Below are 288,358 nucleotides of genomic sequence, written 5' to 3'. Positions count from 1 at the left end.
AAAAGAATACAAGTTGTTGGATATTTTTAAAGAATATGTTTTACTAATAGTCTTCAAACTATTTATCATTTCTGAAATTCCTATCTTGTATAAGGACATATTTATAACCATTGCTTCATTTCATCCACATAACATATCCATGAGAGATTGTTAGTTTCATCTTCCAGATAACGAATCTGCAGCTCAGGGTTAAGTGCCAACGTCACAGAATTTTTTAGTTGCAGAACTTGGACAGAGACCAAGTCTATCCTGCTTTTCTAAAGCCCATGTTTTTTTCCATTGCCTCCTTTAATTAGGGGAAAATTTTAGAATGTTTCCCTTTTTTAAAAGATCAGTTACAGCAATTACAAGTTAACCATCAACTATCAGGAAAACAGCCACCCATGAGGATCCAGGATCACTCACTGCTTGAGGGTGCCAAAGCCCATGCTTTAGTGCACATATTTTAACTGATGAACCTATACTGAACTGCTGAAAAGTTACAAAGTCTAAATGATTGTCATGTTTTTCTTCCTCCCTCTGTGTCACCTGGTTTAAACTTCAAGGTGTGTTCTTTGAAAACCGCTGTTTCCAGTGACTCATTTTGAAATCACTGATTTCATCTTCCTGGTTCTCTGCAAAGCCAGGAAGGGAGATCAACACCACATTGTTTTCACCTTCAAACACATTTACCCTGTAACCGGAAGAATCCAGAACTGTTATTGTTAATTCGTTGAATAATATGTTCTTGTTTCATCTTTCACAAGAGCAGAAATCCATTCTGAAAACAGGGTGCCCTGCTTGCCATCTGTTTAATCCACCAGCATTTTCAAAGGATTTTTGTAAAGGAGTGCAAAGCATTCACCTATTCAGTCAACACACATTTATTGAACACTTACTTTGTACCAGACATTGTTCTACATTCTGGGAAGGTAGTGGTCAGACAGACTAGATCTTCTCTCCTTGGTGGTTGGTTGTATGCTCATGATAAGCTTATAGACAAAAATGATCTTTCCAGATACAGAAAATATCTATGAAGAGGGTGGTGTGCCACAGAGTGACTGAGTGAAAGGTTTATGTAGATTTAGATAGACTTTCTAAGGAGGCAACATTTGAGCTGAGAGCAGAATACCCATAAGGAGACAGTGATGACATGATTTGGAGGAAGAGTGTTTCCAGGTGGAAAGAAGAGCCTTCAGAGGAGAACAAAACTTGAGAGCTTGAGGAATAGAAAGGAGGCAGAAGCAGGGGCAGAATGGTTAGAAAAGAGAAAATAGTAGATGAGATCAGCATGTTAACAGGCTCCAGGGTCCATGATAGAAACCTTAGATTTCACTCCAAATGCAGTGAAAAGACACTGAGAGATTTTGAGGCTGCTGTCTGGAGAATTGATTTAAGACTGGCAGAAATGGGGCAGAAAGACCTGTTAGGTCAACTGCAATAGATCTAATAGGTCTTTCAGTATAGATGAGAAGTACTGATGTTTGAACTGGATGATTCGGGGAAGATGGGAAGAAGTAAAAGTTTCTTAGAATAGAACTGCCAGAATTTGCTGATAGACTGCATGAAGAAAATGGGAAAAACCTCCAGAATTTTGCCTAAACAAATGGATTGATACTGAAGACATTTTCTGAACTGGGAGAAAGTAGGAGAGGCATAGAATTGGGAGAGAAATGGGAAATCCAGGGTACAGTGTTGGACATGTTAACTTTGAGATTCCTTTTAGTCATCTAAGGGCTTCCCAGGTGATGCTAGTGGTAAAGAATCTTCCTGCCAATTCAGGAGACACCAGAGATGCAGGTTTGATCCCTCGGCTAGGAAGATCCCCTGGAGTAGGAAATGGCAAACTGTTCCAGTATTCTTGCATGGAAAATTCCATTGAAGGAGGAATCTGGCAGGCTCCAGTCCATTTGTCAAGTAGCAGCTGGGTATACAAGAGGTCAGAGGAGGGGGCCATAGCTGGAGATATAAAGTGTCTCATAAGGCCTCTGAGAGCTGAACCCTTTGCAATATAGTCATTCCCAAGTCTCCATGTACAATTGATTTGCTCTGAAAAAATGATTCTCCATGGAAATATCTAGTTTAGTCTGATTTCCCAATCACTGAGGCCTTCCTGGTCTCTGTTCTTTTGTCAACAATGTCTTCTTGAATTATAAGCAAGAATAACACTCACCTAAGCCAAACTAAATTAAATTGCAAATCTTCAGTAAGACACTTCTTTCCATTCCAAGACAATCTAGAAGACTTTTGTAGGATTCTTAGGAAGGATGACTTCTGACCACCAATCTGATCCTTGGACACTGTCTTCTCATTTCTTGTAGTTTCTAGATTTCAACCAATTGCCAACTAATCAATTATTGACTATCTAATGGCTTTCTCATCTCCAGATATATTTGCTTTTTACCCGTGAGGTTGAAAGATCTTGAAGAACAAACAAAAATTCTCAGGTGGTAAGAATTCAAGCAAGATTTCTCCAATCTTAAAACATGAGTTGTTTCCTTTCCTAAGGCCTGTTCCATCAATTTATTTTCTCATATTTTCCACCTTAAATGTTTCTTTCTCCATGAAATTCTGACACACGTTATGACGTGGATGAACTTTGGGACTATTATGCTAAGCAAAGTAAGCCAGTCACAAAGACACAAATATTGTACAGTTCTACTTACATGAAATATCTAGAATAGCCAAATTCATAGAAACAGAAAGTAGAATGGTGGTTTCCAGGGGCTGAGAAGAGGGGGAAATGAGTTTCTGTTTAATTGGTACAGTTTCAGTTTCACAAGATGAAAAAGTTCTGGAGATTAGTTGCACCCTGTGAATATACTCAACATTACTGAATTGTACACTTAAAAATGTTTACAATGGTAAATTTTATATTGTGTGTATTTTACAATTAAGAATTTTAAGAAATTTAAGTTAGTGGTCAGAAAATAAAAAGATATATAAAGCATAAAAATGATTCGATTTGCTGTCACTTTGAAGCTGGAGGAGACCACCTAATGAGGAATTTAGGTAGTCTCTACTGGAAGGACTCAGCCAGAAAATAGAAACCTAAGTCCTATAACCATAAGGAACTGAATTCTGCCAACAACTTGAAAGAACTTGAGAGTGGATTCTTCCCCAAATCCTCTTTATAAGAGCCAGCCTCATTGACACTTTGATTGCATTTTTTGGAGATCCCAAACAGAGGACCCATTGAGTCATGCCAGACTTCTCATATACAAATCTGGGAGAAAGTGAACGACTGGTTTAAGTGCCAAAACAAATTACCTTTTTAACCTCAAGCTCCCATTTCCATAAGATCCCACTCTGTCTTCTTTCCTTTAGAGCCATACAACTAGACATTCAATATCTACTTGACTTTTCCACTGACTCTACTTTCCCACAAAATGCCAGTGACTTCCCTTAGTTCCAAGTTTCAGTGGACATTCCAAAAGTTTTCTCTCTTGACTTTTGTGGGTTTTGATGCTCCTACTTTCTCTTTTAAGAAACCATTCCCTCCTGTGGATTCTAAATCCCTGTCCTTGCCTGGTTTCCCTGTTATTGTTTCTTTCCAATCTCCCTTGTAGAATCTACTGTCTCTAATCAAATCTTAAATTTATTGCCTCCTGGGGTTTTTACCCTAGTTTCTCTACTCTATGTACTCTCCTTGAGAATATTACCTCTTTCTTATGCATGTATCATTGACTCCAAACATATTTCTCCGGCCTGTGCATGTATGCTAAGTCATTTGAGTCATGTCAGATTTTTTGAGGCCCTGTGGACTATAGCCTGCCAGGCTCCTCCGTCCAAGGGATTCTCCAGGCAAGAATACTGGAGTAGGTTTTCAGGCCCCCATGCAGGGAATCTTCCCAACCTGGGGGTCAAACCCACTTCTCTCAGGCTCCTGCATTGCAGGCAGGTTTTTACCACTAGTGTCACCTGGGAAGCCCACTTCTCCAGCTTTACCTCTTGGTTAAACTTGAGATCTCTATACCCAACTGCTTATGGGACAGCTACTCTTTAAAACCCAAAAAGTCTTCAGATTCATTATGTCCAATAAATTCCTTCCTTACCAAATCAGTCCCTTTTTCTTCCAGTTGCCATCTAGATAAATATCACCCAAAGTAGAATTGGATAGATGTTGTCTATACTTTCTTTCCTCCCCCGCCAACAGGGCCACAGTCCAAACACTCACCGAGTCCTAGTAGATTCTACCTCCTAAATATCTCTTGAATCTGCCCCCACCACACACCTTTCTCTATAACTACTGTCATTCCTTAGTTCTTTCTTTAACCTCCTCTTACTTAATTATAGCAATACCTTCCTATTTGCTTTCCTATCCCAACTGATCATCCTTTTAACAGTTCATCCCCACACAAGTCATTCTTCACTCCATAATGACTTCTTAAAAGGCAAAGCTGATATTATTTCCCTTGACTACACTCCCTTAACAATTCTTCATTTTTTCTTGATAAAGTCCAAATTCCTTTTCTTAGTGTGCAACACCCCACAAGATCTTGCCACTGCTTAACTCAACTCCCCAACTCATCCTCTCTCTACATACCTTCCGTTTCAGTTCATACTAAATAATTACAAATTCAGTAATATGTCAAGACGTTTTTCATCTCTAGTCCTTTTGGACATGTTGTTCCTTGTGTCTACAATTCTGCAACTCATTCTTCAAATCTTAGCTCACTTCCAACCTTCTTGAAAACCTGTTATAATGCCACACTTGCATTGAGGTATCTTCCTTTTATCCATGTACATATCACACGCTGTGTAAATCAGTAGTACTATGTTTTCCACAGGTCTACTGAGAGTGGTCATTGGCCTTCTCTGGCTCCATCATGAGAAGACACACTCCTTGAGGATGGAGGATGGGTCTTACTAGCCTTGTACTCCTAGTGTCTACCACAGTTTCTAGCGCCAACCAGTACCACAAGTATATTTTAATATACAACTGTATACAGGAATGAATTGTCCTTTGTTTGTTACTTATCAAGAGCTGACCATATTCAAAAACTGATACCGACACAAAAATATTATTTTTGCCAGCCTGATATTAGTAATAATAGCTAACATTTACTACATTCAGGGTACAATGCCACTTTACCTTTGTGATTTCATTTGCATTTAGAACATCTTTAAGAGTTGTAAATATTATAGTTATCCCATATTTAGGTGAGGGAATGGAGGCATAGGGAAGTCAAGAGATTTGTTCAAAATATACGAAATCAGGATTCAAAACCAGGCCTTTCTGACCCAACTACATTAAACTGCCACCATATAATGAACTGTATAGATGGCCTAGATTTTGAAAGACTCATTCCCATTGTCACATAATGTTCAATTCAGTTGCTCAGTCGTGTCTGACTCTTTGTGACTCCATGAACTGCAGCGTGCCAGGCCTCCCTGTCCATCACCAACTCCTGGAGTCCACCCAAACCCATGTCCATTGAGTTGGTGATGCCATCCAACCATCTCATCCTCTGTCGTCCCCTTCTCCTCCTGCGCTCAATCTTTCCCAGTGTCAGGATCTTTTCCAATGAGTCAACTCTTCACACCAGGTGGCCAAAGTACTGGAGTTTCAGCTTCAACATCAGTCCTTCCAATGAACACCCAGGACTGATCTCCTTTAGGATACACTGGTTGGCTCTCCTTTCAGTCCAAGGGACTCTCAAGAGTCTTCTCCAACACCACAGTTCAAAATGATCAATTCTTCTGCACTCAGCTTTATTTATAGTCCAACTCTCACATTCATAAATGACCACTGGAAAAACCATAGCCTTGACTAGACAGACCTTTGTTGACAAAGTAATGTCTCTGCTTTTCAATATGCTGTCTAGGTTGGTCATAATTTTCCTTCCAAGGAGTAAGTGTCTTTTAACTTCATGGCTGCAATCACCATCTGCAGTGATTTTGGAGCCCAGAAAAATAAAGTCAGCCACTCTTTCCACTGTTTCCCCATCTATTTCCCATGAAGTGATGGGACCAGATGCCATGATCTTAGTTTTCTGAATGTTGAGTTTTAAGCCAACTTTTTCACTCTCCTCTTTCACTTTCATCAAGAGGCTCTTTAGTTCTTCTTCACTTTCTGCCATAAGGGTGGTGTCATCTGCATATCTGAGGTTATTGATATTTCTCCCAGCAATCTTGGTTCCCGCTTGTGCTTCTTCCAGTCCAGCATTTCTCATGATGTACTCTGCATGTAAGTTAAATAAGCAGGGTGACAATATACAGCCTTGACATAATCCTTTTCCTATTTGGAATCAGTCTGTTGTTCCATGTCCAGTTCTAACTGTTGCTTCCTGATCTGCATACAGGTTTCTCAAGAGGCAGGTCAGGTGGTCTGGTATTCCCATCTCTTTCAGAATTTTCCACAGTTTATTGTGATCCACACAGTCAAAGGCTTTGGCATAGTCAATAAAGCAGCAATAGATACCAAGTCCAAATTCTAGTTCAGAAAATTCAGTCATGATATCTGTATACAGTGAATATATGAAAACAAAGTCATAATAAAAAATGAAGTCAATTTTTTTTCTTTCTTTTTTCCTCAACCAAAATTGATGCACATACCTGGTCATGTAAGCAAATAGCTATCCTCACAGCTCTTCTAACACATGTGTGTGGTCAAATAGCTCATCAGAAAGCAAGTTGCAGATTGACTAGATGTATTTTGAAAAGTAGTTCTTTCTTTTAACCACATTTGAGTTCATAAAAGCTTGCAGCAGAAGGTAACAAAGCTCCTGCTACATAGAAGGGGTATGATGAATTTATCAGATGCTCTACCAAGCTCCATCTGTCCTCAGTGTTGTGTGCAGGTGAAAAAGGAGTGGTGGGGGGAGAGGCCAAAGACTGATGAGCATTTAAATCTCTGAGATAATGCAAACTTTGTAGCTTCACTTTGATTTATCTTACTTATTAAACTTGTAAGACTTTATTTGGAAAAAAAATTTTTACATCAAATGAAGTTTGAAAAACATTTAGATTATGAAAGTAAATTTTCTATGACTCTGTGTTAGTGGATTTCCCCAGGAAATTTTTCTTTGGGAGAATTTCCTTTTGGATGATGTTTCACATCTTCTACTTGAAACATATCTTCCTCCTTTTGGTCAACAGATTCTACTCTACCTTTGTTGAAGAGTGTAAGCCTGAAATATAAAATATTCTCAGTTTCTCAGTCATTTCCAACTCTCTGTGACCTCGTGGACTGTAACCCACCAGGCTCCTCTTCCATGGGATTCTCCAGGCAAGAATACTGGAGTGGGTTGCCACACCCTTCTCTAGGGGATCTTCCCAACCCAGAGATCGAACCCAGGTCTCCCGCATTGCAGGCAGATTCTTTATCATCTGAGTCACCTATGGTATTCTCTTAAAGGAAGCCTAAAACAACACAGCATATATCTAGTATTTTTTTTTCCCTATGAAGACCCATTGACAAGATTGCAAAATTCTCACCTGACCAGCCAATCAATGTAGGATCTAGTTAGTTAAGAACCCAGAAATGTCCAGAATGATGCTAATTCATCTTCTCCACCATACATGTGCTACTCCATGCTTGAGAGTTGAAATTGTAACAATTTATTTTCCTTTGAGATTCTCCCCTGTCATTCCCAGTGGACCAGGGATGGCTAGGAGGTAGTCCTGAACCTTGCTTTTGTTTTATTTATAGTAGGATGCAAAATTGAATAGGACACATCCCCATGGTAGAGTTTTAGTACTGAAGGGAAGACAGACCAGGGAACCTGTGATTACAGTATAGGTGTTTGTGCAGCAGTAGATAACATTTCTGCAACATACTAATGGTTTCCTTTTTCATTCTTCCTTGAGTGAGACTCTCCTCTACAAAACCAGATGCATTGTTACTTCTAGGAGGATTTTTGTTGTTGTTGTTATAGCTGAATGCAAAGAAAGAGTCACTGTTCAGCTTTTGATTTGTAAGAGAGGATCTTGAAGCCTATGGCAAGATTGCAATGATATAAGCCAGAGCTTGCTAAATAATAAAGGTATCTCTGAAGTTCAGTAACTTGACCTTTCCATACAAGGAGCAAAAAAAAAAGGGAAGTGTTAAACATATGATTTTATTATAAGCTCTAAATAGAGATAAATTTAAGCTTATAACTAAAGGGAAGTTACCATCCACCTAAGGAGTAGGAAGGGGAAAGAAAGAACTCCTGACCTGAGGAACAGAGGTCAGATTCTACAGAAAATACTTCTTATTGTCATATATGAGAGTTTTCAAAGAAGACTTTCTGCGTATGAGAGATGCTGGTGTTTTTCATGCTTAATTTCTCTTTTTTAGTTAGAGGTTGTGCTATGAGGACACGTGTTTTGAGAGAAAGTATTTCTTGAGTGGTCTTAATGAGAAAGTAAATTTACCAACTTGTGGTTCAGCTAAAAGTGCTTGATTAACATTTTTATCAACTAAAAAAAAAAAAAAATTAAGGAGGTCAGGGCACAGAGAGCATGGTCGTGGGTCCCTGAGTCTATCCCCAGAACAGGGAGATGGGAGGGGTTTTTGGTAAGAGAGTTTGCCACAAAAACCCCAGACAGATTGAGGGAGAAATTTAGAGCATCCCTGCTAGGGCTGTGTTCTCCCCGGCTGTCCAAGCTGACCTTAAGCAGCAAACAGTGGAGGAGGTTATCTGCAGAGATGGGGCTGTGTGGTGCCCTTGACTCTGCCTTGGTACTTACCAGATGTGGAAGGAATCCCAAAGCTCCTGGATGCCTCCTGGGACATGAACCTTGCATGCTGGCTGTGAACTGGCTAGAGGCGAAGGCAGGCCAAGCAGGATATGAGATGGAGTCCCTGGGAATTTAAAGACCATGTGGTCGCCAATTGGCAGGAGGTGACAGTACTGAGCTTTTCGGGAGGATCACCATGCATCACTCACCTTGGGATAACAGACTCTGAGTTAACAATCAGATGCTCAGTAGCAGCTTAAATGTGCACAGAGGCTGCCTCCCATATACTAGGTGAGATGAGCTTAACAGAGAATCAGAAGGAAGCAGAAAGGACAACACAGAAATCATTCTCCTCTTCCTGGACATATTGGTCCACGCACACATTCGCCTGCTCGCACACCAACTCCCTTGAGAAGGGAACTGCATTGTCTGATTAACCAAAAGGGACAGAATTACTTCACAAGGAGCCAGTTTAAAGATTTCCAACATTCCAGAAACTAGAAGTCCAGGGCAAGATAAAGTCAGTTATCACAGAATTGAAAAGTGTTTGCTTTGGCCCACAATCTGAGTTGTGGTCCATCACTCTTGATCCTTCTGCACTATGATTGATTATGCATCATGGCCTGGGAATCTAGGAGGTCAGGTTTTTTTTTTCAGACTGTGGAATTAGAAAACGCTTCCCAGAAGAATAACCTCTAAAGGAGAATTTTGAAGGGCAAGCAAGAATGACCCAGCTATGAGGAAACAGAAGTGTATTTCAGGAAATGCAAAAAACACATGAGTCAGGGTACTTTGGTCAAACTAAGTACAGCTTGCTCAAGGAAATCAAAGTTGTGTGAAGTCAGGAGCAAAGGGAAGTCAGCTGGAACAGGTAGACTGCAAGGCTGCTCTGTCAATGGTTGTGGAGATTGTACCTGCAAGGGACCTAGAGAGTTTGGGGGTTGAAACACTTCATGTCCTTTACTCTCCAAGTGCTCTATGTACCTTCAAAAGGCATGCTCCCTGAGATGCGACCACCCTTCAGAGGGTGTTCACACAAACGCTTGCTTCTCTTTGTAAGCTTACATCACCAGGCTTTCTATGCCTGCAGCAGGTGCCTCCTCAATTTTGCACAAAAGCATCACGTAAATGAGCAGAAATCCTTGAAATATGGTCAGATTAAAGACCATGCAAGCTACCTTAAAGGATTTAGACTTGAAGGATGATCAGTGAGGAGCCACTGAGAGTTTTTGGACAGTGGTGTGATATGACCAAACAAATTATTCCATAGCAGCTGTATGCATGGTGGATTGGAGCCAAGAGACTCAGGAAGTTACTGTAGTTGTCCAGGCATGAAGCAAAAAGGGAGATTTGATGGTATCCATGGAAACAGAAAGGGAAAGATAGGGAAATTATTTTGAAGGCAGAAACAACAGGACTTGATTACTGATTGGACATGAGTGTATGAGAGAGGCGGCAATAATAAATGACTCAGGGATTTTGAGCTTGGAAGCTATGAGAATAAATCTGAAATGGTGATGCTAATCAAGAGGGCTGCTTTGAGAGGGAAGACAGAGTTTGGGTGAAGGCGTGTTGAATTTCACATCATGACAGAATGTGTAAGTGGAAATGCTCTCCACAGATTTGAAAGGGCAAGACTAGAGCAACATTCTTCCTTTTCTTTTCCCCTTATTTCTTGCCTTCTTCTCCTCCTCCTTCTTCTTCCTCCTTTTTTGTTCACTCTCCATGATTTTCAGTGCATCTGAGGCTCTTTTTCTGAAGACTTTTGGGAATACATTTAGCACTTCCCTTGGGCTTCTCTGGTGGCTCAGACAGTAAAGCATCTGCATGCAATGCGGGAGACCTGGGTTCCATCCCTGGGTTGGCAAGATCCCCTGGAGAAGGAAATGACAACGCACTCCAGTACTCTTGCCTGGAGAATTACATGGATGGAGGAGCCTGGTAGGCTACAGTCCATGGGGTCGCAAAGAATCAGACACGACTGAGTGACTTCACTTTACACTTACTTTCAGTAAACCATGAAAAAGTTTGTCACCCATATCATTGTCAACTTTGTCTTCACGTTAACATGAAGTATTATTCAACACAAACTTGTGTTTGTCACTTTTGTAGACAGAGTTCACCATAACAGACTCCATGCCCTTGAGACAATTTCACTCTATGACAGACAATATTTTATAGGATCGATACATAGAGAACACACAGACTAGAGTAGTAATCATTGAACAATACCTCCCTGAGATTAAAAGCAGTACTTATGCTCTACAGGAGGAAATAAGGGAAGAAGAAGGGCACTGGGCTAGACAAGACCAGGTAGGAAACTGGTGGGGAGGTAAAAGAGAAAACTGGCTGTAATTTCTTTTCTGGATAAGGCTAACATAAGTCATCATCTCCTTAGGAAAGAAACATAGATTTAGGATGCTGCTTGAATGATAGCTGTAATTTTCATTCACCTAGGACTTAACACTTTGTACCCATTATCTCCTTGTCTCCATGGATTCCAGGACTTGTGCAAGACAGCAGTTCCAAAAAAAGCTGGGCTCAAACAAAACAAATTTCCAGCCCAGCAGGTTGAACCACTTTAATGATGATGAGAAAGACTACAGTATTTCATGAGGAAATTCAACTGTTTTCTGAAAGAAAAAAAAAAAAATCTGAACATAAGAACCCAAAAACATTGTTGTTGATGGCAGCTGCTCTAGAAGGCTCTCCTTCTCTACCTTTTAGAAACTGAGGCCCTTCTGCACGAATGGTCCCAGGAGGCAGCTGCCATCTCTGCCCACTGGACCAGCACATCCCCTGACTCAGGCGTCCGTTTGCCCCTGCTGCTGTTCATTGCTTGAGCAGAGTGTGGCAAACAGCAGCCTGCCATACTGTCTGTCTTAGAGAGGAGGATCAACTCTAAGCAAAAAGAAAGAGGAAGAAATGGCATGCTTTCTTCCTTGCTTTTTAACTTTATTAGTTTCCATTACAGTCTAACACTGTGGACCAAACTCTGGGCTTGGAGTCAGGTGACTCAGTTCATGTTTTTGGTCCACTAATGGACAGGTCATTTAAGCTTTGTGCCAGTGTTTCATCTGCTATTAAAAAGATTTAGTAAAGCCATGGATGGTTGTTAGGAGATTAAGAAGCTCGATCAAGATGGTACCTTACAGGCAGAGACACACTTCACAATCAAAGGCCGTTGGTACTAGTGGACTCCACATTCCCAGCTTTAGAGAACTCTGGATTAATTTAAGTTTCTCTGTAAGCTGTAACCATCAAACATTCGCCTTTAACTTACATAACATGTTTTCTTCAAATTTCCCTTAAAATTTTCACTCTACCAAAGAAAGGAACTTTTTAAAAAGCATCTTTATCTTTTGCAGCAAGTTCAATATGTGAAAGCTTGATTTCTTTGCTACCCACAGTTTCCTCTGGGGCCTTAGCCTTACCATCATTCTATGACTCACTGCTTTACTTTTCATAAATAGATGCTAAATACTGTCCCTGGTTCTATTGGAAATGGCAGATAAAAATACTCAAAAAAAAAAAAAAGCTTAATGAATGCAGTTAGATTTGAACTATGCCATGGATTCCGCCCTCTCTTCTCTTTTCTCGCCTTCTCTTTCTCTTGGGTTTTCTACTCATCAGCCTGTCATAATCAGTGGCTGTCAAATTTCTCATTCCTCTGGATGCATAGCCCTTTAATTAAAATGGGGGTAGGGGACATCTCTAGTCCTCTCCTTTCTTTCCCTCTTATCCTTCATTTGTCCATTCTCCCCTGCACTGTATTTTTTTCCTCTCTTTTTCATTTTCTCCTCCTTCCCTCTGCCTAGGCCAAGCAGGTATCAGCATTGGCCCCAGAAACATTACTTCCTCCTGCCAGAGATCTAGTTGATTTGTCACCTTATTTTCAATTTTTTAATATTAGTTTTATTAATTTTTAAAATTATATTTTTGGAGGATAATTACAATATTGTGCTGGTTTCTACCATACAGCAACACGAATCAGCCATAGGTATACATATGTCCCCTCTCTCTTGAACCTCCCTCCCACCTCCCACCCCATTCCACCCCTCTAGGTGGTCAGAAAGCATCCGCTTTGGGTTCTCTGCATCATACAATAAATTTCCCCTGGCTATCTGTTCTACATATGGTAATGTGTGTGTTTCAATCATCTTTATGGATTACAAAGATCCCTGGGAAACCTCAGGTGTTCAGAGCCAAGGAAAATAAAAATACCCAGCATCATTCTCAGGCCAGTTTGAGAGCAGAAACTAGAGGCAGAGAGGACCACTACATTCCAGTTGAGATGGTAGCTTAAAGATAGCAGTGCAAAAGGGATGGAGATGGGCAGTGGGCACAGAGATCACGTTCTTCCAGGACAGTTTCTCCACTGGACTCATTTTTCTGCACGTCTCATGAGCAAAGGCACTGACTTCCTCGGTTTTGAAGTAGCTTTTCAAGGATATCTGTACAGAAAGCAGCCTTGGAAGATAGAGCATTTTCCTCTGGAGCAAAGGGCAGGCTTCCTCATTGATCATTGTAATGGATTTGAGTTCCCCAAGCTGTGGGTAGCTCTCCTGTCATGCAGCACTCTGCATGTGCAACTGTCATCTAGACCTCTTTGTATCACCCTGTGAGAATTGGGACTCAAGGAACTGCCACAAGAAAATCCTGATACTCTACTTCTATGTCACTGAGTAATAAAGTCTTTTGCCTCTGGCCCAGGAGTCTTGTGTCTTCTGCCAGTATCTATGAAACTCTGTGTGCTAAGTCGTTTCAGTCATGTCCGACTCTCTGCAACCCCAAGGACTGCAGCCCACCAGGCTCCTCTGTCCATGGGATTCTCCAGGCAAGAATACTGGAATGGGTTGCCATGCCCTTCTCCAGGGGATCTTCCCAACCCAGGGATTGAACTGTAGCAGACTAATGTATTAAATTATAGGTAGGGTAAATCCTTAACCCTTTGGAGCTCTTAATAATTTCTAGACATTATAATATTTTAGACTGACAGTAAGAATAGAAAACAAATAAAAATTTAGATGTCAATTTTTTCTCTATTAATATCTTGAAATAAATATACCTCACCCCCTTTGACTCCCACTTCCATCTAGTCTAATGTACCTTCTTAACCTTAATGTTGATGGGCTCTAATGGACCATTTATTCATTCGAGTGGATTTCTAAAAGCCATTTCCAGATTAAAGTTTGTGTGCCAGGATTACATTTGTTTTCATTAATAGAGAGAGGAGTCGAGCAGCAGATTAGAGTTGACTTTGCAATCACTTAATCAGCAAATGCATCCTGAGTACCTTCTTACCACTGTGTTAAGAGTTGCATAAAGCAGCCTCTGTTCTCAAAGCATGTTAACTTCCTTAAGAAACACTTCCCCATAAAAAGAATCCAAATGGTTAAGCCACTCATTCAGGCAGTAACCAGCAGAAGCATTTTTATAAGAGGGCTTTAAAAGTATTCTCCCTTGTCTATTCTGCTCCAAACAGAAAAGCGACTTGAAGACAGACTACATACACTACTGATGCTGAAGAAACTCTGACCTTCAGGGAACTCAGACAAAAGAGTCCAGATCTATCAAGCCAGTATTTTTCTGGTACTACTGATTTATAGTAATCATAAAATCAAACATTGCTCTCTGTCATTTCCAGTTAATTCAATCCATAATGATAATTATTTGTTGGGAGGAAAGAAAGCAGTGAGTCACTGTAAGACTTTAGGATCTAGGAAAGGATCCATGCGAATACACACACACAAATACACACACACACACAATTTTCACATCAGCTTGAATCATGGCATTTTCTAAACAATAGTGTTCAAATGATAAAGTTGTTTTACAGTTCAATTAAAAACTTACAGTCTATCCATAAGGAACACCCGGGTGGTCACCCACGTGGAGAAGAAAGGGAAGGTATGAATTGGGGGTCTGGGGCCAGTCAATGCAAACTGTTATATAAATGGATAAACAACAAGGTCCTACTGTTTAGCAGAGAACTATATCTAATATCTAGGGATAAACCATCATGGAAAAGAATATGAAAAAGTCTCTGTGATCCCCAGTTCAGTCCAGAAATTAACCTCCTAACCAACACACTGACCACTGAGGTTTCTGCCACTGTTTTGAAAGAGAGAAAGTAGGAAAACGGGGTGCAGCTTGGTTACTGAAAGCTCACCAGGTTCTACAACCAGAGCACCCAGCAACCAGCCATTAAGGCAGTGAAGGGTTTATAAGGCTGGGAGAGTCTCAGGGCTTGCATCCTTTCTGCTGGAGAGGAGGAGCACCAAAGCTGCTCTCCTTCCCACGACCTGCCCCACCAATCAATCACAGCTGGTGGCTTTTAGTAACACTGTCTTTTTCCTTTAGACTGGTTTTGCTGTGGAAGAAGGCTGGAGACATTCAGCACAAGTGCCCCAGGCTGCACTGCTTGCTATTTTGGCCCTAAGACAAGGGTGAAGGTGCGAACCCAAGTATCAGACTTGGATTTTCATAACCGAATAGGCAAAAAAATCATTAAATACCTCTACATGTTTCAGATTAATGGGAGAAGTAGTCTAAAATTAATGATACTTTCATAACAGTCAAGACTTTGGTTTGATCATTATAAAAGGTAGTAGCTGGTCTACAAGTTGTTCTCTTTTCAATTAACAGCCAGTTATGTCTACAACTAGTCACAATGCCTCCAGTAAATGAGAGGGCTGAAGAAAAAAATGAAGTGAAGCATAGGAGACCGTTACATCATTTCCAGCACTGTACACTGATGGAAAAAAAAACGGGAAAATCTCCAGAAGTTCCAACATTACACAGACCTGGGCAGTAGCACTTTGGAAGTGGGTCATTAAAGAAACACGTGAGTGCATGAATGCTTCAACTCTGTGCAACCCTCTGGACTGTAGCCCACCAGGCTCCTCTGTCCATGGGACTCTCCAGGCAAGAATACTGGAGTGTGTTGCCATGCCGTCCTCCAGGGGATCTTCCCGACCCAGGGATTGAACCCGCAGCTCCTGCGTCCCCTGCACTAGCAGGCGGATCTTTAACTGCTGAAACACAGCTGATAGAAACTCAACTTAAAGTGTGAATTCTGAGCAGCTGCAGAGAGAATTCTAAAGTAGTATAAGAGCTCTGACTCAAGAAGTAAATCATTCCAACACAGACCTGTGAGGAATAAGGAATAGTGTGGCATACAGAAGATAACAAAATCACATCCTAGAATGAGATGAAAATGGGGAGGGGAACCAGGCATAGATATTTCCCTTAGGCATTCCTGACCAAAACTTTACCAGTTCTCTAAGAAGTTAAGATGGGGAATTTTATGATTGCTTGAATGTGTAAGTTTTGGCAATTTGGTGTGCACCTATGTGTATGTATATTTGCTTGTTAACTACTTAGTAAGTGGGACCTAGTACATTCTAGGGCATGTGTTTAATGATTCTCATTTCATCCTTCTTGTGTTCATTACTAGACCCAGTGTGAAACTCCACAGAAAATATCATAAATAATTACCTGGAATGGCCGTGCCCCGTGGACAATCATAATCAGATTCTGGTGATCTGAGTGAGCAGACATTAGCAACAAGCCTTCTAGAATGTTGCTCCAGCAAGCTTATTCCTATCTGGATATGCCATGCCAACATACTGGCAGGGTACAGAGCTGCAGAAGAAGGTGTCCAAGAGATTTTGTGTGGTATAAAACTCTCCCCATAGAGGTATGATTTGACAGAACTTGATGACCTGGTCACCCACAAGCCATCTCCTTCACCAGCTTGACATGTGCCTGAAATTCTTCACTCCTTTTGTTAAGGCAAGCATGATATTAACATGTAGTTGAGGGGAAAGGGTGATTGACATGCTTTGCTTCTACCCAGGCACTGCTAAGGCCATTGCTTCAGATTAACTAGCAAGGGGTCTCAAATACAGTGAGTATATTTTTACAAGTCTAAAGCTGGGTCAAGGGGTTATAAAAGTATAAGTATAGTTGTGAAATTTAAAATTTTTGAAATCATAACAGTACTATAAGGACTAAGCTATTAAGTCATCACAAGCATGGAATAGGGTCATTTTAATTGAGGAAGAGAAAGACAGGGCAATAGGTCCAGGTGGAATGGAAGAGTGTAGGGCCATCAGTCTCAGAGAACATCACAGTGCTCACAAGAGGAAGGGGAAGATGGGAAAGGAACGGGAATCGCCAGCTCTGAAAAATCAAAGTCACAGGGTAGCTCTGAGTGGCCCTAATGTTTCCACTTGGCCCATGAAATTTTTGCTCTAGTCTTCATGGAAAGAAGAAGCAAAAGTGGGCAAGGATAAACTATTCCACTTCTTGAACAGGAAATATGGATAGAGTGGATGCTCAATTCACGGTTTCCTGAGTCCCTACTCTGTGCCAACCGCTGACTCTCCCCACTGGGCCAAGGAGCAGGTGCTGGAATGCATGCTTCCTTAGTGACCCACAACTGCAAACTCCTCATGCCCCACTTACACTGAGCTTCTGTTCTGAATATTCTTAAGGCTTATCTCACACAGAAATAGAGTTTCCTCCACACTTCTGAGAAAGGACTGTAATTACTGATCAGTTATTTCTTTATTGCCATAAAGCTTAGCAATAATATGAAAACTTTAAGCACTAGGAAAGAGACAAAACAAATTCTCAATGGCATGAAAGTTGTTTGAGTTTAAAAGATCATCATCTACCTGATATCTGGGCAGAATAGCACCAGCTCGTAATGCAGCTCTCAATTCCCTCTGCCAAAATGAGCTTCAAAAACATCTTTAAGAAATAAATCTCCCAGCCCCCACACCTCAAAAATATCATGAAAAAGTTAAATAGTTAAAATTAAAGCGATGAGGGATTCACTAAAGCAAGTCATGGTAATTCCTTTACTGAGTAGGAAAGCGACTCACTTCAGATTTAGGGGAGGGCAGACCTCAGTCAGACTTTGCCTAGTCAGTGGAGGCTCTTCCTGGCTTGGTTGCAGAGCTCCACCTAGTGTATCTGCCCCACCACACTTCTCACAAGGGCCCCTGGTCAGTATCCCAAACACCCAAGGCTTTGAAAGCCCGGGGTCAATACTAATATTTAAAAGCATCATTCGGACACATGTGTCTTGGACTGCAGGATAAAGAAAGAGGAAGGAAGGGCTAGCTCTGAAGATTAGAAACAGGAATACTTTGGAGTGTGGAAGGATAGCTTTAGATTTCTTACAACCCACACACCTGGTCTGACCCGCTCTACACCAGCCCACTTTCTTGGCCTTACCTGCCACCAGTCCTTGGATCCAAGTCTGCACGAAACTGAAATCCTCCTCATCTCTTAAGTTGTTTTCCATGGCTTCATTCATTCCATTCTTACTGCCTCAGCCTCACCTCCAAGTCAAACCCTGTGTATCTTTTGATTACTAGTTAAGAACTTCTTTTCACTTCATGCAAGCTTTCTTTCCAGTCTCTATGATTCCTGATACCGTGCACAAAAATTCTATTTCTCAATTAAACTGCTTAATGACATCTCTTAGAGGTTTTTTTATTTAATTCTTTGCTGGTTCATCAGGTGTCATGTGCTTTGGGGTAACATCTCAACAAGTTTTTAAGCTCCTGGAGGGCAGTGGTGATGCAAGATATTCATTCATATTACACAGCACCCAGAGCAGGGCCTTAAACCAGATAGGCGCTTTCTTTTGATCTTATGCCTTCTTCTTCAGAACTTCTTTCACTGTGCTCTGTGTATTTCTTCATAAGAACTTATCTTTGTGACAGAGTTCTGAATCCAGTTGTTAACCATGTACAACATGGTGGACAAGAGGATGGAGTGAGGATGGGCAAAAGTGGAAAAGAAGTACCTGCAAAGCTGAAGAGTGAATAATTTTTTCTTTGCTGTAGGGGTTCCTCATGACCCAATAACCTAACAAGCTTAATTTTAATTACCCAGCCAATGCTATGGAAATTCTTGAATGCCTTGTTTTCATTAAGATTTATAAACAGATTAATGTATGTAACCCGCTCTGAAGCATAGTAGCTAAGATCATAAATTTTAGAAAATGTGTAAACTAAGCTCAATTTCCAGCTCTATCAGTTGTATCCCATGTAACCCTAGACATATTTTTTTATATCATTGAACTTGCTCCCCCAAATGTAAAAGAAGATAACATTCATCTAATGGGATTTTTATGAGAATTAAATGTGTAATATACATAAATCACTTATTGCGGTGTGTAAGAGTAAGTGTTGGTGGTGATGGTGTTTATACTCACAAGGTCTAATAGGAACCTGGCCCACAGGAAGTGCTCAACACACCACACACACATACACATCAAATTAAACAGAACAGAGAATAGATTCAGCCTATCCCAGACTCTATGAGCAAGTACCCTAGACATCTGGCCAGGCACTAGGTGATGCAAATCCATAAAGATCCACTCTTGGCCCTGTCTTCAGCATCCAGTACTTGTCCAAGCAGTTCATTTATGACAGTCTTCTCTTTCTGCCCCCGTCTCCTCTGAACCTCTGAACTCTTCTCCCAGTTTCTACTTCTGGCCCTTCTGTGCAGATGACCCAGGGGGATGCGCCCCTATGAGCTGACCCACATGCTCTCTGACCCAGCTGAGCAGCATAGTCTGGGTACACATACTCTCTACTCAGTAAAGGTTGTTTCTGCTTCCCATCCTTCCAGGGAATCCCTTCTGACCTCATCAAGGGAGGAAGATGGGCCACCATTATTTGAATGAGTAACTAACAAAAGCAACAATATCAGTCATTTACTTGAAAGATGAATATACTCTCAATTTTTCAATTACATTTTGACCAGTTGCAGGAAAATAATGTATTCCACATTTTAACATTGTACATTAGCCTGTCTGCTGTTCGAGATTAATGCTTACCACTGTTAATTTTTATAATAAACTATAAATATGTGTCCTGCAAATGTGATGTGCCAAAACCTCTTGCAATAGGATCATTATTGCACACATATGGAGGGCCAAGAATGTGTGAACTTGACAAAGTTTGTCCTTGGTTTGTTTTAGCACCATTTCCTGGCAAATTGTGAGATGCACTGTTTTTCCTGTTATTTTGCTTTCAGCTAGTTGTCAATGAATATCCCTCAGGTGTGGATTGACATTGCCTTAAGGTGTTTTAAGTGCAAAGATGTATAAGTCTTAAAATACAATACCTCCCAGTGGTATTTGCACTTTTATATGGAACTCTTGAGGTGAGTCCCAGGAGAAGGGCTCTCAGCGTAAGATTTCAGATACCTTGAAAAAGGTTGGAAATTACATCGGTTCCTGAAATTACATCATTTGTGGGCTCAGTCACTCCATCATCCCACTAACATTAGAGCCCAGACAGAACAGACAGTAAACAACAAACAGATAGTGATGAATATATAAAATATAGGACTCCCTTCTTTCATTTGATTTCTGAGGTTAGAAGCAGAGCCATTGACTCACAGCTGCTCCAACATGAGTTTTAGAACAATCAAGGCCAGCTGTGAAAAACCCCCTCCCCTGGTTTGGCTCCTGACAAACAGCAGCTCTTTTTAAGAAAAGTTAACAGCTCTCTTCCCTCAGGTAAAACCTGAAATGGCTATGCTTTCCGTGAAATCCAAATTGGCCAAAGATTTTGAAAGGATATAATTTTGATACTGAAACCAGCAACATGGAGAGAAAGTAGAAATGTTCCTTTTAGCAGGCAGTTTGAGTCATAAAGACTGAAGATAAAGCTATAGAACTCAACCTACTTGACATTATTTCCGGACGGCTGGCGTGTGCGCATGCTCAGTCACTTCGGTTGTGTCTGACTCTGCGACCCCATGGACTGTAGCCCACCAGGCTCCTCTGTACGGGATTCTCCAGGCGAGAATACTGGAGTGGGTTGCCGTGCCCTCCTCCAGGGGATCTTTCCCACCCAGAGACTGAACCCATATCTCTTGCATTGCAGGTGGGTTCTCTATCCACTGAGCCACCTGGGAAGCCCTCCAGATGGCTCAGGGTACCTACATTCAATGAACAACATAGTCCTAATCCTCTAGTGTTGTATTCTTCCTATGCCCAGTTCAACAGCATAAAGCTCACCACTTCATTTTGCTAACAAGTTGAAAAAAAGAAAAAACAACATTTGGAGGAAACTGTGACGGAATCCCAAGGCAGCCAGTAAAAAACACAACAGAACATTAAGTATGGATGTAACTTGGCCAACATGCCACAGAGGAAGGGAGGGGATTGTGGGCAATGCAGCACGTGGCTGGGGTGGAGAGCCTCAAGGGGGACCACTGATGACCATGGCCAGGAAATAAAGGCCCTGTGTGTACAGGGGTGGGGAAGGGAATTATACCCCAATCCTGTAAGCATGTTAGCGAGCATGTGAGTATCAGAGTGAACATCAGTGGAAAGATTCCTGCTAGTTAATGCATCCTAGGCAAGGTCAAAGACTCTCACTAGATGAGAAATAAGCAGAGATTTCCAGTTTCATATTATAACCTCTGAATTGACAGGGTTTTTTCCCGTATTTAAGCCTTAACATAACTATATGTTAAGAGTTTCTTGCCCCACATATTTCAAGATTTACTTCTGGGAGAAGGAAATATGTTAACCCAAAAATAGTCTATGAAACTTATTGCCTGGTAAATTTATACAAAAAAAAAAAAATGCAGAGTTATTAAATAAGAGATCTGTAAGACACTTTATTTTGAAATCAATAGATTTAAATAAAACCATCATGGTATAAGGTGTAAGAGAACACAGAGAATGTCAATTGAAGTGTGTGGTAGGGAAGTAGAATTATTGCTGGCATCTTTTCCAAACTACGTACATCTACCCATACACAGTTTCTGATGGAATCTCAAGGGAAAACTCTTACCTTCCCACCTCAGAAAGGAAAACTGCTATGGATGGACCAAAATCATCAGGTCTGTTGACTGAGAAAATGTTGGCAGTCATCAGTAAAAAGAGGAAAACCACTGAGCTGGATGGAACAAGAATTGAATTTGGGTTCCCACACGCACCAAATACTTGTTTAGGGCTATGAAGTAACTTCTCCCTGAATCCATTTCCTTATCTTCAAAAAAGAGCATTGAGGGGTAGTAAAAGCTACTTTACTAGTTTAACGTAAACACTAAACAAGATAATATATGCAATAATGATATCAAAACAAATGTTAGTGGGCTCTGAATTATATTGTGCCTTTCATAACTATTTATGATATTTTATCAAATAAATTTGTCTTATTCTACCCACTGTTTTCATGTTACCTATTTTCATTTATATCAACTTTCCCCAGTTTATACCAGAAGGATTTCCTGGATTGTATATTTTTAATCAGTTTGTGGGAAAGGAAGTTCTCAAAGGAAAGACTCTACTCTATATCCAATGAAATCACTGGCATAGTATTTAGAAAGTTAAGAAAAAATCACTTGTTTACAATTGTTTGATTCAACATGGAAATTTCCTTAAGTTTGGATTTCTTTCTGTTGATTTCATTGGCATAAAGTCAAACTGCTGAATATAAAGATATGATCTAGTGTTTATGGAACAAAACTGTGAAATTCTATCAAGTAACCTACATTTTATTCTCACTGGTGTTATCAATTAATGTGAAGTTGGACAAATAATTTTCCCAGATTACAAGTTAGTCCATCCAAAAGTCTACGGAATGCCACCTACCTGTCAAAGAAATAAATACAAGCATAATTCCATTGTAGAATATCACAAAACTAGATTTATGTAAGTCTACACACATAAGGATAAAGTCTTATTTACCTGTTCCTATTTATGTATCACTAATACTTCTGTATTACTGATATGTATCTCAGTCAACATGGGTGTATATACTGTTAACTCCATGAGATTTGCAATTTGGTGGATCAGATGAGATTATGCTGAGACCAACATGCTCCTTTCTTCACCTAATGGTTTATCCACTTAACTAAAGGTTTGGGATTCTCTTTGGGAATTGATAAGAGTTTTAGGTAAAACTGACAAAATAATTCATTTTCTTAGAATTTTGTGATGTAGTTAATATTCATTTTGGAACCTTCAACATTTAAGAAAAGAGTCAAGTGTAGAAAGAAACTCCAAAGGCTATTTAAGAAGCAATGGGGAGGAATTTTCCCCTTCCTCCCCATCACACACCTCGATCCTCTGTCCATCTAAAATACTGAGAAATCAATACAGTTAAATGAATATGTGTGAATTTATCATTGTCTAAGAAGAACTGTGCCCAGGCTTTACAAGCTACATTTCTGCAGCTTCTAAGCTGTCATAAAATGTAGTTTCATTTAGCTGAGGTTGAGAATATTGGGCAGAGTCAAGGTGAACATCCTGTAAAGAGCTTTCGAAACACTCTAGGGAGAAAGCTGAAGCCATTAGTCACCGGAACAACAGATAAAGTGGATTGTTCTAGAATTTGCTCCTAGACCTCCTTCCTCCACCTTCACTTTCACTTTGGCAACCAATATTAAATACTGGTTCTACTCTGTTCGTGAAATAATACTGAAGGGAACAGGAACTTAACATTTACCTCCATTTATCTCAAATCTAATCAAGAAAATATGACAAAAGTTCTAACACTTCCCCTGAAAGATGTTTTAAAATGTAGCTATATAAAATACATGAAAGTATTTAAAATCATATTAGCAATAAAAAATCATTCTTAGGCTCAGAAATTTTGCCTAAACAACATCCTTCTCTGGAGTGCTGATAAAACAGAATAAATACTCCTCAGAAATATTCAATTGCTAAAGGTCATTTATGAAGCAACAATTTTACAAATGAAGAAATTAGGATTCCAAAAGTACAAATGATTTGCCCTGTCATGGACCTAACTAAGAGAAGAGCAAGTAGTTTCTTCCACTTACTATCTTTTTTTTAAATCATTTATATGTAATTCCTGAGTATCTATTGTATCCACAGTGCTGTCTAGGGCTGTGCAGCATATAAACCCAGACAAGTCATGATTCCTGCTCCCAAATATATTATAATTAGACACTGACACAGAAAAAAAATGATGAGCACTATTTATCAAACATTCATCATGTAAGAGAAATTAGGTCAATGTCAGGATTACAGATATTATTTCTTTATCTAAGTGTTATTTTCTTCAGGTAACATATGGGAAAACCAGGATACAAAATGGTCATGTAATTGTCTCAAGTCACACAATTCATCTGAAGCAGGGGACATGTTTGAACCAAGATCCGCCTGATTCCAAGAACTTAGCTCTTTACTACACCTCTGAAACTTAGCACTTATCCTCAGAGGTGATGAGAAATACCTGAACTAAATGTAAAAGGCATTTTTGAAAACAAGCTTTATTTACCCTGAAATAATTTACCAGAGAAACCTACAGAATTTCATCGTCTCTAAGTGACTTAAAAGTAGGAGATTTGATTTAAAAGTGGGCCTATGTGATTGCTTAATAGGGAATGAAACCAAATGTCATCTCAGGCTGTCTTCCAGCCTCTGACTAAAGAAAAACAATGACAACCAAAAAATAAAAACATCTACAAACAATAGTGTCTTTCTCCTGTGTTTTCCCTTGCGTTCACATGAACTAAAAAGGTGATAAATATATTGTAAATAAAGTAACTGCAATGCCGTGGGAACAGATGCATGGATTATGAAACTTTGAGGTGGTCTCAAGGAGATATTGCAGAATCTTTCACAGTTAAGCCTGGTGCTGAAGTTTGGGCAAAGAGGAGTGTTTGTGTGCGGTGATGAAGCCTGTGGGGGGGGGGGGGGGGGAGGCAAACACTGCAGATGGCTGGAAAAGATGCTAATGCTGGAAGGCCCACGTGATCGTTGGCATCCCGAAAGAGAGACAGATGTTTCCTCAAAAGAAGAATTTTAGAACAAGCTTGCAGTCCTATTCAGGCTTGGTTCTTTAGCTGCATCTCAGGGTCATATATACATTGGAAAAACTATGCTCCTCCCTCTGTATCCCAAGAAATAGACAGAGCACCAGTAAAGAGCAGATAGCTAATAATCATAAGAACTTGAATAATAGTACCTTCCACCTGAAATACTTCTTTAAGTTTTCAAGATGTTTTCATGTTTTCTAACACTTGCTTTAGAAACTTTGCCTTTGCTCACAGACTGTGACCCTCTACAGTGCCCCCACAACACTCTGGACCTTCTTTTCCTCATAAACCAGTCCTCTAGTAGTCACTTTGTAATATAATATCTCCTCACAGCTAAGCTATATGCTCATTTTATGGCAGGGGATATGGCTGCCTTACTAAAACCCCAAGGGCCCAACACAATGCCAGACACATAGCAGGTGCTCAAAAGCATTTTTTCTCAGCACTCCTGAGAATATCTCTAAATAGTCTCAGACATTCCAGAGAGGCAGAGTCTGGATTGGTTCTTTCATTAGGCTGCTTAGACAAAATCATTCATTCATTTATTCAACAAATAATTTTTAGCTCACACTATGTGTCAGACTCTGCACTAAGTGATTGGGAGATTGGGATTCTACAATGAAAAGAAGAAAAGGGACAAAAACTTTGTACCCATGGACTGTATAGTCCATGGAATTCTCCAGGCCAGAACACTGGAGTGGGTAGCCTTTCCCTTCTCTAGGGAATCTTCCCAACCCAGGGGTCGAACCCAGGTCTCCCACATTGCAGGCAGATTCTTTACCAGCTGAGCCACAAGGGAAGCCCCATAATTGTGATAGAAATTTTAAAATACAGCAATTTGCCTACAAAATCCTTTAGTTTGCAGATTACATATGTGGCAAAGGATCTCACAAATTTTCCATCTTGATCAGGTGGAGATATGTGTCCATAAAACCAGGAGAGTTTTAACCTGAGAAGTAACTTAAAGGGATAGAAATGTATTGTAATGACTATCAAAGCCAGCCAGGGCCATGCTTCTGTGTGCAACATTAGAATATTCCCCAGTGACTTTAGCACGAATACATGCGTCCTATGGTTTCTTGCCACATATTAAGGTTCTGAGTAATGGGCCCTAGGTTCTGATGGGAATAGAAACTTATCAAGTGCAGAGATATATGTCCAGGGAAGGAAGGTGAAACTAACATGTACCAAGCTGTTTGCAGGTGCTAAATTATGATTGACATTTTCACATACTACATCATCTCATTTAATCTGGACAATAAATAAACAATAAATTAAATCATATGGGCTCCCTTTTATTTCCTATCAAATGAGGAAATAGGGTCAGAAGCAGAGCTGTGTCTTTACATATCAATAGAGAGATTATAGCTTTTGCAGTGACCAGAGCTCCTAAATCACTTATTAACTTCCCAACTAACACATTTAGGAACTTGCTTAAAGAGTGAATAAATGAATGGTCTCTCCAGACACTAAGAAATTTGTTGTTCATGACCCTGTTCCAAAAAAAGAAATGGGAAACCATCAGACTAGAGAGAATGGCCATCTAGTTTCTGTTCAGCCAGGCAAGATGCTGTAGAAAATATGGAAACTGGCTACAGTTGATGCTATTTAAAGAAATCCTGACTTTTCAGATTCTCCGCTCCCTTTTTTAATGGCAATTTTTTTCCCTGTCCTTTAGGTCACAAGCTTTTCTCCAGCTGAAAACACAGCTGTCTCACAGAAACACTGCATGAGAAAATTAATAACAAGAAAACCCAGAGGAATCAGGGAAGTTGCGATAAGATTGCTTGATGCTTTTCCTTGATTCAGCTGGGAACTTCCTTTGGGCTTCACTTGCTGAGTGCTAAGAAGCCAGGGGAGAACTCTAGGCAGTGGAAGGGGGGTGGGGTGGGTGGAGAGAAGCAAAGAAAAGAGAGCAAAGGGAATTTTACAAAGGAGAAAGGTCTCCAGCTGGGGCTGGTCCAAGGAAAAATCCAAGGTCAGCAGAGGGGTTTTAATACAATCCTCTGCACCTCTCTCTCTTCCCCGCTGTCTCTCTGTTCTCTGCCCTGTTCTCATCACCTTCCGTTCCCACTCCCTTCCCAGCCGCTCTGTTTTCTATCCCCTCAAGCACCTGAAACAACAAATGCTCTGAAACAGGAGTTAGCCGTGTGTGTGCAGTGGAGCCTCATTTTGTCCAAAAATTTGGGGGGCGATGAATGCTTTTTATTTTATATTAAAACATTGGACACTGTACTCACGTTTCCCTTTGAATGCAACGTTAGCAAATCAGTTTCATTTTTATGGGTTCTAGAGTACACAGACTTTTTTCCTTTTTTTTAAAAATTTTATTGGAGTATAGTTGATTTACAGTTTTGTGTTGGTTTCAGGTGAACAGCAAATTTAACTTCTATTCTGGTGTTAGAATCTAGACCTGCAACTAATCACTTTTAACTTTCAACCACAAACAAACCTATTAGCATGCATTAAGGTTATAGTGGCTCAATAGTCCAAACCAGAACGGAATATACCCTGCAGGCAAGAATTGACACTCCCTTTCTCCTTTTGAAGTTTAATAGGTACTTCAAAGGCGGAATGTTGTGTAGGGCCAGATATCAGAATATATGTATTCTTTTTATACCACTTCTGGTCTAGATCAATGATAATCAAATTCCAATATGCGTAAAAACTACTGAAAAGCAAAATACCTCAAAACCACTTATACGATTCTTCATAGATTAACTAAGGGCTTTTCAAGCAAAACATTGCCTCTAAGTTTTGACTTTTGAACATGCCCAGCTGCAAAAGTCACTTCCATTGTGTGTATTTTTTTTCTGGGGAGAAGGTCTTTGAAATACTCTCTAAGGAGTTTAAAACCACCCAAGGTAAGAATCACTTCTCTTCCCATATCAAATCTCACCTCTCTCACATCCTTTTCCCTCAGGCATATCCTATCCCCTTGCTAAATTACTATGGCTTAACTGATAAATTAATCTGAGTTCAATTTTTCATGGTTCCTGCACCCACACAGCACATGTACTTCACAAGACTTTAGCACCCAAACCCAAAGGAGCAGGTGATTTGGGGACATTCCAAGAACTTTGGCAGGATCAGGAAAGGAAATGCTTGAGTAAAGGAGTCAGAAATGATTTTTAGAGTCTCTTAAAACCACACCTTGTAAGTAAGAACTGCCTCCTCCTTCAGGAAATTTCTTCTTGGCACTCTATCCATCCTACACCATTGCGGGTATGCGGCAACATCAATGTGACTCTAAATTGCCTGACTCTGAAGATCTTTGGGGGAATAAAAGACAAAGGACCTGAGAATCTTGAAGCAAGAGTGAGGTCTTGGGGGAGAACCCTTGGGCTTCTACCACCCCAATCTTCCATCTGTTGAAAGAGAAGAGAATAAAATCAGCAAATTTTATAGCCAAGCTCCTGAGATCCATCTCATGTCTTCGGGTCAGACAAGTATACAAAAATTACAGATCCCAAAATGATTCAACACAGTTGGCATTCTTTGCCTCTAGGAAGTGTTGCTGTTAAAAGTAGGTTGACACACAGGGCCACCCCCCAGCCAATTCTGGGTAGGGAAAAATAACACTGGGAGCTCCCATTCCAACTGCCACACTAGGTAATTACTAATGCCCACTTGATCAGTCTAAAGAATCCACAAATTCTCTACCTTTGGGGAACATTCTTAGGTCATCCCTACTTAAGCAGCAGCTCTCTCCCTCCACAAAGCAAAAATCACCAGGTCAGCGCACATCAGAACATGCATGTGCAAAGCAATAGGGAAAGCTGAATCCAGTGTCTTGCAGAGATTTGATTATGGCTGAGCAATTACATGAAAAAAATAGCTAGGGATAATAAACATCTTTCACTCAGAACACTGCATCTGCACTTTGGGCAATTGCAAATACAAATACAGAAAATTCTATGCAATTAGATGTAAATCCAGTGAAGAAAGTAATCTATCTGCACATGGAGTCTGGGACATAAGAGTGTGAGGCACAGATGAGTAGCAAGGTAGGCCCTGGATAAAGAACTAAAACAAAAATGGTTTTTTTGGTCATGTCTACCAGAGGGTTTCACCAGTACCTTGGGATGGAGGAATCAGAATTATTTCCAGAACAGGGTTTTTAGTTTGTTATATACTACTATTTTGTTCATATTAGCTGTATAGTCAAGTTCATATAATTTTCATTTTATAATATAGACTCACTAACCACAGATTAATTCTTCTATTTTCTTAATAAAATCCAAGATAAAGAATTTCCTCATATATTGTTACATCAAGACTTCTGGACTGGAATGAAGCTTCACTGAACTTTGCAGTCAAGATTCTCATATCCAGACAAAAATTCTAGGTAAACAGCAGGTGTTCTTATTCCATATTTTTGTTTTACAAACAGGAAATATAAAGGATTGAGGGATATATTTCCCCTTCCAGTGTCCCATGGACTTGCAATAATCCTTCTAGGTTTAAAAAGAGATGCAATCATAGAGTCAGGAACTAGAATTGTTCTCAGTAAAAAGTTAACAGAATCAGATACTCAATGACTCTCCATCTTAGCCTCAGAAACATGGCCCCATATCACCTGAGCCCCTGTAATGCCTGGCACAAGGGATCTGCTCATGCTCACAGTTCATGTTTCTGTTTCTCAAAAAAACATCTCTTTCCATGTGACTTCTTCAAACTCTATCCAACAAACTTAACTACATTATTCAGTTCAGGTCAGTTCAGTTCAGTTGCTCAGTTGTGTCCAACTCTTTGTGACCCCATGAACCACAGCACGCCAGGCCTCCCTGTCCATCACCAACTCCCAGAGTTTACTCAAACTTATGTTCATTGAGTTGGTGATGCTATCCAACCATCTCATCCCCTGTCGTCCCCTTCCCCTCCTGCCCTCAATCTTTCCCAGCATCAGGGTCTTTTCCAATGAGTCAGCTCTTCACATCAGGTGGCCAAAGTATTGGAGTTTCAGCTTCAACATCAGTCCTTCCAATGGACACCCAGGACTGATCTCCTTTAGGATGGACTGGTTGGATCTCCTTGCAGTCCAAGGGACTCTCAAGGGTCTTCTCAAACACCACAGTTCAAAACCATCCGTTCTTCAGCACTCAGCTTTCTTTATAGTCGAACTCTCACATCCATACATGACCACTGGAAAAACCATAGCCTTGACTAGATGGACCTTTGTTGGCAAAGTAATGTCTCTGCTTTTTAATATGCTGTCTAAGTTGGTCATAACTTTCCTTCCAAGGAGCAAGCGTCTTTTAATTTCATGGCTGCAATCAACATCCACAGTGATTTTGGAGCCCAGAAAAATAAAGTCAGCCACTGTTTCCACTGTTTCCCCATCTTATTTACAAAAGAGCAATTTTTGTTTTGTTTGTTTTTTGATTGTAGAAAATGGCCCCACTAACAGCCTTGGTTGGTGTGATTTCTCTTCTACCAGATGACACTGGGACTTTGAAAAGTAACTGGTCCTCGAATTGCTGATTTGTAAAACAAGGGTTTGGTCCAGAATTGTATATTTGGAGGAAATATGAGTAAATAGTACCCTTCCCTGTGAAAAATTCGTTAATTTAACAACAAAGAGATAACACTATATACCTATTCAAATGACTAAAATCCAACATACTGACAATACTAAGTGCACAGAAGTAAGTGAAGCAATAGGAACTCTCATTTAAAGCTGGTGGGAATACAAAATGGGACATACACTTTGGAAGACAGTTGCTTATAAAACTAATAGTCTTACTAACAGATGTGCTTCTACGTGTTTACCCCATTTATGTGCAAACAATGTCCATAAGAACCTGCACATTAATGTTTATATCAGCTCTATTCATAATTGCCAAAAACTGGAAGCAACAAAAATACTCTTCAATAGGAAAGGATAAACAAACATTACTTGTTAATACAATGAAATATCATTTAGTGGTTTAAAAAAATGCTGTATGCTTCCAATTATATGACTTTTTGGAAAAGGCTAAACTATGGAGACATTAAACAGATCAGTGGTTGCCAGATATTCAGGTGGGAGGTGAGTGGATAGGATTGAATAGGTGAAATGCAAAAGATTTTTAGGGTGATGAAAATATTCTGTATGATACTGACACAGTAGATATGTGACACTACACATCTGTCAAAGCCCACAGAACATTACAACACAATGTTCAACCTTAATGTATGCAAATACTTTAAAAATCATTTTGGAGGTCAGAAGATCCCAGGATTGAATTTAGAATGTGACAAAGGAATCTAAATATATTACAGATTTATGAAACAACCTCAATGAAGACAGCAAAGAATTAAGGTGCTGTCCCAAAAAAAAACATTGGAAATCACTGGAGTCTGTAAGTCTAAAAGAGTTCTACATGTTCTATAGTTGATAGACTTGTTTCCCATGAAATATAGGTTAACAATTCTAAAACCACTAATGGATATTGGAACTGAATCAGCATGTCAATGGATAGCAAATGATGGAAGCCAGGTTTCTCACTATTGGAGTGGAAGATTACAGACAATGGGAAAAGTCTAGAACAGTCCATGTGGTAACAAGTTAGAGTTGGAGGCATCAGTTATAAGCTAATATTTAGCTTAACGTGGATACAAATGGTTGCATATAAAAATATTTATAGATATGTATATAAATACTGGTAAGAATCCACACACATATCTCCTTGCTTTGTCATCTGAGAGGACTTAGAAGCAATAACACCCCAACAGCAATGCATACTTCTAGTGTTCAGATCTTGGTTTCTAATACCATTCTCCAATGAAAGGAATGAGAACTCCTTGCAGAAATAGATGATTCTAGGACTTCCACAGAAAATACAAAAAAAATGAGCCTAGAGCAACTTGTAGTGTCAGAAAGCATCCAAAACAAAACAAAGCCCTGCACTGATGAGGGGTGGGGGGGGGGGGTGTCAAAGGTATACAGGAGCCAACTGAAAGAGTTCCGAATGACAAACATTGGAATAATTTCAGAAAACAAAAATGTTGCATTGGATTCTAACCCAAAGCATGAAGTATCCGTGAGTTCACACTGATGTAAATGATTAGATCAATAAGTAAGTAGAGTAGAAACAAATCTCCTGAGCAGAAAAATCCCAAATAATGTTTGTAGATAATCCACCCTAAAGAAAATGCAGCATATTTCCACTACTTAAAGGTGGGCTTCACATAATGATTTTCTTCCAAATAGTACAATGGAAGGGGAGAAACAAAAGAGTAACATTATAGTGAAGAAGCCTGAAAAACACTGCCTCAAGCCAGGTGATCAAAGATAACATCAACAGTGTCACATGGATAGTATGTACCCTTGATATGATATAGTGAGACACTCTACATAAGTGGTCATCCTCCCCAAAACACATAACCCAATCCAAGCATGAGGGAAAAAAAAAAATCAGACAAAACTCAACTGAGGAATATTCTACAAAATATATGACTAGTGTTCCACAAAATTTTCAAGGTCCTCAAAACAGAGATGTCTGAGAAGTTGCCACAGCCATAAAGAGACTTGACTACTGAGTGTAATGTTGTATCCTAGATGTTATTGTTCAGTCGTTCAGTCATGTCTGACTGAACATGGATTGCAGCAAGCAATTTCCAGATGAGATTCTGGAAATTAAACAGATATTGGATTTTAAGAAAACTAGAGTTCACAGGATTTCTGAATGAAATCAATGAAAATTGAAAGTGAGTGTTAGTGGCTCAGTCATGTCCAACTCCTTGTGACTCCATGGACTATAGCCCACAAGGTTCCTCTGTCCATGGAATTCTCCAGGCAAGAATACTGGAGTGGATACCATTCCCTTCTGCAGGGGATCTTCCTCACCCAGAGACTGAACCCAGGTCTCCTGCATTGAAGGCAGTTTCTTTATCATCTGAGCCACTAGGGAGGCCCATAGTATCAATATTGGTTCATTAACTGTGACAAATGTTCCACACTAATGTAAGGCATTAATAATTGTGGAAACTGAAAGTGTAATATGTGAGAAGACTGTACCATCTTCACAATAAATCTGTATATCAATAAAACTGTTCTAAAAAGAACATTTATTTCTAAAATTATCCATAGCTGGATAATTGGATAATTTTAAATTTATCCAAATGTTACTATGCTTCCGCATTGTATTGGGCTGCATTGCCTATAAAGTGGTGAGCAAAACAAACCTACTTCATGCTTTCAGGAACTTATTGTCTAATTTGACGTGATGACATTAAGCAAATACTCAAATAGAGAGACAGAGACTATGCTGTGAGCATTTTATAAAGTCTAATGGTTACCGATGTGTATAGATGTCCTAAGACTGATCCCAGAGGAGGAAGCATCATCCTCTGTCCATGGAATTTTCCAGGCAAGAATACTGGGGTGGGTTGCCATGCCCTTTATCCTTTACTCTGGCCCCAGAGCTACAGGCTGACTTTTAATTCAGCTAGCGAACATTTTCTGCTGATGACAAAGAAGACTCTATGAAAGGCAGGAGTAGGCAGGACTTGAACGGATCTAACAGAATCAGAAGATCTGGCAGCAAATTCCTCATCCTGTCCCTTATTAGTCATTTAATTCCCTGAGCTACAATTTCCTCATGAGTAAAATTTAGATAATAATACCTACCTTTCAGAGTTGGTATGAAGATTAAATGTGATTTTATAAGCTGCCAGGCACACTTGATGTCTACTTTCAGGCTCAACTAAAACCTTACACAAGTCAGCTCCCTTAGTCCATGTTCTGTCCCCAAATGCTGTCTTCCTTTTCCTCAAGTAGATCACAAATCACAGTCTTGCCAGGTATGCTGTCTCCTTTCTCCCCAAATATGCTTCTCTCTCCTTGAGAACTCCTGTTCCTCCTCACCTGACTTTCTTATCTATAAAAGCCTGCTGTGCAATGACACTATAACTCAACAGATCTGCCCAAAATGGAAAAAATTATTTTTTCTACTTGCTTTGCTTTCACACAAGGAAGCTCAATTTATCTTGTAGAGGGCAAAAGGAAGTTTCTTCCAATTTATTTCTGGAAGCAGGGAATATGTTACAGAGAAAGAGAAAAAATTAGAGGGCAAAATTGCATGTAAGAGACATTACCTCATTGACTTGTATACCACTAACTCAGACTTTTTGATAATTAGAAGAATCCATGTGTTTCTATTGAATAAAAATAAAGGCTAGTAGCTGCAGTGCAATATGTTTAGTGGTATATTCTATTGAAATTAATTGACTTGATAGAAAGAAACCCATGCTAAATTACATTGATGTTATATGAGCACACTCTTCTAGTCATTTTACATGTATTAGATAATTGAGTCACAATCATATCCTGGATACGTGATGTTGTATTGCATTAGTAATTCCAAGGATGCTAAAACCAAACTAAAGGGCTCAACAAACATACAATAGCTGTGTGTAAAATGATGACAAAAAAGGTGTTGTTAGGATAGGAGTGAAAGGAGAAAGCTATACTTGGAATGTCAAATAAGAAAATGTTCTCAGGTGAACAATCATCAGAAGTACCAAATCCATTGCCTGGTTAATCTTAATTTTTAATCTAATTCAGATGATGGTGTCTAGCACCTATTGAAAAATTGGACATATTAATATCATCATCAGCCCTGAAGTAAACACAGAATTAAACTTTATCCCTGCCTCCCCTCTCCCCATCCTAAAATGTGATTGAGTTAACAACTGTTTAGGTAGGTTGATTATAATAAATTTAAAGAAGATATCACCTGCAACAAGCACTTAAAAAAAGCACTGCAAAGAAGCACAAGAAGCACTACAAAGAAGATTTTGACAAATACATATTCTTAGTTCATTCTAATAAATTCATAAATATGTATTGCATGCACATGTGCTAATTCACTTCAGTCATGTTTGACTCTTTGTGACCCTATGGACTGCAGTCTGCCAGGCTCCTCAGTCCATGGGATTCTCCAGGCAAGAATACTGAAGTGGGCTTCCATGCCCTCTTCCAAGGGATGTTCCCAACCCAGGGAACAAACCCACTTCTCTTATGACTCCTACATTGGCAGGTAGGTTCACTACAACTAGTGCCACCTGGGAAGCCTGAAACATATATTATATACTGTCAAAAATAATTATTCATTCAAATATACCTCTTTAAGAATATTCCACAGTTTGGTGTGATCCACACTAGTCAAAGGCTTTAGTGTAGTCAATGAAACAGAAGCAAATATTCTTTTGAAATTCCCCTGCTTTTTCTAGGATCCAGCATGTGCTGGCAATTTGATCTCTGGTTCCTCTGCCTTCCAGCTTGTACCTTCCAGCTTCCATCTGGAAGCTGGAGAAGAATCTTGAGAGGCCCTTGGACAGCAAGGAGATCAGACCAGTCAATCTTAAAGTAAATCAACCCTGAATACTCATTGGAAGGACTGTTGCTGAAGTTGAAGCTCCAATACTTTGGCCACCTGATGAGAAAAACTTACTCATTAGAAAAGACCCTGAAGATGGGAAAGATTGAGGGCAAGAGGAGAAGGGGGTGACAGAGGATGAGACGGTTGGATGGCATCACTGACTCAGTGGATGTGAGTTTGCACAAACTCAGGGAGATGGTGAAGGACAGAGAAGCCTGGCATGCTGCAGTTCATGGGGTTGCAGATAGTCGGACATGATTTAGTGACTGAACAACTGCCAAAAATATTTATTCATTCAAATATATCATTATTTCTCTACTAATTTTAGCTTGAATACTATTTGAAATATTTTTCTTGTAGTACTTCCAAAAGTATTATGAAAAGGTCTCAAGTAAGAAAAAGTTGTACACATCTTCTACAAAGAAACTGGGAAAGTATTCTCAAAGTCTTCTGTTTACTATTTCTGCTATTAATACCCTGCACTTTGCCTTTTCATAACAGTGCCCTTTTCACAACATCTGTCATCTGTTTTAAAGGTGGTGAAATAATTTTGGGGATACTAAATGCCTGATTTAATGGCTTGCAACAAATAAATGATGGACCTCCTTGCCTGGGACCAAATTACAGACCTCCCAGTGTATAGCCAGGACTAGGCTTTATAAGTCCATACTCTTTGCACTACAGCTGCACGGAGAGTTGTTTATTAAAAGAACATGTTTCAATTTAACTGTTTATAAAACACATAAATATATTAATGAGACTGAGAATGTTAAACTTTGTAGTATCAGAGGAAAAGGAAATTACCCAACAATCTGTTCTGTTAATTAATGCTGACAACAAATCACATCAGAAAAATGAGTTAAGCCCTCAACATTAATTCATCTGAGAGAGACTCATTTTGTAGGATATAACTAGTAATGGAGAGCTTGGGGATAATCTTGGGAATTCTGAAGAACTGGAAGGATTCAGAGCAGAAAAAGTAACCGTGTTCAGAGAGAAACAAACCACTCCTCCCTTCCACACTTGTTTCTTTTTTTTTTTTTTTTTTAATTTATTTTTTTTTTTATTATTATTATTTTTTTTTTTCCCAGTGGGTTTTGTCATACATTGATATGAATCAGCCATGGATTTACATGTATTCCCAATCCCGATCCCCCCTCCCACCTCCCTCTCCACCCGATTCCTCTGGGTCTTCCCAGTGCACCAGGCCGGAGCACTTGTCTCGTGCATCCCACCTGGGCTGGTGATCTGTTTTACCATAGATAGTATACATGCTGTTCTTTTGAAATATCCCACCCTCACATTCTCCCACAAAGTTCAAAAGTCTGTTCTGTATTTCTGTGTCTCTTTTTCTGTTCTGCATATAGGGTTATCGTTGTCACCTTTCTAAATTCCATATACATGTGTCAGTATGCTGTAATGTTCTTTATCTTTCTGGCTTACTTCACTCTGTATAAGGGGCTCCAGCTTCATCCATCTCATTAGGACTGGTTCAAATGAATTCTTTTTAATGGCTGAGTAATATTCCATGGTGTATATGTACCACAGCTTCCTTATCCATTCATCTGCTGATGGGCATCTAGGTTGCTTCCATGTCCTGGCTATTATAAACAGTGCTGCGATGAACATTGGGGTGCACGTGTCTCTTTCAGATCTGGTTTCCTCAGTGTGTATGCCCAGAAGTGGGATTGCTGGGTCATATGGCAGTTCTATGTCCAGTTTTTTAAGAAATCTCCACACTGTTTTCCAAAGCGGCTGTACTAGTTTGCATTCCCACCAACAGTGTAAGAGGGTTCCCTTTTCTCCACACCCTCTCCAGCATTTATTGCTTGTAGACTTTTGGATAGCAGCCATCCTGACTGGCGTGTAATGGTACCTCATTGTGGTTTTGATTTGCATTTCTCTAATAATGAGTGATGTTGAGCATCTTTTCATGTGTTTGTTAGCCATCTGTATGTCTTCTTTGGAGAAATGTCTGTTTAGTTCTTTGGCCCATTTTTTGATTGGGTCATTTATTTTTCTGGAATTGAGCTTCAGGAGTTGCTTGTATATTTTTGAGATTAATCCTTTGTCTGTTGCTTCATTTGCTATTATTTTCTCCCAATCTGAGGGCTGTCTTTTCACCTTACTTATAGTTTCCTTTGTAGTGCAAAAGCTTTTAAGTTTCATTAGGTCCCATTTGTTTAGTTTTGCTTTTATTTCCAATATTCTGGGAGGTGGGTCATAGAGGATCTTGCTTTGATTTATGTCGGAGAGTGTTTTGCCTATGTTCTCCTCTAGGAGTTTTATAGTTTCTGGTCTTACATTTAGATCTTTAATCCATTTTGAGTTTATTTTTGTGTATGGTGTTAGACAGTGTTCTAGTTTCATTCTTTTACAAGTGGTTGACCAGTTTTCCCAGCACCACTTGTTAAAGAGGTTGTCTTTTTTCCATTGTATATCCTTGCCTCCTTTGTCAAAGATAAGGTGTCCATAGGTTCGTGGATTTATCTCTGGGCTTTCTATTCTGTTCCATTGATCTATATTTCTGTCTTTGTGCCAGTACCATACTGTCTTGATGACTGTGGCTTTGTAGTAGAGTCTGAAGTCAGGCAGGTTGATTCCTCCAGTTCCATTCTTCTTTCTCAAGATTACTTTGGCTATTCGAGGTTTTTTGTATTTCCATACAAATTGTGAAATTATTTGTTCTAGTTCTGTGAAAAATACCGTTGGTAGCTTGATAGGGATTGCATTGAATCTATAGACTGCTTTGGGTAGAATAGCCATTTTGACAATATTAATTCTTCCAATCCATGAACACGGTATGTTTCTCCATCTGTTTGTGTCCTCTTTGATTTCTTTCATCAGTGTTTTATAGTTTTCTATGTATAGGTCCTTTGTTTCTTTAGGTAGATATACTCCTAAGTATTTTATTCTTTTTGTTGCAATGGTGAATGGTATTGTTTCCTTAATTTCTCTGTCTGTTTCAGTTGAGACTCTTTTGTTGAAAGTAAGAGACACTAACGTAGCTTTGTTTAAGCCAAACATGGACATTTTTATTATAAGGACTCGGAGCTGCACAGAATCCAGTTGTGTGTCTGGGGCTCCTGATTCTGAAGGCTCTATTTTTAAGCATTCTTTGCTTGGAGGGAAGAGACTGGAGAATAAAAACACAAGTCTAGAGAGGACTCAAAGTGTAGAAAAATCTGAACAGACTTGTTTCTGCATGTACAGAAACACTCTCAGATTCCCATACTTAAGATATTCAGACATGGGTGGGGACTACCAAGTTACTAAAGTTCAATAAATGAAGACAAAGGAAAATTTTGGACATTGTTGGCTCAGATGGTAAAGAATCTGCCTGCCATGCAGGAGACCGGGGTTCGATCCCTGGGTTAGGAAGATCCCCTGGAGGAGCACATGGCAACCCACTCCAATTTTCTTGCCTGGAGAACCCCACAGACAGAGGAGCCTGGCGGGCTACAGTCCACGGGTTTGCAGAGTCAGACACGACTGAGCGAAGCACACACTAAGCGCTAAGGTAGCTTTATTTCTATCCACAGAAGAAGCCTGAGGACATGAGTTACACAGAGGCTAGGAATGAGATACAAAAGAGGGAGAGGGATTCTCCACAGGCCAGAGAAGAACACAGCATGAGATTTCTGCACCAAAGCTGTCCCCATCGGTGACTTTTGCACAATGAAATGACTTTAGTATCGGGAAAGGCTGGGGGCAGGAGGTAGGAGGGAGCCAAGGCAATCGCCCTGGGCAGTAGCATCTGCTCTTTGGCATTGGTAAACTTGGCAGCAGACCCTACCCTAGGCAGAGAAGCTTGACTGGAAAAAAGTAGAATGGTGTTTGTGCGTGTCCATTATGGTGAGACTCTCTCTAAGGACAGCTCAGAAATAATCGGTAACAGTTTTAAAGGAGTCAAGTGAATAGGCAGAGAGAAAGAAATATATTTGTACTGATATTCTGATCCTCTTACCTCTTACACAATGTGACTTGGGGAAACATGACGTATAATACATCACTAGAAATGTGTGACTTTAATCTCTCTATCTCTGTATCTATAGAAATCTCTGATTATTACCTTGCAGCCATGCTATTCATGGGACTTGACGGTATAGATGTTGTTTTGTACATTTGTCTGCCCTGGCCTGAGCACTGTTTGACGCACTGGACGGATTTAATAAACCTTGGTGTTTATGACAAGCCTGATGCCTCACATATATGGTCTCCTTTCAGCATCATTTCTGTTCTCTTCAAAGGATTAGTCGCAATGTCAGTAAGTAATACAAATGTAATATAGCAACATGGAGCTTTTGAAACCCAGAACACGTCTATTACATTCATTTTATTAATTAATGAAAGAATTCCTTTTGGCTGCCCTGGGTCTTCACGGCTGCGTGCAGGCTTTCTCTAGTTGCGGCCAAAGGGGGCTACCCTCTAGCTGTGGCATGCGGGCTTCTCTCGGTGGCTTCTCCTTTGCGGAGCATGGGCTCTTGGGCGCTCAGACTTCAGCAGCTGTGGTGTGCGGGCTCAGTAGTTTCCGCTCGTGGGCTCAAGAACATGGAGCCAAAAGTGGTGGCACATGGGCTTAGTTGCCTCACGACACGTTCGATCTTCCCAGACCTGGGTTTTAACCCAAGTTCCCTGCATTGGTAGGCAGATCCTTAACCACTGGACAACCAGGGAGCCCTATTATATACATTTTAAAGGACATGTCTCATAGTATGTAATACTTTGCCGTTCAGTCACTAAGATGTCTGACTCTTCTGTGATCCCATGGACTGTGGCCCGCCAGACTCCTTCCAGAGTCCATGGGATTCTCCAGGCAAGAATACTGGAGTGAGTTGCCATGACGTCCTTCAGGGGATCTTTCTGACCCAGGGAAGGAACCCATGTCTCTTGCATCTCCACATTGGCAGGCAGGTTCTTTACCACTAGCATCACCTGGAAAACCCAATGCTCGTAATACACACACACACATACACACACACACACACACACACATATATAAGTATTGGGTGACACTATATATATACAAATAATACTTGTAATACTCCATAGAATACATGTAATACTTACATTCCTGAAAACTCTATGCAGTGAATTGCATATAAAAGCAAATACTATTTTAAACACTAATCACTGAAAAAAAAATCCAGAGTGAGAATTCATTTGTAAAAGAAATAATCACTTATTCATTTCTTTTGTAGATTTGTCTTGCTTCCTTAGCAGGTTTGCAGAAAGGGGATGACACAGCAGTGTGAAAAGAGCATGAGATTAAAATGAAATAGACAAAAAATCAATCTTTATCTACCGTTAACTAGCTGCGTGATCTCAAACAACTTTCTAAGATTTGTTGAGCATGCTTCCTCATCTGTAAGTAAAGTTATAATCTCACAGTTTACTGTGAGGAAACATATAAGGAAGTTGTACACATTAGATGCTCATATATGTCATATTTTGTTTCTTTCTCTATCTCCATAAATATATATATTTATATGGAGATAAAAATATATGCATATGTATTTTGTTGTTGTTGTTCAGTTGCTAAGTCATCTCTGACTCTTTGTGACCCCATGGACTGCAGCATGCCAGGCATCCCTGTCCTTTACTGTCTCCTATCTCCCGGAGTCTGCTCAATTCAAGTCCATTGAGTCGGTGATACCATCTAACCATCTCATCCTCTCTCACCCTCTTCTCCTTTTGCCTTCAATCTTTCCCAGCATCAGGGTCTTTTCCAATGAGTCAGCTCTTTGCATCAGGTGGCCAAAGCACTGGAGCTTCAATGTCAGCATCAGTCCTTCCAATGAATATTCAGGGTTGATTGCCTTTAGGATTCACTGGTCTGATCTCCTTGTTGTCCAAGGGACTCTCAAGAGTCTTCTCCAACACCATAATCCAAAAGCATCAATTCTTCGGCACTCAGCCTTCTTTATGGTCCAACGCTCACATCCGTACATGACTACTGGACCTTTGTCAGCAAAGCAATGCCTCTGCTTTTTAATACACTGTCTAGGTTTGTCAATTCCAGGTTCCTATGCAAAATTGTTCTTTACAGCATTGGACTACACAGAAAAGATCTTAATGACCCAGATAACGACGATGGTGTGATCACTCACCTAGAGCCAGATATCCTGGAGTGGGAAGTCAAGTGTACCTTAGGAAGCATCACTATGAACAAAGCTAGTGGAGGGGATGGAATTCCAGGTGAGCTATTTCAAATCCTAGAAGAAGATGCTATGAAAGTGCTGCACTCAGTATGCACACACAAAAAAGAGAATTCAAAAAAAAATCTACTTCTGCTTTATTGACTACACTAAAGCCTTTAACTGTGTGGATCACAACAAACTTTAGAAAATTCTTAAAGAGAGGGGAATACCAGACCAACTTACCCACCTCCTGAGAAATCTGTATGCAGGTCAAGAAGCAACAGCTAGAACCAGACATGGAACAATGGACGGTTCTAAATTGGGAAAGGAACACATCAAGGCTGTATACTGTCACCTTTCTTATTTAACTTATGTGCAGAGTACATCATGCAAAATGCCAGGCTGGATGAAGCCCAAGCTGGAATCAAGAGCTGGAATCAACCAGAAGAAATGTCAATAACCTCAGATATGCAGATACCACCACCCTTATGGCAGAAAGCAAAGAGGAACTAAAGAGTCTCTTGATGAAAATGAAAGAGGAGAGTGAAAAGGCTGGTTTAAACTCAACATTCAAAAAACGAAGATCATGACATCCGGTCCCATCACTTCATGGCAAACAGATGGGGAAACAATGGAAAGAGTGACACACTTTATTTTCTTGGGCTCCAAAATCACTGCAGATGGTGACTGCAGCCATGAAATTAAAAGATGCTTGCTCCTTGGAAGAAAAGCTATGACCAATCCAGATGGCATATCAAAAAGCAGAGACATTACTTTCTAGACAAAGGTCCATCTAATCAAAGCTATGGTTTTTCCAATAGTAATGCATGGATGTGAGAGTTGGAACATAAAGAAAGCTGAATACCAAAGAATTGATGCTTTTGAACTGTGGGGCTGGAGAAGACTCTTGAGAATCCCTTGGACTGCAAGGAGATCCAATCAGTAAATCCTAAAGGAAATCTGTCCTGAATATTCATTGGAAGGACTGATGCTAAAGCTGAAATTCCAATATGTTGGCCACCTGATGCAAAGAATTAACTCACTGGAAAAGACCCTGATACTGGGAAAGACTGATGGCAGGAGGAGAAGGGGACAACAGAGGATGAGATGGTTGGATGGCATCACCAACTTGATGGACTTGAGTTTGAGCAAACTCCAGGAGCTGGTCATGGACAGGGAAGCCTGGCATGCTGCAGTCCATGGGGTTGCAAAGAGTTGGACATGACCGAGTGACAACTGAACTGAACTGAGGTTTGTCATAGCTTCTCTTTCAAGGAGCAAGCATCTTTCATTTTCATGGCTGCAGTTACCATCGGCAGTGATTTTGGAGCCCGAGAAAATAAAATCTGTCACTGCTTCCACTTTCCCTCCTCTAATATCACATATACCTATGTATATATAATATGTATATACACATATATAAGCTATGGGGTTACTCTAATGGTTCACATGATAAAGAATTTGCCTGCAATGCAGGAGACCCGGGTTTGCTCCCTGGGATTGGAGAAGGAAATGGCAACACACTTCAGTATTCTTGCCTGGAGAATTTGATGGACAGACAAACTTGGCAGGCTGGAGTCCATGGGGGTTACAGAGTCGAACACAACTGAGTGACTTTCACTGCTACTACCACTATTAATATGTAATATATATAATATTCACATTTTTTGTTTCCAAATAAAATAACATTTTTAGAATTTTTAAGTAATATATACAGAAATAAAAGTTTAAAAACCATACAAGACAGGAAAAACATCACAACACCTCAATATTCTGGATGAAAACTATTAAATTTATACTTTTTAACCATTTCTAATTTACTGAAATAAGCAGCTTGCCTTACCATTTTATTACGACTTTTGACTAAAGTTGAAAATTTCACCTCAGTTCCTATTAAATGAAAGAATAAATGTTGAGATGCACTTTTCTACATCCCTCCATCTCTATGAAAATTCCAATCAGGTGGTCAGTCCGCACCTGCCAAATAAACAAGACTGTATAAGTATCTCAGATCAGATTTTTGTTTGTTTGTTTTGCACTGAAATGATACACGTAGCTTCCCCAAAATCTTATTGTTGGTAATTTTATCTATCCTCTAAATTTTAGGGGAAAAGTTTGTTCAAAATAGCAATGAATTCCAAGAGTCAATTTCAGATAGCTTTTCTTCTTTTATAATTTAGTCACCCAGATGCCATGTTTTATATATAACATAGTCCCTCAGATACCATGACTATTAGTTGCTGCCCAGTTTTAATATTTGTATATTTGCAGCTGAAAAATGGGCTTCAAATATGCTCAAAAACTGGTGTATTTCAACCACAAGGTTTTTCCCAGGAGGAAAACTGGAATAAATTTTGTATGGTAAAATCATCGATTTGCATTCTGCGACCTTAGCTGATTTCTACACTAATATGGAAGAATTACAGGAATAATTTCTGGAACACATCCGTCATTGAGTTTGCTAGAAGAGAGTAACCTGAGGGCTTAAGGAGGCCAAAGTATGAGTTAGAAAAATGTGTTCCTCAATGTTGGGAACTCTGTGTCAAAGAAATCTGTTATTGTGTTTATCTCCACATAGGACATTAGTTCTTATTTTTAGATTCTCATTAAACCCAGTAAAGTAAGTGTCTGCATAAACTAAAATTTCATTGATATGCTTGAGATGCATATGGGTAGAAATTACATTGCTCCTTATTATTGGTAATGTTTGCCTTAAAAGCAGAATCTTAAAAGTATTTTAGTAACTGAATTTAAAAAGCTCTTTAGTTTCACTCTTACTCAAGTGCTCAGACCCTGTTATCATAAATGTAGTTTCAGAGAAAAAAAAAAAAAAATCACTAGCAAAATATTGGTTCACACCAGCCAATGTGCTAACACTGACATTAGATGCTTCAAATCAAATGACAGAATTTGAGATTTGAGAATGACCTTAGAGATTATCATGTTGTCCAACCTACTTCTTTTTATAGGTGAGTGAATTTAAGTCCATAGCTGTATCTCTTGTTGATCTCATAGCATCAGACACTGAAATGCCTGTTCCATGAGTAGTCTCTCGCAGGTTGTGAACACTGAAAGGTTTTTCCCTAGTAAGTCTTAATACTTACTGTGTTCTCACCCTGTAACCAAGCAGGGACCCTATGGGGACTTCCTGTAACAGACACCTTCCCAAAGTCCTCCACCTGCCTCTTTTCTGTAGAAAAACTTTACCCTCCTAGACCTCCCCCAAATTCTGAAGAGTAAATTTAATCAGAGGAGAGAGAAAATGCAGAAAGAAAGGAAAACAGTTGAGCAAGACAAAATAATAGCAGTTTAACCATTAATAAAAGTCAAGGACCTTTAGCTCCTCCTCAAGGGCTATTGATAATATTCTGAGCCATATCCTACTGAAACCCCCACCAGGTGGAAGAAGTTAACTGAATGTTGCCCACAAGTACGGGGACCCCAGACGGCCAGAACCAGAAGGTTGATGATGTTGATTCATGATTAGCTCATCACCAACCAATCAGAAGACTGTCCACGAGATAAAAATCACACACTCCACAACCACCCTCCCCTACTCTGTCTTTAAACCCTTTCCCTGAAGGCCTTTGGGGAGTTCGGGCCTTATAAGCACTAGCTACCTGGACTCCGTGCTTTGCACCCTGCACTAAACACTGAACTTTCCTTCATTACAACCTGATGTCAGTAGATTAGGTTTACCGCGGGCAGGCAAGTGGACCCAAGTTTGGATTAGTCACAAAAGCACACATCAGTTTCCAAGCTAGGGAGCAGGCTCCCTTCAGGTATCTCATTCCCACTCCATAACTTTGTAGCCACTTTCAGTTATTCAAATAGTCACATTGTGGATTTAAAAACTGAGTGCTGTTCCTTTGATTTCAGTCTCAACTTTGATTCTCAGTCCTCTTTCTCTCTGCCCTGGTAGGCTAGACTAGACTCTAGAAACTTGGAGGAGGGTGAGGGGCACATTGGTTGACTTTTCCCCCTTTCACCCCACCTCTTTTGGCTTCCTGTCCTTCTCTGATGTTGAGTCAGGGAGGAAAGGAAGTGACAAGTGAACAAGGCTCCTATTCTGATCTGCCCACCATGAGGTTTCCATCTTCTTCTTCCTGTTGGTGGTTTCTCCTTTCTGTCTTGCATGGGCAGGCTAGCAATCCATGCAGTATGACTGACATGCAGATGTCCCTGAACCTCTCCTTTCATCTATTCTCCCTTGCTTCACTGGTAATGTCACCCAGTCTGGTAACTTTATACCAAAAACCCGCAAAGTCCAACTGTCTGATCCTCATCTCTACTTGGATGCTCAACAGGTGTCTCACACTGAACACGTGCACAAAGCCTGCTCCACCTGCTATCTCTCCCACTCAGCTGACAGCAGCTCCATACTTCTCGTTGCATAAGCCAAAATTTGGAATCGCTTTTATTCTTTTCTTATCCCACATTCAATCTTTCCACAAATTTCATCATCTCTCCTTTGAAATTACATCCAGAATCCACCTCTTCTTACTGCCTCCCCTGCTGACACCCTCATCTAAGCCATCACTGACCCTGATTGCAATCCATAGCAATGGATTTCCAGCTTCTGGCTCAGTGTGGTCAATGGGAAGCCCTGAAGGAGATTGGGAGGGTGAGAGAAATGGAGATGTCAGGGGTGTAACAGAGATCTTTTAATGGCTCTGCCTTGCTTCCCACAGTTTTTCTCAACACAGCAACCAGAGTTGATCCTGTTAAAACATATATCAGATCATATCACATATATTTGGTGTCTAAAACAACATGAACATATCTATGAAACAGAAAAAGACACATAGATATAGAGAACAGACTTGTGGTTATGAAGCAGGGAGGTGGAAAGGGAAGGAATGGGAGTTTGGGATTAGCAGAGGCAGACTAGTATATATAGGATGGATAAACAACAAGTTCCTACTGTGTAGCACAGAGAACTATATTCAATATCCTATGATAAACCATAAGAGTTTAATTGCATGTGTGCTAAGTCACTTCAGTTGTTCTGTCCAAATTTTTATGAACCCATGGACTGTTGCCCACTAGGCTCCTCTGTCCATGGGGATTCTCCAGGCAAGAATACTGAGTGAATTGCCATGCTGTCCTCCAGGGAGTCTTCCTGACCCAGGGATCAAACCCACGCATCTTATGTCTTCTGCACTGGCAAGCGGGTTCTTTACCACTAGTGCCATCTGGGAAACTCAATAGTTTCATTAATAGATCCCTATTAAACTCTGACATCTCCATTTCTCTCATCCTTCCATCTCCTTCAGGGCATGCCACTGACCACACCAAGACAAAAGCCAGCTGACACATGAACCTAGGAAATAGCCAACAGGGATCAGCCCACCGAAGCAGGGGCAGGGCAAGGATTGGATCTGAGGGCAGCAATCAGCACTGCAACAAAGCAAGAATAAATACATACAGCAGAATTTGAAAAATGTACAATAATTCCTATCAGAATAGATGCGCTTTCAGATCATTTCAAAATGCATGTTTTAACATATGAAAGATTAAATGACTTATGCTTCCTTAGTTTCCAAAAAATTAAAGCTACCTAATGGTAAAACATTATTAGAATAGATAACTACTCAAGCAGAGCTTATAAAGGGAAGTCTTGTTGGATTACATCACACAATATTCCTATTCTGTTGGCCTTTATGGCATTAGAGACTGGTAGCGGTGAGGTGAAAAAAGGTTAGAAGTTTACATGTTATTTCTGGCTACTCCAGTTGCAGCATAGGGAAAAAAAAAAAAAAACAGTAATGGTTCAGATTTGATCTTGATACTAAACTCAAAGTTTTGTATATTTTTAGAGAAATGAAACTAGTAAATAAAATTGGAAGATAAAGTTTCTTTTTCTTCTATTGGACATTGTAATATTATTTTAACAATTAAAAATTTTTACTCTGAAAAAAGATTGTGTCATAAAGTTCAAGAGTCCATAGTCTATAATTTGTTAGGCAGAATGTTATGACAAGAATAATAATCAGACTATTATTGCATAAAGACTATGATAACTTAGGAGCAGTAGAGAGTGAGTGCCCAGCCTTTTGAGTTCCAACACACGGGTCTGAGTGTCACCTGGAATACTTTCCTAGCTGTGTATTTTTAGACAAAGAACTTGACAATTCTGAGTCTTGGGTCTTTGCAAATAATAGTACAATCACAGCACCACTTGGTGGTGATGACCTAAAGAAATAAAGTTGGTGACTATGATTGCACAAATGTTGGCTATTGTTGTTTTCTTTTTTATTTCAGGGGCCCAAGAATGAACCTTCCTTTTATTGCATGTAAAAACATGGAGCACACACATTATGTAGTCAGAAGCAATCTAAAATAGCCATGACATAATTAACCCAGTCTCCAGAAGAGAAAAAGATCATAGGAATAGAGAAGGAAAAGCACAATTTTCTATGCCTTATCCACTGCAGCAGCTGAATGAAGACCTTCAAGCTCACTGATGGCCTCCATCTATTTTACTGAATCTTTGCATTCAGTTGCTTGTCGTGTGCAACTCTTTGTGACCCTAAGGACTGTAGACCACGAGGCTCCTCTGTTCATGGAACCTCCCAGGCAAGAATATGGGAGCGAGTTGCCATTTCCTCCTCCAGGGGATCTTCCCAACCCAGGGATCAAAACCACATCTCCCACATCTCCCACATCTCCTGGACTATTCCTAAATAGTCCAGATGTATAGGACTTACCTGGGTCTGGTAGGCCATGAAACATGGTAACCAATGATTTCCCACAAGACAGAGGATTAAATAATCATAAGACATGAAGATCACCTGAACATTTTTGTCTTAAAATAATTGACACAGGGGTAGGAAAAATATTATTTTATATGTCAAAGTTTCTTGCAGCAGTTTTCTTATTTAAATACCTTGTGGGAAGCTGTTTGTCAAGCCAAATCAACAAATTGGTTTCCACTTCCTGGCTTTGTATTCCTAATTCAGACCCTGAGAATTGCTCTATTACAACTCACTCACTCTTTTCAAAGGATGCTTTTTTTTTCTCCATAAAAGTACTTTTTCTTTTTTTCACAAAATTACCTCCAGTTTAGTTACTTGATGGAGTATGACAAAGAATTCATCATGCAACAAATAATTAAAAACCTCCAGTTGCCATGCCCTCAGGTAGGCTGTTGGTATACATTAAGAAATAAATAAAGGTCTATTCCTTTGTGGAGCTTATATTCTAGTGGGGGATACAGACAATAAACAAGAGCTATAGTAAAGAAGTAAGCTATATAATGTGTTATGTGGTTAGTGTTAGATGGTTAGTGTTAGGTGTGTTAGTGTTACAAATGGTAGAGCATGATCAAAACTGCGGAGTTGGGTTTGGGAAAAGGGCAGATGGTTCTCCCCTGCCCTCTCAACCATAGCATTTAAAGAGTGGGGATTCTCCAACAATATATTAAAAAGATCATGCATCATGACCAAGTGGACTTTATTTCAGGGATACAAGGATTCTTCAGTATTTCCAAATCAATCAATGTGATAGACCATATTAACAAATTGAAAGATAAAAAAACATATGATTATCTCAATAGATGCAAAGAAAGCCATTGATAAAATTCAACACCCATTTATGGTTTAAAAAAAAAAAAAAAAAAAAAACCTCTCCAGAAAGCAGGCACAGAAGGAACATACCTCAACATAATAAAAGCCATATATGACAAACCTACAGCAAACATTATCCTCAATGGGGAAAAATTAATAGCATTTCCTCTAAAATCAGGAATAAGTCAAGGGTGCCCACTCTCTCCATTACTATTCCACATAGTTTTGGAAGTCCTAGCCATAGCAATCTGAAAAGAAAAATAAATAAAAGGAATCTAGATTGGAAAAGAAGAAGTAAAACTCTCATTGTTTGCAGATGGCATGATCCTGTACATAGAAAACCCTAAAGAAACTGCTAAAAAATTACTAGAGCTAATCAATGAATATAATAAAGTTGCAGGATATAAAAGAATAAAATACTTCAGGATAAATTTACCTAAAGAAACAAAAGACCTACATGTAGAAAACTATAAAACACTGATGAAAGAAATTAAAGATAATACAAATAGATGGAGAACTATACCATGTTCGTGGATTGGAAGAATCAATATCATGAAAATAAGTATACTATCCAAAGCAATCTATAGGTTCAGCAAAATCCCTATCAGTCTACCAATGGTATTTTTCACAGAACTAGAACAAATAATTTAACAATTTGTATGGAAACACAAAAAAATCTTGAATAGCCAAAGAAATCTTGAGAAAGAAGAATGAAACTGGACAAATCAACATTCCTGACTTCAAACTATACTATAAAGCTACAGTCATCAAGATAGTATGGTACTGGCACAAAGACAGAAATACAGGCCAGTGGAACAAAATAGAAAGCCCAGAGTTAAATCCACACACCTATGGACACCTTATCTTTGACAAAGGAAGCAAAAAAGTACAATGGAGAAAAGACAGTCTTTTTAACAAGCAGTGCTGGGAAAACTGGTCAACCATGTGTAAAAAGTGAAACTAAAACACTTTCTAACACCATACACAAAAATAAACTCAAAGTGAATTAAAGATCTAAATGCAAGACCAGAAACTATAAAAATCTTTGAGTAAAACATAGGCAGAACACTCTAACATAAATCAGAGCAAGATCCTCCATGATCCACCTCCCAGAGTAATGGAAGTAAAAATAAGCAAAAGGGACCTAAGTAAACTTAAAAGCTTTGCACAATGAAGAAAACAATAAGCAAGGTGAAAAGGTAGCCTTCAGAATGGGAGAAAATAATAGCAAATGAAACAACTGACAAAGAATTAATCTCCAAAATATACAAGCAGCTCATGCAGCTCAATACCAGAAAAATGAACCCCAATCAAACAGTGGGCCAAAGAACTAAACAGACAGTTCTCCAAAGAGGACATACAGATGGCTAATAAACACGTGAAAAGATGTTCAACATCACTCATTATTCAGTTCAGTTCAGTTCAGTTGCTCAGTCGTGTCCGAGTCTTTGCGACCCCATGTATCGCAGCACGCCAGGCCTCCCTGTCCACCACCAACTCCCAGAGCTTAGAAATGCAAATCAGAACCACAATGTGGAATCATCTCACGCTGGTTAGAATGGCCACCATCAAAAAGTCTACCAACAATAACTGCTAGACAGGGTGTGGAGAAAAGAGAACACTCCTACACTGTTGGTGGGAATGCAAACTGGTACAGTCACTATGGGAACAGTATGGAGATTCCTTTAAAAACTGGAAATAGAACTGCCATACAATGCATCAATCCCACTGCTGGGCATACACACTGAGGAAACCAAAATTGAAAGAGACACATGTACCCCAGTGTTCATTGCAGCACTGTTTACAATAGCTAGGATATGGAAGCAACCTAGACATCCATTGGCAAACAAATGCATAAGGAAGTTGTGGTACATATACGCAATGGAATATTACTCAGCTATAAGAAGGAATGCATTTGAATCAGTTCTAATGAGACAGATGAAACTGGAGCCTATTATACAGAGAGAAGTAAGTCAGAAAGAGAAATACCAAAACTCTAAATTAATGCATATATATGGAATTTAGAAAGATGGTAACAATGATCTTATATGCAAGACAGCAAAAGAGACACAGATGTAAAGAACATACTTTTGACTCTGTAGGAGCAGGCAAGGGTGGGATGATTTGAGGGAATAGCACTGAAACATGTACATTACCATATGTAAAATAGATGACCAGTGCAAATTCGATGCATGAAGCAGGGCACTCAAAGCCAGTGCTCTGGGACAACCCAGAGGGATGGGGCAGGGAGGGAGGTGAGAGGGCAGTTCAGGATGGGGAGACGTGTGAACCCACGGCTGATTCATGTTGATCTATGGCAAAAACCATCATAATATTGTAAAGTAATTATCCTCCAATTAAAATAAATAAATTAATTTTTTTTAAAGAGTGAGGATTCTTTAAAGACCCACATCCTTTCCTCTAAAACTATGCTTCATACTGGCAAGTAATAGCTTTGTTCCCTTTCAGTTCAAGCAAGTAATGGAAATTTTCTATAGTCATTTTCACTCTTAATTTCCAGATCTGATTTTATGGAAACTAGGATACCCTAGTTTCTACATCCATTATCTTTCATTAAGGCTAATTTAGCTTCTCCATCTCCAAGTTCTTGATCCTTCCATTTTCCCTTCACAAATAGAATAATTACCAGTTCACATCTTTTGACATCAGAATAGTTCAATCAGTCAGTGCTTTAGCAATTCAGTTCTAAGACTTTCCTGGGACCTCATTTGAACTTCTACAGGTACCAACCTATCTTAATAAGAGACATTTTCTTATGTGGCAAAATTGTGGAGTAGTTGAAAACTGGAAGGAAGACCCTCCAAAACTCAATTCTGAGGTTCTTCACTCATTTATTACTGTACTTTCTGTCTCCCCTCCCTTCCAAAGTATAGTGTTCTGATGGTGGCCCAACTCTATAGTACAACTCTCCCCAAGTTTACCTGGCGCATGGCACTTCCTTCCAGACTTTCCACATAACCTGTGCACCAGTGGTTGGTATGAGTTAACTCACCATTACATAATCCAACTACAGTAAAAAAATTTTACGGGGGGGAAGTGGTTTCTGACTTCATCTTATTCAGCCTTGTATCTCCTGGGCTCAATGCAGCTTAGTACTCAATGTGTGTTTGATTAATGAACAGTTGGATAAATGAATGAATGATTAACACTAATACATGAAAATGTAATCCTGTTGGAGAGAAGGAAACAATGCAAATTTTAAGTGGTTGAAATTGAGACCACACCTCTCCTATATTCTGCTTTATCCCCTATTCATGCATATTTTCATTTCACAATATTTGCTTTGTCTCTTTGTCTGCCTGTCTCTTTCACTGGATTCTGAGCTCCTTGAGAGACTCTGTGCATTTAGCTGTTTTGTCTCCTGTCAGCAACATCCAGGATGGGAGAAAATTTCTTTCCCCACTACTTGTTTCCAGCCAGAGAGGAGCAGGAATGTCTATTTTTCCTTATAGGAAAAGCACAGGAGGAACTTCTAATGTCTCTCACAGCCCTCCCTCACTCTGTTTAGACTGCTTGTTCCTTTGGGAAGTGCAGGGGAAGAAACCACACACGCTCACTTCAGCGCCATCTGCCCCCCTGTTCAGACTGACTGCCCTCAGACATCGGTATTCTGTCACTGCCCTGGGGTAAATGTACGAGGTAGGCTGGAGAGTGAGGGCTTGTACTGTCCTTTCAGCCCTGGGTGGGTAAGTCTGCCTCACCCAGGAGTTAACTCTTAGGTGGCCCACTGGAAATGCTGTTTCTAAACCATGTTCCCCAACCAGGCTTACCAGCAAAGCCAGTTTTGTCACTCTGTGAAATTCCTGCAGCTGTGTCTGAATCCGCTGAATGCCACAACTGCCAGAGGGCCTGGCTCATCACATGTGCTCAAAAATGGGGGTGTTTAAAGAAATAATATTGTCGGGGTCTTTGTGATACTTGACAAGATATGTGAAGGATGAGCCAGATAAGCACAAGGCAACTCTGATGCTCAGGAAAATGGAGAGTCAGGTCTGATTCCAAAGTTCAGTACTCATTCATTTAATTGGTACTAAGAGGAAAGGTGCAAAATAGGGGGAGATGCAGAATGTCTGACCTCAGCTCTGTGTTTCCTTATTACTATATCATTGTGTCATTAACGTCTTCAGCCTGAGCTGCGGCAATACTTGCTGTCTTTATCCTGGGGATGCCCTTCTCAAAGTGTGTCCTGTGGGATTCTGCTTGAGGAAGACACTGTTTGGGGGAAAAAAAAAAAAAAAAAAAAACATTTTTAAAGGAAGAAAATAGAGCATTGTGGTCAATACCATGGATTCTGCCGCCAAACTACTTTGGTTCATATCACAGCAAAGCCACTCACTCATAATGCCCTTGGCAAAGATATTAAAGCATTCCTGGCCTCGGGACCATAACGCCAGAAAAACAAAGATGTGCCATAGAATTATTATATGGATTAAATGAAGTAACCTATGTAAAGCATTTCACGTAATAAACAGTACATAGGTGTGTGCATGCTCAGCCACATCCAACACTTTGCGACCCCATTGTGGTCCACCAGGCAAGAATACTGGAGTGGGTTGCCATTTCCTACTCCAGCGGATCTTCCTGACCCAGGGTTCAAACCCACGTCTCCAGCATTGGCAAGCAGATTCCTTACCACTAGCGCCACCTAGGAAGCCCAGGAGGCTTGGTAAATGCTGACTTTCTTGCATACCTTTGATAACTTTATTACTTCCCTCTGTTAGAGATTCACATTTACTGGAAGTATCGTAAGGGCTCTGAAATACACTGCAATATGCATTGACTTCCTAAATGTACTTCACCATGAACTCTTGTGTGTGTGTGTGTGTGTGGTTTTAAAATTATTTCTTAACATACATGTGAAAACTTTATGCACCACTACCATAGGATTGTGAATATAGCTAAGAGCCACAAACAGCCTAGCGGTCATCAAACCCTTAAAAAAGGAGACACAAGGCAGGCATATATCCCCATCCAGCTGGTGGGGCAGCTCTGAGGCCTAACAGTGCAGCATCCCCCACCATCTGCCTTTTCAAGACCAGTGCTACGCTCAGGCCCTAGTTAATTGAACATTCAAAGTGCCACCCGCAGGCAACGATCTCAGTGTCTATTTTGACTCATCATCCGACAAAATCAAGAGATGAAAGCAACATCTAATGGCATCGAATACATAAATAGCCATTTCCATTCACTTTCAATTACCCTGCAGAGGAATCTGGTCACAGATGAGCTTAGTAAATTCACAGTATGTTATCCTCGATAGCCACGCTGGGCAAAATCACCCAATTTGTTAGAACACTAATCCTCTAAAAGCTTGCCAACCCTGATGATTTTATGGCTTCAGATTGCTTTAATGGTAAAGCTGAGAGGACCACCCAGGGAGGACCAGGTGTGACCGTCAGTTGATCATGTGCAGACAGGCTTCTGATAACATGTGTGCAAGTCATGCAGCCTCGATACCTGCTTTGCACTGGGGTAGCAGGTGTGCAACACTCTCCTTTGATTATAGGTCTTTCACAAAGTCACCTCAGGGGAATGTCCGGTCCTTTGAAATCCAAGATTGCATTTTATTTACTTCTGAATGCCCTGTAGTGGGTATAACGTCAAGCCCATAGAGTTTGCACGAAATGTATTTGTTAAGTGAAAAAGTGACAGGCATTTACCCTCAGGAAAGAGAGGAAAAGAGAAAGAAGGAAAGGAGGAAGGAAAGGGGGGAGGGAGGGAGAGAAGGAGCAAGGGAAGAGAGAATGGTATATTTTTTTTCACATTTCTCAGTCTGAGGGCTGAGGTGAAGGCCCTCTTGATTCTACTTGTGAATCTGAAATTCGAAAGCACTGATAACTTCACAGTACCCCTGGTAGAGTTATGCAACAACTCAAAGTGGACTGTGGACCATCCTGTGTGGGTTTAAATCTTGGATGTCTCTTGGTAGCTGTGTGACTCTGGGCCAATTATTCACCCTCTCTGTATCTTAGTTTTTAAACTATCAGACAGGGATGATAACGAGGGTGAGCAAGAGGGCTGAATATAGTTTATATAATCTCTGTACTATCTATCTGTGTGTCTCTGTTTATCTATCTGTCTACGGAGAATGTCTGGTACGTGGTAAACATCAAGAAAGCCTGAAGGGCTAGGAGCACAGCAGTAATGAGCTTATGATCCTTGTTTCCAAGTCAATGGCTCTCTCTTAATGTAACACACTGTTCCCTTTTCTGCATCTCTTCGATTTCCTTTCTCAACAGGCAGAGGCAGTGAAAAGTGTGCGTGTGCATGCTCAGTCACTTCAGTTGTGTTTGACTCTTTGCAACCCCATGGACTGTAGCCCACCAGGCTCCTCTGTCCATGGGATTCTCCAGGCAAGAACACTGGACTGAGTTGCCATGCCCTTCTCCTGGGGATCTTCCTGACCTGGGGATCAAACCCACATCTCTTCGGTCTCCTGCATTGGCAGGCGGGTTCTTTACCACTAGTGCCACCTGTGAAGCCCCAGCCAAGAGTCTACCAAAAAATTAATAGTATGTACACGTTTGCCTGGAGAAGGAAATGGCAACCCGCTCCAGAGTTCTTGCCTGGAAAATTCCATGGATAGAGGAGCCTGGCAGGCTACAGTCCATGGGGTTTGCAAAGAGCCGGACACGACTGAGCACACACACATACACATACACACACACACAGGTTTGTCTGGCGCTTGCCCCCTACTCAGATCTCCCTGGGACCTAGTGGAAGGGGCGACTAGGCAGATGAGGTTTACCACCTGGTAGACTGTGCCCTTTGGCCTCCCCTCTTCTCGCTCCTGGGGGTATCTCATTCACACCTTCCATTCACAGAGACCAGGATGAATTGCAGCCACGCAAAACCCCCACAGCCTCGCCCGGGGAGCTATATTCATCCTGCCTTGGATACTGAGTCAGTGTAACGTCAATGCATACAGCTAGCAGGATGACAGTCGCTGGCTGACTAGGCATCATCTCAGGGACTCATGCTTCATAGTGGCCTTCCTCTTTCACAATGAAAAGTGCTTTTTTAAAAATTAACGTCAGGACTTCCCTGGTCATCCAGTGCTTAAGACTCCATGCTCCCAAAACAGAGGGCCTGGGTTCATTCTGGTGAAGGGAACTAGAGCCCACATGGGACAGCAAATACCCAGTACAGTCACACACATACACACACAAAAGAAGAAAAAATCAACTTAATTGAAGTATAAATTATATGTAGTAAAATGCTTCCATTTTAAACATTCAGTACAATCAATATAATGAGATTTGACAAATGTATACACCTGTGTAACTACTACCATCATGAATGTATTTCCATTTCTCCAAAATTTCCTGTGTGCCCCTTGGTAGTAAATTATTCCCACACCAGTCCCCAAGCAATCACTCATTTCCCACTACAGATGAGTTTTGCCTTTGCTAGAATTTCCTATAAATTCACTTTTGTGTATTCTCTTTTATTCAACATGCTTCTGAGAGTTACTCATGTTTTTACATATTGCAGTGGTTTGCTCCTTTCTATTGCAAACTAGTAGTCCTGTGAATAGATATAATTTGTTTTATTCAACTGTTGATGGACATTTGAATTATTTGCAGCTTTTGGCTCTGATGAATAAAGTTTTTGTGAATGTTCATGTACAATTTTTGGTGTGACATATGCTTTTGATTTCTCTTGGATAGATTCCTAGGCATGAATCCTGGTCCTGTGGTAAATCTGTATTTAACTTTACAAAAATTGGCCAGATTGGTTTCCAAAGTGTCTTACCATTTTATGTTCCTATAAGTAATGTACAAGAGTTCCAGTTACTCCACATTATTGTCAATTCTTGATATTATCAATTTTTTAAAAATTTTAGTAATTCCAGTAGATATGTGATTATATCTTATTGTGTTTTAACTTTCACTCTCTGATGATTAGTGATGGCTAGCGTCTTTTCATGTGCTACTGGCCATTTGTATGTCTTTGGTAGAGTATCTGTTAACTCTTTTGCCCATTTTCTACTTTGGTTTCTTTTGTCTCCTTATTATTGAATTCTAAGAGTTCTTTATACATTAAAGATACAAGTTTTTGCCATATATATACACATATATATGCATGTGTGTGTATATATTTATATACACATTTTTTTAATTGGAGGATAATTGCTTTACAATCGTGTTGTGTTGGTTTCTGCTGTACAACAATGCAGATCAGCCTACACCCCCTCCCTTCCAAGCCTCCCTCCCAGCATCCCCATATCCCACCCCTCTCGGGCGTCACAGAGTTCAGGCTGGGCTCCCCATGTCATTACACAGCAGCTTCCCACCAGTTATCTATTTTACACAGGACAGTGTATAGATGTCAGTGCTACTTTCTCACTTTGCCCCACCCTCTCCTTCCCCTACTGTGTCCCTGAGTCCGTTCTCTACACCTGCACCTCTGTTCCTGCCCTGCAAATTGGTTCAGCAGTACCACTTTTCTATATTCCATACATACGTGTTAATATACAATAACTGTTTCCCTCTTTCTGACTTACTTCACTCTGTATAACAGGCTCTAGCTTTATGCCTCTCAGTTCAACTGGTTCACATTTGTTCCTTTTTATTCCATTACATATATATATATACATATGTATGCATATATATTGAAATACATATTTCAAAAATATTTTGAAAATACTTTTTTTCTGTGCTTGCCTTTTCATTTTCTTAGTGTTCTCTTAGGAAGATCAGAAAATTTTCATTATGATAAAGTTAAATTTTTCAACTTTTTCTTCACATTTCATGTTTTTTTTGTTCCTAATAAATGCCAATACGTGTTCACAGGGATTTTCTTATATTTTTCCTTTAAAAATGTCATAGTTTAGGCATTTACATTTATGTCTATTCAACATTTCAAAGTACTGTATGAGAATGACGTGAAGTACAATGTTCACTTTTTTCCTAAGTGGACACCCAGTTGTTCCAGCATCATTTGCAAAAACGACTTTCTTCAAAGTCAGTTCAGTGCACACACACACACACACACACACACACACACACAATCTTCTGTTCTATTGATCAGTATGTGTAGCCTTACATCAGTACCATGTTATCTTGATTACCATAGCTTTTAAAAATCTTGAAAGCAGGTAGTTTAAGTTCTCCACTCTTGTTGTTCTTCAAAATTGTTCTGACCTTCTAGGTCCTTTGTATTTTCATATAAATTGTAGAATCAACTTGATAATTTCTCCCCTGCCCCCCCAAAAATTATGCTATGATTGAGGTAAAATTCTATGTCAGTGAGAATTGATATCTTGATATGGAGTCTTCCAGTTCATGAACACTATCTTACCACTTATTTAAGTGTCCTTTCATTTCTCTCAGCAACATTTTGTAGTTTTCAAGTTTCATAGTGTACAGTCTTAATATCTAGTGTTAAGTTCATCCTTGATTACATCATGCATTTTACCCTACACTTTGGAATCACTTTTTTTTCCTTGGATCCTCCAGTTCATGGCTAGTATATAAAAATACAATTTTTTGCATACTATCTTTTATCCTATGACTTTTCCACGTAATTCTAATAGATGTCTTATAGATTCCTTAGGGTTTTTGTACATATATGATCATGTCATACATGAATAAAGGCAGTTTTACTTCTTCCATTGTAATTTGTATGCTTTGTTATTTGTCTGCCTTTATTGCACAGATGCTGACCATGTACTAGGACCGGTGAAGTATTGAATAGAATTGACAAAACAGACCTCCTTGTTTTGTTCCCAATCTTATGTTGAGTCCTTCACCATTAAGTCTGATGTTAGCTGTGATTTTTTTTTTTTTTTGTAGATTCCCTTCATCAGATTGGAAAGTTTCTTTTTATTCTTAGTTTGCTGAGATATTTTACCATGAATATATGTTGAAGTGTGTTCAATGCTTTTCTGCAGGTAATGTTGCTCATATTGTTTTTCTTCTTTATTCTGTTGACATGGTGATTGATATTGATTTTTTAATATAAACCAGCTTTGCATTCCTAGAATAAATCTTATTTGTTCATTTTGTATTATTTCTTTCATGTATGGCTGGATTCCATTTTCTGATCATTTGTAATTTTGTTTCAATGTTTATGAGGAACATGTGTCAATAGTTTTCTTGTGAAGCCTCAGTCTGGTTTTTTTATCTAAGGCTGGCCTTATAAAACAAGTAAGAAGTACTTACATTTCTGCTGCTTTCCAAAAAAGTTTGTGTAAAACATGTCGTTTCTTCAGTAAATATTTGATGGAATTCACCAATGAAGCAATCTAGCAAATCATCAGTAGTCTTTAAAGGAAATCTTTTAATTTTGAATGCAATATCTTCTATAGATTTAGGACTATATAGATATTCTATTTTACCTAAGTTGGTTTTGATAATTTGTGCTTTTCAAGAAATGCTTATTTCATTTAAGTTGTCAATTTTTTGGCATAAAGTTGTTCACAATACTTCCTAATTTTCCTTTCAATGCGGCAGGATTTAAAATTCTTTTATTCTTCTTATTGTTTATTGATTGATTTGGCTGCATCTAGTCTTAGTTGCAGCATGCAGACTCTTTCCATATGGTGCGTGGGCTCTCTGATTGTGGTGCTTGGGCTCAGTACTTGCGCATGCGCTTAGTTGCCGCACTGCACGTGGGACCTTGGCTCCCCCAACCAGGGATCAGACCCCAGTCCCTGCATTGCAGGTCAGATTCTCAACCACTGGACACCAGGGAAGTCCCAATCCTTTTATTCTTGATATTTGGTAAGATGTTATCTTTTTTTCTTTATTTTCCTGATCAGCCTGCCTAAAGGCTTATCTATTTTATTGCTTTTATTTTTTCAAAGGATCAGCTTTTGGTTTTATTTTCTCAGTTTTATTTTCTCTCACTTTGTATTTAATAATTTTTGTCCTTATCTTTATTATTCTTTTTCTTCTGCTTATTTTGGGTTTCATTTCCTCTGTAGTGTACAACACGCAGATTCATAAAGTAGAAGCCTCGATCATAATGCCCTTTTTTATCCTGATAATATTCCTTGTTCTGAGTCTACTTTATCTAATATTAATACAGTCACTCTTTCTTTTGATTAGTTTTTCCTTGGTATTTTTTTTCATTCTTTTACTTTTAACCTGGTTTTTGATACTTAAAATAGGTTTCTTGCAGGTATCACAGAGTTGAGTATTGCTTTTTTTTAATCCAGTTTGGCAATCTTGGTCTTTTAATTTAGGATCCTTCGTTCATTTACATTTCATAAATTATTGATATAGTTGGGTTTAAGTCCATAATCTTGTCATATGCTGTTTGTATTTGTCTGAATATGTTTTTTCTCATCTTTATTTTCTGAAGGATGTTTTTGCTTAATATAGAATTCTAGGTTAGCAAGTTTGCTGTTTTCTTTTTACTTTTATCAGCGTTTTAAATGTTTTCCATTATGTATTAGCTCACACTCTTTCTAATAAGAAGTCTGATACATTTCTTATCTGTTCTCTTATATAATATGATATTCTCTTATCCTCTGGCTGTTTTAAGATCATCTCTTTATCATTGATTTTTAGCAATTTGATTAAGATAAGCCTTGGTGAGTTTGGGGGGTTTTGCTTGTTTATGTGATTGTTCATTTTGGTTGGGGTTTGTTGAGTTTCTTGACCATATAGTTTTATGGTTTATATCAAACTTGGAATTTTTTTCTTTATTTCACCAAATACTTTTTCTACCCTTTCCTTTCTTATTAGATACCAGTTACACATATGTAGAGCACTTGAAATTCTTGGAAAGATCACAGAGGAGCTGTTCATTTACTTTTTCTTGTGTGCTTCCATTTGGATAGTTTCTACTCCTGCATCTTCAACTTAACTGATCTGTTCTTCTACACAATCTAATCTTCTGTATTTTCATTCTTTAACATGCTTATGTTAGATATTGATTTTTTCATTCCTGGAAGTTCCATTTTCTTCTTTTTAAATGTTTTATTTCTTCCCTCACTAACTTCAGTAAAGAATCTATATGCAATGCAGGAGAACCGGGTTCAATCCCCGGGTCTGGAAGATCCCCTGGAGAAGGAAATGGCAACCCACTCCAGTATTCTTACCTGGAGAAGTCCATGGACAGACCATGGTTGCACAGCGTCAGACATGACTGACTGGCTAACACACACACACACACACACACACACACACACACACACACACTAACTTCACGTTTCTCTTTAAATACCTGAGCATATTTTTTATAGCAATTATAAAGCAGTTACATGTTAATTTTCTCTTGTCATTTCTAGGTTTACTGATTGACTTTTTCCTGGTTATGGGTCACATTGTCCTGCTTTTTTACACATGTAATAACTTGTACTGGATACTGGGGATTGTGACTGTTACACTTTGAAGGCCTAGATTTTATTGGTTTTCATTAAAGTGTGTTTAAGTTTGTTTTTCCAGTAGTGATGTATGGACATGAAAGTTGGACTGTAAAGAAAGCTGAGCCCCGAATAATTGATGCTTTTGAGCTGTGGTGTTGGAGAAGACTCTTGAGAGTCCCTTAGACTGCAAGGAGATCAAACCAGTCAATCCTAAAGGAAGTCAGTCCTGAATATTCCTTGGAAGGACTGATGCTGAAGCTGAAGCTCCAATACTTTGGCCACCTGATGTGAAGAACTGACTCTTTGGAAAAGTCAGGGAAAGATTGAAGGCAGGAAGAGAAAGGGATGACAGAGGATGAGCTGGTTGAATGGCATCACCAACTCAATGGACTTGAGTTTGAGCAAGCTTCAGGAGTTGGTGATAAGACAGGGAAGCCTGGTGTGCTGCAGTCCATGGGATCACAAAGAGTCAGACGCGACTGAGCAACTGAACTGAACTGAACTGAACTGAAAGTTTGTTTTGGCAGGAAATTAATTTATCTGTGGATCAGTTTGATCTTTTTGAGGTTTGCTTTCAAGTTTTTAGGAATGTCTAGAGTAGCCTTTACTCTAGGGTTAGTCTACATTTAGTACTAAAGTGTGAGCCTTCTGGAGTCCCCATTTAATGTTCAATATCTTACTACTTTGGCTACTTGGAACTCAAAAAGATTCTAGTCAAGTATGATCTCTGAGAATTGCTTGTTTTACACCTCCCGAGTGGTTCCTTCAGAGAAGGTAATGGCACCCCACTCCAGTAGTCTTGCCTGGAAAATCCCATGGATGGAGGAGCCTGGTAGGCTTGTGTCCATGGGATCGCTAAGAGTCGGGCATGACTGAGCGACTTCACTTTCATTTTTCACTTTCATACATTGGAGAAGGAAATTGTCACTCAATCCAGTATTCTTGCCTGGAGAATCCCAGGGACAGAGGAGCCTAGTGGGCTGCCCTCTATGGGACTGCACAGAGTCAGACACGACTGAAGCGACTTAGCAGCAGCAGCAGTGGTTCCTTAACTGGCTTTGAGGGGTTTTCATCCTCTGCATGCAAAGCTTACAATTCATTTATAGGCTCCAGTGGACCTCTGGGCAAGTTTCAGGTGCTGTTTCTCTGCATGGTTCCCTATGGTCCAATTCCCTGACCTAGAAACTGCAGCTGTCTGAGCCTTCCCAGCTACTGGTTTCTGGGTCCTCAATGCAAAAGGATCACTGCATTCTGCCTAGACTCTCCCTCTATGAGCTGAGGTCATTGAAAGAGTGACTCCACATTGCTTTCTTGCCATCTCTTAAAGATCACAGTCCTGCACTGCCTATTATCCAAAATCTGAAGCTGCTATTTCGTTTAGTCTCTAAGTCGTGTCTGAGTCTTAGGCAACCCCATGGACCATAGCCCATCAGGCTCCTCTGTCCATGGGATTTGCGAGGCAAGAACAATAGAGTTGGTTGCCATTTCCTTCTCCAGGGAGTTTTCCCGACCCAGGGATCAAACCCACCTCTCCTGCATTGAGCCAGCTGGGAAGCCTAGAGTCTGAAGACAGTTGTTTAATGACTTTTGTCTAATTTTCTAGTGATTTTGGTGGGAGAACAAGCCCAATCTCAGTTACATCATCATATCTGGAAGTGGAAGTCAAATGCTGTTTTTTCCGTTATACTTTAGACAAAATGGTTTTCTGATTTAAGTAAAATTCACATTAAACTACAAAAGACTTAACCTTCCCCTTCAAAGATCACAGTAATCCCTTTCCATCATTGAAAAGATTTGGGAAAGAGAAAAGAACAAATAGTCAAAGAAATCCTAAATGGTTACTTTGTCAGGATTTCCATTAAATAAATGTACGCACCTCTTCACTTAGCAACAACCCTCTGCCTCACTGCTTTTGTTCATTTGCATTCTTGATTCTGGATTCCCCCATGTAGTACACCATGTCCCCCACTTTGTTCAAAATGTCTCTCAGCAGAATTTCTTGCCTAATTATCCATCTCTTCAGAGTCCAGCTCCCCATGCAGGGACCATCTATGTGGGCCACACTTCAGTGGTGGTGGGAGACTCAGGGTTTATTGCCTTTGACCAAGGCAACATCTATTATTATCAGCAGACACCTTCTGAAGAAACACTTCTGCCTTTGTTGTTTAACCCAAAAGGGTGCATCTAATCAATCCAGGAAGAACAAAGGCCTCTTGGCCAATCATTGGAAGTGAACATTTTAATTAAATGAGGTCTTTAAATGTCTCCAGGTGGGCAGTTAATAAAACAAGAGAACTTTCAATGACATTTAACCAAAATTTATTTCTCTCCCTCCAGTCTCTAGAAGAGCAATAGAAGGAAGCATTCAAAACAATTCCTTCTTAATTGACTTCCAAGGGATAATACAGTTACCCGCCAGGCAGTTACAGGCTAGATGCTTATTTTATTTTGTTTTTACTATTTTAATTAATTTGTTAAATGGCATTTTAATTTATTTATTAATTCAGAAACACTGAATTATTTATTACACTCTTATTACATGTCATGCCTTATCCTAGTCGTTCCCTATTGGTGGCTGGAGATGGTGGCTGTTCCCAAGATTCTCAGTCTCCTGAAGGAGCAAGACGTGTAACTGTATCATTATAATATAATGAAGTCATTTTAAGGAGATGTGCTCAGAGCTACAGCAGTACAGAAGGAGTCATTCTCTATGCCTGGCAAGAACTCCCAAGGGGTTACCATTTCAGCAATGATTATGGTCAATATATCTGAACCTCTCAGAATTGAGCCAGTCTTGAACTGGATATGTGGTAAGAAATATAAGGGGAAGTAACACAAGAGGAGAGAAAATAGTATAGTAAACCCCCAGGTACTATTTATAGTTTCCATATTATCAACATATAGCCAATCTTGTTTCACCTATACCCCATCTTCTCACTGGATTATTTTAAGGTAAATATAATATCATATTATTTTATCTATATACACCTTAGCATGTTTCTTTAAAAAAAAAAAAAAAAAAGGATTCTTTATAAAAACAAAAGGAAGACCCAGAGGAATCGGGTGGAGAGGGAGGTGGGAGGGGGGATCGGGATGGGGAATACATGTTAACTCCATGGCTGATTCATGTCAAGGTACAAAACCCACTACAATACTGTAAAGTAATTAGCCTCCAACTAATAAAAATAAATGAAAAAAAAAAAGGTATTGCCATTTTTAACATAACAACAGTGTCATTATTTCACCTCACAAATTGAAGTAAATCCTCAGTATAATCACTGCACAAATTTCCCTGCATAAGAGCCCAAAGTCCGCTTTGGGTCGAGAGGGCTCCCGAAGTTCGCTCCATGGTGACCTGTCCAAAGCTTCCTCTCAGGGGCCCTCAACACCCTTCCCCTGAAGCTCCTGAGCCCAGGCTGATCGGGCCAGGATTGCAGCAGTGTTAATGACCAGCAGGGGGATCTGGAAATTATTTTCCTTGCCATAGCTCTTATCAGGCTTCCCTGGTGGCTTAGAAGGTAAAGTGTCTGTCTGCAGTGCTGGAGACCCAGGTTCAATCCCTGGGTCAGGAAGATCCCTGGAGAAGGAAATGGCAGCCCACTCCAGTATTCTTGCCTGGAGAATTCCGTGGACAGAGGAGCCTGGTAGGCTACAGTCTATGGGATCACAGAGAGTCAGACATGACTGAGCGACTTTAATTACTAGCTCTTATCAGCTATAGCTGAGTCAGTCTCCTTTGTGCTTCTGCTTTGCTACCCTGATGTTTCTGACCATTTGACTACTGCCCCTGTGACTATCTGTGGTGGGTCTAAACCTAGCTACAAATTCTTCGACACATCTTCTGTTGAGAAATGATGTCAGTGCCCCAGTTGAATCAGGGTGAGTTTGGACTGCTGATCCATATAGTCGAAGTGATACAACGTGACTTACAAGGCCGGGTCATAAATGGCCAGGGAGCTCCAGTCACTGTGGCTGTGCTGGTCCACAACATGCGAGGCATGGAGAAGTCACAGGCCACATGGAGACATCACATGTAGACATTCCAGTTGAGAATCCCAGTCGAACCCAGTCTTTATACCACCTCAGCAGGCACCACACCTGCGGTTGAAGAAGTTTCCAGCTGATTCCAGTCCATTACCACTTGAGTCATTCCAGAAATCTGAGTCTTCTCAGCTGAGACTTGAGGTATTACAAAGCAGAGATGAATCATCTCCACTTGATTTTTATTAGAGAGTGTCCCATCTGAAATCCTTACCCACAGAATAGCGGATTCAGAATAATTAAACGGTGAATGCTTTTGTCACTAAATTTTGTGGTAATTTGTGACATATATCACTAATAACCACCCTGTTCCTTGCATGCCTGTTTCCTTAGAGCATTGAAGGTGACAGTCGTGGCTGCTCAGTCGTGTACCGCTCTTTGCGATTCCATCTTCTGTCCATTTCCCAGGCAAGAATACTGGAGTTGGGTAGCCATCCCCTTCTCCAGGGGATCTTCCCACCCTAGGGATTGGAGGTGGGTCTCCTGCATTGCAGGTAGATTCTTTACCGTCTGAGCCATCAGGGAGTGAGATGCTATGTGTATATCACATGTGTGTGTGTGTGCTAGGCAGCTTCAGTCATGTCCAGCTCTTTGCGACTGAATGGACAGTAGCCCTCCAGGCTCCTCTGTCCATGGTATCCTCCAGGCAAGAATACTGGAGTGGGTTGCCATTCCCTTCTCCAGGGGGTCTTCCTGGCTCAAGGCTCAAACCCATGTCTCTTGCACGACAGGCAGATTCTTTACCATCTGAACCACACGGGAAACTTTTGCCGTGAGAAAGAGGTTATTTGTTTGCACAGGTCTCTCCTTACCTGTTGTTCTTGTTGCTGGTGCAGCTCATTATGCTCCAGGTCCCCCACCCCTCAGAGACCATGCCAACTTGAAATAGAGCAGGACCCTACAGGGCCTTCCCCCCACCCAGGATAGACCCCTGCCTCATGTCCTTCACCTGACTTTTGTCTGTAGAAAAGCTTTACCCAAAGAATAAGTTTAATCAGGGAAATGAGAAAATGCAATAGCAGCAATCAAACAAGACCAAATAATAGTTTATGCATTTGTTGTTGTTGTTCGGTTGTGTCCGACTCTTTGTGACCCCATGGACTGCAGCACACCAGGCCTCCCTGTCCTTCACCATCTCCTGGAGCTTGCTCAAACTCATGTCCATTGAGTCGGTGATACCATCCAACCATCTAGTCCTCTGTCATCCCCTTCTCCTCCTGCCTTCAATCTTTCCCAGCATCAAGGTCTTTTCCAATGAGTTGGCTCTTTGCATCAGGTGGCCAAAGTATTGGAGCTTCACCTTCAGTCCTTCCAATAGATATTCAGGGTTGATTTTCTTAAGGATTGACTGGTTTGATCTCCTTGAAGTCCAAGGGCCTCTCAAGAGTCTTCTCCAGCACCACAGTTCAAAAGCATCAATTCTTCGGCACTCAGCTTTCTATACAGTCCAACTCTCACATCCATTAGGCATTAAACAAAATCAAAGATCTTTATTTCTTCCTCAAGGGCTATAAATAATATTCTGAGCCATCTCCTTTGAGCTGTTTTGTATATACCGAAACCCCTACTAGGTGAAAGAAGTTGACTACATGATGAGAAGACTGTAGTCATGATATAAGCTTGCCACAATTCCAAGAACTGGCCTCAAGGAAATGGGAGCAATAAAGATGATGCTGATTAGACCACCTCATGATCAGTTTCAAGATACTGTCAGAACTGACAGTGCTGCTTTGCACGGAGCATCCTCCCTCTGTCTACGCACCCTTGAAACTCCCCCTTAAAAGCTCTTGTTCACTGATTGTCAGTGGGGAATCGGCCTTTGGTTCCTGGCCTCCAAAATAAAGCAAACTTTCCACCAGCCTTGCCTCTTGAGTATTGGCTTTTGAGCAGGCAAGCAGTTGGACTTCACTTTCAGTACCAAACTGACACGGTGCCCCAGAAAGGAATCAAAGGCCTCCCTCCCCCAGACCATGGTCCTCACTTATCTCGGGTCACGACAGTGGGAATATCCATTGCCTTCAGGGGAAAGCCTTTCCCCACAGCAGGGTGTTATACGGTTCATGGCCTCAACAAAGTAATTTGGTACATACTGGATCTTCCTAAATCTGCGATTTTCAGTCATATTCACGATCATCTTGGCTCAAAGCCCCATTTATTGAATTGAATCTGTTGGCTGACTGGTTAGGATATTAAAATTGCCAAAAGCACTTTCTTTGTCCCCTGTTGGCCAGGAAGGTCAGGAAACTCACTAGCACAGCAAAATTAAAACAAGGCAACAGTAAGCAAGCAAAAATAACAAAACAAAAATTACTAGGGAGAAAGACAGGAGGGAGAAAGACTGAAGAAGAGTTGGAGTAGCAGATGCTGGCAGTCAAAGAAAACAACTATCTCCAGAGCTCCCTGAGAACTTGTGGTCCAGAGGGACGCTCACTGAAAGGGCATCTGACTTGTTACTTGTTGCAGTCCATAGAACACGCAGAATTCATAGCGTGTCAAGTTCAAGGTACGCCAATGGGTTCAGCTCAGCTGCCCAGGGAGCATGTATTACTTGGTCTTTAATAACAATAACACTTGGGCTTTCCTGGTGGCTCAGTGGTAAAGAATCCAGCTGCCAGTGCCGGAGACACGGGTTCACTCCCTGGTCTGGGAAGACCCCACATGCTGAAATGCAACTAAGCCCACGGGCCACAACTACTGAGCCTGTGTCCTGCGGCCCACGAGTGGCAACTATTGAGCCCGTGTGCAGCGACTACGGAAACCCACACTCTAGGGCCTGTACCATGCTAAGCTGCTCCAGCTGTGTCCGACTCTGTGTGATCCTACGGACTGTAGCTCTCCAGAGTCCTCTGTCCATGAGATTCTCCAGGCAAGAATACTGGAGTGGGTTGCCATTCCCTTCCCCAGGGGATCTTCCCAACCCAAGGATCAAACCAGCGTCTCATACATCTAACCTTCATCAGCTGGCGGGTTCTTTACCACTAGACAAAGCCCCTGTAGCAGCGAAGACCCAGCACAGTCAAAAAACTAAAATTTAAAGAACAATAACATTTATGGCAGCTTATGAAATTTATAGGAATTTTCATGATCACGATCTTATTTGATCTTTACAGGCCCAGGCACTGACAGCTAGAGCTGTATTATTGCATTTTAAAATTGAGGAAACTAAGATGAAAACAAGAAAGTTATCTTTTCAAGGATGCCCTATTTCACATGTCTTTCTATACATCACAACAGTCTTTGATTCAATAATCAATTGACTAGAAACTTAGCTCTGGAAGTTATGCAGTGACAGAGATATCACTCTTCTTTATTCAGAAGAGACAAATAATTAACAAGAAAGTGGCTATCAAGGATTTTCCAAGTGAGCAAGTTCCAGTGTCTTATCTTACTCAGTCCTACATTCACCTTTTTTTTTCTATTTATTTTTATTAGTTGGAGGCTAATTACTTTACAATATTGTAGTGTTTTTTGTCCTACATTGACATGCATCAGCCATGGATTTACATGTATTCCCCATCCCGATCCCCCCTCACACCTCCCTCTCTACCCGATCCCTCTGGGTCTTCCCAGTGCACCAGGCCTGAGCACTTGTCTCATGCATCCAACCTGGGCTGGTGATCTGTTTCACCCTAGATAATATACATGTTTTGATGCTGTTCTCTCGAAACATCCCACCCTCGCCTTCTCCCACAGAGTCCAAAAGTCTGTTCTGTACATCTGTGTCTCTTTTTCTGTTTTGCATATAGGGTTATCATTACCATCTTTCTAAATTCCATATATATGTGTTAGTATACTGTAATGGTCTTTATCTTTCTGGCTTACTTCCCTCTACATTTACCTTTATAAGGAATAATCATAGCCCGTTTATCAAGCATTTGATGGGATCAGCATCTTAGATGTTTTATTTAAACCTGACAAGTGTGACTGACCTTCATTTTAACAACAAGACTGAGGTTCAGAGAAGCTAAGTAACTCACCCAGTGTTGCACAGTCAGATAATAACAGAGTTTGAATTTGAACAAGTGCCTGAGTCTAAAGTCTTGGTGCTTTTTTTGGTATTATTAAGTATTAAGAGCTGATTTACAATGTTGTGTAAATTTCCTCTGTACAGTGAAGTAACTCAGATATATGTACATATTTTTTCAGTCTTTTCCATTAAGGTTTGTCACAAAATATTAAATATAATTCCTCGTGCATACAGTATGATCTTGTTGTTTATCCATCCTATATATATTAGTTTACCTCCACTAATCCCAAACTCCCAATCCTTCCCTCCCCTACACCCCCTCCCCCTTGGCAACCACAGGTCTCTTCTCTATCTTTGAGTCTGTTTTCATTTCATAGATATATTGAATTATACCATATTTTAGCTTCTACACATAAGTTATATCATATGGTATCTGTCATCCTCTTTCTGACTCACTTTGCTTAGTATGATAATCTCTAGGTCCATCCATGTTGCTGCAGATGGCTTTGTTTCATCCTTTTTGATGGCTGAGTAATAGACCATTGTGTATATCCCACATTTTCTTTACCCATTCATCTGTATATGGACATCTAGGTTGTTCCCGTGTCTTGGCTATTGTAAATAGTTAAAGCCTTGGTTCTTAAAGACCACATCTTAATGCCTTGGTAGGTAACAATGTGCTAAGTCACATGTGATTTGTCTTACCTTTGAGTTAAGAGAAAGTTAAATTCTTTCCAGCAATCACCATCAAAGAATGCCAGGAAGTGTTATATGTAAAAATATTGGCAGGGGTGGTGGGGAGGGAAGAGGAGCATCATCAAAATCTAGTTTAAATGTTTTGACTTAATTAAGCTTTAGTGGTCTAGAGGAATTACTTTTCCAAATTACATTTTTCCTTGCAGTTCAGTGCACACAAGTTGTTATTCCACATTTACTTTGTATATATGCTCATGTTCAATTCTGTCCAACTCTTTGTGGCCCTTTGGACTGTAGCCCACCAGGTTCCTCTGTACGTGATTTTCTAGGCAAGAATACTGGAGTGGGTTGCCATTTCCTTCTCCAGGGGATCTTCCAAACCCTTATCTTTATTATTAATATTTTGATTGCACTATTATCTTTATGTACAGAAAGCAAAAGAATTTTCTTCTAAAAATTAAAAAAATCTCTTGATCAGTAGTTAAAAAAAATTTAAAGTACATACCCACATAATTTTTTGCATATGAATAAATGTGATATATTCATACTGGATGCTTATGGCACAGTCCTTTTCTTTGTGACTTCCTCTTCTTTGACCCATTCCACATTGCTGTTATTTCTACCTTCCTGTGGTTATGTTTTGAATAAGGCTTCCCTTTTGCCTTTTCATTGTTTTGCTGGTGTGATCAAGCTGCTTTCAGTCCAGTCTTTCCCCTGTTAATTTGCAAGTCTCACCTCCCCTTCATTTCACTGATGGCTGCAGTCCCTTTCCTGTGTTCTCAGTCATGCTCCTGCTTTTCTATTTTATTTGAAGAAGAGATACCATTGATTTCTCCTCTACCCTAGGTGTTCTGTTTTTTCCATTTTCTCCTGATCCTAATGATACCAAGTTTTAAAATACACTCATTCCCCTTTCACTTCCTGTCCTTAACAGCCTGCCTCCTCACCATGGAACTTCAGGAATGGAATAATTTAGTCCTTCTTCCTATCTCCAACTTTTAGACTTTGCTGAGATAGTTAGAATCATTGGTTTGTCTTTTCAAGAGCTCATATTTATCACTTCCTATTATTAAAATGGGCTTCCCTAATGGCCCAGATGGTAAAGAATCTGCCTACCATGCAGGAGACTCTGGTTAGATCCCAATGTCAGGAAGGTCCCTTGGAAAAGGGAATGGCAACCCACTCCAGTATCTTGCCTGGAGAATCCCATGGACAGAGGAGCCTGTACAGTCCATGAGGTCACAAAGAGTTGGATACAAGTGAGAAACTAACATTTTCATTTTTATATTAAACATATTAAAACCCCCCAGGCTAATATTATCTATTAGATTTAAAATAAATATATCTTGCAAGCTTGGTTTCTCACCACTGTTTCCTCTCCTCGACATTTCCATACTGATTTATTTTTCCATTCCTTTGTTTAGTATCATTTCTAGAATCATTTCTTCATATGGAGAAGATAGATGCTAAAGTCTCTGATTACTAGCATGACCACAATTAAATTCCTTTCATCTTGACAGGAGAATGATCATTGGTTAGTGTGGGGTTCCTAGATTGCAGGCTTTTTTTTAAGCAGTTTTTTGGGATGTTAGTTTGCTGTTGCTTATACTATTATGAATAAAAAGGCTGATTCCTCATCCTGTGCAGGAAATCTCACTTCTTTTATTTTTTTTTTTCTGGAAAGTCTTTTTGTCTGGAAGTCTGTGAGATTTTTCTCCCCAGCCTTAGAATTACCAAGACATGTCTTCTTTTTTTAAAAAAATCAATACTACCAGAAACTCATTGACTCCTTTCAATACGCAGACTCAAGTCCTTCATAATTCTGGGAAGTTTTCTACTCTAATATGATAAATTCTCCGCTCCTCTTTCTTATTGATTTTTTTTCTTCTAGGACTTCTTTTAAAATTACTACTACTACTACTTTTCATGTCAGGACTCCTAAATACGTCTTAGGAAAAAAATTTATTTTCTCATCATTTCTACTTTGCATTTTGGATTTATTTCTTGTTATTATTCTTCCAGACCCATTAGTCCCAATCAGCAAATGTTTGGTTTAGGAAATCATCTTTTTGGGGTCAAGAAATTCTCTTCCCTCTCCGCATGCTGGCTGTTCTTCGGGTGTATTTTATGATCCTTCTGTTCGAATGTTCCTCTCTCCCTGTCAGCAACTAGTTCATTGTGCAGTGTTATTTGTTCCAGCTGATCTTCCTTCTCTAAATTCTGGGCCCTGTTCACTGGAAGCAAGTCCTTCGTGAGCTCCCAGGAGCTGAGGTGGGTTTTTGGGGACCCCAAGCAGTGGCTGGATCACTGAATCTCTCAGAATTCACTGCTGTAAGATTCTCACTGGGGCTTCTCTAATGGCTCACTGGTAATAAATCTGCCTGCAATGCAAGAGACCCGGGTTCGATCCCTGGGTCGGGAATATCTTCTGGAAGAGGAAATGGCAACCCACTCCAGTATTCTTGCCTGGAGAAGTCCATGAACAGAGGAGCCTGGCAGACTACAGCCCATTGGGTCACAGAGTCAGACACGACTGAGTGACTATCACTTCATGTGTTAATTAAAACAAAGACTGTAATATTAAGAGACTTTCCTGATGGTCCAGTGGTTGAGACTTTGCCTTCCAAAGAAGGGGGTGTGGGTTCAATCTTCTGTCAAGGAGTTAAGGTCACACATGCCTCGTGGCCAAAAATCAAAACACAAAACAGAAGCAGTATTGTAACAAATTCAACAAAGACTTTACAAGATGGTCCACATCAAAAAAGTCTTTAAAATTTTTATAAAATTGTAATGTTGAGACGCATTCTCCTCTCCAGCTGAGGGCCACTGTGGACTAGCCACTGCGGTGGGGAGAGCGGTCCCAGCCTTCTCTTCCCTCACTTACCTCTTATTGTCTTCTGCCAGCTTGCCAGTGTCTCTGACCCAGCTGGCACCAAAGCAGGGAGATGCAAGAGCAGGGAACAGAGCGGGAGTTTTCACTCTAATATTGCTTGTCTAAGATGGCTTCGCTCTTTGAATCTGGCAAATGTTTACAACTGACGCCTTCTCTTGTGCCAGGATGGGCGCCTGTGGGCTGGTGCTCTCATGAGCTCTTCTGCCATCTTCATCAGCCCACAGGGGTCTTCATGTGGCATGTCCCACAACACGAACAAGAGAGTTTCCCGTGGCTTACTGGATGCCTTAAAGCCCAGGTGTGTCTTCTGACTCTTCACTGAAGACCCTTCACTGGGATCCCCTCTGCTCATCTCCTACTCATCCAAAGCAAGGTTCAGACCAACTCCGAGTTGACTAAGTCACATTCCCACAGTTGGAAACCCTACACAGACACTTGATGCAATAACCTCTGAGAGCAGAAATCAATCTCAAGGCGGGAACACGTTCTCAGTTGGTACCACCAGAGAAACTAGCCAAGCCAGTCAACTCTCCCAGATTTAATTTCCCAGGGAGAAGTTTTATCTCCCCAGAGGCAGGGAACAAACCAAGCTCTCGAAGTAAATTCACTGAAGATCCTCTCCTTTCATGGAGTTCACACCCCAAATCTACCTCCTTGAGTGGACAGAAGGGTTTACAGCTTTGCTCTCTCCAAACAAATCTTCTCCTCGGTACGACTCTCAACCTTTTAGATCCTCAGTGTAGGGAGAGGTTTAAAATTTGTGTCCTATATAGGGAACAGACTTGTGGTTGCCAAGCAGGCAGAAGGTGAGAGAGGGATGGATTGGGAGTTTGGGATTAGCAGATGCAAAGTATCATCTGTAGAAAGGATAAACATTAGGTCCTACTGCATAGCACAGGCAACTGTACGCAATGTCCTGTGACAACCATGATGGAATGAATAGGAAAAAGAATGTGTATGTATGTAATTGAATCACTCTGCTGTAGAGCATAAATTAACATAACATTGTAAATCAACTATACTTCAATTCAGAAAAAAAAAAGAATTATGTCCTGAGTTTTCAGTTACCTCCTTTTCCAAGTCCCCAAGGATGGCTCATCTCACTGTAGAATCTACCATCTACTGTATCTTGCCATCTCAATCATGATTTTTAATCTCACATCCTAATACAAATGATGTTTGCACTTGCCAAATTCATAGCCTGATTTCTAATTCAAATGTTTGTTTTGCACTTCCTTTCAAATGCTTTGAGACAAGTGGATTAGGAACAGTTATTTAGAGTAAAGGTCCCCAACCTCCAGGATCTAATGCCTGATGATCTGAAGTGGAGCTGATATTAATACAATAGTAATAGAAATAAAGTGCACCCAACCCACACCTCCCACCCCAATCCAGAAAAAAAATCATCTTCTATGAAACCGGCCCCTGGTGCCAAAAATGTTGGGGACTGCTGATTTAGAAATCACAGAGAGAAAAAAAAAAAAAGAAATCACAGAGAATGTGGAGTGCTTTATATTTCAAAAATATTTATATCACAACATCCTCAAATTGATTTACCCAAAGGAGAGACTAAACACTAACAAACACCCTTTTCTCCTCCTGGTTTGTACGGCTACACAGATATTCACAGTCTGGAGCCAGGCCACTCCACTGACAGAGGTGATCCAGAATCAGGGCCACCGTGGTAACCACAGGAGCAGGCAGGCAGCGACATCAGAAGCCAGCATCGTGACTTCTGTTTGCCTAGTGCTGCTGCGCTGGAGGAAATCACAAGGTGGTGTAAGGAAAACATTATACAAAAAGCCTTTCATTCCTGTTGAGAGGTGCTTGGGAATGGTTTCTCAAGGAAGTTTCTGAATCCCCGCAGCCATTTTTAACCTTCAACTTGCATTAATAAAAGGTATAGTAGAAAAGAACTTGACAATTCGAAAGTGATGTAAAGCAATAAGAAAGCAGATTCAAATAGATCTACTTTCTGTTTTTGATTATATTATACATATATAATATATATATATATACACACACACATATGTATGTATATATGTATATATAGGCTTCCCAGGTGGCTCAGTGGTAAAGAACCCGACTGCCAATGCAGGAGACCTAAGAGACATGTGTTCAATCCGTGGGTCGGGAAGATCCCTGGAGGAGGTAATGGCAATCCACCCCAGTATTCTTGCCTGGAAAATCCCATGGACAGAGAAGCCTGGAGGGCCACAGTCCATGGGTTCGCAAAGAGTCGGACATGACAAGTGTCTCAGCACCAGCACATACATTGTCTTTAAACCAATTGTTAGTTTTGGCTTTTAGTTTGACTATAAAGGCACCCAGCTGTAGGGTGGCTATGCCATCACCCCAGACTCAATCAGACTTGTATAAAATCATTGCATGTAAACACAAGTTGGATGCAGTAGTTAGGCTGGCCGATGGTGTTTACTGATTTCTGCTTGAACTCTGCTTTTCCTAACACGCCACTTTCCTTCCAGCTACACTCTAGGCTCTCATATTCCCTCCGCACACTTGTTCTGCTCCATCATGACTTCCAGTTTCACTCATTACTTTCCAGGGCATCTCTAAAACTGTACCCTGAAATAACATGCCACATGCCAGATTTATTATTCCGAATGCTAATGCATGTAATATATTTGATCTAGAGCCTCAAAATATAAGCTGGTGGTTTTACCCCACTAAGAAAATTCACAGCCCCGTCCTGGTTACAAGAACTAGTACTTGGTTGGTTATTCTCCGGGCAAAGAGAAACAATTTTCTGGCTGCACTGACTGTTAAAGATTATTAAAAAGAGGGACTTTCAAGAGAAGCTGAAAGGACGTCCCTGGCGGTGCAGTGGTTAAGATTTTACACTTCTATGGCAGGGGGCATAGGAAACTAAGATCCCACATGCCTCACCATGTGGCCAAAAAAAATAAATAATAATAATAATAGTTAAAAAAATAGAAGCTGAATGGCCCAGTCTATATGAGTTCCCGATATCTTGGCAGACCTGTCCCATTACTAATGATTAAGGGAGGCCTAACTACCCTCTCAAAAAAAAATCCATGCCACATGAAATGTGCAAAAATGACAAAAACTCTACAAAGAAATGTCAGCTACCAGCCGTCCAATACATTCATAGCTTGACTCAAAGGACAGCACTCCAGCCCCAGGATCGCAGGCCACTGTTGATGGCTCCACAGGCCGTGTGTCATACAACCAGGACTCCAGGGTACGCTGACGTTCCTGGTCAGTGATGCAGAGGCCGTGTCTTGCCTCTCTGGAGACACAGGGGCTGCTGACTTAGGACTGCCGACTCCCTGATCCATTAGGTCGCCCCTAAGTAAGTGTCTGGTCTCCAGGGAGTCCCTCCCAGGTAGGAGGAGGAAGACTCAAACAGATGACCATAGTGCTTTAGCAGGACTGGCTTTAGAGGAAGACATAAACACAAAACATCAAGACAAATCTTTTGAGTAACTCTTTTTAAAATAGTGCTTCTAAAAAAAAAATAAATAAATAAATAAATAAAATAAAATAGTGCTTCTGAGTTCAAAAATAATTCATCCAAAGACAAACATTTTAAAACTCTTTTTTTTGTGAGCTCATCGGCTGAGTGAATTGAAAAGTTGTGGAAATTGTGCAAAACCAATTGCTTCTGCAAATGGGTTATCCCACTTAAAGCAAGTCTGACTCTTTGCAACCCTTAGGACTGAAGCCTGCCAGTCTCCTCTCTCCATGAGATTTCCCAGGCAAGAATACTGGAGAGGGTTGACATTTTCCTCTCCAGGAAATCTTCCGGACCCAGGGATCGAACCCAGGTCTCCTGCCTGCATTGCAAGCGGGTTCTTTACTGACAGAGCCACCAGGGTGTGCTCATACCTGCTGAAACTATTTTTCACAAAGAGTGGCTATGAGAATGCCTGCTCTTACCAGGGTGACGCCTCTGCACAGCAAAATTGGGTGGTATTATTTAGCAGTGAAGCGCACCCCCTGGTGGATCTAAGTAGGAATTTAAAATCAGTAAAACCTTTACATAAATTTCATTCTTATTTAATGTTTAAATCAAAGAATTAAAAATGAAGAGGGGATAGCTGCTTCATTTGGTGGGCCATAAGTGCTGTAGGATTGTAGAAAGCTTTATGTTAATGTCAAGGCTTTTTAGGCCTTTGTAAGGGTTGAGATGAAAAGCCATTTTAGGGTTTGGAATGGACAGGGTCTCTCAATCTTGGCACGATTGACATTTTGAGTTTGACAATTCTTTATCTGTTCTGGGCATTATAGGATGTTCAGCCGATCCCCGGCCTCTACAAGCCTATGTTAGTAGTACTACACCACACACACATACACACACACACACACACACACACACACGCATTGCTAACATTACAAATAACCCCTAGTTGAGGGCCACTGGAGTGGTAGAAGGATGACACAATATAATATGATATGATATCATTTAATAAGATCACTCTCTGCTTCTCTGTTGAGGCAGGCGACAGCTAGGCATGGAGATGGTAAAAAGTGGTCAGATTCTAGATTTATTCTGAAGTTAGAGCTGATAGAAATTTTGAAGGACAGATATGGAGTGAGAGGGGAAAAGAATCAAGGATGACACCCAAGATTTTGGCCTGAACAACTAGAATTACGTTGCCATTAACTGAGGTGGGAAAACAGCAGAAGACCTGGATCTGGAGTTGTCTGGACTTGAGGACCCAGATCAGGAGCACACATCTCTGGATGTTAGCTTTGAGAGGCATTGTAGACACCCAGATGGAGATGATATTATTAGACAGTCTAGAACCAGGAGAGACTGTTGCTCTAAGTTTGGGAGTCAGTAGCTTACAGATAATATTATAGATAATGTTTAATGAGCTTATGTAAGAAATGAAAAAAATTATATGTATTTATTAAAAAGGGTGATGTTCTGGAAGTCGTGTGTCTTTGTATGCAGATGTTTTTCTTTTAAAAAAATGGTTTTATCTTAATGTTTCTTAATGTTATCCTTTCTTAATGTTATCATTAGTGAATATCTGTAATTTATCATACTTTCTGCAATAACTTAATTACCTGGTTGTTTCTTCTAGATTGTGAGCTCCTGAGAATGAAGATCTATCTTGCATCTTTGTAGCAACTGGCACAGTGCCTGGCATCTAGTACATAAAAGATGTTTATAATAGGAAATTCACTCCTCTGAAAGGAAAATACCTGTACAGTAAGATGACAGTCATCGAGAGTCTCGGTTAATTCAAAATTAGCAATAACTCAGACATAATTCTAGTTACTAAGATCTTTAGATTATGTGGCATTATCAAGGACTCTTAGCCACCAACACGTGCCGTAGGGAATCCTACGATGAAAGGGATATCATTTTTGCCTTGACTTCAACCAAAGAGTCTCAGCTTTTATTTGTTTTACATATTGGGACTCTTGATAAGATTTTACTTGATAAAAGAAAATTAGTTCTATGGTTAAAAACTATGAAGTCATGAATCAATCCCAGTAATCTTGTTGTCATCTGATTCATCAAAAGATGTGCTTGATAAGATTTTACTTGATAAAAGAAAATTAGTTCTATGGTTAAAAACTATGAAGTCATGAATCAATCCCAGTAATCTTGTTGTCATCTGATTCATCAAAAGATGTGCTTGAAAACTGAAAAGGCACAGTTTTCATGTTATCTTTTAAAAGTTTTAGTTGAAAAGATAAATAAATAGTTTTAGTTGATTAAGTAAAATTTGCCTAATCATGTTATATGTCTACTATGTGCCAGAGACTATGTAAAGGGCTTTGTATATTAATGCTTTATCTTATTTAAATGTAACAATGCTATAAATTCTTAGTGATACAGATGAGGAAACTGAGACTCAGGGATAGTGATATACTCCCAAGATATCTAGTTAATAAATGGCAGAGTTGGCTTTGAAACCAGATTTGATTCCAAAAACAGTGGGCTCCATCAGCAGATGAATGGATAAGGAAGCTGTGGTACATATACACCATGGAATATTACTCAGCCATTAAAAAGAATTCATTTGAACCAGTCCTAATGAGATGGATGAAGCTGGAGCCCCTTATACAGAGTGAAGTAAGCCAGAAAGATAAAGAACATTACAGCATATTGACACATGTATATGGAATTTAGAAAGGTGATAACGATAACCCTATATGCAGAACAGAAAAAGAGACACAGAAATACAGAACAGACTTTTGAACTTTGTGGGAGAATGTGAGGGTGGGATATTTCAAAAGAACAGCATGTATACTATCTATGGTGAAACAGATCACCAGCCCAGGTGGGATGCACGAGACAAGTGCTCCGGCCTGGTGCACTGGGAAGACCCAGAGGAATCGGGTGGAGAGGGAGGTGGGAGGGGGGATCGGGATTGGGAATACATGTAAATCCATGGCTGATTCATATCAATGTATGACAAAACCCACTGGGAAAAAAAAAAATAATAATAATTAAAAAAAAAAAAAGAAAAAAAAAAAAAAACAAAAACAAAAACAGTGGGCTCTACTGCCGTACATGTATGCCTAAGAAATGACGACAAATGGTTTTATAATGTAGGAACTGCCTTTATGATGAAGGTGAGGGGAGAAAGGAAGAATGAAAATAAGGAATTAAAATTATATTGTAACATGATCATAGCCCTCGCAGATAATGCTAGAATACGTGTGAAACAGAAACACGAATGTCCCAGCAGTGGAATTGTGGATGGTCTGTTTTCCCTTATTTCTACTCTTTTCTTGGTATTGTCCCTGAGTTTTTCAATAAAGGTGTATTGTTTAAGGTGCACCATAATTCAGCAGAATTGATGGTGGTGGTAGTGGTGGTGGTATTTTTTATTATAAAAAAATAACACACTAAAATTGAACTGAAGAATATAATGAACTGCCATACACCAATTGCTCATTTCTGATAATTATCAACTACAGTCAATCCTGTTTCATTTATATTGCCATCCATCTCCCTCCCTATATTGTTCTGAATCAAATATCAAACATGTCATTTCACTGTATTTTAGTAGGTGTCTTAAACATAGCTGCAATAAAGCCTAAAAAGTAAACATAATTCCTTCCTGTTATTAAATAACCAGTCAGTATTCAAATTTCCAATTGTGTCATAAATGTTACAAACTTTGTTTTCAATTTTTGTTTTTTTGATTTAAGATCTATAGATCAGGTTCACCCATTGTGATTGGTTGATGCCTTCTTGGTACCTCTCACCTTATATGTCTCCCCTTCAACTTCCCTCCATCGGTTTTTTCCTCCTTATAAATTACTGAAGAAATAACTGTGCCAGTACCATCTCTTTGGTGTCATTTAACAATATACGTTGTTCTCTTTCCTGTAAATTGGTAGATGCTCAATCAAATTTAGGTTTGATTCTTTTTGGCAAAATGACTCTATGGGCAGTAGTACATGCCTCCCTCAGAAAGCATGTGATGCAAAGAAAGCATCTCTGTGCATTTTAAGCAGCTCACCAATTTTAAGCATGATCAATGTTTATGATCTTCGTTAATTCTTCGGAAGGTGCAAAATGATATTGCAATTCCATCATTCCCTTTTCACTCATTAAGTGGAACTTGTTTTCTGTTTTTTAAGAAAAAGTGTCCCTCATTTACTGTTTGCATACCCAGAGGTATGGGAGTTTGTATGGGAACTGTAGGAAATACTGAACTACTTTATTTACAACTTTTCAGAATGATGAGCTAGCCTGCTAGCATCCTCCAATGTGAGCAATTGTTGCTTCGGTTATTGCACAGGGTGTTTGTCTCTTCATTTAGTCTCATTTGAATCCTTGTGTTTTAAACATACTCAGTATTTCCACCCACTACAAATATTATTTTCTCTACTGATGTTCAAATTGTGCTATCTTCTGCCTGGCTCATGTTTTGTGAGTCCACTAAATTGTTCTTGATAGTTTCCTTGCTATCTGACAAGATTTGTAGGCTCTTTTTATACTTTTCCTACTGAATGTCTTTTTTTTCATTTATTTTTATTAGTTGGAGGCTAATTACAATATTGTAGTGGTTTTTGCCATACATTGACATGAATCAGCCATGGATTTACATGTGTTCCCATCCTGAACCCCCCTCCCACCTCCCTCCGCATCCCATCCCTCTGGGTCATCCCTATTTCTTCTTAAAGTAACTTGAGTTTATGCTGATAATTCTAATTAAAAACAGGATATTAAACATATTTATATCAAACTTCTATCTCCTTTCTCTTTAGCCAAGAATCCTAATCCTAAACAATGAAAGGAATAAAGAATTAGAAAATTGCATTATTATTCTCTTGCCTTATTCCACAATGTTTTATCCCACACAATAATCTCAGAATGCTGACACTGTCACCAACAATAGGATTGTCAAGGGTCTAAGATGATTTTGGAGTTCTTTTTTACTTTAGGACACACCCCACTAGGGAGGTACAAATTACTGCATTTATAGCAATTATTATAGTTATCTGCGAGGTTTTGGAACCAACTCGCTATATACTTGGGTACATTTGTTTCATTTATGTTTTGTAACTTTGTAAAAATACTTAAATGACTACAAAGTCAAATCAACAAAACATGGTATAATCAAAGATTTTCGGCTTCCAACATTGTATTGTCCCTTCCAGCTTATTCCTACACCCGTTCCTTATTGATAACCATTTTAAAAAAATTATGGTTTTAAAAACTGTTGGTTTTTAAAATCTTTGGTTTTAAAAAATATAAGCAGACACTTGTATGTGTACAAGAGGGCATGTGTAGAGCCCTATCCTTCTTAAATTGTAACCTGCTTTTAACATACTTTCTTCTAGTTTGCTTTTCTCAATTAACAATTGAGAGAAATAGCTTCTGGAGAAACAGCTGAGTTATTTTTATAGCTCCATTAGATACATACATATATATATATATGTATATATATAATGTTCATTACATGGACATACTATAGTTTTTAACCAATTCTTTGAACATATATTATATATTCAAACACAAATACATATGTGTGTTCGAGACAGATTTTTAGGAATTGTATCGCTAAGTAAACAATTGCATATATAATTTCGCTAGTTATTGAAATATACCTTCATAGTGACTGTTTTGTAATGACAAATAGGAATGTAGCAGAATATTTTCCCAAAACTTTTTCAACAAGTATTTTGTCAGATTTGGGATATTGGAAACCTATTCCCAGGTGGCAAAATGGTGAAGAAGCTGCCTGCCAACGCAGGCAATGCAAGAGACACAGGTTACCCCCCGGAAAAGGAAATGGCAACCCACTCCATTTGTGCTGTTTTAAGCCACTGAATCTGTGGAAAGATGTTAACTGCAGCAACAAAAAACCAATACAAAGTTTTTGATGAGATTTTATTGTGAAATATTGGATTTAGAAAAAAGTACAAAATGTCAACGGTCAGATGTGTACAAGTACAGTATTTCAATAGTCTATACATGTGAACAGCTTAACAGGTTCACTGCAGAATGCATATTTAGACCAATACAATCTAAAAAGGACTGCAATATTCACAGGCTATTAATACATAAATAACTGGAGCCAAAATGACCCTCACTGGTAAATGCTAATCAATAGCTGAAAGCAGCCTAAAAAAGCACAATATACGGCACACCATAGTATCTCCTTACAGGTCCACATTGAGAGGATATTAGGTCATTAGGTCAATACACTACAGATCCAGGACTGGGACTCATTACTAATTTATACAATTGCAAATAATTAAGTTATAAAACCAGGTCATGGAATAAAGAGAGGCATTTAATTAGGACTAAATACTGTGAAGCCCCTAAAATATTTTAGCCTCTGAATTTACAAAGCTTAATTATTTAGACTGATTTCAATTTTTAACCGCTTACCTACAAAAAAGGGGAAGGGGCACCTTTCTTTTGTAGCAGCTCCAACAAGGTGTAAGAACTATTACACAGTTTATTTTAAAACCACAATGACCACTGTGGATTGACAAATGGCTATGAATCCAGAATACAAACAGTATAAATTTTAAAGAAAGGTAATGACTGTATTATGAATTTAGCAAATCCTGAAAACATTAAAATCTGTGTTAAGAAAGCATTAGCTATCATTGTGGAGAGTACTAAATTTAGGAAAATTATTGCATGAGGTCTCATAAAAACAAACCGGTTTACTTTTTCCAAGTCTGACTGACTCAGTATTTTACTATCACTTGAAAATTACCCTAGATTATATGTTTTCAAACTGGATAAAACATTATTTGAAATCAGTTTAAAATGAAACTTTAGGAACAATCTACTGAAACATGAATCATGTTAAGAACAATTAATAAAATCATCCTGTGTTCCGAGGAAAGAGGATAGGACATTCTTAGAAACCAATCTTCAAAACTGATAAATTTAACAACAATTTACTAGAAACAAATTTATCTTTGCCCATAAATTCCTAAGAGAAGGAGACTTTCTACTCTGTACAGTATACCTGGCAATGTTTGATACTTTAAAAATGAACTGAAAAGTCTGAATTGGCATTTGCTAAGTAGGAGATCAATTCTATTACAGGCTGAAAACCACTAGATCAGAATGTAATTAGTCAATAATTTCTCCTAACCTATCCCACCCTACCCTTAACCTTTTATAGACAATTTTAAAGACTCTGATATAATTTTCTTATAAATAGTGCCTGAATCTTACAGTAGATTCCAATTTATTCAAAGATAATCACAGAATGATTTAAAAGATATTTAATTTTTCCAGATTTGCTTTAAACTTACAATTTAAGTATGGTATACATAAATATTAACTTAGATAACCACATATTATAGAGAAAGCAGATATATGGACCACTGAAGAAAAATTTTTTTTAATTTTAATAAAAGAAAAATAAAACATGTAACTCACAAAATATGAACATGAAGCCATATGACATAAAAAATAAAATTATTCTACCCATACTGATTTAAAATTAAATCTTTTGGGAACTATTTTAACATAATTCAATGAATTCAATGACCAATAGTTTCCCATATCACACAGAAACAAACCACGAAATCATCTCAAGTCTAATGCATTGTCAGTTCTTAATGCAACCTCAAACATTTTACTAGCAACTTTTCCTTTTGAAGTAGGCTTCTGTACATATGCATTTATATACAAACATTTATTAAACATGATTTTAAAACAAACCGTATGTACAAAAGATCAGCATTCCTATAAATAAAAACATTAGGTGGCAAAAAGGCACTTGTAAGTAAAAATCTACAGTAGTTTTTACAAAACAAACACATTTTACCTTGGATACTGTACAATAAACATTAATTCCTATACCAATAATGAAAATACTAGTTTACTAACTAATGTTAACAATGTAACTTTTAAAAACATATTTACATATACTCTGAAGTCCATTTAATAAAAGCACCATGATTCTCTCCTATTTCATGTTGATGAGAAGTATAAACACAATTACCAAAAAACCAGTGTTCACAATTTTTCTTGTTCAAAAGTTTTTGTTATTTCTGAATTGAAAACTGTTTATATGAAATCAGCATAGTGTAAAACAAAAAACAAACAAAAAGCCCTGCTGTTCTGACTTCTGAAAACCATACCTACTCTATTATTGCATGTTGCATTTTATAAAGAGCACTAGTCATGCACTCCTTTACAACTGTTTAATACTATTGCTGGCAAAAAAGTTCCTGGATATCAAATAATTAAAAAGTTACTTCAAACCAGTTGAAGTTTTATTTGAATGTTTTACAACTTAAAAAATGCTGTATATCAATTACAAAAGTGAATAGGAAACACGCCAATTCATTTGGTGTGCAAAAATATTTTTTCACTACACAGAATTTAAGGGCTTCACAGAATTTTTTTCAAATTTTACATTTTTAGTAGAAACACTTAACGAATAACCACTTTCTCAAGGGGATGTTAATATGCTTCCACTTTTGTCAAACTTTTTACCCTTTGACAATGCTGCAACCTGTTTGAGTAGCTCTCTGTTTTTGGCCTGTGGGAGACAAAAACATTTACCATTAAAAATATGTCAAATATTAGGTCATGCTGAAGAATACACACTATCAGAATGAAAGAGGTGCTATACTCAGGCTCATCTCTTTAATGTCTGATGTGTAGAAAGAAAACTCTAGATTGGTTTGTCAGCCCCCTTTGTAAATGTCCGTATTAAGGTGATTGTTGTCCAAAGATACAACTGGTTACAAAAAATGCAACTTAAAGTGAATCCATTTAAAAGATGGTCAAGTTTTTAAAAACGGGGAAAATATTTCAGCTTTACTGTAAAAACATGAAGCAAAAGCTATGAATATAAGTATTATTTTATAATGAATAAGATCAAATAATTCAAGTGATAATTTGAGAGGACCATTTCTAGAACAACCACAAAGTCCTTCATTTTGATGTGTATACTTATTTATAAAATATGCATAAGAAGTCCTTTTTGCAAAAATATACAGACTTTATTGCTTTGCCAAACAGACTACTCTGTTAATGATACTTAAATAATTTTTTTTGAAGCACCCATCAGAACCACACCTTTCTGGTCTTTTTTTGTTGTTCCTTTAACTGGCATACAGTTATTTGGTATGGGCTTTGATATAATTTGAGCAGTTATACATTGTCACTGTGGCTTATGTTTGAAAATCATTTTCCTTCACAGGTCTCAAGATTTTTTATTATCTAGACTTTTTTAACCTCAGAGCTTTATCTTCTAAGTTTAGCCTTTGTATGGCAAGGTAAAAGTGCCTTCTCAGTTTACGATCTTAAAACAGTTTGATGAAATACAAACCTGTCTCAGGCTTTGTACTTGGAAGCATCTCCCTCACCCTTCTCCAATCAAATTCTCCCTAATTAATACCCATGACGACCCCCAAAATGCAAATAACCTAGCTATCTTATATTTGCAAGTCAAATCATTTTTTAATGTTCTACTGCATGATTAACAGCATTTCTCTATTTCATGATTATTAAATAATTAAGGTTATAATTAGGAGTTTCAGTTTCAAATTCAATTTCAGAAAACCACCAAGGATCTAAAAGGATTTTTATTTTCCCTTTAGAACTAGTTTGAGAAACTCAGAGGACAAATCAATGAGAATGCCTGGCAGTTAGTGAAAGTCAAACACACACACTCATTATCAATTGGTATATCCCTCAGTTGACCATCCAAGTAAATACGATAGTCATAAATTGTTTTCTTTTCACTGTTAGCTACATATATTACTTAATTTATAATAGACTCACTGGCTAAAACAAGAAATCTTAAGAAGCAAATTTTAAAATACAAACTAATGAAGAAAAAGGAAATGTTTGTAAAGTTGCTCCAAAGAGATCTGTCAGATCTGTAAGCTACATTATGCAGAAGTGTTTACAATGACATAGCAAATCATTAAAGTTAACTTTTAAACTACCTTTTCTCATTCATGATTAAAATAAAATATCAATGAGTCTATAATTGTCATATTCTAAGTATGAAATATAAGAACTCAAACGTTAGGTATTACAAGGGTAGGGGAGAAGAGGGAGAGGGAGAGATGAATGGAGAGTAGCATGGAGGCGCACACACTAACATGTGTAAACAGACAGCCAACGGGAGTTTGTTCTATGACTCAGGGACCTCAAAGTGGGGCCCTGTGATACCTACAGGGGTGGGGATGGGCGGCAGGTAGAAAGGAGACTCAAGAGGGAGGGGACATATGTACACCTATGGTTAATTTACGTTGATGACAGAAATCAAACGAATACTGTAAAGCAATCATCAATCAATTAAAAATAAATATTAAAAAAACATTAGGTATTGAAAGAAGTTGGTATTGAAAGAAGTTAGCAGCTAATTTTCAATCTGCATGTATTATTTAGTATCCTAATCACATCACTAAATTTGCTGATAAATTATGTAAGAAAAAAACCTTTAAGAAAAATAAACGGTCAGTTGCTAAAAGGAGACAAGTCTAAATCTGTCTTATTCTGATACAATATATTTTATAGTAATATTTAATATATGCATTAAAAATGTTTTATCCTGGTATTTATTACTTCTTTATTACACACCATGCAAAGATCAATCATTTAAGAACTCTTAAGCAACTTAAAAATTTTTAGAAATGCTGGCCTAAAGGAAATATGTGGATTAAGAATCACAGATCCTTCTCTGATTCCTGGTTCTGCCATTTATCTGCTATGTAATTTGAAATTTATTTTCTCATATGTAAAACAGAACTCTCACCATCTACCTCAACAGGGGTTTAAAGAACTGATCAAACATACACAACACCTGGCCTAACACAACGGCTGGCATACAGTAGGCACTCAAATGCTATTTCCCTTTTCCCCGCTATCACCTTATCCCCTAAATGAAGCTGTATTTTTTACTGGGTACTCCTGATATTTCAGACAATCTGGTTACTGTTTTGGTTGGTTGGGTTTTGTTAAGGGGTTTGTTTTTTTTGGACAGTTTTCTTCTTGTGTTGCTCAGTGATTATTTTTCACGTTTGGTAATTTCAAACGTTTTGAGAGCTATTAGAAGAAGGTAAATTTTCTGCTTCAGTGTTCAGTTTCTTATCACAAAAAGATGAGAGAAACAGTTCACTATATTTACTCAGGTAGAGAACCGTACTAGTACATGGCTGCTAAGGGGAATGGGGTTAAAAAGGGATACTTAACTGTGACAGGAGGTCACCAATAATACCACAAATATGGAAGTGGTCTAACAGCAAGAATGAAACACAAAGCCTGAGTAACCTGAGGTGGGAGACAGTGCAGAACAGGAGAAAGGAGAGCTGAACCTGAGTTAGAAGATGTCGGTTTCTACACCACTTCTGACTATGTTTCCAGTTTCATGTGTAAAATGGGGATACCACATAACTGAAGGTTACACTAAGGTGCAAATAAGACAGCCTATGTAAAATTATGTTGAAAACGTACACTTCTATGTAATTATTAGCTATTTATTCTACGAAATTTCAGCTACCAACCAAGAAGAGGTGGGCTAAGCATACTAAACAGACTAAAACGTCAAAGAGAAGTCCCCTGTGCTTACAGCTACAAAAAAAAACAACGAACTGCTCTTCTGAACAGTAAGTTGTACTAAGGTTTATCAAATTTAAGTACTGCTCACAGGTTTTTTGCTGTATCATTCTGAATTTATTCATGTTTTGGCTACACTGCATTAAACTGGAGATCACCATGCAGAAGATTTTATTTCCAGTAATCACTCAGCACTAACAACCAAATGAGTAAAACAAAATAAAACTACTACTTTCCGGATGGATGAGAAATGATAATGTACAAGAAGCCTAGTATATAAAATGAGCAAATCTCTCAGAAAAAAGGGCTGATGGGTATTTCCATAAATCACCACTCATTTGGCAACCTATCTGAATGTCTACTATGTGTCAGGTTCTAATTCTCTTCACAATTCTTTGTAACAGTAAGATCAGCATTAGGACTAGACAACCTCTACCCTGAATTTCAACAAGTTCCTAAACCCACTTTACAATCTTACTTAATGTAAGCTATGTTCAAAGACTGAAGAACACAAAACCAAAAGATAGGAACAGCAAATATCCCTTGGCGTTACAGTGTTAAAAAAAACAAAAAAAGTAGGGCAGTATTAACTCCTTCCTTCCCAAGTTGCACTCTCCCAACCAATAGCCTGAAGTCAGCGCGCTGCCATCTTCTATGCTTTTAAAACAACAAACGTCAGAATGTATAAATTGACAGAAGATGTAATTAACTTAGTGCGTCTGACTTCTAAATTCATGAGACCTAGGTGGAAAAAGGCTTGCGGAAGGGGATAACCCATGCCTGTGTTGGACGCTCTCCACCTCTGCGTGCCAGACCTCAGACAGCACCCTCCGTGTCACTGCGGTGACTCCCGGCGTCACCGTCCAGCTGTCCTGCACACAGAAGCCTGCCGAGCGCACGCTGCAGCACTCGGAGGCTGGCTTGCACAGGATCCCTCCTGTGGAGACTCAGAGCCCTATCTGCTGCTGCTGCTGCTCAGCTGTCTCAGTCCTGTCCAACTCTTTGCGACCCCATCGACTGTAGCCCGCCAGGCTCCTCTGTCCAGCCAGGAATACTGGAGCGGGTTATCATTCCCTGCTCTAGGGGGTCTTCCCGACCCAGGTCTCCCACTTTGCAGGCGGATTCTTTACCGTCTGAGCCACCAGGGCAGCCCAGAGCTCTGCTTGGCACTTTGGAAATCACAGTCCAAAGGTGAAAGTGCACTCTTGGGCCTTGCACCTCTGCATGCAGCATGAATTTCCTTCACTTGAGGTCCCTGAAAATTGGTTTGTACCTCTACTTCTCCCATTATCTGGGAGGAAACAGAAGAATTTCTACACACTAAACTTAATTTTCACCTTAGTTTCATGAATCTGAAAACTCCATCTAAATTTCAGGCACAAGTTTTCAGATTTAATCTACTGAATCCCCTTTATCAAGTGATTTCAAGCAACAACTTTTAATGGGAGCAGGATTAAAAACTATTATAAAGTCAAATCAAAGCTGAAAGTCCTCTGGATATGCATAAAGGAGGGATACCAATATGACTCTAAGAGAAAGAATACTATTAACCAAGTTTAGCCATCCTTGCTTAACATTTACATAAATTCTCTCATTTACCTGGAGTTGTTCCACTGTTTCTTTGTGAGCTTTTTCCATACTGTTCATTTTTGTTCTCAAGTTTGACTCTTGGTACTGAAAATCTGCCTTAAGTTCAGTTAACTGAAAGGTTAAAAAAAACATAGATATATAAATATCCATATGTATGTATATATACAACCTAATATACAAACACACATCATTTTAAAAATTTTTCACAGTAAACTCACAATTCATCATAAAATGGAGAATGTTAACAGATTCCTGTGTTTTATAACTTATCTAAAATTTGTTTTGTGAAATGAATTGTATCTAATTTACTAGTTTAACACTAATATTAAGATAATATTGAAACATCAGTAAAACTTTCGAGAAGTTGCTGTTTCTGTTTTTTTTTAAGGTAGTTTCACTGGACACAGAATTTGGCAACTGGTGTGCCAACAGGAAAGCTTAGTGGTTAATGCTCTGGAAAATGCTTCGATTAAAACATACTTCACATATAAAAACAAAGTAAACAGTACAACTGGCTTCAGGTTAAAATAATCTTCCAATGACAGAAGAAAAAAGGTTCACACTGGACAAGTATGAAAAACAGAGAAACAGTTTTATCAACTGAAAGCTATATTGCTTTTCCCTTAAACTTTACGTCCAGAACTCTGTATCTGATACCACCTAAGAGCTGAGGTAAAGACGGAGAACAAAGCACAGAAATACAACGTGGAAGGAGAAAGGAAAGGGTTACTTTAAAATTTGCGCTTAGACAACCTAAAACAGTGATTTGAGAAAGACAGCTACTACATGACAATTTTTCTTCATAAATATAGATGGTCTAGAGATATAAAAAAAATCTCATGACTTCACACTAAAAAATAAGTTGGTATTACATAATTTCAATAAATGAACCAGGTAGAAGAAAGCTTCTGGTCATTTTTATTGATTGATTGATTTTTATTATGTTTTTAAACTGGAATATAGTTGCCTTTCACGGCTGTGTCAGTTTCTGCTGTACAACAGAGTAAATCAGCCTGACACATGTGCACCCCCTTTTCTGGATTTCGTTTCACTTAGGGCATCACAAAGCACCAAGCAGACGTCCCGGGGCTACAGGTTCTCGTTAGTTATCTACTTTATACACAGCAGTATGGTACAGCAATGTCAATCCCACTCCCACCTTTCCCCTTGGTATCCATGTTTGTTCTTTACGTCTGCAAGCCTACTTCTGCTTTGCAAATAAGATCATCTTTACCACTTTGGTAGATTTTATATGCTTCCGGTTATTTTTAAATGGTTTTCATTATGTAAGTTTTAAAGGTTTGCAGGTTCTTTTCTGTAATTACCCAGTAATCACTAAACAAAGTAGTACACCAAAAAGAGAGAAAGGAAGTCATGGTGTCTTATATTCTGATTTTCTAAATAAAAGCTCTCGCTTTTGTCAAATTCAAAGAATAACTGAATTCTGCTTTCTATATTACAGAGGAACTCCTGTTCTGAAATGCCAGTTCACATTAGATAAACTATGATATTCTCATCTCTATATCATGAGTTGCCTCCATATTATTAATTTCTGAAAGATAAGAATATGTCTTTTTTTTAAATTATTCTTTTTTATCCTTCTGATCTAGTATGTGGCTGGCTGTAGAAGTCACTGAATGAAGTGAACTAAATTCAAGAAAACACAACTGTCTTACACTTACATTGTAAGAAAAAGGTGTAAATATGTAGCTATTTTAGGCTTACAATTATTTTCCTCAAAATACTGCAAATTTCCACGCTCATTAGTGTTTAAGAAAAAGGGAACACTAACAAAAACAGAAAACTTTCACCTAAATGCACTAACACAGACTAGTCATGCTAGAAAAAAAAACAAAATCTAAAGGAAGCCAATTCATTACTACTTGGTTTTGGAATCATTGCTATTTTATAGTACACTTACCATTTTACTCAACTTTTATCTAGGTTAGTAAAGATAGACCTGTCTTTGTGTAAGAGAAGTCTCTCTAAAATTTTGAGTGTAAAACAAATTTTCACTAAAACTAACCTAAAATATTCTGTTGCTAAGCAAAAAGAACCATAAAAAAAAGACACTCATAATTTTGCTACTTTTATGTCAATTCTAAATTTCATATACTGAATTTGCTTAAGCTATGGTACAAATGTATTAAAAGAAATTTATATCTGTTAACCATCAAGGTGAGGAAAAATGTAAAGTAAAAGGTATTTTTTTACATGAATGTCAGAAGTGCAAGCCAACTCAGATTCAAGCATTACCGTGGATACTCAGAGACAGCCATATTCACAATTATGTCTTGTTCGTAATTTTAAGAAGAGTATGTTTTCCTATTGCAATAATGTTTGAAGTAGGTCAAACTAGATAGTCCAGGACCATAAAATAAGTACAGAAGTAGGTTCTACCCTTAAAGATGACCAAACCCCAGTAATAGCAGCTATGAGCACTTATACATGGACTTTACATTTTCATTTAATTACAATCATCCCATGACATGGTGTTAATACTCTCATTTTTAAAATGAGAAAATTGAGGCCCAAAGAGGTAAAATTCAGCTCAAGTGCGCAGAGAAAGTATTACAACTTTTTACTAAACAGACTATGTATTTGATATTCCTCTTAATCTAACTTATAAAGTTCCAATAAGTAGACTTACTTTCCACCTTATATATAGCTAATCACTCACATAGGAAATTCCCACAGCATTTTCACCAGTTATTTGATCCTGATTGAAATAAACAATTGGTATATAAAAGACTGCATTCAATTCCTTTCTTTTATCAAAAGAATTGACACTATATTCATTTATATCTCGTTTTCAAATTAGGACAGTAGACTTAACTTTAGATTTCTGGCTTAGTGAAACTAATATCCAGAAATTATTAGAATTTTATAGCCCTCAACTAATTCTGAGAACTAAAACTCTGAAATACTGCTTTTATGTATCATCATTAGATGGCTTAGGCTCCAATTTGCACTTCTGTGTCTTGTAAGAATCATGCACAACACACATTACCAAGTTATTAAAGGAAGTCTAATAACATTTGCAGTTATCAAGCAACAGTCAAGATGTAAATCTTACCAGGCTTCAGTGAACCATGTACTTACCTTTTTATCTTTTTCTAAAATGGTCTGGTCTCTCTGCTGTAAGAGACGTTTAAGTGACATCACTTCTTCTTTCAGTTGACTTATAAGGACAAAATTGTCTGTTCCCCCACTATCTGCTGACTGATTTATAGAGCTACTAAAAAGAAAAAAGTAAAACACAGTTAAATGAAGTAGAAGGAAAATTAGCAGGTGTTCAAATTGCATAAATTAGACAATTCCACAAACATCCTTAAGGCTAATGCAAAAAAATATGTACCTGACAGAAATGGATGCAACTGGCAAATTACCTTACTAATGGCACACATTACATACACCTGCAGAAATATAATTCAGTATTAGCTTTTAGGGGGTCAATACTTCTAGTGTAAAGCAATAGGCAGCCAATTTGTACAGTAACATCAGCAAACTTTTGGCTAATGAACTAAAACAAAGTCACTCTCATAATACTTTAAATCTAAAAACATTTTCCAAGCAGGTCAATCTCAAATACCACAATTAGTTTTGTGTTTCACTGAAGAATAATTAAGATAAAGAGAATTCAGACTTCTTTTCAAAACCCAAATTTATGCCCCAAATAGAATAACATAGTTCAGTGCCACTTTCTTATTACTAAAATTAAGTTAAAAATTTTAACTGATTATGTTTACTCTTTGATGTCACTCAAAGAAGTCAATGTAGAAGATACATGTTTCTATTCTTTTACCTAATAATAATTGGCAACCAGTCATAATTGTTCATTCAACTAAGTTGAATTTTCACAGCACTAAAGGAATTCATTTTTACCTATCTCCATTAGATGGCTTAGATTCCAATTTGGGCTTTTTCTTTGGAGTTTCATTCTGAATTGCTGCAGAGGATTTATGGCTGAAACCAAACATTAATAAAAATAATTAGAGTAAAAAGGGAAGAGGCACCAAAGGAAAATTTATTTTTCTTCCCCTAAAGCATTACTGAACATCAATTTTTTTAAAGCCTAAGTAACAAAGTTAAAGAAATGTCACATTTTTAAAAATATATGTCAAAGTATTTCAGGAAATATATTAACATATTTACCTCTGTTTCCACAGTCCCTGTTCTTGTTCTGGACTCAGATTGCTGATTCTGAAAAATACACAAATGACATCTAATAACATTTATTTAAAACATCAACATTTTAATAGCATTCTTCCCAATGGAATCAAATGATACATGTTTATACTCTTTTGTTCAATGAAAGGCATATTCAACTAAGTTTTCAGACTAAGTTAATATATATTGAATAAATCACATTTTAATAAAATAAATTCTAATCAAACGATTACTGGCTATCTTGCTTAAGAAAAGTACAATGACAGGAACTGAATTTTCTTTTTAATTAGGATTTTTATAATTCAACTTAATATCATATTAAGAGTTAGGGTATATGAGCATGAAAACGAATCTAACAGGGTTCTATAATGATAAAGTCTGAAAATCATCCTACTCAGGCTACCCTATTTTGGACAGAAGATATTTTATCTTAAAGTTAAGCCCTTCCTAATAATCCTACATGGAGATGAACTGGAGTGACTCAGGTAGCTCAGAATAGTGTTGTCAGGCTAAACCAGGAAATATCTGAATTTCTTTCTTTCCTAGTTTTCCTAAGAATCCTCTCCTCCAGTCTTTCATTAGATTGTACTCTAGAGCAGTCAAGCTGCAAATATTGGGAAATCTCATGGAAACAAGTGATTTTACTTTTCCTTATAATTACTGCTGCTGTTTAGTCACTAAATCATGTCCAACTTTTGCGACTCCATGGACTAGCCTGCCACGCTCCTCTGTCCATGGGATTTCTCAGGCAAGAATACTGGAATGTGTTGCCATTTCCTTCTCCAGGGGATCTTCCTAACTCAGGGATCGAACTTGTGGTCTCCTGCTTGGCAGGCGGATGGACTCTCTATCACTTAGCCACCTGGTAAGCCCCTTATAACTACTACCACAGTACTACTTCTTTTGCATTATGCCACAATGCTAATAACCACTTAATAATTCACTATGAAATGACCATACCTTTCTCCCGTATTTTCACATTAGCTAATCCTTCACTAACCTCTAGTTTATTCATTCAACACGGGCAGAGCATCTCCTATGTATGTATCAGACACCACATAAAATGCTGACCCTTGAACAATATGGGGCTTTGAGGGCACTGATCCTCCAAGCAGTTGAAAATCTTTGCAGTCAGTCCTCCATTTAGGAGGTTCTGCATCTAGACTCAATCAACCACAGATCATGAACTGTAGTAAATATTTAGTAAAACAAAATCTGAGTATATAAGTGGATCTATGCAGTTTAAACTTGTTGTTCAAGGGTCCACTTGAACCTTGTACAATATAACAGGTGTTAGATGACCTGGGCTGTGCGACCTTTTGCAACTTACTGAAAATCCCTGAGCCTCAGTTACCTCATCTGTAAAATGGATATGATACATAGCTTATAGGGAATATGAGGATTAAATGAGTTATGTATGTAAAACAGTACAGTGCTACATACACAATAGAAATATGTACATGTGTTTGTGTGTATAAAATTTATTGCTATTGTAGCTGTAGAAGTTTTTTAGCCATGTTCTTAAGAATCAGCTATAAATAAATACGCCAGGGAAACAACAGCTGAAATTCTATCAACCTCAGCTATTCTCTACTTGTGGTGGGAAACAGCAACCCTACTGAGGAATTCAGTTGCCATTTTCTCTTACAAACTTCATTAAAAGCATTGGCAAGTCATATGCACTGGCAAAGTCCAGACCTTGAAATGAGAAAAATCATAATAGTGACTTAATAGAAACACTTGGAATCTCAGCTTTCTGAGGTAGGCTTTTCTTGTATCCATATTAACCTGAGTTTCTTCCTTCCTCCAACCCCAATCAATTTATATCACAATATGTAAACTGTCTCTAATCAACCTCATCCACTGATTTTCAGATATGGCTCCACCAACTGGTTGCCTACTCATCACATACAAAATAATATTTACATTTCTTAAATAATCAAAAGGAAAATAAAAAATCCATTCTCTTTCCCTTTATCTTTGAAACCTGTCATTCTTTCAAAAGATTAAGTTACTGTGACAATATTAGATCTTAACAAACAATGTGCATGTGTCCGTTCACCATTATCCGTGAAGGACAAGGAAAAGAGATATTTCAGCTGAGTCTGAGATGTAGGTCTGCCAGTTACCATCATGGTAGTTATTTTTTCGTACTTTTCCCTAAAGCAAGAAGTGAAAATAAGGAAGATTTATGTTCCTTTGCTCCTTGTAATTCTCCGATACAGAGATCAGAACATTTCTTCAAAGTAGCCAGGTTAGAAGACACTATGTAATCTACCACTGTTAAACTCAGAAAGCACTACAGCACAGTAACAAATGAAAAATGGCTAGAGAAGCAAACAGTATCAGCGCCTCAATAAACTCCCATAATCTAATATATGTGCTTGCCTAAAGTTTAGAGTCAAATGGTGTTTATTAGACAGACCTATAAAATACTCCAAAAGTATCATCTGTGTTCCTAACTGTGGCAGACATCAGTTTTCTGTACATGAAACTATGTTTTGACTCCCTAGCACCTGAAAAACATTCAGAGAAATTTGCGAAAATATAATAAATTCTCCTGAAACTCAGTGTGTATCATGTCCCTTTTTACTACATTTTAATTTTTGTGTTTAATTTGCATTTTAATAGTCTTGATTTTCCATGAAGACTAAAGCCACACTTAAAAAAAAAACGTTTACACACATTACGGGTTACTATATTACTACTATTTAACTTTTCTTCCCAAGGCAATTTAAAAATCAAGTAGCTGATATTTGAAGAGTTCCTGTTTTTTAAAATAGCAAAGTACCACTAGTCAGAAAGATTTTTTTCTCACATTTAGGGAATCTTCAATGTTTAGAATGCTTCTATCATGGTCACAAATAATAGTGTTACAATCTGTTCTCCAAAAATACATTTCCTAGTCACTGGTTAAAATTTACTTTAACTAAAACAAGTTAATAGTAACTGCTGCTGCTGCTGCTGCTGCTAAGTCACTTCAGTTGTGTCCGACTCTGTGCGACCCCATAGACAGCAGCCCACCAGGCTCCCCCGTCTCTGGGATTCTCCAGGCAAGAACACTGGAGTGGGTTACCATTTATTTCCTCCTCCAATGCATGAAAGTAAAAAGTGAAAGTGAAGTCGCTCAGTCATGTCTGACTCTTCGCGACCGCATGGATGCAGCCTACCAGGCCCCTCTGTCCATGGGATTTTCCAGGCAAGAGTGCTAGAATGGGTTGCCATGTCCTTCTCCAAATAGTAACTGAGGCAAATGTAATTTTTACAAGTAAAATCCTAACGATTCTTTGAGTAGTGAGGTTTTTGATAACATGAATCAATTAAGTATTAACTATGTACTTGTATTTTGACTTCATTACAAGATCATATTATACTGTAATTCCCAAAATGTCCGATCTTCACATTTATGGTAAATAACTAAACACACTCACTATGTGTAATTCTGTATGCTGAATAAAGTGAGGAAATAGCCCTAGACACTCAAGCTTACCAGATACTAAACTAGTACACAGCTAGCATTTACAAAAAGTGAAACACCAAAATCAGGTATTAAAATGCCACAGAGAACTTTGGAAAACACGCTTTCAGAGTACTTACTTATGATGGCTACTGCTGTGACGGTGGTGATGATGGTGGTGGTGGTGGTGGTGTTTTGCATGATGCTGGTCTTTCTCAGTAAGAGATGAAGATGATGAATTTGAATGTGAAGATCCAAGGCTCTTCCTTTGTTCTTTTGTCTTCTGTAAAACTCTCTTGTATGATAAAGTACAAAGCCAGCATAATAACTTCCCATCAACCTTTTAAAAGACAATACTTATATTAGATTAAATGTACCTGTAACTGGCTATAAGTGAAACCAGGTGAAGATAAGCTGTTCAACTTCTGACTCTCTTGCACACACAGATTTTTGCAAAATGGAAGTAAAATTAGACTTTTTGAATCTTGGGGAAATGCTTCTTTAGAGGTTCACAAAATGGCAAAGGATGATATACGGACATCCATTAGTTTGATGAATTTGAATTTATAGAGAGAAATTTGTTTTATTACTGGAAAATAAACATAAATTGATGACAGATATATTTCAGAGAAACCTTATCTAAGCATTAACCTGAATTCTTAAATCACTGTTATTACTAAAAAGACAAAGTATCTATCATGACAGCAAAACTGTTAATTTATAGAAAAAAGAAGAGATTGAATGACACACAGAACCAATTTTCATTTGCAAATTCACCACCTACAAGCTAAAACCTATGTCACCCCTAAATCAACTTGCAGCACTTGTGTGATCATTCACCCACATGCATCTCTCTTTCTCTCTTTAGTCACTCTCACGACCCCATGGACTGTATAGCCTGCCAGGCTCTTCTGTCCATGGAACTCTCCAGGCAAGAATATTGCAGTGGGAACCCACATGCACAGAGCAGCACAAAATTTGTGTAGCTGGACTGCAAATGTTCCCAGATGAGGTTGAACAAGGTGATGTTCTGCCACCTTTTCTCAGCTCTCACATTATAAACAAGTATCCTTTTTACAGTCTACTTAGTGTTTTTTATTGTTTTATTTGTATTGTATTTATTTTTATTGTTTTGTTGTTTTTGTACTGTTTTTTATTGGTGATCTCACTGTTACAATTGTCCCCAAGTGTAATGCTAAGTGATGCAGTGTTCCCAAGCACAGGTGGCCGTGTACCCTATGTGGAAGACTGCTGTTCAGTGGCTAAGTCGTGTCTGACACCTCTGTGACCCATGGACTGCAGCCCACCAGGCTCCTCTGTCTATGGATTTCCTAGGGAAGAACACTGCAGTGCGCTGCAATTTCCTCCTCCAGGGGATCTTCCCAACCCAGGGATCAAACCCATGTCTCCTGCACTGGTATGTAGATTCTTTATCACTGAGCCACTCGGGAAGCCCTTATGTGGAAAACACCTGTGTTAGGTAAGACTCAATCAGGCAGTTATAGTGCTGTTTGCTATGAGTTCAATGTAATCAATCAACAATGTATATTAAGTAAGGTATCTTTAAACAGAGACATATACAAAACAGGATTAGGCATTAACTCTACCACGTTGTGACCAGAGGCAGGAACCTAATCCTGTATTGCCCTAGGGGCCACAGTTCACTATTCACTCACTCAGTGTTCGCAGCAACTTTATAGAACAAAACTATGACAAACAATGGAAGTCCACTGTATGCGTATCAATGGGGTGGAAAGGAGATTTCTTTCCAAAATTATTAAGACTAAATCTATAAAAATTAGGTTTCTATCTTCTATTTGTTCACACAAGAAGTGCTGAAGGGACACGTTTTCCAACTAGGATACACATATTGCTGTGGAGGGACCTGGGAGAGGCCCTCAAAGTGACAGTCATCCTCCAAATCAATTGACACTGACAGACATCAGGAAGCCTGTGTGAATGCACAGCAGAGCAATGTCACACACATACACATACTTTTTAAGTTACTATAGGTAGAGGAAAAAAAATGATATAAAATATGAGCCTCAAATCAAAAGGCACATGACTTAGAAATATATATATATGTTGAAGCACCATCAGCTATTTTTTCACACTAGCAACATCAAGTAACCAGCAAAAGGTTAAGTAGCTGAAAGGATTTAAAAGCAGTCAGCAATTTTTTCACACAAAATGTTGGATAGCCAAATAGTACATAATACTCATCACAGAATATTTTTTACAGTATGTATGCTGTGCTTAGTCACTCAGTTATGTTCAACTTTTTGCGACCCCGTGGACTGTAGCCCGCCAGGCTCCTCTGTCCATGAGGAGTCTCCAGGCAAGAACACTGGAGTGAGTTGACATGCCCTCCTCCAGGGGATCTTCCCAACCAGTGATGGAACCCATGTCTCCCACATTGCAGGCAGATTCTTTATTGTCTGAGCCACCAGGAAAGCTCAAGACTACTGGAGTGGGTAGCCTATCCCTTCTCCTGGGGATCTTCCCAACCCAGGAAGCAAACCAGGGTCTCCTGCAATGCAGGTGGGTTCTTTACCAGCTGAGCTAACAGGGAAGCCCCCTTTTTAAAATGTAGTAACCTTGACTGATCAAGATGAATCTACGTATGATGCCAACAAGGAGAAAACGTACTGTTTGTGCACTATCATCTAACCACCAGCTTTTAGGGACTCAAAGACTACATCAAGTTTCAGTAATGTATTAATCATTAAAAACTTCCAACTTGTTTGTGATGTACTTAATTTCCAGAGGATGTCATAACATAAATAAAACATACCTTTCTTCTTCCTTCCTCCTTCCGATCAAAAGCACATTGTTGTTTGCACTGTTCACAAGTCTGAGGTGGTCCATATTTTTTTTCTGAATTTGTGCAACGCTGACACTTTGTACCAATAAATGCTGCAATTATGTTACAGTACTGACAGGGCTTAGGCTGAAAAAAACAGATACGTATTTTCTTTAACTGAGACATTTAAAAATACTAAAATTTTGGTGCATGACCTAATCTCAGTGTACAGGGCATATTTCATGAGTTAATTAAGGAAATGTCATAATGGGTGAAAAAATTTGTTAATTATGTTGCTCTATCATAGTCAAAGACATTTATTTTATTCATATAGTAACACTTATTTCGAGACTCATGAAACTTTTTACTCTATTAAATAGCTAAATAAGACCATGAGAAATGTACTTATGATTCACATAGTATGTTATATAATACAAAAGCTACATGTAAAAAAGTTCCAATCAAAGGCACACACTGATAGAAAAGTTTCATATATCCATATTTGAGGGAAAGAATTTCTACCAACTCAATATCCTGTTAATTACTTTATCATTTATTCAGCATACATTTAGCAGTTTTTATCATATCTAAGTACAGATGATGCAACGAACAGATGAGTTTTCAACTAAAAAAATTTGGCACAAGCATATTCAACTGTAACAAACATACCTTGATTTTCTTTGATATCCAAGACAAGTCAGATTTTAGAAAGCCTTAAGGCCAGCAATTTTACTAATCATGACTGTAATATACCAATAATGAGTGCAATATACACAAAAGAAAAGAATTATACTATGATAACTTCTTGACTTTTGAGACTAAATGCCTGAACACTGTGCTGTATATAAGAACTGTCAGAGGTTCTGAGGAAGGGGAAAAATACAATTATGCAAATTATGAATATGTAGGTTCTCTAACATCAGGAGTTTGTTATATTTGTCTCTTTAGAGAATAAGACCATAAACGTCACACTGAAATTCAATATATATAAACATGCACATAATATGACTAATTTAAAATGTTGTTTTCCCAGCTGACCCTCTATAGAAAGTTTCTTTCCTGAAATATTTTGCTACTTCGAAACATTTAAGAACACAGCAATATATTTTTTCTAAAAGGTGAATCTTCGTGAAAACATTAACAGATCAGTGGCAATAAGATGAAAATATAAATATACTTACAGTGCCAAATTGCTTCACATTTTGAGCACACTTCTTACAAATTGTATTTGTTTTGCTGAAAAGGAAATTGTATATAGATGATGAAACTTATGCAGCACAATGTTGAACTAAAGCAAGCAGTCAAAGTGTACTATCAGTAAAAGTATACTCTCTGCTATAATAGTACTTAAAACTTATTCTAACACAGAGCAAGAATTTTTCAAAAATGACAACATAAGATCTTTTCAGGGCTGTATTTTTTTATCTAAGTTTACTCCTCTTAATTAAGAGAAATGTTCTTATTTCATATTTTAAATGGAAACAAAACTAAAATTCTATCGTTTCCTATTTAGTTCCAAAATCTTCACACTTGCCACTATGTATGCACAGCATCAGTGCCTACATAACCTTCCACTGTTCGCTCTTCACTATTATGACGCTTATACCTGTGAAGAAATTATTATTGTTCATTCCTCTTTTTATAAACTCTTCTATGGGTACTGAGGCTCTAACAGGAATCACTCCATTATAAGATATGTTTTTCTTTCACTGGTGAAAAGTTACTAGACTTTGCTATAGACCTTTCCTCAAGTCCATGTCAGCACTAATGTTCTACCTTTTTAAGTTTTTTTGATGTGGGCCATTTTTAAAGTCCTTACTCGGACTTTAAACAAACAATATTTGTTAAATTTTTTGTGTTTTGGTTTTCGATGGCCTCAAGGCATGTTGTATCTTAGCTCCTTCACCAGGGATGGAACCTGCACCCTCTGCATTGGAAGGCACTTAACCTCCGAACTACAAAAGATGATGCTGTCGTTTTTTTCTCTCACATCTTAACAACAATTGATATTTGCACTGTTCATTAGCAAGGCTGTATATTTTCCTTGCAATAATTTATTTTTTATTTCCTCAGGTATAAAGTATAGCTGTAAAATACCCATTAATTTTTGGTGAATATTCTCTCTCCTACTATGTAGAAACATGTAGAAAGTGCTTACAACTATCATTTTGAGAAACTAAAGCACTTTATTTAAAAAAAGCTTTAATATATATACCGGGTTACTAGCCTCAAGTATTCCTTACAGACAATACTTTGCCTTTAACAATCAAAAACTGTTCAATATACAAACCTCTCTTGTTGAAATTCTGATCTGCAGTAAGTACATTTTACAATAGGATGTGCAATCCGACATTCCTGTAATAAGACAATATATTAGTCAGTATCTCGAAGTCCCATATTTCACTTTTCTGGTGGAAAATTATTACTCAACCTAGTCAAATGCCTGAAACGTCAATAAAATCTGTCCCCCAACGAAGACAATTGAGTGATTTTATCAAATAAGTAGCCAATTACAGCATAATTCCTTAGGGAAGGCTTAGATGTCTTTGTCTTTATTAGATATGGGGGGTACTCAACAGATTAAAATTACAGAAAGCTGTCAGGGCCGCCCCCAAGGACTGGTTAAATGTGAAACTACTTGTTATTTTGCACCGTCGCTCACAGACAGCATCCCGGCTTTAATGGGATGGGAGGAGCTCCAAATCTTAGAGCATTCTGTTCCCAAGCCAGACGCTTCGCTTTCCCGGACAGGGAAGGAGGATGCCATCAGCTCTGCGGCTTCGGGTTCCTAGCAAGAAAGTGCAAACACCGTCCTCTGCCTCCCGGTGGAAGGAGAGGACAGACCAGACAGAAAACCGAGAGGAAAACGTCTCCATCCCGGGGTCTCTGCGGCATAGACAGGTGGCTGCCTCAACGCAGCCCCACCCCGAGACCCCCTCAACGCTGCTGGGGCCCGGACCCCTCTCGGGCCGCCTGGAAGAAGGCAGGGCTCTGTCCTCCTCTCAGGGGCTTTCCCAGCGGATGCCCAGGTCCTCGGAGAACCGGGTCTCTGGGTGAGGAGGCGAGAACTCCAAACCCCCAAGACACCAGCGAGGAGAGACAGAGGGGGTGGGGGGGCTGCAGTGCCACACGGGCACCCAGCTCCCTCGGGCCACGGCCGAGGAAACCCCGCCCGCCCGCCACCCAGCGCCCACGGACCTTGCAGAGCTGCTGGCCCTGGGAGAGCTCCTCGAAGGGATAGCGCTGGGTGCACTTGGTGCAGGCATACAGGGCCGAGGCCGCCATCCTGCTCCTCAGCCTCCTCCTCTACCGCCGCCCGCTCCGAGGCGGGGCCCCACGGGGAACTCTGGCGCCGCCGCCGCCGCCGCCCGGGCCGCGCGGGCTCCTCCTCCTCCCCCGCCCTCGGCCTCGCGCCCACCAGACCCTCGCCGCCAGAGCCCGAGGCCCCGCGGCCGCAGCCGTCTCCCTCCGCCTCCACTTCCGCCCCAGCCCACCCAGTGACGCCGTCCCAGCCGCTCCAGCTTAGGCCCCGAGAGCGGCGGAGGGAGACGAAGCGGGGAGTTTCGCTGCGGTTTAGCTGCGCGGCGGCAGATCCGCTTCCTCCTCTGCCTCCCCTTCCGCACCCCTGATTGGCTGAGGAGGCGACTGCGTCACTCGGCCGCCCCGCCTAGCTTCTGACCCCCGGTACGCCGGGCGCGCCCACAAAGGGAGGAAGTCGCTGGCCAATAACAGCCCGACGCCCTCAGCGCGCGAAAGCTGCTTTAAACTCGCCCCGCCCCGAGGCCCCGGTCGCGGCTATTTCCAGCAGCCAGTCCCAGGTTTGCGTGGGAGCTCCCCAATCTAATTGGGCAGTTGTTTGTAGAGGTTTACTCTCTGCCCCGACTCTTTTTTTTTTTTCTCCCCTTGACTTCCATTGGACCAAATCTCTAGGCCCCTCCTTATCCTATTTGTTACTGGCCGAAAGGGAAGTACCTCACCTGGAGAGGCGTCCCCGGGTCAAACTCAAGCTCTCTCCGGCGTTTAGCCCGAGGGAAGTGATGGAGGGTTTTGAGCTTCGAATTCGGTTTTATTTTATCCCATTCAACTCACTCGCCACTGGAGACACCATAACCCCTCGCCCAGGTTTCCCCCTTGAGAATGCCCGCCTCTGCGCAGAAGCCCCTCAGGAACGCCGCCCGGTCGCCCGCCGCGTCCCGGCGGCGCTCCGTCGGCGACCAGCTACCTTGTGACGTCACCGAGGGAAGAGGCGGGTTCTCCCGCCACCGGAAGACGCCTGCTCTTTTGATTGGCTGGTCAGGACGTCGGTTAGGGCGTGTGGTCCTTTCCTTGTGCGCTCCGAGCGTGGGCGTCCCGCTGGGGGTGTGTGGCAGGGGTTTCCAGACCCGGCACCTGCACCCTAGCCCCTTCCATCAGGGGTTCGGCCCAGGGTCGCCCCTGGCGGGCGGCTCGCGAATCTTGAAGAACAGCCACGCAAACCCGGAGCGTCCCGGGGCTGCGGAGGTCCCCTGGGCGGGCTGGAAGATGGCGGCAGCATCGGTCTCTGAGACTTCGGCTTCTCAGTTCTCGGTAAGAAGCCGTTGACCTTCAAATAGACCCTGGGTCGGTCCCAGCGCCCCCTGTGCATTATCTCACTTTTCAGAGCGCTCTCGGTCTCGCGTCTCCCCAGTCCTGGGGAGCCGCGGGGGACACCTCGATGGCTCCGTTGCTGCTTCGGCGCCCACTGCTTCGTTTGAGGCTGCACCCTGCAATTGAGACGGCCTAGGTCTGTCTCTCCCCGCCTGCCCCCGTCACCTTTCGGCGTAGCCGCCCTGGCTTGCAGAACGTTGCCTGGACTCGCAGGGATGGCCACCTACACCTTGGCCCGCGAAAACCGCGTTCCCGGGTCACGTGGGTGTAACGGCCCCTCTTGGAAACTGTCCGAGACCAGGTGGGCGCTCTAGTTCGTCGACTTGATTGGCGGCTGTTGAATTATACGCAGTCGAGTGCTTCTGCGATTTCTTTGCCTTCAGTGCCTCCTCCCACCCTCCCAGTAACTTCGATTTGTGCTTAGCCTACCCTGAGCGCGCGCGCGCTCTTCCTGCTTCCCACCATATTACGGTGACCCCAGGTTGCAAATCAGCAGGGAGAGCTTATCTTAATTACTGTATTGGCCTCTAGAAGAATAGCTAGCCTGTTGAGGTACTAGTATTTTGTTGGAGCGGGACCCCTCGCATTGGTAGTAGATAGGCAGTAAATGAATGTGAAGAAGCTCACGTTGGAGCCGTTAGCTCTTCACGAGCAAACCTGAGTGTCTGGCATACAGACAGGCTCTAGGATTACACAGATGGATAGGGGAGAATCCTTGCTGCTAAGGAAGAAAGCACTAAAGAGAATCTACACAGTAGGTTGTTACACAGTACGATTTGATAAATACCACTCTGCTAGAAAAACCTACGTGAAAGTGATTAGCAGTTCTTGGGGTAGGGGAGATGGACCTAGCTGAGTGGTGAAGGACTAGAAAGTGCTTGTCCCAGGAGCCGAAAAGGGAGGATAAAAAGGCACCGCAGCAATTTGGAATATGTGCCAAGACAAGTGCTTTCAGGAAACTTTAAATAATTTGAAATGAGCAGTGATAGTGTGAAGGTAGAGTTCGGTTAGGTGAATTGTTAAAATATGAGAAAAGAGGGAAAATATTAGGGTAAAGTTTAATAGAAGTTAATCGGAAGAAGTATAGGGAGACAGTAACAGCAGTATCACCTTACCGAAAATACTCCCTTTTCCCAGTTTCAGCTTTTGGTGACTGTTGCTAACATTTGTTTTACTGAGGCCAGAAGTGATATTCAAGGTTTCAGCACAATAAAGGTAGCAAGTGTGTGGAGAGGTCAGAGAAGATTAACAGGAAAGAAGGAAAGTAACAATTGGAGATATCCAGGATCTAAGTCAGTAAAAGGGAAGATGAAAGACAAGCTTAGACTATTAAGTGTAACTTGATGGATGAGATTATATCAGTCAGTTCAGTTCAGTTGCTCAGTAGTTTCCGACTGTTTGCAACCCCATGGACTACAGCACACCAGCCCTCCCTGCCCATCACCAGCTCCTGGAGTCCACCAAAACTCATGTCCATTGAGTCGGTGATGCCATCCAACCATCTCATCTACTGTTGTCCCTTTTTCTCCCACCTTCAATCTTTCCCAGCATGAGGGTCTTTTCAGATGAGTCAGCTCTTTGCATCAGGTGGCCAAAGTATTGAAATTTCAGCTTCAACATCAGTCCTTCCAATAAACACTCAGGACTGATTGTAGGATGGATAAGTTGGATCTCCTTGCTGTCCAAGGGACTCTCAAGAGTCATCTCCATCACCACAGTTCAAAAGCATCAATTCCTCGACGCTCAGCTTTCTTTATAGTCCAACTCACATCCATACATTACCACTGGAAAAATCATAGCCTTGAGTAGATGGACCTTTGTGGGCAAAGTAATGTCTCTGTTTTTTAATATGCTCTCTAGGTTGGTCATAACTTTCCTGCCAAGGAGTAAGCATCTTTTAATTTCATGGCTGCAGTCACCATCTGCAGTGATTTTGGACCCCCAAAAATAAAGTCTGTCACTGTTTCCCCATCTATTTACCATGAGGTGATGGGACCAGATGCCATGATCTTAGTTTTCTGAATGTTTAGCTTTAAGCCAACTTTTTCACTCTCCTCTTTCACTTTCATCAAGAGACTCTTTAGTTCTTCACTTTCTGCCATGAGGGTGGTGTCATCTGCATATCTGAGGTTATTGATATTTCTCGTGGCAATCTTGATTCCAGATTGTGCTTCATCCTGCCCAGCATTTCTCATGATGTACTTTGCGTGTAAGTTAAATAAGCAGGGTGATAATATACTACCTTGACGTACTCCTTTTCCTATTTGGAACCAGTCTGTTGTTCCAAGTTCGGTTCTCACTATTGCTTCTTGACCTGCATACAGATTTCTCAGGAGTCCCGTCTCTTTCAGAATTTTCTACAGTTTATTGTGATCCACACTGTCAAAGGCTTTGGCATAGTCAATAAAGCAGAAATAGATGTTTTTCTGGAACTCTCTTGCTTTTTCAATGATCCAGTGGATGTTGGCAATTTGATCTCTGGTTCCTCTGCGTTTTCTAAATCCAGCTTGAACATCTGGAAGTTCACGGTTCATGTATTGTTGAAGCCTGGCTTGGAGAATTTTGAGCATTACTTTGCTAATGTGTGAGATGAGTGCAATTGTGCAGTAGTTTGAGCATTCTTTGGCATTGCCTTTCTTTGGGATTGGAATGAAAATTGACCTTTCCAGTCCTGTGGCCACTGCTGAGTTTTCCAAATTTGCTGGCATATTGAGTGCAGCACTTTCACAGCATCATCTTTTAGGATTTGAAATAGCTCAACTGGAATTCCATCACCTCCACAGGCCCACTTGACTTCACATTCTAGGATGTCTGGTTCTAGGTGAGTGATCACACCATCATGATTATGTGGGTCGTGAAAATCTTTTTTGTACAGTTCTATGTATTCTTGCCACTTCTTAATATCTTCTGCTTCTGTTAGGTTCATACCATTTCTGTCCTTTATTGAGCACATCTTTGTATGAAATGTTCCCTTGGTATCTCTGATTTTCTTGAAGAGATCTCTAGTCTTTCCCATTCTGTTGTTTTCCTCTATTTCTTTGCACTGATCACTGAGGAAGGCTCTCTTATCTCTCCTTGCTATTCTTTGGAACTCTGCATTCAGATGGGAATATCTTTCCTTTTCTTTTTTGCTTTTTGCTTCTCTTCTTTTCACAGCTATTTGTAAGGCCTCCTCAGACGGCCATTTTGCTTTTTTCCATTCCTTTTTCTTGGGGATGGCCTTGCTCCCTGTCTCCTGTACAATGTCATGAACCTCTGTCCTTGTTCATCAGGCATTCTATCAGATCTAGTCCCTTAAATCTATTTCTCACTTCCACTATATAATCATAAGGGATTTAAGTCATACGTGAATGGTCTAGTGGTTTTCCCTACTTTCTTCAAATTTAAGTCTGAATTTGGCATTGAGGAGTTCATGATCTGAGCCACAGTCAGCTCCTGGTTTTGTTTTTGCCAACCGTATAGAGCTTCTCCATCTTCAGTTGCAAAGAATATAATCAGTCTGATTTTGTTATGGACCACCTGGTGATGTCCATGTGTAGAGCCTTCTCTTGTGTTATTGGAAGAGGGTGTTTGCTATTACCAATGCATTCTCTTGGAAGAACTCTATTAGCCTTTGCCCTGCTTCATTCTGTACTCCAAGGCCAAATTTGCGTGTTACTCCAGGTATCTCTTGATTTACTACTTCTGTATTCCAGTGCCCCGTAATGAAAAGGACATCTTTTTTGGGTGTTAGTTCTAGAAGGTCTTGTAGGTCTTCATTGAACTGTTCATCTTCAGCTTCTTCAGTGTTACTGGTCGGGGCTTAGACTTGGATTACCATGATATTGAATGGTTTGCCTTGGAAACAAACAGAGATCATTCTGTTGTTTTTGATATTGCATCCAAGTACTGCATTTCAGACTCTCTTGTTGAGTATGATGGCTACTCCATTTCTTCTAAGGGATTCCTGCCCACAGTAGTAGATATAATGGTCATCTGAGTTAAATTCACCCATTCCAGTCCATTTTAGTTCTCTGATTCCTATAATGTCGATGTTCACTCTTGCCATCTCCTGTTTGACCACTTCCAATTTGCCTTGATTCATGGACCCAACATTCGAGGTTCCTATGCTATATTGGTCTTTACAGCTTTGAACCTTGCTTCCATCACCTGTCACATCGACAGCTGTGTGTTGTTTTTGCTTTGGCTCCATCTCTTTATTGCTTTGGCTTTCGTCTTTCTGGAGTTATTTCTCCACTGATCTCCAGTAGCATATTGGGCACCTACCAACCTAGGGAGTTCATCTTTCAGTGTCTTATCTTTTTGCCTTTTCATACTGTTCATGGGGTTCTCAAGACAAGAATACTGAAGTGGTTTGCCGTTCCCTTCTCCAGTGGACCTCCAGTGGACATTTTGTCAGAACTGTCCACCATGACCTGTCTTGGATGGCCCTACATGGCATGGCTCATAGTTTCTTTGAGTTAGACAAGGCTGTGGTCCATATGATTAGATTGGTTAGTTTTCTGTGATTGTGGTTTTCTGTGATTGTGGTTTTGAGATTATATAGGAGTTGTGATTAATTAAGTTTAATTGGGAGAAAAAATTTAAAAAATTAGGAGAGAAGTGTTTTTCACCACTCTCAAAACGTTTTTTGGAGACTGAGAAAGGAAAACGCCTATAAATGTTGACTTGAACTGAAGTCTGCCAAGGCCATCTAGCCGAAGTAGTTACTGGGGTGTGGTCAACCCTTAATCTTTTAAGGTAACCTGGACAGAAATCTTGAAAGTGAAGTCGCTCAGTTGTGTCCGACTTTTTGCGACCCCGTGGACTGTAGCCTGCTGGGCTCCTCCACCCGTGGGTTTTTCCAGGCAAAAATACTGGAGTGGGCTGCCATTTTCTTCTCCAGGGGACAGAAGTTCTATAGAGTTTTTAATAGGAAAACATATATTTTTATATGCTAAGCTCAGCTTTAAGTGGATTCTCAGCTTCCAGAATACTCTTAAGAATATCTGGAATGCTTTATACATCAAAGTGTAACTCTTTTAACTTGACCATTTAAATCAAAATGTCTAATTTGGAAGTCACTATGTCTCAAAACAAAATTGACAATTTATCAATGTATAATGGCTGTGCTTTGATACTTTAACTGTCGTATCAAAAATAAGCCTGGCATTTATAGCAGAATTTATAAAGCGCTTTACCTTAACAGACAACTGCTCATAAAATAAGACAACAAAAGACCTTTTAAACCTACAACATGAACTCAGCAGGCTACTCATAATGAGATTTCAGAGTTGTGAACATTAACCGTTTCTGTGTATTTAACATTGATAAACCCAGCATGCGTGCTCAGTTGCTTTAGTTGTGTCCGACTCTTTGCAGCCCTGTGGACTGTAGCCTGCCAGGCTCCTCTGTCCATGGAATTCTCCAGGTAAGAATACTGGAGTGGGTTGCCATGCCCTCCTCCAGGGGATCTTCCTGACCCAGGGTTTGAACTCAGGGCTCCTGTGTTGCAGGCAGATTCTTTACTGCAGAGCCAAGGGGGATGCCCCAGACACAGTTTAGGTGTAATAAAATGAAGATGCTTTTAGCAGGCAAGGGTTTTTCTTAGATAAATTCACAGATAATACAATCTGTAAGTAGCAGTTGAGGTGTAAATCTCAAATGTGAACAGTGTGGAAGTAGGTGATACATTTGAATTGTTCTTATAAGCCTTTCACTGCAACAGCAGCAGGAAGAGTGACAGCTAGCAGCTAACATTTATTGAATAACTGCTATGTGTTAACTCACTAGTGGAGAGCCTCAGGAAAATATTAGTAAGTATGATCAGGCATAATGATACAAAAGTATATAGTCGGCATAGTGTTGTAACAGTATCTTTCCTGTGGTTTTTATTTATTTGTTTTACATTTTTCCCATTAATAATGGTCAGTCTTTCCTTTTTGGCTCAGCTGGTAAAGAATCCTCCTGTAATGCAGGAGACCCCAGTTTGATTCTTAGGTCAGGAAGATCCCCTGGAGAAGGGATAGGCTACCCACTCCAGTATTCTTGGGCTTCCCTTGTGGCTCAGCTGGTAAAGAATCTGCCTGCAATGAGGGAGACCTGGTTTCGATCCTTGGGTTGGGAAGATCTGGAGACGGGAAAGGCTACCCACTCCAGTATTCTGGCCTGAGAATTCATAGACTGAATAGTCTGGTCAACACACTTTTGTGTCACTTTGGACTTAAACTGGTCTCCTAATTGGTCTCTCTGGCTTTTATCCAGGCCCATTGTTATTGCTGTTTATTTGTTTTTCTTAAAAGTGTTTTATGATTGTTTCATAGATTTCATATGAGATTCATTTTGGGGAATCATAAAATGAGTACATTCATGCCCCTTTGTGCATCTTCCTGCTTCTGTCTTTTACTCTCTTTCACACACACACATTTTGAGCTTATAATAATGTGTAATACTTGTGTAGCACTCATTATCTGGCAGGCATTTTAAATACTTTTCATATATTAACGTAGCTAATCCTTACAGTAATTTTATGAGATTGGCTTTAGTATCTCCATTTTCAAATGAGCAGAAGAAGGTACAGAAAGGTTAATTCAAAATTATACAACTAGCAAATGTCAGTGCTTTCATATTTCTGTGTAGTATAGTATCTTGATGGGCTTTAGAGTTTTTAGGGTTTGTTCATGTTTGCCAGCTGTAATGAGCTGTCTTGTTGTGATCATCTCTGTATGTTCCACATGTGCAAAATTTTCTCTAGAATGGTAGTTTTCAGAATGGTCTGAAGAATCCTTCCTTACCCAGCCACTTTGTGGGACACCAGATTCTTTATGTACATTGACCAAAACAGGATGAATACAGAAGCAACTAAAATCTAGCAGCCTTCTTTTAAGTCAAGAATTAAAGAGATTTGCAAAAATGTAAAACAGTGCCACTTAATTTTTTGGATGATACAGTTAATTTTTATTCAAAAATTATATTTATGCTAATATGGGTTTATTATTTTTAAGGTAGTAAATATCTTTAAATTTCCTCAGTTTTAATTTTTCATGTGATAAATAGAAACTGATGTAATCCACTTAAAAGGTAAAGTTTGTGGGGGGTCTTAAGCAATTTTTGAGTGTAAGGGCTGCCTGACACCAGAAGATCTGAGAAGCAGTGATTTTACAAGTGATGGTTGGGCTGCAAATTGCAGCTCAATAATAGGTTGTAGTATATGTTCAGAAACTTAGAACACTTTTTTTTTTTAAGAGAAAACAGAGAAAATAATTCAGTTAATAGTTTAATGAAATACTGGGTCATAGAGTAGGTGCATCTTTGGCTTTATTTGGAAATGCTGAATTGCTTCCCAAAGTGATTGTTACTGTTTGCATTCCCATCAACAATCCCCTTTAGTCTATTTTAATAGGTGTATCCTGTTTTAACAGATAATGTTGTGTTTTTTTTGTTGTTGTTGTTGAGAGGTTGTGTGAAGTGATATCCTGTCCTTTGTGCTCCCTCTTCATTGATGAAGATGCATTTTTTTTTTTTTTCCTCATAATTTTACTAGTCTTGTGGGTTTTGTTATTCTCTGAAATGCCCCTTGGTAACTTTTGCCTGCTTTCAATTGGTTTTTCTTTTTTTTAAACTGATTTATAGTCATTCTTTATGTATTCTAGGTGTTTATTATCTATCAGGAGTATTCCAGTACTCTTTGGTTTGTGTTTCTATGATATGTTTTGATTAACAAGAGTTCATTGTTTTAATGTAATAAAACTTACTCTTTCTTTTAGGATTATTATTTTTTGGTTAAATTCTTCCTTGGTTAAGTTCTTCTAAAGCCTTAATGATAGTCTTCCATATTTTTCTCTAGGTATTTTAAAGTTGGGGCCTATTGTCTTTTATTTGTTTGAAATTAGTGTGCTGTGAGGTAGGGATCCAATTTCATGTTTTATTTAAGATGCACAATTATTTCAGCATCGCTTGTTGAAACTCATTCTCTCCCTAGTGGTTTACAATTCCAGCTGTCAGTATATTAATTTCCATATAATGTGGCTGTGTTACTGGGCTCTTTGTCCCATTGTTGTATTTGTCTCTGTGTCTCTACTCACTCTCCTAATGATTTTGATTCTTTTTTTTTTTATTCTTTTTTTTTTTAATCTGAGAGTGTAACTACCTGCCTTGTTCTTCAAGAGAAATGCAGCTATTCTTGGTCTTCTGTTGTTCTTCAGTGGAAATTCTAGAACTTTATTGAAGAGGATAATTCAGTGTTATAAACATTGTGAAGTTTTCCTATTTTGAAAAATATTTATATAATTCATTGAGCAGATTAAGCATTTGGAACTTAAACTCTTAATAAGATGACTATGTTTTTTCAACATCCTATTTTTCTATGCCATCCGGGTGTCCCATCAGTCAGTTCTGACACTACTGGAGATAGTTCAGTGCAAACATGGAGGTTAAGACACCAAGTCCCACAAGACTGGCCCCATTTTAGTTGCCACCTGCAGGTTCCGGATGTCCCCATGGAATCCATTTCTTCCCAGCCAACTGCAGATTAAGGAGTTCTCCTAACTCTCCCCATCACATTCAGTAATTTGCTAGAATGACTCACAGAGTTCAGGAGAACACTACACTTACAGTTAAAACCTTTTTTCTTTTTAAATAAAGGATACAACTCCAGAACAGCCAAATGGAGAGACACACAGGGTAAGATGTAAATGAGCTTCTGTGACCAATCTGGACATTCCTGGGGCCTCATTGTTCAAGAGTTTTTTAATGGAGGTTTCATTATGTGGGTATGATTAATTAAACCATCAGCCATTGGTGATTGAACTCAATCTCTAGCCCCTTCTCTTGAGGGCTGATTGCCTGGTAGGTTTTTGTTTTTTGTTTTTTTTTTTTTGACTATCTGCTCTCAGCCTAAAGCTATCCAGAGGCCCCACTATAACAAAGACAGTCCATCACTTGAGAATTCTAAGAGTTTTTAAAACCTCTGTCAGGGACTAAATATATAGTTTTTATTTTTCCACAGGACATAGAAATGATAAATATATCATGTAGGAATAAGTGTTTTTAAAAGGGTAAGAAGATAGAATGACAAAGGGTGCTACTTTAGATACGTAGGCAGGGAAAAAGTCACTGACAGACTTTTCTGGGGCTTTCTCTTGCTCCTTTATCTGGGACAGAATCTTCTGCCTTTTAACTTTTTTAAATTTATTTTTAATATGGAGCATGTTTGCTGTATCATATTGGGTTGGTTTCTGCCCTACATCAGCGTGAATTAGCCATAGGTATGCATATGTCCTCTCCCTCATGAACCTCCTTCCCACATCTTCTCTAGGTTGTCTCAGAACACCAGCTTTGAGCTTCTTGCATCATACAGCAAATTCATACCATCTGATTTACGTATGGTAATGTATATGTTTCGGTGCTGCTCTCTCAATTCGTCCCAACCTCTCCTGACCGGAAACTGTAAAACTCTTAGAGGAAGACATAGACAGAACATTCTGACATAAATGACAGCAAGATCCTCTATGACCCACCTCCTAGAGTATTAGAAATAAAAACAGGAGTAACCAAGTGAGACCTAATTAAACTTTAAAGCTTTTGCACAGCAAAGGAAACTAAACAAGGTGAAAAGACTTTTGAAAAGTTATCCAAAAGACAGCCCTAAGAGTGGGAGAGAAGAATTGTAAATGAACTAACTGACAAAGGATTAATCTCCAAAATATACAGGTAGCTTAAGAAGACATACAGATAGCTAATAAACACATGAAAAGATGCTCAACATTTTTCATTACTAGAGAAATGCAAATCAAAACTACAGTGAAGTATCACCTCATTGGAGAGAATGGCCTCATTGACAGATGATGGACAGAATGGCCATCATCAAAAAAATCTACACAGTAAATGCTAGAGAGGGTGTGGAGAAAAGAGAACCCTCCTTCACTGTTGGTGGGAATGTAAATTGATACAGCCACTATGGAGAACAGTGTGGAGATTTCTGTAAAAAAAAAAAAAAGAAAGAAAGAAACCTACGAGTAAAACTACCATATGACCCAGCAATCCCACTGCTGGGCATATACCCTGAGAAAACCATAATTGAAAAAGACACAGGCACTTCAGTGTTCACTGCAGCACTATTTACAATAGCCAGGACCTGGAAGCAACCTAGATGTCCACTGACAGATGAATGGATAAAGAAGTTGTGGTATATATACAATGGAATATTACTCAGCCATAAAAAAGAATGAGTTTGCGTGAGTTCTAATGAGGTGGATGAACCTAGAGCCTGTTATACAGAGTGAAGTGAGTCAGAAAGAGAAAAATGAGTATAGCATATTAATGGATATGTATGGAATCTAGAAAAAAGGCCTTTTCATTTTGATTTCCTTTCTGTGATTGTGGTTTTCATTCTGGAGGCTGTGGGAAGGTAGTTCTAGCTTCTTCTGTCTGCTCTCTGGTGGATGAGGCCAAGAGACTTGGGCAAGCTTCCTGATGGAGGGACTGGTAGTGGAAAAGACTGGATCTGACTCTAGTGGGTAGGGCAAACATTCGGTAAAACTTGAATCCCAGTGTCTGCTGGTGGGTGGGGTCTGCTCCACCCCTGTCGGTTGTTTTGCCTGAGGGACCCAGCCCTGGAGTCTACAGACTGTAGGTAGGACTCACCTCCGAGAGAGCTTACGCCAAGGGGCACTCCCAGGCCTGCTGCAGCCAGTGCCCTTGCCCCCTCTGTGAGCCCCTGCCGGCCCACATCTCCCCAGGAGACCCTCCAACGCTAGCAGGTAGGTCTGGTTCAGTCTCCTGGGGGATCTCTGCTCCTTTCCCTGTGCACTAGTGTGCACAAGATTTTGTTTGTGTCCTCCAAGAGTGGAGTCTGTTTCCTCCAGTCCTGTGGAAGTCCTGCAGTCAAATCCCGCTGGCCTTCAAAGTCAGATTCCCTGGGGACTGACTTTGTCAGATCCCTTTGTGAGATCCCCAGGTTGGGAAGCCTGATGTGGGGCTTGGAACCTTCACAACAGTGGGAGAACCTCTGCGGTGTAGTTGTTCTCCAGTTTGTGTGTTGCCCCCCGGTGGGTATGGGATTTGATTTTATCATGGTTGCGTCCCTCCTTCCATCTTGTGGCTTCTCCCTTGCCTTTGGTATCTTTTTGGTGGGTTCCTGCATCCTCCTGTCCATGGTGATTCAACAGCTAGTTGCAGTTTAGTGCTTTCACAGGAAGAGATGAACTCACATCCATCTATTCCACCATCTTGAGCCAATCTCCCCTTACCTCACTAACAGACTTTCGAATGGATAACTGAATGGTGTGTGGAAGGGAGCTTTCTGAGCAGAGTAAATGCCGCAAATGAAAATGGAGTGTCCTGTGCAGTATAGAAATCCAGTATGGTTGGAAAATCTGGGCGGCCGAGGCGGGGGTTGCGGGTAGGTAGTTTAGAGAGAGACTTGTGAGGAATGAGGTCAGTGTCAGCCTGGTGTCAGATAATGTGGGGCTGTGGTAAGAATTTTGGATTTTATTTTGTGACAGAAAGCCATTGGGAGGGTTTTGATTAAGGACATTACTTGAATTAATTTTCTTAATCATAACAACTACTATCTGGAAAATGGAGTTGGGGAGATTGCAGGCAAGAATGGTTCGGGGAGGCTGTTATGGTAGTCCAGACAGAAAGATCACAGAGAATTAGTAGTGGAATTGATGACAAGTTGCAGAGTTTCTGGCTATATTGTGAAGACAGAGACCCAGCAAGATTTACTGAAAGCCTGGATGTGGAATATTTAGGAGAAATGACTCATCCAAGGGTTTTGGCCCGATCAGCTGGGTAGGCAGTGGTACCAATTATTGTGCTGTGTTTATGAGAGGAGTTGGTTTGAGAAGTAGATTCAAGAATTCAGTTATAGACACATTGTTTGGGATACTCATACTGACATCCAAGTAGAGGAAGCACGTAAGAAGATTGATTTGAGTATGGAATTTCAAGAGGGAGAAGTATGTATTCCATATTTAAACTTGGAAGTTATCAGCAAATAGAGGCTTTTTGAAAGCCCTGAGAGTTGATGATATCATCAAAGGTATCCATGTAGATGGAAACAAGAGGAGGAAAGATTAAGCTTTAGAGAACTCCAGCATTAAAGTTAGAAAGAGGAAGGTGAGAGAGAGAGCCGGAAGATTCTAATGGAGACACTGGGGTGTTAGAAGGAAAATCAGATTGTGGTGTTCCTTCCGCTGAAGAAAGTGTTGGGATGAAGTGATCTGCTGTGTCATGTGGGAGATCAGTGAGTTCAGCACTGTGAGTCGTGGGTGAGCTTGAAAGTGTTTTTCTGAATTAGTGAGGACTTGAGTCTGATTATTGTTGAATTGCTAAGTTGTGTCTGACTCTGCAACCCCAGGGACTGCAGCACACCAGGCTTCCCTGTCCTTCACCATCTCCTGGAGCTTGCTCAAAGTCATGTCCATTGAGTCGGCGATGCCATCCAGCCATCTCATTCTCTGTCACCCCCTTCTCCTCCTGCCCTCAATCTTTCCCGGCATCTGCGAATGATCCGATGAGTCAGATCTTCACATCAGGTAGCCAAAGTATTATTATCTTAGGTGTTTATCTACTTCCTTACCATCTTTGTTATTTAGTTGCTCAGTCGTGTCCGACTCTGTGACGCCATGGACTATAACCCGCCAGGCTCCTCTGTCCATGGGATTTTCCAGGCAAGAATACTGGGGTGGGTTGCCATTTCCTTCTCCAACCTTACCGTCTTAATCATTTGTAAAGTACAGTTCAATAATATTAAATATATTCACATTGTTGTGAAACAGATCTTCAGAACTTTTTCATCTTGCAAAACAGAAACTGTAATCTATTAAACAACTCCCCTTTGCAACCTTCCTCAGTCTTACTAATAACCATTTCTACTTGGTTGCTATAAATTTAATTACTTTAAATATCTCATGTAAATGGAATCATAAAATATTTGTCTTTTTGTAACAGGTTTATTTCACTAAGCATAAATTCTCAAGGTTCATCACTATGTAGCATGTGATGGGATTTCACTTCTAAGACTGAAGTACCACAGTTTATTCTTTATAATTTTTAATAGATACTTTGTATATGTAATTATCAGTTTCTTATTTCTTCATTTAATTTTATTTCAGAATAGTTCTTATAATTAATTTTTATAAAGCTGTTTTGTTTTCTGTCTTCCTTTTGTTTTGGGGTGACTCCCGATTCTTTGCTTCAGACTTCTGGCAGCAGATGAGGACAGTGATCCAAAGCATTCATAGTAACACTGACTTTCATTGCTTAAACCCTGATGTTCAAAATGAGGTGACAGACTTAGAAAATGGAATATATTTAGAATTACTAGTCAAAAAATTTTCATTAAAACTTGCCTTTTTATATTAAAAGATTTTTCATAATTTTTGTCAATTGACCCAACCCAAGCAGTATTTTGATGATATGTATGTAACAGATTTTTTTTGAGGTTGGAATTACTTTTATTGGAGTGAGAAATACAAATTTTGAACTGTTCACTTTACAAGGTCTAGTAGGCAATGAATTTAGCAAAGGTGGTTCTCGTTTTTTGATTTGAGTGTTTACTTTTTGCTTTGGTTTTTGGTAAATTATTTATACACAATCCTTCCATTAATATCTGTACTGTGTTTGGTAGTACTAATAAAATTTGTTTTGAAAATCATAAGTTTATTTGCTCATGGTTTATATGTTAATTAAAATGCTTCCTAACCATTGTTCTTTGAATAGTACTTAAATGATAGGATTCTCCTAGGTTGTATGGAGATAAAAGGCTCTCTGTGAAGAATAATACTTAAAGTTATGTGAATATTCATGGTCTTTTGTGAAAGCTCTGGCGGTATTACATATTTTAAGAATTGAAAGACACCCTATTTTCCAGCCACCTCCAAAACTTGATGTCACTTTGACCAAACGTTTGAAAAATGCAAGCTGTTAGCCCTAGTTGTGTGTGAACAGGCTTTGCACAGCAGAGTAACACTGATCTGAGAACTTGCTGAGATTTGTCTCCTAGCCTTTCCAAGCCCTTTTCCCTCACTTTTAGTTTTCACAGCCATAGAGTGTGTTTTGTATTTGCTTTCTTAAATCAGCTGCAAAATTGCATGGCTTTTATCGTAGAAATACAGTCCACCATTTTTAATAATAATTAGATAAAATATGGTTATTTTGATGGCCTCTGTTTATCCCAGGAGGCATTGTACTGTATCGTAAATATTCGTTGTTCCTTTTTACTTTTCTGGACACAGGCTATTGTGAGTATACTTTATAATCATAGTTCCCCAAAGGTAAGAGTTGAGAACCTGGTTTCCTGTGGCTATTTGAGTAAAAAAAGTGGATGTCAGAGTTTTGAGCAGCTAGGAGTCATATCTTCCACTTGAGCTTTTCCCACTCTGGGTCTTTCAACCAACACTTCACCTACAACAAGCAAAAAATTATGCACTGAAAATCATCATATAAAACATAATCCCAAATTAAACAATGTGACAAAATGATGTAAATGTGGAAATAAAGTTTTATATTTAGGTGTTTGATAAGACTTAATGTTTTCTAGTGGCTCCTCCCTTTTTTCCACCCTAATTGAATGTAAAATTTTTTAGATAAGGACTGTACCTTATTTTCTTTGTACCCCCAGAATTTTGGATATTTGATAGATACTTAGGAAGTATGTAGTTGACTGGGAATAGATTAATTTAGTCACTTTGTAGCAGTTCCTGATACTATAAGAAGATAGTATTTACTTTTCTGAATATATATCTTACAGTACGTATTTTTGAAAGAAACTATTAAATTCATTGTGAGTACCACGTTTAAGTATTTCTGTGGAGCAGTTGTATTCAAGTTATGTGAACATTATTTCTTTTTTATAGTATTTGGCATATGGCTACATTTAGACATTGACGTACTTTAAAAGTTTTATTATTTTCGAGTAATGATTGAATTCTGTTGTGTATGATCATTGACTTTTATTTCTTCTTTTGTCGCTATCAGTGGAACATACGTATATATGCATAATATATGTGATTTAAAATTTTGAAAGGTAATTTCACATTTTTATTTTTCAGAACATCTTAGCAGAACCATCAAAGTCTAATGGAAGTATGGTTCGCCATTCCTCATCTCCATATGTAGTATATCCACCCGATAAGCCTTTCCTTAACAGTGATCTGCGACGCTCCCCAAATAAGCCTACATTTGCCTATCCGGAAAGCAACAGCAGAGGTAATAGAGCCTAACAAAGCAGGTGCTGCCTTTGTGTGTTTGATGTTGTTTAGGTGCTCAGTCATGTCCAACTCTTACGACCCCATGGACTATAGCCCACCAGGCTTCTCTGCCCATGAGATTTCCCAGGCCAGAATAGTGGAGTGGATTGCCATTTCCTTCTCCAGGGGATCTTCCCAACACAGGGATAGAACCTACGTCTCCTGCATTGGCAGGCAGATTCTTTACCACAGAGCCACCATGGAAGCCCTTTGTGTGTTTACTCAGTGCTTAAACCTCTTTATTTATGTTTTCAATTTATTTTAAAATTAGTGGAAAGTAAATGTCCCTCTTCCTGTTTTGTGTTTTTTAATCTATTTAGTTGCAATAGGTCTTAGTTGCGGCATGTGGGATCGTTGCAGCATACAAACTCTTTGTTAGGGCGTGTGGAATCTAGTTCTCTGTTAGAGTGTGTGTGTGTGTGTTTGTGTATGCGCGGGCATGTGTGCTTAGTCGCTCAGTTGTGTCCGACTCTTTGAGACCTAGGCCCCTACACTGGGGGCATGGAGTCTTAGCTGCTGTACCACCAGGGAAGCCCTACCCATTCCTGTTTTTAACTTCCTCAAAATATTTTGTGTTTCTTTTGTTCCCTGAGTAAACATCATCTATTCATTAGGACTAAGTTATGAATTATCTAGGACTGTTCTTTTCATTTCCAGCACCACTTAGGAGCCAAGACTTGTGTTTTGCTTCTGAAATGCCCCCCAAACTTACTGGTCCTGTCTCTTCTTTCTCATTGGTTTGGTTCAGGTTTTCATCATTTATTGCACTGATGATTGTGATACAGCCTTTACTCATCCCCAGTGAACAACATTGCTGCCACTTGCTGTTTTTCATCATCTCCCGCTTTAAAAGTTTCAGCATCTCTCCATGCCTTAAATAATTAAATAACACTTGTAGATTTCTTATAACCTGGACTGTGCCTGCTTTACCAGTTTCATCCCTGTCAGCTCCTCCATTCTTCCTTACCCACACATCCTTTGCTCTACTTTGAAATATATTTTTTTCCTGAAACTTACCATCTGTATTAGTTTTCTTGCTGCCTTAACAAATTACCACAAATTTAGCAGCTTTGAGTAACCAAAATGTATTGTCTCACAGTTTCTGTAGGTCAGAAACTTGAATGAGCTCAGAAGGGTCCTCTTTTTAGGGTCCTGTGACGCAGAAATCATGGTGTTGACTGGCTTGTGTTCCTTACTGCAGAGTCTAAGGTGCATCTTCTGCTAGCTCATTCATGTTCTGAGCAAGTTCAGCTCCTTGTTGTTGTAGAACTGAGGTTCCACTGTCTTGCTGACTTTCGATCAGGGCCAGTCCTTACTGTCTGCATTCTCGCACTTTTCTTAAGGTTCCCTGTAGGAATGGTGGATCAAGGCTCTCATACTTCAGATCTCTCTGACATCTCCTGTCCGCTTTTAAGGGTTCATGTGTTTAGTTACATTGAGCCCACTCAAATCATCAAATAATTTCGCTATGTGAAAGGTCCGTAACTTTAATTACCTCTCCCACAGTCTGTTTTGCCATATAACAGGTATTCAAGGCTTCTTGGATTAGGACATAGGCCTCCTTGGGTGTCCTTTTCTGCTTGCCATGCCAGCCACATTAAGTTGACAAGCGTTTCTCACGCTGTACCCTCTAGTGAAATTTTCTGTTGTAGAATTATACTCTTTCTCTGAAACCGAGGTTATATATTTCTTCTGAGAAGTCTTCTCTACCAGCGTCCTCAACACATGTCTCTCTCTGTCCCCTCAGATGTCTCCTCTGAACCCTCTTGGGCCTTTGTTCATGTCTCATAGCCTTCACCTTTGTGTTGGGGGTGATGGTCTCTGTCTCTAACCATCCTGTGTTAAAAGTCGGTATCATTGGATCGATACCAAAAACAACAGTAAAACTATAATGGATCTTACTGATGATCCTGGGGCATTGCTAAATAGTTCATAACACCACATTCCTAAGGAATAACAGAAACTTGCTCCCTTCCATGTTCTTTTTTCTCTTGTTTCCTTCCTTCTTCCTCTCCTTCTTCCTGCCCTCTCTCTCATTCCTGAAAGCCACTTAGTACTCACAAGCAGAATTTAGCTTCATTGTGAACACACTGGATAAAACCCTTACTAACTCTTCACTCTTAAGAAAATTTGCCCCATTTAATTTTTCTTATTCTCAGTAATTTGCTTTTCTCTGAACTTTAAAAAAAAAAAGGTTGCTTTCTTTTTAATACGAATGTAAAGATCAGAATTATATGTAACATCATGATGTAATGTCATGATAATATCGTGACATCTTATTCTTAGACTTTGTGTTCCTGCGAGAACTCTGGCATGTTTTTGTGTGTGCTTATTTTTTTAAAGAAATTATTACTAAAATTTAATTGATTTTTGCTCCACTGTGGATTTCAGCTATTTGTTTTTTGCTTTTTGGGGTGTTTGAAAGTTATACAACTTCTGTTATTTTTCTAAATTGCCAGTCTTTATCTGCTGTATTTTGATGAGTAGGACTTTATCAGTTGTTTTATCAACCATTAAATTAGCAATTTCTTTATCATCATCATTGAGATACAGTGTCTTTTAAGATGTTTCTGGGTAGAAATCCTTAAAAAACACTTATATTTTTAAAATTCTTAAAAGACCTCAGATTAAATTTATTTCAGCAAACAGTTTCAAGGCCTCATTATGGGCTAGAATTTACATTCATAACCATACTTGGATACTGTTATCTACCTCATACTCCATTATACAGTCAGTGCATAGTTTACAAAATGGTGTTATTGTGAGATTAATTTTTAAGATATTTGCAATGCATTTCTCAGTTGAAACAAAAGGGTACCTAAACTAATTTGCAAACACCTGTTTAACCCATATGTGAGTAAAATATAACACTTCTTTTATCTAGAAAATCATTAGTAAGTATAATTTTGCCACGATACAAATGATTAAACACAATTTAAAAGCATGAAAAGAATAAAATGCAGTAACATTTCAGACAAAGCAAGTATATTTCATTTAAACCTCTCAGAAAAACTATATAAGGTGGGTATATTGAAAATGACTGATGAAAAAACATCTCAAAGCTGGTCACTTTCACATAGGCAGTGTCACAACCATTTTTCTTCCCACTTTTTCGCCAGTTTGTAGAACGAACCTTCAGATACTTACTGAAAGAGTGAAGGCTTATTTTAATGGATACTCACTATGATAAACTTTTTCTTTTCTACTTAGTAAATGTTTTTTTCCTCACTAATACTTGAGAGGGGGGAAACTAAACCTTTTTTAGTTTAGTTATGGTTTAGCATTTTCATTAATAAATGACCATTTCACTTTGCTATCTGAAAATCACTTTGAAAGTATAATTTGACTAATGCCATGGAAAGACATAATTAAACTGTCTTGTAATTCTCACATTAATTTTAAACTTTAGTTAGAAAAGAAATGAACAAATTCAAAATTATTACTGACATCAAAAAATGTACTATGACAACATCATTCCAAAGACTTCAGTATAACTTAATAGCTCATGTTATTCAGTACGTTTCAAGTGATAGTAATGTGACCAATGGCTTAGATGCTTGAAGCTAGATAAGTAGCTATAAGACAGTTCTACTAGGCCAGTGCCTTCTGACCTTTCACATACCATAGTACCTATGGACAGTAAAATGGTAATATGTGTACAGCAGCTGAGATAAACTGGTAGGGCTGATGGCAGCTAATCTGAGGTCTTTTGTTGTCCCAAAACAAAAGACCTTTTTGTTGTTATTCCCCTTAAAAACTGAGAGAAAACCCATTTTGATGTATCTTTTACAAATTCAGCAATATTGGGACCAATAAAGGAGTCAAATTATAGCTGTTCTGTTAGATATTGATAACAATTTACTGTGCATCTGATTGTTCTCTTTTAAAGTGTTGGTTCTCAGATTTTTATTTATTTTTGGTCTAGGAAACCCATTACATGTGTATGTAAGTTTTTCAGTGAAGACTATTTTCCCAAATTTAAAAAACATACTACAAAGAGTAACATTTTATTTTACACTGTGTAAATGTCTTATTTCTGGCTTAATAGAAGATGGCTTGACTCGCATATCTTCTTTTGCATTCCACTTATGATGATAAATTATTTTGATTAAAGTGTGTGAGAAAGAAAATCTGGCCTTGCACAGGCATGCAGTTGGATAAGGAGTAAAATTTTAATACCGTTCTAACAATTTGTAGCTATTCTTCTTGGATACTTCATCGCAACTTGGCAAATAATAGTTTCTTAAAATTTTGTTGCAATGTGGGTTATGGAAACAAAGTTTTTCATACTCTGGGACCTTGGGACTATCTACATTGTTGCAGATTAAATTAGGATTCAGGAGCAGTTGTAATTACAACTGTTGTTTATTACAGTGGCCTCTGGAGAAGTCCACATTCGGAAGTCTGAAGTTTTTTCTCGTGGTCACACAAAACACACGTCTTCCTACAGCAGTAAACTGCACCACTAGGCTTAGAGGCTGGAGCCGGTTCCGCGAACACTCTGTGCCTGCTCGGCCAATCACGATATTTACCATAAAGACATTGTTTATACAGCCTAGGCAGACTGTACGGCGGGATTCAGTGCCCTGGCATACAAAACTACCTTATCAGTTAGTAACCTAGAGAACATTCCAAAAGTGAATTCCTAGAAGTTAAATGTTCAAGCCTGTAAACTTTTTTTTTTTTTAGTGCTTTTCCACTGAATTCCATTGGTTTTGTTTTGAACATTGCATTGCTCTTTAGTCATGCGTGATATTTTTAATTGTATTGACTTATCCACACTTTGAAAATCTGATGTTTCATTATACAATATCAAAAAATTAATTTGCTAATATCACTGATCTCAGTAGAAGAAAATCTTGATATTGGGAAACTAACTCAGAACAGATAATTTTTTAGGATTTTAACTTTCACTTGAATTTTATCACGGCAATTATTGTCAGATCTTTGAAGGCCCAGGTCATTCCAGAAATTCAGGACAAGCTCATTGGATTCTCAGAATGACTACTGAATTCCTTATATCTGAACAGTCTTGGTCTAACAAAAATGCTTTCAAAATAAAATTGGTGTTTCCTTGAAGGAAATGGATTTTGTTCAGTTCACAAGTCAAACATGCGTACATCAAGACAATCGGCCTTTGTTATGTACTTTACAGATGTGTTACGTATTTTACACAATATTAAGTGGATGTGTACTCAAGGCTTAAGATTTGATTTTTACTGCTTTATCAAGGGCAACGAACACACGACTTTGTTTTTTGTTACTGGGAGTAGTGGTGAAGAGTACAATGCCAACACTATAGTGCCAGGACCTTGATTTGTGCTAAAATTAGCAATTTTATGCAGCGTTGCTTTTGCATCATCTTTACAAATATCAACACAGTGAGAAGAGTAAATATTAAAATCTCAGGATTATTAGTACAATGGAAATACTAGTCATCTCACAGATCTCACAAGTACAGTGATCTCACAGACCTGGTAATAAGTGACCCCCACCATAGGGCCATATGCTGTGCCTTGAGAACCAACATAATAAAGACGATGAGTACATGCAGAGTAATGTTCGTTTCTGTAAATATTTTTTACCAGATTTAGGAAGAGTAGATAATAGCTTCTCTTTCCAGAAATTAGATAGAAGCTCCTTGAAAGCAAGGACTTGTAATTTTTTCCTTTACCTTACAGAGTGCTCTATAAATGTTTGTTGGACTGAAATTTTGATCAGAAATTAAACTGAAGCAATGCCTGTTGGGATGGAGAATAGGACACTGGGAGATTTATCCATATTTTTGATGTGGGCAGTGAAGAACGAGCAATCTTTGAATCCAAGATTTCTATTGTGGATAAAGGGTGGTATGATTAAGACAGATTATAGGAAAACTAGGATCTTTCCAAGGAGGATAATTTAATTTTGGCTATATCAAATTTGAGATGCCTATGTTAAGTGGAGGTGACTAGTAAGCAAAGGAAAATAAAAGTGAAGTGTAAGAGAGAACTCTGCACTGATGAACTCAGACGTGAACAGGTATACAATAGTGAATGAAGCCATGTGTGTGGAAGGATTTCTCTGGAGAGAGAGTAGAGAGGGAAAAGAATACTGGAAAATAGCACAGTTTAAATTGTGAACTAAAAAGTGGAGATAGCCAAAAGGGTAGAGAGACACCAAGACAGAAAAATGCTAGGGAAATTGAAAAATTTGTACTAGTGATTTGGGTCTCCCCCTCACCCTACTTAATCTATAGCAAACATGCTGATACATTAGTGATAGAAATATTCTAGGTAACAAACAGACCCAACTTTGTTGTTAATGAGGTGATGCTGAGATCTGCTAGGCTTAATGCACCCCAAGTTATGAATGAATGACGAACTGGGATTGTAAAGAGGAGAAAGTCTTTGTGTTTTTTTTTAGTGCTGCTACATGTTACTAGAGAGTTTTCAAACTTTTGTTATGTTCGAATCACCTGAGGATCTTCTTGGATCCATGGCTTTCATTCCAAATGTTCTTTGATATTTTTAGTTTACTTGTTTTTATGGGTTATGTTCTGGACATTAGGATTTTTTAAAGCTCACCAATAATACGGGTGAAAATGCAGCAGAGGACGGGAATCACTGACTGTCTTAGGCAAACGGAATGAATTATAAATTACTGAAAGGAGGTTTAATCTTGTTAGGTAAAGAATTCAAGAGGTTGCTGCCATTTGTTTCTAATTTTAAATTAATCATGGAGACTTTCCTAGATATGCTTATTGAACATTATCTGCGTACCACCTATGCCATACACAGTATGTACCATTGGAGTTTCAATTATGAATAATAGGTTCTCTCTTTCCAATATGGAGTTCACATTTCAGAGATGTTAGTAAAGTTTAAGGAAAACTCAATATCTGTCTTTAATGCTAAGGTTTCCAGTTTTCTCTCATACTCAACTATCCAAAATTATTTAATACTACAGATGTGTGTTCAAGGTTGCTGAGGGTGAAGAGGATACAAAATTTAAATCTAGTGTTTTCTGTGAAAGGTCTGTTTGTGAAAATAAAGCAGATATGTATGATATTATATTTCAATGTCACTCTTTTCTATCTTTCAGTATTTGAATATACTTCTAGAAATGTATTTCCCACTGTATACCTTCCCAGTAAATATATGAAGTTAAAAATCTCTGAATTTTTCATTATTCATTTCTACATAAAATATTTTTCACTCAAGGGTCTTTCTAGGTAATGTCGTTATTTGAACATAAATGATGCAGTGGTACAAGAGTTCACTTATACTTTTCTAAGAGAAAAGAAAAACAAGACCAATCATTTCATCACCTAGAATGTTTTTCTTTTAACTCTTAAAGTGAAGATATAATGTATGTTATTTAGTCATCTGGATCAAAAAATCCCAGTTAAAAAACCGGAAAATAAGTGGATGGAATAAAAGTTTGTCATATTTCTTACATGAACTATTTTTGTGTAAAATTTCATTTTTGACATTGAAAATGTTTTCAGGGATGCATGTGCCTATGAACTTAGGTTTTTATGTATTTTCACATACAGGTCATTGGTAGAATAAAGTCATTTTTTGTCTTCCCAGTACTAGATTTATTTAGTAAAAACTTAGAATGGAAAGAGCAGCCAGTAAAAACTTGGTTATAAGAAATTCCCAGTATGAAATTAGCTTTGGCAAAGGAGGAATCTTGGTTTACAAACATGCAAGGAAGGATTGAACAACCAAGAAAAGAATGGCAGATATACAGATGGGCTTTACAAATATTGGAAACCAGGGACTCAGACGTGGCCACTAGTTTCTCTCCATCTGTTTGTTTGTTTTTTGATTCTTCTAGCTAACTTCATTCTACCTAGCCACAGACTCGCTTTTTCCACGTATCGGGAAACATGGCTACTAATACTTGAGTTTTACGTTGACTTCACCTTTTTGGACCGGAGTCCAAAAGTCCCAAGAAGAGAGCCATTGTCTGGGCTTTGTTTGAGTGCCGTTGTGGGTCAGTCAGCTCTGACCAGGTTTGTGAGAGGATACTAAACAAACACATCAGTAATAGTTATAGCCAGGTTGATGTAAGAGGAAGTTACCAGGAAAAGAGGTGAATAAGACAGACAAACAGTTCACTATACTTATAGTAAAATAAAATAATGAGAAAGCCAAGGAAACAAAATTAGAAAATATAAAATACAGTGAAAAAATAGGGCGACCTTTATCACATATGACAAGTGTGACTGTTTGAAAAAACAACTCAAAAGTCAATTTATGCTCGAACAAAATGACACAGATTAAAAGTGAAAAGTTGGCAGAGACAAGTAAGGAACATAGCAAATAAAAAGGATGATGGCAGTATTACTGTCAGACAGAACAGTGTCATAGACAAATAGCAGTTTTGTATAACAAAAGAAGTAAATAAAACCCAGCTTTAAAGCAAGAAAGGGAAACACTTAGGTGCCAGAAATACAATGAATTTAAGACTGAAAGCCTCAGAGACTATTAGGAGTCTTGATATCATATAAAAGCCTTAGGTATTAGGGTACGGTAGGGGAGAAGTTGGGATTTTAAATCCAGGTAGCAACTGGAGATAAAAACTTTAGGCCCAGGTGAAGTGACTTCCTTTGGAAGTCTAACTGGAGAAAAGGAACTGGAATAACCCAGCCCCCTGGCCTGGGAAGGAGGCTGTGGTGGAAGAGTCGCCTGTGGTCAGCGACTAGGCTCGTTCTGTGTGCTCTGCTACGAGAATACTTGAAGACCTGAATAGAGCTGTGCAGTGTTCCTCAGTGGGAACTTTAACATTGTGAATATCACTTAAAGAATAATGTGTGAGAACTGCACCTTTTCTTTTAATAGAAGGCTTCACTCAGATAAAGGATGGTCTCACCATATCAATAACAGATTGTAGAGCTATACAAATAGGAAGTGTGGAGCTGGTACAGAAATAGACATTAGTGGAATAGAAAGTTCATAGACAAGTAAGTATAAAGATGGAGTTCTAGAAATGTACCTATAGATTGACATGGAGAAGTACTAAACTTACGGATTGTAGTAGTTGGAAGGAAATTCATATAATCTTAAATACTTTAATTATCAAGCAAGAAAAGAATGAAAATAATTGAATATTGTTAACACTGCTGTATGATAGATATAGGAACTTACAGTTATATGAAATTCATATATCAAAATATTTTTAATAGAAATGCAAAATAATTGGAGTACCCTGGGTTTCTTAATCAGAATGGCAGTGACATTGTAGTTAATAATGGTCTGTATTGGCAAAGGCAGGTACTTCTGATAAAAGTGTAAATTGATACAGCCTTTTTTTTTTTTTTTTTAAGGTATTTTGCTCTATTCAGGAACCTTTAAATATGAATATTCTTTGATCTAATAAGTTTGTTTTTCAATTCCTAACTGATCACAGGGAAATAATCTCTTTAAGTAATGACCAAAATTGATAGTCATTATCTCTTGGTAGTAGTTCTTCTCTTTGTTGTATTTGCCTTCTACAGTGAATATGTATTATAATTAGAAGCTTTTTGAGTGCTTAGGGTTTTTTGGAGATCAAAAAAATAGTCCTTTTTGTGCTTGTATATGTGTGCTCAGTCATATCTGACTCTCTGCATCCCTATGGACAGTAGCCCGTGAGGCCTCCTCTATCACGGGATTTTCCAGATAAGAATACTGGAGTGGTTTGCCATTGCCTTCTCCAGTTTTTGTGCTTAACTGTTTTTTACTTTATAATTGGATTCTGCATGTAATCTTATTAGTAGAACAAAAGATTGACAGTTATGCCTTAGCACAGTTTGTGGCTTTTGTATGATTAGCTAAATATTTTTGCAATTTTACCAAATCCTTGCAATGTTTTTACCATCACAGTGTGCTTTTTACTTGAATACCTGGCTCATTTCAGAGATTGACATGATGTCTTTAAATAGATTTTTTAAAACAATTATCATGTGATCATAATTCCCAAAGAGTGATCCTCCATCAATTTTATTTTTTATTTAGATGAATTTATTCTTTTTCAGTAAACTTTTCCATGGACGGTATCTTACAGTATCCATATTTGTATTTGACAGCTATATTTTCTGCTCTGAAGAATCTTCAAGATAAAATTCGACGTTTAGAACTTGAAAGGATTCAGGCAGAAGAAAGTGTGAAAACCTTGTCTAAAGAAACAATTGAATATAAGAAAGTATTGGATGAACAGATACAAGAAAGGGAGAATTCAAAGAATGAGGAATCAAAGCACAATCAAGGTTTGTTTAATTGTGAGGGAAATAAAATACTATCAACATAAATATTATAAGATTACTCTTTAAAAAACTACCTTAAAAGAAATTCCACGTTAGTGTTTTCTAGTGCTTAGTGTCTTCCAGCACTACAAGATTGCATTATATTTGAGTGGGTTTTGAGGAGCAAGTGCTGATGTCCTGCATTAAAATTATTGTCTGAATGCAAGGCAGATTAGACTAACATACAGAAAGTGAATGACTTAGGTCCTCTGATAAACGCTTCTAGAGGTACTGGAAAATGTTTATTATATATACTGTAGATTCATGTTAAACAGATTGTTAAACTGTTTTGTGAGTGAGCTAATCTCTGTTTTTCTTTTTAGAACTGACATCTCAGTTGTTAGCTGCAGAAAATAAATGTAATCTTTTAGAAAAACAATTGGAATACATGCGGAACATGATAAAGCATGCAGAAATGGAGAGGACATCTGTATTAGAGAAACAGGTTTGTTCCTTCACAGAATCATTCTCAAGAAAAGTTAGCTATAGAGAAAATCAGGTAGATATAAAGACCTTTTTACTCAGTGAGGACTAATGGTGCTGTTACAAATAATCAGTTCTCCCTCTATCTTAAAAGGTAATAGTACCCATCATTTTGAAAAACTGCTAGTGAAAGCTTTGAGAGAAAAGTGGTTTGTTTTTTTCCTTTCAGCAAAGCTGTAAAGAAGAGTTTGTTTTTTGGATGACCCTCATAGACACTGTCATATCCTCTACAGCTTCTGCTTTGGGACAGTATAACAGCCCAGGACTGAAATTACTTGGGATCAGTTATAGTGATACCTCATTTTCCTATTGTAAATCTAGAATTTGAATTCATTATGAATACTTTTTTAGCATCTTGATTTTGTTATACAGAAGTTGAATATTTTGTTGGACACTCTGCAACGTGAGAGAAATTGAATGCTTTCCACCTCAGTTAGCCTTCAGTCACAGTTGGAGATATTAGACCTAAAAGGAATACTTGATTGCATGACAGTATTTAAGAGAATGCTTCAGCAGTTCTTTAGTGTAAATTATATTATAGTTCTCTTTACTGTGCCAATGAGTTTATTGTGACCTTATATTCTTGTTTCCAGTTGGGTCTAACATTTTTATGTGATAGTTGGAGTGGGGAAGGAGGTGATCTGCCACATGATTGGAAATAGCCAAGCATGTTCAGTAAGCACTATAGTAATTCTCTTTATTAGGATATTTCAGTTCACAGGTTAGAAGCACCTTTTAAAACAGTAGTGAGGGGGAGGAAGAGCCAAGATGGTGGAGGAATAGGACGGGGAGACCTACACTTTCTCCCCTACAAATTCATCGAAAGAACAATTGAATGCAGAGCAAACTTCACAAAACAACTTCTGATTGCTAGCTGAGGTCATCAGGCACCCAGAAAAGCAGCCCATTGTCTTCGAAAGGAGGTAGGACAAAATATAAAAGATAAAAAGAGAGACAAAAGAGCTAGGGACGGAGATCCATCCTGGGAAGGGAGTTTTAATAGAGGAAGTTTCCAAACACCAGGAAACCCTCGCACTGGCGGGTCTGGGGGAAGTTTTTAAATCTCGGAGGGCAACCTAACTGGGAGGGGAAAAATAAATAAAACCCACAGATTATGTGCCTAAAAGCAACTCCCAGCAGAAAAGTACCCCAGATGCCTGCATCCGCCACCAGCAAGTAGGGGCAGAACGGAGAGGAGCGGGTGTCATTGCTTAGTGTAAGGACAGGGCCAGAGTGCCCTGAGGGCAATCGGAGGGATCCTTTGTGAGTTACCAACTTAAACTGTGGGACAGCAAAAGAAAGAGAGAAAATTAACTGGCCTGAACACACTGCCGGCCGTTCACAGAACAAAGGGACCAAGCAAGTCCAGAGGAGCCAGACGGCTGCAGACCGGACCGGCCCAGCCCCGCCGGAGGCAGGGGGGGAGGGGAAAGGGGCAGGCTCAGCCCCAAGGACTACATCCCCTACCACACTGCAAACAGGCCTCCAGTTTCTAACCAAAGACTTCCTGAGATTCTGGATGGTCAACATCTGCTAGGAGGGTCGTGGCTAGACACAGGGCGCACACACCTGACCGGCGCGAGTGTGGACTGGGGCTGGGGACACAGAGGGGAGAAGGTGCACCGCACCTGACTGGCTCGGGCTGAAACTGAGGCTGGGACCGCGGAGGGGAGAAGGTGCGCCGCACCTGGAGAGAGAGCGCCCGTGAAGCTCCTGGCTGCCTGAGCTGCTTGGACCGGGGAAGGCACAAAACACAGGCGCAGCCGAATCCGCGCTTTTGTGGAACACCCAAGTGCTGGAACCGCGCACAGCGCAGGGCACGCTCCATATAGAGCAGCCGGGAGCCTGAGCAGCATAGAGAGGAAAGCAGCGCCAGTCCCTCCCCGCAGCGCGACGGAACTAGCAACCTGAACAAGAGACCACCTCCGCCCGCCTGTGTCAGGGCGGAAATTAGGCACTGAACAGACTGGCAAACAGAAGCCAGATAAACAAAGGGAACCACTTCAGAAGGGACTGATGCAACAGATTAAAACCCCTGTAGGTAACACCGACTACACTGGAAGGGGCCTATAGATATCGAGAAGTGTAAGCTGGAACAAGGAGCTATCTGAAACTGAACCGAACCCACACTGACCGCAACAGCTCCAGAGAAATTCCTAGATATATTTTTACTTTTTTTTTTTTAATTAAAAAAAATTTTTTTCTTCCTTTTTTCTTTTTTATTTTTCCTCTTTTCCTTTCTTTTAAAATTCCCTATTACTCCCCCTTTACTCCTTAACTTTCATTTTCATAGATTTTTATGATTTTTTTAATTAGGAAAAAAATTTTTTTTTCCTCTTTTTTTTTTCTTTTTTCTTTTCTTTTTTCTTTTTTTTTCTTTTTCTCTTATTTCCTTTTAAAGTCCGCTAATACTCCTCTACTATTCCTTAATTTTCATTTTCATTTCACTATAACCTTGCAAAAAAAAAAGAGAAGCCCTATTTTTAAACCAAACTTCATATATATTTGTAAAATTTTTTGTGTTTTTGTTTTTAATATTGTATGTTTAAGAGTCTAACCTCTACTCTAGATTTTTAATCTTTGTTTTTCAGTATGTGATATAAATTTTGGACATTTAAGAATCCAATATTCAATTCCCATTTTTATTCAGGAGTGTGTTGATGACTCTCTCCCAATTTTGACTCTCCTTTTTCTACCTCACAACACCTCTATTTCCTCCTTTCTCCTTCTCTTCCCAGTCCAATTCTGTGAATCTCTGTGGGTGTCTGGGCTACGGAGAACACTCTGGGAACAGACAACTGTGTAGATCTGTCTTTCTCCTCTTGAGTCCCCCTTTTTCTCCTCCTACTCATCTCTATCTCCCTCCTCCCTCTCCTCTTTTTCATGTAACTCTGTGAACCTCTCTGGGTGTCCCTCACGGGGGAGAATCTTTTCACCATTAACCTAGAAGTTTTATTATCAGTGCTGTATAGTTGGAGAAGTCTTGAGACTACTAGAAGAATAAAACTGAAATCCAGAGGCAGGAGACTTAAGCCCAAAACTTGAGAACACCAGAAAACTCCTGACTCCACGGAACGTTAAGTAATAAGAGACCGTCCAAAAGCCTCCATACCTACACTGAAACCAACCATCACCCAAGAGCCAGTAAGTTTCAGAGCAAGACATACCACGCAAATTCTCCAGCAACGCAGGAACATAGCCCTCAGCGTCAACATACAGGCTGCCCAAAGTCACACCTAACACATAGACCCATCTCAAAACTCATTACTGGCACTCCATTGCACTCCAGAGAGAAGAAACCTAGTTCCACGCACCAGAACACCGACGCAAGCTTCCCTAACCAGGAAACCTTGACAAGCCAATCGTCCAACCCCACCCACTGGGTAAAACCTCCACAATAAAAAGGAACCACAGACTACCAGAATACAGAAACCCCACTCCAGACACAGCAATCTAAACAAGATGAAAAGGCAGAGAAATACCCAACAGGTAAAGGAACATGAAAAATGCCCACCAAGTCAAACAAAAGAGGAGGAGATAGGGAATCTACCTGAAAAAGAATTAAGAATAATGATAATAAAAATGATCCAAAATCTTGAAAACAAAATGGAGTTACAGATAAATAGCCTGGAGACAAAGATTGAGAAGATGCAAGAAATGTTTAATAAAGACCTAGAAGAAATAAAAAAGTCAATTAAAAATGAATAATGCAATAAATGAGATCAAAAACACTCTGGAGGGAACCAAGAGTAGAATAATGGAGACAGAAGATAGGATAAGTGAGGTAGAAGATAAAATGGTGGAAATAAATGAAGCAGAGAGGACAAAAGAAAAAAGAATCAAAAGAAATGAGGACAACCTCAGGGACCTCTGGGACACTGTGAAACGCCCCAACATTTGAATTATAGGAGTCCCAGAAGAAGAAGACAAAAAGAAAGGCCATGAGAAAATACTCGAGGAGATAATAGCTGAAAACTTCCCTAAAATGGGGAAGGAAATAGCCACCCAAGTCCAGGAAACCCAGAGAGTCCCAAACAGGATAAACCCAGGACGAAACACTCCAAGACACATATTAATCAAATTAACAAAGATCAAACACAAGAACAAATATTAAAAGCAGGAAGGGAGAAACAACAAATGACACACAAAGGGATTCCCATAAGGATAACAGCTGCTCTATCAATAGAAACCCTCCAGGCCAGAAGGGAATGGCAGGACATACTTAAAGTAATGAAAGAGAATAACCTACAACCTAGATTACTGTATCCAGCAAGCATCTCATTCAGATATGAAGGAGAATTCAAAAGCTTTACAGACAAGCAAAAGCTGAGAGAATTCAGCACCACCAAACCAGCTCTTCAACAAATGCTAAAGGATCTTCTCTAGACAGGAAATGCAGAAAGGTTGTATAAACGTGAACCCAAAACAACAAAGTAAATGGTAATGGGACCATACCTATCAATAATTTCCTTAAATGTAAATGGGTTGAATGCCCCAACCAAAAGACAAAGACTGGCTGAATGGATACAAAAACAAGACCCCTATATATGCTGTCTACAAGAGACCCACCTCAAAACAAGAGACACATACAGACTAAAAGTGAAGAGCTGGAAAAAAATATTTCACGCAAACGGAGAACAAAAGAAAGCAGGAGTCGCAATACTCAGATAAGATAGACTTTCAAATAAAGGCTGTGAAAAGAGACAAAGAAGGACACTACATAATGATAAAAGGATCAATCCAAGAAGAAGATATAACAATTATAAATATATATGCACCCAACATAGGAGCACCGCAATATGTACGGCAAACGCTAACGAGTATGAAAGAGGAAATTAATAGTAACACAATAATAGTGGGAGACTTTAATACCCCACTCACAACTATGGATAGATCAACTAAACAGAAAATTAACAAGGAAACACAAACTTTAAATGAAACAATGGACCAGCTAGACCTAATTGATATCTATAGGACATTTCACCCCAAAACAATCAACTTCACCTTTTTCTCAAGTGCACACGGAACCTTCTTCAGAATAGATCACATCCTGGGCCATAAATCTGGTCTTGGAAAATTCAAAAGAATTGAAATCACTCCAGTCATCTTTTCTGACTACAGTGCAGTGAGATTAGATCTCAATTACAGGAAAAAAAATGTTAAAAATTCAAACATATGGAGGCTAAATAACATGCTTCTGAATAACCAACAAATCATAGAAGAAATAAAAAAGAAATCAAAATATGCATAGAAATGAATGAAAATGAAAACACAACAACCCAAAACCTATGGGACACTGTAAAAGCAGTGCTAAGGGGAAGCTTCATAGCATTACAGGCTTACCTCAAGAAACAAGAAAAAAGTCAAATAAATAACCTAACTCTACACCTAAAGCAATTAGAGAAGGAAGAAATGAAGAACCCCAGGGTTAGCAGAAGGAAAGAAATCTTAAAAATCAGGGCAGAAATAAATGCAAAAGAAACTAAAGAGACCATAGCAAAAATCAGCAAAGCTAAAAGCTGGTTTTTTGAAAAAATAAACAAAATTGACAAACCATTAGCAAGACTCATTAAGAAACAAAGGGAGAAGAACCAAATTAACATAATTAGAAATGAAAATGGAGAGATCACAACAGACAACACTGAAATACAAAGGATCATAAGAGACTACTACCAGCAGCGCTCTATGCCAATAAAATGGACAACTTGGAAGAAATGGACAAATGCCTAGAAAAGTATAACTTTCCAAAACTGAACCAGGAAGAAATAGAAGATCTTAACAGACCCATCACAAGCAAGGAAATAGAAATTGTAATCAGAAATCTTCCAGCAAACAAAAGCCCAGGACCAGATGGCTTCACAGCTGAATTCTACCAAAAATTTAGAGAAGAGCTAACACCTATCTTACTCAAACTCTTCCAGAAAATTGCAGAAGAAGCTAAACTTCCAAACTCATTCTATGAGGCCACCATCACCCTAATTCCAAAACCAGACAAAGATGCCACAAAAAAAGAAAACTACAGGCCAATATCACTGATGAACATGGCTGCAAAAATCCTTAACAAGATTCTAGCAAACAGAATCTAACAACATATTAAAAAAAAATCATACACCATGACCAAGTGGGCTTTATCCCAGGAATGCAAGGATTCTTTAATATCCGCAAATCAATCAATGTGATACACCACATTAACAAATTGAAAAATAAAAACCATATGATTATCTCAATAGATGCAGAGAAAGCCTTTGACAAAATTCAACACCCATTTATGATTAAAACTCTCCAAAAAGCAGGAATAGAAGGAACATACCTCAACATAATAAAAGCTATATATGACAATCCAACAGCAGGCATTACCCTCAATGGTGAAAAATTGAAAGCATTTCCCCTGAAATCAGAAACAAGACAAGGGTGCCCACTCTTACCACTACTATTCAACATAGTTTTGGAAGTGTTGGCCACAGCAGTCAGAGCAGAAAAAGAAGTAAAAGGAATCCAGATAGGAAAAGAAGAAATGAAACTCTCGCTGTTTGCAGATGACATGATCCTCTACATAGAAAACCCTAAAGACTCTACCAGAAAATTACTAGAGCTAATCAATGAATATAGTAAAGTTGCAGGATATAAAATTAACACACAGAAATCCCTTGCATTCCTATACACTAACAATGAGAAAACAGAGAAATTAAGGAAACAATACCATTCACCATTGCAACAAAAAAATAAAATACTTAGAGGAGTATATCTGCCTAAAGAAACAAAAGACCTATACATAGAAAACTATAAAACACTGATGAAAGAAATCAAAGAGGACACAAACAGATGGAGAAACATACCGTGTTCATGGATTGGAAGAATCAATATTGTCAAATGGCTATACTACCCAAAGCAATCTATAGATTCAATGTAATCCCTATCAAGCTACCAACGGTATTTTTCACAGAACTAGAACAAATAATTTCACAATTTGTATGGAAATACAAAAAACCTCGAAGAGCCAAAGTAATCTTGAGAAAGAAGAATGGAACTGGAGGAATCAACCTGCCTGACTTCAGACTCTTCTACAAAGCCACAGTCATCAAGACAGTATGGTACTGGCACAAAGACAGAAATATAGATCAATGGAACAGAATAGAAAGCCCAGAGATAAGTCCACGGACCTATGGACACCTTATCTTCAACAAAGGAGGCAAGGATATACAATGGAAAAAAGACAACCTCTTTAACAAGTGGTGCTGGGAAAACTGGTCAACCACTTGTAAAAGAATGAAACTAGAACACTTTCTAACACCATACACAAAAATAAACTCAAAATGGATTAAAGATCTAAATGTAAGACCAGAAACTATAAAACTCCTAGAGGAGAACATAGGCAAAACACTCTCCGACATAAATCAAAGCAAGATCCTCTATGACCCACCTCCCAGAATATTGGAAATAAAAGCAAAACTAAACAAATGGGACCTAATGAAACTTAAAAGCTTTTGCACTACAAAGGAAACTATAAGTAAGGTGAAAAGACAGCCCTCAGATTGGGAGAAAATAATAGCAAATGAAGCAACAGACAAAGGATTAATCTCAAAAATATACAAGCAACTCCTGCAGCTCAATTCCAGAAAAATAAATGACCCAATCAAAAAATGGGCCAAAGAACTAAACAGACATTTCTCCAAAGAAGACATACAGATGGCTAACAAACACATGAAAAGATGCTCAACATCACTCATTATTAGAGAAATGCAAATCAAAACCACAATGAGGTACCATTACACGCCAGTCAGGATGGCTGCTATCCAAAAGTCTACAAGCAATAAATGCTGGAGAGGGTGTGGAGAAAAGGGAACCCTCTTACACTGTTGGTGGGAATGCAAACTAGTACAGCCACTATGGAAAACAGTGTGGAGATTTCTTAAAAAACTGGAAATAGAACTGCCATATGACCCAGCAATCCCACTTCTGGGCATACACACTGAGGAAACCAGATCTGAAAGAGACACGTGCACCCCAATGTTCATCGCAGCACTGTTTATAATAGCCAGGACATGGAAGCAACCTAGATGCCCATCAGCAGACGAATGGATAAGGAAGCTGTGGTACATATACACCATGGAATATTACTCAGCCATTAAAAAGAATTCAATTGAACCAGTCCTAATGAGATGGATGAAGCTGGAGCCCATTATACAGAGTGAAGTAAGCCAGAAAGATAAAGAACATTACAGCATACTGACACATGTATATGGAATTTAGAAAGGTGATAATGATAACCCTATATGCAGAACAGAAAAAGAGACACAGAAACACAGAACAGACTTTTGAACTTTGTGGGAGAATGTGAGGGTGGGATATTTCAAAAGAACAGCATGTATACTATCTATGGTGAAACAGATCACCAGCCCAAGTGGGATGCATGAGACAAGTGCTCGGGCCTGGTGCACTGGGAAGACCCAGAGGAATCGGGTGGAGAGGGAGGTGGGAGGGGGGATCGGGATTGGGAATACATGTAAATCCATGGCTGATTCATATCAATGTATGACAAAACCCACTGGAAAAAAAAAATAATAATAATAATAATAAAAATAAGAAAAAAAAATAAATAAATAAACTCAAAATGGATTAAAGATCGAAATGTAAGAACAGAAACTATAAAACTCCTAGAGGAGAACATAGGCAAAACACTCTCCTACATGAATCACAGCAGGATCCTCTATGACCCACCTCCCAGAATATTGGAAATAAAAGCAAAACTAAACAAATGGGACCTAATGAAACTTAAAAGTTTTTGCACAACAAAGGAAACTATAAGCAAGGTGAAAAGACAGTCCTCAGATTGGGAGAAAATAATAGCAAATGAAGCAACAGACAAAGGATTAATCTCAAAAATATACAAGCAACTCCTGCAGCTCAATTCCAGAAAAATAAATGACCCGATCAAAAAATGGGCCAAAGAACTAAACAGACATTTCTCCAAAAAAGACATACAGATGGCTAACAAACACATGAAAAGATGCTCAACATCACTCATTATCAGAGAAATGCAAATCAAAACCACAATGAGGTGCCGTTACACGCCAGTCAGGATGGCTGCCATCCAAAAGTCTACAAGCAATAAATGCTGGAGAGGGTGTGGAGAAAAGGGAACCCTCTTACACTGTTGGTGGGAATGCAAACTAGTACAGCCACTATGGAGAACAGGGTGGAGATTTCTTAAAAAACTGGAAATAGAACTGCCATATGACCCAGCAATCCCACTTCTGGGCATACACACTGAGGAAACCAGATCTGAAAGAGTCACGTGCACCCCAATGTTCATCGCAGCACTGTTTATAATAGCCAGGACATGGAAGCAACCTAGATGCCCATCAGCAGACGAATGGATAAGGAAGCTGTGGTACATATACACCATGGAATATTACTCAGCCGTTAAAAAGAATTCATTTGAATCAGTGCTAATGAGATGGATGAAACTGGAGCCCATTATACAGAGTGAAGTAAGCCAGAAAGATAAAGAACATTACAGCATACTAACACATATATATGGAATTTAGAAAGATGGTAATGATAACCCTATATGCAAAACAGAAAAAGAGACACAGATGTACAGAACAGAGTTTTGGACTCTCTGGGAGAAGGCGAGGGTGGGATGTTTCGAGAGAACAGCATCGAAACATGTATGTTATCTATAGTGAAACAGATCACCAGCCCAGGTTGGATGCATGAGACAAGTGCTCAGGCCTGGGACACTGAGAAGACTCAGAGGGATTGGGTGGGGGGGGTGGGGGGGGGGTGGGGGGGGTTGGGATGGGGAATACATGTAACTCCAGGGCTCATTCATGTCAATGTATGACAAAACCCACTACAATATTGTAAAGTAATTAACGTCCAACTAATAAAAATAAATGAAAAAAAAAAAAACAGTAGTGAGATGTCTTGACTAATACATCTATTATACATAAATATGTCTTTGAATTAAGCTCTGTTTTCATCAGTAAACTTTGAATAATTCATTTAACAAGAATGGTTCCAGTACTGAAAAAATGTGATTTGTGCCAATTTTTAACTTAACGTATTCTTTTAAGGACAGTAACTGTTTACACAAATTCTTGAGAAATGTATTGCTTTGTATTACTTTGTCATATTCAAATTTCTGTTAGTATGATGTAGACTTGGTATATGAAGATACACTGTTTACAAGTTCAAATGCTTAGTGTTTTGACCTTTTATGTGTATACTTCAATTTAGCATATTTCTACTTCTTATTCTAGTTTAATTATTCTTACTCTAGTTTATCCTGTGACTGTCAGTCATTAAATCTGATAGGTGGCAGTCTTCAAATCCTTAACTGTAAACCTGAGAAAAAGAGAAAATGGTGGATGCTTTGCGTAGAATTCAGAGGAAGTGTAAATGGTAGATACCAAAGCCATGATTATTGCCTTAATTAAAACTCTTTAAGAAAACCAGACTAATAACTAGTATTTGTGTGCAGCCTGTGTGTTGCATGAGTACTGTCATAGTATTAAGTATCACTGTAAAGAACCACATGTTATGATAGTATATGATAAGGACATTTCACTTGTATTTGTTAATATTCCTATGGTTTCATCTTATGTTTTCCTAGAATTTCTCTGCAGTATCTAAGTAGTTCTGTGAAAAGCAAGACAAGTAGCCTATTATTATCCGTATTAGTTTTTTTCAGTTTTTTGTCAGATTATCATGCTATATTTAATACTGTTTCCCAGGTCTCCCTAGAAAGAGAACGACAACATGATCAAACACATGTTCAAAACCAACTTGAAAAATTGGATCTTCTTGAACAGGAGTATAACAAGCTTACCACAATGCAAGCCCTTGCAGAAGTCAGTGAAAATTTCTTCCTCACCTGTGAATAATATTGGTTCTTTTGTAAAAGTGGTCGTTTTATAATACTAAATATTTTATAGGAAAAAAGTGACCTTACAGTAAAGAAACATATAGGATTTTTTTTTTTTTAAGGAGGAAACATAAATTTGGAGAGAAAGTTCACATTTTACAATAGTAGCGTACCTAAGGAAGGAGTTATTTTTGAAAATATTGACAGATGAAATGTTTTTCAGTATCCTTAAGGCTTTGTATCACTTTTAAGTTTTTCTCTGAACTAATATTAGTTTTAATTGATTCATTTGGAAGTACTTAATACCACTGAGACTGTAAGGTTCCAGATCCAACTTCCATGTAGCCTACAGGCCTTCATACAGAAGCTGTGTTTTTGGCCTTGGATTTCGCTCATAATTCTGTTAAATCTTAAGGCAGAGTCATGGATGCTGGCAAGCCCAGAGCTGTTACTAGGGTGAACTCACAGGCTTATATTTACCATGCGAAAATTTTATACTTTCCTATGTTGCTTATATTAAAATTTTACAAATACACATTCAAACTCTTTTCACTGTTACCACTTTTAATATTTTTATCACTAGAAAAAAATGCAAGAGTTGGAAGCAAAACTCCGTCAGGAAGAACAAGAAAGGAAACGAATGCAAGCTAAGGCAGCCCAGGTAAGTTGAAATGTGAGCAGGTGGGCTCCTCACATTTCCTGCTATTCTTTATATATAAATAGATGTAGATGTGGACTGCTTTGATAATTGATATTTCAGAATGGTCCAGGATATAAATTTGCTGACTTAGCTTATTGTGAAAAATTTAGATGTTTTTATAGGCAGATAGTAAAAACGGAGCAATTCTTTAGGGTTTTTCCAGTTGTGGGCTTTCAGCCAGCTTTTTTTTTTTATCAATAGACTAAAAAATATCAGAATCTATACACATAATCATGTAAAACTTTAGAGTTGTATAAAACTTTTCACATAATAGTCACTATTGGAAATGTTTGAAAGTATCCCATGAATCAGTCATTCAGTATCCGTCATTCAGTATCCCGTCTTATAAGTGCTTCTCTTTTTTGGTGGCCTCCAGATGCCAGGTCAGTAGTGAAGGTAGTGGGCTGCCTAATAGTTGGTGACCTGTACTAATTCACTGAAGCCACCATATGAGGAAAATGAACTCTGCTCATTCGTAGCCCTGGATTTTTATCCCATGCAGTGGTCACCAGGTGGGATAGGTGAGGCAGTGTGATGATCTGAGTGTTTCTCACAAACTCAAGACAATTTTGTTTCATAGGCAGGTTTGAAAACCACTGTTGTAGACAACACACACACACACATATATGTATATACATATGTATATAATTATATTTTTAAGGAAAAGTTGAAAACAGCAGCCCTTTTTGAAACCCTTAGTAGTTGCTTGTGGAATTTCTACTATATTAAATTAATGTAGTTACTAATCTTCTAGGGAAAAGGACTTAATTACATTCTCTGACACACCTTCCAGTTCTTTTGGACATGGATTTCCAGTTCCTTTTTCTTGCATTAAGTGTGTGAGCTTTTAAAAGAGGAAGATTGTGCTTTGTGTCTAGCATTGTTATACATGCTGTGTGTGAAAAGAAGAAAATGCTGAAGCATTGGTTGAGTTAGAAATATTGGCTTTAACTCGTTAGATAAAATTTAAGGACCAACCTCAAATAAGGAACTAAAAGGAGCCAGGCTAAGTGAAAGGACAAATATAGGACAGTACTTCAAGATGAAATGAGAGAGTGGTATTGATTTAAAATATTGGACAAGTGTTCACAGATTGACTCAAGACATAGTACATAGCTATGACTAGACACAGTTACATAGCTGTGATATGTTTTTTAATCTGTACTGTATGATACTACTGTAGGTTTTGTATAGGGCTTTACATGGCATTGAATCATAACTTTTATTTCTTCAGTATTTAACTTTAGGTTCTCATATTTTTCCTAGTTGCAGACTGGTCTAGAAGTAAATAGACTTATCTATCAAGATAAGGCAACTTCATGTGTTCCCAATACAAAAAGAATTAAAAAAAAGAAGTCAAAACCACCAGAAAAGGTATGAAAAAAGAACCATAAGGTACTGGTTATTGCTTGACATAGTTTATGTGAAAGTACTCATAAACCATCTGGTCCTTCAATCTTGGATGAGTAAATCTGTTTCATTCTAAGTTTCTTCATTGGGAAAATGGGGATAAGTAATACCTACTTCTAAATTTTAACCCTAACAGTGAGCTAATTAATATGAAAACATTTTAGAACTACATAGCACTGCACAAATACTAGTTATTATTCAGTATTGCATTAATTACCCTTGCTCTTAAAAGTTTGTGTGTGTGTATATACATATGTACATGCATATAGACACAGAGAATTTCTTTACTGAGACTGTAACTGCTATTTTGTCAGGTACTATTTTTTTTCTTTCTTAGCCTTTCTTTAGGGTAAGATGTGTGTTGACAAGTATTATTAGGAGCACTGGCCGTAATGCCAATAGAGATAAAACAAGCAGGAGCCCAGCAGTTACCTGAAATTTCAGGTTAGTCTTGCATAGGCAGCTCTTACCGGCATGTGAGTAAAATTGCTTTCCTTTTTTCTTTTCCTTGCAGAAGGGTTCTAGGAACTATTTTGCTATACAGCCACATTATCGATTATGCTTGGGTGATATGCCATTTGTAGCTGGAAAGGTGAGTTGGTTGAACTCTGAATTTTTTTGTACAACTTAGATCTTCGAATTAAATCCACTCATTTGCCCATATACCTATAAATGGTGAAAACATTATTCTGCTTTTTTACCAAGGGATCCTAGTGTTGTAAGAAAGAGATGGAAGAAAGTTTTATAGGACTAGGGTGCAGGGGGAAACCTTGGTGGGACACTTTAAAGCTGGTGAAGTGTATGTGGAAGGAAGTAATGAACAAAAGCAGAGCCCCTGGTTTGGTGAAGGTATGGTTATGGATAGGAAAGGAAATGGGAAACTGTATATTTGTAACACTGGAATTTTCATATCAGCCCTGTTGATTTGTATCTAGGTATAGACTGAAGATATTTAAATGAAAAGAAGTCACGTCCTCTTTGTCCTCACATGCTTATTACTTAAGGATTGATTCTCCAAGAAGCAGCCATACATAGACTTGAATCTTAAGTTCCTTTAGTGCTTAAAAATGTGGAGATGGTAATTTTGTCAAATATCAGCAAGTACAGGGTGATTTCTAAGAAGTGCTCAACATTGTGTTAGTTTATACCACTTTTTTCATTGATGTTTGTGTTGCTGGCTATTTCAATACCTTGAACACCCAACTCTAGATAGTGAGTTTGAGAGGCTTGAGGAATAAGTTTTATTTATTTATTTTAACCCACAGTAAATTCTCAGTGAAAGCTTGGGGAAGGAACAATTTCCTAGCTTTTCCACTTGTCCTTTGTAGATCTGTGTGGCACAAATCATTCTTTAAAAATTTTGCCATTGGCTATTCTTTACCCTAAATTTAATCTCTTCTTGGATTGCAGGTATCTTTTGACCTACATTTTTTCTTGTATCTTTTGCTTCTAACCATGGTTCTGCTTTGCCATAGAATCTCTGAGTTGGGTTTGAAACAGTTTCTCAAAGGATGACCAGCTGTATCAGAATCATTGACTATGCACTTGAAAAAGCAGATTATGAAGCCTTGCCACAATTCTACTAAATCAGAATTGTGTAGGTGTGGGGCCTAGAAAGTATATTTAATTGGTGCCCAGTCTCAATATCTGATGTTCAGTTATATTTGGAACCCATTTAATAACAGTTCCCTGTCCAATGTTTTCATTATGTAAACATTCAGCATAATGGTCCTGGACTCTGTCCAAACACCCTACTTATGAAACCTCATTATACCTCAGACAGCCCTTCACGTTTCTATACGGCTTTACTTGGAAATGCTTAAATGACATGAAATCTGTTGCTGTAAATTCTATTCAGTGGGGTTTATTCTGCTCTCAGGGATCCACATAGATGATGATGTAGATGACCCAAATGAAGGCTTAACTATATGAAAATTTTGAAACTTTTGAAGATAGCTTTATTTTTATTCTTACCTCCTTCTTCTAGGTTACTAAATCTTTTTCTTCAGCAATTCATGATAAGATGTGCTTTGTGAGTTTCTTAACCACTTCATCACTTCGTTCCTTCCTAAATCGAATATAGGCCTCTCAGTGTGTGACTAGCACAGAACAGTGTCATGTTCTGGAGGTCTGGGAATTCAGCTTAGTATTGAATTCATGTTACAGGGAAGCCATAGCATCCCTTTGACTCATTAATTCCAGAGTCAACTAAAGTTGACTTTACTCAGGTCTTTTACCTAGTCTTAGCATCAGCCTTTCTAGGTCCTGTATTTGTGGAATTGATTTTTTTACACAGAATTTTTAATTAAATGAAGCACTATAGAAACCGATTCACCCTAACCCATGTTAGATTAGAATCTAGTTCAGTCTTATGTTATATTTGTATTATCCCCAAATTTAATTTGCTTATCTTTGGTAATTTCCATTGAAGTCATTAATACAGAGATTGAACAGGGCAGGTTCAAAGATAGGGTTTTTCAACACAAGGTCGTCTTGTCTTTTTTCAGCTTTTAAAATTTTAATTGGAGGCTAATTACAGTACTGTGGTGGTTTTTGCCATACGTTGTTGACATGAATCAGCCATGGGTGTACATGTGTCCCCCATCCCAAACCCCCCTCACTCCTCCTCCCATCCCTCTGGGTCGTCCCAGTGCACCGGCTTTGCATGCCCTGTTCCTGCATCGAACTTGGACTGGCGCTCTCTTTCACAAATGGTAACACACACGTTTCAGTGCTGTTCTCTGAAATCATCCCACCCTTGGCTTCTCCACAGAGCCAGTGTGACAGTGTTGTGAGAGTCTCAGGTGCCCTGAGGTCTTCAGAAGTTATAATTTGTGCTTTCTGTGAGATACTGCTCAGACAGCTCAGATACTGACAGACAGCTGTCAATTTGAGTATGTCCCAAACTGTCTAGTGTGAGGGCCAGTTACTTTTATTTATACATTGTCATAAACTAATACACTTGTAAAATGCAATAAAAGTTAATTGCTAGAAAAAAATGAAATTTAAGACAAAATACAAGTTCTAGTTTTTTCATTTCTAAATTCAATAGACATAAAATATCTTAAGGAGAGTCAGAAAAGTAACAGAAAAAAGAATTTCAGAATTCTTTAAGCTCTTCTAGTTCCTTTGTCTTTGCATGTGAATTTTAGAATAAACTTCTCTACCAAAAATATGTCTTGCTGGGATTTTGATAGGAACTGTTTTAGTCTGGGAGAACTGACATCCTTGTTGATAGCTGTGAGAATGGTGTATCTCTTACTTACAACTCTTACTTTCAACATATTAGTCCCATACCAGTTTTCTTATGTTTGTATTCAATTTTTTTTGAGCAGTTGTGAATTGTGTTGAGTTTCAACTTGTTTCTACATGATCGTTAGTAGTATATTTGGGCTTTGTATGTTAATCTTACATTCTGTTACCTTGCTGAAAACACTTATTAGTCCTAGGAATTTTTTTTTATATTATTATTTACTTAAGCTTTTCTGTGGCATCACTGACTCAATGGACATGAGTTTGAGTAAACTCCAGGAGTTGGTGTTGGGCAGGGAGGCCTGGCGTGCTGCATCCATGGGCTGAAAGAGTCGGACACAACTGAGCAACTGAACTGACTGAACTGAAGCTTTTCTATGTAAAAAATGTCATATGTAAATGAGGATAGTTTATTTCTTCCTTTCTAATTTGTGTACCTTTTTACTTCTCTCTTGCATTACTGCACTGGCTAGGATTTCCTGTATCATGTTGTAAGTAACAAAGATGAGAGTGGACATCCTTGCCTTTTTCTGATCTTCAGGGGAAAGCATTCAGTCTTTCACCAATAAGTATGATATTAGGTTTAGGCTCTTTGCCTGTGCTCTTCATCAGCTTGAGGAAATTTTTCTCTGTTCCTAGTTTGCTGAAAGTTTATACCCTTAATGGGTTTTGGAGTTTTTCACATGCTTTTTTCCATCAAGTGATAATGGTTATGTGGTTTTTTTCCTCACCTTATTGATATGCTGGATTACATGGATTCATTTTCAAATACTGAACTATCCTTGCATCCCTAGAATAAACCCCACTTGGATGTGGTACATGCATCTTTGTATGTATATATGTACACTCAGTTGTGTCTGACTCTTTGTGACCCCATCGACAGCAGCCTGCCAGGCTCCTGTCTGTGTCCATGGAATTCTCTTGGCAATAATGCTGGAGTGGGTAGCCATGCCCTCCTCCAGAGAATCTTCCCAACCTAGGTATCGAGCCCAGGTCTCCTGCATTGCAGGCAAATTCTTTACCACCTGAGCCACCAGGAAAGCTATATATATACATTACTAAATTCGATTTGCTACCTAACCATAAAAACTAGGGTAAACAAAGCATCTGTTTAACTTAGCAGAGTGGTTTGCAAACCTGGCTGATCAGAATCAATTTAAATGTACATTTAAATGCAAACTTTAAATGTACATTTCTAAGCCTTGACCCTGCAGTGATTGAGTAGGGAGTGCTGCCCAGGAATCTGCATTTTAAACAGTCTGTCTAGCTGATGCTTATGGAGCCAAGTTGGCCCAACTATCTGTTTATACATTGAAATTGCACATTGAGACAGTTGTTTAGTATTCAAAACAAGAAAGTTTTGAGAGGGCTGTCAGGTTTTCCCTGTTGTTTATATGACAGACATGAACTGAGTGCTTCCTACTAGAGGGTAAAATGAATATGGTAACAGCCTCTGTCACCTGGAAGCACTGTTTAATAGGTGAGATAGACATGCAAATACAGTTAACAATCTACTGTGATAAATGCTGTGATAGAAATGCCATAGGTCATCTGAGATTAGACCAATTAATTAACTGGAGGTTTTAAGAAAGTCTTTACAAATCATATATTTGAATGGTGTATTTTTCTCTTTAATGATATAAAAATTGGCACATGAGAGAAATGGCATGTGCAAGTACAGTTCATTGAAAGAGTGGCGAGCAGGTAGGAGACAGTGGGACATAAGGCTGAGGTGTAGAAGCTGCAGCTTAGTGTCCACAGGGCCTTGATTTCTGTGCTGAGGAGTTTGTACATTTAGAGTCAGCAGGCCTAACCTCAGAAGAACATGACCAGGATAATATTTTAGGAGGACAACTGATAGCATTATGGAGTCAAGAGACAGGGAACATGGGGACAGACAGTTGGGATGTTCTTCTGTAACTGACAGAGATGGGCACATAAGCCACGTGCGTGACAGTAGGGTGGAGAGTAAGAGGCAGGCTGGAAATGCACTTGTAATGTCGGAAGTTTGTATCATAGGGTTTTTTGTGGGGGAGGAAAGAGTCTTTTTACCCAGGTTAGTAGGTAAAACATTTTTCCAGAAGATGTGGCTTCAATTACTTCTCTTTTCTTCAGTCCACCAGCCCCAGCCATGCGGTGGTAGCCAATGTTCAGCATGTCCTGCATCTAATGAAGCAACACAGTAAAGTCTTGTGCAATGATCGAGTAGTCAGCAGTATTCCTTTGGCAAAACAAGTGTCTTCACGAAATGGGAAGAGCAAGAAGTCAGCAACGCCTCCCTCCTCTAGCAGTGTTAATGAAGAGCTGTCTGAAGTCCTGCAGACTTTACAAGATGAATTTGGGCAAATGAGCTTGTGAGTTTTGGTGTTTTGGTTTTGTTTTTTTTTTAATTTCATTTAATTCTAAAACCTCATTTTAACTTCTTGGTGACTTTAATAATTCTATCATATTTAAATACTTCAAGAAATATTTACTGAATACAATCATTTTACCAACCACTCAACAAGTTACTAGGACTTTAACAAATAACAGCTCTTCTGGGCGAAGTATCTCCTTTTTCTATTACTGTTAAATGTTTTGAAGACCAAGGTTTATATTCAAGTTTTTTTTCCTTGTTTGGGAGCTTGTTATACATTGAGTTTAGCTAAACATAACTGATAAGTTAGGAAATGAGTGAGTGAAGGACAAGAATCCTTCTCTAGACTTTCCTTTTCTATATTATGTAATGCTCTGTGGGGGAGATAGATAATTAGTGCTTTAAACTCTTTTTCCTTTGCCTCTGGTACCCTTTTTGGACTTAATGGGGAAATTTGCTCTATTTGAAAAAATTGAGTCACTTTTTAATCGGCAAAGCAGGGATCCCATGGTGAGGGAGATGTAGTAGACTTAGCCATGTAACATAGGAAACCTAACTAAGACCTTTTTCTGTTTTTTATATAGTGATCACCAGCAGCTTGCAAAACTTATCCAAGAATCACCAACTGTTGAACTGAAAGACAACCTAGAGTGTGAACTGGAGGCATTAGTGGGAAGGATGGAGGCAAAAGCCAATCAAATAACTAAAGTTCGAAAATACCAAGCCCAGGTAACTGTTTTCCTTTATTCATTTCTAATGATTAAAAAACAAGAGTAAAAAAGACAAAAAACCCTTTCCATCAAATATATTGATGACATTGTATCATAGGTAGCTATAAGAAACATTTCCTTATTGTAGGTACTTATTAATTCAGTTCATTAGTTATTAAGAGTTGGTGTTAAGCAGGCTAGGAAGACACTGTCTTGTAGTCTCTTCGAGTAGATTTTATCATCTGAAATACATCTTCCAGGTACTGAATATATTTCATGTTCTTCCATGAATGAGATTTATCTGTTTGGCTGCTCTGGGTCTTCATTGCTTTTGGTGGGTGTGGCGCGTGGGCTCGGTCATTACAGCCTGCAGGCTCACTAGCTGCGGTACACAGGCTTAGTTGCCCCGAGACATGTGGGATCTTCTGGGAACCGTGTTCCGTGCACTGGCAGGCAGATTCTTAACCACTGGACTACCAGGGAAGTCCGTTTTCTGTACATTAGACTTACCTTTTTCTAACTAAACACCAGCAGCAATTTATTTTAGCCAACAGCTAAAGTAAAAATAAAGCTCCCTCTTTGAAATTATTGTAAAAGATAATAAAATTAAAAATCCTTTTCATAGTATTCATACATAACCATTACATTCCATCTATCCAGAACATGCTTCTCTCTGCTCAGACTAGTTTGGAGAATGCCTTTCTCCTCCTCATTTATTTAAAATCCTTCTTGTCTTCCATTACCTGTGTGGGAGTTTTTTGCCTCCTCCTCGAGAACTTTCCCCCCCCAAACCCTCTTGCTTCTTACATACCCTGTTCTGCATTTGGCAGCATTATCTTAACTTCTGGTATAGCACCAGAATTGATGTTTTTCCTCTTGTTTACATGTTTTTATGTCACTATATACTAGTACAATAGGTTTTTGAAGGCTTAAAAAAAAAAAACCCAGAAAATATATATATATATGCGTTTTAGTTAGTATGAGAGTTAAAAATACCAGTTTTTTGCAAGCATATGTTTTAATTAATTTTTCCTTTTTCTTCCTCACATTGGTTTTTTGGTATAGCTGGAGAAACAAAAGTTGGAGAAGCAAAAGAAGGAATTAAAAGCCACCAAAAAGACTCTTGATGAGGAAGCAAACAGCAGCAGCCGTTCTACAACCACGGGGACCACAAATAAGAAGGACTTTGCCAAACCGAGACCTGGAGAAAAAAGCAGGAAAAATCTTCAGTTATTGAAAGATATGCAATCCATACAGAATTCATTACAAAGCAATAGTTTGTGTTGGGATTACTGACTGTTACCAGGTCATAAATTTTATTCACATAATCTGTACCTCATCAATCAGATATTGACTTTCCAGGTCTCATACTCTTATGTTGAAATTAAATAGCAGACATTTAGGGACCCAGGCTTCATTACACAGGCTTCTTTTGCCACACATCACAACTAAATGTTAAGCCATCTAAACGGAAACTGGGGGTAGTTTCAAAGGCCAAGAAGCCACACATACTGTTCCTTTGTTTGAGATGAATTTGCTGTACTGAGATATTGCACTTTGTAAACAAATTACCAATTTTTTACTTGTGGGTGTGATTTTTTTTAATAATTCTATAAGTAAAATTAGGTTTAAATTTGATCAAAGTATGAGGCCATCCCATAGGCAGTGTTTGTTTGAAAACTCTCATTTTTAAATCTTGGCATGAATCGCCTGCTTTTGCTTTTCAATACAACCATTAAATAATATGCTCCATTTCGACTACTGATGGAGGTTTTCTGTATTTAAATATTTATAAGTATTTAAGACGATTGCTTTGTTTTGCTTTTTGACATTACAGACATTGGTCAGTATTAAATACACTTGCATTGATGTTAATTCACCATTAAAATTTTTAAAGATGCATTCATTTTAAATCAGTTAAATGTGAAAATCACAAAAGCATTTTTAAAACTATAAACAAATTGTTAATGACGTAAATGAGGTTTTGGAATGAAGAGAGAAAGGGAGGTGTTGTAAAGTAGATATACATATGTATTTTTAGATAATACCTGTTTGTAATCATGCTATTCATTTCAAGGCATTATTGTTTTTAATCTTAAACTCAAAATCCCTTGATTATTTTGTGTACAGTGTGAGTGCAGTATTAACTGTACACATGTAATTGTCATTGTTAATAATGTGAATCATAGTTTTGAATAGTTCAAGACATGTTAACTTTATAAATTTGCCACTGAAATCAATAAAACAGCTTTTTTAAGGAAACACTGAAATTTTCCTTAGCAGCCTGTTAATAAAGGCTTTATTTGTTGTAATCTCTCAAAAAAATACATTTTTAAATAGACCATTAATCTCTTACGAGAAACAGTAAGAATATATGTTATTTAATACATAATTTGCCTTTTTCATGCTTACATAGAAACCAAGTCCAGCAAAACTGAAGTATCTCACATTATATAAGATACTCTGTTATTGTTAAGTCTCAGTCACGTCTAACTTTTTGCAACCCCATGAACCTGCAGCACGCCAGGCCTCCCTGTCCTTCACTATCTCCCGAGTTTCCTTAAACTCTTGTCTGTTGAGTCAATGATGCCATCCAGCCATCTCATTCTCTCTCACCCCTTTCTCCCCCTGCCTTCAATTCCTCCCAGCATCAGGGTCTTTTCCAATGAGTCAACTCTTCGCATCAGGTGGCCAAAGTATTGGAGCTTCAGCATCAGTCCTTCCAACGAACACCCAGGACTTATCTCCTTCAGGATGGACTGGTTGGATCTCCTTGCAGTCCAAGGGACTCTCAAGAGTCTTCTCCAGCACCACAGTTCAAAAGCATCCATTCTTCGGCGCTCAGCTTTCTTCACAGTCCAACTCTCACATCCATACATGACCACTGGAAAAACCATAGCCTTGACCAGATGGACCTTTGTTGGCAAAGTAATGTCTCTGCTTTTTCTTATGCTGTCTAGGTTGGTCATAACTTTCCTTCCAAGGAGCAAGCATCTTTTAATTTCATGGTTGCAGATTTTGGAGCCCAAGAAAATAAAATGTCATGGTTTCCATTGTTTCCCTATCTATTATGAAGTGATGTAACCGGATGCCATGATCTTGGTTTTCTGAATGTTGAGCTTTAAGCCAGCTTTTTCACTCTCCTCTTTCATCAAGAGGCTCTTTAGTTCCTACTTTCTGCCATAAGGGTGGTGTCATCTGCATATCTGAGGTTATTGATATTTCTCCTAGCAATCTTGATTCCAGCTTGTGCTTCATCCAGCCCAGCATTTCTCATGATGTACTCTGCATATAAGTTAAATAAGCAGGGTGACAATATACAGCCTTGACGTACTCCTTTCCCAATTTTGTGCTAGTGAACACATTGACTAGACATTAAAGAGATTTCTTTTTGCCTGGGATTGAAATCGAGTTCCAGGATTTTATCTAGACAAGCAGCATGAAATGCAGTGGCTGTGTGGTCACTAAGCGTATTAGGCCTTTTACTGCATTGACTGCATTTCGGGACAGCGGTGGGTGGTGTCTGTACAGTACTGTGGTGGTGCAGAGGGAGGCGGGGCCTGGCAGAGAAGGGAGTGATGAAACAAGGATCATTTCCTGGAGAAGGCAGTGATGCCTAGCCTACACAACAGGAATGACCTTCAGGGAGAACAGTTTCAGGTCAACAAGAACAAAAATGAACAAGGATGGCAGGCATCTGGGAGAATTGGGACCAGTTGAGTAGTACTTGTACATAAAAGTTGAGTTGATGCCAATGAGAACAGAAGGGTAAGCGGACAAGTGCCAGGAGACTCAGGAGCTTTGACTTAACTACACAGGTTTGTCTGTAAATTTCATATCCCTAATCACAAAGGAAAAAGTACACCTATGCAACCAATAGATAAAGTTAGAAAACATAACTGTAGATATAAAAGTTGCTAAGACTGCTCTCCCCAGCTTCCAAACACACCCCAATGGATTATCTTTTATTCTGTTAAGAATATCTTTATTACAAGTGTTTTTTGTTTGTTGTTTAACACTTCATTACATGCGTTACAGAGTGGGTAGCACTTGCATGCACTGAAATAACACTGCGTCAAGTAGCTTTGTTAGAAACAATCTTTATTATGTCTTCCTAAATACTTAACTATAACTACATGCATTTCAAAATGGGTGAATATCACTTCCAATCCCTGAAATGACACTTCTGGAACACAGCTTGTGAATAGCTTTGTTAGAAACATCTTTATTGTAAGGTTTTCACATTGAACAAATTTGACATGTAACATTGTACAAATTCAAGGTATATAGCGTGTTACTTTGATACATTTATATATTGTAATCCAGTTGCTGCTGCAGTGCCATTTATCACATCATATAACTATAGTTCAGTATTGTCTGCATTCACTATATTGTGCATTATCTCTATGGGTTATTTACTACCTGTTGCAAGTTTGTACCCTTAACATCAATCTTGTCCCTCTAAACTCCATCTCCTGGCAACCACTATTTTATTGATTTTTATAAGTTTGACGTTTTTAGATTCAACATATGAGACCATACAGTGTCTTTCTCTGACTTATCTCCGCGTAATGTGCTCAGGGCTCCTCCATGTTGTTGCAAATGACTGGAATCCTTTCTCAAGGCTGAATAATATTCTGTGTGTATATATCCACTATTTGTATCCATTCATCCACTGACGGATTTAGGTTGCTTCCATATCTTGGCTGCTGTGAATAATGCTGCAGTAACCGTGGGAATAATGCATTATTTTCTTTGAAATCCTATTTTCATTTACTTTGGTTCTTTACCTGGAAGTATGAGATCTATTTTTAATTTTTTGATGAGCCTCTGTATTTTACATAATAGTGGGACCGGTTTACATTCTCATCAACAGTGTACAGTTAACCTTTGAACAGCATTTCTGCGTCCACAGATTCACCCTCAGACCATGTAGTGCTGTAGTACCTAATTACTGAAAACATCCAAGTGGACCCGCACAGTTCAAACCTCTGTTTAACTGGCAGCTATATAAGGGTTCCCTTTTCTCCACATCCTCACCAGCACCTGTTATGTATCTTCTTGATGAGACCATTCTAACAGGTATGAAGTGGTCCCTCCTGGTTTTTAGTTCCATTTCCCTGCAGATTAGGCATGCTGAACATCCCTTCATGTACCATGGGCCACTCATGTCCTCTTTGGAAAAATGTCCATTTAGTTTCGTCCATTTTTTTTTTGGATTTTTTTCATTGTTACCAAGTTGTGTGTTTGTTTAAACATATTTTGGATATTAACCTCTAATTTAATACAGTGTAAGTCCCGTACGTATGAACTAGTTCCATTCCAAGAGCACATTCGTAAGTCCAATTTGTAAGTACGACGAAGTTAGCCTAAGTACCCAACTTACAGAACTGGTTATACCCCACTGCTTTTATGCTTGCTTCTGCACATCCTGGGCTTGAAATAAAGCACTGTACACTGAACGGTGACATGCAGCAAAGCACACAAACGCATGGCCACTTGTAGAGGGTGCAGGCACATGATTATGCAGGCCAGACACGTGAACTTACATGACTGGACCTGTGAAGGCCTGTTTGCATCTGTGAGAGTTCCCAGCTTGAAGGTCTGTTATAGAGGAGACTTACTGTATGTGGTGTGTGAAAATTTTCTCCCATTCACTAGGCTATTTTTTCATCTTTTGCCTCTCTTGCTGTGCAGAAGCTTCTGAGTTTGATGTAGTCTCCTTTGTTTTCTGCTTCTGTTGCTTGTGCCTTTGGCATCATGTCTGAAAAAGTCATTGCCAAGACCAATATTGAGCATCTTCCCTTCTAGAAGTTTTATGGCATCAGGTCTTATGTTTAAGGCTTTGATCCACTTCAAGTTAATTAATGTATGATTTATGTTAATATATTCAAAGCAGGCCTTCTTTGATTACACTTCAAAAATTTCCCCTCGATGCCTTATTAATATCACACTAGGCTGTTTTATTCACAACACTTAGCACTATTTAAGTTTTGTGAATGGTGTTAGATAGGCATTCAATTTGGGCTTCCCTGATGTCTCATCTGGTAAAGAATCCACGTGCAATGCAGGAGACCCTGGTTTGATTCCTGGGTCAGAAAGTTCCCCTGGAGAACAGATAGGCTATCCACTCCAGTATGCTTGGGCTTCCCTGGTGGCTCAGACGGTAAAGAATCTTCCTGCGATGCAGGAGACCTGGGTTCGATCCCTGGGTTGGGAAGATCCCGTGGAGGAGGGCGTGGCAACCCACTGCAGTCTTCTTGCCCGGAGTATCCTCATAGACAGCAGAGCCTGGTGACTCAGATGGTAAACAATCTGCCTGTGATGCAAGAGACCTGAGTTCGATCCCTGGGTCAGGAAGATCCTCTGGAGAAGGGAGGGGAAGCCCAGTCCAGTGTTCCTGCCTGGAGAGTCCCATGGACAGAGGAGCCTGGCGGGCTACAGCCCATGGGGTCAGAAAGAGTTGGACAGGACTGAGCTACTAACACTTTCACTTTTCTCTCAGTGGGATTTAATTCTGGTCTTTCTATTCCAGTGGGCAGTGTGTCTATTTTTTGTGCCAGTAACATACTGTTTTTATTACTGTGGTTTTGTATTAATAGTATAGTTTGAAATCTGAAAGTATGATTCCCACAGCTTAGTTGTTTTTACCCAGGATTGTTTTGGCTATTTGGGGTTTGGTTTTGTGGTTCCACAAAAATTTTTGGATTGTTTCTTCTGTGTCTGTAAAGAATGCATTTGGTATTTTCATGGGAACTGCATTCAATCTATAGATAGCTTTGAGGAGTAATGGTCATCTAAACAATTTTAATTCTTCCAGTCTAAGGGCATAGGATGTGTTTCCATTTGTGTCCTCTTTGATTTCCTTCAACAAAGTCTTGTCATTTTCATTGTACAGATCTTTCCCTTCCTAGGTTAAACTTTTCCTTGATAGTTTATTGCTTTTAATGCTATTTTGAGTGGGATAGTTTCCAGGTACTTCATCATTAGTGTAAAGGAATACAACTGACTTCTGCATGATATAACTTTATTGAAATTATTGCTTAGTTCCAACAGTTTTTTGGTTGACACCACAATTAGATCCATATAAAATCAAATCATCAGCAAATAGAGAAGTTTACTCTTTCTTTCCTGATTTGGATGCCTTCTCTCTGTCTTGCCTGGCTGCTCTAGCTAGGAATTCCAGTACTGTAATGAACAAGCGTGGTGAGAGTGGGCCTCACAGTCGTCTTCTTGATCTTAGAAGGAAAACTTTCAGCATCTCTCCATTGATAGCTGTCGGTTTGGGGTATACAGCCTTTACTGAGGTATGTTCTTTTTTTACCCAATCTGCTAAAGGTTCTTATCATGAAAGGATGTTGTATTTTGTCATGAAAGATGTTTATCTTTTTTTGCATCTACTAAAATGGCCATGTAGTGTTTCTTTCACTTTATTGACGTGCTATATTACATTTATTGATTTGCATATGTTAAACCATTCTTGCATACTACAGATCAGTCCAATTTGGTTCTAGTATATAATCCTTTTTATGTGTTCTTGAGTTTGGTTTGCTAATGTTTGGTTGAGAATTTCTGTATCTATATTCAGCAGAGATAGGAGTCTAGTTTTCTTGTATCCTCATCTGGTTTTGGTATCAATGTATTGCTGGCTTTGAAGATGAGTTTGCAATTGTTCCCTCCTCCTCAGTATTTGCAAGTGTTTGGAGGAAGACTGTGTTGATTGTTTATATGACTGGTAGAATTCACCACTGAAGTTTGCTTCCTGACCTGCATATAGGTTTCTCAAGAGGCAGGTCAGGTGGTCTGGTATTCCTATCTCTTGAAGAATTTTCCACAGTTTGTTGTCATCCACACAGTCAAAGGCTTTAGTGTAGTCAATGAAACAGAAGTAGAGGTTTTTTCTGGAATTTCTTTGTTTTCTATGATCCAACGGATGTTGGCAATTTGATCTCTGGTTCCTCTTCCTTTTCTAAATCCAGCTTGTACATCTGGAGTTCTCGGGTCATGTACTATTGAAGCCTAGCTTAAAGAATTTTGAGCATTACTTTACTAGCATGTGAAATGAGTGCACTTGGGCAGTAGTTTGAACATTCTTTGGCACTGCCTTCTTTGGGATGGAATGAAAACTGACCTTTTCCAGTCCTGTGGCCAGTGCTGAATTTTCCAGATTTGCTCACAGATTGAGTGCAGCACTTTCACAGCATCATCTTTTAGTATTTTAAAGAGCTCAGCTAGAATTCCATCTCCTCCACTACCTTTGTTTGTAGTAATGCTTCCTAAGGCCCACTTGACTTCGCACTCCAGGGTGTCTGGCTCTAGTTGAGTGATGACACCATTGTGGTTATCCCAGTCATTAAGACTTTTTTTGTATAGTTTTTTGGTGTATTTTTGCTATCTGTTTTTAAAATTTTCTGCTTCTGTTAGGTCCACACCATTTCTGTCCTTTATTGCTAATATTGGATATATTAATAACAAATTATACTCATTGCAAAATCAAGAGCAGGGCATAGGTTCAGTCTACTGAGTTAACGAGTAAAAAAATTCTATTTTTGAGTATTATTTATCGGTTCAAATTGTACATATCTCTTTTTTTTGGCTGCAGCATGTAGGATCTTAGTTCCCTGATCAGGGATGGAACCTATGCCCCCTGCAGTGGAAGGGCAGAGTCCTAATCCCTGGACCACCAGGGAATTCCTTATCAGTTCAAATTGAACATTTCTCTTAAAGCAGCTGCTATGAAACATCCTTTTCTCAAAAAAAAAAAACCAAAAAAACTTCAAACATTTCTGCATATGAAACTTAAGACAACATAGAACAAGGACAAAGTTTAAAAGTCAGCTGAAATTTTCTTTTAATTAAAGACCCAAGGGACAAGAAGCTCCTTTGTGTTACAGTACATGACATATGGCTCTTATACAGAGTAAAATAGACACCAGGGAGTCGACTGTTTATACCAGCGCTAGACTCTTACTGTAGCAGGCAAAAAGTGAGGCAGGATTTCCCTTACTGGCATGGAGATTGTAATACATCTTTACATGCAATAAGTTCTTTGGTAGACTTAATCATTTGGTGGAATTACAGAATTTGCAAAGGAAAGTAGCAGTAAAATATTTCATGTAAAATTTGAGCACAGTACTTCTCATCATATGCTCTTTATACAGACTTCATAAAAATGTCAATCCTCCTAAACTTTTAAGTAGAACCTCAAAACTCACCCATTAACTTGTCTTCAAACCCATACAAAAAAGTAAATAAGATAAAGAAGGGCAGATAATGAGTTTTTAAAATACGTTTCATGATGTTGCCAGTAACTGATCTGAAGGATATGGAACTCTGAAATCCTGGACGGCTGCCACTTTCTCCTCTGCAGTCTCCTCCAAAGCACAACTGTAAGGCATCGTTTTGGAATAGCTACCTAATATATCTTAAATTAAGCACATAAATAATGACAGCAATAATTTTCAACTACTACTACATCATAATATCCTTGATATCATATACCCTATTACATATGAAGAACACAAGCTTTGAATGGTAAAAGTAAATTACTTACTACAAAAAAGAAAAACCCATGATGTTGAGAAAGGAGCATCAACCCATCTTGATTTATCTACATGGGGCCCAGTACGTCCAAGTCCAAGGAATGTGGGGACTGGTCTGAAGACTAACGCTCCCAACTTCTGTGCAGTGAGCGCTCTTTCATCAAGAAGTGCTGTTCTCAAGTGGTTTGTGTTTTGATTTTAGCAGACACCAAAACTTCTGAGACAGTATTTTCCTTTGAAAATCAGAAACTTCTTCCCACTGTGGAGCCAAGATTCAAGCATTTTAATATTCTTTGGGCGACTTAGAAGATTAGTGTTGTAATCATGTAATTACACGTGAGGTTACTTCCCTTAAACCATCTGCACTGCTACAGTTATGAACTCATCCTAGAGAGATGTGAAATAAATAAAGTGACTGAAGTTCTCTCACAGACGGGTTCTCCGTTCGGAAGCCCTCCTCCTCACGAAGCTGCCACTGTCAGCAGGGTTCACAGCGACGGCGCCCCATGGAGCGCCTCTCACACGACCGTCTGCACAGGCGTCCCGCACTGTGCCGGAGAGCCAGCTCTCTCTGACGATGAGGTTGATCGGTTGGAAATCTCTCTCTGGAGCTCCTCTACCTTCTTCTGAAGCTCTGCCCGTTTAGCGAGAAGTTCTTTATATCTGTTGTGAATGGGCTCCTACAAGAGCAATACACCATAAAATTACTTAACTAAGCAATCCGGAACAAACCCGAAGTCAAATCATTCTGGTATTTAGCTTCGTCCCTAAATGTTCAGTGCGTGCTTTCAGCTATGGGACCATGCCCACCTTTCCCGAACATCAGTGAAAATTAACTTCAATGACTCCACTGACCCGCAGCTCTTTCACTGGCCTCCTTGGTCTCCCCAGGTGTTTCCACAGGACACCCTGAGACTGGTGCTTGGCCAAATACAACAAATAATTAAATAACAACATAATCTAAAAGCCAATACTTAAAGATTTCCTGTTATTTAGTTGCAGACTTTTAGTCCTTTAAACAGTTCTAGGCAGCAAATATTCTGTAACGTTTTAAAAAATGGACTAGAATTTGGTGAGGCTTTTAACTCTCCTAAAGCCATTTCCCCCAACCTCTAGAAGTTATCCAGCCCAGCACCCTCATCTGACGGAGGAGAAAAGACGAGAAAGAGCAGAAGTGATCTGTGCAAGGCCAAACAAGCAAGTCATGACAAGAGTCAGGGCACTACTCATCCCTACCGCAGTGCTTTTTCTACTATCCCACTGTAACTGTTAACAGGAAAAAAAGGAAATTTTAAATATGCACAGATAACTTTTCTAGCCACTTTAAAGGGACAAGAGTAATTCACACAACTGCATGGATGAAACCTCTCACTGGATCCTGCAGGGCATGCACACCTGGGGCTTCATCCGGGGGTTCCACCTCACGTAGTACCCCACCCAGAGCTCCAGGTGGCGCATGCTGGCCACTGGGTAGAGGACGTGGTTGGAATAGCTCCCGTAGAGCGGATTGGTGAAGTCCTCCAGCTGGCTGTTGATGTAAGACCACAGCGACACCGTCCGCCTGGGGAGGTTCTGTAAGAAGGGAAAACGGGTGAAGGGTCTCCACTACACAAGCTGATCGTACACTAGATGAAATCTGTAAAAAGGCATTTGTGATCATTTGAACAGTTTTCGAGGGAGAGAACTCAGACACTTTGGCAACAGCACCACTTTGATTAAAATAAGAGAGCAGTGGAAAACAGTGCAGTTCTCCGAAGAGGTAAACAGAATTACCATACCAGCAATTCCACTCTTAGATATACACCCAAGACAAGGGAAAACACAGGCATGGACAGCCTTGTGCACAATGCTGAAAGTAGCAATCAGCTGCAATGACCAAAAAGTAGAAACAACGCCAAGTCCATCACCCGATAGATGGATGAAATGTAACGACACAATGGAATATCATTAATAAAAAGGAACTGAAATAATGATACATGCTACAAACTGAACCTTGAAAACATTATAGTAATTGAAAGAAGCCAGACACAAAGGCCACACCCAGAGTGATTCCATTTATATGAAGTGTCCGGAAGAGGCAAACCAACAGAGATTACAGTGTCTGCTAGGGTCTGAGAGGAGAAGGGAATAGGTAGGTAGTAACTACTAACAGGCATGGGGTTTCTTTCCAATGTTCTGAAATTAATGGTGGTGATGACTATATAATTCTAGATATGCTGCACTGAATTATACACTTTAAAAGTGAATATTATGGAATGCAAATTATAGTTCAGTTTTAAAAACATTTCTTCTTTTTTTTTTAAGATATAGTAAATCCTACTTGAGGCTCCCAAAAACTGAAAGTCTCTTTGGAAGTTATCCACTGATTATCTAACATTCAATAAATTCTTGATTGGCTTGTGTGCATAGAAATATTTACTGCATGCTAGATACTGAAGATGTAAGGGTGATTTTAAAAATTTTAACATCTATCTTCAAGGAACTTCTAGTACAGGAAGCACTTACTATATAACCATTATCACAGTGGTTTTGTATGGTTTATTTTATTTAATCCTTACAATAGTAAGCACTATTAAGTACGTAAGTTAAGTACTATTATCCCTACTTTTACAGAAGCTGAAATTAACTTGCTCAACTTCACACAGTAAGTGAAAGATCCAAGATTTGAACCCAGGAAGCCTAGCTCCAGAGCAAGCATTCTTTGCCACTAGGCTTTACAGAAAAGCATGAAGAAACTATTTGAGAGTCCCATTTTTTAGAATGAAAACTGAAGCAGAGTGAGACACTAATCAAGATAATTTAGAACTTCATACATAAGGCAGAAGTGTTCTGAGGAACACAGAAGTAAAACTTAAAATGTAATCATTATACATTTCTTATAAATAATACCAACCACTGAACAGTGATATCTCTGGGCACGTGGGGTAACAAATTTTAACTTTCTACTTAATATTTTCTCAGTGTTTGAATGTTTTCTATTATTTTACAATTAAAAAAAAACTAAAATGGTTCATATGTATGAGAATGTATTTGGGAACTGAGCTGTGCATTCATTCAAATGTTTATTTTTTGCTTATTGTATCTTGCTGCACCTGCTTCTGATGCGCTTCCCTCCTGCAGGAAGTGTGGTGACAGGCACACGAGTGCTCCTAAGACACCACACACTTCAGTTCCCTTCGCAGACGCTGCCTCCCACCCATCCTCATGACAGAGGTAGTTTAAGACAGATCAAGCTCAGAGGTGTGGAAAGAAGTGAGCATATTACAGCATATAAAAGAACACATGGCCAAAGGCATCATCCAAAAGAACAACTGTTCAGCTGAAAGCCATCCCAGGCTGCACTCGGTCGAGAAAGCGTGTATATATAGACAGAGGCAGGACAGGCAGGGATCGTGTGTTACCTCTTTGCCTCTCTGCTGTTCACTGTTACAGAGGAATGTTCCGAATAAACAGCTATATAGGTGGTCCAAAATGGTAATGAGAAAATATTCGTTGAATTCAAAAGCTGTAGGAAACTGCAAATAAAACATCAAAACACACGAAATAATTAGGGCAGCTTCCCAAGCATGTTCATCCCTGTACATTGGTGGGTGCTTTGTAAAACTTCTTAAAATTAGGCTAAACAGCATTCAGAGACTATATATTTCTAAGCTATTTCGGTACTATTAATATTTGCTTGGTCTTCTGTTCAGAAACACCACTTTGCTGAGACACTTTCTCCTCACACCTCCTTTCCTGTGCAGTAAGAACCTAAGTGCTCTCATCCTGCTTCCTTCTGTCCATTTGTACCAGTCCACCCTCAACGTGAGGCTGATCTGACTTGTCTTTCTCTGCCAAGAATGACCAGAAGAAACACAGTAAGATTTTTCTTTAAATTTTCAACAACATAGTTCTTAGGAATTACACAAAAAGTATCAATGTCTCGAGAAAAGGAGATGTGCAGCTCATTTAAAAGCCAACCTTACTCATCTTTTCAAGGAACATGCACTCAAACCATGATATCTTATAATCCAGTACTTTGGCAGCCTTTCTTAAAAGAGAAAGTTCACCCTCTTTAACTAGGACAGGTGTTTGACTGGATGTCTTACACAAACAACACAATTTAAGGGGTAATTTACCAAGGACCAATTACAGGTCCCAGGAAGGTAAGGGATTTAGTATAATCCATCCTAACCATTTACTGTTTTAAGAATTATTTGAAAGCTTCTATGTAAGACCGTACCATTTATAGGACTGTGAAAAAGAATTTCATGAATGTTTGGATTGTGGCCTTAGTAAATAAATACTGGTGCCAAGTTTTTCTTAGAATGATCCCTACCCAACAGTGGATGAAAACAGCATAAACTGCACACAAAAGGGACAAGAGTGAAAACAAGTTTGCCTTCAAATTTCCTAAATTTATAAGCAGGATAATAAACAATTTACTCTTGAATAATAATTTTTGGGGTTCTGAAGCGAATGAAGCACATGCCAACATAAAGCCAATTAATCATAAAAAACTTTGTCAAATTCCATCCATTCATTTACAGAATAAATCCCATCTCCTGTACTGTTACTCTTAAACAGCTTATTTATTAGCCAACCGTGAATGCACCCTACCTTATTACATAGCAATTCGAAGGAGTTAAGCCTATGATTAGCCTTTCATCTTCTTGGCAAAACTATTAGCTCAGTTATGAGAAAACAGCTTAATTAGTGAGATTTCCTCACAAACACAACTAAAATAGCATTATTTAAATAGAACATTAATCGTTGCTATTGTTTTTAAAATCCTGAGCAGAGAAGGAATATTTTGTTCTCCTTATATGTTTAAAATCTGAAGGGCCCTTCATCCTGCTTCCTGATCCCAGCAGTGAGAGATGATGATGAGAGCAGGAGACGTAGAATCTGGCTAATTGTAACACAGCTGGTCCTTTTGATAAATCTGCTATTTAAGTCTCTGCACAAACATTCAATTATTTATAAAGCTGATGACTGCCAACAAACATTATTACTATCTCACATGATCAGGAGGAAAATACCAAAGAGAAATATAAGCAGACATGTATAATAAAGTGTATTTATTATACACACTTATATAACAAAATATATGTATTTTTTATTTATACATATATAATGTATTTTAAGTTCTATCAGTGAAATAAGATTTAACATTACTTAGCAACTTAAGTGCAAAATCAAGATTTAAACTGCTTTTAGAGGTGTGGCATATAAAAAGTTAACACAATTACTAAGAAATAAGTATATTTGTCATGTATTCTCCTCTGCAATCAGTAAATGGGATCTATTTTGTTTTTCTAACAAATATACCAGAACCAAGAGTTGCTCCTTTCAAGATATTCTCCCTGGAAAGCAGTACATTTAACCATCAGCGACGCCTTTTGTCGTCCCCTGATAAGGCATATTTGATTTTTCCCAACACTGTCAAATACTATCTTAAAATAGAATATGGTAACAGTTAAAAGTGGGCCCGGACTTCCCTGGCAGTCCAGTGGGTAAGACTCCACCCTGCCAATATAGAGGTACAGCCAAAAGATTTTAAAAAATAAATAAAGTCTAATTTCATTTTTCTCTTAATGAAGTAAAGAACATTTTATTGAAGCTGAAATATAATGTGAATACCAAGCAGAGCCAGCAAGTGCCCTGCTGCCCGTTCCCATGGCAGTCCAAGGAAGAACCAGCCAGGCTCCTGGTGGTTGGAGGTCTAGTAAAACTCCAGGATAAGTAACTGATATACCACTGAGTGGTACCTGACATATGGGTTCTCAGATTATTTATCATGAGTTAAACATTTTTAAGACATGAACTCTTTGCCTCATTAGTAAAGTTATCCCATAATAAATCAGATGTTTTTCAATCTCCTCTTGTATCTTTCCAAAACACTAAACCTATTCACAGTAATATTTCAAATCATTTTCTAGAATGTTGATAGCTCTAAAGCACATAATCTCTTGCTCCATACCTAAAAACAAAAAAACTGAATCTATTTCATATATATGTTGCCATGATTTCCATCTAAACACATTTTTTCATCAAAATTGCCTAAAATAGGATTTCATTTTGAGTTACCTTGCCTATTTCATTTTATTTACCTCCTTTAGCAATGTATAAATGAATTTTTGAGTGAATATATTACCGTTATTTAACATAAATTAAAATATTAAATAAAATAATTTAACATGATAATAATACTTCTAGTACCTAGGAAACTTAAAAGAACTTCCACTTTACATGAAATGTAAGACAGTCAGTGACCAAACCCAACTCTGACTAGGTAGCTTAAAAGAGAGATGTAAGAATGGATATCCCAGATAAATTACCTGTCTTGTCATCTGCCAGACACAGTCAATAAACTGAAGAAAAACAGGTGATCTGTCTGCATCTGCATGGTTCTTATCTCCATGGCCAACTCTCTGAAGCAAAGAGTGAAATATTATATGAGCTTTGTAAGATTTTTCAGCTTTTGATGAAAGTAGTTTTCTTTTTCAAGAAAAGTAACATTTGCTCAATATTTTAAAAATTCAGAAAATCTTTTTGAAAGAGCACTGCAAGGAAAACAGAAATCACCAAATTCCACCAAGGAGAAATGTCTATTAGCATTTCAGTCTGCAACCTGTCCAATTATTTCCTGGCAGGAGACACTTGTAACAGGAATTACAAGTCTGTTTAACAAAGGAAGCTTAGATCCTAAAAAGCTGACAATGGGAGATAGGAGCAGACAGACCTCAGAGCCCAGATTTTTGTCCTGGAGATTTACTATGCCCTGAATATTAACAGTTCCTTGTACACTAGCCCCAGGAAGCACAGGTCTCCTTTAACACCCTGGCCAGGGCATGAAGGGGACCGACTGCATTGGAGCTCCAGGCGGTCTTTCAAAAAGAATCATATTAGCACAAACCTCTGAAAACTTTTGGAAAATGCTTGACATCTCCCCTCAAGCATGCACTCACCTACTTTCTGAATCGTTTTTCTCCTCTGAGGACCTCTGCTCCAGATGACTGAGATAAACACCGACCCTATACCCCAAGGCAGTGATTCTAAAAAAGTGATCCAGACTTCCAGCAGTGGGAGAGGTCTGTGAGTTCACAACTATTTTCATAATATTACTAAGACATGCTTTGCCTTTTTCAGTGGGTTGACATTTGCACTGTGCCATGCTTAGGTGCTCAGCTGTGTCCGACTCTTTGCAACCCCATGGACTGCAGCCCACTGGGCTCCTATATCTATGGGGGTTCTCCAGGCAAGAATACTGGAGTGGGTTACCATGCCCTCCTCCAGAATGGTGTAAAGGTGATGAAGGAAGAAAACTTCTGGTACCTTAGGAGGAAATCAGGAAACAAGGCATTGGAATCGAGCTATACTATAGTTATTATGTTTGCCCTGTCAAACACTTGCAGTTAAATGAAAGAAAAAAAGCCAATCTCTCTTAAGCCAATGTCCCTGATGAAGCAGTAAAAATTAATAAATCTCCACCTTGGAGTATAATTTTTTAAGTATCCTATGTAACAAAATGGGAAATACACATAACGTGCTTCTGTTGCAGACTTAAGTAGAATGTAGGAAACACAGCTTTTTCACGGAACATCATTTTGACTTGAAAGAACAATTGATATATGAATTATAGTTATTAAGACCTGAATATCTTGCAGACATCTTTTTTGAAAATGTACAAAAGTGAGTCTGTCACTTCAAGGAAAACAATGGACAGTATTTGTCACCAATGAAGAAATTCAAGCTGTTGAGTGAAAATTAAATTTGAGGGAAAATTTTACCTGCCACAATGAGTTTGATAATACTTAAAAGACTTTTCTGATAAAATTAGTGGTAATATTAATACCTGTGATTTTACGATATATATTGAAATGCATTAAGACGGAGGGGCTGTGTAAATCAGTAAGCCAGTATTTTCCCAATTACCAACACATGATATTACAAAATCATGCACAGGTAAAAGATCTATTTATTCAAAGTGCAAGACATACCAACGGAATTTAATAGAACAAACACCAGAAAACTCATCAAGCTAGTTTTAGATTCCACATTACAAATAACCACTAAGAAACTACCACTTGTCAAGTTTTGGCACAGTAGCAAAGAAACTATCCACAATTCTCTGGAAAAAATTAAAATACCCTTTTTTTCAACCTATATATCCGCATGTGGTCAAATTTTCCTCATATCTTCAATCAACAGGACATATTGTAACAAACTAAATGCAGAAGTAGATATGAAATTTATCTTCTATTAAGCCAGATATTAAAGAAACTTGTAAAAAATGTAGAATAATGCCACTCTTCTCATAAAACTCCATGCTTCCTAACATATTATGCTAGTTACTTTTCTTTAAAATGTTATTTATGCTAATATATAACAGGACTTTGGGTTGAATGTGTCCCCCAAAATTCACATGTTGAAAATCAAATGCCCAATTTGATCATTTTAGGAGCTACCCAGGTCATGAGGGTGGAAACCTCATGAATGAGATTAGTGCTCTTATCAAAGGACAGGCCCCAAAGAGCTCCCCAACCCTCTTCCACCATTAAAGATAACAGTGAAAGGCTGGCAGTCTGCAATCTGGAAGAGGGCCTTCACCAGAATCCTACCATGCTGGCACTCTGAACTTGGACTTCCAGCTGTCAAAACTGAGAAACACAGCAGTCCAAATGGACTAAGAAAATAGATTATTTCCTTAAATAATACATACATTTAAAAAATTTAATTTCTAATATGGAAAATACTGATATAAACAAAGTTCTTTGGGGTCATCAACAACTGTTAAAAATGGAAAGAGGTCCAGAAATCAAAAAGTTTGAGAATCATTACCCTGTATTAAACATGTGCACATACCCACTTAATCAGATGTGCTTTGTTAAATCCTGCTTTCAGATAACAATCAAGAGGGGGAAAACGGAGTAGGTAGTCAGAGTTAGCAATTTAGGAATCCACTGCAGCTTCAAACAGTCTGAAATGTTTATGATTTTGGTTACCCTTATTTGAACATGTGCAGCACTGGATGACTGAAACGTCACTCTTTTAACAGTCTTATCATGGTAAGTACATTTTATAGAGTTGAAAAATATAAGCCATCTGAATGGATACTCCAGGTGACCAATTTTATTTAACAGTTCAAGTTTAAAACAGCAGACTACCTTTAAATGTCCATTTCTTGCAAGCTTTTTTTAAAATAAACACTGCTAGTGGATACTAACAGCTAACATTAGAGACAGCATCTGGGCAAACATATTTCAGAAAGTCTTTCAGCAACCTAGGAAAACGCTGCCAAAAATCACACTCTCGGGGGCTTCAAGGCCTCTGAGAATCTTACCTCTCGTCTCCAGGATCCTCTAAATAATCTGACAAGTTTCTCTTGAGCAGTTTACCATTAGAACAAAAGGTCAGTCATATGTGAATATCAAGTGAATAAAAGACATGATCTTCACACGCCTTGTGTGAGATGCACATGTGATACCGAGTTAAGGCTCTTCACTCACAAGCTGAAATCGATGTCCGAAGCTCAGCCACTCTTTCTCCACAAGCACCTCAAAGCCTCGGATGGTGCGGTAGTGCCCGTCCAACATGAGCATGGCCAGGGAGGTCAGCTGGGCAGTGCGGTCCCAGCCGTCGCTGCAGTGCACCACCACAGACGTCTTTCCTGACTCCACCCTGTCGGCGATCCTGAGGGCCCCTGCAAGAATAAGCTGAAAAAAGGAGTTTTTCAATGAATTCTTTTAAAAAAATACATGCTTTCTTCCTCAAAATTTGTAATAGGTTTTTTCAGAGATGACTATCTCAAAAACAGGTGGAGAAAAGAATATCAGTCCTTTCCTAAAAGGAATTTTTGTGAATGGTGGAAGATACCGACACTTTGCTTTTAAAACTGAAAAATCTCAAAAATGCAGACTCCTGTTAATCTACACAATGAAATATCCAAACAAAAGGTAACTTTGGGTTCTGAACAAAATCAAGAGTATGACTAATAAGAAAGAAGGATTACGTTCCGAAGAGATCTACTTCTGAGAATCTTCAAATACTCCAACATCATCCATTTAAGTAAAAATAATACACCAATTGAATTCTTATCTGTTACTTAAAACAGTGATACTTAACCAAAGCAGAATAAATATGAAAGCAGTAAAGTTGGATATTATAAAATAGTCTACACTTTCTATAGCATTTACTCTACTGTTTTTATACCACACAGCAAGCAAAGCATGAAATTTTAGAGAAAGCTGACTTTTACATATTGGTATGAATGAAAAATTCTCATCGGGCCAATATATTATCACGTTAATTTAACTGGTATCTAAAATAACTTCAGGTATTTTTTTTTAAATATGCAGGCTCTCTCTGCAAAATAATTTACCTTCTCTGAAGTTGATCTTGAGTTAGAACTAGACAGAATTAGATGTAACCTAAAGAGAAACACACAGTGTAATAGCCTTTAAACTGAACAATAGAGCCCCCCCTCTTCTCTGCAATGGCCCAATCATACTTTAAGAACAGCATGATCACACAAATATAGATAAGAGTGAAAGAAGAGATATGCTATACTAAGGCTTGGAGAACCTCATGATGACCTCCTTTTAATCATAATCGTAGGCATATTTTGGAAGTGGGGTACTCCGAAGCAATCTCAATCTTATCTATGCATCAGAGTTATCTGTGAGCATTAAAAAAAAGAAAAAAAAAAAAGCCTGGTCTCCATTAATCCTAACTCACTCTTTTAAATAACTTCCACCTATAATTCAAATATGAGGCTTCCCAGGTGGCGCAGTGGTAAAGAATCCACCTGCCAATGCAGGAGACACCAGAGACGCGGGTCAGATCTCTGAGTCGGGAAGATCCCCTGGAGAAGGAAATGGTAACCCACTCCAGTATCCTTGTCTGGGAAATCCCGTGGACAGAGAAGCCTGGTCGGCTGCAGTCCATGGGATCAGAGTCAGACATGATTGAGTGAATGAGCACACACAGAGCACGTAAGTCAAATATATACGCAAAATTACACACCATTGACCTAAAGGGTTAGAACAGGTGGAAAGCTAAGGCAATGAGGAAGAGTTCTCCGTTTGGTCATCTTCATCCGTTCATTCACTTAAAAGAAACATTTATGGAGTCCCCCACCACACGGTAGGCACTGCTCACGGTGCTGGAACTACAGAGCAGCAAACGGAACAAGTGCTGGCCTAATGAAGTTTATATTGTACTTAGGTGAGGCCGGCCGGATGCAAATAAAGAAAGAAACAGTGTGTCGGAGGGCAGCAAGTGAAAAAGTGCCATCCAGACTAGGGAGTGCAGGCAGAACTGTCACTGTGTATGGAGTGGTTAGGAAACACAGCTTTGAGAAGCTGACGTCTGAGCAGAGATCTAAAGAGAGTGAGTGGGTAAGCCTTGCAGGTGTGAAGACTGAAGGAGAAGGTGGTCCAGGCACAACTGTACCTCTTTGAAGGAAATGTGTTTCTGTTATAGCCAGTTTTTTGGAAAGAATATTGTACCTGCTAAACAATGAGCTGTAATTTACAAAATGCTACAGTGAATGTCAGTTCCGAATCAAGTCTTACGGTTTTCTATTTACACATCATCAATATATGTGCTCATGTATTATATAGAGATCTATATATAATATAGAGAGATCTATATTTTGGTAAGCTATGTTACTGAAATTCAGACCTACCTGAAAATATTTATAACTATATTAACTGAAATAATGTTTGGTGCTTCAAACATTATGCTTAGGCAAGCTGAGGTTCATACAGTCCCCTTCATTTAACTTCTTCACCTCATGTGCCTGACCAGAATGGTTTTCAAAAGCTATGTAACAATTATTTATTGGGTGATTTATTTACATCATATAGTGCTACCCTGGCTCCAATGGGGACAAAGAAGAAATATGATTTATCCTGTCCTACTCTCCATGAATTAGCAATCTATGTTAATTGACACATAAAAGCAATTAAATCAAGTACTTGGGAGCATCTGATTAGCCAGAAAGAAAAGTAAAATGAAAAGCTCAGAGAAAATGGAAATGAATTCCATCTGAGAAGACTTTATCAAAGAAGTAAACCGGGAACTGAAGGACGGGCAGATTCAGACAGGATGGGAAAAAGAGGGAAAAAAAAAAAGTACAACAGAACCAAATGCATAATACAGAAACCTAATTCATTCAAGCACCCAAACTTAAAAGTAGTTCTAATTATCAGAGTAGTTATCAATTTTTCACTGTTTAGAAAGATACTTCTATCTTGATTTCAATTGTAAGAGGCAACACTCAAGAGGGCAGAGAAAGTCCTTGTTTGATAGTCTCTTACAGTTTAAAGAAATAGTAACATATCCCTACCTTAATATGCTCCAGCCAGTGAGTAGATTCCAAGTTAGACAACCAGTGGGTCTCCTCAATGTTGGGGTACACAATCTCCTTAAGTTTTCGTAAAGATTCTCTCATAACATGGATATTGTGGATATCTAGGAAAACTAGTTCTGCATTTTGATAGGCATCTTCACTTTCATAACCTCCACCTTTTGCCTGGAAAAATAACATCACAGGAAATAAAAAATGAATGCATATCCATTGTATGATGACATCCTTGAAAGAGTGCCATAAAATGCCCAAAAGTATCAAAGCTGATACATGTTGCTGATGGACAGGAAAACTCCATGGGAAAATGTGGCTGGCAACCTAACACAACCACACTGTCCCACAAGTTCTTCATAAAACAAGAATATACACGCTCACCCTGACTTCCTCTTGTTGCTGTTATTAAAATTATATATGGTAACATATAGGAAGGTACTTAGAGCACTATAATTTCACTGTCCATATCTCAAGTCCTACCCAAACATAATTTCATACAGAAGACTGAAGCTCCATATGCAGGGACATCTGTATGGTTTTCACCTGACCCACACTTTTCTTCACTTCACCTTAATATTTGCAAAGTGCTTTGCAATCGTGGTGACTGACTTCTAGGGTAACTGCACAATTATTATTAAATAAAAAGACAGAACAAATATAAAAGCACAGAGTACTATAGTATAATACTATCACTATTTTCAAAGAGGTAAATCTATATCTACAGAATAGAATGAGAAATATTTGGTGTTCACAGTAAGCTACAGCTGGAAAGAAACAAATTTTTCTGGGTTGAATCTTTCCCTGTTTTATGAACAAAATACTCTTTTGCCTTTTGGATAAAATATGCCTCTTATCTCAGGTATAAAACCATGCCTCTTTGAGTACTAGTGGAAAAAAATTAGGATGATACTGGAACAGTCACTGTAGTTATATAAAATTAAGAGATCACATTTTTGAAAACAATAAAACTTACCTCTTAACCAACAAATTAGTGAAGAACAGATGTTCAAGTTTCCTTTCTGACACTGACAGTGTGGGAAATGGTTTAGAGTCAAGACGGGCACAAGTACAAAATTAACAGTGTTTTATTAGGTCCCTGTTAACAAGGATTATTCTAGAGAGTGGGGACAGCTCACATCAGGGACAGAGGGACACGCAAATGTGTTGCAATAAACCCCAGAAACATGGCAGTTCTGCAGCTGCAGGGAGCCTGTCACAAGCACACAGGGTCAAACGCTCTGGGACCAAGACTCGCACAAGAACTGGTCGGGTGCACAAAATACAGCTACTTGTAGAAGTCAGAGGTAAAAGGGAGAGTAAGTATACATAAGGGACTGTACAGACTACCTACTCTGACAATGTAAATACAACACATGTATTTTACAATAGGAGCAAGTCCAAAAAAATTTTTCCCTAAACGTACTGGGGATACTAGTAACACTGTTATTCTAGTACTATGGTAGGATAAAGTCAGTGAGTAATTATGTAACATATAAATCTTATCATTCCCTCTGACTTTGAGAATCAGCATTCCTGGTGGGGAAGGAAGGAGTTACACATGTAATTTTGAAGAAGTTATGTAAGAACCTGCCTGCCAATGTAGGTGACTTAAGAGATGGGGTGTCGGGAAGATCCCCTGGAGAAGGGCATGGCAATCCACTCCAGAATCCTTACCTAGAGACTCCCAAGGACAGAGCTGCCTGGCAGGCCACAGTCCATAGGGTCATAAAGAGCCAGACATACTTAGCACACATGCATGCACACATGTAAAAACTCTAACACTGAATTTAAACCGAAAGCACCAGTATGAACTCATGAAGTACTGTATCTTTAAAAATATATTAACACTTCCTGGCTCTATCCATTTCCTAGTCTATTCAGAAAAGACTCCGAAATTGGACCAGTCCAGTAGCAAATAAGTATCCTTAGCACCAAATTATGGTTTCAAATACCATCTCCTACAAACAGAAACCAGAACTTCTTAGGGAAATGGCTATTCCAAGTCTGGGGCAGGAAATGTACAAGATTTCCTGATGACTCTGGTGTATATCATACCAGATAGCAAAGATTACTATGTGTGTGGGCTCAGTCACTTGAGTAGTGTCCGACTCTTTGTGAACCCATGCACTGTAGCCCATTAGGCTCCTCTGTCCACGGGATTCTCCAGGCAAGAATACCGGAGTGGGTTGCCATGCCCTCCTCCAGGGGATCTTCCAGACCTGGGGATCAAATCCATGTCTCCTGCATTGCAGGCAGATTCTTTATCGATGAGCCACCAAGGAAGCCTAAAGATTACTACAGTCATGCCAAACACTCGGAAGGTAACTTGCAAAGTCTCCTTTTGATCAAAGGTGGAGAAAAAAACTTTAATGCTATTTGCAATGAATTAGAAATTGCCGACTACATACAAATACAATACGTGCTTAGCTGTGTCCAATTCTTTGCAACCCCATGGACTATAGCCCACCAGACTACTCTGTCCATGGAATTTTCCAGGCAAGAATACTGGGATGGGTTGCCATTTCCGACTCCAGGAGATTTTCCTGACCCAGAGATTGAACCTGTGTCTCTTGTGTCTCCTGCACTAGCAGGCAAATTCTTTACCACTGTACCACCTGGGAAGCCCCAATGCATTCATAGTAACACTTAAAAAAATTAGTCATTCTCATGGGATGGCAGGGAGCAAATTTATTATTGGGAAAACTGATAAATAAGGAAAAAGAATCAAGTATTTACCCTGGCTTTCTTATATGAACTGAACTGCTGATTAACCATAATTTAGATAAGAGAAAGTGCTTCTTTTAAGAAAGAGCTCAACTAATAGCTGAAAAGAAAATTATGAACTTAAGAGTATCACCATTTTGCAACCCCACTGAAGGAACAGATCTCGGCACTGAGCTTGATCAGTTGCTAATATCCAAAAAGAAGAATCAGCCTCAAATCATGTGCCTCCTGATGTATCCCCTACAGCTTTGCCAAAGAAATTGAACCTAAATCTGAATAAACCTCTGAATTCATGTGAAGGAAATTCAGAGGACAGAAGAACTATACCATAACACAATCGGCGAAGTCTGGACTGTGGGAAACTCCACAGTAAAATATACTGGAGAGAAGGAGGGGGTCAGGAAGGGAAGCACAAGGGGCAGACCGTAGACGAAGAGAGACTTAAAAGGCATACAAACACAATCTTAACAAGGCGAGGCTAAACTACAGAGACTAGTGATGTGTATACTTCAGTAACAACAGATTAAGTAATGTAAGAAGATGACTACTATAAAAGTTAGGATAGTGGTTACCTTTAGTAGGGGTAGAAGGCAAATCTGATTGGGGTAGGGCGCACATGGAAGGCTTAGTGGCTAGTAAAGCTTTAATTCTTGATATGGCTCATGACTGCAAAAGAAGTTGTCACAGTCACACTGCTTCACACATGTTCACTGCTGTTTCACACATATTCACACTGTTTCACACACTGCTGTATCACACATATTCACACTGCTCACACATATTCACACTGCTATAAAAAATATTCTTACCATGAAGATAAAAAATATTTGTTGCAACAAATATGTATGCTTTTGCAAATTTTAAAAGGGAGATGGGGCAGGTGGGTATTGCGTGAAGGTGGTCAAAAGGTACAAACTTCCAGTTAAAAGATAAATAAGTCTTGGGGATATAATGTACAACGTGATGACTATGGTCAACAACACTATATCATATATTTGAAAGTTGCTAAGAAGAGTAAATTTAAAAAATTCTCATCACAAGGAAAAAGACACCATAACTATGTGAAGTGATGGATGTTAACTAAGTGATGATCATTGCACAATATACATATATTTCAAATCAACATGCTGTATACCTCAAACTTATATACTTTACTATGTCAATTATATCTCAATAAAACAGCAGGAAAAAAGATATCTATCTAGCTGGTGAATTAACTTTCCTGATAATAATGGCAATATGTGCAAAACTTTGAAAAATATGAATATTTTAAATCAGGATATAGTAATGGTATAGCTAGGGAACAAAACTGTCAACAATAAGTACTTATTTTAGCTATATTTAAAGTACTAAATATTAAACATCTAGTATTAGAAGAATGATTAAGTAAACAATGACATAGCTGTATGATGAGTACTTATTAAAATATTTCTCAAGAACAGTCATTGGAAAGAAATATTTTTTATAAAAAGGAAAAACAATGAAACAAAATAATCAATCTATAAATGCATAGAAAAAAACAGTGGCAGAAAATATATCAAAGATCAGTAATTACAGGTGTTTTTTATTCCTTTACTTCGCCTATCCCTTCCTAGATTTTTGTTGTCTATTACATATTTTATGATGAGAAAAATGCCCCAATACATAAAATATACCAGTCTTTATTAAGAAAAGAGATTTCCATAGTGAAATACATGTGGGAATAATTTTACAAGGAATAGAACATTTTGCCTAGCCCCTTTTCTGCCTTAAACACCTCTCATCCTAGACAACATCTTTTTTTTAAAATACATTTTATTTATTTATTTGGCCGTACCAGGTCTTAGTTGTGGCATGTGGGATCTTGTTCCCTGACCGCGAATAGGATGGTATTCCCTGCATTAAAAGCAAGGAATCTTACCCACTGGGCCACCAGGGAAGTCCCTCATCCTAGATAATAAGTCTCATTCCTGCTAACTCATGGTATAAGTAATTACTGGAAAAATATGCCCAGTCCCTGGGGAACTAGTTTCATATGTACACTGTCCTGTTTCTCCTTTAAGGGGAATATTTAACATTTAAGGGGAATATTTAAGGGGAATATTTACAGCTTAACAGAGAATGCCTGAATTTCAAAGTGTCCTCAAAACACTAAACAGGATAGAAATAATTAAGTACATGCTCCATAATTTAATTAAAGGATGATCACCCCAGCATTGTTTATAATAGCAAAAAAGAATCAAAAAAAGAAAAAGAAATAACCTAAATATCCAAGAACAATTGGTGTTACTAGTTATCATACAATTAAAATAATGTTACAGATGTATATTTATTGGCATAGAAAGAAACAGCATCAATTAAAAAAGGAAATTGCAATTATCCTATTTTGTCTTAAAAACATGAGTACACACATATGCACATAGGTCTGGAAGTATAGTCAAGGTTTAATGGTGTGTGTCTCTTATTTAGTTATAGAATTTGGGGTGTTTTAGTTTTGGAGGGAGGCCGTGTGGGTTTTTTTCTTTGTCTTATCTGTGAGGCAATTTTTTAAAGCTAAACTGTCTTCTCTTTTCTTCTCCAGTAGTAGACTTTGCCAAGTGGACCAGAATTTCTATTTCCACAATGCTAATATTTATTCTATAGCAGAAATCAGGACCACTGCTTCAACCAACGGCCCGTCTTCAGTGTGACTAGCTCGTACACGCAGAGACCTGCCAGAAGAGGGCAGCACAGGTCACTGAGAACTCCGCACGCTTCCTACAAGGGTGCTGTGCAGACTTCAGCGCCACAAACCCAGTTTGTGGTGCCCAGTTTGGAGACGAGAGAGTTTTGCTCCTGAAACAACAGTTTATCAGGTGAGTTTTGCCCCTAAAACAACTCTGTTAGTTTTTATGATTCTCATTTTACAAATAAGCCAATTAAAGTTACTAAAAAGATTAAAATTGAATGGGATTGACATTTACACACTGCTATTTTGAAAACAGAAAACCATTAAGGACCAAATAAGCACAGGGAATTCTGATCAATATTCTGTAATACTCTACACAGGAATAAGAACTTGAAAAAGAAAAGATACATGTATAACTGAGTCACTCTGCTGTAGACCTGAAACACAACACCGTTAGTCAACCATACTCCAATATAGAATTAAAAATAAAATTCTTCAAGTTACACTATCAAGGAGAAGAGCCAGGATTGGAATCTATCTTTAGCAGATGAAAAGCCTAAACTCATCCTACTGCACTGTGTACGCGTGCGTGTGCTCTCACGTCCAACTCCTTGTGACCCCATGGACTGTAACCCTCCAGGCTCCTTTGTCCACAGAATTTTCCAGGCAAGAATACTGGAGCAGGTTGCCACTTCCTACTCCAGGGGATCTTCCCGACCCAGGGATCAAACCAGGGTCTCCTGCATTGCAGGTGGATTCTTTACCACTGAACTACCTCCTGACAAACTCACGAAACTGTAACTATAATCTTAATTACTGAAAGAGGATCTCACCTTATTGGCAACTGCATTAACACTTGGCCGGGCGTCGAATATAAAGATTTTATGAGATTGGGCATTGGAGTCCATAATGGCTTGAAGGTATTTTTCATCTTCTTTGCTTCGCTTCCCACTCACCCCTACCATGGGCTGGCTACATCGAGTGATTGTGGCTTGACTTTCAGGATGAATCCATGACAAAACCTTAATAGGGGGAAAAATGGCAACACACCCATTGACATGCTTCTCTATTTACAGTTCTTCCCCAAAACATTACTCAATAAAACTCTGCTTTCTAACTGGATTCAAAGTCAAGCCATGAAAGGAAATATGAGGCTGCTATAAAAAATCATCATTTTTCTTTCAAGTCAACTCTGGCATGTGGGAAACTTGGTCTTATTAGTTAATCAGATATTGATTTAGAACAGTCACTAATTAAAGTATTGTCTCTAGGAAAATATACATTAAAAGGGGGCTAAGTAAACTCCACTTTTAAAGTTCAGCAAAAATGCCCAAATATAGTGTTCAGAGTCTACACATTTTTTACCTAAAATTATTAGAGCTTATCTTTCCAGAATACAGAAATTCATCACAAATTTGTATTGTTTTCTTCATTCCAGGATTTAACGGAAGACAGCACTTATCTCTATGACCAACTGTATGAGATAAAGAAATAGTGAATAATACCAGAGCCAACTTTGATTTCAAGTTAAGAGCCATGCAATTCTGAGAAGCTCTTCTTATACCCATTTCAAACTCTCCAGAAAACTCTTTAGTCTAAGTCTTTCCTCTGGTTTTAATTTTACTCAATAACTCATTCCCTAATAGCCCCACAGAGGACCCACTGCTGTAGCTATTTTTATCCTGCATCTACTCCCCCATTCATTCTCCTCTGCATTATGTGGAGCACAAAAGCAATGGGGAAGCTTCAGCACAGCTTCACACTTACTGGGATACGGCCCCGCGATCTGAAGGAAGCCACTCTCTTCAATTCTTCATCAGGGATATTTGCCGGAACAACCAAGAGGGCAGGGTAGGTATCACAGAGCTCATAGCGTTCATTTATCTTTGTTATTCTCCAGCTTTCATTCGGAATTCCCTACATGTGAAATAAACATAAGAAAAATTACTGCCTAAGAGAAATATCTGAAAACATTAGAATAGAAGGCTCCTATTCAACTTCTCTTACACTCCACTATCTATCTCTTAAGTTGTCGGAATAGTTGTTGTCTGGCTATGGTGATCAGGCTTTTAGGATAAGACCTTCTAACACAGAAAATCTGTATTCATTTTGGCACTTAGTTTTACGTTAACAGATTTATTATGTCATTAAATACTGACTGAGTGCTGGGTCTGTCCTAAACATATCAAACAAAAACAAAGGAAACAGTAAGACTAAAAATAAAATTGTTCTCATCTTTAAAAAAAAAGTCTCATATAGTTTGAATGGACGACTGACTTTGCTGCCATTCATCTATATAAAGAAATGTCTGAGGGCAGGTGCTAAGCATCCACTAGAAAGCTATGCACATATTTATCACTGATATACATAAAGTGAATTTCACAGTATTAATGTCACTAATGTAAAACATATGAGAAAAACAAGAAAGTAACAGAAGGCAAAGCCCCCTCCCCCACCAAAAAAAGAAGCAAGAGAAACAAAACATGTTTTTTAATACACATCAATTGTTAAACTTTTGGTCCTTAAAGGTTTGTTATATTTATAACTAGTATACCACTTCACATACACAATTACTTAATAAGACACTTTAAAATTTCCATCTTCCATTAGTATAGGAAATAAAGCCATTACAGTAAATGGTTAGAATTAAGAAAATACATTTATTTTTCATTTTATTACCTATGACAACTCATAACAAACAGAAAAAGAATTGAAAGAAACCAAATTACAGTAAAAATATATATACACACATTTATTGAGCATTTACTATCTGCAGGCGCTATGCCTACACATGCACACGTATGCGTGCACACACAATTTACTGTATTCAGGTTTCATTAACGTCACTGTAAAGATGAAGAATTTGTGGCACAGCTTATAACTTGACTAAAGGTAGTAAAAAAATTCCATGTAAATTGTAAACCTATCCTTTTTATAATAAAATACATTGTGCCTCAAGAAAAATTTCACTATCCTGATTCACAAAATGGTTATAAAAACCTGAAATCAAAGGGCAGAAGGTACTTCTCCTCCAAAGGGGTATTTCTCAAGCTGTTGCCAAACACCCAGGAAGATATTAAAATTTAGAAAGAAGGGAGGACTTCCCTGATGGCACAGTGGATGGGAATATACCTGCCAATGCAGGAGACAGGGGTTCTATCCCAGGTCCAGGAAGATCACAGATAGCATGGGGCAACTAAGCCACATGCCACAATCCCTGAGCCTGTGCTGGGGCCTGCGTGGCCCAGGGCCCGCGTGCCGCAGCCACGAGGCCCACACCCGAGGCCCTGCTCCGCGGGAAGAGAAGCCGCAGCAACGAGAAGCCTGTGCACTGCAAGCAGAAGTAGCCTGACCCAGTGACAAAGACCCAGTGCAGCCAACAGTAAATTAACCAAATTTTAATCAAAAAGGAGGCAAAATTCCTTCCCAGGAATCATGTGCTTCCATTTATACTCACCATTTTAACATCGGTGCCTTACATACTATTTACCCCATTTACTTTGCCTGGCCCCAACTTACTACTTATGATCTACATCTCTCCTTCCCTCTTGCCTTCCTCGACTTTATGTTCAGCTAAAATCCAAACTTATTTTCAGAAATAAAAGGCAGGTTTAGTAGAGACATTTACAATGTATTTACATGCAATAATTTAAAAAAAAAAAAAAAAAAAGGTACAATGAACTGGTGAGTTTATAGATGAAGTGCTCAATCAACAAACCAGTTCAGTTCAGGAGCTCAGTCGTGTCCAACTCTTTGCGACCCCATGGACTGCAGCACGCCAAGCCTCCCTGTCCTTCGCCAACTCCTGGAGTTTACTCAAACTTGGTGATGCCATCCAACCATCTCATCCTCTGTCGCCCCCTTCTCCTCCTGCCCTCAATCTTTCCCAGCATCAGGGTCTTTTCCAATGAGTCAGCTCTTTACATCAGGTGGCCAAAGTACTGGAGTTTCAGCTTCAGCATCAGTCCTTCCAATGAACACCCAGAACTGATCTCCTTTAGGATAGACTGGTTGGATCTCCTTGCAGTCCAAGGGACTCTCAAGAGTCTTCTCCAACACCACAGTTCAAAAGCAGCAATTCTTTGGTGCTCAGCTTTCTTTATAGTCCAACATCCATACCTGACCACTGGAAAAATTCACTACTAGATAGACCTTTGACTAGATGGACCTGTTGGCAAAGTAATGTCTCTGCTTTTTAATATGCTGTCTCGGTTGGTCACAGCTTTTCTTCCAAGGAGTAAGCATCTTAATTTTATGGCTGCAGTCACCATCTTCAGTGGGTTTGGAGCCCAAAAAAATAAAGTCTGTCAAAAAAAATAAATAAATAAAAAATAAAAAAATAAAGTCTGTCACTGTTTCCCCATCTATTTGCCATGAAGTGACAGGACCGGATGCCATGATCTTCATTTTCTGAGTGTTGAGTTTTAAGGCAGCTTTTTCACTTTCCTCTTTCACTTTCATCAAGAAGCTCTTTAGTTCTTCTTCACTTTCTGCCGTGAGGGTGGTGTCATCTGAGTATCTGAGGTTATTGATATTTCTCCCGGCAATCTTGATTCCAGCTTGTGCTTCCTCCAGCCCAGCGTTTCTCATGATGTACTCCGCATTAAGTTTAATAAGCAGGGTGACAATATACAGCCTTGACGTACTCCTTTTCCTATTTGGAACCAGTCTGTTGTTCCATGTCCAATTCTAACTGTTGCTTCCTGACCTGTATACAGGTTTCTCAAGAGGCAGGTCAGGTGGTCTGGTATTCCCATCTCTTTCAGAATTTTCCACAGTTTCTGGTGATCCACACAGTCAAAGTCTTTGGCATAGTCAATAAAGCAGAAATAGACATTTTTCTGGAACTCTCTTGCTTTTTTGATGATCCAACGGATGCTGGCAATTTGATCTCTGGTTCCTCTGCCTTTTCTAAAACCAGCTTGAACATCTATAAGTTCACAGTTTGCATATTGTTGAAGCCTGGTTTGGAGAATTTTGAGCATTACTTTACTAGCGTGTGAGATGAGTGGAATTGTGTGGTAGTTTGAGCATTCTTTGGGATTGGAATGAAAACTGACCATTTCCAGTCCTGTGGCCACTGCTGAGTTTTCCAAATTTGCTGGCATATTGAGTGCAGCCCTTTCGCAGCATCATCTTTCCGGATTTGAAATAGCTCAACTGGAATTCCATCACCTCCACTAGCTTTGTTCGTAATGATGCTTCCTAAAGCCTGCTTGACCTCACATTCCAGGTTGTCTGGCTCTAGGTGAGTGATCACACCATCGTGATTATCTGGGTCGTCAAGATCTTTTTTGTATAGTTCTTCTGTGTATTCTTGCCACCTCTTCTTAATATCTTCTGGTTCTGTTAGGTCCATACCATTTCTGTCCTTTATTGAACCCATCTTTGCATGAAATGGTATCTCTAATTTTCTTCAAAAGATCTCTAGTCTTTCCCATTCTACTGCTTTCCTCTATTTCTTTGTACTGATTGCTGAGGAAGGCTTTCTTATCTCTCCTTGCTATTCTTTGGAACTCTGCATTGAAATAGGAATATCTTTCCTTTTCTCCTTTGCTTCTCTTCTTTACTCAGTTATTTGTTAAGACCTGCTCAGACAACCATTTTGCTTTTTTGCATTTCTTTTTCTTGAGGATGGTCTTGATCCCTGCCTCTCCTGTACAATGTCACGAATCTCTGTCCATAGTTCATCAGGCACTCTTTCTATCAGACCTAGTCCCTTAAATCTATTTATCACTTCCACCATATAATCATAAGGGATTTGATTTAGGTCATACCTGAATGGTCTAGAACCAAGAAACTTGAGTGCTATCTTTAACTCATCCAATCAGTGACCAATTTTTAGGATTTTTTTTCTTCCAAAAGAGTCAGAAAAGTTTGCTCACTTCTCTCAAACCTCACTTCTCTCCTGTACCTCTGCAATCCATTCTCCACACTGCCTCAAAATTCTTTTAAGATGCAAAAGTTATCATGTCATTCTGCCTAAAACTGTCAATGGCTACCTGTTTCTTTTCAGATAAAGTTTAGAACTCTACACAGGACTTGGCAAAGACCTTCACATTCCTACTTTTCCCTGCTGATCTCTGGCCTCTCTGCAGAATTCTCCAGTGCTTGCTTTAATCCAGCCTAAACCAAACACCTTCCATTTCCAGATGGCATCCTGTTCTCTCACCTGAGTACTTGCTCTATTAATCACAGGATTCATAACCATATATTTTGATTATTAGTTTATTTCTTTGAATATGCCATTAAACATGTATACTATGGGAGTCAGGATTGTGTCTTTCTGTTTTAACCGCTAATACACTATAGGTGCTTCATGACTCTGATTAACGAAGGAAGAATCAATGAAACATTAAGGAAGCTTCTACAAGAAGAAAAATTGGTTTCTGAAGTATTTTTTTAAAAATATGGAGTCAAAGCTGAAAGGGTCAGATCTCCTGAGAGATCTGTACCACCCTGAATCCAGGTAGCTAACTCTCTCTCACCATCTTCCCATATCCTTGAAAAATCATTGCCAGGGAGAATGTTACCCGGCAATGTTACCAGCGTTACCACTGAGATTGTGTCATATTCTTCAGAAAAAACAAAATGGGCTTCCCCAGTGGCTCAGCAATTCAGGAGACACAGGAGATAAGGGTTTGACTCCTGGGTCGGGAAGAGACCCTGGAGGAGGGCATGGCAACACACTCCAGTATTCCTGCCTGGTGAATCCCATGGACAGAGAAGGCTGGTGGACTACCAGTCCTTGGGGTCACAAAAGAATCAGACATAACTCAAGTGACTAAGCACACAGCACACTTCAGAAAAAATGGCTAGGTGGGAGTAGAATCTTTGAGGTAAGCCATTACCTAATGGCTCTCGTCCCCCTCATTCTTAGAGAAGTTGATATAACCACCTCCACTAAAGGAACTGCCTTCCAAGCAGCAAACTGGAGTTGGCTAGTCAGCGTATACTTTCTTTGTAGACAGTGTTAAAGACATACTGACAACTGTTATCTCTGACGTACATCTTTCTACTCTCCACAAAATCACCACCCTTCAGTTAATGTATCCATTTGTCAGAGTCAATTTACAGTCAAATTAACTGGATTACAGCTTTCCTTGTTAGTTACATCTCAACTCTGAGAATAAACTTTTATCTTCCTTGGCTGTACTTGAGTGCTCTACAAATTTCTTAACCAAGATATCTACCAATATGATTATTTGTGCAGAAGACCATACTCATTTTTCATTTACTGGTTTTTATCATTAATAATTTTAATTAATTAATAATAATTTTAATTAATTAATAATAATTAAAATAATTATATTAATAATTACCAACCTGATAATTTCTCTTTACCTTACCCACAAATTTCAGAGTCCTCTGTAAATCACTACATGTGTCAAGAGACAATTAAAGGAATATTCTCCCATACAGAAAACTTAAATGGTTATTCATAGTTTTGCCCATTTAAAAAATATATAATCTAATTTCTTTAGGCACTTTCCTCTTGCACTTCAGCAAAAGCACACAAAAAGCCAACCAATATGATTTGCTTTTAGAGCTTTACAATGTAATAAATGCAATAATAATCATTTAGATAGATTTCTATGGTTTACAATGCACCTTCCTGCATATCACACTAACTCCTCAAAATACCATTAAGGCAGTTCTTCTCACTAAGTGAAAAATAAAGGCACTGCGTCTAAGAGTGAGAACTAAGCAAGAGCTAGAGCCTCCATTCAAACGTGGAGTCCCCTAAATGCTCCGGCAGCAGACTGTGCTGACCGCTGCACAGCGTCGCATGTTAAACAGGGGGGTGTACACTTTAAAGCAGAAAACCTTACGGCATGTGAACGGTATCTCACTTCCAAAGAAAAAAAGAATAGAAGCCCATGTATTCTGAGATGGTATAATCTCCAAAATGTATTAAATGAGAAAGAAACATACAGCGTGCAGAGAATGCTATTATCTGCTTTAAAAAAAAGAAATAATGTACACACATATACAGGCTTTGTCACATAAAATCTCTGAAAGGATATATAAGTGGTGAGTAACATTATTTCCTAAAGGGAGATGAGCTGGGACAGCTGGGGAAAATGCTGGCCCAGCTGGAGAGGGTGTGGAGAAAAGGGAACCCTCTTACACTGTTGGTGGGAATGCAAACTAGTACAGCCGCTATGGAAAACAGTGTGGAGATTTCTTAAAAAACTGGACATAGAACTGCCATATGACCCAGCAATCCCACTTCTGGGCATACACACTGAGGAAACCAGATCTGAAAGAGACACGTGCACCCCAATGCTCATCGCAGCACTGTTTATAATAGCCAGGACATGGAAGCAACCTAGATGCCCATCAGCAGATGAATGGATAAGGAAGCTGTGGTACATATACACCATGGAATATTACTCAGCCGTTAAAAAGAATTCATTTGAATCAGTTCTAATGAGATGGATGAAACTGGAGCCCATTATACAGAGTGAAGTAAGCCAGAAAGATAAAGAACATTACAGCATACTAACACATATATATGGAATTTAGAAAGATGGTAATGATAACCCTATATGCAAAACAGAAAAAGAGACACAGAAATACAGAACAGACTTTTGAACTCTGTGGGAGAAGGTGAGGGTGGGATGTTTCAAAAGAACAGCATCTATACTATCTATGGTGAAACAGATCGCCAGCCCAGGTGGGATGCATGAGACAAGTGCTCGGGCCTGGTGCACTGGGAAGACCCAGAGGAATCGGGTGGAGAGGGAGGTGGGAGGGGGGATTGGGATGGGGAATACGTGTAAATCTATGGCTGATTCATATCAATGTATGACAAAACCCACTGAAATGTTGTGAAGTAATTAGCCTCCAACTAATAAAAAATAATAATAATAATAAAAAAAAGTATATCCTTTTATAATTTTTGAATTTTATCCAGTGAATTACTGAATTCAACTTTTAATTTACAAGAAGACAAAGGAATGCTCTGATGCTTTATCTTTAGTCTCAACATTTATGTTAAAGTTCAAGTTCTTTATATATTTTGGATATTAATGCCCTTTTCAGATACATGATTTGCAAATATTTTCTCCAGTTCATACAGTGCCATGTATCTGATAAGGCTGCTAATATCCAAAATACATAAAGAACTTAAAAATGACAAAAAGTCCAATTAAAAATGAGAAAAGGATCTGAATAAACATTTTTCCAAAGACATACAAATGGCCAGCAGACACATGAAACAATGTTCAACATCACTAATGTAAGGGAAATGCAAGTCAAAACTACAATGAGGTAGCGCCTCAAACCTGTTAGAATCGTAATCAAAAAAGAAAAAAACAAAAACAGAAAACCAAACCACAAGTGCTGGTGAGGATGCACAGCAAAAGGAACCCTCGTGCACTGCTGCTGTGAATGCAAATTCGTACAGGCACTATGAGAAACAGCATGGCGGTTCCTCAAAAAATTGAAAAGATCATACAGAACTACTGTATGATCCAGCAATTCCACTTTGAAAACATTAACTCAAAAAGATATGTGCTCCCCCTGTCACTGCGGCATTATTTACAACAGCCAAGACGTGGGACACAATGTTAAGTGCCCAGTGATGAATGAATGAATGAAGAAAATGTAATATATATACATAATAATATACGGGGGCTTCCCAGGCAGCTCAGTGGTAAAGAATCCACCTACCAATGAAGGAGACACAGGTTTGCCCCTGGGTGGGGAAGGTCCCCTGGAGGGGGAAATGGCAACCCACACCTGTATTCCTGTCTGAAAAATCCCACAGACAGAGAAGACTGGCAGGCTACAGTCCATGGGGTCACAAGGAGGAGGACACATCTGAGCAACTGAGCACACATAAACACACACTTATATCCACATATATAAAAAATGGAATTATATTGCTGCTGAGTCACTAAGTCAGGTCCAGCTCTAAGACCCCATGGGCTGCAGCACACCAGGCTCCTCTGTCCTCCACTGTCTCCTGGAGTCTGCTCAGATTCATGTCCGGTGATGCTATCTAACCATCTCATCCTCTGCTGCTCCTGCTCCTTTGCCTTCAATCTTCTCAGCATCAGGTCTTTTTCAATGAGTTTTTATTTTATTCAGCCATGAAAAAGAATGAAATCTTGTCACTCTGTGACAACATGGATGGAACTTGAGGACATAAGTTAAGTGAAATAAAACAGAAAAGCAAATATTGTATGACGATCTCACTTACATGTCGAATTAAAAAACAAAAACAACAAAAACCCAAACTCACAGATAAAGGGAACCAACTGATGGTTGATTATTCGAAGTAGGGGGTCAGGAGTGGGCAGAAATGGTAAAGGAAGTCATAAGGGACAAGCTTCCAATTATAAAGTTAATGTAGTTACAGGGATAATATACAGCATGGTAACCATAATTAATACTGTAGGGGATGTCTGAAAGTTGCAAAGAGAATAATCTTGAAAGATCTCACCACAAGAAAAAAAATTCTGTAACTGTGTATGGTGACACAGTTGAGCTATTACAAGACACTGTGGTAATCATTTCACAATAGATATAAATATTAAATCATTACGTGATACGCCTGAAACTAATATAATGAATGTCAATTATACTTCAATGAAAACAAGGAAAGAAACAGGAAAAAAAGAGATTATCTTCATTTTCTTTGGTAATAAACTACTACACCAAGAAGGGTCCTCGCCACCAGACTTTAACGTAGTTGAGCCAGAGACAAAGTGCCTAACTCTCCAGTAAAAAGTTAATAAATTAATAGGTTAATTTTTAATCTTTTAAAGTCAAAGACCATAAAGCATCTGTATCATTTAACGTAGAGTCCAATGCTCTATTCTGATTACTGCATTTCCTAATCTCATAATTCTCTTTTCTGAATGTGTATATCTGCTTGTTTACTCTTTTTTAAATTGGAGTACAGCTGATTTACAATATTGCATTAGTTTCAGATGCACTGCAAAGTGATTCAGCTATACATATTTTTTCTGACTTTTTTTTCATTATGGGTTATTACTTTAAACAAAAAACCACAGAACTATATAAAGCTGTTTGTTCACTTCTATTCATGAAAGTTTTGTTGTATTAAAGAATATAGAATATTAAAAAAAAATTTTTTTTAAGTACTTACCTGCCTTCTATACTCTAAAAGAGAGTCATATAGCTTCCACCCATTTTCAGGGAATACTTCTTTGTACTCAAAAGCAAAAAGAGACTACAAAAAGTAAACAGAGTTAATAGCTAAAAAAGACCTTTAAGAAGGTAATGAAACAGAAATGTAACTCTATCATACCCCAAGTTTTCATTTACTTATCTGCAAGGATATTTTGTATTGGTATACTTTTTTTTAAATTGTTGTTTTAGCTTTTGTTTTGTAATTTTGAAAGTTTATTGTTTTTTTTATATTTTTCAAACACAGAAAAGCACAAAGCCCTGCCACCAAGATTTATCAAAAGTTAACATATTACCATAATTCCTTCAGATATCTTTAGCAGCTGTTTTAGGTTTACTTCTAAATAATGAAAGACATCACTTAAAAAAGACAACTTCTGATATAATTAATTCATTTGACATCACAAATGTCAGCCGTTAAGCAGCTTTACAGATTATGCAACATTTTCTAAAACACACTGAAAAGACTTTTTATTTGTGGGCATGCAATCTGTGTACCAAAATAGAAAATTTAATTTATCATTAATATGGACAGAATGGCAGGAACAACTATGATGAAAAGCATTCAAACTTGAGTCAAAAGACCAAAACTGAATCTAAATTTTACTCCTTACTAACTGTGCCACTGAGTTAACTGTTTACCTGCTTCTGGTTTCAACTTTAAAATATGGATAGATAATAGAGCTACTTTGGACATTAGATTATGTAAAATAAATGAGGAAACGTAACACTGTTACTAGCACACAGAAGAAACTCAGCTCTAAGTATTTATCCACCCTTTCCTTCTAATATTGCTAGACTTAACTCTCAGCTCTCAATTAAAAAGACTTCACATACAGCTTTTCATCATGGAAACACCCTGGATAAAAAGATGACATAATTAAACAATGTCAGTCTACAGGAATGGACCTCAGAAATCAGTCCACTTCCTCATTTTATACCTTAAAAAAACTGGTCCCATAGATTAAATTAAACCTAAATAAACTATACATCTGGTTAAAAGGCAAAGTGAGATTGTAAACACCAAGATTCTAGATAGCCTAGACAAGTTTCTCTACACTACACCAATAATTATAACACAACTTTTTCAAAGATAGAAGAAATCTCTTACCAGGTTATTAGAGACAGGAAATGCGTATTTCATTAGATTTTCAAATATTGATCTTCTTGTTCGCCCCTCAGGTTTATGGGCAAACCGTAAATTCCGAATATCCTAGAAAAGAGTTGGGATTCAAGTCACCTATCACTGTTTGCTCACTTTTTTAATAAATAAATAAGGCAACTTGGAACTATCTCATAAAACGTTAAGATCTGTGAATGAGGGATACAAAAATAAGTCAGACAACAGCTCCAGCAGGAAGGGAAATTACAACGCCTTATTAAGAGAAATAAAAATAAACACAGGAACTCTGATACAAGGTAAGATTCGGAGGACAGAAAACTCCCCTCTGTTTATGAATTCAAGTTGGGCCAGTGAAGGAGGCAGCATCAGATGTAGGCACAGGAGATTAAGATGTTATATCTGAAATCACGGTATTACATGACTGATACACACTATCAACAGTATGTCCTTTCCCTGTTAAAGGCCATTTTCTGTTATGAATTTCCCTACCAAAAATCTGATTAGCTATTGTTATATATTTCATAAAGTCTTCATTCCAATTATGCTTGGTGATCATTTTCCTATTTATAATACCTTCCCAGGACTCACTTCCATTGGATCTTTAATTGCTAAGTCTCTGGCTACTAGACTGATAAAACCAAAACTCTGCCTAAAGGTCTGCTTCCATTCCAAGTCCCAAGCTCTTCAAACATCTACTAGCAAAAACTCTGAATAGTTTGGTTGATATCATCGAGGCTCTGTACTCAGATATAAAAACCAAAGTTCCCTTCCCTTATTTGTTTTCAAGCAGGTTTCTATACTCAGACTGAATGTAGATACTCACGTTCCAATTTAGTGAGATCTTAGCAGCACTAAAAAAAATTGGAATTAAGAATAATTTCAAGACTATTCGTTTTGTTTTCATCTAGAAAGAATTCAAAATAGCCTCATTAAACTGCATCCTGTAAAAATGAGCAGAGAAACTACAATGCACCTACAGAAGATGAACAAGTAGAACATTTTATTACAAATCTCATCCAAAATTAGAAAGCCAACATTTTAAACCAACGTGTGAGAACCTAAGCTTTTTTGTTTTTTTCTTAGTGAATATTTTTACAACAAATAGATATTCACAACCATTCTGTTAAACATAGAGTTCTCCAAAAGTACAGTAGCAGGGGCCCTACAAATGTCTGAGTTTACTGATAATGGTCTTGCTCTATGGAAAAAGTTATATTTAAAATGATCAAAATTTCCCAATCACCCTCTTCCATGCCCTGTTATATCCATCTATGCTGTATTTACTCCTATATCACAGAAAAGCAATCAGGAGACAATGTGCCTGTCACTTGGCTGACACCTATTATGCTCTTAAAGGCCTTCCAACGATAACTGAAAAGCATGCAGGTAATTAGTAAGGCATTAGTTTCAATACTAGATTGATAAAACTTCTAAGACTGGCATAAGAAAGGATCTTTAAAGTTATGAATGTGCTGTTGCTTTTTTTTTGTTCTGTTTTTACATTTTTGGCACTGACAGCAAAATGAAAGGAAAAAGTTGACCCACAGCGAGATGGACACAGGTGTACATTAGGCCATAGTAAGGAGAAGAGTGACCTTGGAAGTGACAACAGTATCAATATTAAATATCTATGACTAAATGTTAAAATTACTTTAACAATCTAAGGCAAGTATTGAGAGAGTGAATTCCTAGGTAGGTTGATAAGAAGTCCGGGGTCCCTGAGGAGAAAGGTGTCTGGGGCTCTCAAGGAGGAGATAGGGGTCTGGAGTTCTCAAGAAGGAGAAAAGGACAAACTGTTTTCTACATTCCTTCATCTTAATCACATAAAACATTTTTTCTTTAAACCCAGAGCTGATGATTACACAACAAAACAACTTAAACTCTGTATTAAGGATTATATAGTAACTATGTATCCTGCTTGAGGACATGTTTTTCCTTCTGGAGAACCTTCTGACTAACCCTGTTATTTGACAATGTACTTTGTGGGAGTGGGTCTGGTAAGATCTTTCTATTGTTAGTTCTAATCCCATTATCTTAAAATGTAAACCAAGGGAGTGGGTGTGGTAAAACCTTTACAACCTTGAGACATTCTTCTGATTTCCTGTAACAGCCAACTGAAAAGGTATACAGCTCCCTTTCCTAAGACTAGCAAGGGGGCACTCTCTGTCCCCCTTCTGATGTCTAAGCCAGAAGCTTTCCCTGTCCCTTTTTATACTTTAATAAAACTCTGCTACACAGCAGCTCTTGAGTGATCAAGAGGTGGTCCCAAATCTAAATCTTTTTCAGAGATCACGAATCCGACATTGTTCACTGTAAGGGATAAGTATCAATGCATTTATAGAATGAGTTAGATAATAAAATACAGATGGTCTACCAAACGAAGTCTTCCCCACTACTGTTTCAGAAGCAGAAAAATTATGAAAACTAAAAATAGGAAAGAGGTAAATATATCATAATCAGTTCTTTCACTACAAAGTACTATGAGTCTTAACTGCTCAGAGCCTTATGTTTCTAATTTGTAAATTAAATTCACAACAGATCACCTTTTTATTACTCCTAAATGTTGCTTTATTCTACTAGAATGATGCTTCTAGCATGAAATCCACTTGATATTTTGGAAACCAATTTCTAAACACTGGCTCTATTTAATAGAAAGCTTTCCAAACCAAAAAAAAATTGCCTACATATTACAACATTCACCTTGCACACAGTTTCCAGTCCATAAGAATTTTCACCACGACTAGAAGCACCACCAATTTTTTCTACTCTGCTTATAACACCAAGAGAAGCATCTAAAACAAATGGGGGATCCTAAAAGAAGGAAAAAAAAAAATATATTAAAACCGAGCAATTAATACTGTATAATTACAGCTGAGAAAAATATTTAATTGGAAATGTTTTAATTAAAAATGATTAAAGATGAACAAACAACACACAGATGTACACAAAAAAAATCTAATCCAGCAAGTCTTACCCGTTCCATGCTTTTGAAATATAACCTGTAATTCGTAACAGTCAGAGTTCCTCGTACAGCACCAGTGAATGGACATATATAAGTTACATCTTTGGCTGAAAAGAAAAAGAGCCCACAATTTACTCTCTATTGTACACTATTAAAAACTGCACTCTGATCTTTCACAAATAAAATTTAATAGCATTCTGATCGCTAGTTTAAATTATGCTTGAAAATCACAGAATCAGTGATTCCAAGAGACCTCGGGAGCTAAATCCAAGCTTCCAACCACACACTACAATCTGGGGAGGGAAAGCAGAATAAGTGGGAAGGACTAAAGAGACAGAGGGACATCTTCCCCAGTCCACTGGTTTTCTTCTGACCGTAGTCTAGTTTGTCAACATTCCTCTGAACATACAATACCTAAAACATAATACCAGAAACTCCTGACCTGATTATATTTATGGGGAAAATACTGTAGAGAAAATAAAATGTATATGAACTATGATTTCTTAGAAAAATATAATAGCATAATAAGAGGGTATTAGGTACCTGATTAAGAAACAGATGTCAAACTTTGTAGAGAAATAATCACACTGTTTAATGTTTAATGATGAATCTATACAGTATTATCTTTTTAAAACATGCATTAATTAATACTTAATATGGTAGCATTCATATGCCCAATACAAAGGTTTTTCTATTTTAAAATATTCATAAATCCCCGCTATGTCATCATTGCAGCAAATCAGCAGATAAAGGAGTATCTTCATTGTTCCAAGAAACTAAGGCACAATTAGAAGCAAAAAACTTCTAAGAACCTTTCAAGGGGCTTCTGGGAAAACGTAGGAACATGAAATATGCTTAATAAGGCAGGCAACTTCCTGAGTTTGCTTTCTATTCCTCACTGTGAAGGACTGACCGCTTAGTATGGAATTTGAAATGAGACTGATCTTCTAACATACATTTCTAACCTTCAAAATGGCTCCCTTGGGAATGTACAAGTATGAGCTACATTTTTTTAATGACTGTTTTCAATGTATTTCCAATGTTTCATTAGAGGGAAGCTATTAAAATTAAATAAACCCATCATTAAAGAAAGATACATAAATTTGCCTTGCATACAATTTCTTACCCTTATGAATTTTTACCTCAATTGGGAAAGCTTTACTCAATGTTACTAAAAACATTCCTGGATTCTTTCCAGAGCCAATTTTCTTCACTCACACAAGAAAATCAATCTTATTATTCTGTACCCTTCTACAGGCTATGTCCCTGTTAGTCCCAGTCCAAAGGTTTTGCTACAACTTCCACTTTATTATAAAACCATGAAATAATATACATGAATGTACTTCCAAAACTAAAAGTACTCTACCAAACACAAGAGTTTATTATAGCTATGTTACTATTATCATCATTAGGGTCTGCTTTGCTCTGTCCCTTTTATCTTCTTCCTCAGGCTGGTAGCAACTAGGTCACTATGAAGAGAGAATTTATGCCCAGCAGGGCTTGTACCAAGTAGAAGAAAGACTGTGACTAGGAACCTTATCAGAGCAAATGACAATAATAACCAGCACTGACAGAATTTATAAAGCACTTTTTACCTTGAGTACCTGCCTTAACCTTCAAAATCACCTTCAAACATTAAGACCTCTAAGTACCTACAATTTTCAGATGAGAACACCAGGGTTCGCAGAAGTAAAACAAACCGCCTAATGCTTCAGAACAGTAACTGCTAAGATTAGGACTTAGTGCAGTTTCCATGACTGCAAACTGAAACCTCCTTCCAGAGCACCATGCAAACGGCTTCCCTGGTGGCCTGGATGGTCAAGAATCTGCCTGTAACACGGGAGACGACAGGTTGAATTCCTGGGTCTCCTGCACCAGGAAGATCCCCTTCCCCTGAAGAAAAGAATGACAATCCACTCCAGTATTCTTGCCTGGAAATTTTCATGGACAGAGGATCCTGGCAGGTTACAGTCCATGGGGCCAGCAAGAGTTGGACACAGTTGTGTGACTAACTCAACTTTGTTGCTCTTAAGCCACTTTTAAGCCACTCAAGTGACACGGCCTGTCTCCTGTGTTAAAGGGTGAAATACCGCAGTTGAGGCCACCTCTGCTGCTGACGTGCCCAGGCCAACACCCTTCGACTACTGCAGCTACTGTTGGAGCATTCTGTTGATGTCTCTAACACCACCGTGACTTTTAAAAAATGTCTAAACTGCAAATTTACATTAGCCCAACTAAGAATGTTAGTTGGGCTAATGTAAATGAATTTTTCATATGAACTAATTTTCTACATGAATTAATACACTCAAGGGTACTCTAGCCTCATACTTCCCTGGTGGCTCAGACGGTAAAGCATCTGTCTGCAATGTGGGAGACCCAGGTTCAATCCCTGGGTGGGGAATATCCCCTGGAGAAGGAAATGTCAGCCCACTCCAGTACTCTTGCCTAGAAAATCCATGGCTGATTCATGTCAATGTATGACAAAAACCACTACAATATTGTAAAGTAATTAGCCTCCAACTAATAAAAATAAATGAAAAAAAAAAAATATCCCATGGACGGAGGAGTCTGGTAGGCTACTGTCCATGGGGTCGCAAAGAGTCGGACATGACTGAGAGACTTCACTTTCACTTTTCATACTTTATATTACATTTAATTTTTTGAATAATCAAGTCTATCTGATGATTTGAATCAGAGTATCTTATTTAATATATTACGTATCTCTCTAAATTTTGCAATACTAACACTGCCAGATGCTAAAAGAGCTTAGATTTACTGATCTTCTCAAATTTTTCCTAAGCTCACAAAGAATCCATAATAGTTTCTATGGGGTAGACCAAAATGACTTTGAGAATACATATCTATAAGGATGCAAAGTATATGCAAATAAATGTAATATACGAGAGCACACAATCTGTGCAGAGGCACAAAAACACACTCTAAATAAGATAAAGGAGGAAAGTCCACTAAGCTATGGGATCAGAGAAGGTTCAAGGAACACAGGCATGAGAGCTGTGCCCCAATGGTTAGTGCCCTTTAGATGTTAGAGATGCTAACTCAGCATTCAGTGAAAAGAAGAACCTAAAACAGATGTGGGAAAGTAAAGCAATTATTTGCACAAAGTATATAGTCTGGATCTAATTCATACTGTATCACATTCTCTTCATTCCTTCTTAATTTCCTCCTCCCTGGTTGTTCTTCTACCATATAACTGTAAAATGCCTACCAAAGCTATGTTCTTGGCCCTATTTTTACTCCATACACTCTGAGTTATTTTCATACTTTCATTTTCAACAAATATCCATATTCTGATGATTCCAAAATATGACTTCTAAGCTGATCTCTCTCCTAAACTCCTAAATACCTGAAATTTAACATAAATACTATACCAACGGCTCATGAAAATTGAGAGAAAAAGATAACACTCAATAAATTTTTGGAGATTACTCCTCCTGATCTGGTAACTGATGGACTATCAGAGCTCAGAAAAAAAAAGCAGCTGAAGATGACTCCCAGATTTCTGCCTTGAGTGAATGGACAACCAGTGTTAATGTTAACTGATGGACAGAAGAAAAGAAATAAATTTAGAAATATAGGTGATGACTTCAATTTTGGATATGTTGGGTTTAAGGGTATCTATAGAATACCCATGGCTGTGTGTCTAAGACGCAGGCATTGTTTATCTGTATTAGAACAGAGGTTCACATTAGAAGCAACAAATTTTGGAGTCATCAGTAAAGACATGGTAAGTAAAGCTACTAACTTAGATATCATCAATCAAAAAGAACAAATAAGAGAGGAAAGGGAAACAAGCCACAGATGAAGTCCTAAATGGAGTGTTGCTATCTAAAAAAGAAGATAACAAAAGGGATTGAGTGATAACTTGAAACTCTTTTATAAGGTTATTTATCATAGTGGAAATAGCATATGCTTTTAGGCTTAGAAGAGGGAAAAAAACTGTTACAGTGCTAGATATAACTTTACTAGCCAGGCAGTCTTCTGATGCCTTAGTTTCTTCATCTGAAAAATGGGATCAGCATCTTTCTCAGAACGTCACTGTGAGGATGATTAAATCAGACAGTAAGCACTCAGTAATGATAACTATCATTATTATATAGTATGAAGTAGTAATAATACATAACACCTTACTGAGTAAGTAGCTCAGGAGAACTTAGGATACCTGAAGTGAGTAGGGGGAAAAAAAGGAATGGGCAAGTATGCAACCAAGAGTTAAAAGTAAGAAGAGAGAAATGCTAAACATGAAGGAATTAAATGTGCCACAGGCAACAACAACACAGAGGATAGGTCCCCTTTGGCCTGCTTATTTTTACACAAATAAATGACACTTGGCTTAAGACTTCCCCAGTGGCTCAGATGGTAAAGAATCCACCCGCATTGCAGGAGGCACAAGAGATGCGGGTTCAATGACTGGATCAGGAAGATCCCCTGGAGAAGGGAATGGCAACCCACTCCAGTATTCTTGCCTGGGGAATCCCATGGACAGAGGAGCCTGTGGGCTACAGTCCATGGGGTTGCAAAGAGTCGGACTGAGCGACTATCACTTTCAAGTTCTTTTTAAAATTATGATTGATGATAAAATGAAAAGTGACTAAGAAATCATCTACTGTATTTGCCTACACATTACTTTATTTCCCAAAAGCTATGAGTATTTTAACAGCTGAATAACATTCCATTGTGTACGTGTGTGTGAGTGTGTGTATACCACATCTTTTTCTTAATCATCTTACACTATTTCTTTAGAGTTCTTTTGTGGATACAAGCATATAACCTTTTCATTTTTTAACTGACATGTACTTGCTCTACTATACGGTTAAGTTACAGATTTACAACACAGTGATTCACAATTTTTAAAGGTAGTATTCCATTTATCGTTATTATAAAATAATGGTTATATCCCCTGTGTTGTACAATACAGCCTGTAGCCTACTTTATGCCCAATAGCATGTATGTCTTAACCTCCTGCCTCTACACTGCCCCTCCCCCCACCCACTGGTAACCACTGGTTTGCTCTCTATACCTGTGAGTTTACTTCTTTTGTTGTTGTATTCACTAGTTTGTTGTACTTTTTAGATCCCACATATAAGTGATATCATACAGCATGTCTCTAACTCACTTCATCTAAAAGTTCATCCATGTTGCTGTAAATGGCAAAGTTTCATCCTTTTTATGGCTGAGTTGTATTCCATGTCATACACACACAAACATTCCCATATATACACACACACACTCCACATCTTCTTTATCTGTTCATCTACTGACGAACACTTAGTTCGCTTCCATATCTTGGCCACTGTAAATAATGCTATGAACATTGGGGTGTGTGTATCTTTTTTAATTAATGCTTTTTTTCCCCACATATAGACCTAGGAGTGGAACTGCTGGATCATATGGTTATTCGGTATATACCTCATCTTCTTTATCCATTCCTCTGTTAATGAACACCTAAAAAGGAATGAAATCTTGCCATTTGTGAGAATATGAACAGACCTGGAGGATATTATATTTAATATGTCATACAGAAAGACAAACACCATACATTTTCACTTATATGTAGAATCAAAAAACAAAACAAAGGAATAAATATAACAAAACAGAACAGACTCAGATACAGAGAACAAAGTAGGGGTTATTAGGGGGTAGAGGGGTGGGGAAAGGAGCAAAACAGGTAAAGGGGATTAAGAACTACAAACTACCAGTTGCAAAATAAACAACTTACAAGGATGTAATATGCAGCACAAGGAATATAGTCAATATTTTATAATAACTATGTATGCTGTTTAATCTTCAAAAATATCAAATTACTATGCTGACCACCTAAAACTAATACTGTAAGTCAACTATACTTCAATATATAAATAGATATCTTAAAAATACAAGAGCTATGGGTATTTTGTATATTATCACACAAATGAAACAAAGTAAAAGCATAAGGACAAAAAACAGCTCGACAGTGTGCTTCCAGTTCCCAGTCCACACAATAAGTTAACACTTAGTCACTCGGGCTGGATAAAGAAAGGCACTGACATGCAAAGGATTCACTTTGCAATGGAGATGAAATATATTTATCCAAAAATTGACAAATTTATTCAAAGGAGGAAAAGTAAAGAAGTAAAAGGAGAGAATATGTTTCAGAAAAAATTACTTGTGCAAAGTGACAATTCAATTTTTTATCTAGTCAACCCACTATCTAACTGCAGTAATTCAAAATAATAAAATTTACTGTGATGGAATTCCACAATAGTTTTTAAAATAAGTCACCTTCTTTCAAACCAGAAAAGCAGCAAAATATAACTCAATGGCATGTTTCCATTAGTTAAAACCCAAATACAGTCAATAGGTCTAGACCGAGAACACACTGGAAGCAGGAAGGAGTCTGTCCAATAGGAGGTGTCTGCACAGACAGCCTGTTCTGTGTACGCTGAAAACACTGACTAGTCTGTACAGTCACAGAGGAGCAAACTGGACAAAAAATACCATTACAGACCCATGTCTTTAATATTTTCTCCTGGAAGCAAGGGTGGTTCTTCCATTTCTGCTAATTTGTTAGACTCCCTCAGGACCTGGATTGGAAAAGAGAGGAGAAGGCAAGAAAAGAAACAATTTTTTATTCAAAGGCTAATTTTTAACTTAAATTTCAACTGAGTATACTTGGTCTTATTTAAAGTAATAGCATTATATCACATACACTACTTTAAATCAAATTATAAAGACTGTAATGTTGGCATGTGTAACACATGAAGTTGCTGTTTTTCTACAAAACATTTACTGAGTGCCTACTTTGTATAAGATATTACACAAAACACTTTATGATTTTTATTGACTCCTACAATGGCCCTATAAGGAAAGGTATCACTATTATCCTCGTTTCTTAGATAAGGAAAAAGAGGCCAGAAGCAACAATTACCTTGTAAAAAATCCTATAGCTAAAAAGTGTCAGAGCCTAGATTTGACTTATAGTTTTGGTGGACTACAAAGCTCATTTTATTTCCCTTCAGCCATATTTAAGTGCCCTACTGCATTAAGACTTACATAAAATCAAACTTTTATGTAGATTTAATGTTTAGAGAATCTGGAAATGATGTTGATAAAGAATCTTGTTGAAAAAGAGATATTTAATAAATTAAAATCAAGATCAACAACACTTACTGAGTAGTTACCTTATGAAGAGTGTTACACTGGATTCCAAGAATGTAAAGATGCAGAATCATGGTTTTCTAACGGATTTACAACCCATGGAACACATGCGCGAGCACACACATGCAACTATTTATGCTAAGTATATCCCACAACCTTTCAAAAGCCTTAACTTTCACCTCTTTCACTGCCAATCGATAACCTTCACTGTCTCCAATTCTTCACCTTCCATTAGTTCCTCAACCTTCTGCAATCTGGCTTTGCCACCTAACCCAACCTCTTCGGGGAACCTGATTTTCTCTCCAATAGAAGGTGAAAGTGAAGTCGCTCAGTCCTGTCTGACTCTCTGTGACCCCATGGACTGTAGCCTACCAGGCTCCTCCATCCATGGGATTTTCCAGGCATGAGGACTGGGGTGAGTTGCCATTCCCTTCTCCAGGGATCTTCTCAACCCAGAGATCGAACCTGGGTCTCCTGCGTTGCAGGCAGACGCTTTACCGTCTGAGCCACCAGGGAAGCCCTTTCTCCCCAGTAAAGACAATGGGTATTTCTCAGTCTTTATTTCTATCTCCTAGCTACATCCGATGCTACCTGCACTTACCTGCTCCTTGAGAGCACACTCTCCTGGCTAAACACTTCCTTCTCTGGCCACTCTTTTTCAATGACCCTTCTATTCCCTTTTCTCAACCTTATTTCTCAAAGGTTTGTCCATTTCTCACTTTACTCACTTCCTGTTGATTTCATACCTTACCTATGACTTTACCTCACTTCAATCTATATCGTCAGCCAATATTTTTCTTGGACTCCAGTTCCACACATCCAACCGCTTAATGTTCCTCTCCCTCTGTATGTCCCACAGATACTGAAGAGATCTCAAATCGATCTGTGTTCCACACTGAGCAAGAGGCGCTACCAGCCATGTGACTGTCAAAGTCAGTTTCGCGGGAGGGGGCGAGCAGTGGTCTATGAGCTGACTCAGACCTTCCACTCCAACCTTGATTCGTTTCATTAGACAGAGAACCAAAACACCTAGAAAAAAGACTCACACTTTTTTTTTGTTATATAGCATTTGACTTTTTATTTCCTTCCATCCAAAAAGTAGACCGAGAGTCCTCAAGAGAAGGTAAAAAGGAAGAAAACACAAGGTACTGCAACTGCCTTAAAGGTCACCTTCCACGGGCCGTCGAAGCTAGGTCAGAAGTCTGCAGGCACGGGCCCCTCTCTGGCACTTACCCACCGCTCTAACGGCTGTCTGTTTTCCTCCCTACCAGACGCTGGGAAGAGACACCATAGTGCACACATTTTTGAATTACCAACAAAAACAAAATACCAGGCACATACATAATTTTTAACTATCTTTTAACAGTAAAAAAGTAAAAAGAAACAGTCAAAATTGGTTTTAATAATATATTTTACTTAATCCAACAATTCAAAAACAGTCATTTCAAGATATAAGAAGTATTTTTAAGTAAAAGATACTTTATATTCTTTTACTCATACTAAGCCTTCAACATCCAGAGTATGTTTTATACTTCTAGCACATTTCAACCAGACCAGCCACATTTCCGGTGCTCAATAGCCATCAGTCTATCGGTGCCTGAATTGAGCAGCGCTAATCCAACAAATCTAATTCTTACTGATAATCAAGTCATTCCCAAGTTTAAGCTGTGCACTTAGGGAGGATGAGAAAAAAGGGTTAGAAATTACTGCCACAGCCCAATACTCACCAAGGTCAATAAAGGAAGAACTACAAAGAACAAATTACTTCTCTTCAACACATCCGCAAGCTGCACAAATTCACTTTTGAAAATTTAATAATTTCATAAAGCAATACCTAAAGAACTAAAATATATACACACATATATACTTTTTAATATTCCACATTCTAGAACTCAAAAAAGGTCACTTTTTAACGGTATCTCATTGCTACCTCCTGATACAATCTTTTATGTAGTCATAAAAGAAATGTAAGAAAAAAGGAAAAGAGATAAGGAGGGAAGGAAGGAGTGAGGGTGGGCCTATGAAGGTACAGAAAATCAGGATGAAAACTTGCACAATGCAAATATATACAGACTTCTTGGCTTCAAATTCTTACTATGCTACATGCTATCTAGGTACTCTTAGACAAGGTGTTCCACTTCTTTATGCCTCATTTTCCCCATCTATAAAACAGTCATAATCACAGTACTCCACAAAAGGGTTGTTATAAATTAAATGAGTTAATACACAAAGTATTTATATCAGAGTTGACACAAAAATATACTTAACAAGTATTTTCCATCAATAATAGCGAAATATTTAGACTAACAAGACTGCCAGAATCTGATAAGAATTTCTACTAATTATGAAAACAAAAGACACGAATAATAACTAACACACAGTATACTGAAAAACCAAACATGTGAAAGATCATATAAAGGGAAGATACTTTATTCTGTGCCCATTGTCTACCGCTTGATTTGGAAATGTCACTCACTCATGTCGCTCACAAGGCTGGACACTCGTTCTCTACTGCACAGGCTTACTTCTCCCAGTTGTTAGTGTTGCTCCCCACGGTTTCCTCTCTTTCTATATTTCTGCATTCAGAAGGAAGCTACAATCCCCGGAAAATATGTGCACTGCAGGCGTGGAGACAAAGGCAGTTCTGGCAGAGGCATGGGTGCATGAGGAGGTATAATCTTCCTAAGTAAAACTTTGCAAAGTGAGAAAAGACAGAGAAATGCATGTCAGCAGTACGTGTCGAGGACAGTAGGCTCTCTCATACTCTCTGACTAGAACCTCAGAGAGCAAGACAATGAAGAGAGCAAGATGGACAGCACTATTTGGAAAATCTGCACCAGATGACAGACTTTTAATAACAGGCATACACTGGAGGTTATACATGAACAACTCACTTAGAGCTCAAGATACTGGCACAAAAAGAAGCTCAAACAACTGAACAAGGCAGGCCAAGGGCAATCCGGACACTTTGTTTACTGGCAAACACTGACTCCGAACAAATCTATCTGTAACAAAACCAGAGGGAAAAAAGGGGGTGGTGGGGAGCCTAGAAGAAAAGATTATTTGACAAGAAGTATCAGCTTGAAGCTCAAAAAAAACAGCTGTCCTCTGAAAATAATTTCCATAAGCATTAGCAGAAACAATCTGTAAGCTATCTGCATACCTGAAAGTAAACTAGCTACAACCCCCTAGGAGACAGGAACAGAAAGGAGACAGAGACTAAGAGAAATGGGTAAAACAAGGAACTGCTTACAAAAGATTTTAACGTAATAGCAGAAATAAAATCTGTGCTGGTATTAATAAAGAACTGAATGAATTATTTAAAAAGCAGCATTTATGTAGAGGGCAAACATGGAACGTCCTCTAAGAATTTGTAGAGAAGAACAGACGCAAAAATCACGAGGGAAGGTGATAACCAATAAAATAATTCTACTCCCTAAAGGAAAAAATTAAAACTGGTTAAAAGCAATAATCCAACATGTAACTGAAGAACATGTTTTAGAAACGAATAGAGATATTCTATATTTGCTGATCAGACTAGTTTACCCTGTTCCAAATTTAAAAAAAAAAAAAAAATCAATGAACAGAGACATATATGGGTACATTTTAGCAAAAAATTTTTGAACTGTAATTAAAAGACAAACTATGGCTATATAGACAAAATGTTTTTAAAGAGAATTTACATACAAAAGCAAAACCCAGCTACCTTCAGGCTTCTCTGTAAAACTATATCCCAGAAAACAATAAGAAAATGTTATTGGATTCTTAAAGGAAAAGACTGTGATCACTCTAATATGGAAGTCATTCTCAGATATGCCAAGTCAACAAAAATATAGCATATGTGTCCTGCTTTTGAAAAAAGAAAAAGAAATTACTTGAGGCAGTAATTAAGCTGAAAAGGGGGAATGAAAATTAAAATATATATAATAAATTTGTGGTATCCAGTAAAGACAAGTTTTACATCCTAACTACCCTGCAGTCAAAAAAAAAAAAAAAACACAAAAAAACGAAAACCAAAAAACATTTACTTCCACCACACAACTCTGAGTCTTAGTTTCATCATTTATATTATTAGGGTAATATTAATATCCACCTTACAAGTTTGTGAATATGAAATGAGATCACTGCATCATAAAGGGACTTGCAAGGTGCTATTAAAATGTAAGAAACACTTATTCACTTAACAGAAGTATCAACATAAATTGCACTGTCTCTTGTCACAATGGCTTATTCACATGGTGCTTTACTCCTCTGCTCTAAAATACACAAGGATAAATATTTGAGATAGGATATCATAATGGGAACCATATATTTAACTCTTGAACATTAAGCTCCTAGACTTAGCTACAGAATAGCAAGCAACTTACTGTTCTAAAGAAAGCAGCAAGAGGAGTGATGTTAGCATCATGGTAGCATAAGACGTCTCTTGTTTTTGTTGCCCTTTAACATCTAAAATTTGGCATCTAACAATGAACAAAAGTGCCTCATGTGAGCTATGGAACCCAGCATCATATGCTGAAGGACCTAGAGGGAGCCTCATCCACCTGAGCAATGTGTAAGCATTGCAGAATGTGTAACAATGTGTAAGCAAGCAGAAAGATTCTGGTACAGGATGTGGAGCCAGCAGGAGCCTGTGAACTGACTCTACCTCCTCTTAACTGCAGGACCTGGAAAACACAGACTTGGGCAGATACCCACATATGAGAAAGCCTTTATGGAAGTTCGGGTTTCTAAAGAAGTTCCAGCACTCCCTTCAGAACAACAAGAAAAATACAAGTTTGGACATTAGAGTGGGTAGGAAGACCTTTGCCAGTGTCACCCTTCCCAAGAACATAAACCAGAGCAACAAAAAGTATCTCTCAGCTAGTAAAGATTAGAGGAGGTTAACTGTTACTTCGAGTGCCAAAACAGCAGTGTAAAACTAGAAGGGACATGAAGAATAAGGGAAACCTGACACTACCAAAAGATCATAAGGCAAAGACACAGAGAAATGTGATTTATCCTATAAAGAATTCAAAATAGCCATCTGAGGAAACTCAATGAGCTACAAGAAAATAAAGAGAAAATGTTACAAAATCTGAAACACAATACATGATCAAAAGGAGAAATAAACAGAGACAAATCATTAAAAGAACTAAACATAGATTCTGGAGCTAAAGAACTCAATGAATGAAACGAAGACTGTAAGAGAAAGCATCAACAGCAGAACAGGCAGAAGACAGAATCCATGGTTAGAGGACAGAACTTTGAAATAACTCTGTCAGAGGAGAACAAAGAGAAAAGAGTGAAAAAGAATAAGAAGGGTCTATGTGATCTATAGGACACTATCAAGAATAAACAGCAAAATCATTAGAGTTCCAGAAGGAGAACAGAAAGGAAAGGGGTAATAAAGCTCATTTAAAAAAAATAATAATGACTGAGAATTTCCCAAACCTGGAGAGAAGGCTGCACATCCAAGTTCATGAAGCTAACAGATCCCCCCCATTATCTCTAAGACACATTATAATGAAACTTGCGAAAATCAAAGACAAACAGAAAATCCTAATACCAGTAAGATAAAGACTGTAACCTACAAAGGAAGCCCCTTTAGGCTATCAGCAGATTTCCAAGCAGAAATCTTACAGGTGACGAGAGAGTGGAATGAATGATATTCCACATTTCTTTTATTCAAAGCAAGAAACCACCAACTAAGAATACTCAATCCAACAAAGGTATCCTTCAGAAATGAAGAAGAAATAAAAACTTTCCCAGATGAATAAAAGTTAGGTCTGTCACACAAAAACCATCACTACTAGATCTGCCTTACAAAAAAAAAAAGGCTGAAAAGAGTTCAAGTTGAAATGAACGCTAAAAGTAACACGAAAATATATGAAAATGTACATCTCACTGATAAAGGTAAATATACAGTGAGATTCAGAAAACTCAAATTCTGTAATAGGATGTGTACATTAACCACTTAATTTCAAACATATTACATAGTTGAAAGGAAAAGACTATTAAAAATAACTAGAGCCAGTATAATTTCTTCATGAATATACAATATAAAAAGAGGTAAATTTTGACATTAAAATAAAAAGCTCAATACAATCCCTATCAAAATTCCACTGATATTTTTCAACAGAAATAGAAAGACCTTTTGTATGAAACCACAAAAGATCTTGAATAGCCAAAGAAACCTGGAGAAAGAACACGGTTGGAGGCATCATACTTCCTGATTTCAAACTACATTACAAAGCTATAGAAATCAAAGCAGTATAGTATTGGCACTAGAAAAACACACAGATTAACAGAACGGGACAGACAGCACACAAATAAACCCACTAACGTATGGTCAATTAGTTTACAACAAAGTTGCTAAGAACACACAACGAGGAAAGGACAGTCTCTTTAATAAATAGTGCTGAGAAAACTGGACAGTCAAATGCAAAAGAGTGAAATTGGACTCTTACCTTACACCAAACACAAGAATCAACCCAAAAGGAATTAAAGACTTGAATTTAAGACCTGAAAGCAAAAAAATTCCCAGAAGAAAATGTAGAGGACAAGCTCCTTGACATCAGTGACATCAGTCTTTGCAATGATTTTTTTTGGATGTGACACACACACACACAAAGGCAACAAAAGAAAAAATAAACAAGTGGGACTATATCAAACTAAGGACTTCTGCACAACAAGGGAAACTATCAACAAAATAAAAGACAACCTACCAAATTAGAGAAAATATTCGCAAATCACATATTTGATAAGAAGTTAATATTCAACATACAGAGAATTCACATAACTCAGTAGTGTGTTTGGAAATTTTTATAATAAAATACATGGAGGGAGGATAGTAAGGACATTAAACTTGACCAGTCTTCTAAAGGAAAACCACTGCAGGTCTCTGATAGAGGTAAATGGTATGGTCAAAGAGGTGCACAAAACTGATATGATAAAGATGAGAAGATAACAATCCAGGAGCGAAACAGTAAAATCCTAAATTAGACCATGATAAGAGAAATAAAGAGGGATAACAGATAAACTGTTGGAAGAAGTGACCAAATTCGATCCTAGGTTTATAAAACAAATGCAAACAATTATTTCATAATGCATGATGATTTTTACTTGAAGAGAACTGCATTTCAGATATGTCAGTAATGAAAAAGGAAACACAGATTAAATGAAAAAAGGAGTTAAGGTCAAAACAAAGAATTCAAAAACACAAGGGTCCTACCTTCCTAAAATGAGAGTAGAGAAACTAAGACAGCAAAGCCAGACTGATTAGGCATGTCAGCACTCACATGCAAATATCTTCAGCAGAGAGAAAGTTATGTAACACTCAGATATGAGAGGAAGAGAGACATCCCCCTCAGGAGACACCCTCTGGAATACATAAGATGTGTTCTCCTACTGAACCAAAGCCACTAATTGGCTAGCCAATCTGTTTCCAGTCAGCTGCATTAGAAGCTGACTTGACTCAGGAGCTCCGGCTGTATCAATAGACGATGTTGTTGTTTGGTAGCTAAACTGTGCAACTCCACAGACTGTAGCTAAACTCTGCAACCCCACAGACTGTAGCATATCAGGCTCCTCTGTCCTCCATTATCAATAAAGATTACATAAAATCTGCTCTTTAATAGCAGATAATACAATATTTAACCCTTCTCAAGAAAAGCCTATTGACACATTAAAATCTTGCTGGTGGAAACAAACAAACAAAAAAAAAATCACATAGACTGAAATTTATAACTTTTTTTATTCCTATAACAGAATTCACTTTTGCCTTATCTCCAAGCATGTTTCTTCCCCATTTTCTTCCATGGCCTTTTAATCAAACTATTTTCAGAGTGCTCAGTAACTTTCCATGTGACTCTAACCAACCTCCCTTTCTCTCCTCTCTGATTAGGAAACTATGATAAAGGAAATTCAGAAACCTTGTCTATAATGATGATCTGGAAATTGGCAAGCTTAGGGGTCAGTTTTCACATGGAATGTAAGATAACAGAAAAACAGGAAAAGAATTCCTTCTGAAATCTGCAAAACACTAAATTATAACCACCTAAAAGGGGAAAATGAGTCTGTAGAAGTTATAAACTATCTTTCACAGTTTCTTTATGTACTAAAACAGCAAATAATAATAAGAATAAACATCCCTCATTGGATAATTCTACAAAAAAATCATTTCACACCAATTTCACTTTACTGTTATTTTTTATACTTGACAAACCACAAAGCACGCAAATGAGCCATAAAAACCAATCTGAGCAGGGCAGAGCCACACACTGGCATCTGGGATGCATCGTATTGGTTATATATTTGAAAACACATCCAAATTCAAGCACAAGGAAGCCCTTTTTTATAACACTGCCAAGGAAAATTTGGTTTTCAGCTGAAACCACAATTAGTAAGAGCTGGATAATATTACATCATCATCAATGATTCAACAATGACAAAAAAAGGGAGAGTATCCACACAGGAGCAGTCTGGAAAGCATCAGTTCATGCTACAGGTTATTTAAAGATAGGGAGAGGCACTAACTGATGGTACCTGGGAATGTGACCTTATTTGGAAATACGATCAGTGCGGATGCAGTTAGTTCAATGAGGATATACCGGATAGGGTGGACCCCTAATCCAATATGACTGCCGTCTATGTAGGACGACATCCCTATGAAAATACAGAGACACACAGATAACGTCATGTGAAGATGGAGGCAGAGATTAGTGTGATGGATCTACAAGCCAAGGAACACCAAGAATCATTGGTCTTCGCCAGCAGCTAGAAAAAAGGTATGGAACAGATTGTGAGGACTCTGAGAACCTCTGAGCCCTCAGAAGTAACCATCCTCCCAACACCTTGATTTCAGACTATGAGCCTCCTAAAAGGGAAAAAAAACACAAACTTTTTCCATCCTCTCTCTCAACACTTCTAACACCAGATATGTGGGTTTTTCCATACCAAGGAAATCTCCAGTTCCTGGCAGATACCAGCTGGGTATCCCGCAACTCACTTACTACACTATCACCGGTAGCGAGTGAGGTCGCACATTGTAAGGGCTGAGTCCCACAGGACCACCACTACACTTCAAGCACTGATCTCAAACCCTAACCTGTCATCTCTACTTCTAACCAAATATTCATAAACCAAAATTTCCCACAAGCTCTTCTGCAGTAATTTGCTAAAATGGCTCACAAAACTCAGGGAAATATCTTACCTACATTTGCCAGTTTTTTATGAAGGACAGCACTTAGAAACCAGAATGTGGTATAAGGCTGTGTGGGATTTCCATGCCCTGAAATTTCCATACCCTTAAAGTGTGCACCAATCTGGGAGATTTAAGGGACTAGATCTGATAGAGTGTCTGATGAACTATGGACGGAGGTTCATGACATTGTACAGGAGGCAGTGATCAAGACCACCCGCAAGAAAAAGAAATGAAAAAAAGCAAAATGGTTGTCTGAGGAGGCCTTACAAATAACTGTGAAAAGAGAAGCGAAAAGCAAAGGAGAAAGGGAAAGATATTCCCATTTGAATGAAGAGTTCCAAAGAATAGCAAGAAGAGATAAGAAAGCCTCCCTCAGCGATCAATGCAAAGAAATAGAGGAAAACAATACAATGGGAAAGTCTAGAGATCTCTTCAAGAAAATTAGAGATACCAAGGGAACATTTCATGCAAAGATGGGCTCAATAAAGAACAGAAATTGTATGGACCTAACAGAACCAGAAGATATTAAGAAGAGGTAGCAAGAATACACAGAAGAACTGTACAAAAAAGATCTTCACGACTAAGATAATCATGATAATCATGATAATCACCAAGAGCCAGACATCCTGGAATGTGAAGTCAGGTGGGCCTTAGGAAGCATCACAATGAACAAAGCTAGTGGAGGTGATGGAATTCCAGTTGAGCTATTTCAAATCCTAGAAGATGATGCTGTGAAAGTGCTGCACTCAGTATGCCAGCAAATTTGGAAAACTCAGCAGTGGCCACAGGACTGGAAATGGTCAGTTTTCATTCCAATCCCAAAGAAAGGCAATCCCAAAGAATGCTCAAACTACCGCACAATTGCACTCATCTCACACGCTAGCAAAGTAATTCTCAAAATTCTCCAAGCCAGGCTTTAGCAATACGTGAACCGTGAACTTCCAGATGTTCAAACTGGTTTTTGAAAAGGCACAGGAACCAGAGATCAAATTGCCAACATACGCTGGATCATCGAAAAAGCAAGAGAGTTCCAGAAAAATGTCTATTTCTGCTTTATTGACTATGCCAAAGCCTTTGACTGTGTGAATCACAATAAACTGTGGAAAATTCTGAAAGAGATGGGAATACCAGACCACCTGACCTGCCTCTTGAGAAACCTGTATACAGGTCAGGAAGCAACAGTTAGAAGTGGACATGGAACAACAGACTGGTTCCAAATAGGAAAAGGAGTACGTCAAGACTGTGTATTGTCACCCTGCTTATTTAACTTATATGCAGGGTATATCATGAGAAACGCTGGGCTGGAGGAAGCACAAGTTGGAATTAAAATTGCCAGGAGAAATATCAATAACCTCAGATATGCAGATGACACCACCCTTATGGCAGAAAGTGAAGAAGAACTAAAGAGCCTCATGATGAAAGTGAAAGAGAAACATAAAAAAGTTGGCTTAAAGCTCAACATTCAGAAAACTAAGATCATGGCATCTGGTCCCATCACTTCATGGCAAATAGATGGGGAAACAGTGGAAAGAGTGGCTGACTTTATTTTTCTGGGCTCCAAAATCACTGCAGATGGTGACTGCAGCCATGAAATTAAAAGACGCTTACTCCTTGGAAGGAAAGTTATGACCAACCTAGACAGTATATTAAAAAGCAGAGACATTATTTTGCCAACAAAGGTCCATCTAGTCAAAGCTATGGTTTTTCCAGTACTCACGTATGGATGTGAAAGTTGGGCTATAAAGAAAGCAGAGCACCAAAGAATTGCTGCTTTTGAACTGTGGTGTTGTAGAAGACTCTTGAGAGTCCCTTGGACTGCAAGGAGATCCAACCAGTCCATTGTAAAGGAGATCAGTCCTGTGTGTTCACTGGAAGGACTGATGTTGAAGCCGAGAAACTCCAATACTCTGGCCACCTGATGCAAAGAGCTGACTCATTTGAAAAGCGCCTGATGCTGGGAAAGATTGAGGGCAGGAGGAGAAGGGGATGACAGAGGATGAGATGGTTGGATGGCATCATTGATTCAATGGACATGGGTTTGGGTGGACTCCGGGAGTTGGTGATGGACAGGGAGGCCTGGTATGCTGCGGTTCATGAGGTCGCAGAGTTGGACAGGACTGAGCAACTCAACTGAACTGAACTGAACTGAATCTGGAATTTCTCTAAACCCCTGAAGTCAGGGTATCTTTATGGAGCCTTCATTACTAGATCAACTGAATTATGGCCATTAATGATCAACTCAACCTCCAGCCTCTTTCCCCTCCCCAGAGATGGAAGAGGCTGAAAGTTCCAAAAGTAATCACAGGTGGGTTCCCATGATAACCAGGCCCCAGGAGCTTTCCAAGAGTTATTCATTAACATAAAGTCCCCTCTTGTGATCCAAGAGGGTATATTATGAATAACAAAAGATGCTCTTTACTTTTATCACTCTGGAACCAGAGTCTAAAAGCCAAATATTATAACCAAAGATGCTTCTTTGGCTCTTATCACTTAGAAGATGAAGTGATCTACAAGTTTTAGGAGCTCTAAGAGCTAAAGATGAAGATCAATATATATGTGTGTGTGAGATATATATATATCTCTTATTACATACTCCAGAACTGTGAGAGAATAAAATTTTGTTGTTTTAAGCCACCACTTTGCATATTCTGTTACGGTAACCCTAGGAATGAATATACCTGATATGGAGAAAAATTTTCAGTTTAAATGGTAAAATGCAAAGTGTTCATAACTGTTAAAACTTGGAAGCAACTGAAAAGTCCTCCAGTAAGTAAATGGATAAACTGTGGTATATCAATTCAAAGGAAGATTAGTTAGTGATAAGAAGAAATGAGCTATCAGGCCCCGTAAAGACATGGAAGAATCATAAAGGCATACTGCTAAGAAGCCAATCTGGCTATGTACTGGATGATCCCAACTGTGTGACATTCTGGAAAAGGCAGAACTGTGGAGACTGTGAGAAGCTCAGTAGTAGCCAGGGGTTCAGGGAGACGGGGGAGGGACAGCGAGCTGGGGTCAAGTGCTCTCAGGGGAGTGAAACTACTTTTTATGACATAGTACGGGTAGAAACATGTCATTATACATTTGTGGAAACCCAGAGAATATACAACCCAAGAGTGAACCCTCATGTAAACCATGGATTTTAATTAATATTATGTGTCAATATTGGTTCATCAATTATAACAAATGAAGCATACAAGATATAAGTAAAAAAAAAAAAATGTGCAGGTTGGGGACAGGAATAATGTAGGGCTGCAACTATTTTTTTTCGTAACTGAGAACACTAATCAAAACAACTATCATCTATTAGCAATATCATTTCATAAAAGAAAGGAGACTTTTAAAAGCAGAAAGTTAGAAGGATATAAACTAACGATACAGAACAGTTCTTTCCAATAAAGGATGGCTTGTAACAATTTCTACCACAAACAAGACAGGTGTAGACAGGTAGGGAGGTATCTCATTACTTTCATTTCACCTAATACCCAGAAAACACCACCTGAACTGGCCTAGTTCATGCACTGCTTGTAGAAGATTATTCATTCAGGGCTCATAATACCCTGAAAGAGAAGTAGTATCTTATTCCCATTTATAAAGGAGGAAATTGACCCTTACAGAAGCTAAGCAACTTTTCCAAGGTGACATACACCTCACTGCAGCAGCTGATTTGAACAGATGTATGACTCTGCTAAGACCATGATCACCTAGAGAGGTGGCGAGGTGCGGAGGCGGGAGAAGAAATGTCCCACAGTTCCGTGTCTCAATCTCTTAGTCCTCTGCCTTTTATAAAGACTGTGACATTTACAAGTGCTTCTTTCCTTGTGGCTCAGACAGTGAAAAAAAATTTGCCTGCAATGCAGAAGACCCAGGTTTGATCCCTGGAGGAGGAAATGGCAAGCCACTCCTGTATTCTTGCCTGGAAAATTCCATGGACTGAAGAGTCTAGCTGGTTACAGTTCACAGGGTCACAAAGAGTCAGACACAACTGAGGGACTAACACTTTCACTTTCCCCCCCGACACAGGACAGGCTGGCCAGAGGGTGCTGCAGTTTGTATTTCTCTTCACCCATGGGGAAGGTTACAGGAGGCTGGAACTGGGTATTTCCCTTCCCCCAGATAAGTTAGGCTCTGACAAAACCCACAGGCTAGGCTAGCAAAACAGGTTCTTCTGAGGGCAGGTTTAAGAAAAACAGAATGTTCTGGACATTTTCAAAATAACTGCTTTTCCTCTCCCTCTGCCAGTATCAAGAGAATTTTTCTAAGCCTTCACTGTAAGAACTTGGTAGGGCTCCTGTTGGTAAATCTCACAAAACTATGAAGGCCCACCTAAGACTGGGACGCCCCTGGAGTTTTTCACTTTCTGCTTGTCTACGCTGATTCTGCAGTCCATGGGGTCGCAAAGAGTCAGACATGACTGAGCGACTGAACAACCACCACCTAATTAAATATCCTCATGGCACAGACAGTTTTCCTTATTTCTTCACCATCAACTGAATATAGTCGTTATTATCCCTGCTGCATCATGATTGTATGACATATACTTTTACGTTCATCAGTTTTTCCACACTTTCTAATTTTTTAATAATTTCTATATATGTTTCTATTGCAATTATTTGGCTATTTTTATTGGAACTTTTAACACATTTAAAGTTTTTATTCTTTTAAGTCTTAATGACATTGATAATATATGCAATATAATCTGTGAATCACATCAAAATAATTACAATCCCAATAAATAGGCTACAGACCCCTGAACAGTATAATAGGCAAGACTCTACTTATATTATAACTTAGCCAACTGCTGACATCATAAACTTATGGTGAGTAGAGCTGAAGAGCTTTTATTCCAATACACAAAAGTTCTACATAGGAACTTTAAAGGAAGATTTTTGGGGGTATCAAATACTTTTAAGGAACTTTCAAGGAACACTTTTTTGTGTACCAGAGTAATGGTGAGAGCAGCAGAAGCACTGGTGATGTTTATTTCTTCCTTAACCCTGTTTCTATTTCCCACAAATTATTATTACATTGTATTGCTTTTATAATTTAAAAAAACTCTCAAGGTTATTACAAAAGATACAAAGTTTTAGAAAGGACAGCCAATGGTAACTTTGGAGAGAAAAGTTTCAGTAAAATGGAAATCATAAGGGTATGGTCTGAAGTCATTTCTTTATTAAGCATGGAAATGAGAGAACCATAAGCATTTTCAAGGGGATTTCAATGAAGGAGGTGCACATTAGTGACTGCCTGTGTCTTCCAAATTCACCTCATATAATTTCTGTAAAGTTTTTTCCCCATTGCGCTCTCTCTGACTTATCTAAGTATCTTCTATCAGAAAATAAAGATCATATGGGCTGGAAGGCACAGAGGTGGCGGGGAGTCTTTGATTAACAGACTGAGCATCATTTGCTTCCCTGAAGAGCAGAGTACACTCCAGATATGTGAGCAAATCCGCATGAAAGACAGTGAGACGAGCACATTTTGTGTAACAGTGAGAGACTATCAGAAGAATCCCTATCAACAGAGGTGGGGTCATACTTGGGGACAGTGGGAGATACAGTGTGACAGCCGTGATGGGACCAAACACAGACAACCCTGAACACAAGGCTCAGAAGTCTGCACTCACCACTGTAAGAAACAAGGATCCCCTTGAAGAATTTTTAAACTGCGGTATCACACAGGAAAAGTGATGTCAAGGAAGATGAGCTTTATGATGGTGCGTTAGTTTCAGGAAAGACCTGTCTACCAGACATAAGAACTAGGGGACTACTAAGAATGGAAAGTAAAGGGGAATGAGCATTCTTCAAAAGATAATGACATTTTGTTAAAAGAGAAAATAACTGAATATTTCTCATTCTCTTCAATTAATTTACCAAATACTAAGCGCTAAGGATACAAGAAAAGACAACAGATACATCTTATCTGTATATATCTTATAGTATATTCTCTTTTTCTTTCTGGAAAGTTTATTTTTCTTTAAATTCTTATTTTTTGTAAATATCCTCCAAATACTTTCAGTATGTTTAAATGTAGCAGAATTTATTTACTTATTATATAAACTGTTTTAGAATGTTCTGTCCTTTCTGCTTCCAAGGTATACCTTTGCCATAGTACCTGTCACATAATAATCACTGATTTGCTTATCTCCTTTTCCACTACAAGATTCTAACCTTTGTGCTGGCTGAGGCCAGGTCTTACTGGATACTTTCTCCCCACTCAGGAAATTTCAAGAGAGTGCAGTGAGTTAGTGAATCCCATTTAGTTGTTAAGTCATGTCCGACTCTTGGTGACCCCATGGACTGTAGCCCACCAGGCTTCTCTGTCCATGGGACTTTCCAGAAAGAATATTGAAGTGGGTTGCCATTAAATGCACATTGGGAACTATGAATAAAACATAAAATTTTCTTCTTTAGTTTCCCAGATGTAGCCAACAGGTGGTTTCAAATTTCAGTCAATTAAGAGTGCTCCTCAACCTTTTCCACCAATTAAATACAGCAAATGGGAGGATGAATGTTCCCAGCATCCCAAGGAGCTTTAGGCTGCAACTGGCCACATGTGTGAAACAGATTTTAAGTCACGTTGATTCAGGCACTATTCTACATACTAGGGAAATAACCAAGGCTCCTTTCTTTGCAGAGCTTAATTTGAGAGAGGTTAGATGAACAGCAATCAAATAAATAGGAAAACGTCCTTACCACTTTAGCATAATAAAATTGTTTCATTTTCTATAAATGAAACTTTTAAAATTAGTTTTCATATCTTTTTAAAAATATGTATTTGTTTGGTTGCACTGGGTCTCAGTTGCAGCGCTCGGGATCTCTCCCCGCAGCTCAGACTGCTGCGGGGGCAGGCAGGCTGAGCTGCTCCATAGCATGTGAGATCGTACTCAGTTCCCAGACCAGAGATCAAACTCGAGTCCCCTGCATGGCAAGGTGGACTCCTAACCACTGAGCCACTAGAGGGGCCTTCTACCGCTTTTCTTTTAAGGTTAATACTTTGGGTCTTATTTTAACATTCTCTTCTGACATAAGTTATAAGGATATTATATTTCAAAATTTTGATTTTTCAATGTTAAGTGTTTAAAGAACTCAATTTTTGTGTAAGTGTGAATTAAGAATTCAACTTTCCTTCTCCAATATGGCTAACCATATGGCTGATATGGCTGATTACCAAATAGTTCATTCCTCCCCTAAAGATCTATTATACCAACTCCAATACAGAGTTCCTATAAATATCTGTTCTTGAACTTTGTTATTTTTCATTCATCTATTTCTGTACTAATTACTTTAGCTTTATATTCAACTAAATGAATCTTCCTGCTTCATTTTTCTTATTAGTAATCTTGACCTCTTACCTTTTCATGTAAATTTTAGGATCAGCTTGCCAAGTTCTACAGGATAAACTTGAATTTTGTTTGAAATGACACTGAGTTAACCGATATTTTGAAAATATTTGACATTCCCAAGCTGTTCTGTCTACTCATATATTTGAGATAGTTTTAGGCTCTTTAACAAAGTTTTATAACTTTCTCCGTGAAGTTGTCACATATGTTTTATTAGACAAGTAATGTAATTTTGTTGCTCTTGTGACTAGAATACTTTTTCCTTTTTTTTTCTCATTTATTTTTATTAGTTGGAGGCTAATTACTTTACAATATTGTAGCGGTTTTTGCCATACATTGACATGAATCAGCCATGGATTTACATGTGTTCCCCTATTTAAACATTTTTGCTAAAGTATAGAAGCATGATCTTTTTGTTAAATTATCTTGTATCCAGCATCAGTGCTGGAATTATATATAATAGATTCTTCTTAAATCTTCTGTATCAACAATCATCAATAAATAATGAAAGTTTTGCTTCTTCCTTTCATTCCTTATATTATTTATCCTTTTCCTATTTTAGTAGCTAGGACTTCTAGCATAATGTTGAAAGTAGTGACAGAAACCAGCGTCCTGTTTCTAAGTTCAAAGGAAATGGCTTCTAACACACCTCCATTAAGGATGAGGCTTATAATGGAGTTTTTAGTGGATATCCTTTATTTGCCTAAGTTGTTCTTTTCAATTTGTAGGCTGTTAGGAGGTGACACCAATATGAGGGGTGGTGGTGTTAATCACAAAATAAGGGCTATCTTCAATCAGTTTTTGCTCTGGCTATTGAAATAACTACATATAACAGAAACTTCGTTTACCTAACATCTGCTCCATGAGCCTTAACTTGTTCCAGCTAGACCTGCATACTTACAGAATGTGTCAATATTACATTCATGTATGTACTCTAGAAGAAATAATCCAATTATCTGTGACCTTTGGTTCATAAAGAAATATTAATGTAACAAAAATTTTGAATGGATAATCACATTTGCTTGATTTAAGACCATTAAATATTTCAAGATAAGGAAAGATAGTTATAAACAAAACCCAAAATACTACAACTTTTATCTCAAATATACATATATATAAACTATATAAATACATTTATATACATATTCTGAGATCATATGTGTGAGGCCTTCTAAAATAATGGGATAAAAAATACAGAATACAGTATCAATACAATTTGATTTTGAATTGCAGACAAACATCATTATAAGTGCCATATCACAGGCATCAACAAAGGAAAGGGAATACTGCATAGCCTGACTTTTAACTCACCTTTTAATCACCACCATTTAAGGAATACACTTCAATTAAAGCCCAATGCCATAAAAATTATATTTTATAAATAAATAGAGCTGTGCATTTGAATTTTAAAGTCCTGTATTTCATGAGATTTTAGTCTCTGGTGAACAAAGAAATCAACCAAACACAAGTTCCCTAGGTTCTTAATTCCACTGTCAAACTCTGAAACTATGTTCTTATTAAGAACACAGTTGAATTAAAGAAAGCTTGATTTTTAAAATGGAAAACTTATTTTAAAATAATTTGATCATTAAAAATTTTATATGAAAGGATTTTAAGTTTTTTAAATGAAATTCAATAGGCCAAGTGCCAAAGTGAAGAACAAAGCGAACAGGAAACACTACCATTGTTATCTCTGAGGAAGCACGATTCAATCTATCAAGCCTGAGGCTGCACTCAACTTTTCAGAAATACGTCTACTGGATTAAATCTGTATATGACTTTTTCCAGAACAAGCTACACTTACAGCGTGAAAAAGTAATACAAACGGAATTCTACCTGAGTAAATACCGTTATCTTTGCTGACTTTTGATTCTGCTTTACTGATGAGGGAGCAAACCACCCTGTTTGAATAGTAAATTCTTAACAGAAGCTTTCACAGGTGTTACTCTATTACAACACTATCCTTCGAGGAAAGAGTCACTTCATGGTACTTGTAGCAGAAAACCTATACAATCTGATTTAATATTTTTAATGAAACTGTATTAGCTTTTTAACGCATTTTGTTCTTTCTACTTCTATTTAAAAGCTGTTATTAACGGAGCTTATAAAATGCTGAGGCTCAGAGCAGAGATAAAGAGTGACACTGAAAGGAGACCTTAAAGCCCAGAGGTTAACCAACTTCAAATCATCTGTGAATGATGATTTGCATGCCAAGCCCCTCCTCTCATAAACAAAGCCAAACTGATCAGTGAAAGAAAAACACATAGCTGTCTGCAGTGAGTTCCACCTACAATTAACTAGAACACTACCATTTTAGAGCTACAGGTACATATACTAAAAGCAAAATATCAATGACTAACAAAACTGAGGAAGGGGAGAAATCAGATTTTATTAGAAAAACCCAAAAGAATTAAGTAGAAAAGCAATTCTCATTTATTAAGGAATGCTGAAAACTGCTACTTCTACCTCAAAAAATGTCTTAAAGATACTTCTTTGAATTAAGAACTTCTCACTTCACACTCCCTGGAGAAGGAATGGCAGCGCACTCCAGCATTCTTGCCTGGAGAATTCCACGGACAGAGAAGCCTGGTGGACTATAGCACATGGGTCACAAACAGTCGGGCACGACTGAGTGACTAACAGACGCTCCACATTTGAAAACACTTGGCAGCAAAGTCACGGGAGCACAGTCTCTCTGGGTGACGTGCTGCAGAGGACACGACCAGCTGGGGACCAAGGAAGAGGGCGACACCGCGCTGTGTGCCTTTCAGCGCGTCACTGAGCTCGGCGGCTCTGAGCACCAGGGGCCCGCTGTCAAGTGCGAGAGCGAGGTCGCCTCACAGGACTGCTGTGATGAGACGGAGCTTGTGTAAGTATTTATCCAGGTAACACACTGGACTTCTTTCAGTTATTAGAAGCACATCCTTCCTTCTACCCTACACAGACATTTGAAATCAGGATTCATTTCTTAAATGATATTAGATGCTCCTCATTCATCTCCTTCCCACAACTAAATAAGAAGACTGTAATTCAAGTAAAGATTATACCTAATTATCAAAGGTATGTTTAAAATGAAGGAATCAGCCTAAACATATTAATTTCCTTTTTTTCTCTGCCGTTCAGGCACCCTACCATGGTGAGTACAGTTAACCTTTGGTGTCCAAAATGATCTTCTCCTTTATATAACATTTAACACTCCTTACTATAACAGTTAACAACTGTCTCTTCATTTTTCTAACGAAAATTACCTCAGAGCCCCACTAAGTTGTGCAAGACACTGAACTAACAAGGCACTAATGGGAACAGTCCCAAAGTCATGGAGCTGATGTATAAAGTTAGCAGGTTCCTTTAGTGTCCTAGTGCTGAGAGTCAATAACTCAGGACAGTTTGTGTCTACTGTTAAACCTGAAGAGACAATAGCATAAAACAAGACTACTCCAGACAAACTTGCATATGTGATCACAATTCTCATTATCTCCAAATAGGATGTACACAAACGATCTTTTGCTTCAGAAGGAGAATAAAAGTACTTTGTTAGCTTTTTTTGTTAAAAGAAAGAAAGAGGGGCTTCTCCAGGAATCCAGCTTGCAATGCAAGGGACACCGGCTCCATCCCTGGTCCGGGAAGATTCCCCATTCCAGGCAGCAACTGAGCCCATGAGCCACACTACTGAGCGCGGGAGCTGCAACTACTTAGGCCCACGTGCCAAGCGCCTGTGCTCCCCAACGAGAGAAGCCACTGCAAGGAAAAGGAGCCCTGCTCCCCAAAACTAGCGAGAGCCCACGTACAGCAATGGGAAGCCACCACAGCCAATGAATAAATAAATAAATCTTAAAAGGAAAGAAGGAAAAGGGGCTGGGGGCAGGGGGAGGGAAGAAAAAGCAAGTGAGCACACCTAGGGCCCAGATCTTACTTTCTAACACCACTTTCCAATAAAAGAAAACTGGCTCCCTGAGACATGAATGATGATTCCAGGACTGCGGTGGGAAGTATCAAGATGAGCGTGGAGCATCTTGCAGTGGCAAAGAGTAAGGGAGAGTGTCTAAACAAAAAACAGAGGAGAAAAACAACAACAAAACACCATAATGGGAGTATGTCAAAGGGACACAAGATCTGACTGAAAGGACTCCCAATCTGAAACTGAAACAATTTTAGCAACAAAGTAATACTGCGTTGTAATATATAAAATAAATAGCCATGAGTCTACACCAATACAAATAAATAACTGCATAACTCAATAAATGAGGCAGAAGAGACAAATCCCTCATGCAAAAGAAATAAAAAGTGTTCCGCTCTACCTGGGCTCCTTAAGCATGGACTGTGCATAGTTACTTCCTTTCAAAGAGTACACTGTAAGGATAAGAAGGGGTAAAACAGAGTATTCTATAGTGACAGGACCTATCACTACCTGAACCAAGAGATCACAGTCAACACTGACAATGACACGCTGTGTTGACAGTACGTACCACCTCTGATACGGTGTGATGAAAATGGTTCTTCATCTCTGTGGTCCAACACACAGCCCCAGTCTAGTAGTGGGTAAAACATCAAACATTCTACAAAGCATCTGACCGTGCATGTGTGCTAAATCACTTCAGTCACATTCAACTCTGGCAACCCCACAGACTGTAGCCCGCCAGGCTCCTCTGTCCATAGGATTCTCCAGGCAAGAATGCTGGAGTGGGTTGCCATGCCCTCCTCCAGGGGATCTTCCTGACCCAGGGATCAAATCCATGTCTCTAACATGTCCTGCATTCGCAGGCAGGTTCTTTACCACTAGTGCCAGAAAGAAAGAAAAGAAAGTAAGTCTCATCAAAAACAAAGTCTGAAAACCTGTCAGAGCCAAGAAGTGCCTAAAGAGACATGGCTACCAAATGCACTGTGATATGGACCATGGAACACAAAGAAGGACATTAGATAAAAAATCAGGATATCTGAATAAAGCACTGACTTTATTTAATAATAATGTATCAACATTGGTTCATTAATTTTACCAAATATACCATACTAATGTATTATAGGATATTAATAACAGGGGAAACTGGATGTCAAATGTATGGGAACTCTGTAGTATCTCTGCAATTTTTCTGTATATCTAAACCTGTTCTAAAATTAAAACTTTACTCAAAATAAGAAATTAAAATATTTAACATATAGTTTAACATTCAATTCAGTTCAGTCACTCAGTCATGTCCAACTCTTTGCAACCCCATGGACGGCAGCACGCCAGGCCTCCCTGTCCATCACCAACTCCTGGAGTTTAGTCAAGCTCATGTCCATTTAATCAGTGATGCCATCCAACCATCTCATCCTCTATTGTCCCCTTCTCCTCCTGCCTTGACCCCTATTTTTCCCAATGTAGACCACTCCTACGTACACAGAACACCCTGAGGAAATAAAGAGAAGCTGATAGTGGATGCCTTCTCTCAGCTTCCTACAATGCACTGCATTTCACATGTGTGCCCAGGAATTTAACCAAATTTAATGGAACCACAAAGAATTTAAGCAAACTAAATCTCACAAGAACACACAATGGTTTAACATATTTTAGGCAAGAAATAGCAGATAGAATATAACATTAATAATGTAAGTATAGGCTAGAAATAAAAGCAGTATTTCTCCCATTCCTAATATGAGTTCTTTATCAGTCACATAAGGTTTAAAATGATAGTTTTTAACTAATAAAAGCTGATTAGAAGTAGGCCAAAAAACTTCAAAATTATCAAGAGGCCCAGAGGCCCTTAATGCATTCTTTTAATGTAATGAATAAACCAAAGTTAGATATATATATCAAATGTGTATTTTTTAAAAGTAATAAATTAATGAAAGGTAATAGTAGATTTATATCCACTATTATTAACGATGAGCCCTGCCCCAAATGTATGTTATGCTTCAAGATAACAGTTAATGATATTATGAAGCCTTTTTAATCAGCACAACATATATTCAGATTCTAAATATAAACCTTTATCATTTGGAGTGATGTTTAAAGTTGTGCTATACCCTATTTAGTATTTTGTGACATTTCACAAAAGATAATGGCAAATATGCAGAAGCCTTTACAGATGTTTCTATCCAGTCTGTTTACATCTGTTGGATTCTAGGTCTGAAAATGAAATACTTGAAAAAGACACATTCTCAACATATCCTCAACAGCAAATGACTTCATTAAAGAAAACAAGGTTTTGACTAAAGCTGTGAAAGTGTAACCACTGAGAAGGCAGTCATTTGATCAGAATGAAAAGATTCTGACGTAAGGCTTAAAGGGTATCACCACATATGAAATTATTTTCCCCTTCGTTCATAGACAAGCAGTAGTAGAAAAGCAGATGAATCCAACAATGTACAAATGATACCGGATATCACCAATATGGCTAATTTCATAACAACAAGACCTTCAATAAATAGAGGAATACTTATAAACTACAATAAGATATGTAGCAACTACAGCACAGTATTTAAGTGACTTAGCTCCAGAACTGGACTACATGAGCAGGAATACTGACAATAAGATTTATTAGCTATGAGACCTTGGACATGTTATTTAATCTCTCTTTGAGTTACTGTCATCTGTAGAATGGTGGTAATAATAATTTCTACCTTAACGTAATTGGTGGAAGTGTGATAAGAGATATTTCACTAAAGTACTTAGAACAACATTTGGCACACAGTAGGCACTCAATAAATATTAGTTATGACTGGGAGTAAAGCATTACAGGAGCATTCATGAAAATCTTTTATATCACTACAGAATTCATTAATTATCTTTTGGCAAAGAACTTAGAAGACATCAAACTCAGAAATGAAATACATGTGTTTTTTTTCTTTTTTATAGATAAGTAAGAATAGCCTGTTCTAGGATATTAAATACAGATTCAGGTCTTTGAGAATACTCCATCAATGTCTCCTGCCTAATTAGTTAAAAGTTATATTGATAGTGTGGCCACAAACAACTGATTGCAAATACTTCACTAGGACTTAGGAACAGTATACATACCCTCAAATCAGGAGAAAAGTTCTCTGCAGAAGTTGATATGGAATCCGATGAGACGACAGAAGCTGATTTTGTATGCACTGAATTCTCTGAATGAGAAGTGGAAGCACTAAAAGATACAAAAGCACAGGACATTTGAAAAATAGGCGTGTTAAAAATTCAGAAATGTTATTAACTGTAACCCCATTGTTTACTAAAACTTCTACTGCCAACCAGTCCAACACTGCCTATTCAATCTTATCTCTAAATACTGATAAATTGCAAGCTCTATTCCTAAGAATAGGGCTAAGTATTCTTACCATCCACATTCCCTCTAGACAGGCTTCCCCAGTATTTATGAATACATTCGAGGTTAATTCTTTCTTTTTATCTAATCATCCAGTTATCTAACCACTCAATTATTAGGCCAATGTGCAAAAAACCATTACACCAGGCACTATGATTTGGAGACAAATAGGGCAAAGCTCATAAAGCTCACAAGCTTGTGGAAGAGACAGATAAACAGCGCAATGTGATAACTCTAACTGTACACACACATCACCCCCAGGTGGACGGAGAGCAGAGAGACAGACGGAGAAGCACCATGACCATGACTAAGAATCTGGAAAAAGGAAAAGAAAGTACCTAACTCTACCCAGGAAAGTTCAGGTAAGACATCACAGGGCAGGTGGTATCTGAACTGAATCTTGAAAGACAGGAAATTGCCAGGCTGACAAAGCAAGGGAATTCCAAAAACAAACAAAAAACACTACAAGTATAGAATTATCAAAGAGCATAGAACACTTGAGAAACTACAAATAGTCTGACAGGGCTAGATGAGCAGAAGGGGAAAAGATAATGATGGAAAGACAAGCCTGTCTTTGTACCTTATAACTTTCCCCAACCAAATTGGGTGTTTTTTAACAAGCCTGTCTTAAATATCCATTTTTTCCATTACACTAAGTAATCACACTCAATACTTTTATTCTCTTAAATTCTTATAGAACTTTTGATACCTGATCACATACTGCCTTTTACTATTTATTGGTCTCAAGTATGTAAATGTTGCCTCACCAATTAAAATTTCAATGTCCCAAGAAGGACGACTGTGTCTTTATTTTCTATAAAATCTGCTTCAGTGCCTCTGTATATAGTTAACGTGTATTATGTTTATTAAATTCAAAAATACAGTGACAATAAACCGATGCCACAAACTGAATGATTTACATCATTTCCTTTTATCAGTAGAAGAAACTTAAAATTATTTAAGGAAGAAAAATCAATGGTAGGAAAATCTCAGACATTTTGAACTGAAACTTAAAGTTCTGACTAAGAAATACATTTTTCTAAAGCTTCACTCCAAACATATTAAAAGTCTACTTCACACAAAAAGTCAAGATTCTGATGGAATAATCTACCTTGAGGTTGTGATATTTAGAAACCACATTTTTGTTTTAAAATTTGTCTACTATAATACCTGCATGTAGTGACTACTAAATTATGTTTACAATGTGAAAATCATCTCCCCTCAAATAACTGTCAGTTCATTTTTATTGAGGTTTGGATACTAAAAAAACTATATATATTTTAGGTGTACAATATGATATTCTGATATATGTATTCACTATGAAATGATCACCACAATAAAGCTAATTGAGACACCATCACCTCACACAGTTACCTTTCTTTTTGTGGTGAGAAAATTTGAGATCTACCATCTTGGCAATTTCAAGTATACAATATTATTAAACTATAGTCACTATGCTACATATTAGGTACCCAGACGTAATTTATATCTGAAAACTTGTCCCTTTTGATCAAATTTTTCCCCCTTATCAGACAGGATTTAAAAAATTTTCTCTCACTCTGTAGGTCACTTTGATGTAGTCCTAATAGTTTGTTTATGCTTTTGTTACCTGCCCTAACAGTGGCAAATCCGAGAAACCATTCTCAAGACCAGTACACCAAAGAGCTTTTCCCCAATGTTTTCCTCCGGGAGTTTTACAGACTCAGGTCTTACTTTTAAATGCTTAATCCATTTTGGTTGATTTCTGTGTGTGATGTAATATAAGGGTCCAATTTCACCCTTCTGCATATGGATATCCATTTTCACCAACACTATTCATTGAAGAGTCTATCATTTCCCCACTGTTCATTCCTGGTGCTGTTTTCAAAGGCAGACTGACTGTACACACCTGTAGTTCTACTTCTGCGCCCTCCAATCTGTTCTGCTGTCCACTGTTTTGACAACCACAGTCTGAGACAGGAAGCATGACGCCTCCAGCTCTGCTCTTTGTGCTCAAGACAGCATTAGCCATTTGGGGTTTTTCATGGTTTCATACTGACCTCAAGATTGTTTTTTCTATCTGTGTAAAATGCCATTAGAATTTTTATGTAGCATGCATTGAATCTGTAAATCACTTTGGGCAACAATGACATTTTAACAAGATTAATTTTACCAATTCATTAACACAGGATAACTTTCTATTGACTTGTGTCTTTTTTAATTTCTTCCATCATCGTTCTATAGTTTTCTTCATACAGGTCTTTAACTTCCTTGGATAATTTTATTCCTTAGTATTGTATTTTTTTTTTTTTATGCTATTGCAATGAATTTGTTTCCTTAATGTCTTTTTTGGAAAATGCATATTACTATATAGAAACAACTGACTTCTGCATGTTGATTTTGTATCCTGCTACTTTCCTGAATGTATTAGTTTTTTGTACAGTTTTTTACAACGTTGCATGCATAAAGTCATGTTATCTATATTTTTATGTATTTATACAATGTGAAAATCATCTCCCTCAAAATAATCACTTCATTTAAATGAATGAAAATGGCATATCACTGGGAACACTTCAAAAAGTTTTTCTTCAAATACAAACATCTCTTTACTTTATCAACTATTTCAAAGTATAATTGTGGTTAACTGTTTTTGTGTCCAAGAATCTACAATATGACAAGGGAACAGTCGTAAAAATTCTATTATCTAACTTTATAGTATAAGGAAAGATAAACTGATAGGCTGAGAATGACTTCTTTTTTTCTGTACCAATTTATAATTAAAATAACACTAAACATAACATTAAAATAACAAGTAAAACAATAAAAATTAAGGCACAGTACTCTGACAAATATTGTTTGCTGCCTACTCCATATATATACACATTCCTTTCTTTCCCGATCTGCATGAGGACAGTTACGGTGAGCCCACGATGACATGCTTGCTTTTGGTTCTTTTGTGTCCAGGAGACAATGTGACACAAAATTGGTAAGTGAAATTTTAGGGGAAGTCTGTTCCATTGTTTTGGAACCCTTTTATTGTCTTAATAAAGAGGAGTAGAAATAGCAAGGCACTGCTTAACCTTTCCCACTTTCGCTTGCCTGGACCAAGAGTCCTGTAAACAGAAGCAAGTGTTGGCCTACGTAGGACACCAAAGAGCATAAAGTCCTTTCCTGGTGAGCAGCTGAATCCACCCCAGCAACTCCCTACTTTGGGAGTCTTGGTTATGTAAAATAAATGAAGTTCAATTTTTAAAATCACTATAATGGAATCTTCTATTCTGCACAGCCAAACACAACTCTAAGTGTTACAGCAATCAACACTTTACAAAGTCTGTTTTGAGCAAGGTGAAATGTATAATACTATTTTTTATGTGTATGACCTGAGAAAACAGAAAAATATGTAAAGGCAACAAAACACAACTTGGAATTAAAGTAGTGTAGACCTAGAAAAAAACAGTATCAATAGGAATATTAGAGTATGTCTCATTAAGACACCAAATAGTTCTTTAGAGCCAAAGTATGAAGTAAACAAATCTAAGGGAAAATAAACAAAACCACGTCTTCCAACTAGTACGTTGCAGTCTCAAAGAATCAGTCTTTCAAGCAGAAGTGTGGAAAACAGCCTTTAATTATTAACTTCTCTTTTCAGATACACATAAATATAGATAGATATTATGATCTACAACATATGTGAATAAGCACTAGAAGGTTTTAAGCTCCAGGCAAGCTACGAGGGACTGGAGGGGACGCACGTGTGACTATATCATAGTATTGTTCTTGTGATTATAGCAAACACACACACACACACCACTACCACCACAATTACTTAAAGTTCTGGTATAAACATGCAGTGGCTACTTGAGAGTCAAGGTGGCTACAGAATGCAGAGCTCTATTTTCAATAGTTATTTGTCTCCTGTCATATGGGCTTTGTACATGCTTCTGATCACCATGGCTACTAGGATAATATAACTTAATTTCCACTGCTCTTTTCCATTTCTCCACTGCTCATCTTGAGGTCAAGCTCTCTCTGTTTACCTTCTATGAACTGTTCCATAAATAAGCACTGTATTTCCCTGAATTCGTACCACTGCTCATGCAACTCCAAAACAGAATGCCCATTTATCTTCCCTGGTTGCTCAGACGGTAAAGAGTCTGCCTGCAGTGTGGGAGACCCAGGTTCGATCCCTGGGCCAGACCTCCCGGAGTCAGGAAGGTCTGGAAAAGGAAATGGCAACTCACTCCAGTCTTCTTGCCTGGAAAATTCCATGCACAGAGGAGCACGGCAGGCTATAGTCCATGGGGTCGCAGAGTCGGACACCACTGAGCTAATTCTCTTTCTATTTATTAACATCCTATTGTTACTTACTCTTTTAAGACCCAGTTAAAAGGCCGATTTTTTTCAAGCAGTCTTCCCAGGTAATCCAGCAGAATAAAACTCAATCATCTGTACTTCTGCCTATACTCTATAATGGCATTTAAATCTTTCCACATTAGACTAGAGCACTTTAGTTACACTGCCTCCTCCTTTTTTTTTTTTTTTTTTTCTGCCTCCTCCTTTTAAATGATAAACTGCTAGAGAATAAGAATCTTATAATTGGCAAGGCATCTGAACTCTGAGCAAAGACTGCAGTCTGCTAATCTCATTAAGTGTGGAGAAGGAAATGGCAACCCACTTCAGTTTTCTTGCCTAGAGAATCCCATGGACAGAGGAGCCTGGTGGGTACAGTCCACGGGGTCGCAAAGAGTCAGACAAGACTCAGTGACTAAACAACAACAATCTCACCAAGTAACCAATGCTGCTTTGGTCCTCAGTTTTCCTAGGCCCATAAACTTCACCACGCAAACTTCAATCCAAACATTCTTGTTATCCTTGTCATCCTGAACCTCTTCAAAAAGGCCAGACCTTCAAGTTCGACTCTGTATTTCCTCTATCCATTTTCCCTGCCCAAGTCTTCCTTCAGCTAACCTTTCCTTTATACTGGACTTTTTACACCATATGGAATAAATTCTCTCCTATCTTCAACAAAATTCTCCCCTCCACCTCTTTGCTTCAGCTGAGATCTCCTTCCAGGAGCCCACTTCCCTGCAGCCTTTTCCAGAGAAGACTCTTGTTCCACATCTAACAAAATCCAAAGGTGAAGCCAGCATTTCCCCAGCTCGTCTCATGCTTCTACACTAGTGTTACTTTTCCACCTCCATATACAAAAGCCTTCTTCCTCCGAGGTTCTTGGTATTTGGGCATACAACCTCTCTGTTACTGTCACACACTCACCTTTTAATCACAGCTTCTCACTTTAGTAGGAAGTCTTACTAACCAGTCCTACTAACCTGGCTCATTTTCTCCTCTTAAAGCTTCTTTCTACTCCAAAACTGCCTTCATCATAGGAATTTTAATGTTCATAGGGACAAACTAGCAACCACCTAGCTCAAAATTCCTCACTTCCTATATTCCTCATCAACATCCCCACCTGAGCAACGTGCTTCTCCAGCACATACCACACTTTATCATGTCTGGAAACTACCCAGTCTTTGTCATCATAAACTCAAGGAAACCAGTATCTGACCGCAGACGCTACTCTTTCCAAACATCTGACTTTCTTAACTTTCCCTTCATCGAATCTTCAATCCAGTAGTGACAACTCATCCCTCAACTTGTCCGTTTGTCATTACTCTTCATACTTACTGCCCTCTCTCCCCCACTCTACCTCCTTCTCCATCCAACCTCAAATACCCAGTGTAACAGTTTACATTCTCTTTCAGCAAACCCTCAGTATCCTTGTTTCTATCCACTGACCACCCCTGCCCTGCTAATCCCTAAATTCAGATCAATATAACTATCTACCTTCTGCTATGCTAATGGAGTAAATCTTCACATTGGGGCCATTTTAAACTCACCGTTAGAAACATTAGCTAAACCCTAGGCAGTGCTCAGCAACACTCCCACTTCCCCAGTGAGTTTTCTAATCCATCACCATTTTTTTCCTAAACCAATCACATCCAATCAATCCAAAGTCCTATAGAGTCCACCTCCCTACCATCCGTTGAATGCATCCTTTTTAATATCCTAATTTTTACTGTCTTAGCGCAACACCTTTTCCCTCAACTACTCATTCAATACATCATCCCAAACTAATACCAAAGTGATCTTTCAAAAACAGATCTGATCCTATCATTCCTCTGCTCAAAACTTTTTTTAAAAAAACTGACATATATGAAAAAAAAAAAAAACCTGACATATAATAGATATATAACATTAGTTTCAGGTGTACAGCCTAATGATTCAATATTTGTATATATTGTGCAATAATCATAGAAAATCTCATTAACATCCATCACCACATATATGAACAATTTGTTTCTTCTGATGAGAACTTTTAAAATCAACTCTCTTACAACTCTCAACATTAACTATAGTCACCATGGTATACATCACATCCCCACGACTTGTTTATTTCATAACCAGAAGTATGTATTTTGACCAGCTTTACCCTTTTCCCCCATTCCCCCCAACCCAAATCGCCTGCCTCTGACAACCACCAATCTGTGCTCTGTACCTATGAGTTTGGATTTTGTTTTTCAGATTCCACATGTATTTGTGAGATCATATAGTATGTGTCTTTCTCTGACTTATTTCACTCGACATAATGCCCTCAAGATCCAGCCATGCTGTTGCAAATGGCAGTATTTTCTTCATTTTATGGTTAAATACCACCCACTGTGTCTCTCTTCATATGTGTGTGTGTGTGTGTGTGTGTGTGTGTGTGTGTGTGTGTGTGGCACATTTCCTTTATCCATTCACCCATCAAAGGACCTTTAGGTTGCTTCCATGTCTTGGTTACTGGAAATAATGCTGTAGTTAACATGGGAGTGCAAGTACCCTTTCAAGTTAGTGTTTTTGTTTTTCTCAGATAAATATCCCGAAGTCAAACTGCTGCATCACATGGTAGTTCTATGTTTAATTTTTGGAGGAACTGCCATCCTTTTTCCGTAAATGGCTGCACCAATTTATATGCCAACCAACAGTCTACCAGGGTTCCCTTTTATCCACATCCTGACCAGCATTCACGATTTTCTGTCTTTTTGATAAATGCGATTCTAACAGGTATGAAGGACAGGGCAGCCTGGCATGCTGCAGTCCACGGGGTCTCAAAGAGTGGGACGCGACTGAAGAGCAACTGAACAACAAGAGGTGTGAAGTGCTATCCCACTGTGGTTTTGACCTGCATTCCCTGCTTAAACCTTCAGTGACTATATACTGCCTACAGAATCGTGCCCAAACTCCTTAGCACAACACCTGAAGTCTTCCATGACCAGGCCTTTGTTCTATATATTTAGCTGTAGCTGTTACTCAACGGAACCCACTGGGAATGGCGTGCAGATTCTCTAGGTTCTTCAGCCATCTCATGCATCTGCACCATTGTTGCTGATTCTGCTGTCCTTGTCTGTAATGTCCTTCATACACTTCCATGCCCTGTTTGTCCCTATCCATCTTATAAACATAACTACTTCTTCCTTCCCTGTACACTGTACATATTTCTATTGTTAATACCTGTAAAATTTTATTTTATTTACTCATCTATGAGCTCCTCTTCTCAGACATTTTTGTTGCTGTTTGCTATTCCAAGATCCTTCACCATAGATCATTTCCTCAACTTGCTTACAACAAAATATATAAAGCATCTAAAAAAAAGTAGCACCACATGATTAACTGCTATTATTTACAACAAATGTTACTACACAAAAACTACCCTACTCCAAGTCAGATTAGCTGCATAAATTTAAAAATTATAATGGCAAAGTTGCTGTTTCACTTCGCAATATTACGACTTCCAGTTGTGACATACAAGTCAGAATACAAATGTTCCCCAGTGACTATCCTCATAGGTTTACGGGGGTGAAGAGGAGACAGCAAGGCTATAATTAAAGACCTGGTGTTCACAAAATAAGAAATTATATCTTTTGGACAACATTATGTTAGATAATATGGATTCAGAAGTGAAAGACATCCTACTTGAAACTGATAATATAAAATTAACTTTTTTCTGTACAAAAAAGCTCCAGTGTTTTATAACGTAATAAAAAGGACACGGTAGTACCACCAGAAGGCACCTAATTATGTCACCAAAAATAACCTTTCTCTGGAAAAAATGTGAGTAAAAATTAAAGTTCTTTTGCCTATTATGTTTTCCACAGAACTACCTTTCCCAAAACTGTTTGCTCCAATTTGACAGCCAATTCAATTGCATGAAGTCATGTCCATTAAGGAACAGTGTATATATATTTTTCTTCTTCCCTTCCTTTCTTTCACATTGACTATGATTTTTATTTCCCATTTTCATGTCTCATTCTAGCTCAAAACACTTTGGCTGAAAAAAGCCAGAATCAGCTCGTAACTGGATTCGCTCAGTAATGTTAGTCCCATCACTTTTTAATATATAATATTCAAATCTATAAGAATAATTTTCTTCAAACATCACTCCAACAATTATTTAGCACTTGTATTCATTATGATGGAAGTGCATATACTGTTACCCAATTACCTCCAAATCAAATTAAATCTCCTAACAGTATTCAGAGTGCCAAGGTGCTCCACCATATCTAATTCTAGCTCAAGTTTACATTTCACTCCAGCCAGACACACCTGTTTCTTGCCACTGGTCATGAGACTCAGTCTTCTCCATTTCCTCTCTAAATATTCTTTAACTTAGTCTCCAAACTGTCTTCTCTTCTGACCAATCCTGGTTTTTAACCACCTCAAACTTATCCTGAAGGTGCATTTTCCACAATAAATCAGTCCTGTTATTCTTACTGATTCAATAAGTCTAGTCATTTCAAAACCTTTGTAATTGGTTATGTTTATATTGATGTACTGTTTATACTGACTCAATTTTGTCTATATTGATTCACTGCATAAGGCACATATTTCTTCAAAAAAATTAACAATTATAAAACCCTATGTACAAAACTTTATTATACATCTGGCTGCCAGATGTAGCTCTTCTCTGGCTGCACCCAGATTTCCCACACTGGACCCAACTCCTTCCTTAACTACCTTCTCCTGTCGCCTAGAAGAAATGGAGTAGCCCTTGTAGTCAACAAAAGAGTCTGAAATTCAGTACTTGGGTACAATCTCAAAAACGACAGAACGATCTGTTTCCAAGGCAAACCATTCAATACCACAGTAGTCCAAGTCTACTTGGACTTGCCCCAACTGAAGGGGCATATGGTTGAGGCATAGTTTTTATTTTCAGCAGGACGAAGAAGCTGAAGCTGAACAATTCTATAAAGACCTACAAGACCTTCTAGAACTAACACCCAAACAAGATGTCCTTTTCATCATAAGGGACTGGAATGCAAAAAGTAGGAAGTCAAAAGCTACCTGGAGTAACAGGCAAATCTGCCTAGGAGTACAAAATGAAGCAGGGCAAAGGCTTACAGAGTTTTGTCAAGAGAAAGCACTGGTCATAGCAAACACCCTCTTCCAACAACACAAGAGAAGACTCTACACATGGACATCACCAGATGGTCAACACCAAAATCAGATTGATCATATTCTTTGCAGCCAAAGATGGAGAAGCTCTATACTGTCAGCAAAAACAAGACCGGGAGCTGACTGTGCTTCAGATCATCAACTCCTTATTGACAAATTCAGATTTAAATAGAAGAAAGTAGAAAAAACCACTAGACCATTCAGGTATGACCTAAATCAAATTCCTTACGATTATACAGTAGAAGTGACAAACAGATTCAAGGGATTAGATCTGACAGAGTGCCTAAGAACTATGGACAGAGGTTCATGACTCTGTATAGGAGGCAGTGATCAAGACCTTCCCCAAGAAAAAGAAATGCAAAAAGGCAAAACGTTTGCCTGAGGAGGCCTTACAAATAGCTGAGAAAAGAAAAGAAGCTCAAGGCAAAGGAGAAAAGGAAAGATATACTCATCTGAATGCAGAGTTCCAAAGAATAGCAAGGAGAGATAAGAGAGCCTTCCTCAGTGATCAATGCAAAGAAATAGAGGAAAACAACAGAATGGGAAAGACTAGAGATCTCTTCAACAAAATCAGAGATACCAAGGGAACATTTCATACAACAAGAGGTACAATAAGGGACAGAAACGGTATGGACCTAACAGAAGCAGAAGATATTAAGAAGAGGTGGCAAGAATATACAGAAGAACTGTACAAAAAAGATATTAATGACCCAAATAACCATAATGGTGTGATCACTTATGTAGAGTCAGACATCCTGGAATGTGAAGTCAAATGGGCATTAGGAAGCATCACTATGAACAAAGCTAGTGGAGGCGATGGAATTCTAGCTAAACTATTTCAAATCCTATAAGATGATGCTGTGAAAGTGCTGCACTCAATGTGCCAGCAAATTTGGAAAACTCAGCAGTGGCCACAGGACTGGAGAAGGTCAGTTTTCATTCCAATCCCTAAGAAAGGCAAAGGCAAAGAATGTTCAAAATACTGCATAACTGCACTCATCTCACATGCTAATAAAATAATGCTCAAAATTCTCTAAGCCAGGCTTCAACATTACATGAACCGAGAACTTCCAGATATTCAAGCTGGATTTAGAAAAGGCAGAGGCGACAGAGATCAAATTGCCAACATCTGTTGGACCATAGTAAAAGCAAGAGAGTTTCAGAAAAACAACTACTTCTGCTTTATTGACTACACCAAAGCCTTTGACTGGGTGGATCACAACAAACTGTGGAAAATTCTTAAAGAGGTGGGAATACTTGACCTCCTTACCTGCCTCCGGAGAAATCTGTATGCAGGTCAAGAAGCAACAATCAGCTGGATGTGGGACAATGGACTGTTCCCAAATTGGGAAAAGAGTGAGTCAAGGCTGTATATTGTCATCCTGCTTATTTAACTCATATGCAGAGTACATCATGTAAAATGCCAGGCTGGATGAAGCACAAGCTGGAATCGAGACTGCCAGGAGAAATATCAAAAACCTCAGATACATAGATGACACTACCCTTATGGCAGAAACGGAAAAATAACTAAAGAGCCTCTTGATGAAAGTGAAACAGCTGGCTTAAAACTCAACATTCAGAAAACTAAGACCATTGCATCCAGTCCCATCACTTCATGGGAAATAGATGGAGAAACAAAGGAAACAGTGACAGACTTTATTCTGGGGGGCTCCAAAATCACTGCAGATGGTGAGTGCAGCCATGAAATTAAAAGATGCTTGCTCCTTGGAAGAAAAGCTATGACCAACTTATACAGCATATTAAAAAGCAGATACATTACTTTCCCAACAAAGCTCTGTCTAGTCAAAGCTATGGTTTTTCCAGTAGTCATGTATGAATGTGAGAGTTGGACTATAAAGACAGCTGAGTGCCGAAGAACTGATGCTTTTAAACTGTGGTGTTGGAGTCAATTGAAAAGGAAATCAGTCCTGAATATTCAATGGAAGGAATGATGCTGAAGCTGAAATTCCAATACTTTGGCCACCTGATGTGAAGGACTCACTGGAAAAGACCCTGATGCTGTGAAAGATTGAAGGCAGAAGAGAAGGGGACGACAAAAGATGAGATGATTGAATGGCATCACCAGCTTGATGGACATCAGTTTGAGCAAGTTCCAGGAGTTGGTGATGGACAGGGAAGCCTGGCATGCTGCAGTCCATGGGGTCACAAAGACTCGGACACAACTAAGCGACTGAGCTGAACTGATCCGAAACGCTAGATTACAGAACAGTCTCTGCCCTTGAGACTTCAGCCAGAAACAGACATTACACCACATACACATATCAATAATACCATAAGAGGTACAAACAAGAGCTAGGAGAAAAAAAGGAAATGGTAGTAACTTAAGGATTAGAGAAAAGAAGAAATACATTCAGCTGAACCATTTGAAACTGAGAAAAAAAAACTCAAAAGTAGGGGAAGATATACAGAAAGTTTCATTCTCCTTCTGGAATTACTGAGGATTTTTTAATATATATGCCATATATACAGTATTCCATTTCTATTAAAAACTTTCTTAGGACACTAGAGCAAACATTTTGTAAAAGAGACTATGTCTTAGGGCTTCCCTGGTGGCTCAGTGGTAAAGAATGTACCTGCCAATGCAGGAAACATGGGTTCAATCCCTGATGTGGGATGACCCTATACGCTGCAGAGCAACTAAGCCTGCGGGCCACTACTATTGAGCTTGTGCTCTAAGAGCCAGGTAGCTCCAACTGCTGAGCCGACGTGCCGCCAGTTACTGAAGGTTCCGCCCTCGAGCCTGTGATCTCAGCAGAAGCCACGGCAATGAGAAGCCCACGGGAGAAGCTAGTCCCTGCTCCCTGCACTAGTTAAAAGCCTGTGCAGCAGCAAAGACCACCACAGCCAAAAATAATAAATAAAACAAAAATTTTTAATAAAGAGACCATGTCTGATGTGAATGATAAATAATCCTTACACAACTGGTAGGAATTGTTTTTTGACTGCTATTTCCCAACTGGTTAAAGAAAAAGTTGTTGAGAATTAAGAAACCAGGAGTTTAGTCCATTCTAGCTAACAGCAGTATCCGCAGCTGAGTGACTTAAACCCCACTCTCCATTATAGCTCCATTATCTGTGAAAAGTATCGATCAGACTATTTAGACGTTAGCTTTTTGATGGTCAGATACCTCTTTGAAAATCTCCTGAAAACTATTCCCTGAACTCTTTCCAATGTCAGTAGCTTTAAGGTTAAGAATCATGTTCTAGATGATCTCTTTTAGTTCTAACATAGTTCAGAACTTCAGATATGAGTATTCTACCTTTTGAAATATTCACACAATTATCTAGAGAAGTACTGAAAAATTAAACTGACTGTCCAGAAGGTATATGTACATGTATGTGTATATACACCTAAGTGAAGTCGCTCAGTCGTGTCTGATTCTTTGTGACCCCATGGACTGTAGCCCTACCAGGATCTTCTGTCCATGGGATTTTCCAGGCAAGAATACCAGAGTGGGGTGCCACTTCCTTCTCCAGGAGATCTTCCCAACCCAGGGATTGAACCCAGGTCTCCTGAATTGTAGGCAGACACTTAAGTATTTTCTAACTAGGTAATCACAGACTTGAATAAATTTTAAGACTCACAGCCTAAATAGAAATATTTCCATATTGTATTTCACATAATAGAATCAAAAGGAAACTAAATCCAACAGCTACACTTATTTTAGGAACTCTGGGCTATCACTTTGTAAACTCAACACCCCCAATTATAGATAAACAGAAATAATACTCTATCAAGAACAATTTTCATTGTTTTAATATCAAGTGACTTTTATCAGAAACTATTTACCTTTCATTGTTTAAATATTTAAACAATGAAATTAAATATTTTCATTGTTTTTAAATCAAGTGATTTTATCAGAAACTATATCTTTTAAAATACACTTGAAAAATATTTTAATTAGCTAAGTAATGAGTCTTTTTTCCTTTTTTAAAAAAAAAAAAAAAACTGAACCACAGATGGGCCACAGAAGTCTCCCCATCATGTCATTTCAGTGTGATGGAAAGGCCTTCACCGTCTGCCTGCCTGGCCCTACCACACATCATCAACAGCTCCTGCATTTGGACTCCTGAGCTTAACAATTCTCTATCAAACATCATAAATTTCAAAACGTATCTATAATAATTTATGGCAGATACCTCTGTAAAAATATACATACAGTTGGTTCAGTTAACGTTTCTAAATAAATAATTTCATCAGAATGGACGAGAACACAAGAACGTGTGACTCAGGAGCGTCGTCCTCGCCGATGGCCGCTGTGACCGGGTTTACAAGGCTTCCTGGTCCGAGATCTGCACTCTTCCTCTCACCTTGTGACCTCAGCACACTGGACTCATTATTAGCTTCAGTGGCCTGACTCACTGAAGAGCTTAGCCTCTGCCAAGGTGAAAAACGAAAACACATGACTTGGAGTAATCTTGGTACTTGCATTTCTGCCAACACACTCATTTTTCTTTCAAACACCACATGTGCTTTTCCTTCACCAGTCTCTTTCCAAATCTGCACACCATATTCCATTTCTTAAGAGTTTAGCTACCTTCCACATTACAGCAAATTGTCTATCCTCAATGGTTCCATTTGCTTAGTACCCACTCCTTCCCCAATTCCTTCCACTTTGGCTTTTGACTCTACGAAGTCCCTAAAATGGCTCCTTAATGTATTTATTAATGATCTTTTTTTTAAAGAAAAAGGTCTTTTCTCATTTCTGATATAATAAATTCAGCTCTCCTCACTACCATATTCTTTTGGTTATTTCATATCTAAGCTAAATTTCATCAATACTGCTGAGCATTTATTATATGCAAGTTACTACTATTCTAGGAGTTACTAAGTATTAATACAGAGAAAAATAACAGGGTTGCTACCCCTAGTGAATTTCAGTCCATAGTACTTACTACACAACACAATATAGAATACAAAACACAAATGAGAGAGAAAGAACTTAAGGATCAGGACTAAGGTTTTGAAAAGTTTTTAAGAAAGAAGTAACATGTGAAGTTTGAACCTTCTTTGGCATTGCCTTTCTTTGGGATTGGAAAGAAAAATGATGTTTTCCAGTCCTATGTCCACTGCTGAGTTTTCCAAATTTGCTGGCATATTGAGTACAGCACTTTCACAGCATCATCTTATAGGATTTGAAATAGTTTAGCTAGAATTCCATCGCCTCCACTAGCTTTGTTCGTAGCAATGCTTCCTAAGGCCCATTTGACTTCACATTCCAGGATGTCTGGCTCTAGGTGAGTGATCACATCATTGTGATTATCTGGGTCGTGAAGATCTTTTTTGTACAGTTTTTCTGTGTATTCTTGCCACCTCTTCTTAGTATCTTCTGTTTCTGTTAGGTCCATACAATTTCTGTCCTTTATTGAGCCCATCTTTGCATGAAATGTTCCCTTGGTATCTCTAATTTTCTTGAAGACATCTCTAGTCTTTCCCATTCTATGGTTTCCTCTATTTCTTTCCATTGATCACTGAGGAAGGTTTTTTTTATCTCTTCTTGCTATTCTTTGAAACTCTGCATTCAGATGAGTATATCTTACCTTTTCTCCTTTGCCTTCAGCTTCTCTTCTTTTCTCAGCTATTTGTAAGACCTCCTCAGACAACTGTTTTGCATTTCTTTTTCATGGGGAAGTTCTTTATCACTGCCTCCTGTATAGAGTCACAAACCTCTGTCCATAGTTCTTCAGGCACTCTGTCTATCAGATCTAATCCCCTGAATCTATTTCTCACTTCCACTGTATAATCATAAAGGATTTGATTTAGGTCATACCTGAATGGTCTAGTGGTTTTCTCTACTTTCTTCAATTTAAGTCTGAATTTGGCAATAAGGAATTGACGATCAGAGCCACAGTCAGCTCCCGGTCTTGTTTTTGCTGACTGTATAGAACTTCTCCATCTTTGGCTGCAAAGAATATAATCAATCTGATTTCGGTGTTGACCATCTGGTGATGTCCATGTGTAGAGTCTTCTCTTGTGTTGTTGGAAGAGGGTGTTTGCTATGACCAGTGCATTCTCTTGGCAAAATTCTGTAAGTCTTTGTCCTTCTTCATTTTGTACCCCAAGGCCAAATTTGCCTGTTACTCCAGGTAGCTCTATGCTTCCTACTTTTGCATTACAATCCCCTATGATGAAAAGGATATCTCCTTTGGGTGACAGTTCTAGAAGGTCTTCACAGAACCACTCAATTTCAGCTTCTTCAGCATTACTGGTTGGTACATAGACTTGGATTACTGTGATATTGAAAGGTTTGCCTTGGAAATGAACAGAGATCATTCTGTCGTTTTTGAGACTGCATCCAAGAACTGCATTTTGGATTCCTTCGTTGACTATGAGGCTACTCCATTTCTTCCAAGGGATTCTTGCCTGCAGCTGTAGATATAATGATCATCTGAGTTAAATTCACCCATTCCAGTCCATTTGAGTTCACTGATTCCTAAAATGTCAATGTTCACTCTTGCCATCTCCTGTTTGACCACTTCTAATTTATTTTGATTCCCGGACCTAACATTCCAGGTTCCTATGCATTATTGCTCTTTACAGCATCAGACCTCACTTCCATCACCAGTCACATCCACAACTGGGCAATGTTTTTGCTTTGGCTCCGTCACTTCACTCTTTCTGGAGTTATTTCTCCATTCTTCTCCAGTAGCATATTGAGCACCTAGCGACCTGGGGAGTTCATCTTTAAGTACACTCATCTCACAAGCTAGCAAAGTAATGCTCAAAGTTGTCCAAGCGAGGCTTCAACAGTATGTGAACTGTGAACCTCCAGATGTTCAAGCTGGATTTAAAAAGGCAGAGGAACCAGAGATTAAATTGTCAACATTTGCTGGATCATAGAACAAGCAAGAGACTTCCAGAAAAACATCTACTTCTGCCTATTGATTACACCAAAGCCTTTGATGGTGTAGATCACAACAAACTGTGGAAAATTCCACAAGGGATGGGAATACCAGACCACCTGCCCTGCTTCCTCAGCAATCCGTATGCAGGTGAGGAAGCAATAGTTAGAACTGGACATGGAACAACAGACTGGTTCCAAATAGGAAAAGGAGTACGTCAAGGCTGTATATTGTCACCCTGCTTATTTAATTTATATGCAGAGTACATCATGCGAAATGCGGGGCTATATGAAGCACAACATGGAATCAAGATTGCAGGGAGAAATATCAATAACCTCAGATATGCAGACGACACCACTCTTACGTCAGAAAGTGAAGAGGAACTAAAGGGCCCCTTGATGAAAGTGAAAAAGGAGAGTGAAAAAGCTGACTTAAAACTCAACATTCAAAAAATGAAGATCATGGCACCGGGTCCCATCACTTCATGGCAAATAGATGGGGAAACGATGGAAACAGTGACAGACTTTATTTTCTTGGACTCCAAAATCACTACAGATGGTGACTGCAGCCATGAAATTGAAAGATGCTTGCTCCTTGGAAGAAAAGCTATGACCAACCAAGATGACATATTAAAAAGCAGAGACATTACTTTCCCGACAATGGTCCATCTAGTCAAAGCTATAATTTTTCCAGCAGTCATGTATGGATGTCAGAGTTGGACTATAAAGAAAGCTGAACCCTGAAGAATTTATGCTTTTGAACTGTGGTGCTGGAGAACACTCTTGAGAAGCCCTTGGACTGCAAGGCGATAAAACCAGTCAATCCTAAAGGAAATCAGTCTTGAATATTCATTGGAAGGACTGATGCTGAAGCTGAAACTCCAATACTTTGGACACCTGATGCGAAGAGCTGACTCACTGGAAAAGACCCTGATGCTGGGAAAGATGGAAGGCAAGAGGAAAAGGGGACTGACAGAGGATGAGATGGTTGGATTGCATTGCTGACTCAATGCACTTAAGTTTGAGTAAACTCCGGGAGTTGGTGATGGACAGGGAAGCCTGGCATGCTACAGTCCATGGGGTCGCAAAGAGTCGGACATGACTTGGCCGACTGAACAAGAAGAAGACATTCAATATGGTCTCAAAAATTTCACTAAATAAACAACACGAAAAAAAAGAGAAAGAATTAGGAAATTCAGGACATTATAAGGCCTCTGTTAGAGGCAGACCACTTTGGTTGAAGCATGGGATAATTATAAGCTCTATCAGATATACGGCAGAAAAGGTAAGTTTTTATTAGACTGTACAAGTCATAAAAAATAACCTGATATCTAGATGATTCTGAAAGCAAGGAGAAGACACTGAAAAGTCTCTGTGCTTGAGGAAAATCATTTTAATAGTGGGTCAAGGAATGGACAATAAGAGCAGGAAAACCTATCTGGAAACTATTAGGAGACGTCCTCAAGGTAGAGGTATTAAGGGCCTAAACTAGCGGAGAAAGGAAATAGGAGTGGATGCAAAGGACACTGGAGACAGAATCAACAGAACTCAACAACTGACTTGACATGATGAGAGAGGGAGAGAAAAGGGTCAAAATATGATCCAAGTATTGCTGATGGAGAAACCAGTGTGCCTATTAGACAAAGGAAAGTAGCTAACAAGGTTCTTCCTGGAATTAAGACTGAGGTGGCATCAAGGCAGCAGAGGACCAAGGTTTTACATGTTACTTGGTCATGAACCTGTTCATTCATTCATTCAGGCAACTTTGACTTACACTACATTTTTCTAGGCCATTATGTTTCCCATTCTTCCAGACAACTAGTTCATATGGTTTTTTCTTTCCCAATCCTCTACTGCCCTCTCCATCTTCAATTTCAGTAAGTGACCTAGATTCCCATTTCATTGAAAAATATAGAAGGAATAAAAACTGATCTTTCACAGGCTCCCTCAACTACAACGTCTTTGCGTCTGTGTACATGTCCTCTGCCTTTCCTTCTCTTACTGCAGGGAAAGCATCCATAATTCCACCTAAAGCCAGCTCCTCCACTGAACTATTATCTCCCCTCATCTTTGCAAGAAAATCTCTCCAGCAATTTTCCCTCTGGTTCTTGCATCAGAAAAACTTTCCTCTCCTCTCAGTCATTCCAGTCAACATAGAAACATGCTATTATTTCTCTTAACTTAACCCCTACTGATACAAGTTTGCTTTTCTGTGCTTCCTTTTGGCTAAACTCCTAGAAACAGAAGTCTGCTCACCGCTTTCACCTCCTCACTTCTCACTCTCTGAACCCGCTTCCAATGGGCCCACAAAAACGCTTTCATCGGGCCATCCGGAGCCCCACGTGCTAAGCTCCGCTGTCAACACTCCGTGCCCAGCTGTGAGCGGCATCTGACAGAGCCCCGTCCTTCTTCAAAGACGTTCTGTCCTCGGCTCCCCAACACTGCATGCTTACGGCTGCCTCAGAAGCCCCTTCTCCTCTCGAGTCTCCTCTAGTGACTCCTTTTCACTCTGAGCCTCCTAATGCTGAATTCCACCTGAACTCTGTCCTTGACACTCTTACCTTCTCTATGCACACCTCCCCTCCTTAGTCTCATCCAGTCTCACAACTTGAGTATCTCTAAGATGATGAGCCCAAATTTAAACACTATCATACACTTCTCTCTTGAATTCCAGATTCCAATTACGAATTTGCTTAATACCTTCAGGTGAACATCTAATATGCCCCAAATCAAATTCCTGCTCTTCTTCCTGATACCAGCTCTAACATCTTAGTAAACAGTAATTCTATCCTTCTCTGGGTATCCCAGGTTGCACAATGGTAAAGAATCTGCCTGTCAATGCAGGAGACACAGGAGACACAGACTCGATTCCTGGGTCAGGAAGATCCCCTGGGGAAGGAAATGGCAACCCACTCCAGTATTCTTGCCTGGGTAATTCCACGGACAGAGGAGCCTGGCGGGCTGCAGTCCATGGGGTCACAAAGAGTCGGACACAATTGAGCACGTCCTTCTACACTTTCTTGAGCTAAAAACTCTAGAGTGAATTTCTGACTTTTCTCCTATACTACATGTTCAGTCCATCCGGAAACTTGCCTGGCTGCCCCCTCAAAACAAGTCTCTTTACTCTTCTGGCTATTACTACCATCTGCCTTCTGGATGATTCCAATTGCCTACAAACCAGTCTCCCTGCTTCTGCATCCTAGTCTGATCTCAACACAGCAGTCAGATTAATCATTCTGAAACATTTGACACGGTAACCCCTCTGCAAAAAAACCCCCGCTACCTTCCCTCAGCACTCAGATAAGAGCCATGAAGCCCTTAAAATGTCCCCAAAGCCTTCCACAACCGCCCCTCTGCTTCTCTGCACTACAGCAACAGCGGAGCCCTCAGATTTACTCAAACACACCAGGCAAGGTCCCACTTCAAGTTCTTAATATTTTCTGTTTATCTATAACTCTCTTCTAAATATTCCACTTCTGCCTTTTTCCAGCCTTTTTAACTCAAATGTGGCCTGCGTAGTGAGACCTTCCCTGGCCATTACATTTAAAATTGTGAACAACTCCAAACCCACCCACTCATTTTCTACTCATTCTCCCAGCTTTATTTTTCCAAATCTGATACACTTCTTGTTTTACTTATTTTCTGTTTTCTCCATTTAGTTAATACTCGCTGAGTACTTGCTTACCATATGCCAGGAAGAGTTCAAATACTGGTAGAGATTAAATGAAATAATGCATGTAAAAAGTTTAGCATATTACCTGACAGAAACACCAAAACAATGTAAAATATTATTTTTATCTAATGGAGACTGGAACAGCATGCCTCGTACTATCGTCAGAGAACTCCAGTTTTAACAGAATGAGGTTAAACACAGGGCTGGAGAATTAAGAAAAATGACACTCTCAGCGATTTGATCCTTAAAGAAACAAGGAGCTAAATTATCCATAATCGGATAGTCTCTGCCAGAGAATATTTAATACAATTTATTTAAAACAGGACAAGAAAGCAAAAATAACTTCTGGAAAAGAAAGTTTCATATTTCCCTTCTAGCAATCCATTCCAATTATTAAATCACTGTTGGAAACATAAGATCCTTTCTGCTTTCATCACAAAAGCTGTGTACTATTTCATTTCATGACCAAAAAAGGATATCTACCATTATGTGTTTAATAGTGGATTACTATAAGTAACCATACTGAAAAGCATCTTCACACAATGAAGCATGGGACATTTTGGCAGATGCTGACACATAACTAATCTCTCATTCTAACTGGGACATGTAAGTTTAAGCTACAAGGAGAGAAAGGAAAATCAGGTCTCATAAGTCATGGAAAGTCATTTAGCCCCTCAGAGCCTCAAGTTCATACTGCAACAGGGATAAAAATACTCGCTCTTCTTATCTTACTGGATGGTTACAAAGACCAAGTGAAAATAATGTGAAAATACTATCTAAGCATTAAAATTATTTTATATATAAACACCATTACTGGGGGTGCCGGGGGAGGACCAGCATTCAACAACTGATAATGTATTAAAGTGAAGTTACTGTTAAAATGTTTCAGATATATATGGGGCTATCAAAGAAACTAGGCATCAGGAACTTTCTAGACTAACACCATTCATTCCTCTCAGATTATTCCCTTGAATATACACCCGCTCACCACATTCATCTTTGCTTCACAGCTAATTCTTACAGTTTTTTGCTAGTGTTTTCAAGCAACCTTATGTTTTCTAGTTAGGGAAAAAGCTCAAACTCAATAAATGCTTGCTTATCAAGAAAACTTCAAAAATAAAAATCAGGCTCTTTAGAGATTAGCATTTACAACATATCTATTATATTTAAAATGACAGTAATAGAATATTAAGCCAGATTGATTTATACTAAAAAAAAAATTTAAAGGGATAACTGATTTATAGGAAAAGACTTAAATAAATATTTGAGATGGTCAAATCTATCATTACAAACAATAAACTGTTAATCGTTCAGTCGTGTCCGACTCTTTGCAATCCCATGGACTGCAGCCTGCCAGGCTCCTCTGTCCACGGAATATTCCAGGCAAGAATACTTAAGAGGGCTGTCATTCCCTTCTCCAGGGGATCTTCCCAACCCAGGGATCAAACTCGAGTCTCCTGCATTGCAGGCAGGTTCTTTACCACCTGAGCCACTAGGAAAAACCGTCAGACAAACAATAAAAGACCTGTGGGAAAGTCACCACATGTCCAAAAAAAAAATCACGTCATCTTATTTTTGACAAAATCCAGATTGAGTAGAATCAGTCACACAAATGAGAAGATGACATATAGAGTCACAGGCTCATGGCCCAAACACTTTTTTTTTTTAATGACCAATTAGTGTCATTATAGTTTCACTGAGTGATTTCAAAAAGATTAAAAGAACTGTAGTTGTTGCTGTTCAAATTAAATTATAGTCATTCCATAGTATCTGCTTTAATCACTAAATGCCACCTCCCCCCATAACAAAAAAGATTTCTCCAAATGTAAGCACACATGAGAAATGCAATTATGTTTCCAGACTTAGCAATCATTCTCCACTATCCATATTCCCTTTAATTGACAGGCTACCAAAGGGTCATTTCCTATATCCAGTGCCTCTTCTTTGGAGTGATCTCCAAAATGGTTCAGGAAGTGTTGAGAAAGTGAGGGCTTTATGAATGATGACATTCAATGACATTCAATGAACTCAATTCAGTGATGACATTCAAGTCATAAGGAAGACTTGAGGGGTGGAGCTGCTGTACAAGATGGTATCAAAGTTCAAATCTGAGATCCTGTGACTCAGAGCATGAAAATCTTAGACATAAAATTCTAAGACTGCAAATAAAGAGCTATGGTTCTAACTATTGGAAAAATTTGCTAAGCTGGACTTTACCATTTTTTAATATTCCTTTCAGCTCCTGATAGCCAAAATGCCCCTGACTATCCCCTCCTAAACACGCACATGTACACATACATACAAATAAACTATTGTCCCATATGAAAACGTGATTCAATGACTTCGCTGTCAGTATGAAAATGTGATTCAAAGACTTTGTCGTCAGTATTAGCTATTTTGCATAAACTTTCCCTATAAGAAGGCTGCCACACAGCAGCAGCATCATACAATTTTATTCATCTTCAATTAGCATATGCATTTTTCTGCCCAAACCTTCAATCAGGATCATTAAGAAATAATATCAAATTATAATTATTCTTTACCTATAAATCCTTTAATGGAGGTACCAAAAACCACCAAAGAGGTTCAAATATCTAAGCCATAAATAAATAGAACATTCCCTGCATAACCTGCAAGTAATTAACACGGTTCAAAATAATAGAGAGGTAAGTGTACTTTGGAGCAAAAGCAATCCTAATACCTTAACGGTAGGCAAACAAATTTTGCCCTCAACAGTAGTAATATCTTTACTTAAATAAGTGTGCTATGTCAAAAAAAAAAAAAAAAAGGCATATATAAAACACATTTTAGAAATAAAGTTGTTATAGAGAGAATATTTTCTCAAAAGCTATAAAGCTGATTAAAATATAACTAGCACTGTGGAATACTCTTGTTAATAATACTAATTATTCTATATATTTATTCATATGTAGACTGCTTTTCTCAAGAGGCTAAAAAAAAAACTCAGAATAAAACTGCCATTATATGCTTATACTCTAAATTCTGATTCATTATATTGCCCTTTGGAAGAGTAGTTAAAGATTACATGAACACGCAAACAATTTACATTCACAAATGTGCTTATCCAAATTTGCAAAGCCATGGCCCTCGTAAATGGGAAACCACTTTCAGCAGAATTCCCCTCTTTAACCCATTTTTCATTCTACTCTAAACTATATTATTCTATTTATTCCTAACTTAAAGGAATCAAGTCAGTATTATTTTAATGTTAATGTCTGGCTCCGCAAAATAACCAAATGAACATATATACATACCCATGAAAAAAACAGAACTTAGGTATGTAGACAGTAACAGAGGCAAGAAAGCAAGGGAATTCCAGAAAAAAATCTGCTTCACAGATTACGCTAAAGCCTTTGACTGGGTGGATCACAACAAACTGTGGAAATTCTTAAAGAGATGGAAAATTCTTAAATACCAGACCACCTTACCTGCCTCCTGAGAAATTTGTATGCAGGTCAAGAAGCAACAGTTAGAACCAGACATGGAAAAACAGGTTGGTTCAAAATTGGGAAAGGAGTACATCAAGGCTGTATATTGTCACCCAGCTTATTTAATTTCTATGCCGAGTACATCATGTGAAATGCCAGGCTGGATGAATCACAAGCTGGAATCAAGATTGCTGGGAGAAATATCAACAACCTCAGATATGCAGATAACACCACTCTAATGGCAGAAAGTGAAGAGGAACTAAAAAGCCTCTTGATGAGGGTGAAAGAGGAGAGTGAAAAAGCTGGCTTAAACTCAACAGTTGAAAAACTGAGATCATGGAATCCGGTCTCATCACATCTTAGTGATGAGTGATGACTTAGAGTGTAAGGAAGATGCTAGATATCTAAGTATTTCATAACAATACAGTGTGGAAATGAAGGGGTATAAAAGATGCAACAGAAACACAGCAGAGAATACAAATGGCAAATAGAAGGGGGGAGAGTGGAAGCAGTGATAGACTTTATTTTCTTGAGCTCCAAAATCACTGCAGACAATGACTGCAGCCATGAAATTAAGAGACACTTGCTCCCTGGAAGGAAAGTTATGAAAAACCTAGTTAGTGTATTAAAAAGCAGAGACATCACTTTGCCAACAAAGGTCCATCTGGTCAAAGCTATAGTTTTTCCAGGAGTCATGTACAGATGTGAGAGTTGGACCATACAGAAGCTGAGTGCTGAAAAACCGATGCCTTCAAACTGTGACGCTGAAGAAGACTCTTGAGAGTCCCTTGGACAGCAAGGAGATCAAACCAGTCAATCCTAGAGGAAATCAACCCTGAATATTCATTGAAGGACTTATGCTGAACCTGAAACTCCAATAACTTTGGCCAGATGATGTGAAGAGCTGACTCAGTGAAAAAGCCCCTGATGCTGGGAAAGACTGAAGGTAAAAGGAGAAGGAGCAGCAGAGGATGAGATGGCTGGATGGCATCAGCAACTCAATGGCCATGAGTGTGAGCAAACTCCGGGAGACAGTGAAAGACAGGAAGCCTGGCCTGCTGTAGTCAACAGGGTTGCAAAGAGTTGGACAGGACTTGGCGACTGAGCAACAACAGAGAAGCAGAACGCAGGACAGCACCAGCCAGACTATTTTTCAGTAGTCCTGCCACTATCTCAGCCAGAGTGACACAGTTTTCTTTCCACCGCAAGATCAAAACAGAAATCCCATCATCTGACTCTTAGTCATTCCCACACATTCACTGGTCTGCTGTTATTATAACAGAATATCTTTTTCCCTGCTACACTATTCCTAACAGCAGTGTTCCACCCTTTTGGTCTCAAAAGCTCAAAGTGTAACATTTAGGTGAACAGTTATACAAACTAACTACTGGTAGGCAGGCAGAAGTTACTTTTTATATGCTTTTCAAAATAGTACCACTAAATAAGATAAGGCACTCTCCACTTTTCAATTCTTTGTTTCAATCAGATTTTAAGTTATACTTATTCCTGAAAGTTATAATTATTCCTGAGAATCAGGCTAAAAGCTTGCTACTTAGGACAGTCATATCTAAACAAATTAATTTGGGTACCTACACAGAAGTATTTCTTACCTCATACTACTGAACTTACAAGCATCCCCGATAGTGCTGCAAAAGCAGAAAACTGTCTCCAGATACTTGTTCCTGTTCAGTTGCCAGTAGGGGCAACTGATCACGTCCAACTATTCCCATGCCTCAAAGTACCCCTCAGTTTCCTCGCCAGGACGGAGACTCGGAATCTCTCCCTCCACTAAAGGACTCTGGTCTTCACCCTCTGCCTCTCCCTCCGGGGAGCAGGAACTGCCTCAAGCCGCCTGTTTCACACCCCCCGACAGTTCCTGACATCACACGTGCATCCAGCACTAGGGGTGGCGTTGAAAACAGACTCATTTTCTTCAAGGGACTTAAGAGAGCAAGGGAGACGCTGGACACCTAAGTATTTCATAAGAGAACAGCGGGAATGAAGGGGTATAAAGGACGCAGCAGAGACACAGCGGAGATTACACAGCACACAGCACAGATGCGGCGTCAGAAGCACTCAGGAGGCAGCTCGCCAAGACTTGGTTTCACCACTTAGCAGGTAATAATTCAGGCAAGTTCCTTAGTCCAATGTCTTTCTTTATAAAATAAGGTAATGATACCTTATTAAGACTGTAATAAGGATAAAAAACACATGACCTGTAGAAAGTTATTAGTGCGAAACTCTTAACTGGTAGAAAGTGTTCAACCAATGGCATTGTGAAAATACAAGAGTACCCTAGTCAGAAGGGAAAATAGGATAAAATAAAAAATAAAGGTCTCCTTTCAAGTAACTCACTAATTAAATTAAAATGAAGCAAAGCCCTTGGCAGTAAAAGTACTTTCCACTCAGATGTACACTGTAAAATGTCCTCATTTGACTAAGATAAATAAATGTATACACTTTTAAGCTTAAAATAAAAAAGTTTTAGTTAATGGATGAATCACTTAATTCTAAGTACAAACATCAAGGGGAAAAAATTTTAATATATATAAATATGTACATGTTACACACATGCATACATGTATCCTTTGTAACTTCTGACATATTCAAACAGAAGACTGGCCCAAATAAAACCAATTCCATCACCAGCATTTTTCAGTGTAACTATCAGCAAGGTACCAACCCTCTTGACTCTGCTGGTCTGCTGGGCTCTTGATGGAATTAATTAACATCACTTTATTGTCAAACACACCAACACTTAGTGGTATTTCACAATAACAAACAGAAAAATAAAACTCAAGCATCCAAAGATGCCAAAAATAGATTTATACTCCTCTTAGTTCTCCTGATTTAATAATTCAAAACCCAGTAAAAAATATTTCTATTATAGCAAAAGTGAGAAAGTGTGTCTGCAAATTAGGGGTGCAGATAAATATGCCCGCACTTTACACTCCTAACTCAAATGACTGGAAACAATTCACCTATCTTTTCACATATCCTAGTCAACTAATGCCTCCCAAGGATCTGCGAAAGCTTGCATTTCTTTTATTTCCAGTCACTATTGACCATAGTCATTACAATAAGATTTAAATCACTTGCCTTATATAAGCCGCTTCACTCCTACAGCCAATTTAATTTTTCTTCAGTATTCCATGGGAAGAAAAGGTTCTTTTCAAATAAGTATTCTCCTGTAAGTAATGTCCTGAGCACATACATAGCATGTTTGTCCAAGTACATTAAAGAATGTAATCTACATTCTGACTGTGAACAGGCTTTTCTAGAAATGCAAATTCTGCTGTCAATACTTACACAATAGACTACAGTACATAAGCACTGTTCATGCTCTATTCATCATTCTGTTGAAAGTTTTATTAAAAATAAATAAAAGGCCTGCAGTGTGTATAAAGCACTTGGGATACAAAAGACCTATTGTCAGAATATTTGTAGGATCTCCAAAATAGAAAAACAACTCCCCAAACAATTTAATTACAAATTATAGTAATTATTTTTTTTAATGGTACACCAGAAACCTGAATTTTTTTTCTACTTAACCAACCCATAGTATAAAAGAGGCGGCACAGTGAACTTATCATGGCATCTGATTAACAAAGATGAGACTACATTTCATATTCTTCAGAGAAACAAAGGGGATTTGAGTTCTGAGACAGCTGGTGCAAGTTGACATCTGGAAAATCTCTAAGTCCTAAGGTACATGCCAACCTTGGCTATAGTTTAATTTTTATTATTTTAGTTTCAGGTCTATCAACTACATCTTCCCTAACTAAAAGGTAGGACTTATTATTTGGTAATGCAACAGAAAGTATGAAAAACCAGGTTGCAAAAAAAAAGTTTACATACATCTTTTTTCCTACAGAGTACGGTTTCTTCAAAGATCTTATCTGGAAATATAAATACATAGGTGAAAGCCAAAGTATTCTAGCCAAAACAAATATTCCCATGGGGGATGGGGTAAGAACTGGAGAGCAGGAGGGACCACGAGTTCCAACACCCTCAACAACTCCTTTTTAAAAGAGTTTCTCAGAACCCCTTCAAAAATCCTGATTCAAACTCTGATGAGTCGAAATTAAAACTCACATGGTTTCATACAAAGCCTAGAGAGGAAAAGTTATGTATAGATCAGTTTAGCTGAGAAAGATTATTAGAAAGCTGGTAAGACTATCAGAGCTCAAAGCACACTACACAGATATCGTGTTTCCTTTTAGAAACAAACAGTTCCATCCAAATTGAAGTATCAGGGCGGAAACACTTCAAAGAGGAAGAGTTGACCTATTCTGTAAATGCTTGCTCAACACTTTTACCCGAACAAATACAGAAAATACATGGGGAATTCACGCACTGACAAATAAACTTGCATGTAATTTTCTCATTCCATCATGCAAATATGAATTCATTATTAAAACTCTGAAGTCATGCATCCATTCTTCAAGCTATTTAGACAGACATTTTTGCTTTTCCAAATCAGAGAACAACAAATTATTACCATTAATTGATCACAGCCCCATCAACCTGAGATACAAGTTTTCTGCAAAAACTTCAGTAATATAAGTGAAGTTGACATAGGTGTTTTGTTTCATTCTGCAGTCACTGAATGTCACTGCAGTTATTTCGTAGGAAAATAAGACCATTCACTGTCTCTTTCTCTTCCTAGCCTGGAATGGTTACATTAAAAATCTACTGTACTGGCATCATTCAGGGATTTATCCTCCCTTAATTTTGAACACTATTCACTATTTACCAGATTAAGCTGGTTGCTTTTTCTTGCTTGTTTTTGCCTTTTTCCCTCTAGCTATATAATGAAGATGAGGAAAACATCTCTCTTTTAAAATATTTTTAAAGTAATAATACTTAATATTATCATAGCCCTTTACAAATGTCAAAGAGCTCTCATACATATTCTCTTTCATACTTATTACCAACTCTGGAACTAGACTGTCTGGTACTAAACTATGATTCTCCCACCCTGTTGTGACCTCAAGGAAGTTACTAAACTCTCTGTGCTTCAGTTTCCTCATCTATAGTGATAATTCTCATACTTCACAGGACTGTTATGAGAATTCAATGACTACACATAAAATACTTAAAACAGTGCCTATTACATGGTACACACTACATAAGCATTAGCTATTTTTTTTAAATTACTGTCATCAAGATAAATCATCATATTCAGGTCTCACAACAATTCTATAAAGACAGCAAGTATCATTTTACCCTTTTTCCAGGTAAAGGAATCAGGCTCAGAGAAATCAAGCCAAGTTACAGTTAAGAAGCAGAATCCAAACTAAAAATACTCAGGTCTAAGAAAGTACCAAGACTTTTCACTACATTAGTTTGTACATATTATGCAGCATAATTTTTTGGCTTACACAGTTCAATATACTTCTAAAGACTATAATTACTACTCTTTTAAACATTTAAACACTCAAATAATTCTAGGCGGCACACACTGATAACCATGCTAAGAATATACCTTTTATTCAAAAATAAACCTTCATCTCTTGCTAAGCATTTTAAGAGTAGCAAAAGTGAGTCAGACTTCCAAAGAAAGTCCAAAGCTGGACAAGGTAAACCAATCATTAATTTTCCAATATTTAGAGTTTATTTTTAAAAACAAAACATATACCCCATGAACTTGAACACTTGCATACTATGATTTATGTAGGGCAGGGAAACAGCATGCATTTAGAGTCAAAGTTCAAGTTCTAGTTGAATCTCTTCTAAGCAGGGACAATGGACAGTCATTCACTCCTCTGAGCCTGAAGTTACTCATCTGTCCAATGAGAACTTCCTCACAAGAGATAATGTAGGCCAAACACTTTTCTAACTATAAAAACTAGACCAAAATGTGTTAACATTACATCAGTTACTTTGATGATGTTGGGGAACACTACTGAACATTCATCACTCACCATTTTTTTTCCCCAAAGAAAACTGCTGATAGAAGTCTTGCAATATGGAAATATCATTCTGAGTATTTTGTGTAATTGTATAAGGTGACAATCTGGATTGGACTACCACAGGGAAAGAGAAATTTCACTGGTAACCCACAAAGTATCTATTCTAGTACCATGTACTTCAAGGAGACACAGTAAAATCTGAACAGAAGAAATAAGAGAATAGATCATGTCACAAGCATCTGCGTATTTTTCTTTCTGATTTTAAATAGTAAATGTTTTTAATTTAATCATAAAGAAACTAAGTGCACACATTATCACCAGAGCAGTAACCATAATACATTACATTTGTGTGATACTTTTACAGTGTTTAAAGCATTTCACACATATCATTACAGAAATACAGTATTACTGTTTGCTCACATGTGTATTTTAATATTTACAAAAATTCCACTCTTAGGCAAGTCCCTTAACTTCAGTGTCTCAACACACACAAAAAAGGAAGGATTTACACTGCATAGTAGATAAGACTCCTTTTTAGAACTACCATACATACAATTACAAGTCTTTGATTACAAAAAGAGTAAAAAAAGTATTTAATGAGAGGAAATTTTAAATTACAAAAATACAACTTATTAGAAATGAGTATGTGATTTTAAATGTCCCTTTTTAAAAATCTTACAGTTAAAATATGTTCCAAAATTTCTGGAAAATTGAGTTAACAGCATTTTATAGTTAAACTTTGTAGTTAATTTGAGAATCACAGACTATTTCAAAGAAAACTGCATAAATACATTTACTAATGTAAGGTTAAAATTCAGTAATTATCAATATACCATATACAATATAAAATACAACACTAAAATTAATTCACACATAGTTCCAAAAATACTTTAGAATATTTTCATACTCAGAGATACTGTGAACTTATGAACTGTAACAATGGAGTATCATACATACAGATGACTTCAATTATTTAAGGTCTCTGGCTTAGTATATAAAGTATCAACTTCTGTACAAAGAAAATAAAACCACTCCTAATAGTATCTTATAGAATTCAAAGGAAAAAAAAAAGAAAATTTTAACAGCAACCTGTTTATACTATTTATCAAGCACCTACTATTAGCTACCATCATTCAAAAATGAAATCAGATCCTTCCTTTTCAGAAGCATAAAATTTAAAGACCAAGTAGAGACAGTGCCATGGGTGCAGGGGAGAGAGGGGTTACTCTTTCTGGACTGGACTACCAGGGGCTTTTTCCCACCCAATGATTTCAAAATCAGAACCAGTCATCCATCTGACTGAGGATGAAGAAACAAATATCATGTTCTTCAGTTATTCTTTTAGTTACTTTTTTCAGGAACAATGATGAACTGCTTATGATTACACACACACACACACACACACACACACACACACGCACACGCACACTAAAATGGTCTGGCCTAACTGAAATCATGCCATGACTTGAAGTCTAGAAGCAGGAGTCAGGAGATCACTTCTGGCACTAAATATCTCTGTGACTTTGGAGAAAACACCACCAAACCATTCTTGGCCTTCAAACACTTACGGTGTCTTTGGGTTAAGTTACTAAACTTCTCTAGGTCTATTCCCTCAACTACAAACTTGCACAGTTGTACTAGAATCCAAAAATATCTGGATTAGTGGTTCTCACTTTAAGGAGAGATTCCTGGGCCCACTCCCCAGAATTCAGAATGTCTAGTTCGGAACCTAGGAAACTAAATGCTCATCAAGCAAGTGACTGAAATGTGCAAGTGGGCCTCAGGCACACTTGAAAAATTAACTAGCTGATCTCTAACGCCCTAACTGTATAAAAAGATGACATTACTCATTTCAGCACCAAGGTCTTATTCAGGAATTCTGGATCAAGCTCAATGTGCAGGACATTATCTATGTTAAGCAAACATTTATAGAGAGTAAGAAAGGAAGGAAGGGAGCGGGTAAAGACAGAAGGGAAGGAAGGGAGAGGCTAGCTAGCTTACTGGTCAGATTTTTGCCTAAGAAATACAGAACAATAGTAAAATTAAAAGTGCATAAAACATACATCAGTAGCTGGAAAGTGAAGACCTCAGTCTCCACACACATACCATTTTAAATACAAAATCAGCCCTTGTCAAAGTGCAAAGTCTAGGAAGGAAAAAGCAAAAAATAGTACATGGAAGCCAAAAGAATTTTAAAGGGAAATTACTGATGACTAAAACTTGGTGACTATTTTCCCCAGGTAGAAGAGAACAGAATTTAGGGACTAGGACTTGGATTAGGGACTAAAGTTTGAAGTTACTCATACACATAAATTTCATTTGGGATAATATATGAACTGCAGAAATATTGTCGGCAATGTTAACTTTCGTCCATTTTTTCTTTCCATTTTCCCATTCACTTACATTATAATTTTTGAGATGTTTTATCTTCACTTCTGATGATCTTCAAATGTCAATGGCTCTTAACACATTAACTGTAAACAAACACAAAGGAACTTAAGGGAATTCAGATATTTAAGGAAGCCTACAGTAAAACAGTGTAAAATACTCTGTACAGCCTACAGGGGAGGGGCGGGCAGAAAGACGTTTTGGCATCATGTTTACTCACTTTATTAATTTATCTGCTATTCAAAATGTAAAACTCTTCTTCTAACTGAAAGTGATACTACCCTTACTATTCAGGCAAAGAAAAAAAATTATCCTATTTTCCGTTGGAAGAAAAAAACATTCAAAACTAGAGAAAATTCTCTCCAAAGATTGAAATTCTGAACTTAATATACTGTGCACCTCATCGTTCTGCTCAACAGAAAGTGCAACTGGTCAAGGAAACTCACCTCCCAGTCAAGACACCCACCCGACCTGCCCAGGACGGCCCTCACCGCTGAGCCAAGTTCTGCCCTGCAGCTGGGGCACCAGACCGCCAGGCATGGTGCGTGCATTTCAGCACTGAGCCCTGAAGTGAGACAGAACTTGGGCCCAGACGTCAAACTGCTCTCCCGAATCTGCAGTTTCCTCACCTGTAAAACGGGAATAATAATACTGCTTCTTTTATACAATTAGGAGAAAATGCATATAAGGAATTTTAGCACTATACCAAGCACACAGTAAGCACTCAATAAATGTTAAGTGCTTTTATTTACAATATTATTGTGACTACTGATATTACTACGATCGTTTACTACGACAACTTTCACTTGAAAAGCAGAGTTTATCTCAGGTGTTCATATTTTTAAGTACTGCCTTTGGTTATAACAGAAGAATATTATCCAGTACCAGTAACAGAGGACATTTATATTATGTAAAATTTTATTCTTGACTTTTGCTGGATGTCCTGGCTCAATTCAAGAAAACTAGGGCTCATAATTACTAGCCCATCATGAGTCAGTTATTACACCTTTGGCTAACACACAACCTCCTAACAAAGTCTTACTTGAACAACTACCCACTTGCTAGTTTCAGTATTGCCAATGCTGTTAGAAAGAAGATGGATACGTCTGTTACTCATGCCTATCAAATTCCTTGAGCACAATGAATCACAGGAGTCTCCCAGAAGAGACTCCTCTACCCTCCTCCATTAATCCCCAATGACTAAACTTCTTATGTTTGACATTACATGCGTAAAATATTAATATTTAAGTTTGGTAACAAAAATGCATGAAACACTGAGTGCTCTGAATTTTCCATCAAACTTTTAGGTTGAAGATACAAAAATAAACAAACTATATTGGCAAAAGCATTCATAAATTAACATGGCCCTCAACAGCCCGCTTTCCTTTCCTTACGAAGACCAAACCTCAACTGAAATGAGAGAAAATACCTCAGTATAACCTGATGCAGCATCCTGGGAGGATGTAAAACACATGGATACATGGCCTCAAAATGAACGCCAAAGTGCAGAGGAGTCAGCAGTGCAGGCCACTGTCCTCAGACCACCTCCACTTCACCCAACAATTCCTTGAGCTTCGCAAATGAAATAGCAAAGCTGGTCACTCTTCATGTGATTTCTATCTGCTTTTCACTTAGTGCCACGGGAATTAATAAATGCATCCTTTTCACTGTATGGTCCCAGATTAAGATTATAAAAATCTATCCTAAGATAATACACACACAAAAAAAGTAAAAAGCTTAAAAACTCAAAAGTTTAGAGGGCTCCAAGATACAGTTCTCATTTTTGGTTTGCTACAACATATCATCTCTCTCTTGCCAGGCATTTTCCATTAGGATCACTGCAGGCAAACCTAAGAATGTCTCTGGCATAATTAAGTGTTGCACACTTAATTTTTCCTTGCTTTAAAAAAATATTTTCCTTGCTTTAAGATGATTTAGCTGTATACATGGGAGAAGCTACTGCCTGTCTTCAATACCTATTCTCTCTTATTCCTTAGAAACACACTTCCAATTTCTGATTTAGAATAAGGCCTCCCAGAAGAAACTACATAATCTAGCCTCCACTGTAGCTAGGTATGGTATGGGACCATGATCTGACCAACTGGATGTAAACTTAAAAGGCAGTAAGTGACTTTGAAAAATGTATCCTTTAAATAGAGGCAACATGTCTTTCTTCTTCCTGTCCTCCTTTTTGACTCATGAGGATCAGTGGTTAAAGAACTGCAACAGTACTTTTGGCTCTCATGGTAAGATTGGAATGTAAGATACAGCAAGTTAGAAAGAGTCTGTGTCCTGGATACTTTATATCCACTGTATCAGATCTATATTAACTATTCCTGGGTCTTTACATAGCGCAAAAATAACACAAGACTATCTTTGTTTTATGCCAAGGTTACTTTGGATTTTCTGTTATACTCTGCTAAACCTAAACTTTAAAAAAAAAAAAAAGAAGGGTTTTCCAAGTAAGTGTATTTAGGTTTTTTGAAGTGTATAGATTGAAACATTTAAAAATTTTTATTATGTAGCATCTGCCCTTATTTAACCTAGACTAAGAATTACTTAAACAGCCCAAGAGTTAATCACACCCAGTAAAGTCTTTTAAAGAAGGAAAATTCATCAGCAATGACTGCCACGGTACTACGGTACTTGGCCAGGAGAATTACAAAACTTGCTCATAAGTGGTCTACAGTGATGACAACATTGGTACATACAGAGAAACACATTAAGAGGGACACCCACAGTTAGTTCTGTGTAACAAAGCTACAGGAAAGGGAATTGAGGTTACTGGGGTTATTATTTTCATTAAAAGGGCATCTTCCCTGTCCCTTTAATTATAATAACCTTGTATCAATCTTTTCATTTTATATAGTTCCATTTTTAACCTGACTTCCTGTGTAAAGCAAGCTTATAAAATCACTCCCTATGCAGACTATCACCTCTCAATAGTTTTAATCCTATCCATTGATTTAACTAAATCATAGAGTAGGCCAAGACAAAGCAAGTTCTTTACCAACTCAAAACTAACTTCCTTTAGAAAGAAAATACTCTATACTAATCTAGAGAATTTCCTGCATCACATGCAACCTTTGTCCCTGGTGAGTTTGAATACAATAGCATTAACTGGAAGCTTTCCAAAATAAACTCACTGCTTTCTGAACATCTGTATCTGGGTTATTTCCTTCCCTTGGACATAATCCTTTATTGGTTCAGGTGATAGCCTTCTGGAATTCTTTTTAATAGTTTTAAAAATTGTATGTTACCACTAATGCATCTCACCCAAGGACCTATTTTTATAAGCCCCAAAACATATATTCTTGTTTTGGTATTCTTTCTTGTGGCTAAGAAAGAAAAGCTCTCAGGAAATTTCCTAAAAGCCATATATAATAAATCCACAAGAGATGGACTTTTACCTTTCATTATTTCAGTTAACATTTTTACAAAAGTGCTCTCAAGTAATAGGCTTGAAGTTACTAAGCAACCATCAGTAAAAGACCCAAAACAGTGGTTCTCAAACTTCAGCATGCATCAGGGTCACCTGGCCGTCCGGCTAAAATACAAACACTGGTCTCCACCCCCAAAGCTTTGGATTCAGCTACATCTGAGGTAGAGCCAGGAAACCTGTATTTGAACAAATTCCTAAAGGATGCTGATGTTACTGTCTTGGAACTAGTGAGCTATATTAATAGAAGACTGATGATGACAGAGTAAGCAGGTAAAAATCATACACAGGACCCAGTTTCAGCTTTAGTATTAACCCAAACACTTGTGATCAATAAGTAATCTCTTTAAATGTTCTTCCAGAAAAATATACACAAGTACTGATTAGTTCACAGTAATACTGGATCTTATCTAATAGAACTTTAAGGTTCTTTTAGGGTCCTGTTACAATGAAACTCAAAATAAGTAATTTTTAGGCTGTCAAAATGTTCAACGTCTGATGCAAGGTGTTAATAATAAGGCCAAGGTTGGAGATACAATCTATTAGCTTCACTTTGTTCTGTAGCTATAGTCCACTAACTCAGCCAGCTGCCTCAGAAGTCATGCCAAGAGTCAAAAGGAGAATTGGTAAGAATGTATCACTGGATACAAATCCATCACCACTACTGAAAAAAACAACCTGAAAGGATACTTCCTACTGGCATCACTTCTAAGTGACCTTGGGGCTGAAACCAGAAATGAGACCTTCCAGTGAAATGTAGTTTAGAAATCTTAAAAATTCCTACTTCTTCCAGCTATGTGTGTCTGCGTACAAGCATGCTAAGTTGCTTGAGTTGTATCCGACTTTTGGCAACCGTATGGGCCTGTAGGTGGCCAGGCTCCTCTGTCCATGGGATTCCCCAAGCAAGAATACTGGAGTGGGTTGCTATGTCCTCCTCCAGGGGATCTTCCTGACCCAGGCATCGAACCTGCGGCTCCTGAGGCTCCTGCACTGCCAGCAGATTATTTACTGCTGAGCCACCAAGGAAGCCCCTTCAAGCTATAAGTATCATCAAAATTCATAGAAACAAAAATCCACGCTCTGCTGTTTTCAAATGATGATAATTTTAAGGAAGACATGCAATTCAAAAATGTAATTAGCTGGAGCTACTTTTTTGATTATATTATGTGCACCTCCTCTTTGATTGTTTTAATCTAAGTTAAATGTAAATATAAGATGCTCATAAATGCTAATGAATTTATATGCTAGAAATCAACTGATAACCAAAAATAATCTGAGACAAGTGGTGCCCAGAGAAATTAGAAAAAGAGGATATATCGGATGAAAGAAACACATTAAATAAAATAACTGACAAACTAAATTCGAGAGAAAGAGACTGAAGTAATGAAGACAGATGGAAAATCCAGTAGGCTAAGGAAACAATGTGAAGACAAATGAGTGGGCACAGAAAAGATAACGCAGACAATAAAAACGCCCAGGGTGTCAAGAGGCTTCACGCAAGGGCACTGTCAGCTTGAACCTGAAGTCGTGACTTCACAGGCCACATTTCACTTTGGAAAACCTTTTAATTCTTTGAGTAGAAACAGCAAATAAGGCAAGTGTTAAACATTCAGTCAACAGTTCTTTATTCAATCATTCGCTGGGTGCCTCTTTAGCACTCGATGTAGTAGCATGATTGTGCACGGTAAAAAATAATCAAAGAAACCCACTTAAGCAGAGCATTCTCTAAGTGTACAAACTGAAAGATGGAAAAAAACAGAGTAAGAAGGCAGATGAGGACCAATATAGTATTAAATTCTGCTGTATAACTTCTACAGTTCTGAAGCTCAGGTCTACCCTAGCTACCATATCCAGCCCACAGTCTTGTTTTATCAATAGTCCTACCACAAAAATCAGAGCAAGACCAACTGGAATACAGTCAGATAATCAGTGTGCTGAAATGAATGTGTTCACAACTCTCTCTGTGTGGGGCAGGACATGTGTGATGAACCGACAACAGCAGGATATACAAGAGCTGCTGAACAGTTCACTCAAGCAAGCAATACCAAGCAGGACTCACCCAAAGAAAATTAGCTTAAGCATGCAAGATTACATAATTGCTAATCAGCTATAGCTGATAGAAACTACTATCTGAATATCATATTAAGAATGAAATTGCTCTTCTGTGAACAAAGATATCAGGCTTATCATGGCCTAGAAGGCAAAGCTAGAAGCAATAGCAATTCTGAGCTGACTACAGATTTATAGATATACATAGACTGTGGATATATAGATATTAAAACTCAACATATATTTAGTGTGAACTACAGGTCCCACAAGAGCCAATCACTCAACCTAAATGGAGGGTGTCATTTTCCAAAAAACAATGGGCAACCACATGGGTTACAGTTTATATTTTTCCTACTTCCCAGAAGAGTATAAAACATTTTACAAATTAACACATTTAAACATAATATTTAGGCTGGCTCCTTCTAATAGTAGGAGTATTTGAAGGAATTAAAGATGAATATATTACCAACTTCAGTAATAAATCTGACTGAAGACTTTTTGCCAAATTGAAGATGCAGCTACATAATTTCCATTTTGAAACAAACAGAAAGCATAAGCAAAAATTTCCTTGAAACTAAACTCAGCAGAAATTTGGTAATCTACTGTGCAAATCACAATCTGTAATACACTGAATAGAATTATTAACTATTATTTTGCAGGAGATATCAAAGTAATTTCACAAGGCAATTTTCCTAACTGAAAATTAGAAAATGAGAATTTTCTAATTGTATAAAATGAAAGCAGAACAACAATTTAAGAATGAGATTTCTGCAAAAGACTGAGATAATACAGTTCAAACACCAGTATTTCACTTAATCATAGGATAACAAAAGTAATAAACTTAACCTGGGTAGTTAGGTAACATTGCTGTTGTAACCATAGTTGTCCACCCTCCCTCTGTATTAGAATCACCTGTGATTGACTGTTACTCTAAATTAAGTTTAAAATTAAGCTTTCTAACAAGTGTCTACAATCCAGCTATCTTATAATGTTGATTAAAGAGTGCCACAAATAGGTGTAATGATTCACAAAATAAAAGATATGAAAGAATTTAGCAGGATGAATTCTATAGACAACCAATAAATGTTATTTTTCTACTCTTCCAGAGAACAGGAATGAAATCCGGCATTTTCCTGTGAAAGTAGAGCCATACTTATAGTTTTGTGTGGAGAGGTTGAAGACAACAAACTCCAGTAAAAATTCAAGGAATTCTTAACTTTCCCATATTCATATGTAACCTAATGTTTCATTAAGAAGTTAAAACATATACACATAAACTTTGAAGTTGTTGGGCTTTTTCTTTTAGTAAATAAATGTGCTTAATTGGCAAAACTAACCTCGTTGTGTGATATAAACGTTTAGTGTAATTTCAAAAATTCAAAACAAAGGTTATTATCATTAAGATACAGAACTGACAGATTTTGAAAGCTTAAAGGGACCTTACAGATGTTCTAGATAAACTCTCCCTTCCCCTGCCTTATTTCAAAATATGAGAAAATTGCAGACTGGAGAGGTTAAATGAGACAGGCCAAATGACTAACTGAGCCTAAGACTAAAGAGCCTGAGCCTCCTGACATCCAGCACTTTTCTTTCTAACAAGACTATGCTGCCTCCTGCGGTTCCAAACCCTCCCTTGGATGAGATTACTTCAGTTGTCTCATTTGTTTTCTTTACATTCTATCCTGAGCCATAGTTGTCATTTGTAACTTTCCCATAAAATTATAATTTTCCAAACTGTTTTCTGAATGATTTTACAGCTGAGTGTAAATCTCCCAGCCTTCTAAATTTCATTGCAGGCAGATTCTTTACCATCCCAGGCACCAGGGAAGACCTAAATTTCAGAGCAATAAACCTAAAAAACACCTGAAACAAATGCACACTAGTGGTACATAACCAAATGCAAAATCACTCTCCAGTATAATTCAATCTACAAATTAAAAAAAATTTTTTATTAAGCACCTCTGACAGGCAGGGTCTCTGTTAAATGATGGTGATATGAAAACCAATACGATATGATCCTTGTCCTCAAGTAGCTTATAGTCTAGTGGAGAAGACAATTAAACCAAACTTTGCTTGTTAAAAACACTACAAAAGGGGTGGGCAGGTGGCTATGAACACATTTAGGAAGAGAATCTAATAAAGAAAGGTGGGATCAGGTAATGATTGACTTCCCAATGAGGTCCTGAAGAGCAACAGGGAAAACAATGGCAGTATCACCCGTATTTAGCAGAGTCCAAAAAGAATTAAAAGAGAGCAACGCCAATTTATTCACGGGGGAAAAAATGAAACATGTGCTCGTTTACAGCGGTTTAGTATCTAATAACTAATAATAACTAGACTTTTTCAAAGGAAAAGAACCTGATTTCAACGTAGCAGTATAACAATACAGGTCTACCATTATTTCTTAAAATAAAATTTAAATTACTATTTTAAAACAAAAGGAAAAAACTGCCTTTGAAACACGTCAAGTTAACAGTCACGACAACTGTGTGAAAAGCTGCATAGTAAAATCCTCCTCAAAATTCCAGGGTGAAAAAATCCCAGCTGATACAAGATGGAAACCTGGAGAACCGGTAGCCCAGGACGGACGAAAACTACCCCTCATTACTCAGGAATAACAGCGTTCAGCTGGAAGATTCACGGTGGGGGTACTCTTGCTTACATTTTAAGGCAAAGTTGGGGGGAGGGCGAAGATCAGAATGCAAGGAAACCGTAAAAGAGGTAAGTGAAGTGACGGGAAAGAGCGGAAAAGGTGGGCAAGAACCCAAAAACCGAAGACTGAAAGACGGATGGAAAAAAGACAGGAGAACGGTGTCAGAAAAGAGTCGTCCAGAGAAAGGGAGGAGATGGGGGGAGGGGACAGAGTCGGGGAAGGGCTGTCCAAAAAATGAATTAAGAGGGAAATGAGAGATCAGAGGATGTAGTGGGCCGAGGCGTCCTCAGCCGCGGATAAAAACGCCAGAATACAAAAGGTAAGGCCGATGAAGAACCGCAGAGTTTTAACCTCCTCTTTCCCAGCCTCTAACCCGCAGAGAGGAAGGAAGAAGTTGTTCCCAGCCTGAGGGAAGGAATTCCGGCGCAGCTTCCCAGTCCCGGAGCCCGCGAGGTGGGGCGCCGTCCAGCGGGTCCCGGGCCCCTCTTCATCCCCCTCCGACGCTTGGCGGGCCCCGGTTACCTGGACAGGGAGTCCACGCTGGGCGGCCGTGCTACTGCTGGCTGGGAGCCAAGGCTCTCGCAACTCGAGCTCTTCTCCATGGCGCGGCGCGGGGGCAGCGGGAGGAAAAGCCTGCGGCGACCGCCACGGCTGCCCGGCGGGAGGAGCTGAGGGCGGGGTGCGACGGGCAGGGTCCGAGCTCAGGCCCGCGCCGGCCCGGCAGGGAGACCGGAAGCGGCCATGTTCCCCCAGCCTGCACCGCGCGGGCGCTGCCGGGAGCCGGGGGCGCCGCCCGCCCTCGCGCGCCTCGCACGCCGCCACCCCGCGCGGCCGCCGGGGCCGGGGAGCGCGTGACGGCGCCTGAGGGCCGAGGCTCCTCTGAGGAAGCAGCGAGTACTACGGACGAGGGTCCGAAGAAGGAAACAAGGACCTTAACGACGGGGACGATTGTGACGGAAATGTGGGGGCCGGGGGAGAGGACAGAATAATAAAGGATGTGGGCAGACCGTAGGATGAGAGGCGTCGGGGGATGAGGAAGGGAGGACCCGAACACAGGTTCGCGTAAAGGATGAGACTGTGACAGGTGAGATGGCGAAATACTCATCAGGTCAAGGGCTGAAAATGATTAAGTAATTGCTCATTAAATCATAATTAAAGCCTACTTTAAAGTTAGTGGATTCAAATCCTGCCTCTCTCAGTTATTTGCAGTGTAACCCAAGACCTGGAACATTAACTTTTTTATCTGTAAAACAGGAAAACCAGCTTCACAGATTAGATGAGATAATACATCTTAAACATTTAAAACTATCCTTCATACATAGAAAGCCTTCAAATGTAAGTAGTATTACTACCCTCTCCATAAGGGTGGTTAGGATGAAATGGACTAGTGTGTATAAGCAGTTTCTAGCACAGTTTCAAACATGATAGCTACAGGAGAGGAGGGGGTTGAGAACAAGTGTGATTGGTATGGTGAGGGTGGTAGGGAAGGTATAAACCAGGTAGGAAAAAAATTGACTGCTCATCATTCTGTTTCCCTTGCACCCCTGGCCCACCTTTATAGAAAGGGCACTACAAAGAAATAAAAGCTGTAACTATCAGTCCTGCTGTAGCTTGGATTAAACTCTGTGGTTTTGAAGTGTGTGAAGGGGAAAAACCACTTTGGCATTAATCCATTGTCCACACAAAAAGGTACGAAAGAGGAATTGGCGAGGGAACTGTTAAATGTGCAAAAGATATATATACCATTGGATGCAGTGGCTATTGGATAGAAGGCAAAGGTTTAGCCGTCTTTCCCTGCCCTCAAATTCCCCAACAAGGCAGGAAGGGAGTGTAAACGGATAATCTGTGATAAGAGAACAGGAACTGGGTGAAGGGGAAGTGCTTCTGCTGATAATTTTCTATCACAGAGGACAAAGGAAGGCCATGGAAAGGATATCATAAAGGAATTTCTCTGGTTGAGATGGAATCATAGTCACCTCATGTACACGGTATAAAAAATATGCAAAGGTTATTTCTGTGAAAGAAATGAAGACAATGAGTAGTTTTTAAAAAAAGCTGCCTTGCTAGGGTAAATAGAATTATGTTGATTTAAACTAGATGTAATTTACACTCACAGTAACTGATGTCTTTAGGAAAGTCTCAAGGTATAGAAGCAGTGAAATATTAACTTGCAAGTACATTCCTCAGAAGAGCAGCTAACCTAGTTGTGTTCTGTCTAAGCTATAGTTCGTTGTTGTTCAGTTGCTAAGTCCTGTCCAACTCTTTGCAACCCCATGGACTGCAGCTGGCCAGGCTTCTCTGTCCATCACCATCTCAAATTCATGTCCAATGAGTTGGTGATGCTATCTAACCATCTCATCCTCTGCCATCTCCTCCTCTTGCCCTCAATCTTTCCCAGCATCAGGTCTTTTCTAATGAGTTGGCTCTTCACATCAGGTGGCCAAAGTATTGGAGCTTCAACTTCAGCGACTGTCCTTCCAATGAAAATTGAGGGTTGATTTCATTTAGGATTGACTTATCTCCTTACTGTCCAAGGGACTCTCAAGCATCTTCTCCAGCACCACAATTGGAAAACATCAGTTTTTCAGTGCTCAGCCTTTATGATCCAACTCTCACATCAGCACATGACTACTGGAAAAACCATAGCTTTGACTATGAGGACCTATGTTGGCAAAGTGATGTCTCTGCTTTTTAACATGCTAAGTTTGGCATAGCTTTTCTTCCAAGGAGCAAATGTCTTTTAATTTCATAGCTGTCATCACCATCCGCATTGATTTTGGAGCCCAAGGAAATAAAATCTGCCACTGTTGTACTTTTTGCAATGAATGAATATGTATTGAAGCAAAAAGACTTGGCCTTTCTGTCCCATTCTCTAGCTTGGCAAGTACTGGATGGCAACTATTGTTTTTTATTTCTATAATCTATAAAGAGAGCTTCACTGTACTCCTCTGATAGGCAAAGAGAACAGGTAGTCAGAAACAAGAATAAATATCTATAATGATTCATTAAAAAAAAAAAAAAAACTTGCTAATGCTTTTCAATCCCTGTCTTCCAAATTGTTGGCTCACTGTCTCCTGATATCTCGACATGGATTTTCCAATCTAAGTTTGGTAAAAGCTGATGAATCCTTGGACAGGAACCCTTGTACTTTCTGCTACTCAGTTCATTTTTTCAGTTCACTTCAGGCACTCAGTCGTGTCCGACTCTTTGCCACCCCATGGACTGCAGCACGCCAGGCTTCCCTGTGCATCACCAACTCCCGGAGTTTACTCAAACTCATGTCCATCGTGTCAGTGATGCCATCCAACCATCTCATCCTCTGCCGTCCCTTTCTCCTCCCACCTTCAGTCTTTCCCAGCATCAGGGTCTTTCCAATGAGTCAGCTCTTCGCATCAGGTGGCCAAACCATTGGAGTTTCAGCTTCAGCATCAGTCCTTCCAGTGAACACCCAGGACTGATCTCCTTTAGGATGGACTGGTTGGATCTCCTTGCAGTCCAAGGGACTCTCAAGAGTCTTCTCCAACACCACAGTTCAAAAGCATCAATTCTTCAGCACTCAGCTGTCTTTATAGTCCACCTCTCACAACCATACATGACTACTGGAAAAACCATACCTTTGACTTGACAGATTTTTGTTGGCGAAGTAATTTTTACTAAAGTTCATTTTTAGTACTATGTTAACTTGAAACCATCTGCATAATGATGGAGCAATTTGTATTGCAGTCTATTTGGTGATTAATAAAGAACAGTAATGTTAAGTGTAGAGACTTTGGAACCAGACAAATTTCAATTGGAATCCTGACTCTGTCACTTACTTGCTCTGTAATTTTGATTAAGTTGCTTTGCCAAGACTATTTTCTCATTTCTAAAATGTGAATTAAAATACACATGTAATAGATTGTTTTCCTATACACAGTTGGTTGCACAGCAGGGCCAGTAAATGGGTATATTGCTATTATTTGTTGTTCCTCTAAACTTACTGTTTTGCTTTTAACTTAAATAGTAATACAGCAACTTCTCAGAGTGAGCAACAAAGAATACTTTCAACTCAGCTGAAAGTTACATTAGCATTGAATTTTTTTCTGACATGTTACTGTGTCATATACCCCCTCAAAAATCAACTTGATTAGGACTTTCTGCACCTCAGTTTCATCATCTTTTAAAGAACATTTTAGCCTATCCCAGGTTCATTTAGGAACCATCACTATAATAAAATAACAGTCTAGACTCATCTCTCCTACTAAACAGTTACCTTGAGACCTTCCCAAAAGTTATTTACTTATTTGAAATCTAGGCCAGTGTTTTTCAAATTACCTGTGAGAATCGCCTGTTTCTTGTTTTTAATTTCCAAGTCATCACCAATAATGGTGTAAATATAAGAAATATAAGAAAAATTCATTACTTATAAAATATAAGAAAAAGTATAAGAAATATAAACTATTCATTAAAATACAAGAAAAAATAATTACTAGAAAAATGAAGTTTAAGAATAGCAAAAAGCATGTAAAATACAGTCCAAGTTTTTTTCTTATATTTCAGTTCAGTTCAGTTCAGTTCAGTTCAGTCACTCAGTCGTGTCTGACTCTTTGCTAGCCCATGAACCACAGCACACCAGACCTCCCTGTCCATCACCAACTCCTGGAGTTTGCCCACACCCATGTCCATAGAGTCAGTGATGCCATCCAACCACATCATCCTCTGTCATCCCCTTCTCCTCCCACCTTCCGTCTTTCCCAGCATCAGAGTCTTTTCAAATGAGTCAGCTCTTCGCATCAGGTGGCCAGAGTATTGGAGTTTCAGCTTCAACATCAGTCCTTCCAACGAACACCCAGGACTGATCTCCTTTAGGATGGACTGGTTGGATCTTACAGTCCAAAGGACTCTCAAGAGTCTTCTCCAACACCACAATTCAAAAGCATCAATTTTTCGGCGCTCAGCTTTCTTCACAGTCCAACTCTCACATCCATACATTACCACTGGAAAAACCATAGCCTTGACTAGACAGACCTTTGTTGGCAAAGTAATGTCTCTGTTCTTGAATATGCTTTCTAGGTTGGTCATAACTTTCCTTCCAAGGAGTAAGCATCTTTTATTCCATTGCTGCAATCACCATCTGCAGTTTTTTGGAGCCCAGAGAAATAAAGTCAGCCATTGTTTCTACTGTTTCCCCATCTATTTGCCATGAAGTGATGGGACCAGATGCCATGATCTAAGTTTTCTGAATGTTGAGCCTTAAGGCAACTTTTTCACTCTCCTCTTTCACTTTCATCAAGAGGCTTTTTAGTTCTTCTTCACTTTCTGCCATAAGGGTGGTGTCATCTGCATATCTAAGGTTATTGATGTTTCTCCCGGCAATATTGATTCCAGCTTGTGCTTCTTCCAGCCCAGTGTTTCTCATGATGTACTCTGCATATAAGTTAAATAAGCAGGGTGACAATATACAGTCTTGACGTACTCCTTTTCCTATTTGGAACCAGTCTGTTGTTCCATGTCCAGTTCTAACTGTTACTTCCTGACCTGCATACAGGTTTCTCAAGAGGCAGGTCTGATATTCCCATCTCTTTCAGAATTTTCCACAGTTTATTGTGATCCACACAGTCAAAGGCTTTGGCATAGTCAATAAAGCAGAAATAGATGTGTTTCTGGAACTCTCTTGCTCTTTCAATGATCCAGTGGATGTTGGCAATTTGATCTCTGGTTCCTCTGCCTTTTCTAAAACCGGCTTCAACATCTGTAAGTTCACAGGTCACATATTGCTGAAGCCTGGTTGGAGAATTTTAAGCATTATTTTACTAGCGTGTGAGATGAGTGCAATTGTGTGGTAGTTTGAGCATTCTTTGGCATTGCCCTTCTTTGGGATTGGAATGAAAACCAACGTTTTCCAGTCCTGTGGCCACTGCTGAGTTTTCTAAATTTGCTGGCGTATTGAGTGCAGCACTTTCACAGCATCATCTTTCAAGATTTGAAATAGCTCAACTGGAATTCCACCACCTCCACTAGCTTTGTTCGTAGTGATGCTTCTTAAGGCCCATTTGACTTCACACTTCAGGATGTCTGGCTCTAGGTAAGTGATCACACCATTGTGATTATCTGGGTCGTGAAGATCATTTTTGTATAGTTCTTCTGTGTATTTTTGCCACCTCTTCTTAATAGCTTCTGTTTCCGTTAGGTCCATACCATTTCTGTCCTTTATTGAACCCATCTTTGCATGAAATGGTCTCTTGGTACCTCTAATTTTCTTGAGAGCTCTAGTCTTTCCCATTCTATTGTTTTCCTCTATATCTTTGCATTGATTGCTGATGAAGGCTTTCTTATCTCTCCTTGCTATTCTTTGGAACTCTGCATTCAAATAGGAATATCTTTCCTTTTCTCCTTTACTTTTCGCTTCCCTTCTTTTCACAGCTATTTCTAAGGCCTCCTCAAACAGTCATTTTGCCTTTTTGCATTTCTTTCTCTTGGGGATGGTCTTTATCCCTGTCTCCTGTACAATGTCACGAACCTCCATCCATAGTTCATCAGGCTCTGTCTATCAGATCTAGTCCCTTAAATCTATTTCTCACTTCCACTGTATAATCATAAGGGATTTGATTTAAGTCATACCTGAATGGTCTAGTGGTTTTCTCCACTTTCTTCAATTTAAGTCTGAATTTGGCAATAAGGAATTGACGATCAGAGCCACAGTCAGCTCCCGGTCTTGTTTATGCTGAGTGTATAGAGCTTCTCCATCTTTGGCTGCAAAGAATATAATCAGTCTGATTTCAGTGTTGACCATCTGGTGAATGTCCATGTGTAGTCTTCTCTTGTGTTGTTGGAAGAGGGTATTTGCTATGACCAGTGTGTTCTCTTGGCAGAACTCTATTGGCCTTTGCCCTGCTTCATTCCACACTCCAAGGCCAAATTTGCCTGTTACTCCAGGTTTTCTTGACTTCTTACTTTTGCATTCCAGTCCCCTATAATGAAAAGGACATCTTTTTTGTGTGTTAGTTCTAGAAGGTCTTGTAGGTCTTCTTAGAACTGTTCAACTTCAGCTTCTTCAGCGTTACTAGTCAGGGCATAGACTTGGATTACCGTGATATTGAATGGTTTGCCTTGGAAATGAACAGAGTTCATTCTGTCATTTTTGAGATTGCATCCAAGTACTGCATTTTGGACTCTTTTGTTGACTATAATGGCTACTTCATTTCTTATATTTAATGAGCATAAAAGTTACTCCATAAAAGTTGCATGAAAGATTCTAAACACATATTCCCAGTTCTGTCCTCATTGTGGACAGGCAGCAAATACCTTCATATACAGGCACTAGTTGGTGGACAACAATCTGAATGGCACTGATTTGGATCTATAGGTTTGTGCCTTCAGCTTAAATCAGAATAAAGTATCTTGACATAGTAAAATTAAAATGGTAGCTTATGACAAGTAGAAAGAGACTTCTCCTAAAACATATTCTAAAAAACATAATCCTTGGAAAGATCATGTATGTATAAACCTTATAATTATTTCTATCTAGAAACTTAGTTTTTTAATATTTTAGTCAAAATATGGAGTAAGTTACGTACACAGAGTGAATTTCCAATTTTTGAAAGCTTTTACCTATGGACAGACCAAAATCGTGGTACAGTACAGGGTGGAAAAAACTATCATAGAAAGCCCACTATCTTTCTGGCCTGAGAAGCCCAGGGTAGCTAGAGAATGAGACAGGAATTCCAAAACAGAACCAGAGAGAAAACTCTATACAAATGCAGACTTGCAGTTTCACTCTTGGGTGTATAGCCAAAAGAAATGAAAACCTTAATTCAAAAAGATACATGCACCGCAGTGTTCATAGCAGCTTTGCTTCCAATTACCAAGATATAGAAGCAACCTAAGAGTCCATAATCAGATATGAATAAAGAATATGAGATACAGAATATTACTCACCTATAAAAAAGATGAAATTTTGCAATTTGCAGCAACATGAGTGGACTTGGAGAGCCTTATGCTAAGTGAAATAAGACAGAGAAAGATAAATACTGTATGATATCACTTTTATGTGGAATATAACTAGTGAATAAAACAACAAAAGCAGACTAACAAACTCAGACAATAAACATGGTTGGTTATCAGTGAGGAGAGAGAATGGGGTAGGGTCAATATAGTGGTAAGGGAAAAGGGGGAGTTATGAGGTTATATGAAATTGTGTGAACTTCTGAAAAGTGTAAAGCACTATAGAATGTAGAGTCTGTAATTCAATTAAAAAAAATTTTTAACACCAAAAAACCCTATTTTCATTTGAATAACCTAAAGGCAGAATGCAAGTAGCTCAGATAAAAGAACCAAAGATAGAATATCTTCTGTTCTTCCAGTTAAAAGAACTGAAGCAAGACTTGAGTTATTACTGCAAGCAAAACAAAATTTTCAGTTTGTTTCAAAGTTTATTTCTTGCTTTAAAAAAAGAAAAGGAAGAAGAAGCATGAGTGCTTTGCAGAAAAATAAAACAGAATCCAGAGACTCCAACAGTTTTCATAAATACCAAAGACAAATCAGAATTTCTTGACATTTAACCTATTAAGAAAGTGGGACCTAGTCTCAATGGCTTCCCAGGTGGCACAAAGGTAAACAATCCTCCTGTCAATGCAGGAGATGTGGGTTCAACCCTGGATTGCGAAGATCCCCTGGAGAAGAACAAAGCAACCCATTTGAGTATTCTTGCCTGGGAAATCCCATGGACAGAGGAGCCTGGCGGGCTACAGTCCATGGGGTTGCAAAGAGTCAGACACGACTGAACACACACACACAATGCCAATACTGCCTAGTCTCAAAGGAAAAAGTAAAAAAGCTAAATTCCAGGTGACAAAGATATCGGAACTATTAGAAAGTGATTTAAAAACAGCTAATATTGAACTGTGCTCAGTGAAATAAAGGACAATACACTGTAATCAATGAAAAGATAGTAAAACTCAGCAGAGAGACTATATATATATATATCAGTGTATATATATGTGTAAATATACCTATATAAATATACAAAAGATATCCACAGAGGATATCTTTTATATATTTATATATATATAAAAGATTCAAATGGAAATTTTAGGAAAAATACAGTACCTGAAATAAAAAGATTCACTGGGTGGGCCTAACAGTAGAATGGATTCAACAGTGAAAAATATCAGAAACTTGAATAAATCAACAGAAATTATCCAATATGAAAAAGCAAGAGGAAAAAAAGATTGAAAAAATATTAACAGAACCCAAGAGACATGTGGAACAATATCAAAAGGTCTAATATACAAATAATTGGAGTTCCAGAAGTAGAAAAATTTAGGCAGAGAAAACTAAGGAAACTAGCCAAAAGTTACCAAAATTTGGCCAACAGCATAAATTTTAAAGATTCAAGATGCTCAGAAAACACAAAACAGGATAAATTCAAAGAACACTATAGACACATCATGGGCTTCCCTGGTGGCTCAGATGTTAAAGAATTCACCTGTAATGCAGGAGACCTGGGTTCGATCCCTGGGTTGGGAAGATCCCCTGTAGGAGGGCATGGCAACCCACTCTAGTATCTTTGTCTGGAGAATCCCCATGGACCGAGGAGCCTGGTGGGCTACAGCCCATGGGATCGCAAAGAGTCGGACACAACTGAGCAATTAAGCACAGCACAACAGACAGACACAACATAATTGAAATGCTAAAAAACATTTAGAAAAAAAGACACATTACACATAGAGAACCACAATTCTAAGAATCACAAATTTCCTAGCAAATATTATGGATGATAGAGAACAGCAGGGCAAAATCTTTAGAGTGTCTAAAGAAAAAGGCAATATAACAAAAACACCTTTCAAGGATGATGATGCAATAAAGACATTTTTAGATGAAACACATTGAGAGAATGTGTTGCCAGGAGACATACACTACGAGCTATGCTAAAGGAAATACTTCAGGCTAAAGAGAAATGATATCTAAAGAAACTGGACATTCAGCATGAAGACTAGGTCAAATACAAAAGACTATATTCCCTTTTAATTTCTTTAAAATACATTTGACTTTTTAAAGCAAAAATTGCAGCATTTTCTAATGGAGTTTGTAATACTTTGTAATATATATTAAAATTTGTGTGTAGAAACTGTCAGGGGTTCATTGTAAATGGAACTATGTAGCTGCAAAGTTTCTGTATTTTCCATGAAATGGTTCAAAAAATTCTAAGCAATCTATTGTTAAGATGTTATTATTTTACAGATTAAAACATTTCTGAAGCTTTGGAATTTAAACATTTTAGGGTCACATGAAGCACAGTTTAGGTCTACTTAATTCTGATGCCTATCTTCTTAATCACTATTCTGTGATTCTTCATGAATAATTCATGTAATCTTCACAGCAAGCCTGTGAGTTAAATGCTCCTTGAAGACTGATAACAAAAGTTCATTTGCTTAGCGTACTTCTGTAAACTTCTTGGTCAAATTCCTTTTTACTCTGGAAGTCCACTAAATTTAATGACCCTCCCCCAACTTTCCAGGAGACAAATGGGATTGGCAGATTACCGAAATCACATTGATTATGGGCTTCCCTGTTGGCTCAGACAGTAAAGATCTGCCTGCAATGCAGGAGACCAAGGGTCAATCCTTAGGTTGGGAAGATGCCCTGAAGAAGGGAATAACTAGGGGCTCCAGTATTCTTGCCTTGAGAATTCCATGGACAGAGGAGCCTGGCAGGCTACAGTCCTTGGGGTTACAAAGAGTTGGATACAACTGAGCAATTAACGTGATGCCGTGTAGAGTCAGCAAAAACAAGACCTGGAGCTGACTGTGGCTCAGATCATGGGCTCCTTGTTGCAAAATTCAGGCTTAAATTTAAAAAGGTAGGGGAACCCACTAGGCCGTTCAGGTGTGACCTCAATTAAATTCTTTATGATTATACAGTAGAGGTGACAAACAGATTCAAGGGATTAGATCTAAGAACCCTGGATGGAGGTTTGTAACATTGTACAGGAGGCAGTGACCAAAATCATCCCAAAGAAAAAGAAATGCAAGAAAGCAAAGTGTTTGTATGAGGAGACTTTACAAATAGCTGAGGAAAGAAGAGATTCGAAAGACAAGGGAGAAATGGAAAGATATACCCAACTGAATGCAGAGTTCCAGAGAATAGCAAGGAGGGTGAGGGCCTTCTTTTCTCTCAGAGGAGCCTGGCATGCTATAATCCACTGGGTTGCAAAGAGTTGAACACGGCTTAGCAACTGAACAACAACTAGTACTTTTGATTAAATCACTCTATAATTTTTCCAAGAAAGGTGTATTTCACCAGTTTGTCACAATATAAATGCTTGCATGTATCCATTCTCCCCCAAACACGCCCTCCCATCCAGGCTGACACATAACATTTAGCAGAGTTCCACGTGCTATACAATAGGACATGGATATGTATGGTTAAGTCCCTTCTCTGTTTCACCTGAAACTATCACAACATTGGTAATCAGCTCTACCCCAATACAAAATATTTTTGGTGTTAAAAAAATAAAAATGTGAAAAAAATACCTGCAAAATTCTTAAAAGAATTCTAAGCACTCTTACTGTTTAATATAGCTTGTAAAGAGCAGAGAGCGCATAGCATATTAACCTATAACCCCCACCCCACACATGGAATTGTGATTAGACCTGTCAGACCAAATCATTTCCACCACAAGAAAGTAATAAAAAGGGTCAGGATTTCCAGTTCTTAACAAAATGGTGAATTAACATGAGCTCTGTCTTTCTCCTTCAACTCGCCCCTCGTAGTCATGCAGGAACAAGAAGACTGGGGACCTGAGAAAACAATATAAAAGCTGTGAAAAGTCCTTTGAGAAAGAAAAAGTGGCTTCCAGTGCATGGAAATAGCAGTCCATATGAAAAGCAAAGGAAAAAAAATTCAGACGTTTTTTCTGCATATTGCTACAAATGGATCACTGTCTTCCAGGCACTTCTGCAAGGCAGAAAACATGTGATAGGCTAGCATCAAGAAATGGCAATGTTTCCTTAGAAGTGAATTCAAAAGCACAGACAACAATACCCAGCACATTTAAAGAATACATAAAGAACACTTACCAATTAACAACAACAAAAAATCCTGTTACAAAATGGGCAAAAGGCTTGAATGTTTCTCCAAAGATGAGGTATAAGTGACCAACAAGCATATGAAAAGACACTCAGTTTCACTAATCACTGGAGAACTATAAATCCAAACCATGATGAGATTCTGCTTCTTACCCACTGAGATGGCTACTGTTAAAAACTCCCCAAGTAACAAATATTGGTGAGGATATGGAGAAATCAGAATGCTGTGCACTATTGATGGGGTTCTAAAATGGGTCAGTACAATATTGGAGGTTCCTCAAAAAATTAAATGCAAAACTACCAGACCAAGAGGGCATGGCAACCCACTCCAGTATTCTTGCTTGGAGAATCCCATGGACAGAGGAGCCTGGTGGGCTATAGTCCATAAAGTTGCAAAGAGTAAGACATGACTACAGAGACTTAGCATGTACACACGCATGATCCAGCATCCCGCTTCTGGATATATATGCAAAATAATTTAAAGTGGGATCTCAAAGATGTATTTGTACACCTATATCATAGTGGCAGTATGTACGATAGTCAAGAGGTGGCAGCAACCCAATGCCCATCAACAGATGAATGACTAAACAAATATGTTATACATATATGTAATGGAATACTATTTAGGCTTAAAACGGAAACGAGTTCTATCGTGTGATATAACATGGATGAACCTTGAGGATACTATGTATTGAAATATGAAAAATGAAATAAGCTAGTCGCAAAAAGACAAATATTGTATGATTCCACTTACATGAGGCAAATAAAGTAGTCAGCTTCTTAGAAACAGAAAATAGAATGGTGGTTGCCAGGGGCTGGAAGGGATGGGGAAAAGGGAGTCAATGTTCAGGGGGTGTAGAGTTTCAGTTTTGCAAGATGAAAAAATTTCTAGACATCTCTTATACAATGAATACATAGAGCGGACACCACTGTACTGTATACTTAAAAATTGTTAAGATAGTAAATTTTGTGTTATGTATATTTACCACAAAAAAATAAGTCAATATAAACAGGACTACCATGTGATCCAGCAATTCCTCTTGTGTTCCAAAGGATTAAAGTATGGCCATTATTTACCTTTCTGATGATTCAGAAGTTACACAGCTGAATTCAGCTCCTGTCTGGGCCAGAACTTAGTCACAGATCAAGCATTTACTGCAAGAGGAACTTAGAAGTTCAGCGTTTAAATATATGCATTTATTCATATTCTATTGTTGTATAACAAGTAATCACAAATTCAGTAGCCTAGCCTGACACATATTTATTATGTCACAGTTGGTTGAGGGGCTTCCCTGGTGGCTCTGACAGTAAAGATTCTACCTGCAATGCAGGAGACCTGGGTTTGATCCCTGGGTTGGAAAGATCCCCTGAAGAAGGCATTGGCTGCCCACTCCAGTATTCTTGCCTGGAGAATCCCATGGACACAGGAGCCTGGCGGGCTACAGTCCGTGGGGTTGCAAAGAATAGGACACTAGCAACTGACACTTTCACTTTCACTGAAATCAGGATGTCAACCAGATTTTCTCATCTGAAGACCTGACTGGGACAATCTGCTTACAAGCTAATTCAGGTTATTGCAAAATACCCGCACTTTTGCCATGTAATGCAATCTTTCACAGGAGTGAAATCTCTCCACATTCACAGATCCGGCCATACTCAGGGCGAGGGGTTTTACAAGGTCTGTACACCAGTGTTAAGAATCTGTGATTGATCTTAGAATCCTGTCCATTTTAGTGTCCATTGGTCCAAATTTTTTAAAATAATTTTAATTGTGCAAGAGGAAGGAAATGGATATTGGAGACAATTAAAATGGTCTGAGAGCAATCAAATTCCACTTTGGTGAGACCATTGTTATGGCCCCTGTGAAACTGTTCATCTCTTGAGTGTTAATACCTCTAGGCCACCTAAGCACAAAAAGGAGATGGAGGCAAACATTATTCAAGTAGATAGTTAGGTATAACAGTGAGTGAAACCACTCTCACTTCTATGCCTTGAGTTACAGACCCTTGTGTGTCAGTGAGGGAAAGTGCACCATATACTGGAAGCTGTCTCAGAGGATTCGTTGTGTTCTATATGAAAGAACATCAGTCTTCTAGATATAGTTCCTTGGACAGTGTCATAAGTGAGTCTTCACTATATATTCACTATTCTATAATAATACCAGCTTCTTCTGGATGACAGAACATGGTAATACCCTGAATCTGATGGAAATTACCCATTGTCCCACTTTAGCTGTAAAATGAGCCCATTATTCAAATGCAGTTTTATGTGGGATGGTAGCAAATAAGGCTTTTGTTACTTCTGAGGATGTTGGTGCTGGGCAAAAGCATGACAGACAGAGAAAATAAAATTAAGCATCCAGATTAAACAGACTGGGCTTCCCAGGTGGCGCATTGGTAATGAATCCACCTGCCAATGCAGGAGACACAGGTTCAATCCCTGGGTCGGGAAGATCCCTTGGAGGAGGAACTGGAAACCCGTCCAGTATTCTTGCCTGGGAAATCCATGGACAGAGGAGCCTGGCAGGCTACAGTCCGTGGGGTTGCAAAAGAGTCCATGGGATGGCAAAACAGTTGGACTCAACTTAGCAAGTAAATAACAACAACAACTAGACAGAATAAGTATTAATATCTGTTCTTCTGAAGGCAAATAGTTGCCACTTCATAATTGCTATGAGTAATGTAGACCGTTTATACTAGGTGACCAGTTGCTCTCTTCCAAGTATGATGCCATATTGAAAACTCAGCATTAATCTTTGCTATTGGTTGGTTAGGCATTCAGCAGTAGGGGTCACTAGATAAGCTTTGTTCAAAAATAAAGTCCATGTTGGTCAGTCCATCTTTAGCTTAGATTCCTGCCGTATTTTTTTATAAGTTCATTGAACAAGTACCAGGTTGCTAAGAAAAGAAAGCTCTCACTAATAGCCACAAAATAGGTCATCTTGTAGACCTAAACAGACATTTCTCCGAAGAAGACATACAGATGGCTAATAAACACATGAAAAAATGCTCAGCATTGCTTATTATTAGAGAAATGCAAATCAAAACTACAATGATACATCACCTCACAGGGATCAGAATGGCCATCATCAAAAAATCTACAAACAATAAATGCTGGAGAGGATGTGGAGAAAAGGGAACCCTCTTGCAATTTTGGTGGGAATGTAAATTTATACAGCCCCTATGGAGAACAGTATGGAGATTTCTTTAAAAACTAGGAATCCTACCATATGACCCAGCAATCTCATTACTGGGCATATACCCTGAGAAAATCATAGTTGAAACAAGATGCACGTACCCCAATATTCATTGCAGCACTATTTACAATAACCAGGACATGGAAGAAACCTAGTTGTCCATCGACAGATGAATGGATAAAAAAGTTATGGTACATATATTGTCGCTGTTTAGTCACTAAGCTAGTCTGATGCTTTGCGACTCCATGGTCGCAAATCATGCCAGGTTTCCCTGTCCTTCACTGTATACAATGGAATATTACACAGTCATAGAAAGGAATGAATTTGAGCCACTTCTAGTGAGGTGGATGAATCTAGAGTCTGTTATAGAGAGTGAAGTAAGTCAGAAAGAGAAAAACAAATACCGTATATTGACACACATATATACGGAATCTGGGTAAATGGTACTGATGAACATATGAGTAGGGCAGCAGTAGAGACACCGACATAGAGATCAGACTTGTGGACACGGTGGGGGAAGGAGACCGTGGGACGAATTGAGAGAGTAGCTTGGAAACATCCATTATCATATGCAAAATAGATAGCCAGTAGGAATGTGCTATGTGACACAGGGAAACCAACCGGGTGTTGTGACAACCTAGAGGGGTGGGACGGAAGGTTCAAGAGGGAGGGGACATAGGTATACCTACGGCTGATTCATGTTGATGTATGGCAGAAACCAACACAACACCGCAAAGCAATTATCCTTCAATTAAAAATGAATACATTCTAAAAAGAGATCATCTTATCGTTAGATTATTAGGGCCTCTTATCTTGTAGGTTCTTCTGGGTGGGCATTTTCATAGAATAAAAATTTTCACACTCTGGACCCATTCCAAAATGTCAATCTACAATTTCTTCCTAGGTTTGCTTGTTATCAGTCTTCCAATCTGATTTTTTCCCCTTCCTTGAGTCTTTGGCCAGTTTGACACTAACCATAAATTGACATAGAGCTAAAATTATGACCAGCTCTCCTTATAAGCTAAGTGAACAACAAAAGAGAGCTCCCTACAATAGAGCAGAATCCACAGTAACATCTGAATGTTGTTAAATATTATTTTGAGTAAAGAATAAAAGGCAGTAGAATAAATAGTTCAGAAAACACCATAAATGGTATTAACAGAACTACAGTGCAAATGTAGAATGTGAATCTGTGACTTTCAAGACAAGTAGTTCCGTATAGCGAAGAAGGCAATGACAACCCACTCCAGTACCCTTGCCTGGAAAATCCCACGGATGGAGGAGCCTGGTGGGCTGCAGTCCACGGGGTCGTGAAGAGTCGGACACGACTGAAGTGACTTAGCAGCAGCAGCAGCAGTTCCGTATAGCAGAAGTTGGTACAGCACTGTGAATCAATTATATGTCAATTAAAAAATAAAAGACAAGTGTATCCATAAATGTAAATATTTTACAAAGTCAGTCAAAAAGAAGAGCAAAATGTTGAAATGCAATGACAAATGTGGCGGATAATATTTCTCAAATTTTGTGGCAGAAATAAACCTATCCCACTCCCCCTTCTTACAATGTGATGTTAATACTTCTCCATTAAGAGAGGGAGGCTATGTTCTCTGCTTTTAAATCTAGATGAGATTATGACTACCAAAATAAGTGACGTTTTGCGACTTCTGAGCTACGTCATGAAAGATGTGGTTTCCACCTGACTTTCTCTCTCAAGATACTTGCCCTTGGAACTGACCCAGTTGGGGAAGTCACATGGAGATGTTCCAGCTGTTAGCCAACATCGATGGCTAAAGTTCTAGCTAGCATTTTGCATCAACTGCAAGAAATGTAAGTGAATAAGCATTCAACTGATTCTAGCCTCCAGCCATTAAATCTCTGTTAGCCTTTGAGTTATTCAGTTATAGTGAAAGAGAAAAAAGTTATGCCCTCTGTGCCCTGTTGAAAATATGGAAAATATGTGACCATAACAAAAGGTCATTATATGTCATTTAATTTGAGGATGATTTTGCTCCATAGCCACAGAGCGCCGGAAAAGTAAATGTCTAAAATTGGACTTTATTGGCCTGGCACTCAATTATCCCATAGTCCACAATATGTTGTCTATTATAGTGAGTTAACAAATAGAAGCATGAAGGAATCAAAGATTGTATGTCATTTTCAAGCTCACAATACAGATTAAGTTTTTATTGTTATTATTTAAAGAGCAATTATTATATAGCTGTGATATATAATAAACAAGATGCATTCAGAACAATGGGACAGATAACCAGCTTCATATAGGATTATCAGGGCAACCTGAGGTAATAGTTTACTAAATTATTCAACATTTTTGAGAAGTAACACTCAATACTGAGAAGACTGCAGTGAAATAAGTAAATTCATATATGACTGAGAACATTGAAAACTGAAGAAATCATGTCATTAATATGGCAAGACGTGACAAAATCCATAAAGATATTCACACCAATTTATGCAGTAACTCTACTATTAAGGATTTGCCAATTAAATGAGAGAGGGGGGAGGGCAGGAAGGAGGGAGAGAGAATGAAACTCTTAATTGCAGCAGTATCTTTAGAAACAAACAATAAAAGTGTCCAAGAAAAGGGGAGAAATAAGGGACAGTACATCTGAACAATAGATTATAGCCACTCAAGTAATAATTAAGAGAGACTTCCCTGGTGGTCCAGTGGCTAAGACTCCACACTCCCAATGCAAGGGGCCCCTATTTCGATCCCTGCTCATGGAACTAGATCCCACATGCCACAATTAAGACTCAGTGCAGCCAAATAAATATTTAATAATAATAATAATTAAGAAAAACTACTTAGAAACATGAAAATATGTTTATGGTATTAAGAGAAAGAATATTTGTTCAGTTGCTAAGTTACTTCCAACTCTGCGACCCCATGGACAGCAGCATGCTAGGCTTCTCTGTCCTTCACCATCCCCCAGAGTTTACTCAAACTCATGTCCATTGAGTCATTGATGCCATCCAACCATCTCATCCTCTGTCGTCTCCTTCTCCTCCTGCCTTCAGTCTTTCCCAGCATCAGGTTCTTTTCCAATGAGTCGGCTCTTCACATCAGGTGGCCAAAGTATAAATACCCCTTTATTACAACTGCATAATATACATGTATTTCATTACCAAAGCAATGAACATGAACTTGGGCAAACTCCCGGAGATGGTGGGGGACGGGAACGCCTGGCGTGCTGCAGTCCACAGGGTTGTGAAGAGTCAGACACGACGTGGAGACTGAACAACACTATACACACATATAGTCTTATGGATTGGAGCTAGACAAGAAGATATCACAAGGCACAATGAAGACTAGAGTGTCATCCAAAACCAAACTTATGTAGGTGTGAGGATTAATTATATGGTAAAAGGGATTTCAAATCAGTGGAGAATGAATGGCTTTTCAATTCAGACATGACTGAGTGACTGAACTGAATACAATTGGTTATCCATTGTAGGAAACATTAGAAAGATAGATGATAGATAGATACATATATCTTTAATCAATCAGAACTCTCTTTTTATTTATGATTTGAGGTAGAAACTAGCTATACATCTTACAAAGAATAGGAAAAACAGTAGTACTAGAAGAAAACACAGAAGACTTTTTAGAATTTTTGGTAGAAAAGACGTTAAGCAAGACAGAAGAGCAGAAACCAAAAATGGAAAGACTAACAGATTTAAATATGTAAACATATGAAACTTCTTTCTGTGAGTGATACTGTAAACAAAAACAAAAGTGACAGCCTGGAATAAGATCTTTGCTATGTATAAAATAAAAAGGAGAAATATGGCCATAGTATACGGAGTGCCTATAAACCATGGAAAAGGCAACAATTCAGCAGGAAAATGGACAGAACAAAAAAGCATATTTCATGAAAAAAATACAATCAGCCAATAGCATATACATTAAAATATGCAACACCGCATGGATAATAGGGTAAATGACAATGAAAGTAGCAGTGACTTTTTCACTCATTGGATAGGCAAAAATAAACATTGATAATAACTAATGTTTGCAAATATCCAAAAAAAGATGCTTGTGTACTATTAGATGCTTGTACACTGTCAGAGAATGTATAATACGGCACAGACTTATTGGGAGATTTTTTGACCATACTATTGAAATTAATATGCTCTTTGACCAGACACTCCACTTACAGGAGTTTAACTTAGTAAAATATACTTACTAGTTCAGGAAGATATATGTGTGTGTTAAAGAGTGTTCATTATAGACACACAAGCATTATAATGTCCTCCTACTGGGGAAGATTGAAGGCAGGAGGACGTTATAGAAACACGAGCACACAATAGAAATACCTTAATTATCCATTATAAAATACTACATTACCACACAACTATCCAAAGACATGTTGTTAACAAAAGTAAACAAAAAATAAATATAAGTAAAGTAAAATATATTTGATTAATATGTATTTAGAAAAAATAAATACATTTAAATTCATGAATATAAATGAATAGTAAAAGATTTGCAAGAACAAGTATTTCTAGTAATCATTATCACTCCTTGGAAAGGAAAATTAGTCATATTGAGAAAGATAAGGGTGAAATGGAATTTTTACTTCCTACTGTATGTATTTTGATACATTATAAAATTTTGATATCAAGCATATATTTATGTAAGTTGAAAAGCAATGAAAATCAAGAAGAAAGTGTATTATAAAGGTATCATTGATATAATGCATTATTACAAATAATTTTTAAAGCTCTTTCATATACACAGTATTATCACACTTTACAACAATCCTATGAGATAGTTAAGTAGATAGATATTATTATCCTCATTTTATAGTTGAGGAAACACTCTTAGAGAAGTGAAGTAATTTGCTATTCTTTGTTTTTATTATATTCACTGAAAATGCTGTCTCTTTCCTCATCTTGAGATAGAGGCAAATATAAAGAGGCATTTGTAGTTTAATAGAGGCAAATGTAGTTTATGAGAGCTTATACTGAAAAGATAGACATGTGGCTTTAGTGCATTTTGATAACTTTGAAGAAAACTAACTAACTAGAATGATCTTAGGATCACGATATATAATCAAAGTATGAATGTAATATAAACAATAAGATGCTATGGAAATAGTCGTTATTATAGTGGTCCTGCTGAGTAGCAGATGGCTTAACAGAGCTAGAAATCCTGAGCAGAATCCAGGCCTTAATATTTCTTAGTGAATTTAGAGCAGTCATCTAACAGCTCTGCACTCCTATAAAATGTAGCAACTCTTCCCTCTGCTTCCCCATCTTCCTACATAAGCACACACATACACATCGGCATGTGAGAATTAAATGAGATGATACACATAAAAGCATCTGATATGGTGCCTGACATGTTTAGAACACGTGTAACATGTTCTAAAAATAGTAGTTTTCTATCTCATTCATTAAAAGAATAAAGGGACATACAGTCTAAGTCAGACCAAAGAAGAACGGAAGACTGAACATTGCTGAAATTTTGTCAGTAATTGAAGACCCCGGCATCTAGTTGACCTTGGGGATGTGTTAAACAACATCAACAGCTATCTGAAACACATTTCAAAAAGTCTCTGTGTTTGAATCTATTAATCTCATACTTTCAGATGATATGATCTCTTTAACTGTGATTTACTTTATCAACTGTCACCTCCCCATTGAGTAAGCTGAATTGTCTCAGCTTGATCACAGTTCCTAAACTACACATCTGTGGACATGTTGCCTTCCGTCTTTGATTCATTAAAATTACTTTCACATTCATGGCATTTTCATGACTCTTTGATATATTACTTCAGGCACTGGGAAGCAGATAAAAGATTTCTGGCATCTTGGGAAGGATGAATTTGTCCTGGAGGAGATTGCATCTTGATGTATTGTTATTGAATCTCCTGGAAAGTGTTGTATGAACTGTCAAGCCTTGGTACCTGCTTTGAGCATCTAATGTTGGATATCTAATGTATATCACATTTATGTGGTGTGAGTTGTCTATACGCCCAAGGTCATCTACTGCATTTTTGCTCCAGCTCGTAATAACTAAAGGGGGTGTATGAGACAACCACCTCTCCCTGACCTTAAATGAAGATTGTGTTTGGAGCTGAAAACTAATCAGAAACCTACTTGTCTTCACTTAGGGCTGCCATTACTTTGAAACATTCAGAACTGAAGGTAAAATTGAGTCAGAATGACTTGGAGTTTTTTGGTTTTTTGCTTTTTTCTCTCTTGTCATAACATGATGGTTTTGACACATCTTTACTAACAACTTTTCTATCCTAATATTAATGTTCTCACACCTCCATCAAACCTTTGTTCACATGTTTCCTTCTTGAGACATTTCACGTAAATTCTACAAACAGCCCTGCACTTCTATCTTCCTTATCCTCTTCTAATTTATTTCATTCTACTTATCATGGTAGTCATATACGTTACTTATTTATTCCATTTATTGTTATTATCTGTCACCTCTAACTAGGAATCCTTGTTGGTTGTAGAAAAGAGCTTGGCAAAAAGTGGGCATTTGACAATACATATTTTTTCTTTTGAATTTCTTTATTTCTTTTTGGTTGCACTGGTTCTTTGCTGCTGAGCCCCGAAGGTGAGCAGGGGCTATTCCCTAGTTGCGGTGCATGGGATTCTCACTGTGGCAGCTTCTCTTGTTGCAGAGCACAGGCTCGAGGGCACACAGCCTCAGTAGTTGTGGTGAACCTGTTTAGTTGCTCCAGAGCATGTGGAATCTCCCTGGACCAGAAATCTAGCCCATGTACCCTGTGCTGGGAGGCAGATTCCCAACCACTGGACCACAAGGGAAGTCCCAATAAACACATATTTGAATGAATGAATGAATGAATATATCTCTCAGGCACTTCTAAGAGAATTCTTGATCTGATTTGATAGTGTTTGTGAGAACACTGCCTAGTCACAAGGGAAAATGGTATTCACTGTCAACAATGTTTTGGGTGAGTGAGGGATGACTTCCTGAAGAATATGTTCTCTTGGCAGAATATATTTGTATTCTTTCCCCTACCAGGCAATCTGTCCATCACTAGGTTTAGTTCTAAAATGCATGTTCATTTCTTTGTAATGCTTTCACATTATTCCTCATCTATAGTTGTCTGTATGTTTCAAGATATAACATCTGTGCAGTATGACAAAGATCAAAAGCTAACAACATTTTTTGCAGTACCCAAAAATGGATCTTTAGATCTGCATATAATAGAGATCTTCAGATCTCTGCTTCTGAATTTCAAAGCTTGAATTCTGTCATCACACAGCTATGTTGATAAATGTTATTCATACACTCGAAAGGACTTATAGCAAATTAAGTACTGATTGTTTTAAAAATTGAGAAGCAAAATAATGGGAAATCACAAAAAATCAGTGACATGCTTAGGAGTAATTTAATGACAGAGCAGAAACACCAACAACTCCCCACCCCCACCCCCTGCATCTCAGGGCTGCAGTTGCAAAATATGAAGAATTCATATATGTGTTTGCTGGGAAGGTCAGCAAAAGGAAACTTGCATGTAGCATTTGAGGGGGAAAAAAAAGATTAGTGCAAACAACTTGGAAGGAAGATAATCATGAAGCGTTGCTTCCGGAGCCCAAATGTATTTAATTAAGTCCTTGGAATACAATTTCAGGTTTAATAACCCTTTCCATACTGAAAACAGATTCAGTAAGAATATTTAAACAGGTCTAAACTGATGCAGTTGACTTCAAAAAAACAAAGAACCTAAACTAAAAAGAGAAACAAACCAGAGATACTGATTTAATAATTCATCTTTGCTATAGATAAGAGAATTTACTAGAAGGTTGCCTTCTTCATCTACATTTTGTTTTTTAAATATTTATCAGAATCTCAGCTTTTCCATACAAAAGAGCTTACATAATCAATTATATCATCCTCATTATCAGAAAAGAGGAATCATGAATTTTTCAGAAGAAAGAAGAGCTTTTTATAGTACTGAAGATATATCTCACAAAAATTTTATGTAAAGGATATTAAAAAAAAAAAAAAAAAGAAAGTGAAAGCCACTCAGTCATGTCCAACTCCTTACAACCCCATGGACTGTAGCCCACCAGGCTCCTCTGTCCATGGAATTCCAGGCAGAAATACTGGAGTGGGTTGCCATGCCCTTCCCCAGGGGATCTTCACGAGCGAGAGATCTTCCCAAACTGGTGATCAAACCCAGGTCTCCCACATTGCAGGCAGATTCTTTACCGTTTGAGTTACTCAGGAAACCCAAAGGATATAAAGTAATGTATGAAACAGCAGTTTTGTGGTAAGTTCAGTAGTTTATTATATGTGGCTCTTTGTTGTAATAATTTTTAAATGAACATAGGTAACATGATCAGAAATAAGTTTAAGGTAGTTTGGAAGCACTGATTAGGGATAACTGGCTCAACCTAAGGTCTAGGGGAGGCTTCCTAGAGGAGATGAGTTCAGTCACTCAGTCGTGTCTGATTTTTTGCCACCCCATGGACTGCAGCATGCCAGGCTTCCCTGTCCTTCACCAACCCCTGGAGCTTGCTCAAACTCATGTCCATCGAGTCAGTGATGCCATCCAACCATCTCATCCTTTGTCATCCCCTTCTTGTCCTGCCTTCCATCTTTCCCAGCCTCAGGGTCTTTTCCAATGAGTTAGTTCTTTGCATCATGGCCAATGTATTGGAGTTTCAGCTTCAGCATCAGTCCTTCCAATGAATATTCAGGACTGATTTCCTTTAGGATTGACTAGTTTGATCTCCTTGCAGTCCAAGGGACTCTCAAGAGTCTTCTCCAACACCACAGTTCAAAAGCATCAATTCTTCGGCACTCAGCTTTCTTTATGGTCTAACTCTCACATCCATACATGACTACCAGAAAAACCAAAGCTTTGTCTAGACAGACCTTTGTTAGCAAAGTAATATCTCTGCTTTTTAATTTAAAAACTTTTAATTTAAACTTTTTAATTAAAAAAATATGCTGTTTATGTTGACCATAGCTTAAGGAGCAAGTGTCTTTTAATTTCATGGCTGCAATCACCATCTGCAGTGATTTTGCCGCACCCCAAAATAAAGTCTCTCACTGTTCCCCCATCTATTTGCCATGAAGTGATGGGAACGGATTCCACTGTCTTATTTTTTTTAATGTTGAGTTTTAAGCCAGCTTTTTCACTCTCCTCTTTCACCTTCATCAAGAGGCTCTTTAGTTCCTCTTTGCTTTCTGCCGTAAGGGTGGTGATATCTGCATATCTGAGGTTATTGATATTTCTCCCTGCAATCTTGGTTCCAGATTGTGCTTCATCCAGCCCAGCATTTCTCATGATGTACTCTGCATAAACGTTAAATAAGCAGGGTGATAATATACTGCCTTGACGTACTCCTTTTCCTATTTGAAAACAGTCCATTGTTCCATGTCCGGTTCTAGCTGTTGCTTCCTGACCTGCATACAGATTTCTCAGGAGGCAGGTTAGGTGGTCTGGTATTCCCGTCTCATGAAGAATTTTCCACAGTTTGTGGTGATCCACACAGTCAAAGGCTTTGGCATAGTCAATAAAGCAGAAGTAGATGTTTTTCTGGAACTCTCTTGCTTTTTTGATGATCCAACAGATGTTGGCAATTTTACCTCTGGTTCCTCTGCCTTTTCTAAATCCAACTTGAACATCTGGAAGTTCTCGGTTCACTTACTGTTGAAGCCTGACTTGGAGAATTTTGAGCGTTACTTTGCTAGCATGTGAGATGAGTGCAGTTGTGTGGTAGTTTGAACATTCTTTGGCATTGCCTTTCTTTGGAATTGGAATGAAAACTGACCTTTTCCAATCCTGTGGCCTCTGCTGAGTTTTCCAAATTTGCTGGCATATTGAGTGCAGCACTTTCACAGCATCATCTTTTAGAATTTGACATAGCTCAACTGTAATTCCATCACCTCCTCTTAAGAGGAGATGATGATCTCTTGAAATTGAGATATATGAGTTAGCCAGGTGAAAAAAGGCAGGAAGGGTGTTGCAACAAAGTAAACAGAATACCTATGACTTGCTCTTAAAATAAGCTGATGTTCAAATAGTTATATAGCATAGTTAGTGTGTTTGGTATATTTTATTTTCTTTTTTTTTTTTTTTTTGGCTTCATCTGCATGGTATGTGGGATCTTAGTTCTTAGTTCCCTGAACCTGTTCTCCCTGTGGTGTGAGCTCTGAGTCTTAACCACAAAGCACCAAGGAAGTCCCTGATTTCTTATTTATATGAGTAATTCAGCAAAAATTGCAGCCACTACCATTCTAAAAATCTCAATTGAGT

At 38.5% G+C, this 288,358-nt stretch overlaps 3 protein-coding genes across 6 annotated transcripts; 1 reads left to right on the top strand and 2 right to left on the bottom strand.

Moving 5' to 3' along the window:
* Positions 1–81,833: 81,833 nt before the first annotated feature.
* On the bottom strand, positions 81,834–102,918 carry FAM76B (family with sequence similarity 76 member B). 2 transcript variants are annotated; one of them, XM_061143786.1, is made up of 10 exons: positions 102,727–102,918; positions 101,819–101,883; positions 100,710–100,764; positions 99,520–99,675; positions 96,866–97,065; positions 93,254–93,301; positions 92,984–93,064; positions 92,201–92,333; positions 89,108–89,209; positions 81,834–84,476 (listed from the first exon to the last, which is right to left on the bottom strand). In XM_061143786.1, exons 1-10 carry the CDS (start codon positions 102,811–102,813, stop codon positions 84,387–84,389), a joined length of 1,017 nt encoding a protein of 338 aa, XP_060999769.1. In that variant the 5' UTR covers positions 102,814–102,918; the 3' UTR covers positions 81,834–84,386. The 2 variants fall into 2 exon arrangements, with proteins under 2 accessions (XP_060999769.1, XP_060999762.1); XM_061143779.1 differs by having other exon boundaries at positions 92,201–92,336; positions 102,727–102,917.
* A 626-nt stretch (positions 102,919–103,544) lies between these two features.
* On the top strand, positions 103,545–152,502 carry CEP57 (centrosomal protein 57). Its single transcript, XM_061143768.1, has 11 exons — positions 103,545–104,094; positions 119,193–119,349; positions 129,448–129,627; positions 129,987–130,108; positions 140,886–141,002; positions 141,600–141,677; positions 142,983–143,090; positions 143,641–143,718; positions 148,494–148,732; positions 149,319–149,463; positions 150,510–152,502. The coding sequence occupies exons 1-11, from the start codon at positions 103,666–103,668 to the stop codon at positions 150,738–150,740; spliced, it is 1,884 nt and encodes a 627-aa protein (XP_060999751.1). The 5' UTR covers positions 103,545–103,665; the 3' UTR covers positions 150,741–152,502.
* Positions 152,503–158,270: 5,768 nt separating this feature from the next.
* MTMR2 (myotubularin related protein 2) lies at positions 158,271–263,562 on the bottom strand. Of its 3 annotated transcripts, XM_061143749.1 has the most exons (16): positions 263,337–263,512; positions 254,689–254,759; positions 222,633–222,738; positions 198,460–198,535; positions 191,967–192,061; positions 191,693–191,803; positions 188,981–189,082; positions 187,829–187,912; positions 178,474–178,623; positions 177,540–177,728; positions 171,321–171,506; positions 168,478–168,684; positions 165,307–165,399; positions 162,388–162,501; positions 160,382–160,558; positions 158,271–159,666 (listed from the first exon to the last, which is right to left on the bottom strand). In XM_061143749.1, exons 4-16 carry the CDS (start codon positions 198,503–198,505, stop codon positions 159,505–159,507), a joined length of 1,716 nt encoding a protein of 571 aa, XP_060999732.1. In that variant the 5' UTR covers positions 198,506–198,535; positions 222,633–222,738; positions 254,689–254,759; positions 263,337–263,512; the 3' UTR covers positions 158,271–159,504. The 3 variants fall into 3 exon arrangements, with proteins under 3 accessions (XP_060999732.1, XP_060999724.1, XP_060999739.1); XM_061143741.1 differs by lacking the exon at positions 254,689–254,759 and having other exon boundaries at positions 263,337–263,562; XM_061143756.1 differs by lacking the exons at positions 254,689–254,759; positions 263,337–263,512 and adding an exon at positions 236,567–236,587.
* Between the last annotated feature and the right edge of the window lie 24,796 nt (positions 263,563–288,358).

The sequence above is a fragment of the Dama dama genome, chromosome 1 (genome assembly GCF_033118175.1).
Source record: "Dama dama isolate Ldn47 chromosome 1, ASM3311817v1, whole genome shotgun sequence".
Taxonomy (NCBI): Eukaryota; Metazoa; Chordata; class Mammalia; order Artiodactyla; family Cervidae; genus Dama; species Dama dama.
This window is presented reverse-complemented; position numbering and strand designations above follow the sequence as displayed.

Bases quoted from the DNA above. Each gene is read 5' to 3' on its own strand.
- MTMR2 (XM_061143741.1), bottom strand. From the start codon at position 263,416: ATGGAGAAGAGCTCGAGTTGCGAGAGCCTTGGCTCCCAGCCAGCAGTA. The intron at 192,062-198,459 runs GTCTGTAATGGT...TTTTCTTTTCAG, and splicing joins AGAAAATATTAAAGACATGG to CCAAAGATGTAACTTATATA. The intron at 159,667-160,381 runs GTGTGCATGCCC...TTGCTCTTGTAG, and splicing joins ACCCCCGGATGAAGCCCCAG to GAGCCCATTCACAACAGATA.
- CEP57 (XM_061143768.1), top strand. From the start codon at position 103,666: ATGCCCGCCTCTGCGCAGAAGCCCCTCAGGAACGCCGCCCGGTCGCCC. The intron at 104,095-119,192 runs GTAAGAAGCCGT...TTTATTTTTCAG, and splicing joins CTTCGGCTTCTCAGTTCTCG to AACATCTTAGCAGAACCATC. The intron at 143,091-143,640 runs GTATGAAAAAAG...TTTTCCTTGCAG, and splicing joins AGTCAAAACCACCAGAAAAG to AAGGGTTCTAGGAACTATTT.
- FAM76B (XM_061143779.1), bottom strand. From the start codon at position 102,813: ATGGCGGCCTCGGCCCTGTATGCCTGCACCAAGTGCACCCAGCGCTAT. The intron at 100,765-101,818 runs GTTTGTATATTG...TTTCCTTTTCAG, and splicing joins TCAGAATTTCAACAAGAGAG to CAAAACAAATACAATTTGTA. The intron at 92,337-92,983 runs GTAAAAATGAAT...TTTTCTTTTTAG, and splicing joins AAGCCATCTAATGGAGATAG to TAGCTCTATAAATCAGTCAG.